At 47.4% G+C, this 256,732-nt stretch overlaps 2 protein-coding genes and 1 non-coding gene across 15 annotated transcripts in view; 1 reads left to right on the top strand and 2 right to left on the bottom strand.

The window, feature by feature from the left end:
* Window positions 1-20,330: 20,330 nt before the first annotated feature.
* Window positions 20,331-229,192, bottom strand: TACC2 (transforming acidic coiled-coil containing protein 2). Of its 12 annotated transcripts, none has more exons than XM_063103235.1 (24): window positions 229,106-229,192; window positions 204,012-204,090; window positions 186,841-186,953; window positions 162,392-167,749; window positions 161,429-161,539; window positions 127,061-127,186; window positions 117,292-117,426; window positions 69,063-69,199; window positions 57,089-58,373; window positions 55,416-55,451; window positions 53,394-53,454; window positions 51,990-52,284; window positions 45,705-45,766; window positions 43,844-43,959; window positions 42,472-42,643; window positions 40,953-41,093; window positions 40,035-40,124; window positions 33,588-33,731; window positions 33,121-33,197; window positions 30,290-30,333; window positions 24,231-24,391; window positions 23,845-23,951; window positions 23,350-23,470; window positions 20,331-20,877 (listed from the first exon to the last, which is right to left on the bottom strand). In XM_063103235.1, the coding sequence occupies exons 2-24, from the start codon at window positions 204,042-204,044 to the stop codon at window positions 20,812-20,814; spliced, it is 8,991 nt and encodes a 2,996-aa protein (XP_062959305.1). In that variant the 5' UTR covers window positions 204,045-204,090; window positions 229,106-229,192; the 3' UTR covers window positions 20,331-20,811. The 12 variants fall into 12 exon arrangements, with proteins under 12 accessions (XP_062959305.1, XP_062959315.1, XP_062959306.1 ...); XM_063103245.1 differs by having other exon boundaries at window positions 52,083-52,284; XM_063103236.1 differs by lacking the exon at window positions 229,106-229,192 and adding an exon at window positions 205,836-205,898.
* On the bottom strand, window positions 162,172-162,278 carry LOC134382909 (U6 spliceosomal RNA). Its single transcript, XR_010024152.1, has one exon. It is a non-coding gene; the product is annotated as a U6 spliceosomal RNA (small nuclear RNA).
* Window positions 229,193-246,359: 17,167 nt separating the features above from the next.
* NSMCE4A (NSE4 homolog A, SMC5-SMC6 complex component) overlaps window positions 246,360-256,732 on the top strand; it is a 13,849-nt gene continuing 3,476 nt past the window's right edge. The window contains exons 1-7 of one of the 2 annotated variants that reach the window (XM_063102654.1): window positions 246,360-246,917; window positions 247,678-247,755; window positions 250,436-250,566; window positions 252,737-252,888; window positions 254,761-254,860; window positions 255,545-255,635; window positions 256,712-256,732. The exon at window positions 256,712-256,732 is cut by the window's right edge and continues 14 nt beyond it. In XM_063102654.1, coding sequence (XP_062958724.1) covers window positions 246,617-246,917; window positions 247,678-247,755; window positions 250,436-250,566; window positions 252,737-252,888; window positions 254,761-254,860; window positions 255,545-255,635; window positions 256,712-256,732 — 874 coding nt within the window. In that variant the 5' untranslated portion in view covers window positions 246,360-246,616. Of the gene's footprint in view, window positions 246,918-247,677; window positions 247,756-250,435; window positions 250,567-252,736; window positions 252,889-254,760; window positions 254,861-255,544; window positions 255,636-256,651 lie in introns of both variants that reach the window. The other variant, XM_063102652.1, reaches the window with a different exon arrangement.

Below are 256,732 nucleotides of genomic sequence, written 5' to 3'. Positions count from 1 at the left end.
TCACCCTTTGCTAAGATGATAAAAATCAAAAGATGACTATAAATAGACTGATCCTGTATCATTCAGACCAGGAGACTGGACAACAGGTGTAGACCAGGGCTTTCCTAGATCCCAGTGGAGCTATGGTCACCTTAGCTTAGAGGGCCACGAACGAAGATGAGCAGAAGGATTTTTCAGCTGTCTCTGAATGTTATTAGGGCAGTGTGGTTGCAAGCAACAGAAACCAATCTGATTAATGGTATGCCAAAAAATATTATGGGTGTGGGGGGAGGTTGGGATTGGTTGGAAGGATGATGGGGGGAGGAGGGTGCTCACAGAAGACTGAAGCGGTCCCTCTGGGGAGGAACAGGAAGCAGCTGCAGGGATCTGGGTGACAAGCAACAGTGGTTATCTTTGTCAGACGCTGCCTCTGGGATGAACTAGCTCCCCCACATTCAGGCTTTGTGTGGTTCTGCTCACTCCAAATTCTCAGCAAGAGGGCCCGACTGGCCAGGCATAGGTGAGGGACCCACCCTCTGCCCTCAGGAGGGCAAGCACCTTGATTAACTCTCCCAACAAGACTGTGTGCAATGGGGTGGGTGGCTGCCCAGAGCAACCTCGGGGAGGAAAAAGGGAGGCGGGCGAGCAGGTGAAGCCAGGAGACCTCCACGGCATGTGTTGACCAAGAACCTCAGCCATCTCTGTGCTTTCCCCAGATAGCACTTCACCGGCGTGATAGCCCTGGTGGTGGGAAGTGGTTCATTCATTCATTCTTATTTTCAACAAGTATTTTCTGTGCAGCTGCCTTATGCAAAAGTGTTAGTTGTTCTAGGATGCTGCAGTGAGCAAAACAGACATGATCCCTGCCTACAGTGTTTCCATTCTTCCTGGGCAGACAGGCTTCTCTTTTCCTTTTAATTACCTTAGATTTTTTTACGTTGCCAATGTAATATATGCTCATTGTAACAAGTGAACCAATACAAAGACAGGTTTAAAAAATTAACAATAAAAAATTAAAACCTTTATTTAAAAAATCACAATAGCTACATAATATTTCATCCTGTGGCTCCATCGTTATTTATTAGAATATTCCCCTCTTTCTATCATTCAGGATGCTTCCTGAGTTTTACTCCCACAAACAATGAGAGCAATAAACACGCAGACACACACACACATTTTCAGGGCAGTTTGTATGGACGTATGTGTATATATCTATTCATGTTACCAATACCTGTATCTAAATGTGTATATATATCTTTGTGCTTTACAGCTTTTATTTCTACAGAATAGATTTTTCAGAGTGGGATTGTGATGTCAGAGATATGTCTCTAAGTGAAATAGAAATGCTAGCTCACTTGTCCCAGAGTTGCAGCGTGTGCTTTCCCAGCACCAATTTATGAGTGATTTTCCCCACACCATCTCCTGTACTAGGATTATCACTATGTTTATTTTTGTCAATCTGGTGAATGACAGAGGGTTTCAGATTATTATTTTAATTTGAACTTCCCTGGCCACCAGTAAGGTGAAGTGTTCTTTTACATATTTATTGGCCTTTAAATGTTCCTTTTCTGCAAATTACCTAATCATAGGCTTTCATTTTTCCCCTGGGCTGCCGTAGCTTCCTTCGCATTTCCTAGGAGCTCTCTATGTACAAGGGACACCAGCTTTTTGTCTGCCATCCGTGCGGCACAAGTTTTCCCCAGAGTGTCATTTGTCTTTTGACCTTGTTTAGATTATAAAAATTGTTTAATTAGGTGTAGCAAATATGTCAAATGTGTGTGTGTGTGTGTGTTTGTTTAACTTGTACTAGGGTATTTCAAATAGTTCATGGAAAGATAAGATTAAAAGATAATACGAATCTTTCCATAAATCTGTTGAAGCACCCTCATATACCAACTCAATCTTCCTTAATGGCTGCACAAGGAGGTGCCCCTACCCCCAGGTAACACACACATGCTTCTCTGATCCCTTTTCCACACAAGAATCAGAACGACCAACTCCCGCACTTAAAACCCTCCACCAGCTCCCCACTGTCCTTGATATAAACCCTGGAGTCCCCAAACGTGACCTAGAGGAATCTGAGAAGAGAGAAGGGTGTTGGGTTTAGAACAGGCTTGGTCAGCACAGAAGAAACCACACCCGGGCAGGACTCGCTCCATGCCCACTGGGGCACCTCGGCGGTCTGGAGATGGATTTGTTCTGTTTTCATCCCGCCAGGCAGCATAGCCCTGAGTGGGCACTGAGAGTCAGTCCCTAAGTCCCTCTGCATGGGCAGGAGCTGCCTGTGATGGTCTCCTGGCTCCCAGACCCCTGCTGCTTCCCAGCCAGGAAGCCCCTTCCTGCCAAGTTGACCAGATGGAGCCACATCCGACAGCACCTGTCACTGGGACACCTTCTCTTATCGCTAAAGTGGATGGACAGTACCAGCCCTACTTACACTTTTGAAGCCCTTCCGCCACCCCGGCTGTTACAAGAGCAGCTTGTCCCGAGGAGGAGCTCGCAGCACCCCCGTCTCTGAACTGCGGGAGATCTGGGGGCCAGTCACCTGTGGAGCCCGAGTCCTGGAAGCTCTCATGACACCTGGGGCTCACCCATCTCTTCTCATGCGCCAAGGTGCTTCAGCGGGGGGGGCGGGGGGGGGGGGCTTGCCTTTGGTCTCCTTGGGCCCTGGTGGCCTCCATGGCAACGGCAGGTTCCGAGCACTTTCTGCTCCAGGGCTGGTGACAGCACAGGCTGGGGTGGCATCCCAGCTCTCGCCAGAGCACGTGGCGCCTCAGAGACCACCGGGAGTGACGCAGTGCCCCCAGCCTTCCCGCTTCCCCATAGTACCATGTCCCCTTGCAGCCCCTGGGTGGCCCTGAGGCGTCTCTAAAAGGGCCTGGGTGAGAATCAACCCCACGGCCTCAGGCCTCATCTGTAACATGAGATGAGACTGGAAGGTTCTCAGACCCCTCCCCACTCTGGCATTCTGGGGTGCTCTATTTCTAGCTTTTTATATGCAGAAACATCCAGACAAAAATGTTCAATAAAAATAAAGTGTTTCACATTATGAAAAGCTATGCCTAATGAGTTAGTTTGTTGATAGATGATTTTCATCTGCTCTCTGGGAACTAGGAACTGCCTAAAAGTCAAGGACAAGACCAAGAGCCCTCCTGCCTGGGGCCAGAGTCGGACCTTGCAGCGTCCTCAGCACAGGGGTCTGCAAAACCCACGCCCCGCGCTAGGGGGTGGGGAGGTGGGGGCCGCACCACTCGCACCTACTGGAAACCTCAGTTTATTGAAAGCCTAGACCACCACTCCAAGGCTCAAAGAAATCTCGTATTTCAGTAACAGCAACCTGAAGTCAGTGCAGCTGTGAGGCCTGGGGGAGGTACCCTCGGGGATCTTCACCTGCAGCCTCTCCTGAGTTAGTAAATTACAAAGTAAAACCAGAAAGGAGCTGCTCCGCCCACCTGCAACTGTGTTCTAGAAACTATGAAATGTTCTGTAAATGAGGGGCACCTCTGAATTCACCTCCTTCCTCAGCTCTCAAATCCTGTGATTCTATCCCTCCTGACACCCGTATTCTGCTTTGCAGAGTAGCTGGTCACTGTGGAGTGTTTCATGAGTGGCTTACCCATCTCTGCATCCCCAGAGCCCAACCTTTAGAATGTGCTCCACAAACCTTTTTAGAATTGGGTAATGGGATGAACCGGTCCATAACCACCACTGCGCCTTTGCACATGGATGGGCACTGCATGTGTGTGTGTGTACATGTGTCTGGTTCTGTGTGGGTCATGGTCTGATGTTTGTACCCAGCTGCCTGTGTCCCCATCTGCGAGTTCATCCATGCATGTGTGCGTGTTAGGAGTAGCAGGGCTGTTTAAGTAGCCTCCGGGGTGCACGTCAGTTCAGAGCAATGTTTCTGGGTTGTACATTGGATTTGCGGCTTGGTAGTGAAGTGGGAGGGGGTTTCATGGTAGCTCACAACTGACACTGGCAGCTGCCACCTGGCTGGAGAAGTAACTGATGCTCAGGGTTTTGGTACTTAGTGGAAGCAGCAGCAGCCAATGCCGCAGTCAGGATTTGAGTTGGGGGCCCAGTGGGCTCCACGGTGGCTCACCTCTCAGCCTAGCTTCTCTGAAGAGGTCAGGAGAGGTCAGGTGCATAATGAGACAAGCTGGTGGGAGAATATGGGTGGCAATGGGCTGGAGACACTGCCTTTGTCTTATAGAAGGGGTACTAGGAGCCCTAATTCAGGGCCTGTCCACCCTCCCCAGACACTTAGGGGCAGCAGGAGGCAGGAGTGGGCCTCCAGCAGCTGCCACAGTCTCTCATGCTTGAAAAACAAAGTTTTTGTTGTTGAATTTTTTTTTCTTTTACAAATGCAACACATGTATAGACACAAATTCAGAGGCGAAAAAAATTTTGATAATAAAAATAACTTGAATTCCACAACCAAAGTTAACTATCATTAATAGTACCTCAATATTTTGTATATGTATTTCTTGATTCAGTCCTACTCTTCATACTTTTTTAACCCGAGCTGTTCGCTTAATATGTCATAGATGTTTCCTCCACATTCTCGAGCATGGTTGTTCATGGTGACACAGTTTCTCTTGGGGCAGAGGCAGGTTGTGCGTAGTGTAACCAGCCATCTGGGCAGGCCCATGGGGCAGGCTGCTCTCCTGTCTAGGGGAACAGCAGAGGGCTCACGTGGACACCCATACCCAGTGCACACACGCTCCCCTTGTGCCTTTGCTCATCCCTGACCATCATGTCGCTCTTCACTCCCCCTTGAGCCTGGTCCCCTGAGTCCCTCCTAGCCCAGTGCCAAGCACATGTTGTGGGGTGGGGTGGGGGTGGGGTGTTCAGCAGAAGTTTGTGCAAATGGAGAGATTTGCTCTCTCAATACTGCTCCTTCCCCTCCACCCCAAACGTTTCCCAGCTAACCGTTCTTGGAACGTAGGGCCTCATGTAAGATCTCAATGCAAACGTTTGAAATACATTACCCTGGACCATCTGGACAGCACTGCTGCTCCATTATGGGCCAACCCAGGGATGCCCTCCTGGTACCACTGGTGGGTCACAGCAGAGAGCCAGCCTGTGGGCTCCCTCTAGTGGCAACACTGGGAAATGTCCCAGTGTGCCACTAGGCAAAACCACTGGCCTTGGCTGGGCCCCTCACCTTCTGCAGGCTTCAAGCTCACGCATCCAGGGCCTTCAGACCACTCCCAGCACATACTACTTACCCACACATACATACCATACATACCCACAGAGTTCTTGGGAGCTGAGCTATTAGCCAAAATCAAAGGCAGCAAATACAAATGAATGGAAATAAACCCTAGCATCTTTCCCTGAAAGCTCTCTCCTGGTAGTGCCCAGTGTGCTGGGGATGTGCAGTAACCCAGCTGCCGGGGCCCAGCACGTGCAGCAGCCCAACAAGCCAGAAAACCCAAGTGCAAAGGCTTTCAGTGACCAAGACGCCAATCTTCATTAAGCACTTCTCGCAGCTAGAACCACCTTGTACCAAAACCTCCTGTGTCACAGTTATAGAGGGATTACAGTGGGATGTCCACCCTCTTCTTGAACACTCTGGGGTCGGGGGAGCTCACTACCTTCCCAGAGAGCCCATTTCAGCCCACTCCATCCAGTCACCCATGTGGAGAGGGGGTGGGGTACACTGGAAACTGGAAAGAACACCCAACTCTGACCCTCATTCTGGACTGACTAGCTATGTGACCTTGGACACGTCCTTGATCTTCCTTGGTGGATAGAGTAGACCCAGAGCCCCAGGAGCCTGGCAGTCTGGAGAGCCTGTTCCTCAGAGCCTAGGTGCTGGCACTAAGAACCCTGACCTAAAGAATCAGAAACCAAGACACTGCTCAGTGGGAGGCCCAGAGTGGTTCCAAATCAGGATCACCTGGCTCCCAGTGTGTGCGGGGCTGCTCTCTGTGCACCGAGGGTCCAGGCTGCTGCTGGGGGTGCGGCCCCCACAAGCCAGAAGACAGGCAGGAGCTTCCATAAAGGGCAAGCAAAAGTTGGTCCCACCCTTGAATTGAGTCCCACGTGGCAAGGGGGTCATCTCAGAGACAAAAAAGAACTAGATTGGGTCAGGCATGAGCTTGCTGTGTAACCTCAGGGAAGTCATTGGCTCTGTTTCAATGTTCTCATTTGCAAAATGAAGTTTGGAGAAAACGACCCCTTAGCTCCATCCATGTTTGATCCTCTCATTCCAAGATGCCCAGGAGGGTGGCGATGTCCACGGTGCAAGCCCAGAGCTTGCTTCATTCACTCATTTAAACAATGTTTGAGTGTCAAGGCTGTGTGAGGTGTTGGGGGTCAAATGGGAGCAAGATGAAGGCTGAGCACCACCTGTAATGTTATCAACTTAAAAATATTTTTTAAGAATAAGATTCCATTTTGACATACAATTTTTTGTTATAATGTTTTTAAAGTCAATTAATTCTATCAATGAAAAAACATATTTGGTATGCTGGCTTATTTCTAATATATATTAAAATAACTACATAACTATTTTTTTTAAGTTACTTGTGAGCTGCCCTTAAAAATCACCTTTTGTGCCCAGGCTCCTCACTTCTGGTTTCCCCTCTGCCCTGCGAGGCTCACAGTGTGCACGTGACGGACAAGTCAACAGTCAAACATAGAGAGCTGCAGGGACCCATAGCAGTGGCAGCTGACTGTATTAAAGTGTCTTTTTATTCTGACGCTTTGACATTTTAAGGCCCTGCTGACTCTGGAGGGACTGTGGCTCCCAGGGCTGGCCAATTCTTCAATGGTGAAAGACTTACCTAAAAGCGAGCCTTTCATATGCAAACCAATTAATCCAGAGACCGTACCCCAACTACCTCCCTTATGGGCTCTCACACTGAGGGCCACCACCCACCTGCCCTAATCACCCCCGTACCAGGTACTACTAGACGACAAGACAGAACCTATGCCCGCAGAGCCCAGTGCAATCACTCAAGCCAGCCAGTCCTAAGCCTGCTTACCTGCCTCACCCGTACCTTCCCATGCAATGCACGATAGACTTTCCTTCTCCACGTTTCCCCCGACTTCCTCTGCCTTCTGACTGACGCTAGTGCTTCCCGTGTGCCCCACCTTCCCCGTGTTGTGCCCCCTCCTCCTGGGAACTGTAACAAATTATCTTTTCAATGACAATCACCTCCTTATCTGTTGGCATCACGATACCTGAATAATAATAAAACCTACATTTTAAAATACTGACCCAGGCTCAAGGGTTCAAGGAGGGCTCCCTGGAGGAAGTGACATCGAGGATGAGCCCCGAGGGAGTAGGAGTGAGATGAGAGAGAAGATGACAGGGGCAGTGGTGAGTGTCCCAGGCAGAGAGGACAGCATGTGCCAGGCTAGACTGCAGAAGTCAGTGTGGAGGTTCCTCAAAAAATCAAAAATCGAACTACCACGTGATCCAACAATCCCACTCCTGGGTATATATCAAAAAGAATTGAAAACGATCTTGAAGAGATATTTCCACTCCCAGGTTTATTTTAGCATTCTTCGCAGTAGCCAAGAGGTAGAAGCAACCTAAATGTCCACTGATGAATGAATGGATCAAGAAAATACGTTATATAAATACAACGGAATACTATTCAGCTTTAAAAAGCACATCCTCACACGCAACAACACAGATAAACCAAGTTCATTCTGTGAAGCAAAATAAATCTAGCCACAAAAAGACAATGCATGATTCCACTTACATGAGGATCTGAGGTAGTCACTCTCAGACACAGGGACATGGTGGCTGCCAGGGGCCCGGGGAAGTGGACAAGGGGCATAGTTGTTTAATGGACACAGAGTTTCAGTTTTGCGAGATATAGAAGTTCTAGAGATCCGCTACACAACAATGTGCACATAGATAATTCCGTACTGTGCACTTAAAAATAGTTAAGATGGTAAATTTTGTTGGTTTTTTTTTTACTGTAATAATAAGAGTACGACAATGTTAAAAGAAACATATTGTTAAATAAATGTTGGATTCACACTTCAAAAGAGAAAAAGAAAAAGAAATGAAAGAAAAGAAACAGAGAAGGAAGGAAAGAAAAAAAAGAGGAAGAAAGGAGAAAGAAGGAAAGAAAGACAGACAGGCAGACAGACAAGAAAGAAAGACAAGACAAGAAAGAAAGAAACCAGCCCTAGCATCCTACCAGGGCCAAGGATTAAGTGAAAGGAGCAATTCCCGGTGACCCCGGCAGTTCTCACCACCCCTGCCACCTCCGTGGCCTGTCCCATGCAGGGCACCGATGGCTTCTCTCTCCCAGAGTCAGCAGCCTGGGATGGGAGAGGTCCACAGGGTGCTCCCTGGCATGGTCTTGGGCCCCTCAGATCTCACACCCAAGGGGCTGAGCCCCAAACTTGAACAGAAAATAAAATCCTCCAGGAGCCCCAGCTCAGCAGTCACCAGTGACCACCCCCACCCTGTCCATGTCCCTCCCCCGTCCCCACTCTCTGTCCTCACAAGGTAAAGCCACCTTTAACTTGAGAGCCTCGAGGAAATGCCGAGCTGGAAAAAAAAGTTAGAAGCTCAAGATTTCAACCTCATCAAACTGAAGTTCCTAAGGACGCTGAGAATGCAAAGCCGCCAGGAGAGCTATGGACGGGCCAGGTGCCGCTTCTCGTGCTCCACTCACACAGCAAAGCAATCGATGTAGGTGCTCCTCAGCAGCCACCCATGGGTGACAATGTGAGAGCATGTGTGGCACGAAGTAAAATAAGTGTAGGAGAAAAAGCGGCTGATCTCAAGCCATATGGACTTGAGATCACAACAGCACATGGGTAAGTAGAGACCCACAACCTTGGCCCCAGAGAGGGTAAGTGACCTGCCGCGATCAAGCAGCTGGGAGGTGGCAGAGCTGAGATCCTACAGTCTGACTCTTCACTGGTGCTGCCTCTAGGCACTGGGGGTGAGCTTTCCTCTCCACCCCCTGCAGAATCGCCCACGGGGGCATGAAGGAGGAAGAGGACCCCAGTCACCTGGGGCCCGACACTCTTTTGTGGGGTCTTCCCCAGTCTCATATCCCTGTCTCGCCTTGACACAGACCTTAATGGTTTCATGGGAGAAGCTGGGGGAACGGAAACACACACACCACTCAGTACCCACCGTGAACCACTCCGTATTCCGGAGCATCCCAGGGACAGAGTCAGCAGCCTGGGATGGGAGGGGTCTGCAGGGACAGAGCCACAACCTGGGCAGTGCCGGGCAGTGAGGGGGCCAAGCACGGAGGCGGCCTGTGGCCAAGCCTGGGGCTAGCACTCCCACCGAGGCTGGGCTGACAGCACGCCCAGGGGCCAGAGGGAAGGGTACAGACCACTGAGGGTGGACGGCTTATATGTTAGTACAACCTTAGTGGAAGGCTATTTGGCAATGGGCTTCCCAAACTTTAAAAATGTGCACACCCTTTGAGAAAGAAAAAAAGCAGCCCTGACGTCTGGAGCTGGCCTGGCACTTGCAGCTGGGCCTTGACCATAAACAATTTCACAGAACATAGTATCAGGTAGGCCACTCGGACTAAGGTGGATCAAGAAAAAAACAAGACCACTCCATAATCATGTCTAAACATAGAACATGAACATCATCCGAACCACAAAAAGGACTGTAGTGGATTGAATTATGTCCCCCCAAAACCCCCAGTAGCTTGAATTGTGTTCTGCAAGTTTTATGTATTAGAAACTTAGCCCCCACTGCAATTTATGTTAAGAGGGTGGGAAATCCTATTATGGTAATTGAAAGGTACAGCCTTGAAGAGGTGATTGGATAGTAGGACCATACAGTAGTGAATGGATTAAAAATGATGGTCAGGGGCGTGGTTCTGAGGGCTTTAAAAGAAGAGGAGAGTCTGTCTCTTGCTCTCTCTGCTTCCACCATCTTGCAATGTGAGACCCTTGGATCACTGTTGCCACCACCAGAGGGACTTGGGATTTCCCAGCCTCAGAAACTGTAAGCAATAAATTTCATTTTCTTTATACATCACCCAGTTCCGTGTATTCTTTTATAAGCAACACAAACGGACTAATACAGGGTCCAAATCTCCCTCGATCCTAATACAAATGAGCAGCTGTTGCTGCTTTACACCTGCAGCTTTACCTTGCTCTAGCCTTCTCTCCTAGATAAGAGTCATTGAGGCACCTGTATTAGTCCATTTCTTTTGCTTCTAATGAAATACCCGGAACTGGGTAATTTATAAAAAAAAAAAAAAAAATTATTGCTTACAGTTTCAGAGTCTGGGAAGTCCAAAGTCCAGGGAACAAACCTGGTGAGGGTCTTCTTTGGTGGTGGCTTTACAGCAACGCAGGGGTCTCACATGGCAGAAAATGGCAGAGCAGAGAGAGAGAGACTCTCACGTGCTGTCTCCTTTTAAAGCCCTCAGCACCACACCCATGACCACTATTATTTTTTTTAATTTTATTTTGTCGATATACATTGTTGTTGATTATTGTTCCCCATCACCAAAACCTCCCTCCCTCCTCCCTCCCCTCCCTCCCCCACAACAATGTCCTTTCTGTTTGCTTGTTGTACCAACTTCAAGTAATTGTGGTTGTTATATCTTCTTCCCCCCCTCCCCCGGTTTTCTTTGTGTGTGTGTGTGTGTGTGTGTGTGTGTGTGTGTGTGTGTGAATTTATATATTAATTTTTAGCTCCCACCAATAAGTGAGAACATGTGGTATTTCTCTTTCTGTGCCTGACTTGTTTCACTTAATATAATTCTCTCAAGGTCCATCCATGTTGTTGCAAATGGCAGTATTTCATTCGTTTTTATAGCTGAGTAGTATTCCATTGTGTAGATGTACCACATTTTCCGTATCCACTCATCCGATAATGGACATTTGGGCTGGTTCCAACTCTTGGCTATTGTAAAGAGTGCTGCGATGAACATTGGGGAACAGGTATACCTTCGACTTGATGATTTCCATTCCTCTGGGTATATTCCCAGCAGTGGGATAGCTGCCATGACCACTATTATTAATCCATTCATTAGGGCATGGTCCTCAGAATCTAATCATTTCTTCAAGGCCCCACCTTTCAATTACCATAATAGGATTTCCCACCCTCTTAACAGTCACAGTGGAGGTCAAGCTTCTAATACATAAAACTTTGGGGACACAATTCAATCCATATCAATACCCAGTCTTAGAATTGCTGCCACATCCTGACAGTACCCAAAATGGAGCAAAGCCCTGCTTCCAGAAACCTTTCCCAGGATCACCTAACCCAAATCCAGATCCTATACAGCACTGCAGCCTTCCCAGGACCCTGTCACGGAGATACCTCACGGCTCCCCCTGGCATGTCCTTCCTCACCACAATGAGCGACAAACCCAACTTGCTCAAACACAGGTATGTTCCGGTGGTCTTTGAATGCAGTGACACTTTAACCCTGGTGACCCATTCTTAAGAATTTAGACTAAAGAAATATGGTCGTAATATGGAATGTGATGCAGTCATTCAAAATGATGACAAAGAGCTGGATTTATTGATATAAAAGTTTACCATAACATGATTATTAGAGTATTGGGTGAAAAAACGGGTATTAGAGTATTAGGTGAAAAGAAGTATATAAAACCACAGGCAGGACCCCTGCAGATGGCTGCACAGGTGTAGTACCACCTAACTCCAAATAATCCCACTTTTATAAACAAGTAAATAATAGATATTTCATATGCTGAAAAAAAAGGTATGAAAATATACATACAAACATTAACAGTGCCTTGATTGGGGGATTATGGGCGTTATTTTTTTCTTACCTGCTTTTCTAATTTTTTAGTGATAGAAATGTTTTACTTGAATAGTAAGAAAAATAAAAGCTTCTGAGAGCTAGCAGTGGGGCTGTTCTGAGATTGTAGCCAAGGCCCGAATCTGGGGTGAGGGCAGAGGAGGGGGTTTGGCCTGGACGAGTGAGCACCTGAGTAGGGAAGGCTGGGCCTGGAAGAGAAGTGTGACGGGGGATCAGACCAGGCAGAGGCTGCTGGCAGTGGGAGGGGGTCAATCCCCTGCCCTGGCTGAGGGTGCCTGTCAGGGGAGAGTGACGGTGGGACCAGAGGCAGGTTCTGGCAGATGGAGCCCAAGAGTGCAGCAGAAATGAAACAATGTCCTCAGCATCCCCTGGAGCAGGCTGCCAGGTAGGCGGCATGTCTGCGTCCCTCTCTCCTTGGTGCTGCCTGGCACTGCGGAGCTTCATCCAGCTGGGAAGTCACAGAGAAGACCTCCCACCCCACCCATCCTCTTCAGCGGAGGCTGCCTAGGGCCTGCCTTGTTAGGGGTGGGGGTGGCCCTACTATGAGAAGAGCAGCCCCTGGCCACTGCACCTGGGGCAGGAGGAGGGACAGCCCAGCTGAGGGTCATCAGGGTGGCTTGAGGCTGTTTTCCAAGCTTATACCCCACACCAGACATCCCACAGACACATAAAAAGATAGGCCCACATCTTAATCCCCACTACCTGTGCATGTGACCTCATTTGGAAATAGGGTCTTTGCAGATGTAATTGAGGATCTTGAGATGAGATCATCGTGGATTGGGGATAGGCTCTGAATCCAGTGACTGGCATTCTTATAAGAAAGAAAAGATTTGAGACAGACACAGAAAAGAGAAGGCCATGTGGAGAAAGAGGCAGAGAGTGGAGCATCACAGCTACAAGCCAAGGAACACCAAGGATTGCCAGTGACCATCAGAAGCTGGGAGAGAGAGATCCTAAGATGGCGGTGGCTGCGGCGGTTGGCGCGGAGTAGCTGAGGTGGAAAAGGCGGCCACTGGGCCTTAGGCAGCCGGGAAACTTGTGGACCTTCCTCTTGCCGTCTCTCAAGGGAGGACCGCTGTTGGTGGCCGGTCATGGGGGCTGACCGCCACTTTGCCCTTGGCAGGAGAGGCTGCCTCGTTTACAGGCAACAGCTTTGAACTGTGGAGCAGGAAAAGAACTATTTCTTAGCTGCAGCGGCCGGCTGCCCTATTCAGGATTCGAGGTTTCAGGCCGGCATAAAAGAAGATTCCTGGGAGCGCCCGAGCCACGCCGCAGGACCGAGTGAGCAGCCCGAGGTGACAGCGGCTGAGGACTGGGACGGCGACGACGCCGAGGCAGGGAGGGAGCCGCCCGGCCCGACCCAGCCCCGTGAGTGACCCCTGGCCCAGCCCTGCTCGCAGGGCAGACGCCCGCCCGGCTTCCGCCTGCCCCACCGGGCCACTCACCGGCCCCGGGGCTGCCTCCATTTTCTCAGGTGGTGGCGGCTCCGGCCCAGCTCGGCCAAGCCTGTCCTCCTCGCCCGGCTTGGCTTCTCACTGAGCCTTCCCACTTGCTTGCCCCGGCGTGGGGCTTCCCGGGGCCTGCGGGCCGGCCTCCCCTCCCACTCCCTCCGCGGTTCTCTGGCAGGGCTGGTGGCGTGGGGCGCCCCCAGCCAGCATCAGGAGGGCAAGGAAGTACAGGCTGGGCCAACTGTCACTCCACCACACCCTGGGCTCCGGCCCCCGGTAAACTTCCTGTTACCAGGAGGCAGATACCATCTCTGCGGCCACCAGTTCGGAAAAATGCCTAACCAATTTCTGCTTAGGAATACTGTGGTCGGAGCGTTCCCGAGTTTGCTTGAACCTGCCGGAGAGCTGACTGTGGACGGGCACCAGAGTCGGTCAGCACCGGGGGGATTTAAAGGTGAACCGTGTGCTGCAGGCTCCTACCCTGAGGAGCTCACGCTCTGGTGTGGGAGACAAGACAAGTACACAAATAACCGCGATACCAGGAGGAAGGTGATAAGTCCCAAGAAAGATCAACACAGTGCTACAAAGGCACCCAGAGTGACCGGTTGTCTGCACCTAGCAGAAACCTGGTAGACTTCCTGGGCGAGGCAGTGCCGAGCAGGGTATTGAAGGCCTGGCTGATAGACGAGGGTTGCAGAAGACACGTCCCAGCCCAGTGTGCACAGAGCGGGGAGATGTCCGGCTAGGGAGGCAGAGACTTGGCAGAAAACAAACACCCTGCGGGGTCGCCACTGAGAGATCCAGCACCCCAGCCTAGTGCGCACACAGTAGAGAGACATCGGGCTAGGGAGGCAGAGACTCGACAGAAACCACACACCCTGTGGGGCCACCACTGCGTGATCCAGCAGCCCGGGCCACAGCACATGGAACAGGGAGAAGTCCTGCACGGGAAGTGGAAGCTCAGCAGAGACCACACACCCTGCGGTACTGCTCCATGATCCAGTAGCCCAGCAGAGTCCAAGCTGACCAGAGAGGTGGCTCCCCGGAGAGGCCCAAGACCCGAGGCAACCACACACACAAGGCACTAGAGGCCAACTGAGCAGTCACAGAGGTAGCCATACCAAATTGGCAACCATAGCAACATCTTAGTTAGTCAATAGTCTCAAACTGGTGGACTGTGAAACCCCCTGCCACAATGAATAAACATAAAAAAAAAAGATATCAGAAATACAAACAATCAAGAAAGTACACCACCAAAAGTTAATAAATCTCAAACTCTAGATCCTATAGAACAAGAAGCCCTTGAAATGACTGACAAGGAATTTTGAGTGATAATTCTAAGGAAACTGAATGAGATACAAGAAAACTCAGCTAGACATCATGATAAAACGAGGAAAAGTATACAGGACCTGAAAGAGGAAATGTACAAGGAAATCAATGTCCTGAAAAAAAATTTAGCAGAACTTGCCGAACTGAAGAAGGTATTCAGCAAAATAAAAAACACAATGGAGAGTTTAACCAGCAGGCTTGTCGAGTTGAAGAGAGAACCTCTGAACTTGAAGATGGGCTGTTTGAAATAACACAAGCAGACAAAAAGAAAGAAAAAAGAATCAAAGACATTGAAGAAAATCTGAGAGAGATATCAGACAACCTTAAGCGCTCAAATATCCGAGTCATGGGTATTCCAGAAGGGGAGGAAAATGGAGATTGCATTGAAAACATATTCAACAAAATAGTGGCAGAAAACTTCCCAGGTATAGGAAAAATCACAGATCTTCAGATCCAGGAAGCTCAACGATCTCCAAACGTATTCAACCCAAAAAGGCCTTCTCCAAGACACGTTATAGTCAAATTGGCAAAACTCAGAGACAAAGAGAGAATCTTAAAAGCTGCAAGAGAGAAGCGTCAAATCACCTATAAGGGAGCCCCAATAAGGCTAACATCAGACTTTTCATCACAAACCCTAAAAGCTAGAAAGGAATGGGATGATATTTTCAAAATACTAAAAGACAAAGATTGCCAGCCAAGAATACGCTACCCTGCAAGGCTATCCTTCCGAAATGAAGGGCAAATAGTATATTTCTCAGACAAACAAAAACTGCGGGAGTTCACTACCACACGACCACCCTTACAAGAAATCCTCAAGGGAGTACTGGGTTTGGTTCCTGAAAAATAACTACCACTGCCATAAAAACCCAAGAAAAATCAAAACCCACTAGTATAATAAAAATGGCATTAATGAAGAGGAAACAAACAAAAACGCTATCTACAACCTAAGGAACCAACAAACACAGAAACCAAATAGTAAATCAGAAAGCAAGGAACAAAAGACACCTAAGACAACCAAACAACCAATAAAATGCTAGGAATAAATCAACACCTTTCAATAACAACTCTTTAATGTAAAAGGCTAAATTCCCCAATCAAAAGACACAGACTGGCTGACTGGATTAAAAAGGAGGACCCAACTATATGCTGCCTACAAGAGACCCACCTCACCCATAAAGATTCACACAGACTAAGAGTGAAAGGATGGAAAAAGATTTACCATGCAAACAGAAAAGAAAAACGAGCTGGAGTAGCTATTCTTATATCTGACAAAATAGACTTTAAACTAAAAACCATAAAAAGAGACAATGAGGGACACTACTTAATGATAAAAGGACTGATGCATCAAGAAGACATAACAATCATAAATATGTATGCACCCAATGTTGGAGCAGCCGGATTTATAAAACAAACTCTATTAGACCTAAAGAAGGAAATAGACACTAATACCATAATAGCAGGGGACCTGAACACCCCATTGTCAATATTAGACAGATCATCTAGGCAAAGAATCAGTAGAGAAACACAAGATCTAAACAATACTCTAGACCAATTGGACTTGGCAGATATCTACAGAACATTCCATCAAACAACCTCAGAATATTCATTCTTCTCATCAGCACATGGATCATTCTCCAGGATAGATCACATATTAGGTCACAAATCAAGTCTCAATAAATTCAACAAAATTGGAATTATCCCATGTATTTTCTCAGACCACAATGGATTAAAACTAGAAATTAATAACAAATGAAACTCTGGAAACTATACAAACACATGGAAATTAAACAGCATTCTACTTAATGACATATGGGTCCAAGAAGAAATCAAGCAGGAAATCAAAAAATTTATTGAAACTAATGAAAATAATGATACATCATACCAAAACCTGTGGGATACTGCAAAAGCAGTACTAAGGGGGAAATTTATCGCATTAAATGCTCACCTCATAAGAATGGAAAGATGGCAAGTGAACCACCTAACACTTCACCTTAAAGAACTAGAAAAACAAGAACAATCCAAACCTAAATTTAGCAGACGGAAAGAAATCATTAAGATCAGAGCAAAACTGAATGAAACTGAAACCCAAAAAACAATACAAAAGATCAATGAATCAAAAAGTTGGTTTTTTGAAAAGATAAATAAAATTGACAAACCATTAGCATGGCTAACAAAAAAAAGAAGAGAGAAGACTCAAATAACAAAAATTAGAAATGAAAAAGGTGATATTACAACTGATTCATCTGAAACACAAGGAATCATTCGAGACTACTATAAACAACTATATGCCAACAAATTTGAAAATCTGGAGGAAATAGATAAACTTCTGGACACACACAAGCTCCCAAAACTGAACCATGAAGACGTAGAAAATTTGAACAGACCAATAACAATAAAGGAGATTGAAGCTGTTATCAGAAGGCTCCCAACAAAGAAAAGCCCAGGACCAGATGGATTCACAGCAGAATTTTACCAAACATTCAAAGAGGAATTGACACCGATTCTTTACAAACTATTCCAAAAGATTGAAACAGACGCAAATCTCCCAGACTCATTTTATGAAGCAAACATCATCCTGATACCAAAACCAGGTAAAGATATAACCAAAAAAGAAAACAACAGGCAGATATCCTTGATGAATATAGATGCAAAAATCCTCAATAAAATACTAGCAAACAGAATACAGCAACACATACGTAAAATTATTCATCACGATCAAGTGGGATTCATCCCAGGGATGCAAGGTTGGTTCAACATACGCAAATCAATAAATGTGATACACCATATTAATAAAGTCAAACACAAGGACCATATGATCATCTCTATAGATGCTGAAAAAGCATTTGATAAAATTCAGCACTCTTTCATGACAAAGACCCTCTATAAGTTAGGTATAGAGGGAAAGTATCTCAACATAATTAAAGCCATATATGACAAACCCACTGCCAATATCATCCTGAATGGGGAAAAGCTGAAAGCTTTTCCTTTAAGAACAGGAACTAGACAAGGATGCCCACTCTCACCACTCCTATTCAACATAGTGTTGGAAGTACTAACCAGAGCAATCAGAGAAGAGAAGGAAATAAAGGGCATCCAGATTGGAAAAGATGAAGTCAAACTGTCCCTGTTTGCAGATGACATGATCCTATATATCGAACAGCCTAAAACCTCTACAAAAAAACTCTTGGAATTGATAAATGATTTCAGTACAGTAGCAGGATACAAAATCAACACACAAAAATCAGTAGCATTTCTTTTCTCCAATAGTGAGCATGCAGAACAAGAAATCAAGAAAGCCTGCCTATTTACAATAGCCACCAAAAAAATAAAATACTTAGGAATTGAGTTAACCAAGGAGGTGAAAAATCTCTATAATGAGAACTACAAACCACTGCTGAGAGAAATTAGAGAGGATACAAGAAGATGGAAAGATATCCCATGCTCTTGGATTGGAAGAATCAACATAGTGAAAATGTCCATACTACCCAAAGTGATATACAAATTCAATGCAATCCCCATCAAAATTCCAAAAACATTTTTCTCAGAAATGGAAAGAACTATCCAGACATTTATATGGAATAATAAAAGAACACACGTAGCCAAAGCAATGCTGAGCAAAAAAAATTAAGCTGGAGGCATAACACTACCTGACTTTAAGCTATACTACAAAGCTATAATAACCAAAACAGTATGGTACTGGCATAAAAAGACACACTGATCAATGGAATAGAATAGAGAATCCAGAAATCAACCCACACACTTACTGCCATCTGATCTTTGACAAAGGCACCAAGCCTATTCACTGGGGAAGGGACTGCCTCTTCAGCAAATGGTGCTGGGATAACTGGATATCCATATGCAGGAGAATGAAACTAGATCCATACCTCTCACCATATACTAAAATCAACTCAAAATGGATTAAGGATTTAAATATACACCCTGAAACAATAAAATTTCTTAAAGAAAACATAGGAGAAACACTTCAGGAAATAGGACTGGACACAGACTTCATGAATATGACCCCAAAAGCACAGGCAACCAAAGGAAAAATAAACAAATGGGATTATATCAAACTAAAAATCTTCTGCACAGCAAAATAAACAATTAACAGAGTTAAAAGACAACCAACAGAGTGGGAGAAAATATTTGCAAAATATACATCTGACAAAGGATTAATATCCAGAATATATAAGGAACTCAAACAACTTTACAAGAAAAAACAAGCAACCCAATTAAAAAATGGGCAAAAGAGCTAAGTAGGCATTTCTATAAGGAAGATATACAAATGGCCAACAGACATATGAAAAAATGCTCAACATCACTCAGCTTCCGGGAAATGCAAGTCAAAACCACACTGAGATACTATCTAACCCCAGTTAGGATGGCTAAAATCCAAAAGACTCTGAACGATAAATGCTGGTGAGGTTGCAGAGAAAAAGGAACTCTCATACATTGTTGGTAGGACTGCAAAATGGTGCAGCCTCTATGGAAAATGGTATGGAGGTTCCTCAAACAATTGCAGATAGATCTACCATATGACCCAGCTATCCCACTGCTGGGAATATACCCAGAGGAATGGAAATCATCAAGTCGAAGGTATACCTGTTCCCCAATGTTCATCGCAGCACTCTTTACAATAGCCAAGAGTTGGAACCAGCCCAAATGTCCATCATCGGATGAGTGGATACGGAAAATGTGGTACATCTACACAATGGAATACTACTCAGCTATAAAAACGAATGAAATACTGCCATTCGCAACAACATGGATGGACCTTGAGAGAATTATATTAAGTGAAACGAGTCAGGCACAGAAAGAGAAATACCACATGTTCTCACTTATTGGTGGGAGCTAAAAATTAATATATAAATTCACACACACACACACACACACACACACACACAAAACGGGGGGGGAGAAGATAAAACAACTACAATTACTTGAAGTTGATAGAACAAGCAAACAGAAAGGACATTGTTGCGGGGGAGGGAGGAGAGGGAGGAGGGAGGGAGGTTTTGGTAAGGGGCAACAATAATCAACCACAATGTATATCGACAAAATAAAATTAAAAATAAATAAATAAATAAAATAAATTCAAAGTTTTAACAAAAAAAAAAAAAAAAAGTTGGGAGAGAGGCATGGCACAGATTCTCCCTCAGAGACTCCAGAGGCACCGACCCCACAGACACTTTGATTCTGGACTTACGGATTCCAGAACTGTGAGAATAAACGTCTGCTGTTTGAAGCTGCCAAATTTGTAGTGATTTGTTATGGCAGCCCTAAAAAACATCTTCCCACCTCCTCACTAGCCTCATCAGCCTGCCCTTCACTCTGGGGTTCCTGAGCAAGTCAGAAGCAATGAAGGAATCTAATGACAGCCACAGACCCATTGCTAGTTTCACCTCCAAAGTGGCTTAATTACCTGCCTCCCATCTGCTAATTGCTGGTTCTTTCCTAATCCTTTAGAAGGAAATGGACCTTTCAGGGTTGATCTTCACATACTAAGGGATTAGACGAGATGAGTGACAGCCTGCTACTTCCTTGACCCAATAAAAGGAAATAGATTTTACTCCCTAAAGTCAAAGAGGCTTTGTAAAAACCAACTCTAAGCTAATCTAATGCATTCACTTAATTATTTAAGCAGCAAGTCAATATTTCTCATTAGCTTCATCTTACAAATCCAGCCACCATAACAAAAGAAATGTTATCTAAATCCATGGACAAAGAAATGATCCCAGACCGAAGAGCGAAAGGCCAAATCTGATATTTAACAAAGGCGAGAAAAGACCCAACCCTTCCCAGAAAATAAATCATAGCCACACTTATTGCCAAGATCCAAAGAAAAAAATTTATTTACAATAGAGAATCTTATTTGAAACATGCATTTTTTTTTTAACAAATCAGCAAATGCAGATCAAGTTTACACTCCTTAAGGCAAGAGTCCCTATGCACGCTGTACATGTTCATATGAAGTCGAAAAGCTGCTCACCCTGGGAACTCGTGTACAAAGGGCAAGGCCAAGGTCAGCAATTTGTCTTTTATTAGAGGATCAGACAATCTCCCTGATACAGGAACTCTGAGGTCAACTTGCTATGAATTATACTAGGAAAATGCAAACCAATAGCAAGAATTTCTGATAGTCTCCTCAGTACTGCATACAATCAAATCAATCTTATTTAGAAAGGAAATACAGTAGTGCATACGAAAAAGTGAAAACAGAACCTGCCCGTGAAACTGGAAGGACAGCAGTGTGCCGACGGTCATATTGCACGCAACGGTCAAGTCCAAACATTTGGTTCCAAGTTAGCTTTTCCCCATTTTGGCAATCAGTTCATCACAAATCTTGGTGAGTTCTTCTATCTCTTTATTCTGAAAGTGAAAACAAGAAAGAAGTTGCTGATGTTTGACATGAAGACAATCAGAATGGTCATTGGGCTTTTTGGGGGGATGGGGCCCACCAGGCTTCTTGGTCCCCCTGAAGTTATCTAAAGCAGTGAGAGAAATGACTTGGAGCCAAACAACCTGAGTATACACCCCAGCTCTAGCTGCGTGACCTTGGGCAAGTTACATAACCTCTCTGAGCCTTAGTTTTTTAATGTCTAAAATGTTGGTAATTAACACCTGTCTGAGAATTAAATGAGGTAAGAAATGTAAAGTCCCCTGGCACAGTAACCAGCGCACGGCAGAGGATTAGCTAGTGGTTCCCTTCCCTTTATTTGAAACTGAAGGATGTGGGATGTGGGATGTGGCATGAGGATGGTCTGAGGTGTGCTCTTTGGTGGCTTTTTGGAGAAATGGCACATGGAGGGTTACACAATTCTCCTTGGAGGGGGATCACTCGCATTATACAGAGGATGCCAAAGAAACAGTGCTGTGGATACGGGGGTAGCGAGAGAGAGGTGGAGGCGAGGTGGCTTCGAGGTGTTCCTCATATCACCCTTTGCCCGTCCTCTGAAGCCCCATCAAGGGGAGCTGACCACACACTTGTCTAGCACCCATGACCCTACACAAGGCTTTCCATCCTCTAAGAGAAGGGATCCAACAGGATGACTTCCCGCCACACCCACATGAGCATCAGGGCTCACATCTAACCCCTCCAAGAGCCTCTTGGCACATCGGCCCTCCCCAAGGGGGCTGGATCTTGCCTGCACCCAGGTACATTTTGCAGCCAGCTTTCCCTTGAGGTCTCCACGGAAGGTGAGTTCTCACCAAAAGTCTGTCCCTGAGGCTCACTGAGGCCTTTCCCTGGAAACCTTAGAACCTCCCGAGACTTGTTCAGCCCAGAGCCATGTGCTCTGTTTCTGGTTCAGGCTGCTAATGCTGATTTTTTTTTTTTTTTTTCGTCATCCTGGAGTGCTTACCATGTGCTGGTCACCATGCTAAAGACATCCCAGGCACTGTGGCCCCACTCAGTCTTCATGATGGCCCTTTAAAGGAGCCATTATTATCCCCATTTTTCAGTAAGAAAATTGAGGTTCAGAGAAGTTAACTGTTGTGCTTAAAGTCACATAGCCAGTCAGATGCAGTAAGCCTGGAACAAATTCTAGTTGACCTGGCTCCTATACAGCTTTGCTATTACTTGTTAAACATACTGTCCAGCGACCAGAGGCTGAGAGGCATTAGCAGACCCATTAGATATTGATTCCTGGAGGTTCTATAAGCTCCACACTGGCACCACCAGCCATTGCCAAACAAACTGCCCCATCACAGGGCTCAGTTCAGTGGGCAAAAGCCTTCACAAAGCCTGACCAGGTGAAATGCTCAATGCCTTCACCCAAGAACTGCCCAGGTGAATCAAGTTTCTGAATCTCTGTAAGGCTAACAGAGCCACATAACTTTCAGGGCTGGAGGGAACCTAGAGGCTTAGGCGAAGGCTGAGCCTTGCCCAGGGCCATAATGACTACTTCCCTGACAGCATTTGGGTGAGTTAGCACCTGCCCAGGGCAGAGATGACTACTGCTTGGCCCAAATGCCCCTCTGGACCACAGGTGACCACAGCCAGCCATTGGGAACCTGGCAGGGTACAGGCACAGGAGGAGGGCCAGTCTCCTGAGGCCAGCTGGGTGTGAGTGGGGCAGCAGAGGCCACTGGGGAGACACACTGGACTCTTGACGCTCACCTGCCTACAAAGGACCCCCCACAACTGCCTTCAAGGCCTCAAATGCACGAATAGTGCTGCTACCCCAGGCCACTGCGCCCTCTGATGACCATCCAGTGAAATCCTGAGGCTCAGTAAATTGACTGGAATGGGGACTCCTGGGCTGAAGGGGCTTCTCACTGGGACACCCAGGAAAACAGTGAGCACAGGGCACCAGACTGAAAATCAGGAAACCTGGGACAAGCTGAGTGACCTCAGGAAGACCCACCTCTCTGTCCATGGAACTAGAGGACACTGGGAGGCCCTTTCGGCCCTGACACTGCCCATTCTCTGCATCAGCCTCTGTCAGGGGCCTGGTGGGTGTCCTGCCACTCACCAGTAAGCACACTGCACGTAGGGGTTCAAGTACTATGCCTGGCACATTGTAGGAGCTTAATAAGTATTTTACAAATGAATGTTGAAAAGAAATGAAAAATGGCAATCAACACCCACGCAGACTGCAATTCCAGAAAGGCAGAGAGGAAGCCAGTCTCAGGGCCAGCATTCATCTGAGCCTTCCGGCGGGGGACAAGCATAGTCCTGCAAAGCAGGAGCTCGTCTTGGGCATGCCGCTGTCGTGCTGGCTCGGCCTGGGAGCAGCAGCAGGCCGGGGCAGCCCAGCCTCTGTTTATCTCACAGACTGGCCCATTGCTGCAGGGGACAGCAGCCCCACCGCCTGGAAGCCACTGCCCTCGTCCTGTTACCTTCTGCTCCAGCGTTCTTTCCAGAGCGTCCACTCGCAGCTGCTCCTTCCGCAAGCTGGCCTGGTAGGCGGCTTGCTCCTGCTGGGCCTTGCCTCGAACCTGGGCAATCTCAGCGTTGGCCCTGCAGGAACATGGGGCTCAGAAACCATCATCCTTTGCTCGAGATCCCCGTAGACGCCTACCGCCTCCCTCCTCCCAGCTCTGAGCAGGGGGAATGGTCTGGCTTCAGCTGCCACCAACTGGAGCCCAAGCATAGAAGCACATGGAGACCCCATGCCCGACTCCCATTCCCACAATCCCAGGTGCTTTGCATACTCTGGACATTATGGAACATGCCCTTCACTTATCAAAATGATGCTAACTGAAAGTGTGCCATTATCTCAAGTCATACTGCAAAATGCCCATGGATTATCCGCCCTTTCCAAGCCAATGCCGGGTGCCTGCCCTGGCAGGGGCTCCTGAAGGGCCCTTGGCAGCACCCCAAGGCTACATTACCTGTCCAGTTTCTCCTCTGCGTGCACCTTCAGAGCCTGGTACCTCTGCTCCTCCTTCTTCACTCGGGACAGGTACTCCTGTGCACACTTCTTCAACACCTCTTCATTCTGATGTGACAGAGGACAGGGGTGAAACCCGTAAGAAGCAATGAGAAACTCCTTTTCCCAGAAAGGAGTGCTGGGAAACCCAAGAACTCGCTGACGCAGGTATAACCCCAGACAGCCAAGTCTGACTCTCCAGCCTTCAAGGACCCACTCCTTGGTGGTTCAAGACAGACTTGCAGAACGCCAACCCCCACCCAGGCTCTCCACATCCCTCCCGACCTGTGCCCACTTCTGAACCTGGCCTGGCCAGCCTCCTGCTCCACCCCCCAAATGCAGACCCACCTTGCGGAAGCCTTCCAGAACCTCCTTCATCTTCTCATATCTCCTGAAAAGGTCAGCCAGAGACTTCTCCACAGAGTTCAGGTCAGCCAGGGCTTGCTCCTTCTCCAGGACCAGCTGCTGGACTGTTTGGTGGGAGACCGACTTCTCTCTCTGTTCATCCTCTGGCAGGAGAGACAAGGCGCCAAACGATGCAGCCCATGAAATCTGAACCAGGTCTCGGGGCCAGCCAAGGCCGCAGTGTGACTCAGCCTAACCAGGGGGTGCATCTCAAACTCCAGCTTTTCCTTGGGACAGATCCACTCCCCAGAGCCTTCCCATGACTGGCATCCCAGACCTGGGCCTGTGCACTATCACGGGGGGTGGAAACTGGGTATTCTTTAACCTGATCAAAGCAGCCACTTAGAAATCTATATAGGAGACCCCAGTGATTCTATTTGATTGTTAGCTCCACAGGGAAGATAGATCCCTAAGGGGAAAAAAGATGACGTTGTTGCTGTGTAAAGGGTGCTGTGGCCTGGGCTGTGAGGAGTGGAACTTCCTAAGTGTTATCGAGACAGATGATCACTGGAAGAGAAAAAGGTTATTTTCTCCTTAAAACATCCCAGAAACTCAAAGCCCACAAAACTGCTTCCATGAAATTCCATTTCACACAGAAACTGACAGTTTCTTTGATACAGCAAGTGTCTTAACGCCAAGAAAAACGGAGCTATCTCTGTCAAAGTGAGTTTCTCAGTGACATACAAAAGAACTCAATTCTGGCTCAGGTGGCTGGTCCTGGTGAGAGGAACAGCCGTTTCCCCCACGCCCCCTCCCCTGCCTGTGGCCTACTCCACCCCGCTTAAAAGCCCTTTTTGCACTGACGGGAAGCCATCCTCTGAGCGCCCTACACAAAACAGCACCTGCACCTGCACCTGCACAGCGCGGGCCCAGGGCACGGGCAGCATTTGCTTCCCTGCTGGCAGCAGACTGAGAAGGGGAGACGGAAGCACCCCAGCAGCGCTGCCTTTCGGTCAGCCCAGGTCACCTGGGCAGGGGCTGGCTGCCACACGGTGGGTCACATTTGGAAGTGATAACGGCCACAAGAACATCATCAGCCGCCAGAGCCCATGGGGCTCCCCCCCAGGGCAGGAGCCGTGCTGACTGCTCCTTTCCCTGAGAACCCCTCAGCCAGCACCCGCCACACTCCACTGCCTGAAGCGCAAAGTGGCCACCTCGCTCCTGCTCAGAGCCCCCAGCGGCACCCCCTACGCTGGAAATAAATCCAAACTCCTCCACAATGCTCTGTCCTCTCCCCTCCCTGGCTTCTCTGCTCCAGCCAGGAAGGCCACTAACACCCCGGGGGGGGTCCTGTCCCAGGGCTCCCCATGGCTCCCCCGACTCCCTCAGGTCTCTGTTCCATGTCACTTGCTCAGGGGTGTGGAAAACACCTCCTCTCCACTTTCTAGCCCTGTATTCTCCTCTTCCCAGCAGTTGCCACTCCGTATCCTTATCAGACATGTGTATGCACGTGTTTGTGCATGTGCGCATGTACCTGTGCAAGGGTGCGCATTGCCTGCTCATCTCCTTGCTGCATGCAACCCGTGAGCATGCCATGAGCAGCCAACGCACACCCCTGCACATAAATGTGCACACACACTCACATGCATACACCCATCCGATATAATGATACATACTGGCTTCTGCTGGGAAGAGGAGAATACAGGGCTAGAGAAGAGAGGAGGCATTTTCCACATCTCTGGGCAGGTGGCATGGATCAGAGACCTGAGCAAATAAATGGAGAGAGCCATGCAGAGCTGCAGGGGCAGGTACCAGAGTTTGTTTTTCACTGCTCTGCCCCAGGGCCTAGGACCATGCTTGGCACGCGGGAGAGGCCATGTACTGAATAAACAGGTCCAGCCTCACAACAACCCGGGGTAGGTTTCCTTACTCCCATTTGACAGATGGTGAAACGGAGGATTTGAGAAGCTAAGTCACTTGTTCGCTCAGGAAGAAGCAGAGCTCTAACCCCAACCCCAAGCCTCAATCACAGCCATGCCTCTACATGGGGCCTCTTACAATGACAGACCTGGAAGGACACAGCTCCCTTAGCAGCAGGGAGATTTTGTTCTGGCTTCTTTTCCTTTAGGTTCCTGATGGACTGGCATCTTGCCGTACCCTAGAGTCAGGCATATTCTTGCCATGTGGTATGGCAGGGGCCACAGCCTGGGTTTTAGCTCCAGCCCTGACATAAACTTGCTCAAAAGTCCTGACCTCTCGGGGTCCCAGGGCCTCACTTCCCAAATGAGCAGGTTCTCACATATGCATCTGAGTCAGCTGGAGGGGTTGGTCACAAACTGCTGCACCCACCCCACAGTTTCTGATTCCGGAGGTCTATGTGGGTGGAGCTGAGACCCTGCATCCATAACAAGTTTCCCAGTGATACAGACACTCCTGGTCCAGGGGCCCCGCCTAGAGAAACACTGGCCTAGAAGATGCCCAATGTCTTCCAACCCTGCCTCTGTGATCACAGGACTCAGAGTGCCCACCACCAGAGGCCTGCACAGGGCCATGGCTGAGAGGCTCCAGAGTCTGCCTGCCCGGGTTCGAATATCGGCTCAACACTTCCCAGCTGTGTGACCTTGGAGCAGGCTTTCTAGACTCTGTCTCTGCCTCCTCATCTGAAATAAGGATCACAGTATTTTTATTTTATGTCATTTGGGGGGAAGATGAAACGAGAGACTACATAGAGCCCTCAACACCTAGGAAGAGTCTGGTGCCAGTTGCCCATTATCAAGAGCATCACTGTCCACAATGAATCCTATAACAGCTGCCCCTGAATCGGTGTGACAGTGTATCACTGCGACCCATGAAAGGGAAACTTTTAAACATACAGTGACAGCAGTACAATCACAGCTATCTGCTTGCTACATCTAGGCTCCTAAGAGAAAGGGCATTTCAGAGTTTCACTGGTAACCAAATACCTGTTTATTCTTTGACTTTTAGCTGCTTACTTAATTCCCATTGTGTTGTGCAAGATACATCTGGGCTGCTGTGGGGCCGTGTATACATTTCACTGGGCTTGGTAAAGGAGCCATTTATCAAACCGAGTCCATCTGATTTCCTGGAGCCAAAATTTTGCCTGCCTCAGGTTTCCTCTCCTCCCAGCCTAACCCCTTTAAAAACAGAATTGCCCATTTCCCAGGAGACTGAGGAGGCAAGAAAGCTTCACAAATCTCTTTGTAAATGACAAATGCAGTTAGGTTCTTCCAATCAGGAAATCAGCCTGGACAACAAAATAATGCCCCTGGAGATCTCCCTGGCTTTTTCAGGAAAAAAAATTTTAAATCATGTGGGCAATGCGGCAAATACACAAAAGCAAAAATAACAAAATTAGGAAACAAACAAACAAACAAGGATTGCGTGGGGCAGGTGTCAAATTAGGGGAAAAGCGTTTACTTACCGGGCTTGCCTGTTTGTTTTGCAAGCAAAGGGCAAGAAGCAACAGAAAATGGAAGCAAAACAGATAATCAGGGCACTTGTTAGGAAAGCAGAAAAAAATCAATTGCAACAACCTGGAATGCAGAAAGCACAGAAGTCTCTTTTTGTTCTCAATTCTAAATAGTCAATATTTGAGCTTAATAAAACATACTCTCCTTAGTAACATTTGATTAGAAGCGACAACAATGGGAGGACCGATGTCACACTGGTGTGGAAGCCACACAGCCAGGAAGAGCTAGTGCAGGTGTCTTTCACTTCAAAATGCTATTACGTTCACTCTGGTCCCAAACTGCCCAACTCTCTGGGCGTGAGTTTCCCTTCCACGAGGGATGCGGGAGATGATGGGAAGAGAAACATGGAGTCAAGATGAGACTCACGGGCGTGTTTCCATGTATGGAGAGACTCACACCTGCCCAGGAGGACTCACACCCTCCCCAAAGCTATAGAGAGTCCCAGCCATGCCTCAGCCCCTGCTGTCCTCTACAAAGACACACGGACCACAAAACCTAAGGTGGCCTTATCAATGATCTGCAAAGTGACTAAAGGATGACAGCCACAGACATTCCTCCTTTCTGATGAGAAAAGCTCGGGAAAAGTGGATGACAAAGAGGACAGTGACCGGGTGAATGAGAATGGGGAACGGACACACGGTGAGATACCAGCCTGAGTGACAATGCTGCTCCCAGCTAGGGATGCCAGAGGGTCTCCCAGAGCCACCCGGAGAGCACTCCAAGAACAGGGAAATGCTCAAAAGGGTTGAGTGTACGGTCCCCGAAGAGAGGGACACTCGGCCAAATCCAGCAGGTCTCCTTGGGTGGGGAGAGCACATGTGGCCATAATCTCCAGGGTCTGGGTGGCAGGAAGGCAGAGGGCGTTCTCGAGAGGGCTTACTGGGACTCACACTGCACACCTCTGCAGACCGTCCAGGCTGGCAGTGTCCTAACCGTTCCCACCTGCAACTACTCTGCCAGAAAAGCATCGGAGTCCAGTAACCTTTCTGTCATCATGAGGACAGGCCACTTATGCTGACTGGAGAGGTCCTCACACTTTTAGTTTTCAAGAGGGAATTCTGATTATATTGAATTGCCAGCTGAACCATGAAAGACAGCTTTGGGCAGCCCTGTCTCAGGAGCAAAAGTGCGTGCCCTTTCACCCTGTTTCAACATCTGCCGAAACGGCATCACCAAGGGCAGAAATAAAAATGGATGAGTCTGAGATGTAGCAGGGTGTTTCCAGATGAGCCGTCGTAGGTGTAAGTGATGTTCTCACATCCCGAAACTCCACGAGGCCAAAAGTTTGTGCTCAACTTGCCAAACCTTGCATATTGGAACACATAAATCCTTCATCCTGACCATTTTTACCAGTATTTTCAATTCCAAGAATTTTTATATGTTTTATCTAATCCACATGTGTTCGTAAATTCTAATACCAATTTAATAAAGAAATTTCATTTTGATTGAAAGCATGTGCCAGAAGGCTGAACTTCAGAAACACCCAAATGAGCTTCTCCCAGAATTCTGGGTGAAATGGCCTTTACTATAATAAATCAAAATTAAAGTTCTTTGAATGGAAAGCACTCAATTGCTGGCCTCTTCTCTATCTCTGAGGCTACTGTTATATTTATCTTGGGACAAGCTAGAGGTGTGACGTGACTCACAGATGTAAACATTTGCAAGAGAGAGGGGTCATTTGCTAGCACAATGTCAAGCTTAGACACATAAACTGTGGTTTGTAGGGTCCTGGAGATTTTACTCCATATGTCTTTAGGAGTGAAAGATTATTTGAAAACTGATTATTACGAACCTAAGCAAATAAATACGTAGATAGCTAGGAAAACAAACAATACCCCCCTCCCCAAATGTCATTTCTGAGAGCTGATCATTAGTGTAAAAACCTGGGCCCAGATCTTCTGCAAGATCTTTTCTCATTATTAAAAGGGGGAAAAAAAGGCTTAGATGTGTGTAACTTGTAACTTGAGGCCTTTCGTTGTGGACCAAAGTCATCTGTCAGTACTGGCTGTCAGGGACGCTGTGTTAAGATGGACTCTGAGGCAGTGTCCAATCTCAGTGAGAAACAGTGCTGGGATTAAGTAGCAAGGTCTGCATGGTCACAGGAGGAGGGGTGGGCAATCACCCCACATTTTATCATCCTTGCCCTCGACTCTATAAGAAGGTTGTGTTGGGTATTTTGTCACTTGAGTCTAAACTAAATTATGGTTTAGGGATTTGATTCCTATTCTCTCACATGAGAAAAAAAAAAAAGCCCCCAAACATCCCAGGAACCAACCCAAATCTCTTCCCCATGAGGTGGACATCCCTTGGCTGGTCAAATGGTGGCTCTCGAGGTGGCTGCCACAGCTTCCCAGGGGCAAGCCTAATGCTAATGCACATTCTAGCAGGTGTTTCAAGGAGGTCCCCAGGCTCTTTGCCCTGGGGCAAAGCCACATTCTGAGATGCTCTGGACCCTCCCTGAAGGACTTCATGTTCTAAGAGGAACCCTCCCTGAGGCTCCTATCTTCAAGGTGTCCCCATGATCTAGAAACCTCGGAGCAGGCCTGAGCCCCAGCAAGTCAGGACACCCACCTATCATCTGAGCGATGGTCTTCTCATACTCGGCCACTATTTTCCTGTAAGAGAAGTAAAAACATGTTGAAGCCATGACAACAGATCAGTTTTTAATCTCACACAGGGGCCCATGTGCTGGACATCAACAGCCTGACCAATGTACAATGGGACAAGTCTTATTTGTCAAGGTTAGGCTCACATTTCCAGGGTCACCTCCAACCTCAGCCCTCTCCCTGTACAAATACTTCATTTAGAGTTGTGCATGACTCTACACACACCACTCCCCATTACTAAGAAAAAAAAATATGACGAAATCTTCAGCCTGAGAATTGAAGCTTCCCGCAACCTGGGCCCAATCTTGCCCGCCCCTCTTACCTCCTTCCACACCATCTCATGAACACAGTAACTCAATGAGAACAAATGAGTTCTTGTTTGCTCTGGGCTTCCTCACCCCCACCTTGCTCACTTCCCCTCGCTATTTCCACTTCTCAGTCTGCTTCTCAAGGTCTAATTCAAATGCCTTCTCCTCCAGGAAGCCTTCCCTGATTTGTCCTTAGAACTCCTTAACATTTTACCTGCACCTTCTTCCAAAGCATCTCCTACATCAGGCATCACAGAAAAGTAAAGGAGTTTTATCTCCTCTACTGAAACAGAAGCTCCGTGGCCCAGAGGCCACTTCTTACTTGTGTTTATGGGACAGGAGACAAGCCTGGAGTCACATTTCTTTGGTAGCCTCAAAAAACAATATCGGTACAAAAGCACTAAGACCCCCTGCTTATAAGACCGCCTCACAGCTGCCCCCAAGTGAAAGGACTGAGGTGTGAAGAAGCTCTCCCTCCAAAGTAAGTCTTCTGGAAGAAACCTCTCAACGAGACTCAGGGCTTCACCTATGCTATCCAATAATTATTCCCCACAAGAGAACCACGAGCTGCTAAGTGCCAAAGATCCAGAACCCTGATGACAGAAGACCACAAAGACCCCAGCGTCAGGAGGTCCGGGCTCCAGCCGACCCTCCCCTCCTAGCTGTGTGACTCTGAACAAGTGGTTCACAGAAGCTGGGGGGCTCTGCTTTTCCTTGGCACAGTGAGGATTACCCTAGACCATGACTTTCAGAGCTATGGGAGAATTCAATGAGGTTAAAAGGGGTAATGAAGGCAGAATGCATTCTGCAAAGTCAAGAGCTGCTGGGGGTCTGTCCCTGGCTTCTTGACCTTGGACCCAAGGTCAGTGCCCCGCCCAGGACAGACCCACAAAGAAGCCCTTCTGTGTTTTCTGTGATTAAACAACACCCCTTGCATCCCAGAATCGCAAAACTGTGACGGATCTTTGAGGCTGCCCTGTCTAAACCCATCACTGCTGAGGACAGAGAGGAGGTCCAGGTGTGCTCTTTCAGAAGTTTGGCGAGACCAGGGACCTACAAAGGCTTTAGCTGTGTGTGTTTTCACTTTATCCTCACATGACCCTAAGGGGCAGTGCTCTCACTGTCTCGAGCATTGCTGATGGGGACATTGGGGCACAGGATGATTTAAAAACTGTTCTGGGATCCCAGGGCTAACAAAGTGGCAGAGCTGGGATGGGAACCCAGGCATCAGACTCTGGAGCCTTTGTCCATAACCCTTACGCTCTACTGCCCGAGACACTGTTATCTACCCCCGTTTTACAGCTGAGGAAAGTGAGGCACTGAATTAAGTAACACACCCAGAAGCAGCTGGGAAGCGGAGTCTGATTTTCACCTGATGTGGCCCTAGAGGCTGACAGGACTGACGTTCAGACGATTAAGAGCCAGTGCAGCCGCACCAGCTGCCGACCCCTTGAATCTGACCGTATCAGCTAGTACACAGCACCTCCTGGGCCCCATGGCTACAACTTCTTCCCGGGAGGCAAAGGGATCAGAGACAGACCTCCAGCCTTCCCAGTACACCCTGCTTCATGTTCAGTGTGGGTAAAAAACTAGAGCCACCCATCCCCCACAAAGAGAGAGAAAAGAGGTTTAAAAATAACGCAACTGCTGGGCTTTAGTTAGAATGTGAAATAGCGCACTGAGATTAACCTCCAGAAGTGGTCACAGGAAACCATCAGGAGAAAGAAGGAACTAACAGGAGAATTTTCAGGAAGATACGACTGTGACCTAGAAAACAGGGGATATGATCACCTAGTTTGCTGGCTACTTAAAATGGTAGCCAGGAACACAATTGATTTAGAAAATAAACTAGCACTGACTGTTGTAATTAAGTGAACTATACATGGTGGCTATCGTATTTCTATTACAATATCTAACAAATAAAAATAAATCATTCAAGCAATAGGCAGGAAAAATCCTAAATGTTTATCCACCGAGACTGGTTAAGTTAATTACGTTATCTCCCTCCAATGGACCAATAACCACCTGTTAAACAGAATGAAGTAGAGATGTATAAAAATATGTTCAAGATATGCTATTACAAAAGAGTAGAGAATAATTTATATTGCACTCTCTCATTTGTTTTGGAGAAAAAAGGAGGCTGTATAGATACATTCACACATTTGTGATCAGAAATAGAAAATTCTTGGAAGGATACACCAGAGACAGCAGATAGCAGTTACCTGTGGGTTCTGGAACTGGAGGCTCAGTGGAAAGATTTGCTTTTCATTGTACATATATTTATTTGATTGCATTCTTTAACTCATGTCCATGCTATTTTAATAATAGTAATATACTAAAAATACTTTTGAAAAACATGAACCTTGCATAATAAAGACAAGAGAACTTCTTTAGAAGACACCACTCATGGGCCACACCAGCTCTAGCCGCTATCACACCGCAGGCAAGCATGCCCCAGGCACCAGGAAGGCCGAGCTCCACCACTGACCTCATTTCCATCACTTCCCGCCTGCTTTCTTCATATTTATCCTTCCATTCCGAGACCTCCCTCTCCTTGGTTATGATCTAGTGTCAGGGAGAAGACAAAGGTTAGCCTCAAATGAGTGAATTCGCACGTGACCAATTCACACACCAGAACAAGGAGACACTGAATAAATGTAGAATTAGAACTTCCTACACCAAACCATCATGACATTCAGAAAACTTCCCCGCACATGAGCCACCTATCACACTTCCACGATGCCCACTGGGGGACAATTGAAAGGAGTGTGCCTTTGGTTATAAATCCAAATACGGCCACACATCTCTGGCTGCAGTATTCAGAGGAGGAAGTCTTTCTCTAAAGACCCTGGCTTTGGGGGCTGTGGGTATAGATATTTATTTACAAGAGACAGGAACCGGCTCCTTTCTGAGAGTCCCCAGAGCAGGCTTTCTCCAAGGCACACGACACAGTACCTCTGCTCTAGCGATCTGGAGTGCAGAGTCCAAGTCAGGCTGCTGGAACAGAAGGCCCGCAGACTTCTCCAACTCAGAGGTCCCGATGCGGGAGTACAAGGCTGTTTTGGAGATGGAGACATCTGTTGGGTGAGCAGCCTCTCTCTGTAAAATGGTTTTTAGTTATAGAAAAAAAAAAAAAAAGGTTAAACAATCACATGATGAAGAGGACTGGATTCAATCTCTCATGCTTGGGTCAGGTGTATGATTTGGAAACAAAGAACATCCCAAGTATGAGAAAGTGTGAAGACTAATGAACAGGGAAATGCTGGTTACATCTCTGGAAGTCTATCCCCTTGCACCTGTGTAGGCAGACAAAGGGGCTACTGGAGGGGGCCTCGGCACCTCCGAGCCCCTGGAGTCAAGTGTGTCTGTTGTCTGCTTATCACCGCCTTTTATCAGACTCCAAGCCACTTAGGCACAGCACATGGGAACCAAGATCATTATCCAGCAGGCTCCCCTACCAAAGGGAAATCCTGATGGCGAACGATGCTGAATTCTAGTCTATGTTTGCCTAGTTTCGAATAACAGTATTTTGATCATTTTGGTAAGACGGTCCACATTTCAATTTTGGAAGCATTTGAAAGGATGTGATTCACACAAAGCTTAAGGCTTATCATAGTTGTCAACCACGTCCCTTTCAACAAGCTAGAGTTTTTGGATGTAAGAATCATATTGGAGTTATGTTGCCATTAAGTCTGTTATGTCAATGGGAAATTTGAAAACCGGACCTAGGCCAATATCCACATTTGCTGATCAGACTCTCAGTAAGAGGTAGGATCCCCCAGACGTTGCCTGGGGCTTTATAGCCTTCTGTAGAGGACAGACACTAGCCTCCTAGAGGTGAGAAGTGGTCTATGGTTATTATTCCCTCGGCACAAAATCCTCAGCAATTAGCAACACAGTTGAAATGCAGTGTTAGGAGCATTATCAACCAGCACGGCTGGGCTTGTCAGTCTACTTCTACTGCAAAAGAAACACCAAAGCAACCACACTCGCAGTCCTATTCATTAACCTCTTGGTGCTGGCATGGCTGCCGAGGTGAACTCCACCCTATTTACTACAGTCCAATTCAATGTAAGGAAAGGTGGTCTAACAGGCAGAGGCAAACTATGAGAATAAATTAATTGAGCAGTGAACAGACAAGATGAAAGAGCCCACAGCAACTGGGAAGGGGGTGGACCTGAAGGTGCTCGAGCAGACTCTCTCTTCAATCACCAGAACAGGCACGCTGACCCTACTCCAGCATCCAGCAAAATGAACTCAGGAGGGGAGACAGCTCAGGAAACTCAGAAGTTTAATGGATAGGACTGGAGATTACTAAGTTAGGACCAGTTAGTTGTACACATGCAAGGTGAACTAGATGGTTTAGCTTGTCCTGGGAGAGAACGTCTGTTGCTTGGATTTCACTGCCCCTGCCTGGCCTTAAGAACTTGGGCTAACCCCGAGGTGGGACCTGAATAATCCCTTGTTCACAGCCAGAATGCACAGCCCCTTCAACCCAGAGACCAGACACACGCTCACGTGAGAATGGAACAGACCCCCAGAGTGTGGGGTGCCACGATCTTCTCAGCCTCAGGTCCTCAAGGAGCCTCTGTTTATAGAATGCTTGACCAGTGCACAAGTTAGCAGCCCCCAGCAGCAGGCAGGCTGCCCTCTCCGGAGAGAGAGCGCCAGGGACCGCAGGCGCAGAGCCTCGTGCCCGTACGGGCTCCACGCTGCTGTATGAAAACAGTTTTCACAGTTCTACTTGTCACAGGGGAAACGTCTCAGGAAGTAACTGGAAAATCATACCCGGAGGTCAAGGCTCAGGGCTGGCTGTTTGGCTCAGCTGGTAAGAGCCCAGTGTTGTGACACCAACATCAAGTTCAGGCCCCTCAATGTTTGTCCTTATGGACACAGTTCATAAACACAAAGATCTGAAGAGCCTTTAAAAAGAAAAAACAACTGTTCCTATCACTTTTAAAATAATGTGTTCTTTAAAAAAAAATTAGAACAATAAAATTTCAAGGTGAAAAGAACATCAGACACCATCAAACTCATTCTGGTCCTTCTGAAGATGAGACTATTGAGGATCTGAGAGATTTCGCCAAAAGTTTTCCCAGAATGAGATTCAATTCTGACCCCAAACAAACCGGTTCCCTGAAGTGCAAGAGAAAATGAATTTAATTAAAACTAAATTTATCATACTGGGCAGAAACTAAATATGACCGATGAAGGAACTAATGATCTATCAGCTGCCTAAAGTCCTTTGTAAAACAAGAAAGGGAATGAAAAAAGAAAATAATGAGCTTTCTGAATAAATGAAAATGGATACCTGGACGTAGAGTGATTCCCTGTCACCTGCCACCTGGTGTTTTCAATAAAGGAACAGACAACTTCAGAACCCATGTGAATTCATGACTGAGTATCCTCACGTTAATGACATTCATTGTACACACCCTGGTTTGGCCTTACAACCAAGGATTGTTTTCCACTGAAATTAATAGGTTTGTCTCTCACTGATACTTTAACATCAGATATTATTAGATTAAGCTTGTTTCTTTCACATAATCCCCCACTTGCTACTTTAGAGGGACAAAAAAGCCACTGGACTCACAAATCAAAAGGTGACATAGCCACAAATGGAAGGCACGGGCTTGCAACCCACCTGCAAGCCTCACTCCACTCCTTAAGTCCCGGGTCCACTGAGAAACCCTGGGCCACGGTCACCCTCCTCAGACCTGCAGCCTGGGCATGGGGTCCTGTCACACACCCCGCTCACAGTCCTCCTTATGGCCAGTTCCCTGGTGCCAGGCCTGGGGGCTGGACCATAGCAGGATCCCTGTCCCCAGGAGCTGTCGGAGGCAGTCTCTGGGGGGAGTAAGTACAGATCTGAGGCTGGGAGAGGCCTCGCAGCGGTGAGAAGCAGGAATCAAGATTAACGAGGGAGATGGTGGCCAACTGGGCTAAGGCCATGGAGTATGGGCGCAGGCCAGGTGCTTGGGTTGTCTGGGTCTCATGGTGTCACCTGGGCAGGACAGCAGCCTCAACTGGGTGATGCCTCATCCAAATTTGACAAAAGGGGGTTCCCAAGCTCAACGGTGGTGAACCCGAGGAAGGCACTCAGCACCACGCCCTTATTCCACTCCCACAGAAGGCACCGCCATGCACCGAGCGGCCACGCCATCCCACTGGGTCAAGACACGGCTCACGATTCTCCAGGCAATGGCTAAAACTCTCAACACCAGCAAATGAGCGGGAGCCCATGAGCTAGTCCTTGGTCGCTCCTCTTCAGACTGTTCTTGTGGCATTTGGGCATCTCGGCGCCCTTCTTTGAAACCACTGTTAAAGGTGGGGTGGGGGGTCGTTTGTGGACACAGCATGAGCGCAGGAAACACAGAACGTGGCACCGGCTGCTCGCCCACAACACAGGTTGCCCCACACCTAACTCCTCCTCCTGCTCCTGTAAAATCCAGGCCTCGGCCTCCCGTAAGCCGGGCCTCTGGGAGGAATCAGAGGGCCGAGGACTCCCACTTTCCCACCCCACAAGCTGCCATTTCTAGGACCTTGTTCCTCAGTGACCCAGACACCTCCTTCAGCCTCCACACTGGGTCCCCCTAATCCAGGAAGGCCTACTGCTTCAGGGTTACAACCAGTTACACACACAGATTAATCCAGTCACCCTCGTGCCTTGCGCCCCTTGGAAAGCACACAGACAGGACACTGGTCGGTTCCACCTGCCCGGGTTTGGTGTGGAGTTCAGGGCTGCCGTGCTGCACAGCTGGTGGCCCTGGGAGAGACACCCCCAGGAGGACACAAGCAAATTCAGTTCAGCCAGAAGCACGTGGGAGGGAAGTCACAACGGGGCTGTGGCCCCCCAGCCCCACGGACTTTTCCTCATTTCTAACGTTTTCTAACTAAGGAGACAGAGAAATGTAAGTTGAAGCTGATCTGAGAAACAACCCGAAAATCACCCTGTCCTGCTTCATGTTGGTTTCCAACCCCTCAATACGACATTTTTTATTCCAAGTGATTTCATTTTTGTGTTTGCAACAGCTTAAGACCATGCTGCCAAAACGACTATGTCACCTGCAGCTGAAATATACGGGCAGAAAAAAGAGCAAATTGGATCCACAGCTGCTGTTTCTTCTTTCTATAGATCAGCAGCTTCCAGTGCAGTGAAGGGCAGTCAAGCATCCATACGACAAAGACACCCACAGGACCCTAATTGGCTTATGGCCACTGGCTAGCCCTGGCACTGGCTAGCTACACGAAAGAGCATCTATTCCCCGTGGGCCAAAGTCATCGGATAATAATACTTTTTACAAAAGCAATAAAAGTTACTATGGTAGAGAAAAATGTTCCTTACCCTGCAAGATAGTTCTGTCCCAAATGAACGTTTCTTTCAGCACGCACTTCTGAAACACATAAGGAGGTAGCTTGGGCTGCCTCTCTGACCCACACTCAGTGGATCCATGTGAAATTTTTTTTCTAAATCAAAATCAGGACACATGGCCTGAGAACAGACTGTAACCGACAGGAAGTCAAGTCCTGGCCGGTATTTGCAGACAGACATCTCTGGCAGGCTCTCGGGGAAGGAGGCAGGGGTGCCCCAGCACTCAGAAGGCCTGCACCCAATCTGAACCACTCGTCAGAACGTGCTCAATTCTGCCTCTAACTCCTCCTGGACAGGAGTACACCGTATTCATAGTGGCCAAACTGCAGGTAATTCATTCTGTCCTTAAGCCACTCCCCAAAGATACCAAGAAATCAATCTGCGGGGGGGTGTAAAAACTCACTGCTTAATGCTTTCTAAATATCTTGCTTTCGTGGAAATTCAACTCAAGTTTATAGTTTGGCAACATCAACAAGGACATTACCGATCTATATTTACATGTTTGTCCCTGCCCTGGGTCCCCTTGTGTCCAGTATGGACCACCTCTGTCTCTAGGACGGGTCTCTCCTTTGCTGTGACCAGGGAGACCACCCGTAGTGGGCCCCAGGGCAGGAGCAGCTGGAACTCCTGCTCCTGCACCAAGGACAGAGACGAAGAGTGCACTGCTCCCTCTGCAAATGAGCTGCTCCTCAACACAGACAGGCCGGGGGCTCCCATGTACTAGTCCCCACCAGGCTGGTGAACCAGTCAGGTGGCTCCGTTTCCCCATCTGTAAAACGGGACCTGGATCTGCCTCCTGAGGTAATGGAAGCAGCAGGGAGGTGCTGGCTGACAGCAGCAGCTTTCCTTCATTGCACACGTGTGCCAGGCACCGTGCTGCTCCCCACAGGCCATCTGCAGTCTTCACAGCAACCTGCAAACTCACTGTTATTAGCCTCATCTCACAGACTGGTAAACCGAGGCTCAGGGAGGTTCACTAGCAAGGCCACAGAGCATGAGTGGGGTCCAGCCATGCTGACATACCAGGTTCACAGGGCTGTCCAACCCGGGGTGGGGCAAGGCGGGGGGAAGGAGGCCACTCCCCAGGGACCAGGGCTCATCCAGCAGTCCTGAGGGCCACACCGTTCTACACGTCACCATCAGCAACTCATTCAAATTGTTAAGAAAAACTATACCAAACATGGAAGCCAGGCAACACGACTTCAGCATACCCCGTCAATGTCACACTCTACTCTAAAAGCAGGGGTGGGCAAACTATGGTCCACGGCCAAATGGCCTGGTGCTGTTGTTAAAAAAAACAAACACACACAAAACCAGTTTTACCGGCTCAGTTACACCATTTATCTGCACACTGTCTGAGGCTGCTTTCACCCTACAGTGGTGGAGTTGAAGTAGCTGTGACAAAGACGGTATGGCCTGCAGATGCCAACATATTTAATATCTACCCTTTACAGAACAGAGTGCTAATCCCCAGTCTACAGCATCATCTAATGACTCAGGGAAGGTCTTCGTTTCACTTACTATTTACTATTAATTAGGGCCTGGTCTCAGTAAAGTTAGATGTTAACGTATAGAAAATAAAACAGCTGCAAATTATTTTTGTTCAGTAGAGATGGAAATGATATCTGTAGGGGAAAAAAAAAATAACCTCAACGATGATAATTTTCTTTGCCCAGTTGAACCAATATTAGCCAGTTTTATATCTAACTTTGCAATCTGGTTCTAGTCTTAACTTTGCAATCTGGTTCTAGTCTTCTTTACCCCCTGGCTCTGTCCACCGGTTCTCATATCCTCTGCCACTCAACCAGCATTATCATCCTGCGGGTTCCCCCATTACTGAGTTAAAATGATCTTAGACATGTGTTCAGTGTGTTTATACAGGAGTCACGCTTTCTGCTTTTTGGAAGTAACACTGTCACACACCGACAGTGCCTGCCTGACCAATGGTTAGCAAAGCAGCGTTTGGACCACGGTGGCACACACATTCCCAGAAGGCAGGCGGGGCACTGCAGCAGCAAACCGGTAGGTACCTTGGTGTCTTGGCGGCTGCGCGAAGCCAGGGCAATCTGCCTGGCCAGCTTCAGAGCTTCTATCCGCATGATGGCAAACTCTAACTCCTCCTGCCCAGGGGGTAAGGGGCACGGGAGCAAACCACAGGGAAAGTGTAACGACACAGACAAAGTCAGTGTCTCCCACACCCAAGAAACAAATGTGCCACGGACATGTGTCACAACAGGTACTCAGGAAAAACACACGCTCCAGCTTTCTTTCACAATTAGCACCTCAGCAGATCATGAAGTAAGTGTTTAATTTCCCTTTTTTTAAATCACCCTTTCGGATGTCTGTCAGGAAGTATTATACTGTCATACAGGAAATGATTTTCAAAATGGGGTCAACATTTTTACTGTTCTCTTTCATTTCTTTCCTTTTGTTTTTTAACATAAAGCTGGTCAACAATGTCCATGAACGGATCGCATCTCTCAAATGACTGTTAATCTCTCTAGGTTTGCTCTGAACGTCCTTGTCACAGAGAAGATAATTGCTTTGGTTCCCGATGCAAGACCGAGCCCAGATGTTATCTCAATGGGAGTCTGAGATAGCCCCGCATCTATGACAGCTTGGCTCAACGGTGATCTGATACCCCTGGTTCTGTGAATAAATCACAGAAACTGCATTTGGGGCTATCGATACTTCTGACAAATGACCATGTGGGCCGGTTTCCAAACTGAAATAGAAATGGTTTGTTCAATCTGTAATGACAATTTACATAATTTCGGCATCTTGGATAAAGAACACCATATCTATCAGTCTTTGAGGGCAAGATATTTTATTTGAAGCATCCTCTGCAGTTCCTCATTAAGTCCTGCCTCATTGCCTTTGGGGCTTGGGGGTTCATTTTCTACTGAGGTTTTGACAAACTCCCAAAAGGTCACAGATGGGCTACAAACCTGAAGTTTCTGAGCAAATACTGGGGGGTTCTTTTCTGCTAAGTCGGGCTCCAGATAGTCAAGCGCGCCACAGAGAGAGGCAGGGTGGGCTAGCCTGCTGAGCAGGGCATCGGCAGAGGCCAGGGAGCCCTCGGGAGCTGTCTGGACGCCGGCAGGGAGGAGGACACAGAGAGAAAGAGAGGAGAGCACAGTGACACTGATGCCAAGTGAGGACCACGCATCCACTTGCTGGTCATTTCCTCCTTAAGGCTAAAGAGCGTATCAATCAATTCGCCGCCAATACTTGCGTTTCCATCTGGACTTATTCCCACATGCAGACAATGAACATCTTGTGAGTGGCTGGCCCAACCTCTCCCCAAAAGCACAGCCTTAGACGCCCTCCCCGCCCCCACACCACACCCACTCCCTAGCCAAGGGTGGGAGCTCAGTTACCACTTGCTTATTTATTTGAAAATCTCAGTGGGTGGGAGGCAAGCTAGTTGATAGGTTTTCCAAACACAACATAACTCATCAAGAAAATATCTCAGAGAATAAATATCAAAGGAAGTAAGGTTTTGAGAAAGGTCATCTTCTAAATAATAGAAAGATGATTTCAAACGAAAAAGTGTCTCCTTGGTAGATCAGAAAGACTTCACAAGTAGAAGCCAGTTCTGTAGAAAGTGAACCATGTGTAAGTCTTTGGCAGTATCTGAGAGACTGATTCATATCTAGATCCTCTTTTTGTTCACTATTTTTCCAGTATCCAGCACGTATCCAACTGCCAGACACACAGTAGGTGCTCAGTAACTCTCTGATGCATGAGATAAATGAATGGTCTACCAATCCAGAACAACAAAATTAACTCACTAAATCAATAGCTTCAGACTGCTTGGGGATTGCTGAGGGAGGTGAGGGAAGTAAAAATAAAATTCACCTAGAAGGATGGTTCATTTCAGATGTGAGGAAGACCCTGCATGGGCATCACATACTCAAGGGGGACCCTAGGCCCACAGATGGACACACGTAACACACGGGGGGACGGGTAAGGAGGCTTCGGCTCAGGTCTGTCTGCTCTGCAAGGCCCCAGTGGGGGCTGGGAGGGGAGAGGGAAAAGTCCTGGTCTATAAACGGGAGAAACTTCCCATCACTAAGACCAAATGGAGATCTGAAAGGAGGTGTCCCCTGCTCCGTCATTCTCTGCCCTCTGCCCTGGAGCATGGAGAGGCAGAGTGCTGACTGGGGACTGCTCCAAAGCAACAGTTCAGTCCTAAGGACTAAAAATGTTAAAATAAATACCCCTGAAGGCAAATAAAGTACTTAGGTGAGAACTGCAAAGCCACATTGATAAGAACGGAGAGCCCTTCCCTCATTGTTACGTGTGGGGTCTCCTGGGATGGCTTCTGTCCTCCCGGAACCAGGGTGGAGCCCTATAGCAAGTGCCAGGTGAGTGTTGCTCTGAAGACCTGGCCCCTTTGGTAACAGTACCCAGCTGGCCTGGGCCTTATCCCCAGTGACCTTGGGCCCCTCTAATACCACTTACGATTTCGATCGCCTCTGAAGGACTGCCCAAGGCCATGGCCTCCAGCTCTTTCTGGGAGGAATTCTCTGGCACCTGCAAGTGTGGCTCTTGGTTGGAGGTCAGCCCTCGCACGACAGGATGCTGGATTTTGGCTGTGGCATTCACCAGGGCTTCGGTCTCCTCAAAACTTGACCTGAGGAAGCGAAGGGCATCTTTAGAGTCCTCTCTTCGGAAATCCTGCTGAAATCAACCAGGATGTGCCAACCAAGTCAATACCCCCAGGGATCCTGGACTTCCAGCCTACATTCTCAGAGGGATATGGGCCAGGGCTTCAGTGGCCACGCAGCCCCTAGGCTGGGCAGCCAGAGGGAAGGGATGGTCCAGCCCCACCCCATGGCCCAGTGACAAGGGAGGGGCAAAAGCCCAGATGCCACTGGCTGAGGGGCACGCACTCTGGAGTGAGAAAAGTCAGGGGCCTGGCTGTGTACTCTGGGGAAGTAACTGGCTACCGTGCCTCAGTTTCCTTTTCTGTAAGACGAAGACAACATACCTCTGTGTGAAGATTAAATGAGATGCAGCCCACAGGTAAAGCACTGAACATGGTGGGCTCTGTCATACAGGGCCACCACCGTTGTAGTAACATCACCATCACCCTGGGCAGATTCTGGCCTGCAGGGTCCCCAGTAAGTCTGAGGAATCAAAGCAAGTGCCTCACCGTTGCTCAGCAAAAGAGGCAGGTAGACACAGACGGGAAGGTCCAAATCTTAGATCAATGCTCCTCGCTTACGAATCAAACATCACACAGCTCAGAACATCGACCCTGATGAATCCAAATATTAACACCCACATTAATAATATATGTTTATTGGACACTTTACATGCTTTCCATACAGCATGTCTCCGGAAGACAGGCATGCTGTCCCCATCGCACAGTTGGGGGATGCTCTGGAAGACAGATCGCCTCCTTTCATGTTCATAAAGTCCCTATGAGGCCAGTTTTATTATTACTCTCACTTCTCACTCAAGGAAACTGAGGCACAGGAGGGTCAAGTAACTCACATTAGGCCACACAACCCGAAAGGGGTGGGAGATTCAGGCTCTGAATGCTGTGCCACACTCTCCCCACCAGATAAATGATGGAATAAAGTTTTGTGATGAGGGTGTGATGAGATGACTTTAACACAGCCAGCTGTTAAAGCCTTTGCCTTAGTCCAAGGGGGCCCTCAGTAACAAAACCGCGGCATCTGTGTCTGTGTGGACAGTCAGAGAGACTGAGACGTGGGCTGCCCAAACACATGCAAACGAAACGAAGTCGGGATAACAGTGTGAAGGTGCTCAGAGGCTTTGGGATCCTCTGGCCTGATCCAGGACACTCTCATCATGTATGTCATACCCTGAACCTGGCGTCGGGGAGTCCGACATCCGGACAGGAGGAGACTTGATGGGGCTCTCCTGAGAAGTGTCGAACATAAGGTACAAGGCCTGCTTCTTCGGGGCGTCATCGTCCTGCTGCAGGGATCAAGGTCACATGTCAGCTTGGACAGCTGGCCTGAACATGCCACTGAGCTAAAAACCAGAACGTTCTTCAACAGGGAACAAATAAACTCATCAGGGAAAAGCTTTTGTCTTCTGGAGCCTCCAGGAAGAGAGGAGAAAGAGGGGGCTGGCTGGAGAGGGGGGGCCAGGAGGGAAGGAGACAGAGGAGAGGACACAACTGGGTGCAGGTGGGAACACGCGCCAGGGAGGTGGCATGCTGGACGATCCACCCACAGTACACCGGCCACTGAGCATAATGAGAGGCCAAGGCAAGATCTGGTCTATGGTAGCCTGTGGTTGAACAGGGGAGACCAGCATGATGACCCATAGTGACAAGCACTGCCATCGAGGCATGGAGAAGAGAGACAGAGCAACAGGCTCGCCCTGAGAGGACAAGAACTTCTCCCAGTGGACACAGCAGAAAGGCACGGACAGAGGGTGTGGCACGGGCAGAGGCTCAGAACCATGAGCCCAGCCCAGGTCCAGGGAATAGCTCAGCTGGCCAAGTACACAGGAGGGCGACGTGCAGCTGAGGTGAGGAGGCAAGTGGCCAAGCCCAGGAAATGGAGACTGGCATCTGTTACACATGGGAAGACCTTGAACGACTCCTACACATACCCTGTCGGGGTCCCCAAAGAAGCCCCTGCCACGGCCAGCAGGCTCGCTGCTCTGCACCGCCATGAAATCTCTGGGAGGTTCTGCGACACCTGGGCCGGGCACACACTTCACAAAACGTATCCACGAGGCCTGCCAATGCGCCAGTCAGTGGACAGTAAACAAGAGGAAGGGGCCCCTGAGGTTTCAGTCCATTTAAATCCACGCTATTAAGACACATGAGTGCTCCACTTCAGTGGTAAAATGTCTCACACTCAGTATCACATATGTGGCCTCAGCTATTGGGGACAGAGCTGTGACCCAGCGGTAAGCAAACACTCTGAGCAATGTGCCAAGAGGTGACGACAGAGCCCGTGCACTTTACTCAGGGAGCTGTGACTTTACTGACTTGGGACTTGAGTTAAGTCTGCCTAGGGGTACATGCTCCTGCCCAGCCTTCAGGTCTAACTTACAGCAAACTGGTTGAGAAGCAGCAACCCCAGCATCTACAAACCATGCCAAAAAAGACAGAGAGGAGCAACACTTTCGGGGCCACTGACTGTCGCAAGCAAGCCCTCCTGTGCACCCCCATATCTCTGAGAGCTTCGCTGGACAACATTTCAGCAAGGGGTTCTGCTCAGAACAAAATGCCCCAGGACAGCAGACACATTAAGCTGGGGAAGACAGCTGCCCCCCATGCCACTCAAGCGAAAAGGGAGGGAAATGCCTACTGCCTGGAGAGACGATATGCACTTACTTACAACAATTAATCTGTAGAAAACAGCAAATAGTACACCGTCAAAACAACAAAGCCCTCACCTCCTTATTTTAAAGAAATCGCTGACTAGCTCTTTCTCAGTTCAGGGAAATAATTCTGCAGGAAGCCTAACTGCATTTGGTTATTTTCTCCCTGAAAATGAAGTGGACTGAGTACACACCCCAAACCCCTCAGCCCATTCCATCATCATGATGCCCCCAGGATGCTGTGTGCAGAAGAAGCTCCATTTGGGGTCTGAGCTCCCAGAGGTGCTCTGCACAGGGGAGGAGGCCCCTGCCTGCATTTTTGCGACAGAGGACAGGGCAGGAAAGGAGTCCCCTAACTGGCCCAACACAGAAGAACTTACAGGTAAGGAGGAGCCAATTTTTTCCATGTATTCGATTTCATAGGAGTTTCTGTAATCCAGCTCTGCAAAAGACACAAAAAGTGAGGTTAGTGCCAGAGAGGAAAAAATGAAACGATTTGGGCTGGGCAGGGTAAGGCCTAGAACAGAGCTCTGAGCTTTCTGAGAACGCCCACCGACTAGAGACTTCTGGCAGCAAAAACGGGAGGCTCAGCTCAACTATTTTCAGGCAAAGGGTCAACTTCTCAATGCACAGGGGCTCCCACCATTAGGGAGTCTGAGAGAGTCTCAAGGAAATTCAGCATCATGACCAAGCACAGGTTTGACTGTCGGCAGATCTGAGCACTCAAGCTTTCAGATTAGAGTATGTACATTTTAGTGTTGGTTTTGTAATTCTCACGTGTCACATGTGCGGTGACATATCCTGATGACATTTTGGAAAGGACCCATGCTTGTCTCACTCTGAGAATCCCACCCCAGTCACATTGAAGCAGAGGAAGAGACGTTGTTCCTTTAGTGCTGCTCATAAGAGAAGCTCCACGAGTCACCTGGAGTATTTCCCAAAATTTGACCAGTGCCCACAGGGCCAGTCCAAATCAAATTTTCAAATGCAAAGACGAATAAAAAATAAAGTCCAAGTAGGTGGAGAAATGACCTATTATTTCAAACTGGTGACTTTAGGCTGCAAAGAAAATTCCAGACACTCACCAGAGACTAGACCTGCTCAGAAATCAGTAGCAATCCATAAAGCTCAATGCTGCAATTTTTTTAGACTGAAATAAATAAAAATAGCAGTGCCAGTTTAAAACCCTTTTATTTCTGCATATTGTTGAAAGCATCACTGAAAAACGATTCTTTAATATGAGCTTTAAAATGAGAGATTTTCTGAAAGATTTTCTTAAAACCTGCAAGCATGGATGGTTATGGCTGAACAGACTCAAGCACTGCAACACGTGGACTACTTTTTAGGGATGTCTGAGTCTCCCTGGTGAAGCAAACACATCCTTCTAGTAGGCAAAGCCTCCTCACGGGCTTGATGTGTGGATTTCTGACTCCTCACATCCTGAATGTCCACACTGTGAGTGGTGCATCACCCAGAAAGCAAAGACTAGAGCACAAAACACACGCTGCTGGGCTGCAGTTCAGAAAATGCAGCTCCACCTGTCCCGTGAGCCTGTACCCTGGGGTCTGCCCCAACTTAAGACACAGAAGCATTAATTTATAAAGACTAAATATCCTCATCTTAATTGAGAAATAAGCAGGGGACAGTGATAGGAAAGGTGACTTCTAGTGCCTCTTCCGGATCTATCACTTTTTAGGTGTAGGGCCCCAGAACTATCATTTTATTTCTCTATTATAGACTATTTAAGTTCAGAAGACAATAGTAAATCAGCTGCTTCTTCCAAGGCATCACTATGATTGCCAAGGCATTATACAACCCTAAACTATTTAGCAGAAATCTCCCAGTACACCCCAAAACACCAAAGAGCACCTAGGATGCCCCAAACAAGCAAGGCGCCACCAGGTGAGTACCCAGCTCTGGCTACCAGCTCCCCTCAATAGCGCACCCCACCTGGAACCTCATCTCGCTTCCTGGCAGCTGAACCTGGGTGAGTTCCAGGCCACTGAACTCACTTATCTGCCTTTCCTCCTACCTGCCAAGAAGGTGTCCCTTCCCACTGCTCCGGATCCCGTGTTCCTCCCTTCAGAAGCAGCAAACGTGTCACCGAGCCTGTGGGTGCTTTACTATGGTTTCCTACAGAATTTGTAGTATAATGAATAGGTGTTCAAATAGTCATCGCTGCTTCTAACCCGACATTTCATTTTCCTGTCGTTGGTGCCTTCAGTGTAAGAAAGTCCCGGTACAAAAGTGGAGCTCTCTGACCCCCAGTGCAATCTCTGCATCTGTAACATGCCCGGCTCCGGGAGGCCAACGCTCTACACGGGAACTTCAATCTCAGGTGAGTGACACACCTGGAAGTGCTCCTTCAGAATGCACCCTGCCACTTCCAGTCACAGCCATGTGGGGTCCTCAGTTATAATTTACACAACAGCCGCGACAGGATGTAAGAAAATAAGTGCTGCTTCCTGTCATCTTGGGTGGTCTCCAATACGTCGAGGTGTTTGAAATCTCATTCACCTGCTTTAAAATCCAAGCCTCAAAGGGTAGGTGTGGGGGTGAAGACACGTCCAATTTTACCCCCATTTTCATAACATGCCACACGCAGCCGGCAGGCCGGGAAGGGTAACGGCAGTCGTACCAAGTCGCACACCTTCAAAATTGAAGGCCACTTGCTAAAAGCACGTGCCTGCTTCAAGCTGAAGAGGCCCAAAGGTATTCGTGGGTCCTGGCATATCTGAGGACAGCTTGAGGTAATTATTTCATATTGGGGCATTGCACAGAAAGAGGGCTTGACTGTTGGTTTCATCTGACTCTAACTGCTACAGCTTTGCTGGAGGACTAGAAAGAGCTCCATGCAGAAGCCAGAAGAATGCAGCTGCATCCAGGCCTTCCTTCCCAGCATCAGGAGAGCCAACTCACCTGGATTCTCCATGCCTATTGACTCATCTATAAAAGGGAGCTCAAAGTGGCCACATTTTGCAGAATACAATGGAAGACTGTAAGACAAAGGCCCTACAATGGGTTATACAAATATAAGGGATTGTGATCAGACACATTATTACTCATTGCTAGTATTTCTAGAACTTTTAACAAAAGGGATGTGATGTTAAGAGGAAGAAAAGAACCCTGTGGAAAGGGACAAGGAGGCTGCTCCTAGTCTTTACTGTCTCCCTTCTAAATGTCTGCAGTGTGACAGTGATGGTGCCCATCATTAAAGAATGGATTGGGCTCCTGCGAAGGCCCCTCCCCTTTGCTGGATATAGGAAGGAGAGGTGAATGTAGCTATGTTAAGGGAGACAGGAGAACTGGGTGAGCACCAAGGAGCCACCCAGACTAGCGAATTTAAAGAACTGCTCTCTCGGGGTCTCCTGGACCAGAGGCAAGAGGATCTCAGAGGCTGTGTAGCCCAGTGGTTTCTAACATTTCCATCCCTAGGGACCACAAGGATTAGGTTTTCTCTCACAGCACCATGTTTTAAAAGATCACACCAGAAAAGCACATTTAGTAAGCAAGTATGCAAAGAAAACAGTTCATAATTGTCAACCTGAGTTTTTAATCTGTGGGAGATTATCCATGCCACCATGGTGAGTTAATGTCATTACAGCCCAAACGTGGCATTTTAATCACCTGCACTTCTTTCTAAACTAGTTCCACTCAGTTTTTTTGAAATATTAGTGGTAACTTGAAGCTCTTCAACACTGCTCTTGGGGACCCAGGTAGAAAAGTGTTGCTGGTTCAACACCTTCATTCTATAGATGAGGGCAGGAATCCTGTTCCACGCACACATCAGCAGCACAGCAGGAAAGAGCACAGCTGTTAAATCAGGCAAACCTGGTTCTCTGTGAATTAGCCCTGCAACACAGGGCAAGTCACTTAACAGTTCCCAGCCTGTTTCCTTGTTCTTAAAATGGGAAATTGAAGAAATCCATTATGCAGAGCTGGGAGGATGAAATGAAATCATGTATGTAAAAGACTCAGCACAGCTCAAAGTGCTCAACCAATGACAGTTTCTGCTTTATTATTACCTATAGAATTCATAATACAGTGAACAGGTGTTCAAACAGTCATTACTGTTTCTAAAACAACACTTCATTTCCCTGTGGTTGGTGACTGCAGTCCAAGAAAGTCTGAGCTCACAGCTGCAGCCATGCACAGACTCATTCTAATGATCACATCAGCACCCCGGGGTGCATGTCTGGTGTTGCTGGACTTGACCTCATTCAATTAACAGGAAGGGCGATTGGATAAGAGGGCTCTGCATCCAGTTTCTACAAATCCAAATGCTAGAGGGAGACAGGGTACCTCAGAGAGGTGGCTACAGCAGGCTCCGCACCTCCTGGAACTGCAACCGCATCTCTTCACATTGATGACAGATTTGCAGCTAAAATTATAGTCGTGACTTCCCAAACCTTCACAATCATTTTCTGAGGGAGGTTTAACAGAGTTTTGTTCCAATCTTACATATTTACCTATTTGCTGAATTTTTGCAGCAACAATTGTCAAATGTGTTACTGAGCTAGTGAGTCGTCTGTTTTCATACAATGTTAAAGACAAACAGATATTACCATTACCATTGAATGAGGCACCTATTAGCTTAAAAAGTACTATTGGGATTTTTAGATTTTTCTAAGAAGAAAATGCATGTATTGATTTCTGATGATAACATCAAACACACACACACCCCAAAGTCATATACCTTTTGATTTTTATCTACAATGCCAAGCCCAGGCTGGTTTCTAAATGTTTTTCTCTGATTTAGAATCAAGCTCAAGAGATATGAAACAGCAGAAATCCATGGGTTATCAGAATGGCCAATCCGATGCTAGTGCTCAAGTGTCCCTTGCTGCTCCTGGCATGTACCCCCTGCGACCCCCCTCATGCAAGTGATGCCTGTTGCAAAGATCAAATTGACTGAGTTGACACTAAGCTGGTTACCAGCCTGACCTTGTACTTCCTTATCTCACAAACCTGTCTTTAGCCCCTCTATGTTCTGGGGGCTGTGGGGGACACAAAGATGAACCAGTCTCGCCTCCAGGAAACACACCATCTCATGGAGAAGCAGGAAGTGCGCATATATCATCATCAAGGTGCTCAGTGCCTCCAGCTCAGCCCAGACCAAGCACTAAGGTAAGCAGCGTGGGGAGGGAAGTCCAGGGAAAGACTGGGCCAGGCAGGACAGGACAGGCAAGGCTGGGAAACAAGGAGTGGGGTGGGGACAGCAGCAGCCCCTGCAGAGGCAGCTGAGTGAGGGGCGTCCCAGGGGACAGTGATTCCAGCCAGGTGAGGCTCGTGGCTCAGGAGTGGACGCAGATGAAAATGAGGATTGGAGGGAGGTCCAGGCCAGGTCTGGGGGCCTCTGGCATCAGGTTAGAGGGAGATGGTCACTTTTAAGCCACCCAAACCCCATGGCCAACATGACAGTCAACCAAAAGTTTCTATTTTTAAAAAAATAAAATAAAATGCCAAAAATTTGAAGTATATATCATTTGGATTTTTTCATTGTCAAACTTAGAAAGGCAGCTTTGTGTAGTAAAAAGATGAGCATCCAAAATTCTGAAGAACATGAAACAGATCTCACCATAACTCAGTACTGGTACCATTCTGAGATCTCACGGGCATAAAGCAAACCACCGAGAGAGGCCTGACTAGGGCGCAGCCTCCAGAGGAAGTGTCTGAGTTTGATTTACAATTGAAAACTACCCATAACCCCGTTACAACACCACCCCTAGCCCAGCCCAGGCAGGGAGTTCATCTAATGGAGGTCTTGGTTTCTCGTTAGCAGCAAAGCAAAGACAAGGCTTTTGAGTAACCTTCCTCATAGTGATTTCTACTTAGTTTAAAAAACTGTTAGAAATCAAGATCTTGGAAAGGGAAACTCAAAACCATCATAAAAGCCAGAGTGTTGAAATGCTGGTCCAATACTAGAGTCAGCAGCCTCACAGAGGGGGTCAGGTGGAGGACCGTGAACGTGGCACCATCAGGTCAGGGAAAATGGATTAATCCCTCCTCGGCAAGGCTCTAGTGTCTCCCCTATCAGCTCTACTAACAAGAAAGGAAGTATGGAAGCCAACGTGCAGATGCAGAAAAAACAACCATGGTGGAGTAATTTATTTAAAAGTCTTGATTCACACAGTCATGCTAAGCTGACAAGATGTGTGAATTCTTCCAGCCAAAGAATCACACAGAAAGCTGAAACTGAATGCACACAGGAGGAAGGAAGATATTGACGAAGTAAACAAAGTGCCCAGGCCCACTCCCAGGGAAGGAGTCAGGTCTTGTCAGCAAGCCTGGGGTGAACCTCTGGTTTGGGGCTTGATTAGCAGATATGGCCACATTGTCTGGACATCCTGTAGGGCCTAGGAACAATGGTGGCACGAAGAGACTCCCAGGTAGGTATCCATACCCTGAAACTTTGACCTGAATGACACTTCTGTGGTGTGTTTTTCAAAGTCACAGAAGGGACATAAGCTATACAGCCAAGAATGAGCCAAGCCAGAGCGAGTGCTCAGGATCTAGAACTAAAGGGCACTGCGCTGGCTCGTAGCAGGCATCTCGGGGTTAAGGGACAGCTGGCTTCAAGTCTCAGGCTGTCTTAAAACGCAGCTGTAGCTTCGCGTGCAGCGGGAGTCGTGCAGACGGTCGCACAGTAATGATAACGTGGTTACCTGGCTCAGAAGTTTCTCTCCTGGCCTTTCGCTCCCTAGGGGCAGTGTTCTCCAAGGCAGGGTGGGGGTCTGGCTGGCCACCGAGCTGCTTACCCTCTGTGGGTGAATTGAATTTGGTCTCATTTACGAAGGTGGACAGGTCTGAGGGCTGCGGGTAGTCCTGTTTGTCAGCCTCCAGATCCACTGTCATGCACGTCCACTTCTGATTGGTGACCGCCAGCTTTTCCTCATCTGTCGCATGGACCACCGCGGAGATCACCGGTGGTGTTTCTGGCGTACCAGCTGGAGTGGGATCCTGCAAGGAAAAGTGAAGCAGTCTCTTGTCTCATTCAGTCTCCCGCTCAGAAACCATGCCCACCCGTGAGTCTGGGGCCCTATTAACCAGGAGAGGTCCCTACCCAAATCCTCCACATGTTCTTGCCAGACTCTGCTTCAAATGGTCCCTCAAAGAAACATTCTTTCCTCTATGAATCTCCTATTATGATGGTTTGTTTCAGGGAGTGATGATGGGTTTAAAAAAAAAAAAAAAAAACCAAGATTTTGTGTCTTGTTTACTGCGAGTTTTTTACTACAACTGTGTTATGCTCATACATTGCTTTAGGCTCGCATGTCAATATCACCTGATGAACCTCATGCCAGTCCCTGGAAGGAGAGAAAGGGGGTGTTATCTCTATGTCCATAGGGGAGTGCAGAGCTGAGCAGATCAGGCTGGGAACCCAGAAATGTGAGGGCAGGGCTGCAGCTGGGACCTAAGCCTGCTCCTGGGGCTGGGTGCCTCCCTCCACAGCCCCCACCCTGCCAGGGTGTGCTGGCTGGTTCTTCACTAGCTCAGATATGGAGGGGTGGACGGTTTGCTTGTTTTATGACCCAGAAACAGCCCTGACTAGTATGGCACACATGCTTGAGGAGAACCATCCTTGGTCTATAAACAGGGTAGAAGAAATGGCATATATTTGGTAGAGGCACTCGTAAGAAGGAAACAGGAACTTATATAAAGAGCCCAAGCCCCCACTTTCCTAGAGGACAGGGTTCCTTTATCTTCCGATTCTCATTTTGGTTGCATAATTCAAAAACACGTTCAGTTTTTTCATCTTCTCACTATGGGTTCACTTAATCTCAAAAGACCCTCCCAACTTTACAGTCATATGAGTTCTCAGCAGATTAACTGGCTAGCATGGACAGGAACAGTTCCTACAAAATCCAATAACATTTTTCCTGACCTTCCCCCTACTCTCAGGACACACTCTGATCTTCCCCAAAGTGAAAGGATCAAAACAATGCCTTGCAAATGAGGAAGGACCTTCTATGTAGGAGGCAAAAAGAAAGTTCCTGATAAGCAAGTAGGAAAGCTCTGCCAACTCCTGGGTGAGTAACAAAATCATAAAGATCAAAGGAACATTGTACCTGAGAAGGTGGATCAGAGAGAGGAGACCGTTTTGGCGACTTTTTCACCCTAAATGTGTCACTGGAAACAAAATGGAAAATGTGAACACAACAAACAGAGGTTCAGAACACTCCAGAGCAACACAGAGCAGAGTGCAGCCACCACCCCTGCTCAGCTCTCTGGCCCCGACCCCTCCTGTCTACACCCTCCAACACCAGCACAGCGATGTGCATGCTGACCATCCATTGTGACTTTTTAACAGATATTATTTTTGCCCCTAAGGGAAAGATCCATCAAGCTGGAGATCTTTAAAGAGATGCCATTTTGGAGAGCTGACCCAGAAAACAAAGCTAAGGTGAACTACATGTTCTTATTTTATAAAGCAAATTTTTGATGAGATTAACTTATCTGGATTCTTCCAGGAATGTCTGAGCCAACTAAGGCTGGGAGAGGGGCTCAAGGCTCATGACACCAATGAACAGGATCCGATTTACAGAGGGGCAAGGTGACACGCACTTAAATGTACAACTGAGGGCCCCCCCCACCCGTGCAGAAACAGGAAGTTCTGGGTCCTCAGGGAAAATGTGCAGAATCCTTCCTGCTCACGGGAACTTCGAGACTACAGGCAGGACCAGTGAGTGAAGAGGTGATTTTTTTTTCTTTTTCTAACCACAGTAAACAGACCAGATTCACAACTGTTTCTCTCTTCTTTCTGCTTCATATAAATAATGGGTGAGGGGGCAAAGGAAACATCAGATCAGACCCCTGAAGGGCCAAGGATGCAGATCTCAGAAGAAAGGGATGACTTTTAGCATAAATGGTTCCGTTAAGTCCACTGGGTGGTCAGGGGTTCACTTCTGTGGTCAGAATGGTCTCCATGCTACAGACTGGCCCCTGCCCCATGGTCTCTAGCTCTTCCATGGTAGGTCCCACCCCTAGCAAAGCAAGGGCTTTGGGGGGAGGGGAGTTGGTCCCTAACGTTAGACCCCACCACCCTCTCCTGCTTTACACATTAACTGGATGGACACAGCGCAATTTGGAGCTCAAGTTCTCTCCTTGTGTTCTCTCAAAAGGCTCCAACAATGGTATTTAATCATGACAAAAGTACTATAAATACAGCATTTATGGTATTTGCCACAAAAACAGTGCAATCACAGCTTAAAGCATATATTTATTCATGCATATAAATATATAACCATATGTTTTATAGTTGCTAAATGGCTTGAAAATACTAAAGAAATCCCTAGGGCAGAAGGGAGCCTGAGACTCCACCCTACCCCGGGGCTGTCGGATGCCTGGAACCAGGTCAGCTTCCCTTGTGAGCACAGGGAGAAGGTGCATGTCTCTGGACCCCTGAGAGCTGCCCACAAGATCCCTCCTGGCCAGGAGGCCAGCAGCAGAGGCACCAGGGTGGTCAACTCTGTTTTCACGGACGTCCACAGGGTGACCCATAGATGAGGCATGTCCTGGGTAATCAAGAACACGGGCCCTGGGCAGCCTGGCAATGGCTCTCAGAGCCGTGTGCTCCACTGAGAGCTGACCCTGCATTTCAGGGCACTCCCTCAGGCCTCAATTTGGAACGGCCCAAACATTTCCACCTTACACATCAGCAAGAACAAGCCACACAGCTGCTGCCGGTGGTTAGACTGGATGGTTATTTTCATGTGAAGCCACGGTACTGTTGAAAGCAATCACCCGCTAGCCCAATTTAAAATGAAAAAATGGAATGAGGAGTGAAAGAAATAAAAGTATGGTTTTCAGATGAAGACATCCAATATGCAAGAAGGAAAAAGGTTCCATTCCCATCAAGCAGGCAGATGATCACATTGTCACAGCCAAGCAGTCTCACTTATGCTAATCACCGTGAAACAGAAAAATAATCTCTGCTACTGGGGAGCCCCATGCCCCATCACTCCCAGGCCCGCCACAGAAACATGTCAGCAGCAGCCACGGAGAGCAAATAAAAAGCGCTGGAACGCAGAAACAAAAGGCAAAAAAAAGCACATTTGGCATAAGAGGCAGATTCCATTAAATTTACTTACAACAGAGAACATACAGACATCACATCTTCAACCATCCTAAGACAGGAAGACAAAGAAAAAGAGAGACAGACAGAAGGAACTGACAAAAAAGATAAATCTGCAGACAACTGGTTATTAGCAGGTTAGGATATGGCAGCCGTCTACAGTGGTCTGCTTGGGAGTGCAGGCAACACCCCAGCTTTTTAAAAGGGGGCTGTTGGGGACATTTCCTCTCTTGGTTCTAATTATCCCACAGAGCATAAGGCGCCAAAGAGTTTTGTCAACCCACTGTAGGATCTCCCAAGCCAACAGCCCCATCTGCAGCAGAGGTGAGACACGGGATGGGTTAGCTTCCCCGACCTTAGCTTTGCTCTGCTGATCAAATGAGAAAGTGGCTGTGGACAGAACACACCAGGCCATCTCAGGGAGGCAGGAAGCGGCCACAAGCTGACACTCATTCCAAAGACAAGAGAACATGGCTTTGCTATCTAGACATTTCAGACTTCTATTCCAGGCTTCAAGTTTCCAAACAGAGTCCATGGAGCCACCATAGGAAGGGCCTATTCAGATAAATGATCTAAAAGTCCACATTTCTGGCCAGGATGGTCTCCCTGCCACCATCAGATGGTGGCAGGAGGATCCAAGGACAAAGCCTGCTATAGGGAACCTCTTCTCAGGAAGCCCCAGGTCCTACTCAGATGTTCAATGCTTGGGGAGCCCAGAATGGGAGCTAAACAGATCACCCTGTCTCATTCCCGCCAGGCAGACCCAGAGGGGCCAGCACTGCGGCCTGTTCTGTGTTGCCCACGGGAGACTGGTCTCCTGAGCCTTGTTAAATCATGGACGACACTTCCCAGAGAGCAACAAAATCTCCAAGCAGTGAACCACACTATGCTTGGTTCAGACTCCTAAGAATGGACCTGCAGACACCTGAGTTAGAGCCAGTCTTGGAACAAACTCCAAAGCATGGACACACAGTATTTAAGGACAATGTACCGGGTATGTGTTTGTGGACAATAGACCCAATTACTACTGGCTTCCTGGGGACTGGAGGGATGGCTTCCCCCTTTCAGGTTCCACTCACTCTTCTGGACTTACAGGGTTTGGGGAATCTCGTCTATGAAAGATGACTAGAGGGAGGGAAGGAGGCAAAGAGGGGTGTGTCTTACAGGCTGGTTGGGGTACAGGGAGGGTCTCAGGCTACACCCCTCATTCATGGGCCTCCTGGAGCCTCCTACTGGGTGCGCTAATGTCTTATTAATGGGCAGAAACAAATACTGTAAGTTTTAACAATATTTTGAAGGGCCTATCTCCTGGCTTCTCCAAAGAGCAACGCACTTAAAAAGCAATTCATATGCTAAGCAGGAAGAAGGGAGAGTCAGCAACAGGGAGGTGGACCGGGCCTCTAGTGGACTGTTCCCTTCCTCTGGGCTCTCCCAGACTACCTGGAGTTGAACATCAGGTCTTTGGCTAGTCTTATTAAGGCAAATAATCAAGAACTCTTGACCCCACAGGGGAATGTGGATGGGAAAATGCCACCACTGTGGCCACAGAGAGGAAGGAAAACACATGTCCTGCCTGCCTTGCAAACATGGCATCATCACAGCAATGGGGGTGAGATTAGGGCAGCTGAAGGTTCTCCCCGCACGTGACTAAGGGCCACCGCCCACGCGCACCCCCACCCCTGGACTTACGTCTTTAGGGGCGTCTTCTTCTTCTTGGCAGGCTTGTTTAGCCCGTCCCCGTCCACTCCATTGGCTTCAGTGGTGCTGGCTGGGATCTCAAAGGAGGCTGGGGATTTAGAAGGTGAGCTGGGGGTCTTAGAGGAAGTCTTAAAGGGGTCAATGGACTCATCACAAGCGTCTGGGTCAAAGCTGTACGACTGTTGGGGCAGTTTGGGAGACTCCTGCATTTTTGAGGTGGAAGAAAAAGGGTTAAAATTGGGGTCATCCCACTTGTCAATATCAAAGGTGTAGGTACCTTTAGCAATAGGGATGTCATTGGGTTCAGCGGGGGATCTGGTGGGTGAGGCAGGGGTGTGGTCAAGCTTCTCTGGTGTCTTTTTCATCTTCGGCCTCCGCAGGGGCATTTTGGCAGCCGGCTTTTTGCCCGTCTTTTTGGTAGGAGGGGGGTTCTCTTGCTGGTTGTCCCAACTACCCTTGTCCTCAGAATAGTCAAACTCCAGCCTCACTGAGAGCCCTTTGGCTGGGGAGTCCTCCTGTCCCCCACTGTCTGATGGGGTCACCTCCACCGCCTCCAGGGCCGTGGTAAGAGGCTGCGTTTTCCTCCCAATGGGGGGCGAGTTCTGCACCCTGCCCCCTCCAGATGCTGGGGGGATGGCCCCTTCTGCACTCTCCGGGTCAGGAAGGCAGGCAGTTTCTACAGGCGTCTCCTCCAGGGAGGCTGGTCCAGAATCTTGTGTCTTGGCCAATTCCGTTTTTGCTGGATTCTCCTCACCGAGGACGGGACTCTCTTCAGCTGGCTCCTGCTCTGTCTCTTTCACCGGGGGGGCTTCTATGGGTTTCTTAGTGGTCTGTTTCTTTTTTAAGGAAGGTGGCCTTGGTTTTTTAGTTCGCTTGAGGGTGCTGGAAGCACTGCTGGAGCCCGTGCTACAGGTGTCTGGGGCAAGGGCCACAGCCTCGGGACTGCCGGAGCAAGAAGCACCATCAAAGTCACCGGCTTGCAGGCTGAGAGACCGGGACAGCGCCGACCTGGAGATGGGCAGGGAATCCGTGGACTTCCTCCGTGAGCTCGCTTTGCACTCCTGCGTCTTAGAGTCTGCAGCACGAGGCTCCAAGGCCTGAAGACTGTCTACCAGCTCGATGCTGTCAAAGTCCAAGTTGTAAGTCCCGCTGCTGGCTATCGGCTTGTCTTCATCGAAGACGGCAGAGAAGGAGTGTGATGGAGGACGGAAAGGACTTCCTTCCACTGAGTCACTATGTGGGCCATCGGGGACGGGGACTGTCTCAGAACCACATCCTGAGGAAATGGAGACAAAGCTGTCACTGAAGGACACTGACACTTTGGAGCATTTCTCTCCAACTCATTGTCTAGAACAGCGGCTGACCATCTGCGGCCCCCAGGCCACCCTGGCCACCCGCTGCTTGGGTACAGATCCTGGTCTTACCCATTCTTAGCTCCAGACCCCAGACAGGTTTACTCCCAGTTCCCTCATCTGTTAAACATGAGTGATAAAGGCTGATTAAGGAAGAGCTCAGCTCATTCATTCAAAACACATGCACCAAATGCCTAATTGGGACCTGGAGCTATTCTAGGTGCCGGGGATTCAACAATGTAAAATGAACAGACTGTCAGATGGTGACACGTGCTGAGGAGAAAAATAAAGCCAGGACAGGAGAGCTGCAATTTTAAAGTAAGGTAGTCAGGCAAGGTCCTCTAAGAAGACATTTGAGCGAAGACTGGAAACCAGGTAAAGGCACGAAGTAGGAGGATTTCTGGGGAGGAAGCGTCCATGGCAGAAGAAATGACAGTGCAAAGGCCCTGGGGCAGGAGCACCCCAGGTTGTTACAGAAACAGCAAAGAGGCCAGTATAGCTAGAACAAGGGAAAGGAGAACAGGAAGACAGAAATAATGCAAGCAAAGCCTTCAGTAAACAGTAGCTACCATCATCAGGGAGGAACAGTGGGGGGACCCCAGGTACCTGTGGCTGGTGAGCTTGCCTGTTCCCACAGCAACCTCTCTTCCAGTCCTGCCTGGCTGTCCTTGGCCTGGCTTCCTGTCTATTCTCCTCTCTTGGCTGCTTTCTCCCAACTTTTCTACCTCATCAGCCACTGGTGGCCAAGGAGGCTGCTTCTTATTTTGCAATGTGTTGCGGATGCTTCAAATGCTCTCACAACCCCACTGCTCCATGGGGATCTGGCCAGCCTTGGCCTTGGCTTGGCCACTCTGGGCTCTGCTTGCAACAGGTGGCACCTTTCATGCATTTGTGGGTTCACAGTTGTTCCAGGTGGTCAAGCATGCCAGAAAGTGATCTGCCAGAAAGCTAAGTGTCACTGGACAAAGGTGGGCAAATGTAGTAAGTGGTCTACAGGCCTAAGTACTGGGAGGATGCAGAGCAAGGAATAAAAGAAGCTGGCACAACTATGACGTGGGACGGTGTTCCCAAAGTGTGCTTCACTGCTGGGTATTATGTGCCCTCCAAACCCCTTCTCTACAGGAACAGCTGTCAGATAAAGTACTGGATGCTCAGTTAAATTTGAATTTCAGGGAAATGAATGTTTTTTTGTATAAGTATGTCCCAAGTCTCAATTATTCATTGTTTGTCTTATTCAAATTCAACTGGGTACCCTGTGTTTTCACTTGGTAAATCTGGCAGCCCTAGCCCTCACCCCAACTAATAAGCAAGGTTTGGGAAATGGTCGATTAAACCCACACTGGTCTCCTGTAGATTTCCTCAGAGCGATTCACGCTCACAATTGCAACCCTCCAGGTGGCGAGTATGTTGCATGGTGCTTACCAAACTTTGCTCTCAAGCAAACCTTTCTCTTGGAGCACTGGGCAGAGAACGCCAGCTGAAGTGGGAGATCATGACACGAGGAAACTTCGACTTTGAGCTCAGGAACTGGTCTTATTTATCTCTGTTTCCTCCTTGACTGGTCCCACTTTCTCTTGCAGGTTCAATAAACACCTCTTAAATTGACAGCACCTTCCAGAAGCAGATCTATGAGCCAGTCCTGGTTTCAAACCTTCCCTCTCTCCACCCAGCACCACCCCAGCCCTGCCAGGAGATGTCCTAAGTACAGAGCTCCTGACAAGCCTCCTGGCTCTGCTGTTTCCACTGATTTCTTCATCATCTCCCAAACACTCCCCACTTCATCTCAAAAGAAGAGGTATCCCCTCCCTCCCTCTTTCTAAACTCAACTCCCACTCCCGTACTGGCTAGCTGCCAAAGAAATTTTTAAAAAGAAATAAAGTCAACTCCCTCCCTCTTTCCTCCAGGACCAAGAACCCTCAAGTGCCCATCCTCCCACCAGCTGTGACCTCGTTTTCCTGCCCTGTAACTGCCCGAGGGCACAGAGGACCACGGGATGCTGAAGAGAACCAGGTACTTCCAAATGGAGCCTTGGCAGGAGGGTGTTGGAAAAATAAAGGAAAATGGTCATAGCCCCTCAGATGTTCGGAGTCTTGCCAAGCATTTGCTGTAAATATCCTCAGGTGTTCCTTGTGACTAAAAGTAATTGCATATGGGCACCCAGGTGTCCTGGGTTATGACTTGAGTATAAAGGACTAACAGCTCTGATCCGCAGTCCTTCTCAGAACTCTCAGAGAAGCCCCTAGGACGGCTGCTCCTAGCCCTGAATAAAGCCTGTTAATTGTTTACCCATGGCTCCCAGGACCTTTTTCTATTACCTAGCTTGTAGACCTGTGTGTGGAGGGTTTGTGACCCCATCTGTGCAACAGACTCGAGGGGTCTGTGAGCCCGAGCCCTAGCTCTACAGGGGGGAAAGAGCCTCACTCCACTCCAACGTTTCCAAGGCAAGGCCCACAGGTGCCAGCCTTCTCTCTCAGGCTGCTACCTGGGGCCTCAGCAGCCTCTGGAAGAGAGCTTTTGGAGCCTTTCAAATGTCAGTAGTTCTCCCCAAATCAGCAGATATACAGCTTAACCATCTGCTCACTCTTTCCCCCAGAAGAAAGAGCTCTCTGCCTGCTTAACATGGCTTCCCCATTGAGAACTGACATTCCCTAATTAAATCATCATGGACCAGGAAACCCAACCTTGCTGCACTATGGACATTTTGGAACAATTAGTTCTTTGTCATGGAGGGCTCTCCTGTTCATTGTAGGACACTTAGCAGGATACTTAGCCTCTACCCACTAGATGCCAGTAGCACCCCCACCCACCCCAGTTGACAACCAAAAATATCTCCAGATATTGTCACGTCCCCTTGGGGGGCAAAATCGCCCCCAGTTGAGAAACACTGTCTTACTGTATGCTTACCACAGCAGGATGCTCCATGGGGCCCATCATATGGCTGGCGGTGGGGGTGCCTTTCAATGGGAAAGGTCACCGCCACATGCAGGCCCTGGTTTTCCAAAGCAAGTGTAGTCCAATTGGGTTCCCAGTCCCCCACCCAGCTGGATTTCTAAATGTCCATACTACATCATATTTGCATGAAGACCATTCATTCATTCTACAACTAGTCTGGGTGCCTTCTCTATGTCAGCCACTGTGGGGTATGCCATGGACACAGAGGTTGAGGAAGGACAGACCCCAGACCAACTGTCCGTTCAACATGTCCTCCACCTGAGGCATGCCATCAGTGCTGACTGGACAGTGCCCTCCTGGAGAACAACACCCTACACCCTGGCTCAGTCTCAACAAAAGCAGCGTCCAAGGTTCATCAAATGACAAGGTTCACCAGGGGTCTCCCAGCTGCATTAGTCAGCTCGGGATGCCTTAGCCGAGTGCCACGTATTGAGTGGCTTAAACGACAGAAATTCATTGCTCACAGTTCTGGGGACTGGAGGCCCAAGATCAAGGTGTCAGCAGGTTTGGTCTTCTCTGACACTGCTCTCTCCCTGGCTTGCAGAGGGCCACCTTTTCACAGTGTCCTCACATGGCCTCTCCTCTGTGTGCCTACTCTGTGCATCTCTGTGTAGGGACCCACCTGTATGTCCTCATTTAACCTTCGTCACCTCCTTACAGGCCCTATCCACAAATACAGTTGCATTGGGAGTGAGGGCTTCAACATACAGCTTTTGGGGGACATAAGTCAGTCCATAACCTTCATGCTGGGCAGTAAAATTGCCAAGTTAGGGAAAGAGCAAATGTGTTGGAAATAAGAGGGAATCCTGAGGAAAGAGAAAAAGCTAATAATGGGCTACCAATGTCACCCAACGTCACCCTACCTTCTCCAAAGCCACCTTTCCTGGCCTTGCTGGGCTGTTTCTCACGGGCACTCAGTGCCGGCCACACTGACATTTCCCTCCCTCAATGAGTGCACTCTGGGCAGGGGTCCTTTGGGCCCAGAGGACCAACAGTGTCAAGATATGGGCACCCTGGCACTCACAGACTCTTAACCCAACAAATCAAGGGTAAATGGCCTTACACACAGGGAGCACAGCCTCACGTCTTCTGAGTGCAGGATAACAACCCACTGCAACTGGTGTTTACTCTGGGGAAAGGTCTCCATTTTAAGTAGGCTAACGAGATATAAATAGAGTGGGCAACTCAGAGCAAGTCCACGATGAATTCAACATTTCCCAAACTTGTCCAGCTTAAGACACGCCTGAGATGCGCACTAAAACCCGACTCCCCACGTGTCCCTCGCTCCCTCCGGGGAAAAGCAGTTCAGCAAGGCTGGGGAAGGGCCACGGGGGAGCCTCCTGGTCAGTGCATCTGGGACCGGGCTGGCTCACCTCACCTGCTTTCTATCTGGGGCTATCCTCGTTCTCAGAACCAACGTTTTAGCACCTGGCTGCAGGAGTGAGTGGACTTTGAGGAGGAGCTTGAATAGGCTTGGATTGGTCTTTGAGGGTGAGCTCTGACTCCCTGTGGGGACCTTGCTTCACAGGCATGAGGTGTCAGGGCTGCAGAAGAGACAGGCAGATGCAGGCCCCCAGTGCCCACCCTCCTCGGATGTCCACAACTCAGAGCAAAAAGGCTCAAGAAACTAAACCCCAGACTGAGCAGCGAGAGGGGCAGGAGGCCCGAGCCACAACCGCCACCTCTCCCAGACCGAGCCTGGCGTCTGGGCTCCGAAGCTTCCCGGACTTCTGTCCTGTGCCTGCTCGGCTGTGCTCCAGCCTCCGTGCAGCTCCCAGAGGCTGAGGAGGGAACAGTGCCCATCGAGGCACTGCAGGCAATGACAACTACTGACCATGTCCACTCACTTAGTGACGTGGAAACTCTCTTCATGAAAACCAGATTGTGTCCACCAGAGTCCACCTTGTGAGCAGCTGGGTGGCAGTGCCCTAGTTGGAGTGGGGAGAGTCTTAGAGGGGGTCTGCTGGATGGAGTAAGAAGTGACGTTACCCCACGGGCACCCAAAAGCACCGCTGGGGTGACAGTGCCACAGCCGGGTGGAGCACAGAGCTGGAACTCGTGCAGCCCCGGCTGGGTCCTGGCTCTGCCTCAGCAAACCAAATGTCACTTCTCTGTCCTGCTTTGCTGACCGTTGCTTCTCTCCTGCATCAGCCAGAGAGAAGTGTCTTTCCTTGTGGGGTCCCCACTTGCTGTCCTGCTGCCAGGAGGGCCACAGCCCGCCCCTGCCAGGCCCCTACATAAGCTCAAAGGCTCTGTCCGGTTTACAGACCTCACTGCTCCTCCTCTGGAGGCAGAGGGAAGAGGGATGAGCATCCTTTTTGACCTCGGTGTTTCCATCTGGAAAATGGTGAAAACTCCTGCCATCGTCCTTCAAGCGTTACCATGAGCGAGAAGTAAGATGCTTTGGAAAAGCACTTTTTATATGCTGAAGACAGCATAAAGATGGACAACTAGAATAATGTCCTGATTTGACAGAAGACAGTGCAAAGAGTTAAGAGCCAGATAAACAGCAGCTGAAACCTTGGCTTTGCCACTTACCAGTTTGGTGACCTTGGCCAAAATTCCTTAACCTTGACATGACTCATTATCACTGTCCCCAGTACCACCTCCCAAAATGTTACCATTTTTCTATTATTATTATTATTATCAAAAGTCTTCTGTAACAGGACAACACCTATGGGGCCTGGTTACTCCCCTGTCCTCCGGGAAAACAAAGGGCTGAGCCACCTGCCTGGGATCTGTGGGGGGCCCCCAAGCCTCGTGGGGTACACTCATGGTCACTGTGCTGGTGTGGACATGGAACTCAAGTCAAGACCCTCCAGCGAGGTCATTACGAGAAGTAAATGTGCATCCAGAGGGTCACAGAGTTGCCGTTTTCTTGGGGTTCCCACCCAAAGTGTCCAGGACAGTGTGAATGCAGCCATTGTAAGCAGGGGAGGTCACTGTTCTCTCTTATCTATATAGCCCCTAAATTCCATGTCATCCCTCTAGCCTGGAAGGAAGGGGCTTTGAATCTAGCAGACATGGGCCCTATATCCTGCTGGCTCGACGGCCAGGGGCCCCAGGTGCAGGGCCAGCCTCTGCCTGGGCAACGTCAGCCGCCCACCAGATGACACTAATGTGCCCTGCCTGAGTGTTCCTCCTAACACAGAGGGCTGTCACGCTTGGCTGCATGCCAGAGTCCCCAGCTGCCTCACCTGTATCCTACACCTGGGCACATGCAACAGTTACGTGGTGAAGAAGGGAGCGGCCCAGCCAAGGGGGGCCAGAGTGCTGGTGGCAGCCAGACCTGAGTCTAAAAGCTTTGGTCCTCCAGTCACTGTGTGTGTTGTCTGAATATCTGCACCACCACCCCCAAAATCCTGTGTTCAAACCTCACTCCCAAAGTGATGGTACTGGGAGATGGGGCCTTTAGAAAGTGACCAGGTCATGGGGGTAGAGCCCTTATAAATGGGATTCGTGCCCTTATTAAAAGAGGCCCCAGCAAACTTGTCTGTCCCTTCCACTATGTGGGCAACAGTGACAAGGTGCTGTCTGTGAAAGCATGCCCTCCCCAGACACTGAATCTGCTGGTGTCTTGACCTTGGACTTCCAGCCTCCAGAACTGAGAGCAATACATGTCTGTTGTTTCCAAGCCACCCAGTCTATGGTATTTGATTATAGCACCGCGAACAGATTGTCACTGTGCAACCCCGGGCAGGCTGTTCGACTCCTTTGAGCCTCAGCTGTAAATGGGGCATTCTGTGAGGACGACACAGGAGAGCCATGTAAGCACTTAGCCCAGGGCACAGTAGGTGCCAGGAAGTGGCAGCCATGGTCTCCCAGCTCTGCACATGCCACAGTGACACCCGCTCCCTGTACCCATGCCCCAGGCTGGGCAAGCACCTCAGCTCATGGGGCCCTGGGATGCCCTGCCCAACACCGGGAGGCTCCCGTCTCCACAGTGAGCACCACGTGTGGCTTCCCCAGAGGACTGTGACAAGTGACAGTGTGTATGGAAACAGGGTCCTAGGGAAACTGGAAGCCACAGGGTCTCCGTGGCCAGGCTGGGCACTGAGCTCCCTTCCGAGTCAACTTGAGGACAGTGGTCCACAAACAGCCATTTGGACCACAACTGGTGCCTGGCAAGGGCCACTGCTTCCCAGGGGAAGAGGTGAAGGTGTAGGCAAGAGGGGCACAGTGGCTCCAGTCACCTCCAAAGCCCCAATGTGGCCCTTTCCCCAGGCTTGGCAGTCTAGGCTTCATCCCCACCGGAGAATGACGTCCTGGAGAGAGGGTGGTCAACTGCTGGAATGAGCCCACCTCAGTTCCCCCTGCCATGCCCACCCTGTGGCCACCTGCATGCCGTTGCCAGACAACCCTCACCCCCTCTCTCTGCCTCAGGTGTGGCTCAGGCTGCAGCTCTCAGGATGGGCTGGCACATGTCTGGGCACCACCAAGCACAGTGACACCGACTAAGTGCCAGCACCAGGCTAGGAGCTCCAACACACCAGCTCACATCACCTGCACGGACTGCAGCCCCGTCTCCAAAAGGAAGGAAGCCAGGCCTAGAGCCCAGAGGCCTGGGTCTGATCCCACAGCCCCCGTCTGCTGCGAGGCTGCGGCAAGGGCTGGCACCTCCACGTCTCACTGTGGAAGCAGGTGATGACACCCACCCACAGGATGCTGTGAGCATGAGCCATAATCCTCTCTCCTCTGAGTGGGAGAGAGCACGTGAAGACCTAGCACAGGCCTGACACAGGGCAGATGCTTACATAGGAGCTGTTATTTAATTATGTGACATTTGATTATGTCCCTTGGTGGCCGGTTTCGAGTTCTAATAACATGTTCAGTATAAGACAGCCAAGCATTCTGTTCCCAAGACCACAGAAGGTCAGAGCAGGAAGCATCTCAGAAGACTCACGTGTCACCCTCTTCATTTTACAGATAAGAAAACTGGGCTCAGAAGAGCTGAGTCCCAGCCCATCCCCGACAGGGGCAGACACAAGGTGAGCGCCCAGCGCCTCCTGCCATCTTCTGTCCTGTGGAGCACAAAAACCCTGAACCTAATGTAAGGGGAGTGAGCGACTTTTTTGTAACACGTAGGTTTCCAGGAGGAAAAAGCATGTCTTTATTCACAGCCGAAGGTCTTGTTTATTATTTCACACGGCTCTTTCGGCACCTTTAGTTAGCAACATCCCAGGCACTTTGCAGAGAAACAGTGAACAAAAGATTTCCCGCTCTTGCACTGTCTTTCCCGTGGTTCTCAGCACAAAGCTTTCTTCCCCGGGGCCACCTACACAAGCAGGCACAGCTGCCTTCCCTTGCCTTTGAGCTGCCTCACGCTGGTCTGCAGAATGCACGAGAGGACACTGCTTCTGGGGGGCGTTTTTCTAACAAGGGCAGCAGATCAAATGGATCTTTGTACAACCCAAGCCAGGGTGGCTTTCAGCAGACACAGTTCCAACCTGCGTGTCCCTGTTGCAAATCCTCACACAGTGACCGTAGCTTTCAAAGGAGGACAAGCGTGAAGTCCCTGTTCAAAGACTCTGACAGGTGCAATTAAAGGTTCTGAGGGGCTGTGACTCAGTGGCAATCAATGTCTGGAACCCCCCTTCCCTGGTGGGGTTTATTTCTTAATCCTCTATAATGCTCATTCCTTTAGAAAATGCCACCTAAGAAAGAGGTGGGTGCTGTGTGTGTTTGTTAAGAATGGAGATTGTTCTTTGCTTCATTGAAAAGGAAGTCAAGCAGAAGGAAGGACAGGACCAGAGAGAACAGATGCGGCAAACCATTCCTCAGGAGCGGTCAGGATATGTGACTGGGAATCCTGGAAGATGCACCTAGGGTCACACAAACAGCCGTCCTCTGCACGCTCTCTGGTGTTTGGGGATAGAATCTACAGTGTAATACACCATCATTTTCTTCCGAATTATTTTCTAAAGCATTCCACACATTTTTAGGCACGAAGTCACTATACTCACAAAAAAACAATAGTTTATTCTTAATCCTATGTTGGACCTAGGGACCACAATGTGTTTGTCATTTCAGCCACTTTCCATTAAAAACTCTGGGTGAATTTTTAAGATTATGGGAAATATATTTTTCTAGACTTTCTTATATGTAATAAGGGAGAGGATGTGAATGATCTCTAAAAACTGTAAGCAATGCTTCCAGCTCTTCCCTATCTTAAAATCAAATAAATACCAATCATTGTCCTCTCGGCCCAGCACCTACACTAACTCGGCAAAATCCAGAATCCACCGCCGGCTGATGAGCTGTCAAAGGTGGGAGAATATGAAAACTGCATTTGTCAGACACCAGCAAAGGCATCTGTTCTCATAAAACCTGTCCGACCTCTCATCCCCACCATGAGCATATTTGTTGAGGAACAAAGCCACAGAGTGTAGGTCCTTCCTAAAACAATGGCCTGCTTGAACCCAGTGCAGGTAAAAAGAATTCCACCCATTCTTTCTAAAATCAACATCAAGGCCAAAATGTTATTTCATTTTACAGTTCCTCTGGCTCCTGGCCAGGGCAAGAGGACAGATGGAGACCCAGCCTTCAGCCCACCCCCCTGTCCTCCCACCTCCAGCTCCAGCCCTCACCTGGGCACAGGCGTGTGGACACCCCAGCCTGCAGGGCAGCCCCAGCCTCGGCTCCCCCTCAGGCACAGTCTGCTCCCAGGAAGATGGGCTGGGAGATGAAGATGCCGTGGACCCTGAAAGGGGCTGCTCGCAGGTGTCCAGCAGTGGTCTAGAAGGGAGCTGGCCCTGCAGACTCCTCATCACATGGGGAGGGCTGTGGCCCGAGGCAGGTCACAGCAGGGTCCTCTAAGGTGTGGGGCCCAGAGCCACCCAGGTGTAAGGATGTACCACCTGGCCCCTGACCAGCCTGGGGGGCCACATCTCTTCCAGGCCTCATATTTAACTTCCATGCTAGAGGTGGTCTCATCCCCTGGTGCTGGTGTACCTGGGGGCTGTACACGGAGAACACTAGCCACGTGGGCAGGGCAGGCGGGGAGGAGACCTGCCCCACCCCTGACAGTAATCACCAGGTCTAAAGGGTACACGAAGGTTTTCAGCACACTAGGGGAGAACCGATGTCAGGAAGTGATAAGAAATCAGGTAACACGAGGCTGCTGAGGAACAAAAGCCACCGTGGACTGACTGGGCATCTACTTCTCTTTCCACCCACTTCTGATTATCTTCAATCCTCAAGCTTATGGGGCTATGTTCCTGAACACACATGTAGATTCACAAGGACTGTCCAGGACCAATGTTTTATAAGAGCCAGAAGCCAAGACCATGCTGGAAACTTCTGAGACCCACTTGTTCCCCCCAGCCCCACCCCAATCCTTCAAGTGAAAGGTGCCCAGAGCTAAATGGGCAGTTTCATCAGAGCCTCCCCTAAAATCTGCAAAGCAAACAGAATAATCCATTCTTTCTGCTCACCCTTAGTTTTCACGGAAACCTGCAGAACACATAAAACACACACAGCCCAGAGCCCAGAGGCCCAGGGGCTGCAGGCTGTGGATTGTCTAAGGAGCCCACTGTCCCTCGGCCTGCTTTGGGTGGTGTCCCCCTCTAGCCCTGCCCCAGGGGGAGTCACTGCAAGCCTTGCTCGGGACTTGGCCACTGGGCTGCTCAGGAACTCCCCAGGAAGCTCCTGGTCTTGGTTACCTGGTTCTTCCGGGGGTGGTGGTGTGCTGACCTCAGGTTCTGGGATGACTTCAGGGGGTGGTGGGGGTGGGGCTGGTGGAGCTTTGACAGGGGTCGTTGATTCCGGGGTCTCAAATGCTTCTTCAGAGTCAGAACTCCTGAAAGAGAAAGAGGGAGAGAAAGTCAAGTTTAGACAGGGGCCAAGGGCTAATTCTGCTGTGCACTGTGTTGACTTTTGGCCCTGGAACAAGTAGATTTGGGCTCACTGCTCAATTAAACTGTTGGAGGACTGACGTGAGGAAGGTCGTTTTGTAGCATGATCTCCAAGGGTGAATCTTACCACCAGCTTTGGCTGTGCCCAGATGATGTATTCTTTGAACTCAACTTTACTTAAAAAACGTATTTCTTGCCTTAGTGCAAACACACATACTGTGAAGTCTACTGATGAACTGGCACTTGTTATTTGGCACTGACATTCTGCAGGATCGATGCCATGGTTCCAACCCACCCAAAGGATCCCGACCCGTGAAAGTAAGTCCCATTCCCACCCCACCTGTCACTCTCCCCACTGCCCTGCCTTCTCAGCACTGCTCATAACTTGCTGGTATAGGTTGTCCACCTTAGCACTTCTCATGACTTGTTAGTAGAGATTTATTCGCTTTCTAATCGTGTTCACTATCTTTCTTCTCTGCTGAGCTGACAAAGCCGTGAGGGCAGCTGGCCTGGTGGATCACAGCCCCACAGTCCACACACAGAGGCAGAGAGTGAACAGCTGCTGACTGAATGAGCGGAATGAATGAACGAAAGCCCGCCAGCCAGCCAGCCAGCCAGACGGGGTGCCAGCCCAGCCACAAAGCACAGCCCACCGAGCCCGACAGTGTGAAAACGGCCCTCACTCATCTGTAGGAGGAAGGCTGCTTTCAAGGGAGATTCCTCGCCCAGAGGGCTGGACCAAAAAAAATCCACCCAGAGAAGCTCCACCCAGTGATGAGGGAAAGCCACTCACCAAACTGAAGTCTTTCCCTGGGCTAAAGAAAACCCAAGCAGACAGCCCTCCTGTGTCACCTGCTGCCACTGCTGCTCAGTCTTAGCCAGGAAGAGCGAGGCTCCCCCAGCGCCCAGCCAGCTGTGCGTCCTGCAGGCTGGGAGGTGGCTCCTCGCCTGCTCCAGACACCCAGTGGCCCACGGTCCTGGGTCCAGCCTCGCCTCTGAGAGGGCCAGCGTGGCGGCAGCAGCAGCCGCTGGGCTGATTCCCATCTCAGAGTCGTTGAAGTCAACCAAAATACCAATTTATCCATCTGCAACAAGCTAGTTAATTATCAAGAGGCCGAACACTTAGGATTACTGATTGGCACAAACGATCCCAGAAGGCGAATCTGGTGAAAATGTAATCTCAGGGCAGGAGAGTATGGAACATGACAGGGTGTGCCAGGCCACACTGGTGTCGCTGAGCCTTGCAGCCCAATACTGAGACATTCACGCTGCTGAGCTCCCACAGGGTCAAAGGACCAGTGACCTCAGTACAGGTCACCATCTTCTGAAGACCATCAGCCAGAGAGCCGCAGGAACCACACTAATCCCTGCACGATCCGCTGGGACTGCAAAAAGGGGCTGCTTGGTGAGTTCCCTTCAGAAAATCCCCATCGATAGTGCTCTGACAACTTGGTTGTCAGTGACTCACTTCACCTGTGTCAAAGATTCCCCCTACCCCACTCCCCACCCCGAGAACCTCGGCTCCTCCAACCAGCCACAAAGCCCTCTGGGACCCAAAGAGATGAATAGAAACATCAGAGCTGCTTTTGATGCGATCCAATGAACCAAAGCCTGCATATTATATTTCATGAGTAAATACTTAATTCACAAAAACATAACAGGGGAGACATTGACTTTTTACAAATGCACATTAATATTAAAGGGTACAGCTTTTGTCCATGGGGAGAACTTAAGATCCACACTTGGACAACAGATCTAGGTGTCTGAAGTTTTGCAGAGTCTATTTATCAGTAAGAAAAATACAAGGGGGGAGCTAAGCTGAGCAGCAAAGAACAATGACGTTTGGATCAGCCTGTGGGCCCTGGGGCTAGTCCTGGGGATCCAGCTTCCTCACCCCCCCAACCGCAGCACCACATGCTCAGGGGGCTACGTTGTCAAGATGCACGGAGCCAACTTGCCTCTGTCCAGAGCTTCCTTGAAGGACAAGTAGACTAGAGTCTCCACTGCTGGTCACTGCTGTCCACATCCACCGGGCCCATTCCACTGGGGACCATATTGGCCAGGAAGCAAAAGCCATCTCTGCTAAAGAACAGCCTCTGTCCGCCAAATCCCCAACCCTTACTTCCTTGCTGGTACCTCTGGAATCTAAATCTCTTTAGATGTCACCAAAAAAGTGAGCTGCACCACCAGCCACAGACACTGTGAGCTTCTCCAGTGTGCGGAGGCCCCAAGATGCAGAGGAGGAGACTGAGTGCTGGTCCCCAGGCTTCTGCGTCCCCCGCACTGGCAATACACAGCTTTGGAGCACAAAGGGCCCTGCTCTTTCTCAGCAGCACAAGCAAGCAACAGGGAGGGCCAGATGCTCTTGGCTCCTAGCTGCTGAATTCCAATGAGGTCCCTGAGGCTGCAGCTGCCCAGCCCGCACACCTGCTCAAAGGGACCCCCATTTCCCACCACCGCTGTCGGGAGTGCAGCATGTGGGGAGGGCCAGGGCACACCAAGCCCCTTTGTGGTCCCTTGACTGTTTACTATGAGCTATTTCTGAGTCAAAACACCAGGGACCACCATAGAACACAAGCATGGCATTCACTTCCGGTGCTGCCTGCCTGTTTTTGTATTTCTGTACCTTCTCCCAGGGGCAGAGGGCAAGTTAATTAGAGGAGGCGGATGGCAGCTTTTTTAAGTAGCTCTTTTTATCCCTATTCAGTTTCCCAGGGAATCAAATATGTTTCCAAGAGCAAGGATTTCTGCAGTCCACCCACAAAGAGTTTGTACATAAAAATAAAGCAGCATTGTGGAGTCCCAACGCATAAAAGCATTTCCTATGGGAGTTTGATTTTTTTTTTTCCTACTAGAGGAAACTACAAGAAAGTACAAGATAAAATTCTGTTAAGGGTCCACACACTTTAAAAATGAAAAAAAGGAAATTAACTTAATTTGCCACGAATGTGTATCAGAAAGAGAAACGTCACTATAATCTGTGAAAATATCTTTAAATTATAGGAAAATACATTTATCAGGGTATGCATCTGCTGTGTTCACCGCATAAGTAAATATGCAAATACAATAAAATATATATATTTCTATAGTGTAAGCAGATAGTTCTTAATGGCCAGACATGAAATACGATGATTTTTAATTCTCAGCATGAAAAGAATGATCATAGCTACCATTTGTTAAACATTTTTTAACATATTGGGTACTGGACTTGGCCCATTTGTACGCTTATCTGTAATCTTCAAAAATGTCCTGCCTTCTGCAGAGCAGGACCATTTTACAAAGGAGACAACTGTGGCTTAGAGGAGCAAATTACTTTGCCCAAGGCCATCTACTTAGTAAATGATGGAAGCCAGGACGCAAATCCAGAACTGTCTGCCTTAGCTCAGTTGGTTAGAACATGGTGCTGATAACACCAAGGTCCAGGGTTCGATCTCTGTACAGGCCAGCTGCCAGGAAAAAAAAAAAAAAAAAAAAACAGAACTGTCTGCCTCTAAAATCTGAGCCCTTTTCACTACATCGGCACCCTTCAAATGTTTGTAGCAAGCTTAATTTATAACATGTCCTTATTATAAAGTCTATCATGGAGAGAAATTAAACTGGATGAACTTGAAATGTGACGCAGGGGCTTGGAGATGTCAACTGCAGCATTACACCTGTTGATTTCTCTCCTGTTTACACATTACTAGGAAAAGCCTTGGTACATATCAATGAGTAATTACAAACAGCCCCTGTATTTTAATAGCTTGTCCTGAGATCATGGGATATTCTTTAATAAGGGAGATGGGTTAGGACAAACCAGATTAACAGCACAAACCAGATTAACCTATCAGCACAAGGCAATAACTGGTGATATCCAATACCACATGGTGAGGTGTACACAGACAAGAAGGGACGACAGAAACGTGCAACCCAAGTGTGGACAGATGGTGCTAGCCAATGAAACCCAAACCTGCCGAGCTCCCCGACTGTGTGTTAGGACAGTTTAAGAATATTTTTTCAAGTATTTTCTTGGATTTTGGAGAATCTCCATAGAGCTCTACAATCCCACAGAGCACAGTCTGAAAACCTCTGCTACAATAATTCTGAGTTCAGCCCCTCCAAAGATGACACCCTGTGTCAGAACAGAGTATGGAAACTGTCCCCAGAACAAGAGTCTGGTAGCTAGAAAATGTAGCTCCTAAGGGTCTGTTTCCCTATATTTGTGATTTGGTTTTGTAGGGGAATGAAAAATGGCTCCCCTCCACCCTTCTAGATTCTCTGGCTGTGCTATGAATTAAATTGACAGATTAGTAGGAGAAAAACCTTATTTAATTATGTATGTACACACGGGAGTCCCACAAAACATGAGACTGGAATAAGGGTCAGATGATTGAAACTTATAGCATCCCCAGCTGCAGAAAGAAAGAGGGTCTTAGGGTTTCTGGGGGTGGGGGTGACACAAAGCATGGGAGGGTGAGGGGAGAAACTGCAAGGTGAATAAAGGTGGTCTTGTTGTGCAGGTAAAAAGCCTCTCAGGTAATAAGTGTCCTCTCAGGAGCAGCCCTTTTCCTGCTAAAACTGCACACACTTTTACTAATGTAGCAAAAGTTTTATAGATGCAAATTATTTTTACAAAAGGACACCTTTTCAGAGCTACTTCTGTGTCTGTAGTTTCTCAGAATAAAAGCTCGAAATATGCCAAAGTAGTATATTTTGGGGTGTCACATTCTGGTCTCCTACAGTTATAGTTTGGAGTAGTTGGGTCCTGAGCCCCAACAGATGAAATACTTTCATGTTTTTACTTCTGTAAGCAACAAAAAGACAGTATAAGATCAGCACACACACACACACACGACATCATAATACACACACATACGCATGAATGTACGTGTGGATGCATAAGCCTGTGTATATACAACTAAAACATGGGCACATTTTAATAAAGAGCTGCTATAGGTGTAGTTTTCCGATATATCATTAAATGGTTACATTTGCTCAAGTTTTATTGGAGATAATTCAAGGACTCAGGATAATAAATTACAGAGACCACAGAATCTTCCAACTTTGAGGCTGGAAGAAAATTTAGAGATCATATTCTATTCCAACACACACTTATCCCATCTTTTCAATCAGGTGAAGAAACTGAGGCCCAGAGAGCTGAAGTGACTTGCCCAAGGTCCCAGCCTATCTGCAGCAGCCCTACCTAGAAATTCCATAGAACTGGGCCTGCTCTCATTACGTACCGACTCCTGACAGAGATTCCCCTGCTTGGCCAAACTTTAGTCAGGCTTCTGAACCCTCTCCAAGGCCTGTCTGCACACTTCCTAGTAAAACTCAGTTTCAGCAAAAGAACCCACTAAGTCAGTTTAATAAGAACCACCCACCTCTCAATATCTGATCATCCTCCACCACCCTGCAGGTGACAGGTGACTCTGATCACCCTAGCCTGCCTCTAGCAAGAATCCTGTTAGGTAGGCTTAGCCAGAATCCCCCTCTGTCCCTGATGTTTCTTCTTGGAAATTTTCCATCCGCCATCCCCACCCTGCTCTTTGGCTACAAATCCCCACTTGCCCATGCCGTATTCAGAGCTGAACTCAATCTTTCTCCCCCACTGCAAGAAGACCCTATACCTGCGGTGGTCCCTATACCTACCACGATGGTCCTGAATAAAGTCTTCCGTACCGTGCTTTAACAAGTAGCACTGAATAATTGTTTTCTTTACCACTCCAAATAAGAGCCTTTATTCTAAATCTAATAACCACCCTGGAAATCTAAAGTTAACTATACTTGAATGTTACCTGATTATCAAGCAATAGTTCATTCTCAAGCGTTGCTAAAGGGAAAGGGGATACTTGCACATGCGGATCTATTTCTAGATCAATTCCTCAGAATTCCAATTTGCAGATCCCAACATGAAAGTGATCCAGGGACTGGACGGAGGTTCTTGAGGCCACGCACCCAGAGTGAATGAACAGAGTGCAGCCTCCCTAGAGCTCAGCCACCCTCTGAGCTCCCTGCAGAGGGGACCACCTGAGCGAGTAGTGCATGAGCTGCCTGGGGTCAGAATGGGGCTGCCCTCCTCCCTCCTCCCTTCCCCTTGAAGACAAAACCCAGGTAAAGGCGACAGCTCTGACAAAAGGCCTGCATCAGGGAAGATCAGCCAACATCGTCCAGGCCAAATGACCATCTGCCGTCCCTGAAGAGAGAGACCTTCCAGAAATAAAACTGAGCTCTCAGCAATCAGACTGCCTCATTCATCTCTGCATCTCACGTGAGCAAGAGTTTAATGAATTTGTGAGTGAATGGATATTTCTGAAATTGCTACATACCAGACTCTATTCATCACAATATTCCACTGAATGACAACTTTAGACAGTCTTGTCAATAAAAATGCTCCCTGCTCCAACACATGCGCGTGCATGCACGCACGCACACACACAGACTTCCTGCCTAAAACAACTTGACCAGACTGGAAATTTTCTAGGGGCTGATTGAAAAGGCTTTTTCACTTAAATGTGCCCATTCTTGACGTAGAAAAGGAATTTGCTCTTCTTTTCTCCTTATGTAGAAAAGGAATTATCACTCCTCAATATTTAGGTAAAGGGAGGCCACGATTTCAACACAACCAAATGCTGAGACCCATTCTGCACTGTCAGGTGATTGAGCAGTGGATGGGCAGGTGCTGTCTTCTGGGAACACAAAGCTAACTCTGGCAAGCCAGGCTTCTAGAATGTTCCAGGCTGCCACCTATGGTCACCTAGTGAAAACAGAAGCACATGACAGCACATTTATCCTGAGACTCCCAGAACCTAGAGTTTGTCAGGTTCATGATGCAAGTCCTCTTTTCAGATTCAAGTTGCTATCTCTTGGTGGCCACACTGATAGCAGTGTTCAAAGGGGCACTGGCCATCATCATACTGTCCGCCTCCAGAGGAGAGAAGTGGCACAGCAAAAGGGAGAGAGCACACACGGGTTGAGAAGACCCGGTCACAGCCAGTCATCAACTGAATATAGTTGCAAGAAACAGGAACTGACCCTTGATAACTACAGCAAGAATGGCATTTACTGAAAGGCTACTCAAGGTTTGAAGAGATAGGAATGTGGGCATTTCAGTCCTCCAACCATATTGGATCTGCCAGCACTCAGCTCAGGGTTTAAACTCCAAAGAGGGAGCATCTATTTGGGCCATCTTGGGTCAGATGCCTATTTAGCTAGAAGAGGATAAGGAACCTTAATAAATTAGCAACTCATCCAGAACCAATAGAATGTGGAGATAAGACTTCCCCAAAAGGCAACCAGAAGGTAGAATAGATGGCAAGTAGCCCACAAACAAACAATGTCCACTGAAGAATTCCTGACCTTAGGCAAGTCACGTGACCTCCTGGGCCTCTGACTGTCTGTCTGACAGATGGGGATAATAATCCCTGTAAGGATAATGCCTCTCCATTAGTACTAAATATCCGATTCTGCCCTTAGCCTCCAAGCATTGGACATTTTGAGAAATGTGTTTTGCTAGCTAGCTGACCAAGTCTTCTATCTTATTTGGTCAAAGCTACAGAGTTGGGCATAAAAGACAATCTGAAGGCTACACAGTGAGTGCAGTTGCTGCCTTGACAACACATCTGTGGACGGAGCGTGTCCTGGAGAACCAAGGTCCTCTGGGTTGTACTGAGCTCAGCTTCATCTCTCCCAAAAGCTGCACACAACCCACAACCCCCAGGCATAGGAGAGTGTTTCCAGAATGAAAGAGGCTTAGTGTGGTACCGTGCACGTGTGGTGTGCACAACACTTCACCGTAGGAACGGCAGAATGATGCGGAGCTGGCTCCCCTGGCTCCCGATTCCACCAATTTGTAACTGGATCCTGGTGTGCCTCCTGGAGACAGACAGGAGTGTGAATCACCCTTCAAGGGAAATATAGAAAGAAACTCGGACTGCCTTTTATTTGCTTGCCATAACACACTGACATCACTGAAATCTCTTTTTGGTAGCTGAACTTCTTTGCTTGAATTACTTAAATCGAAACTTTAAAGTCAGATTCTCAAGAAATATAACTGGAAATAAGATATTTATGGATACCAGCAAGAAAAGAATATAGCACACTGAACTCAGGAAGACCCAGGAGGAGCTTCCGACAGGCTGTCCTTAAAAGTCCTGTTTTCTCCAGAGAGAACTATAGTAACACCCTACCTAGTCAGAAGCCACTTCCCAAGCAAACAGGTGTCCTCGCCCAGCTGAGACACAACCAGGACCCCAGGAAACACCAACATTTCTCTGTTCAGCCAAGTCATATGACACAGTGCCTGCACTAAAGCCCCTCGCTCAATGAAAAGCTCTTCTGGTCTTCTCTGGAAACATATTTAGTCTTCTTTTATACACTAATCCAACAAACTTAGTATCTGGTTTCTGGACCCAAATCAAAGGAGAGGGGGCAGGGGTTTGTTGGAGATGGGCACATAGGTAGCATCTGTAAAGAGTTAGTGACGGATGAGACAGAAAAGCCATAAAAGAGAACATAAGAACTCAAGGAGCAGTAAGGTTTGGCCAACTGCCAAGGCCTCCCCAAGCACCTGGCAAGTGACAGACCCTCCTTCAGTACCACCTGCTATTAATGTGGTGGGTAGGTTTACATACACAGTCAGGTGAGCTACAAGTTCAGTGATAAGTAGAAAGAAAGCAAATTAAGGAACGTGTGTATACAGCATAAGCTTATTTCAGATAAAATAATTATATATAAACATAAACAAATACACATAAATACATATGTACATTTATATAGACATATGCCTAGGTACAGACACAAATATACACATATATAGGCATGATATATGTGTTGTTTTTGTAATTCAGAAAAAGATGTGTAAACATGGGTACCAGAAGCAACAATGTTGCCTGGTACAGGGATGTCTGCAGACCCCAGCAGGCAGAGCCCAGCCACACTGTTGGGGACTGCAGGGGCCTTCCCAGATGTGCAGCAAGTTCCTCCAAATCTCACCCAGGTCCTGGACACCACGAACAGAACCCAGCTGGATCTGATCCAGGGCAACACAGATTAAAGGAAGGAGACAACAAGGAGTCTAGAAGAAGCAGAGGGTGGCAAGAATGTCGCTTTCCCCTCTGCACAGTCCGGGAAGACACACCCACCCTCCGCGCCCCACTGTCAGACGTGCAGCAGGGTCTCCTTCAGGTGCCTCCCCAGCCAGCAAGAAGCATCCGTCCCGCCTCTGCAGCTCATGTTTCACTCACTGAGTGTCCTGACTTCAGGGTGGTTTTCCAGGCAGGTACTGAAGTCCCAGGATAGGGGTGCCCGAGCCAGGGGCTGCAAACATGTCACGAATGGGAACATGTCAAGAATAAACCCATAGCCGCTCACCTCAGGTGACACTTTACAGTTCTTCAGAGTGTCTCACAACTGGTGAGGCAGGTGTATAAGATTGCATGACTTGCAGCAGGATCTGGTTATCACCCAGCACATGTAGACACCTGGGCAGGTGAGCCAGTGAGGGCAGCTCCCACTCTCAACAAGCTGGAGTCCTCCTGGGTTCTGAGGATGAGAACCTGGAGCCAAGCGGGTCAGCACCTTGCCCAAGGGCTCAGAACCACGTAGCAGCAGAGCCGGGACACGAGCATGTGTCTCATCCTAACCCAAGTGCCCTCCCCAGCATCACGGAGGCTCCTGTAAGTGGACAAATTGAGTCTTCATTTGCAAATTGTCTCTAACTAGTTTGGATACCCTCAGTCTCCCGGAGCATCCTCAGCTCCAGGCAAACAGATAACATCGAGTTTCTGCATCTGCATCTGTGACCACCCCGTGGGGGGCAGCCAGCCAGGCCAGCCGGGGTCTCCTGCCACTCTGCCTTCCTCATTCCCTCACCCCTCTCTCATGGCCCATTCCCTCATTCACACAAGAGTGGGTGTCCCACAGGCCCACGCCATGCCATCCTGACTGCAATGGCTGGGGGGTCTTGGGACCTACAGGGAGTGATGTGGGGAGGTGTGGGCCACCCAGACCTCTGGGTTTGGCTGGGTGACCTCTGCAGGGGAGTTGGGTCAGCTGCAATTTCTGCTCCTCATTGTTTCACATCCTGGGTAAAGGGCAATGCCATCACAAGGTCAAGGGGAGACGGTGGGGATGAGCATACTCAGAGCAGCCTCTTCCAAAGAGAAGCCATGCGGTCTCTGCTCTGCAGACAGCAGGAGTGGCTCCAGCCTCAGAATCCCACCTCTCAAGCTCTTTATGTCTAATGTGTCCTCGCCTATGTCTTTGTCTCTGTGTGTCCATCTCTGTAGGTCTCTGAATCTGTCTCTGCCTCTACCTGTCCCCGACTCTGTCTCAAATATTGGCCTCCCTCTCTCCCACCCCTCTCCGTGCACTTCCCCCCACCTCTGGTTTCTCCAGGTCTCTCTCTCCCTCTTCCTTTCCCCCCTCTAGTCAAAAGGAGGAAAGGCACATTTGGAGGCTGCCCTGCAAATGCAAATCCTGCACTTCCCATCAATAATTAAAGCTCATGTGTTCTGACTTTATAATTCATCATTTATAATTTTGCCTTTAAAGTTGTACTTCAAAGCCTTGCAAATTATTATTAATAATAGCAATGGGGAAAGGATTTGAGGGTTCTTTCTACACCGGAAAATTACATCCCTATACTTATTGTAATGTCTCACTCGGTGTAAACACCTTCCTGAGTCATGCTGAGAAGTCATTGTTTTTAACAAACATATATACACCTTCCACGTAGACTTCAACCAGCTCACTAAATCCCAAGCACCCAGAAAGCACTATGAGCTCCTTGTGAGATCCAAGCAGCTGGGATTTCAATCACGCATCACACCTTCCCTGCTGAGAACAACGCCGACCTGAATGACGCCTTCAGGGGAAGCTTTGGACTTGGAGAGAACCATGCTTCCAGGGTAGGTTTAGTTTTTGTTATACTTCATTTATCTGAAAATGGGAAATTCTCAGGGCCCTGCCCAGAGTACATGCTCAACAAATACCTCCCACAGCCGCTGTTCCCTCGTCAGAAAGAAAACTGCTCCGGAACGCCTTTCTCGGCTCTGCTAAATAAATGGCAGCCTGTGGTCTACTGTGTATCTCGAGGCGTCTCAGTCGTGATTCTGGACATAGAAATAAAATGCACAAACCTGGATTTGGGATAGAGTGGCTGGTACACCTTAGTAAAAAGAATGAAATTTAGAAAGCTTTAAAAGCTTATTTTCAACTAGTCTGCAAACAATACTTTTGTACAATAAGAAGGAGGATTTAAATCTTCTGTCCCTTTCCTTCTGATCTCTTCACATGATAAAAAGGAAAAGAATGGCCTGGAAACAGCACCCGAATTGCAGGCAAGAGTACTGCTCACTGCCTTGAAAATCTGCTTTTCTCCGAGGCGTCACCTGCTTCAGCCTAGTGTCACTCATGCATAATGCAGCGCCGCCAGCTCAGCCTTTGTCCCACTTATTAAAAATTCTGAACAGTTAAAGACTAAATTAAAGCCCTTTCTTCAGGTACAACATATGAATTATAAGATTCTGACATCTTGTAGGAGAAAACGGCACAACATCCATTGAACATAAAAAAAACTGAGTATCAACAGATGTGGTTCCAAATTCATGCTCTGCCACTTGTGAGGTGAGCAACTTCGGACAGGTTCGTCGACACTGCTGGGCCTCGGTTTCCTTGTCCGTGCAGTAGGCAGCAGTCAGGAGTAGACAGTAGTCCACCTGCCACGTGGGGCTGCTCTGAGAGCTGCGTTTGTAGCCGTGAAGCACTTCACATGATGCCAGGCACTGAAAAGGTATTTATTTACTCTCTCCGGTCTTTAAAGTGTTAAAATTCTACAACCCAACTTACTGTAAACTTCACATATCAGAGAAAAATAAAGCACAGTCATGCTCCTAGTTTCTTGAAAGCCCCTATAGTTGGGGGACAGCTGTGCCAGTGATTCATGAGTTTACGGGGAGATGTGAAAAGAATGTGATTTTCTTGCTCTTCCTACACATCCAACACCCCCCCACACACACACGTGCACACACATGCTTGCTCACACACACACACGCATGCGCACACACATGCACACACACACACACAGACACACACTGCTAAAATGGCTGTGGGCGAGGAATCGTAAAATTAAGCAATAAGTTCCAGTGGAATATTTACTGAATTAATTTGCAGCCACTCAGAAACCGTAAGCAGCCAGACAGGAGGTGAGCCGGCGCGGTCTGCTGCAGGCCTGGGACGCACTTGGGCTGCTCCCTCTTGCTCCCTGGAAGGGGAGGTTCCTCATAGCCCTGACACGAAGCACGAAGAAGGAGCCAGTCATTACAAGCCTGGGGAAGGAGGTTCCGGGCAGAAGAACCACAACACGAAGAGCCCTGCGGTGCAAAGGGGGTTGGCAAGAGCAAGGAGTGGGTTTTGGGCCACTTGGGAGAGCAAAGTGGCCAGGAGAAAGGCTGCTAGGAGCCCAGAGACGAGGGCAGTGATGATGATGACCTGCGCCTGGTGGGGACACATGAGCAGTCTGAAAGCCATTGAGGTTCCACATGGGGCAGTGCAGTATTTGTAGCTCATTGTATACACTGAGCTATATTTGTAGAAGGTCCTTCTGACTTCTCGAACTACAGCAGAGGAAGCTACTTTCAGTCCAGAGGCAAGAGGATGGGGCTTCGCACTGGAGCAGGAGCCACTGAGCAGGTGACACATGGGGGAGGTTAAGGTGACAAGTGTCAGGAGAAAGCAGAGATCCCTGATTGTATTTTTGACAAGTTTTGGCTAAAATAAGCATTTATTTTTACTTGCACTATAATTGGTACAAAGAAGAAAACAGTTTTTCTTAACTCCAAGAGACTGTGTCATCTTTTATACCAGTGGATTTAATAACAAAAATATCAGAGCCATAATTAGTGGTTTAAAAATGACAAGGCTGATTAAGTAACCTCAGATTTCAATGACACAGAACAAAAGCTCAATGAACAGATACGGTTTCCCACACCGAGCAAGCATCCCTTGTCTCAAAGTTAGGGGTTTTGTGACAGCAATAACACAACTGAGTGGAACTAGACTCCCAGAGCTAACCTTCTTGCCAACAAACTACTCAATTTTATGATAAAAGAAACAGAGTAAGGCACAAATCTGACAGCATCAGCTGACTAACTCTATTCATCATGCTCTTCAGCCCTAATTTATAAACATGCTCCAGACTTCTCTCTTCTTTTTACGACAAGATGTTAAAGATCAGCTCTGTCTTTGTTTTCTCAAATCTCTTGCATCAAAGGCTCAAAGTTTTCTATTATCTCAACATAAAGTCGAGCTTCTGGTTTCAGCTGGAATTTTAATGCAAGTTGAGTTAAATAATTAGGGGCTTATCTTTTTTTCTTAACTCTTTCACACAATGTGTTGATCGATCAAGCATGAGAAATAAGAAAAGGAAAGAATCAAAGATTTTGCCTAAGTTTTGGCTTAGCCAGTGGGGTGATGGGTGCACGTGCTCTAGCATAAATGGAGAATCCAACAGATTTTGTCCAAAATTCAGATGGAAAAGCTCTGACTATTGACATCTCCACATTACATTCCCTTCAAAAGCCAGCACCAGGGGTGGGTGTCATCTGCTCGGCTCAGGTGATAAAGATCAACAAAACCACTGAGCAAACTGGCCAACTCCAGATCAGAGTCCTTAATGATAATTCCACCAAATCACCACTCCACAGCCTCAAAATTTAACAGAAATTTTATAATAAAGACATCAGTGATGGGGGGAGGAGGGAGCATTTCTGCCAAAGAATGAAAAAATATACAGATGTAGAAAAATAATCAAAAACTTCTTAAGTACCATTTCCAGACTGATGCCCCACAAACCCTCCATTTCCTCTTTAGACACCTTTTTCACTCCAGGACTTGAAGCAATGCCTCAGGATGAGAGGGGAGGAAAGAGAAGAGAGAAGGGCTTGTGTCACTCTGAGGGGACACACGCTTGACTCTTAGCTGTTAATGAACGCTTGTCTGAGGGACATTGCCATGGTCTGAATGTCTGCGTCCTTCTCCCCTCCCCCAAATTTATGTAGAAATCCTAACCTCCAAGGTAAAGGTATTAGGAGGTAAAGCCCTTGGGAGGTGATTAGGTCATGAGGGACTCCTGCCCTTTTAAAAGAGGCTCCAGAGAGACCTCCCATTCCTGCTGCCATGTGAGGAGGACATGGCAAGAAGGCACCATCTCTAAGCCCCAAAGCTGGCCTTTACCTAAGACCTCTCAGTCTCCGGAACTGTAAGAAATAAATTTCTGTTGTTTATAAGCTACCCAGTTTATGGGGTTTTGTTATAGCAGCCCAAACATAGATGTCCAGAAGTGAGCTCATCCATCCTATCATGGTGTGTCAAATGCTGTCCACCTCAGATTTTTGCAGACTTGCTTCCTGACACCTGGATCCTGGAAGCCTCTCAAAGACATGAAATGCTGCTCCTTCACTTCCTCGGGGAATTCAGGGTACCCTTATTGTCCCCAGGGTCTAGAACTTTCAGCAGGGACCACAGTGGCTCTGGAAGGGCCATGCCCAAGTCTGGCCCCCAAACATCCCTCAACTCTACTCTGTCCCAATTCTTTCTGCAACAGAATAACACAGTTTGCATGCGATCACAGATCCCAGCCCCACAGGCCTGGGTCTCACCTCCTCCCCACCTGCACTCTCCCACCGCCGAGCCACCCACTCCCTGGGCCATCATTATCACTTGGAAAAGGGCCTGTGCACAACTACCCCGTTGTTCCTCAAACTGCATCTCTCAAACGCAGTCGCCTTTCTCTGTTTCAGCCTCCCTCCGCTTCTAAAACAAGAATGCCTTATCTGAAATTCTGAAATTCTTACTGCCTCCTTGTTTGCTAACTTGCTGTAACTAAACTCATACAAATTCTGGCTTTCTAGGGTCACACCAGCCTTTCAGCAGTTCTAATCTGCATGGCTATCTACAAGGCCACACATTCTTCTGAGGGAAAGAAATCTCTCTTGGTCTACATATACAATGGGATATTAAGGAAAACGCCCATTACATTTCATTCTTAGCGAGGATGTGCTGTGAGTACTGGTCTAAGGCCCCTAGTTCCCTGTGGAAGGACAGCCCAGCCTGCACCAAACAACTCCGCAGGTGGGCAGCCTCTTATGCACAAAACCATGATCCACGTGGGGGTGGAAGAGTTGAGGTGGGGAGGACCTCCAGGGAGAATTTCAGGAATGCCAATTTCCAAACTATCAAAAGACAAAGGCAGGCTCTTCAGTCTAAGAATAAGGATCCATATATTAAAAGAGCCAGGCTGCCCAATCTCTTAGGTTACAAATGTGGAAACTCAGAATGAAAGAAAGTCAACTTGTGTGACCCGCAGCAAGATAAAGAAACAAAGATGGGCTATTTTCTCCCTTTTTTCCCTGGAACACAAACCCATATCTGCTCTTGTGACTCACTCTCTCCCCTCTCAAATCTACAGTTGTCCAAACTCCTCAGCATGACTGGTAAGGCCTTCCAGGATCTGGCCCCTGTAGTTCTCTCTGGTTCCACCTCTCACTTCCACATCCTGTGTGCCCAGTGCTCAAGCCAAACCCAAACCCTGCCCTCCACCAGCCCCCAGGGCCCCTTGAAGACCCTCTGTCCTAGCCCTTGCTGCTCCCTCTGCCTGGCGTGCCCTTCCTGTCCAGCAGAGACCTGCTCATCTTTCTAGGCTTGGCAGAAATGTCACTTCCTCCATGCAGCCCTCCTGTCCTGCCCTCTCCATTGCTTGGACCTCCACTGAACGCTGAAGCCCCCCACATAAACACACACTAGTGCCTACAACCCATGGGAATGGTCTGGGTGTACGGCATCGGCCTCCCCCAGCAGACCATGAGCTCCCTGCACGTGGGGGCTATGCCTGTGCATGAGCTCACGCCCCTTCCCCTGCCCCCCACAAGGTGCACAAGGCCGGGCTCCCATTCTTCGTCTGCAGCCATCACTCTGCCACTTTGGCCTTTTCTATCTCACAACTTGACTGCTCCAATTTCATCTTCTAATAATATTTTTGGCTAATAAAATGTTACATCTGGGTAGAGAGATTTCCTAGTGCCTCTGAGATGTGGGAGATTCAAACCATCTCCAGGAACAGTGGTACTGAGGTTGACTTTTACCTACCATGTCAGGGATTTAAGCCCTGAATTTTAGAAGGAGTGGTCACATTTGGACAGGTGGGAGAAAAATGCTACCCAGGAAATTACAAATGCATAGTATTTTGAACCTAGATTGGGAAACATACTATGTAAACCCAGGAGGTAAGCACAAAGGACAGAAACTGCATTCTGGAAGGAAGCCCATGGGAGCAAGCTGTTTTCTGAAGTTTAGAACCTTCTTTCCATTTCACAGGCACAAAGCGGTTTCTTTGTTGTTATAAACAGTCCAGAGGTGTGATACTAATGTATCCTTTCATGCAATGTATCAGTCTTTCACTGTTTTTCTTCACCAGGAATTATATTAAAAAGAAACAACATTATGATCCCACTTATATGTGGATTCTAAAAAAGTCAAACTCAGAAGCAAAGGGTACAGTGGTGGTTACCAGGGGCAGTGGGTGGCAGGATTGGGGAGATTTTGGTCAAAGGATACAAAATTTCAGTTAGGAGGAATAAGTTCAAGGGATCTATTGTACAACTTGGTGACTATCATTAATAACAATGTGTTATATACTTCAAAATTGTTAACAGTAGATTTTAAGTGTCCTCTACACACACAAAAAAGTATGTGAGGCAATGCATATGATAACTGACTTGATTTAGCCACTCCACAATGTATGCATGTTCAAACAGCATGTTGTACATCCTAGATACATACAATGTTTACCCATCAGTTTAAAAAACCCAGAAGCGTGGTATTCCACAAACACTGTAGACAGCATTTCTTCTCCAGGGTCCCCAAACACAAGCACGCGTGCTCTGCACTGTCTCTAACTGCAGAATTCTTGGGCAACAGAGTGGAGGACGAGGCTCTGAAAGCTGATAGTCCTGAGTCCACAGTGAGCGGGCAATGCCCTGTGCCCAGGAACCTAGGACCGGTCTACGCTGAGCCAGTGCCATTGTCCACGAGCTGTTTTCTAAGGAGGAATTTGTCTACGCTTTGCCATGTTCTTCGCAGGGGACATGGGCTGGTTAGGGCTGACCTGGGCACATCTCCCCTCTGTATGTGGGGAGCGGCTGGGTCAGTGAGTCAGGCACATGCTCAGCTTCCGTGCTTCCTGCCCTTCTGGTTTGGATAAAATATGCAAGTCACAGATCTGGACTGACAGTTGCACCTGCTGGAAAGGCAAAGAGGAAATGGGGAAGCTCCAGTCAGGAGAAAGAACACTGGAACAGTCCACTAGGCCACGAGCATAACTGTGCAATGGGGACCATCCCACACAGGGGGGCAGGCATGAGGCAGAGAGAAGCAGAAGGGAGCAGAGCTGTGCCAGCCTCCACTCACCCCGGCCCACTGTCCTGCCTGTGGGGGCAGGTGGCTGGTGGTCCCAGGGCCTGAGTCTAGGGGCAGCCCCAAGACTGGGTAGTCAGGCCAGAAGGTAAGATCCACCCCAAGAGAGGGGGTCAGCGTTTATGGCATGTGGTCCATAGAGCAGGCCCAAACACGTTCTTCCCTCACTCGTGACCAGAACAGCCGGAAGGGACAGATGTCGAGAAGGAACAGCTCTGGCTTCTGAAGTCCTGCTTTCCTGCATCTCACGGACAGCGTGCTGAGGCCCCACCTTTCACGGAGCACCCCTCCCTTCTCACCGGGTGCTCTTTGCCACTGATTCCAGAACCATCAGCAGCAGGGCTCCCAAGAAAACAGTGCCGGGAGCTTCCAGACACGCATGACCACACACCTCCTGCCCCCCGGGTCATTTCTCTCGAGCTTTGCTCTGGCACCTGATGTTGCCCACTCCAAGCTGCTCAACCCAGGATTTGTGCCAGGAGCACATTGCCTCCCATGGCTCCCCAGTTAGAGCAGGAGACACAGGCTGAGCTGTGGAAGGGCTTTTGTGAGCCAAGCCAAGGACCAGGGCCCAGAGCCCAGCTCTCATCTCAGTCCCCTCACCTCCCCAGCCTGGCTTGGAGTCCCTGCAGACAGCACCAAGGCTGAGGCACCAAACTCCCCCAGCAGCTGGTCACCTGTGAGAGGGGTCAGGAGGTTACAGAGAGGTAAGTCAGCCCCAGGAAGCCTCAGGAGCAAGTTAGCTCTTGTAGATCAAAGAAGGCAATTCTAAAAGCCACAAACTTCTATGCTTTAGGTTTTTCAGAGCTTTTTAATTGTGGGGTCTGGGGGTGTCCATTTTTCTAAAGCCATCCTGGCAATTAATCATGTAGGAATTGCACCTGTCAGTCACAGGAGACATTCCCTCTTTTAAGTCACTTTAAACTGTTGTTTTTTTCCTACTTGCAACCAAACATGCCCAGCTAAGGCCATGGGCAAAGCCCATCTGAGGAAGAGACATTCCGGGTGCAGCTGTGCCCAGGTACACTTCTTTAGACCCTGGGCTCCTGGTCACAAGACTTTCCTGCTTATTAGCACGCACAAACTCTGCCAGTCATTGGTCCAGGAGTCAAAACTCAGTGCTCCCCACGCACAGTCCGGACCCTCGCGGTGCCCCTCCCCAGCTCACCCTCTGTGCACTCCCGCCTTCACCTGCTCTCCCAAGAGCGGTTCCATGGCACTGATGCTGGGAGTGATGACCCACACTCCCTCAGCAGCCCTGCATCCCAGGAAAGTGTCTCAGGGCCATTCATGAAAGGAAATGCACAGTCACAGGAGGCGGGAAATCCCATGCATGACCTACATGTGTGCAGATGTTTTCCCTAAAGTAAAGCCATCCTCTCCCACCCCCTTCCTGGAGGGAAAATACTTCCAGAACCACTCTAGGTGCCTTCCTTTAATGCAGAACAATGAACAATTAGCAACTTCCATCAGGGCCCTGGTGAATGGCAAAGAGGAGAAACTCTCACAGGCTGGAGCCCCTTTGATCCCGATTGCTTCTGAAGTTCCACGGAGACCCAGGGCTGACCCACATTAAAGGAGGAGCTCCCACGGCCTGCTGCAGAAAACACAGCTGGCGGGGGGGGGGGGGCACAAACAGGGTTGGCACCTCTCCCAGCGATATTCTCCCCCCAGACGAAGAGCAGCCCGGGTGTTCTCTAAATGTCGAGCTTCCACCTAGACAAATAGCCTTTTGTAACCATGGAGCCAGAATGCAAATTTAAGACTAGGGGGCCTCTGGTCCCTCCCTGTGGCCTTGAGTGCATTCCATTCATCTCTGAGCCTCTATCTTTTGGTTTTAACTCAGGTGAATCTCAGCAGGTGCAGGGTCTCCAAAGGCCATGAGTTTGTCCAACTACCTCTGGGCTTGCTAGACCTCAGGAAAGGTCAACTTCCTCTTGAGATGTCTACAGCCCTTTTCCACTTGGGATGAACACAGTAAACACCCACCTCCCTTAGAACTGACCTCTAGAACATCCCTGAGGAGATGGAAGGAGTCAGAAAAGAAGAAGATACTTCAGAGCAAAGACACAAACTAAGACTCAAAGAGGGCCTGACCCAAGGGCCCATTGTCGGTCATTTTTATCCACAAATAAACCATCCACTAAATTTCCTCATGGGAGAAAGAATTTGCAGTCTAAGCTGTTTCAGGCCCTGGGAGGATGTCTCTGATTTAGGCTCACCAAATAATACAGTCCATCTAAAAATTTTTTAGCAAATTGGAAGTTAAAGGGAAAAGATTTTAAATGACTACCTCTAAATAAAGACTAGCAGGAAAGGCCTAAGTGATATTTCACAAATGATGTGCATGTAGGATTTAAAGCAAACTTCTGTTATGAAAAAGCCTTCCGTGATTTGCAAGATCCTCATGTTTTCAATTCTAAAATCTTCAGACTCTGGAATTCCACAACACCTTGCACTACATGCAGTTGGGATGTTGATGGCAAACTGGACCCGCAGTTGGTCTGGGTTCTCAACCCCATAAGGACAGAGAGCTACTGCGACCTGCCTGTCAGCAGGACTCGAGCCAACCCTGGGCAGAGGGGCTGCCCCTACCCCTGCGCCTCCATCCCCTTGTCCCCAGCCCCCACTGCTCTGCCAAGAGCCAGAGGCTGCTGCTTCTTAAGGCAAGAGCTGTATCCACTTCCATTTAAGGAGAAAGCAGGAGAAACAGTGAAAGCAGCAAACACAGAAGAAACAAGGCCTTCTAAATAAGGAGAGCTGGCAGGTACAAACCTGCGGGATGCCCACCCTGCAACAGGGGATTTACTGTGCAGCCATGCGGTGCATTGTGCAGAGGACCTCCTCCAGCCAAGGAGCTGCTTTCTCTAGCAAGGGCTAAGGATGCAGGAACAAAAGTAATTCATGCTCAGAGTCCCACACCAGATCCCTTGCAAGCCCTGTAGCGCTTGCACAGATGCCTCGTCTACCCAGAGGGCAGCTTCCTTGGGTGCAAGGAGATTAAGGCGGGGATGGGACAGAAGACACCTACAGAAGGGAGTGGAGGGGAGCTGGGCACCGGGTGCAGGAGAAAGCGGACATCTAAAAGAGCCAAATATCAAGGAGGGAAGAGACAAGAGAGGGAAGAAGGGGAGAGAGCAGGGCTGTGGTGTGTGAGAAGGGGAGAGGCTCTACTGTCACCTGAGTGACCTACTAATCAGCTGTAACCTGTGCTGCACTCTTTCTTGGGATGCTCAGTGCCACAGCATTAAGGCAGGGACCTGTTTCTTCTAAACAGTGACACCAGCAGGATCCTATAATGCCACACTATAGTGCCAGGCAGGCAGAGTGTTGAACTCACTGTCTTTGGTTGGGGCAACAGGTCAGGTCCATAGAACTCTTAACATGCGAGGCACCCAGCCAAGCCCAGCACCAACCTCTGAGAGCCCCTCCGCTGCCCAGCCAGGTCCAGCCCTGCCCTCCAAGTGCCCCTGCGCTGCCCCAATGCAGGGGTCTCTTACCGTGGCTCAGTGTAGAGCAGATGCGGTTCTGATTCTTTTTGCTAGGACGCTTATTCATTTGTTCATGCAATCACTCATTCAAGAAATATTTACTGAGCACCAACTATATGTCAGGCACCATGCTAGGTGCGGGGGATACAAGTATGAACAAGTAAAATGCTCTCTTGCTGCTTATATTTTGGTGAGAACATTTACATAAATCAAATAATCACAAACTGTGCTGAGTATGATGAACCCAAACCAAAGAGTGGTACAGAGCTGTGACGGCCAGTACGACAGCCACTCGCCACATGTGGCTATATAAATTAACTGAGTCAAAATTAAAGAAATTAAAAATTCAGTTTCTTGGTTGCTTTAGCCACATTTCAAGGGCTCAAAAGCCACATATGGATAATGGCTACTGCATCAGACAGTGAAGATTATAGTGCCTTTCCATCACTGCCAAAAGTTCTATTGAACAGCATTTGAGAGCAGCAGCAGGAAAACCTTTCAAGAATCGAAGCTGAAGAAGTAGCCGGCCATGCCCGTGCAGGGCAGGTGGCTTTCTGGACAGCCCTATGGCACGTGCAAAGGCTCTGAGGCAGGAGAGTGTTGCATGTTCAAAGAACTGAGAGATGACCGGTGTCATCGGAGAACATCAGGCAAGGGGAGGAGAGGGGGCAGCAGACTGGCAGAGCTGACAGGCGAGGGGGTTGGATTTAAGACTAACAGCAATGGGAAGCAGACGCAGGGTTTTAACCAGGGAAGGCCCATGACCTGGACTGTTCTACGAAGAAGGGAGTTGAGGGAAAAAGAGAGGACACGACGTGACCAGCAGGTTTCTGGGTTGAGCAGCTGGGTGGACGAGGGACCATGTGCTGAGATGGGAAAGATGGATGGCGGCGGGGTTAGTTTGAATGCACAGTTTTTTGTTTTTGTTTTTGTTTTTGTTTTTGAGAGGTCATCAGAGTTCTACCTTGGAGACGTGATGCCTGAGCTATCCATGAGGATATGAAGTAAACAGTTGGATAAGTACAGTGCTCAGATGACAGGGAAGGATATAAGTTGGGCCATTATCAGCAGATAATACTATTTAAATCCATAAGACATCTTAGAGAGAACAGAGAAGCAAAGGAGGATGCCCAGGCCAAAGGCTCAAGGATGCCTGTGTTGACAGAGGGACATCAGGTCGTGAGGGCAGGAGACACAGGTCTAAGCCCTGCACCAACCATCTGCGAGGCCAGGGGTCAGCAAACTATCACCCGCCTCCTCTTTGTGCAAATAAAGTTTTATTGGAACATTATTTACACATTGTCCATGGCTGCTTTTGCCCTATAACAGCAAAGCAGAGTTGTGACAAAGACCACATGGCCCTCAGAGCCTAAAATATTTACTATCTGACCCTTTACAAAAAGAGTTTGCACATTCCTTGCTTTAAGTCACCCAAAGGACTCAGTTTCCTTATCTAGAAAATTTGCCTGCCTCTCAAGGTTAATGGATAGAGTATTTCTATAATGAAAAAAACCTGGCCCATAGAGATGGTGCACAAAAGTTTCTGCTGAATCTGAGTCTACTCGCAAGGCTAAGTGGAGGGCTTTTCACTCCTGGCTTTGACACCGCAGCAGCCCAGTGCTGTTTTCACTGCTGTGTGTCAAACGTGTCCCCCAAAAGTTCATATATTGGAAACTAGATCCCCATTGCAACAGTGTTAAGAAGGTCGGAAATCCGATTATGGTATTTGAAAAGGTGGGCCTTTGAGAGCTGACTGGATCGTGAGGACTGTGCCCTCCTGAATGGATTGATCCATTCATGAAGTCATGAGTTATCATGGGCATGGGTCTGATGGCTTTGTAAGGACAGCGAGTGAGCAGGTCAGCTCCCTTGCTCAGCCCTCTTGCTCAGCCCATTCTTGCCATGTGATACCCTGAATTGCTGTGGAGAGTCACCACTCAGAAAAAGGCCCTCACCAGATGTGTTCCTTGGACTTTGGACTTCCCAGCCTTTGAAATGGTAAGAAACAAACTTCATTTCTTTATAAATTACCCAGTTTTAGGTATTCTATTACAAGCAACAGAAACAGACTAATACAGTTGGCAATGGCAAAGAGCACACACCTGCTCTCCAGAAACAACTGCTAAAGCGAATTTGTGAATATCAATGGAACCAATGTCACCCGAGCTGCTGCGTCCAGGGCAGGATGGACATGTGTAAGCAGTTCTGACTCGGTCTGTTCTTTGGTCCAACCAGAAACAAAAGCATGAGTTGGTGAACAATTGATTTTCACGGAACAACTATTTACAATGCCTAGGTCCTCATCATTAATCTTAGGCGAGAGGATGGAATTGTTCAACGTCCTTTGCTCACCCCAGATCGCTGTGCTACCCTAGCTCAGGTAATCCATCTGGCGAGAATAGCCAATCATGTTTCAGGCTAAAGTGGTTTCCCAGGCAACCAAAAATATAGCCACAGAAACAGGCTATAGACAGTGGAAAGAAACACAGGGACGGGGACAGGAGGGTCAACAGGGAAGAGTGACCCACAATCTGCTGACCTTGATGTAATGCTCACCTAAGAGTCACATTCGATCAATATCCCAGTCCTAGCTGTTCATCCTACCATCCACGGGGCACTCCATCCCAGGGCACAGCAGAGGTGGCATGGCCCCTTGGATAACTGTTAGCTACCTGGAGGGCCTTGGAATGGACTTGTTTTCAGCCCACCTTAAACAAAGACTGCAGGTAAGTCTCACAGAGAAAGTAGAGAAGGGCCAGAATCCTTGCAGACAAGAGCACTGGGCCCCGGGGCCATGCTAGAGAAACAGAAAAATGACAGCAGAGGAAAATGCACCCACCAGCTTCCTTTGGGACTCAAGCAACTCCCATTCTACAGATAACTTTGCAGCTTATTCAGTATTTTGCGAGGGGGGGGGGACTCTAATTTTGTCCAACAATAATATTTAAAGTAAAATCTGCCTCCAGGAACTAGGAAACTGGCTGTAGCCCACATTAGAAACACTGTCATTTGAGCTAAATGACTTAGCCAAGGGTCACCTCAAAAAACAAGGCTTGGAAAAAGATCCAGTGAAGATTAAAGAAAGATTTTTGCTAGGAGCTCCAGCAGCCCTTCTGGCCTCTGCGCAACTGCGATGTTTATACACAGTGTCCCTGCTTTTGCAGTTGTCTGGTGCTTTTATCTTCTCAGACTCTCACCTCTGAGACACCTGCGAGGCAGGTGGGGCAAGATCAGAGTCATCAGACCATCTCAATAGCTCCTAAACAGGGAGTCAGGAACCACACAAGCCATGGCAGGGACCAGATCCCCACTTCCTATTCCGTGACCACAGAAGCAGGGAGAGCTCCAAGCCACTCCACACGGGGAGGGGGTGCCCAGGATCTCTCTTACCCTGGCTACTCTCCCAGCTATATCTGATCCCACCTGCTCCCCAAATCCCACCCCCAACACATCAATTTTCCCCCAATCTAGCTCCCAATCAGTTTTCTTGTCTCGGCTAATGCCTCTTCATTCTGAGTCACCAGAACATAACCCCCCTTATTTGCCACTTTTTACCCTTCCCTCTCCCACCTCAGCAATGCTGGGTCTGTCACTTCATCCTTCATCACTTCTCTCCCACCCATCCCAACCCCTGCACTTTGATCCTCACAGGTCTACAGAGGTATGGGGTTCCACACTTGTAGTCTGTTCTTTAGAGCAAGGCATGTGTGCACTTGGAGGGGTGCGGCAGTCCAGGCGGGCTGAACCTGCCAACAGAACCGCCTCTTTCGCTCTTGGGTGATAACAGCCCCGGGCAGCTGTCAGTGGTGAGGGTTTGGGGATGTGGAGGAATCTGAGGGAGTCCTGAAACAGGGTCTCCAACTATACACAAGGACAAGGTACTTAACGCTGCTTTACTTAGCAGAAGCTGAGCCATGGGGGCTCCTGCGGAAGGCCGGCGTGAGCAGCAGGTCTAATCAATGAATGCAGACCACATCCACGCCAGCACTCCAGAACCCGCCCCGCCCCCCATGTGTTTCCCACCTGTCTCTGCTGATAAGTGTTTTCTGAGACAGAATTCGCCCCCTCCCTGCTACCCTGTTTATTTGGAAACAATGGCTACTGTTGCTATCAGAACTTCTTTCCCAGGCAGGAAAGGAGCCGCCAGAGAAGCGGTCAGCTCTTTATCACACACTGGGATGGAGAGGGGACAACTAGTTCAGGGTTTCTCAACCCTTGACCCTACAGATCACCTGGGCATCCTTCCAAATCTTGGGTTCAAATGGAGATTCTGATTTAGCTGGTCTGGGGTGGGGCCTGAGATTCTGCATTTCCAACAAGCTCCTAGGGGAAGCTGATGTGACAGTTTAGGGACCACCCTGGAAGTAGCAAGGGAATGGTCACATCTAGAGCCCTCACCCCCTACCCCAACCCCAATCCTATATGCCTCCCTGCTCCTCAGACTCCCCAAAGAGGAGGTACAGAACTACAGATCTTCCTCCCTCCCCACCCCACTGCACTCCTGGACAGAACAAAGCTGTCAGCTGTGGCTACAAAAGCTGTCCAAAGACACCCCAAACCTGAAATTTGAAGAAATTCTAAAACTAAAAAACTAACTAACTAAGTAAATCTTTCAGTCGCTTCCAAATCCTGTCTTTTGGTTTCACTCTTATCATGAGCCCTTCCTTAAGCTGCTCTTTCACAGGAAACCACAGAGAAAAAGAGAAACGTTCACACTAGATTCCAGTTGTCATGGGCTGTCACTCGCGGCAGGTGAGCACCCCGTGTTGCCTCCATCCCTGCAGCGCCAACAGCATCATCTTACAACGGAAGCTCTTTCCGGCATGGGCCCCGCTGGGCTGTCTCATGTATTATTCATGTGCATGCATTTTTAGGTGCACGGAAATAAATACAATCATGAAAGACTTGTGCCTGTGCAGGAGATGCTCTCAATACATTTTTAAAAACCTCTAGACACATCTGTAGTAGAAGACAAGCCCCAGTTATTCAGAGAGCAGAGTTGGATTTTGAAGGATACTTGGTAGGAACAGTAACGGCCCCAAACATTTCCTCTCTCTCCATTGTTTTTAGAACAAAAATGGTAGGGGATGGAGGGTGGGATTTTGTGAATGAGTAAATATACCATCTTAGAGATCTATATTTAGAGACATTTCAGAAGTAGCAGTTCTAGGGAGAGAAGCCTTAGGCAGGTGCATATGGACAAACTCAACCATGAAAATATTTGATAAGCAGCTCCATCACAACCTGGCCATTCAGCCTGAAGTTTTATTGAAACACCACTATCCCCACAGGGCAGAACCATAAGGGACTTTACCCAAAATGGCAACATCTACCTAACCGAATCTCTCCAAACTCAGCTCAGTCGACAGAATAGTGGTCATTTAACTCAACTGGGAAAGAGGGCGGGGATGTTGGGAACTGGCCATCAGAATTCACAGTGCTAAGGAGCACACTTTCCCAAACATACAGTCACATTCTCCTTTCCCAGTCCCTTAAGCTCTTCGGTAGGTCTGAGCTGTGACAGCTAGCTGTCCGGTGCCTGTCACTGATTAACTGATTTCCAAGTTAGAGACTTTTAAAAAATGGGCTGAATTGTTCCTTTCTGCTGAGGCTCAAGTCCTGCATGGTCGTTTGGATGTCCATGCACCTAACAATACCACACATGAGTGACAGCCAGGGCACGCAGAGTGCAAGGTTCGTGACACTAAACCAACCTTCAGACATGATGGGCCTCCATTGTAAGATGATGTTTTCTCGAGCAGCAGGCATGAAGACAAATGATGGGCACACACCTGCTCCTAAGAAAGATTCATTGCTAAGGAGCCAGAACCTGGGAAACCATGAGGCTCAGCCTAGCATTACATCACCGCATGGAGCCAGCGCCTCACTGAAGCCCCCCTCGTGGTCCCCATGCCTACTACTACACACAGACCAATCCCTACTATCTTTTAATCTACACATCGATGACTCTTAAGAACCAAATCCCCAGAGAATACTCTTCTCTGAGACACACTCTTCTCTGCAAAAGGAGAGCAGGTAAGGCTGGGACTCCCACTCTGGATACAAGCCTGACTTGCTGAAATATGACCCGGCAGGCAGACCTATTCAATAAGCCCGATCTTCCACACATGCCTGGGTAGGTAATGGAGACGACCATAACAGAAATGGCAATTCTAATAAACACTCATCCAGGATAAAGGCCACTTCCGAGCACATTAGCTCTGTGGTTGAGAGAAAAGATCGGGTTCCTGGATCGATGCACAGTCAAGTAGTGCCTCAACCAATGACAAGACTGTTCCGCTGTCTTTACTAATAATAGCCAGCGGCCTTGTCCTCCAGTGTCCACCGGAGTGAATATGCGGAAGATGTTTAGGCTAACTGGACTGAACGTCCACCACTGAGCTCCGCACCACCTGCCCAGCCACAGGAGTGGCTGCCTGTAAACTCGTCTGTCTCCATGGGCATCGAGCTGCCAACACTCAAGGGTTTTTGGTAGGAGGAGGCTGTCGTTGATGCCCGGCTGTTCCCTTGCAGGAAATACCACTGTGCCGGGGGTGCAGAAGAAAGATGCTGACGGCAGGAGAAGCCCCAGCCGTGCACCCTGCTGCTGACCAACCAAAGCCAAATTCCAGGGGGTCATTTCTGCCCCAGCAGTATCCTGGGACTGCCAGATACTCATTCCAGAGGGACACGAAATGCTAGAAGGAGCAGCCACCAGGTAAAGCCTTGCAAAGCTGCGGAGAACCCCAGGCCAGCCAAGACTCGGGGCTGCACAGGCATCAAGACAGAGGACACTAACAAAGCCCGGGCAGCCTCTCCTCCTCCCGGGGGTTCCGGGCGGCCCAGGCGCAGCACTTACATTGCCTCGGAAGCCTCCAGGTTCACGTCGCTGGCTGGGACTGGCTGCAGGGACTGCGACCCTCCCATCCTCGCTGCGCCCGGGCGTGCAGGCTAGCCGCGAGCAGGGCCAGCGTCCTGGCGCGGTTCCTCCAGCCGGGAGCCCGGGGCGGGCCAGCCGGCGGCCGGGGCTGCTGCACTGCGGCTGGGAGCAGCTGCTGGCATCCGTGGCGGCGGCGGCGGGGAGCTGCGGCTGGCGGCCCGAGCCCGGGCCCGGGGGGCGAGCGCCGCGGAAGGGTGCGCGCGAGTGTGGCCGGCGCGCGCCTAAGAGTGCGCGCGAGTGTGGCCGGCGCGCGCGGCTCTGCCCGGGGCGCGCGGGTGTGAGCGTGAGCGCCGGTGCGGTCCGAATGGATCTTCTCCCCTTAAACCCCCCGGCAGCCCGGCTCCTGTGTGTGACACGATGATGTCATCATCCCCGAGCAGCCCCGACGCCTGCATGTTCACAAAGCTCCATCGCTGACTCCGGAAACTGGGCCGGGAAGGGAGGGCGAAGACCCTCCCTCTGCACGCACGTCAAGCCCCAGCCTCCTCCGGCCTCGCCGGGACCGCCCGCATTGTGTGGCTTTGAAATGCAAATGCACTGCGGACTGGGGACCGGGGCCCCAGGAGGGAGGGGCATGGTGGTTAGGGGGCGGGGGAGGCTGACCACCGAGAGACTGGGGGGGTCTCATGGCCCCGGGTTCATCCCTCCAGGATTAAGGAAACGTTCTCTCCCGCCCCAGGGCCAGGGGATGTCTGGAGAAGCAGGTGGGCTGGCAGCAATGGGAACGCAGGAGCCAAGATGTGAGAGGTGTGACCCTTTTCTGCTGCCCACTTCTGCCGTCTTCAGGCCAGCCGGGCTCTGCAGGTGGCCGAGGCCTGTACCATGCAGAGCCGCCCAGCCTGGCTGCCCCTCACAGCCAGCGCAGCCGCCCTCCGAGGATCCCACTTTTGCTCCGCGGTCTGCACGGTTGGGGCTGGCTGGGGAGAAAGAGGCCCCGGCCCACTGCAGGGTCTGGGATCTGCAACACCACCTTTGGCCACCAGATGAGTTCCCCATAAGGAGAAGCCCTGTGCAAGGACTCACCCTAAACAGCTGAGTGAGCCCAAACCAGGCCCCTAATGCAGCAACAAGAGTGTACGGGGGGAAGGCAGCTTTCTGTGACATGCAACGGCTCATCTCTGTGATTCTAAACCCAGGCTGCACCTGAGGGGTTGTCCAACACACCCCATCACAGTGTCCCCAGTGCCCATCCCCATTCCCCTGCTGGGCAGCCTTGCCCAGCTCTCAGCAGCCGGGTCCCCACTATGGCTGGCTTAGAAACCCTTAAGGGTTGAGCCCATGGGCCTTCTCGTCAAAAGCTACTAGAGATGGACTTCATCTCCTTATAGGTACAGGAGGTTTGGGGCTCACTAGGGAACCTGACCAGCCCCCTCCTGCTCTACATTCAATGCAACTGCATTCTGAGCTCCAAACGCAAGCTCCCAACTGAATTTAAATGGACCTCTAGTGGGTAAGTTGAAGACTCTTCCACATTTTCCCAGGAGTCTTCATCCATAGGGCACTAAGCCTAAGAAGTATCTAAATTGTGGCCAAAAGAAAAAAATAAAACTGCTCAAATCATTTTAAAATTTCCTCCAATACACTGTTTTCTAAAAATGTGGCCAAGGATGTTTGGATGGGCACTTTGGGGATTGCCACTCACAGTCAGGATGGTTCTAGTGCTTCATGGTGGGCTGACGTTCCTCTGCTCATATTTAATATCAATGTCAAACAAAACATCAGACAATCAAATTGTTTCCCGGGATGCAACAACATGAAATTTCCAGGAAACAGTGAGAAGGTTTACTTCTGCATTTATATGAGAATAGCTAATGATTATGTCAATCTCCCAGGGAAGGTAACTGTCAGGGGATGGCATGATGAGGGCTGCTCTGGAAAGCACCTCCCAGGGAAGCCGTCACTCACTGTCAGCACTGGGTGTCATTTGGTGGCAAGGATCCTGCAACCTTTTCATCCTATCTCATTCTCAGCACTCTGGGGGTAGGTGTATCTTCAAGAAAACAGACCTCTTGGGCTCCATATATAGTTGGGAGTCCAAAGAACCCTACACATGAAAAATTCCTAAGCACTAACGGTTAATATTTTGAGGACAGCAACCCTTACCCTGGGGAGTAGGGAATGGCCTTCAGCCAAACTTGGCACTAGGAAAATACATGGGGGAAAAATGAGGAAGCACATTTAGAATGCATCTGCAAACTTTTTTGTTTGCTAATGTTTGGGCTCAGAAAGCAACACCCCAAAGCAAAGGCTTGAGAAGCAGCCTCAAAAGCAAAGGTTTCCTCTGACCTCCTGTCTCTCAGCCTCCTTCGCCACTGAGGCAAGCCATAGAAACTAGAATCCCTCTTCCCCAGGGCGGGTCATAGATGGACTCTAATTCTCCCCTCTGCTTTTCCATCTTGAAGCTGGCCATAAAGAAATTCTCCGACCTACCTTGTCTGATTGTAGGTCAGAAGACCCCATTCCAGAAAGGGTCCTGCCCCATACCCTAGAGGAAGGAATGCTACACAGAGAGGCCAAGAAGAATCTGGACAGGCCTTACTGGCTTTCCCCACTCAGTCTGTGAGTGTCAGTCCAGTCTCTTGTCCAGTCGCATTTCCACATGGTTGTGCCTGCCTCATAGAACCGAAGCATAAAAATGGACTGTTTTCCCTATATCTTTGGGTTTTCACTCTGAAGCCTCCTGTGTCATGTAAAACTATGAATAATTAAATGTGTTACACCTTTTCTTCATATTAATCTGTTTATCAGGTGATTTTTCAGAGACTGTTCTGGGGGTTGAGGGGATGTCATGCATCTGCTTCCTGCATCATGCACTAAAGCACACAACCATCCGTGTTCTTTTCCTTAGCAGGCAGGGGTCCTGCTGCAGTGCCAAGAGAGGGCTTTGAAACAAGACCAGAGTTCAAATCCTGACTTCTCTGTCTTTAGGTGTATGGCCTTGGGCCAACCACTTAGCCAAATTGAGCCTCCATTTCCTCAGCTGGCAAGAGAGAAAAAGCATCTACTTTGTAGGAATATTGGGAAAATTAAATTAAATGCCATCTATGAAAGCCCAGAACCAGGACCTTTACTTATGAGAAACTTTTTTTCCTAAATATAGGACCATAAAGGAAATAAGGGGGAGTCAAAGTGAAGTACTTTTACTTAGAATCCATCCCAACGACCAAACGTGTGTCAACATAGTGACACATGAGTTAGTAGAAAGACACCATCTCACTGATGTCAAAAACACAGCCAAGGGCTGGCCGGTCAGCTCACTTAGGAGAGTGTAGTGCTGATAACACCGACATCAAGGGTTCGGATCCCCGTACCAGTCTTCCCACCCAAAAAAAAAACCCAAAAAAACACTGCCAAGCACCAGGGGGGAAACAAATAGAATATGGCCACCAACGAAGTCGGTGTACCTAAAACCCACGTGCTATTACTCTGTGTAATTTACTTATGGAAGAGCCTCTCAGACACTCATTGGAGACCTTTTGATGCTTACTTTACACATAATTTAAAACGAACAGTTATCAGCCTACAAGAAAATTAAAGCTGAAAAAAATAGGAGGAGGGAGAATGATTAGAGAGGAAAAGAGCTGCATTATGGGCTGAATGTGTCCCTCCAAAATTCGTCTGTTGAATCCCTAATCCCCAGTGGGATGGTGTTTGGAGGGGGGCCTCTGGGAGGTAATTAGGGTTAGATTAGGTCATGAGGGTCCCCTCATGGTGGGATTAAGCCCTTATAAAAAGAGAAAGAAACATGAGATCTCTCTCTCTCTGCCATGTGAGGACACAGCAAGAAGGTGGCCATCTGCAAATCAGGAAGAGGGTCCTTACGGGGAACGCAAACATGCTGGCACCCTGATCTCAGACTTCTAGCCTCCAAAACTGTGAGAAAAAATGTTTTCTGTTTAAGCCACCCAGGCTATGGTATTTTTGTTATAGCAGCCCAAACTGACCAAGACAGGCTGCTTACAATATACGGGTAGTTCGCAGAAGAACAGGTAATAAAAAGGGAAAAAAACAGAAAAACGATTAAAGTCAGACCAAGGACACCCAAAATGATAGCAGTCCAGGGCCATGAGCACAGCGTAAACATTCCATAGACCCAGAATACGCAAAGACTCTCCCCCGACCCCTGACCCTCTGCCCATTATCGTTATCCACAATGACTGCTGTTAACACAGATACCACCCCCCACCCCCACACCTGCCTGTTTTACTTACCACCTCCCCTTCCTCCTCCCTTACCTCACCCCAAAGCATGACGCAAAGGTTAAATCATGGATGTGTTCAATAGGAAAGCACAAATTCCATCTAAAAGTATTAAAATGCAAGCAGTTAGCATTCCAATCACTCTTCCCCTCATTTATCTAAACATGCACTGAGCACCCACATGGGCCAGGCCCCGCACCAGAGCTGAGGCTATAGGCATAGTCCTGGCCTGCAAGGAGCCCAGCAACACTGTCTTAGTCAATTTTGCTTGTAACAAAATATCTGAAAATAGGTAATTTATAAAGAAAGAAAATGTATTTCTTATAGTTCTGGAGGCTGGGAAGTCCAAGGTTGAGGAAACACATCCGGTGAGGGCCTTCTTGCTGGTGGGACTCTCTATAGAATCTCAAGGTGGCACAGGGTATCACATGGCAAGGGGCTGAATGTGCTCTCTCAGGTTTCTCTTCCTCTTATAAAGCCACCGGACCCACTCCCATGATAAACCATTAATTCATTAACCCATTAATCCGTGAGTGGATTAATCCATTCATAGAGAAGAGCTCTCATGACCCAATCACCTCTTAAAGGCCCCACCTCTCAATACTGCAACACTGGGAATTGTTTCAACATGAACATTGGAGGGGATAACATTCAAACCACAGCCACTTTGCCTTCTGTTTACCACTGGCCTTCCAGAAGGAGTTGCCTTCACATGCCCAGTGGCTCCTCCCTTCCTTACTACCTACCAGCCCACTCTGTGAGTGACAGAAGCTAATACAGCAGGGCATGTCCTCTCTGGATCAAACCAGTGGTGCCAGCCACTACTAAGCATGGCCCTAATGGGACTCTGAACTCAAACATCCCTCCACCTCCCCCCAGGGCTTTTGGACCACCATACACATATTCTAAGGCCCTGAAGGTAGGCTAAGCCCAACTAGATGGGCTCTGCTGCAAACTGGCCTACTGATGTACTCAAGACACCCTAGAACCTTGGATAAATAAAGGAATGCATCCATCATTTCTAAAACAATTAGCAATTTAACATATATTAATGCACCTACTAAGTGCCTGGCCTACAAATGGAGAGTAAGATGATGTTACTTCCTGACACATACCAGAAGGATCAGCAAACCTGACAAATCCCTATAACAAAAAGATAAACTTTGTGGTACAGGCTCTTAAATCCCACAAAGGCTCAAGAGACTGAGCCACAGTTAAGGATACAAGTAGTTCGAAGCACCTCTGAATCCCCAAAAAACCAAACTTGAGCAGCTCCACCTTTGCCTGAGCTTCAGGAAAGTCTCCAGTTGCCATAGCAGCGAGACTCTCCAGACACAACCAAGGACCCCTGAGCTGCTAATTAGCCCATGCATACAGCTAAAGGAAAGTAGGTCAGATCACAGAAAACCTCATAAGCTAAGAATGTAAATACTGATGGAGACCAGGACTGGGGCATAGCCCTGTCCTTTCAAGCTCATGGTCTTCACCACCACCAAATACACCATGGCGGGGAGTGTGGGGAGGCTGGACAAGCCCCACGGCTTGTCTGCAAGCAACCTTTAGACAGGCTGCGGGCTCTGACAGCGTTACTACTGCCCATTGCAACTTGTTCCTCTACCTGAAACCCTGCAAATCCAGCCCAATGTCATGCCACTCTGTGCCCAGCACTTTCTGAATACCCAAGCACTGTGCTGGGCACACCCACTGCCTTGCAAAAAATTCTGAGAGCTGGGAAGCTGTGTGGCCCGAGCACTGCAACCACATACACACATGACATGAGACCAGCACGCAGACCAGAGGGCAGGGGAGCACCAGGGATGGCCCATTGTGGGACTCTCTCTGTCCAGGTTTTATAGACCTGGGATCCTCTTTCCTGGGCTTTTGGAGACGTGCTTTCATGTCACTCGGTCTGGCTTCAAAGGCTCCAAAAGTCCACTGCCTCAGGAAAATGTCCCAATTCTACATCCCGGCTTTGATCCTGTTACTTGCCCCATTCTGCACTTGAGCAGGGCCAGGGTCCTCACTGCGACCTCACTACCAAGGAAGCACCCCCTCCCCAACTTCTCATCTCTCTCAACTCCTCCCAAGGATCGAGTCCCAGCTGCTGGGATGGTCTGCTCCATACCCAGGCCACAGACGTCTTTCTTCCCATTCTCTCAGCTGCCAGCGTATTTACACTCTGGCACTTTCTTGCCTTTTTAGGGTCTCGGGTTACCCGTATGTCTGTGTCTGGTGTCTCTGCTCTCCACCCACTCCGTGTGTCCCCTGCACAGCCAGAGCCCCATAAACATAATGCATGAAACCTCAGAGGACATGGGGAAAGGTCCTGGCGAAAGTCCTCAATCTTAGGATGAACAGAGACTTGAAGATCAGTGAGTTCCTTTATTTCCAGGGCCACCAGTATTCCATTTATCTCTTGCGAGCCAGCATTAAATCTCACGTGCTCACCCTTGGGAGTCTGAGTGGTTTTCTTGGGCTGAGCACAGGTTCAGATGGAATCCGATCTTTTCCCGAAGGTTCTCTTGTTCTCTCCTTGAAAAGGGCTAATCTGTTAAACACCTTCCTTACCACCTTCTCCATATTTACCCATGAGACCTTTCAAAGTTCCCTTCAAGCAAGGACAGCTCCAGAGGCTACCGTTCAAGGGAAAAAAGCCCTTTCAATTAAGTTATGATAGACGCTGAGGGTTAGGATTTTACTATTAGACCCAGGGAGGTAACCCAAAATGTGCTAGCAAAGAAGTCAGTAAAGACAGATGAGACTCATTTTTATTTTACTATTAAGAATTCAGGATACATTTTTAATCTTTGATTCCTAGAAGGAAAGAAGGCCAGCCCTGAAAATCCCAGGGCTATGCAAAAGTTAAGTTAGTACTGAGAAGTCTCACCATACATGAAAAAGAAATCAGTATCACAAATACCACATCCAAGAAGAGTAAATAAGATCCTCACAATCCTTTTTTTAATCAAATTAATTCAGCTCTTTTAAGATGGAAATGGTAGGAGACACTCTGGGGATAACTTTTTAGAAAATATACCCTACCTAATGTCAAAAAGGGCTTAAGCTTGCAATTCAAGAGAGCAAAAGGAAATTCAGGTAGAAAAGGTGGATGAAAGCCAGATGGGGTGAGGTTAAGCCCCGAAGTACCAGCCTGAGCCCCTGTTAGATCAGGCTGCAAGTCTGGCTCTTTGTTTCCCAACAGCCAAAGCAAAAAGTGCAACAACCATGATCAGTTATGTGATTCATGAAATCCAGCAGGTGAGCAGCTTTCTTGTAACTGACTTTCCATGCTCTCTCCTACAGGTCCTCCCCCAGGTGACTGTCTGTACACGGTGGATGATGGTTTCTTTAAGGTCCTTACACCAATACTATATTCAATTTCATATGGCTACTCCATCAGTGTATCAGGAGCTGCTCAGCTCCCCCAGCAAGCAACAAAATCAGAAAACTACAAGGTTCCTAGGACGATGTTTCCAGTAGCTCCATCCTGAATCGAGGGTCCCAACCACCCATGTTTACACAGTAACAAGGTTACACAAGAGGAAGCAAGGGGGAGCGGTAGGACCCCTTCATCTCATGCTCATCTTCAACAAAGTAACCACTTACAGACTTGGGCCTCCTCAAATACTCCTCCCGGCCTCATGAGTCTCTGCCAGTCAGTCTCCTGCTGAACGAAGGGCTAAATATACAATGCCACCGACCACAAAGCAAACCTGAACCCCGGCAGCAGATGCAGGATGTCATGGAGTCAATGGAAGTGATCCCGGCAAAGTGTTCAAAACCCACCTGAAACCACTGAGAAATGCAGAGTCAGACCTGTGAACAAGCGAAGAGGAGAAACCTGGCCAGGATCAGGACAGAAAGTGGCTTCGAAGAGAGGACATGACGAGAGAAGAGCCGAGAGAAGCCCTTCAGAACTGCTCATGGAAAAGCGACTCTGCCTGAGCTGCACGAGCACAACGTGAAGAACACACAAGCCTGGAAATTCAGCAGCAAATATGGCCAAACTCCTCGTTCATTCTAAGCAGCAGCGAATGGTTATCGTTAAAGTCTATATTTTGTTATACATAAAATAAAATCATTTTCATAATTTTTCATTTCTTTTCAAGGTAAAAGTCCCAGACATTTCTCCCACTATTAACCATAAAATTTTGATTTATTAAGTGGGTTCAGTGGCCTTTCTCTGGAAACAATTTTCTTCGGATCATCCAAACACCCTTCCTTAGCCATCTTTATAGACCAGGTTTAAGATAAGAGGTAAAAACAAACAGGTTGGCCCAAGGCAGACCCCAACCTCCAACATTCAGGCTCCTACTTAGAAATAGAGTCAAGTTTCATTCTAAACCTGGGAAGAAAGAACCGATGGACTCACCTGGGCCAGGTAATTGCTTCTGTCTAGGATCAAAAGCATAACCAGTACTATGCATCTTTCTTCTCAGCGAACTATTACCAGGAAGAACAGAACATTCTATAAGCACTATAAAAATGTTTTGTTTCTTGTTAAAAAGAGCTTTAATATTGTGTTTAGCTTGAATGTCGATGTGTTAATACACTGAGTTATTCTCGAGCTTAAATTTACTGGTTTTAGAGGCTACTTTGTACTAGGACTAAAAGGCCTTTTAAGGAAAACATTCTGTTGTAAACAGAGATGGGACCTCCCATTGCCAAAACCGACAGCGAAGCTGGTTTCTGAAGCCCGACTGGAGAAACAGGTTGAGGATGTAGTGGGAGGGGTTCTCTTCCACAGCCTGGTGAAACCATTCGGGATGGAAATGCTTCCAAGATGAAAATGCCAAAAAGCAAATTCAGAAGCTCCAAACCTCTTAGTTCTCATTTTAAGCAGAGAGAGTGGGTACCAGTGATTGCCCCTGTTCAGTCAGGCAGGCCCCTGTTGGTGGCTCTGGGGTGAATTTCTTTCCATGGTTGACAAGTTTCGACACAGATCCTGGCATGGGCCCGCACTACTCGCAAGCAGGACAGTGAACATCAGGCACCGAAGCCTAGAACTGCTGACTCAAGGCTCTGGGAAGGAACAGAAATCCAGAACACTGGGCCAGAAATAGCATCCCTGAGCACCGCTGGACAGACAGCATAACGCCTGCAGGCAGAGTGAGTGAATGAGTGTGTCAGCACACGTGCGTGCACGTGTGTGCGCTTGTGCATGTGTGTGTGCGCTTGTGCATGTGTGTGTGCTTGTGCATGTGTGCAACCAAGCCCTAAAAATATCTCCTCTTTCCATAACCATCCCAGAGGCTCCGTCAGTGTAATTCCCTCTACACCCTGCCTAACCGCGGCTGGCTGCAATTAGCTTGTAACTGTGTCTGAGGATAAGGGATTATTTTTTCTAAACACTCAGCGCTTTAGGAATTGATTTGTACATGTGAAGACCATTTTTCCGGGATAACAGACTGACCCAATTCCTGCCTCCTCCTGCTGACCTTAAGGAAATGTTGCCAGAGACAGGTGGACACAGACGTGACCAGGTTTCCTGACAGCTTGCAGAGGCTGGCTACTAGTAAAACAATGGTACAAAATAAATGTGTGGTATATTTATATATTTTTATATCTCTTTAAGCTATTAATCTAGAAAAACATGAAGGGCTCACCCTTTACATGAGCATTTCCACTGTGCAGTGATTGCCTTGCCTGGCCATGCCCCAGCAAGGTCAGCTCCATGAGGGAACCTGGCCCAGCATCAGGCACGTGGGAGGCCCTCAGTATCTATGCGAATATATGGATGGAGAGAGACGTGTGGACAGACCTGTACTTACAGACGCAGAGGAGGGAGGAGGAAACCAAGACTGATTCCAACCATGGCAGAGCTTAAGGAACCTCAACGAAGTCACCAGTAGGAGGGGCCTAGCTCCCGCTTCCAGAGCTGTCAGGAGCCCCCAGGCATCACAGGAAGCCCAGAGCCACGTTCTCCAGCCTCCCCGACCTCAACACTCTCCCTCGTGGCAGGTCTTGGCTTTGTTTTTGTGATTTGGGGGAGAGAAAGGCAGCTTGGGTGCTTGACAGCAAGTTTGAATTAAACTCTGTTCTTCAGACACCTAAGTCAAAAAGATTAATGGGTAACAGGAAAACTCTTTCACTCACCTGAATCCCTAAACTGACCCTGAGAAATTACTTAGCCCTTCTGTGCCCCGGTTTTCTCATCTGTGCAAAGGAAATAATAAATAATACCTCCTCTACAACATGGAGGTTGCAAGGTTTAAATGAGATAACATAAGAAAAGCCCCCGGCATGGTAGGGCCAGGCATACAGCAAGTGCTCAATACACGTTAGCTGCTGCCATGGCTGTTTTATGAAAAAGCAGGAAATCACTTTGGCCTGGGGAGGACCTGGTGTCCCTGCTTCACTGCCTCTCACAGCATCTCTGCGATGCCAAGCCCAGAGCTCCCCAACTAGGCAGAGGAGTTGGTGGGTGGCGGGCTTCCTGGAGGAGGCCACAGGGGACGACCCAATCCAAACTGCCCCCACCACAGCTCTGCCCTCGGAGCTTGTGACCTCAGCCAAGGTCCTAACCTTACTGAGCCTCAGTTTTCCCACCTATAAAATGGGAATAGGAAAAATATCTGCCGGACAGGGATGTTGTGGACATTATAAGAGACGAAGTATATGTCTAAAGCATTTCTCTAAGTGCCTGGCACATAGACAGTACTCGATAACTGTAAGCTGTCACCCTGATTATGAAGTAAGAAAGCTACAGTCACTTTGCTATTCTCCAGGGTGAACTTGAAACCCAATCCTAGCCAGAGCCTATAAGGTTGTTGCCTCTCCTTTTCTCCAGCAGGGTCCCAGGTCCCTCCCTGAGTCCTGCCAATGGCATCGCAACAGTCAGTGTTCTGATTACAGAGGAGGACGGAAGATGGTGCAGCCACACACCAAACTATGTCCTTTTGGACAGTCTCAGCCTCTGCTGGCAGAGGCCCACAGTACCACGTGCCGACCTAGGGAAGAGCCTCCTCCTCTTGGAAATGAAGCAGGCACAGTGCATGAGGGAATCACGGCATCGATGCAGAGGGTGCCAATCAATATTTTTTTAAGAATAGAATAGAATGGGATATTCATGCATCCCACCTGGTAAGTAAGGGAGTTTCTGTGCCAGTCACGTGTGTCCGCACGCGTGTACTGGCCATGACGTAAAACATCTCCCTGTAGTTCGGGCAAAGATACTCTGAGCGGGCTGTGGGTCTTCCAACCTGGAAGACTTCCCCCTTTTGTTTTTGTTTTGTTTATGTTTCTTTGTTCTTTGTGTGTTTGCTTATTTTAACATCTCAAGGTAAAGGCTGGGATCTTCCATCCCTCTTTCAGAAATCATTCTGCTTTCTGTTCACTGGCTTTCGGCCCTATGACCTAAACCTAAGGAAGGCAGGCAGGACCCTGTGCTTCTGCAAAGTCCCCGGTGAGATGGGTATTTGGACAAAGAACAGGGAGTGGGGGCACCAAGATGAGGCATGAGGTGGGTGAGGTATCCCCAAAGAGCCAGCCATCCTTTGCCTCTTAGCCCAGGAGAATATACCAGGCTGTCCATGCTGGTGGGACCACGTGGAGAATCACAGCCCTCTGGCCCTGATCCCCAGCCTAGGGCAGCAAGGGAAGGAAATGCTGGTGCCCGGCCTGACGCCCTGGCGACTTGCACCAGTGGGCGAGCCCCTGCCCCGAATCACAACCCACCCCAGGAGCAGTTGTCCCTGCAGAGTCACGCTTAGAAAGAGTGTGGCCCATTATCTGCAGGGTTGCCTCTGTATCCCCAGCACTTGGCTTCAGGCCTGCACAAAGACAGAGTCAGATCCCCTCCATCCCACAGCCACTGTCGCCTCCCACCTAGACCATGGTCACAACCTCCACATGGTCCTCTGACCTCCACCCTTCCTCTCCATCCACCATCCTCCTCGCCAGCAGAGATGTGCCCTAAACTCAACTCCATCCCGACTCTCCCCTGCCTGAAAAGGGGAGACAAGTTTCCTTCCACTTCCTGGGTCCTAGCAAACGCCCAGTCTGGCTGCAGCCCCTCCATGTCTGGCGACCACCTGCCACTCTGGCTGCTGGCCCTGCTGCCTGAATCTGCTGGGCCTCTCCACACCCCCAAGCCTGGGCGTATTCAGCCCCCCTCCTGGAAGCACCTTAGCCCTTCTTCGCCCTCAGCAAACACCTGCTCCTGCTGCAAAACCCAATGTGGACGCCCCCACCCCTGGGAAGCTTCCCAAATTCTCCAGGCAGGGATGGGTGCTCTCCTCTCTTGGGTCTTTTGTTCTCAACTCTACTGGAGAGTTTATCATGTTGAATTATGCTGTGTCGTTTACACAACAGCTGTGTCTGTCCTTTCCCCCAGCACCCCCAGCACCGTCGGGAGTTAGGGGAAGCCAACATTGATTAAATGCGTCCTACTAGCCAAGCACTGAGCCACAGTCTCCATATACATTTACTGCTCACAGTTGCCCCCAGGAGGTGGGTACTACTAGCCTCATTTTAAAGATGGGTAAATCAAGGCTCAGAGTGTTCAAGTAACTTGTCCAATGTCACACAGCTCATAAATGAGACAAGGGGCAGGTCTCTCCAGCCTTATGCTCCTTCCCCCACAGCATCGTGCCTATTCTGTGGCACAGAATCCATCCGGGATGTATCTGCTGAGTGGGTGGGTGGATGGATGGATGGATGGACCAAAAAATGCAAACAGACAGAAGAGAACACCAGAGTGACGACATGATTCCACCTAGATTCAAGTACTCACCGCTTCCTGATCCTGACAGCAGCAGGCCTGTGGCTCTGCCTCATGAGTCAAAGTACTATAGAAACTGACTGGCTTACAACAGGCAGAGCACTCAGGCGGGCAGGGGTACTGAGCTGGGCATGTCTGGAGAGAATACCCTGTCCCACCCTATTCTCTGGGACCCTGCCTCTGCCCCAGCTCCTCCCTTGGTTTGGGGGTCTATTTCTCTAGCTCCTTTGGGGCAGTCTGTGACCAGGCCTGCTCCTGGAAACCCCCTTTTCTCCATCTCCAGCTGGGTCTGGGGTCTCAAGAGCATGTACTTGGCTTGGAGGACAAGTGGCCTCCCAAAGTGCAGAAACCTAAAATTATAAAGTGGCTGCTGACGTAACATGGGGCCAAGGGCCATCACTGCGTAGCCATGCTGCAGGTGAAGGATGGGCTCCTGGCCTCAGCTGACCCCATTCAAGACAAGAAGGGGCCCCACACCGCCCTGGAACCTTCCACCTAGCTGATGCTGTGCTGGGCCTTTCAGCCACACCCTCGCTGACCCCTCAAGCCCCACTGCACATCTGCTTCTCACTGAGCCCACTTCCCTTCCAGGCTGCTCTCGGGACCCTGGGACTCCAGCCCTGGAGGAGATCCCAAAGCTGCAGCTCTGCGCTTCCCCCAGCTGTGTGCTGCTGGACTGCAGCTCTTTCTCATCCCCGCCCAGAAGAGGGAAAAGAACTACAGGGCTGGGACCACGAGAGAGATCGAGGAAGCTGCCTTCTCTCTGAGCCCTGGATAGTGAGGCCATGCCCTCCCTCTGCCTGTGCTCCACGCCAAAGTCAACATGACATGGCCAGCTCCAAACACAGCCTCTCAGCAGCCACCCCAGCACTGTCCACACTCATGGAACCGGGCAAGCGCCAGCAGAGCCTGGTCAGGTTGCCTCCGCTGGTGTGGCTAGGGAGGTGCTACTGGGGAGCATGTGCATGCCCAGTCTGCCCTGGAACAAGTGGGTCTCGAGGCAGGACAATGACTGAAAACCAGCTTACCTAATCAAGGAGTGACGCTGGATGAGACCCCAGGATGGTCAGTGCAGAATTTAGTCCCCAGACATCCTCAGCCCAGAGGACCCAACACCTTTCCCTGGTAAGACAGAGAGGGTCGCCCTGACACCACTTGCGAAATGAACCGCTAGGCTGGGGAGCGGGCAAAGGAACTGGCCCAGAGTGTGGGGAAGTGCCGGATTTTTCAGAGAGTTCACTCCTGTAACCTGGGGGGCGGGGGTGGGGACAGGGAGTAGGTCTCTACCCTTCCTCTCCTGCTCAAGTCTTGCAGAAGTGTTGATAGGGAGATGGCAGCAATTGGGGCAGGCTGCCCAAGGCTGGGCAGAGTGGGGAGCAGAGAGGGGACAGGAAGTGTGGCGGCCCAGGCCATGCTGCACCTGACAGGCTGCAGTTCAGGGCAGCGTTTCTCAAGGGGTGCTGCATTGTCACCAGGAGCCGGCCTCCTCTTTGCCAGACACTCAGCTGCTTCTCCCAACTCATTTCTTACCACCTATCCAGGTAGCCCTTGGGCAGGTTTCCAAGTTACCAATTTCTAAAGGGCAGCTGTCCCCAGCAGGGAAGGTGGGAGGTGGCCAGCGCTGAACAGGGACGATGTTTGTGAGGGTTCACACCCCACTGGTCCCAGGTGTCAGCATGCCAGGCTCTGTGCCACCAGCCCCCGGGGTCAGTTGTGGCTGGTGTGGGCAAGGGCTTTCGAGTTGCATTCCTGGACATTCTTACTATCAGTTTAGGCCTCCTACAGCTCTGCAAAACCGGGGCGATCTGCTGACCGTGCGAGGCTGCAGGACAGCCAGCTGGAGGAGAGGGGAAGGCCTCCTTCTCTCCCAGGACAAGCTCTTCGCTTCCGGCAGGGCTGGGAAGCAGAGGCAGAGGCTTTCCCTCCTCCTCACCGCCTCCCTTTCCTCCCTCTCAAAGTCACATCTGTTCTCCCCAAGGCTTGTGGTCTAATGATCACCAATGGGCATGGGGGAAGGGAGTGTGAAAACTCCTGGAGAAGAGCCATTTTGCGGTGCGAATGGGAAGCCCCAAGAGGAGAGGCAGGAGGAGGCAGCAGGAGCCACCCAGCCTGTCCACAAGGACAGAGCGTCTGTCGACTGGCAGTAAGATGTGCTGGAGCTCTCTCTGCCGAGACACCAGGTCTCGCAGCCCCGCTGCTCTCCTCCAAGCCCAAAGAGGGAAGACACAGTCACAGATGTGGGGGCACCACAGCTGCCTGTGCGCAGCTCCTGCAAGAGAGGCTGGCTGGGAGTGGGGACCGAGGGAAGACGCACTCCAAATCATGACACCAGCGAGGACCTCAGACTCTGGCGCAGGCTGGATGAATAATGACTTCCATTTCAGTGAAACAAAAAGTTCTGTCTATCTATCTATCTATTTATTTTTGCAGCTGGCCAGTACAGGGACGGAACCCTGGACCTTGGTGTTATCAGCACCACGCTGTAACCAACTGAGCTAACCCTCCAGCCCTGTGCATCCTCTCTGCATTTGTTAAACTTGCTTTGAAAACCTCCAGGGACTCAGCAGAGGGGAAAAGACATGATTTACCTGGATCCGGATCCAGGCCACAGCCCCATGGCTAAAAACAACCACAGAGAGAGTGGAGTTGGAAGGTGTACTTAAGGCAATGGAACCACAGGTGTCCCTTATCCTGTCCAACCAGGCCAGGGCACAGAGCCTCAGGGCATGGGGGCCTGGTCAGTCCTGAAATCTCTCCAGCCCTGCCCAGCAACTAGCCAGATCCTTTAAAAATGCAAATGTCTTGATATCACTGTCCCGCCTCGGGGTGTTGGACACTCTTAAAAGAAAGCCCAGGGAGCCAATGGCCAAAGCTGCAACAATCTGAGCAACAAAATTAAATAGTATTGGATTATATCCCAAGGTATAAAATAAATAACCATGAGTCCATACTGACGTAAATAAGTGATTGAATAAATTAATAAATGGGGGAGAAGAGACAAATCTCCTGTGCAGAAGGATTTTAAATAATTTAAGTAAATGCTCCGCCCTAAAAGAGGCAGAGGCTCACTCTCCATCCCTTCAGTGCAGCTGCATGTAGTGACCCTTCCAAAGAGTACAGTATGGAAAAGGGGAAAAGAGTAACTTCACAGGGAGAAACCCCAAAAACATGATGTCAGCCAAGCAGTCAAGGTCAACATCAACCATGATAAGCCATGTTGATGATACATACCCCTGACATGATGCCATGAAAGTGACAGCCCAAAAAGCCATAATCTGAGTCTAATCAGGAGAAGAACATCAGACAAATCCCAGCAGAGGGGCACCCTACAAAATACCTAACCAGTGCTCCTCCAGACTGTCCAGGGCATCAGAAACAAGGAACGTCTGAGAAACTCTTACAAGCAAGAGAAGACTAAACGCAACGTGGCGTCCTGGATGGGATCCTGGACCAGAAAATAGGACATAAGAGAAAAACTAAAGAAATCTGAATAAGCAATGGACTTTAGTTAATAATAATGTATCAATTTGGTTCATTAATTCTACCAAATTACTGTGGGAGTGAGCAGGACTGAAGCCATGCTGGGACTTAAAACCACATGGGCTCTAAAAGATTTTTAAAGGGACAGTTTTTTTTCTTGGCATGTATCTCTTTGAGTTCCATTTTTTCCCATGGTTATTTCATATTTTGAACCTTACTTATGGGGCAAGATGACATTACTTGCATGAATGTAAAGTTTTCCAATCAGTCTGAAGCTGCAGACTTGCAACGAGGCACATGCTATCCAGCAGGACTACTAGACAATACCAAGGATGCGAGCAGAAACTGGACGGAGTCTTGAGAGACCTTGCACCTGAGACCTTGCATGAAGCCCTCACAGCTCATGTCCCCTTCCTTCCTGTTGTTCATTTCCCACATTCCATTCCCTTGGCTCTGTCTTTAAAAACCCCTCAGTAAATCTGAGTCTTGGAGATGGCTTTAGTCTGGCCATTTCCTTCAGGTTTACTGGAGAGATGGGTTAGCCTAACCTCTCTGCTCAAGTCATCTCCTGAATAAAAGCTAACTTCCATTTTCACCAACATTTGACTTTGGGGTGGTTTGTTTTTAAAAGGGGGTGGGCAGCTGGACCTGTGTGCCTGGTAACAAATTTTAGCAAACCCAGCCACAAGCTGAGTGGCCCCAGTAACACTGCCATACTGTTGTTAAGATCTTAACAGAGAAAACAATGTACTTGGATAAATGAGAACTTTCTATGCGATCTTCTCGATTTTTCTGTAAATATAAATTGTTCTTTAAAAAAAAAAATCTATAAAAATATTCTACCAAAGGAAGCAAAAGCTCAAGCCCCAATCCTCTCCATGGCCCACCGTGGGCCAACAGCCTGGCCCTACCTGCTGTCCACTCCCGCTTCTCCGCAGGCTCCAGGCACAGTGGGGCGTCTTTCAGGTTGGCTGTCCTGCCATGACCTCTCTTTCCTCAGGGTCCTCGCACATGCTGTCCCCTGCCCCAGCAATCTCTCTTCTCCCCCGGTGAACTCTGCTCAGCACCAGCCAAGCCCACTTGCAGTTCAACCCACTCGGCCTTCAGCTCGCAGTCGTTTCCCCCGGGAAGCTGTGCCCAGGCACCCAAAGTAGGTTGCAGGTTGCATCCACCCAGGGCACTGCCCTTCTTCTCCATCCCACTTGTCTGTGCCTGTCTTCTCCAGCAGGCTGGAGGCTCCACGAGGGCAGGGTGGTACCTGTCTTCTGGACCTCCATGTCCTGCCCCTAGCACAGTGCCTGGCCCAGAGTGGCCCTAAGTTCATGCTGCTGAATGCTCAGACACGTAAATGAGTGAAATTCAGAAGCAACCCACACACAGTGGGCCCCACGGGACAAACACCCGAGAGAGATCACCCAGTGTACCCTGTATGAGAGGTTGAGAGGATGGAGCCCTGGCGACCCTAAGAGAGAAGGGCCCGGAGCAAACGGCTTCCACTCATATCTACCAGTCCCAGGAGGCACCAGGGATGATCTCTGACCCCAGACTGCATCAGGGAAGGGTCTGGAGGGTGGAATTTTTCTTTCACATTTCATTGAAAATCTATTCTAGCCCTTGGATAAGCTTGGTTTTTGTGTTTGTTTTTTTTTTTAATTGGGGTGTAACTTATACCTTAAAATAGTAAAATTCACTCTTTTTAGGTATATAGTTACACAAATTTTGGCAAATACACGTAGTCATGTAAACACCACCATAACTAAGACAGAACATTTCCATCACCCCAAAGATGTCCCTCATGCCTATGTGTAGTCAATACCCCTGGCAACCACTGAGATGTCTTCCATTCTTTATAGTCCTGCCTCTTCCAGAATATCGTATGAATGGGATCATACAGCCTTTGGAGTCTGGCCTTTTTCTAAGCCTACTGCATTTGAGTATCCCTTATCTAAAATGCTTGGGATCAGAAGTGTTTCAGATTTTGGAATATTTGCATTATGCCCCAGTGAGCATTTCCTTTTAGCATCATGTTGACATTCAAAAAGCTTAGCATTTTGGAGCATTTCAGATTTCAAATTTTCAGATTTGGGATGCTCAACCTGTATTTTGTTGCATGAATCAGTAGTTTGCTCCTTTTTATTGATGAGTAGTATTCCACAGGGTACGTATACCACAATCTGTTGATACTTTCACAAGTGGACGGACATTTGGGTCGTTTCAATTTTGGGGCTATTATGAGTGAAGTTGCTAAAAGCATACAGGTTTTTAGGTGGACATATGTTTTCATTTTTCATGGGTAAATATCTAGAAGTTGGATTGCTCGGTCACATGGTAGGTTTGTGTTTAACCTTTTAAGAAGCCAAAGGGCAGAATACATAAGAAGAGTTATTTTCTTTCCTCTTCCAACATATCCGATCTAGCACCTACTATGCCCAAGACAAACCAAGGGTATCTCCCCAACACCTGTGAATATTTCTGCTCCTCACCTCTGCTCATGCTATCTCACCACCGCAAAAGCAACCTCCCACACATTCCCACTCTCAGCCCATGGCCATGGGAGACAAAGCACTGCAGTGGAACCAAGCAGGGGGTGTTGAAAGTTCCTGTTCTGCCAGGGATGAGCTGAGGGATCACAGATAAATTCTTCACCCTGGGACTCAGGACCAATGGAGCTGCAGGTAGATCCCAGGAGATAATGGACAGGAAAGCGCTTAATGCTCCAGGAGCGCCATCCAGATAAGAGAGATGCTGGTCCAGCTCCATGCCCACTTCCTCATTCCTGAGTGTTCTAGTACCACATCTGTGTGTGGTGAGGTTCCCTTCCCCTGATCCCCCTATTACTTCTGCACACTCTGGTCTGGCAGGTGGTCACCTAGCACTTTAGGCATCATTATATTCTCACCCCCTACTGCAGCTTAGCTCTCCAGCGTGTGCCTCCCCAGCCAGCAGGAACTCCCCTGCGGCACAGACCTGCACCTCTCAGCACACCCAGGCCTATTTGGCTCTCCACAAAAAACTGTCTAAGAATGCTCTTTAGGGGGCTTTCACGTCTCAGCAGAATGGCTGATAATCAGAACCAACTGCTTGGCTGCTTGCACAGAAACAGGAGTTCCAAATACTTGCTGTAAAGGTTAAAGTGTCAACTTGACTGAGCCATCAAACCCAGATATTTGGTCAAACACCAGTCTCCAAGTTGCTGTGAAGGTATTTTTAAGATAAGATTAACATTTAAATTGGTAGACTTTGAGAAAAACAGATTACCCTCCATAATGAGGGTGGGCCTCATCCAATCAGACAAAGGCCTTAAGAACAGGATATTCTACCCCCAAAGAACAGGACATTCTGCCAGCAGATGGCCTTTGGACTCTGCAACATCAACTCTTCCCTAGGTCTCCAGCCCACCAGCCTGCCCTGCAGATTTCAGACTTGCCAGTGCCACCATCACATGAGCCAATCCCTCAAAATAAATCTCTCTCTCTGTCTTCCTCTGTATATACATAAACACATCCTCTTGATTCTGTTTCTCTGGAGAACCCTGACTAATACTCTTGCTCACACAGAGCACCCCATGTTCACATGAAGAGCTACCTGGCAAAGGCAAACTTCAGATCAGCCATAGCCCAAATGATCAGAGACATAGTATCACAGGACCAAAGTGTCAACACCTAAACGCAGCTTGTCCCACAACCCAGGGAAGAGACCACCGGGCTCCTGCTCTCTGGGAACAGCTGTTGCGGAGGGGGAGCTCACACAATACCTGCTTAGGTCCTTGGCCAGATCCTGGCAGGAGGGAGTGGAAGCTTCTACTGCATCACCAGCTGGGACAGAAGGAGAGGCCGCGTGTTCTGAGGCCGGGGGAGCGGGATCCGCACAGACAGCAGCTGGGGAGGCGCTGGGGACACAATGGGAGAATTATTCCAAATGGAACTCAGCTCATTAATGGCACATTCATCAGGCCCCACTCACCCCCCACCCTCGTGCACAGACTGGACTATTTAGAGGCCCAGCACACTGCTCCCCAGGACTCCTCACCCGGCCTCCACTCATGCACGGTGGAGGCGGTGGCTTCAAGTCAGGCCCTGAAGTTCCTCCCTTGTTAGGTTCCAGCATATGTGGGGCGGCTTTAACGGAGGCAGCTCAGGTGTTCAGACACTTTGTGAATTCTCGTTTGATTTTTGTTGGAGAAGTTTTTTATATGATGATTTCTAATAATTTTTTATAGACAATGAAACTGTGAATTAAGAAAACACAACTTGGCCACCTCCCCAGGATTTTGCCCCAAAAATCTGAGGCTGAGAAAAGTCCAGGCAAAAAAGGCTGATGAGAAATCAAGGAACCTGCACGGGGACCTGTTGACACAGCTTTTCCCTGTGACCTCGGGGGAGGATTTCCAAAGCAGAGTGATGCGCTCGTGTAATGGGTGAGTGCCCCCTACTGGACATCCAGGGAACCACTCGGAGTGCAGGGGCCTCCTGGGGCAGCACTTGGAACACACATGAAAAAGCCAAAGACAGGCTTGGAGCTCGAAAGAGCTTCTGATCTTCCCAGTTGGCAAAAATCGAGACTAGCAATAACGTCTGCAGACTAAAGCCTGGGGACAGTTTCCAGCGCAGTGGCCCTCCCAGCCTCTTCAGCCATCCACAGTGCTGCCCACAGGGGAGATGGCAGGGTGGTGGGGCTGGAATCACATGACTCAGCACCAAGGGTCTGAAACCCAAGACCGGCCTGAGGTGGCGGCAGGGGTTGGAGGTTTCACAGCCCTTGAAGTAGAGGATCATTTTTTCCCTCTGGGGCTAAACACCTGCAGGAAGCTGCCAGGCTGCAGAAGTCGGGCACACGTGGGTTTCTGTGTCTCTGGGTTCTGTTCACTTCCATCTTCTCAACCCCTGCCCACAAGGCTGGCATCCTGGCCTGGAGGGCAGCTGCTACCTGCACCCACCCCACACACTGGGAGGAAAGAGGACTCCCAGTCTTGCCCACAAGCTCTGTCACAGCTTAGTGGGTTCCAAAGGATCCGGCCCCTGCCTTGCTCCTTGCCAGCCTCCCCCCAGAATAGCAGCCCCCTCCCCTCACCAGGCCAGCAATTCCTCACCTTTCAGGTGTGCCCGGGGCTGTGTGCCCGGCCTCATCATGACCAGCATGTCCACTTTCTAACAGACCTCTAAGCCGCTATGCCCCTCCTCGGTGACACATATCAGATGTTAAGATGTTTATCTAATGTCTGTCTTATCCCCAGAGAGACCACCCCATAAGCTCCCTGAGTACAGGGGCTGCATCTGTCCCATGCACCCCATGATCCCACCGTCCACCAGGCTGCCCACAAGTGCTCCAACCGGCTGTGAGAGGGACAGCCCACAAGTGCTCCAACTGGCTGTGACCCAGTGTCGGGAGCGGAGCCAGGGCTGGAACCCACGTTGTCTGCTCCCCCTGGGCCCCACAGAAACGAGGAGAAAAACAGAGCAGAAAGCAATGACCCTGGTGAGCCCAGAACAGGTCAATCCACAAGTGCTTAGTTGTCAAACTGTGATTTGTAACATCTTGAATAGTGGCTGAAATAATTTATGTTGCAAAAGAGTGGCTCAAATTGAATATTGCATACTACTGGGGGGCTGTTTAAGCTCCTTAAAAGAGCCATTTTTGCACTTTGGAAGCCTACACTTAGGCATAATCAGCAAACAGAGCACTTACAAATGCAAACTTTTAGCATTTAGCTTACTCAAGAAATTACACTGGCAGAGCCCCTTCCTCCACTCACACACAACCCACTAAAATTTTATTTAATTTCATGTAAGTTGAGGAAAGGTGATATTGTTTGTGGTTCTGTTACTTTAAACTTGCAGTTATCAAACTGCAAGGACAGGTTTTCATCTAAAAACACTGGCGGGGGGGGGGGGGGGGGGGGGGAGGTGGGGGGGGGAGCCGCTACCATAGATCTGTGGCCCCAAGCTAATCAGAACAATGCAAACTCCAGGGGGTGAGGCACGGTGACAAAGACAACCCCTGAGATCTGATGAGGATGGCCCGAAGGCTACAAACCCATTTGCTGCCCCACCCTGCAAAGGCACTGGGCAACACAATTAAGGCTCACCCACCAGCTCGACCTCAGCTCTGTGGCTTGGTGATCCTAGCTGTCCTTAAACCCACTCCAGTTCCTGAAAGGCCACCTCACTTCTCCCTCCTCCCTTCCTTCTGCTGGCCCAGGACCACCACGTCACACCCTTCCTGCCCTGGCCTGGTCTCACTAGCGAAAGGCACCAAACAAATGACTCAACAGCTCATTTAAGGACTGCGTCTCCCCTCCCTCCACTGCCTGCTGTTGGCCCGTCCCCAGTGGCCAAGGAGGTCAGGCCCCAACAGGGAACCGCTCAGTGACTCACCACCCAAACACTAACACATGGGCATCGGCAGATGGCCCCTGGTCGCAACAGAACTCCTGCTCTTCTCTCCTGACTCTCCTCCTCCCCAAATTCCCCAGCTCAGTAGTGGCTGGCACCACCAGCCGGCCAGGCCCTGGCACTAGAATTCAGAACTGTCCTGACTTTCGGTTCTCACACCCCGATGCCACCCTCAAGAACCCTTCCAGCCAAGTCACCTTCTCCTTCTGGAACCCATCCTCTCTGTTCGGCCACCTCTGCTGCTCCAGGCCTTCCACCTCTCCGAACAGGACTCCTGGGACATCCTGCTGTGCCTGCCTCCTGATTTGTCCCCTCACATCCATGCCTCCACAGCCACCATAATGACCAGCGTTGACTTAATTTAAACCTGTTATTTTTTTAGGACAGGGTTGTCAACAAATAGAGAGCACATACTTTCAGCAGACAGACACGACTTACTGATCAAGGCTTTTTTCCCACAAAGCCCAGTTGGACAAGACCTCAGAATCCTTCTTAACACAGATCCCTAGGGAACCCCTGCCAGTGGATCAGAGATTGACATCCCTGCTTTAGTTCCTTACCAAGGTCCTCACAAACAACAACTGGCCTCACTAACTATTTGGCTACAGTCTCCAGCCATACACAACAGAGAATATCCCTCCAGGGCCTGCATTCAGCTGACAGCCCTGCAAGTCCATCAGGCCACAGTGAGACGCTGTCAGCAACTGTTGTCCTTTGATTCCCTCTTCAGGGCTTTTGAGTCCTTCTTGGCAGATTTCTCACTGAACTGATAGCAAATTTCATTTCAGAGATCCACTGGAGTTGCCAAATTAAGTCCTGTCAAAGGACAAACACCAGAGTGGCCCAGGCTGTCATGGGAGGGTGGTAACGGCCCCCGAGGTGCAAGTTGAACATATCACGTCCTGTCAGGCCAGATGGGCGACAGCATCTTATCTCCCACTTCACATCACCATCTGGAAGGCATTTAGCTCAACAGCCCTTCCTCACAGGCCTCTTGATTTTTTTTCTTCTTGAATCCCCAAGTGTACACGATCACGTAATAGGGCAAGCGTTAAGGCCAAACACTGGGCTCAGATCGAAAGTGAGATGCAAGCCCCAGAAAGAAAAGTGCTTTGAAGATGTTAGTCTGGAGAGCTAGGCTTGGTCGACAGGCACACTGGACACTCAGTCTGACGGAGGCCCTGGATTCGATAGAGTCTCAGAAATGGTAGATACAGCATGCACCTCGGAACGGGGCCACTGAAAAGCTAGCTCCAGGGTCAAAACCAGAAGGTGCTGAGAGATGCTTGTAAATTGGCTGGAAACTCCGAGGCAGGCACATCTAGACATTTCTAGTCACTACTGAATCCACCGGCATGTGAACACCGGCCATGCCATGTGAGGATGTGAACAGCCCCCAAACACGCTGATCTGCAGATTTCCAGCGGGGCGCTGGCTCCCGCACCATTAACCCTGAACTGGCTGGTCAATTCTTTCTCAGCACATGCTGATCCTCTTTCCCTTCACAGAGTGAGTCTGTGCTCAGAAGAGAGAAATTACTTTTAAGCTTGGCCCAAGCAAAACTTAAGCAGGAAAGAAAAGATTAACTAGAGAAAAAGTCATAAACACTATCCCCAAACTATAGGAGAGGCTTTGATCTGGGCTGGATCATTCAGGTTTTGAATTCCCACCATCATCACCAGCAGTCCATGGGCCCTCTGCCCAGGTGCAAGATTTCCTAAGGCCAACAGCATCTTACCTCCCATTTCATATCACCATCTGGAAGGCATTTAGCACAACAGACCTTCCTCAGAGGCCTCCTGAATTTTTTCTGGCTGAGCACCCCAGGAAGGTCCCTGTTACAGAGGATACAGGGGTGGGGATCCAGAGGACAAAAGAAGACATCTCAGATAGCCAAGATTTAACCTTTTATTCAGAAAGTCAAAATCTAACTACATCGATAAAGCAACTCAAGAACCATGAAAAATCAAAACAAAAACAGAATCATGTGTTAGTTTAAACCACATGAAATTGTTAATATTTGGCAATGGCCAGAGTGGCAATTTATGTGGTTTAACCTCATAATAGCTGGCTGGACACTAAAACCTCAAAGGTTCTGTACAAATACATAAGTGCACCCCAATTTACTCAGTACACAGGGTACTGGTCTCATAAATATGATTCATGAACATCAATGCACCTTTTACATAGTACAAAGGAATTCTGCTACTCAGAGAAGGCTCGGGTGATCCCTTTTCTAAATTAAAAAATAGTAATTCCGGGCCGAGCCCATGGCGCACTCGGGAGAGTGCAGCGTTCAGAGCGCAGCGACGCTCCCTGCCGCAGGTTCGGATCCTATATAGGAATGGCCGGTGCACTCACTGGCTGAGTGCCGGTCACGAAAAAGACAAAAAAAAAAAAAAGTAATTCCTCCACTTTATCGCTCAGTTTTTAATAAGGTGCTTGCTTAAATAAAAGTTCAACTAGGCTGTGTGAGGTAGTTGAACCACTTAGGCATACCCATGGTTGGAAGATAAAAAAAAGTTTTATTGTGCAAACAGAAAAAGCCAAAATAAACCACTCGCTCTGGGAGCAAAAGGAAAAACAAGCTGTAAGTCAACATGAATTCCCTGTGCTTTCAAGTCCTGAAAATTTTAAACTGTGCTTCTGAATTTGGAAACTCTCTAGTGAGGCTGGGATGCTGAGCGGGCCCTCCCTGCACCCCTGGCTCTTTTGTCAGAAATCAGAGGTCAGACACTTCAGCTACGAGCTGCTGGGTCAGGCGTCTCCAATCCTGAGGAGCTGTGACTAGCCATTAATAACTGTTAAAAGTGAGGAGAAAAGCATTTGGGCAAGAACGCCTGCACCCAGCGCCCTTCCAAGTGTGGACCCAGACCAGTAGCACCCAGGAACTCGTTAGAAATGCAGTCTTGGGGCTGAGCCCGTGGCGCACTCGGTAGCGTGCTGCGCTAGCAGCGCGGCGACGCTCCCGCCGCCGCGGGTTCAGATCCTATATAAGGATGATCGGTGCACTCCCTGGCTGAGCGCCGGTCACCGGGGAAAAAAAAAAAAGAAATGCAGTCTTGGCTGCTCCCAGACCTCCTGATCAGATTCTGGGGGCGGCGGCCATCTGGGTTGTCTGTCACCAGGTTATTTTCATGCACACTACAGTTTAACATGAGTCAGGTGAGTAGTTTTCCATCTGGGTCAACGGGCATCCTCAAGGACTAAGGAGACGCCTCTGCTTGGATTCCCGACTGTGGGAAAAGAACAGGAGGTTCCTGGATGTAACCAGAGTGCCACATTTCACTGTTTAATACATGGTGGTACTGCCAGAAGGTTTCATTTGAAAAACCATTCTGCTTTTTTAAAAAAATGAAAATACTGAACAGATGAGAGTACAAGTGGCCACGGGAAATCCAGTCATTTGTAGAATGTTCTAGAAGATCTGGGTCTAGCTTTTTGTGCCATCCCGGCATGCCAAAAGCAAAACAGAAGCTCAACCACCCCAAGCAGCTTCACGGGCTCCTCCCTGAGGAGGGAACAAGTTTCAATGTCCTCAGTGGTTTTAATCATAGAGAAGGGGTGCATCAAAAACCCATTCACTTTGTTTGAGAAACAACTCAGATATTTTTGTTCTTCCTTTTTTGTTATCCAGGAAGAAGAGCTCTTGAAATTTAAGAATGAGGCACCAAAGAATTAGCAGGCACTGGAGAAGAAAGGAGAGAGGCCTGTTCTGTTCTTGTTTTTCTTTTCTCAGTAATTTTTTTTTTTTTTTTTTTTTTTTGAGGCTGGGGTGTACAGGGATCTGAACCCTTGACTTTGGTGTTATAACACCACGCTTTAACCAACTGAGTTAACTGGCCAGCCTAAAACACATTTTTGAAATTTTAATGAATTAAATTTTTAAATTTAAATCACCAACCCCGCTTCTGCAAAGAGGCCAACTTCTCACAAGGACTGTGATTGCCTTCCCTGTGCCCAGTGTTATTCCCCCACCCTGGCCATCCCCCCTCTGCTTTTGTCCTTACACAAAGCAGGAAGTAAAGAGGGATCCCTCGGTGGGGTGGGGAGGCAGGGCCACTCCTGAGGTTAAAAAAATCACCTCTGCACACCCAGAATGCCCTTCTTAGTGATGCCAGCAGATGGGCAAGGTCAGGTACAGCTGATTCTGGCTATTCACAGTAATGTTCTATAAAGTCACTATGAACAATGAATTAGCAAATACAGAACCACTGCTCCTAGAGGAAAGACAGGGTCAGGTTCCTACAAGCCTCTGGGCACATTTTCACCAGCCAATCCATCCTAACATAACTTTGCTTCATGTGTGTTTCTGCGTAAAGACGTCTTCTTTAACATATAACGCTGACTCACGAACCCTGGACACACAGCATTCAGCACCGCAGCTCAGGCCAGAGGAAGCTCCCCTAACACGGATTTTCTCCGTGAAGCAGTTGCAGCCTCGTGCACTTAGGGACACCAGACAGCACTTCAGCGTTGTGCTTGGGGGCTGTTTTAAACAGCAAAATCATAACGAAAAGCACAAAAGTACAAAAGACACGGCACTCCATATACAGTGAACAGGACCCCGGATGACAGAGTGGGAGGCTGAACGCTGCCTCGTGCGACCTCAGCCAAGAAGGGGCCAGCACGTGACTCAGGTTCCACCGCTCTGCACATGTCCACAAACGACAGAAAGAGCCACAAGTATTGATCCTGGGGTGATAAATAAACTATAGTGCATAGGCAAGTTCTCAAACAGAATCTGAGAGTAATATGGCTTGGCTGTATTTGCACACGCATTTGGTAACCAAAGTCAGACCAATCTCTGCTGCTATCAGCACTGTGTCTTTTCTACCAATCTCCAGTAAAAATGAGACAATAATCCTCCAGGTAAATGTTCAATAACACTGGCAAGGCACCAGAATCACCCCTTCCTCAGTCAAACACTCTCCCAGATTTCTGGGTTTGAATCAGGCCTTCACTCTGTCCGGACATCTGCCTGTATCTTTCCACGGGGAGATAAAGCCAAAAGGGTGGCCGAGTCCTCAGCACAGATACTATCCATGCCCGTGCTCAGCCCCGGGTCCTTCCTGCACTCTGTGGTCACACCTGGTCAGGGTCGTAGGTGACACAACTTCACCACTTTAGTAGTGTTGCCTCCCTTGGACTTGGGAGAGGCCAGGGATGGAGACAGGACCCCAGGGCATGGTGTGACAAGGAAGCCTGGCTCTCCCCACAGCTCTGCCAGCGGGGGGTTCAGGACCTGCTTCAGTCCCAGCTCTGCCACTTACTGGCCATGTGCTCACTGTAAAACAGCATTTTCATTCATGACAGTACCTCCCACTTCTACGGTTGTCGCAAGGATTTACCGAGACACTTGGTGTAACTCTCTCAGCAAGGCGCTTGGAGCACAGGAAGTGTCCAGGCAAAAGGAGCTTTAAGAGTAGGCATCAAAAAAAAAAAAAAGAGCAGGCATCCCTCACCTACGGGGGGCTTGGGACAAGTCATTTTAAATGCAGTCTCGAGGCAGGGAGGGGACTTCAGAAGCACCTATCACACCCCCAACTGGACTGCAGCTCTCCTGAGAGCCCCCAACCAAGCCCCCCTTCATCCTTATCCTCCCAAGTCCCTCTGTGTCTCTGACTGTAAATGGCAGCATCGGATAATCTCAGCTCCCTTCCGGCTTCACTAAGGGAGAGCGGACCCCACTGGCTTCAGCCAGAGGTCCCCGGCCTGTCTGACACGTGGGGTCAGGGAGTCAAACGGGAGCAGCATGGGGGGTGGGGTGGAGGAGAGGTAGGAAGGGAGGGTGCCTGACTTCTTACTGGAACCTTCCATATACTCTCTGAGTGCTGGGGGCCTCAGTCCCTAGCTAGGGCCTCTCCTTTGAAAAGCTAAACTCACATAAATAAAAACTATGGCTGGCTCCACCTGTGAAAGGAACATTCCGAGTCCCACGCCAGGTGTAGCTGCCTTAGAACATCTGCTTGTGGCCTGCGGCTTCCTGCACGTCCACCCCCCACTCTTCTTCCTCTTCCACCAGGCAGACCTCCCCCCAGCTTAGGAGGCGGCCTGCCTGGAACCCACTGTCTGCTCCCCGAGGGGTGGCCCTCCCCGTGCTCCCCTCTAGTCCAGTTTGTCACCAACATTCCCCCAGGGCCCGCCTGTGCCAGGCTGGGTGCTGAGGTTCCCGAGGTGACAGGTGACCAGTTCCTCCCCTCAAGGAGCTCACAGTCTAGCAGAGGAGACAGAGTTAGACACATGCAGTTTACAGCTATCTGTGAGGGGCAGCGACACGAGGGGTGGGGACTCGGGCGACTTGGGGAGTTCAGAGGGAGGCTCCTCTCAGCTGGGAGAGAAGGGAACGCCAGGCTGTGAGCTCTAGGAGGGAAGGGACCATTTCTGTCCTATGCACCATGGTTTCCCCAGTGCCGTGCAATATTTGGCAAAAAGCAGCTGTTGTACTGATATAAATATAAATGAAAATGTGTGTATCTGTGTGTAGGTATAGAGGGACACACGTAGATGTGTGTGTGTGCAGAGAGACACATGCAGACGTACATGTCTGCACATGTGACTATACAGACACATTTGACATCTGAGCTGAGTCCTGAGGCTGATTCTGAGCAAGCCTAGTTTAAACGCAAAGTCCACAGGCAGAGGGAGAGCGAAGCCCGAACCTGGCCAGGCACAGTGTAGACAGAGAACTGTGAGCAGTGTGGGCTCGCCGGGGCGTGAAGGCCCAGGAGAAGGAAGACAGGCGGGGGTGACGCAGCCAGGACTCCAGGCCCTGGTGCTGAGCAAAGCCCCAGGTCCGGGTTCCAGACCTGGCTCCTCTCCCAGTGTGCCACCGACTCCTATTTTCTCTGACTGCCACCAAAAGATTACAAAAGTAATTTCTATTTTAAATAGAAGGCCTGAAAGCCACAAGGAAAAAAATCTCTAAAATGGCCCTTGTGTGTGGGGTGGAGCGTCTCCTTAGTGTCCCCTCAGGTCATTCCTAAGGCCAGCCCTGGCACACACCTGTTCGGGATAGGTGTGTAGACCCCGTGGGGGGGGGAGGACTGCTGGTGAGAAGAGGGAGGGATGGAGTGGGGAGGGATTAGCCCTGAGGTCCCACTACCAGCCCCCGCCCCAGCCCCCACATACCTCTGGGCTGTCAGATTCGTAGAGACCTGGCCAATGACATCACCATGGTGGGAAGAGGCAGCTAAGGGTGGGTTTTCCTGGTCTGTGGGGGCAGCAGGCTGGATGACATCATCTGCTGCAGGTGAGCTGGGGAGAGGAGAGGAAAAGCCAATGCTCAGACATGTTCCTTAAAGTTTTAAATGTGTTTTAACGGCACATTTTATCTGGACCCTGATCGGGGCCTCAGTTTTCCTTTCTGTGAAGGAAGGGACTGAATAGTGCTGCTCCAGGAGGCGTCTGTCACCCATCCCTCATAAGTACAGAAATGTGGAGTTTTCAGAAACTTTTACAGCAATTTGATAGAGTACTTTTACGTCTGTTGAATCTAATAATGAAAAGTCAGGGCTTGTGTTTTGTAGGTCTTGAACAATGGTCCTCAACCAAAGGTGACTTTTGCTCCCCAGGGTACACTGGCAATGTCTGGAGACATTTTTGGTTGTCACAGCTGGGGTTGGGAGGTGCTACTGGCATCTAGCGGGTAGAGGCCAAAGATTCTGCTAAACATCCTACAGTGTGCAGGCAGCCCGCCAGCAAAGGACTATCTGATCCCAAACATCAGTAGTGCCCAGGTTGAGAAACCCTGGCCTTGAGTTTGTTTCATTTTTCTAGCAATTCATTTCTTTGTATTTTTAAAAGTTTTGAATGAGTTATAATTTTAAAAACAGCCTGAAAGCTGGGAGAGATGCTGTCCTCAGACACCCATCACACGGCTCTCACAGGAAGCCCTCTCTTAATCAGCTACGTTGTATTATTTCTTCGGGGACGGCAGGGAGTGACTTTCTTTCTGATGAACTCCACCCTGTAGCCATAAGTAATGGGACCATTATTTTCATTCCTCGAGCAGATATTGAGTGAACATCAGCCCTAGGCTGTGAACAAGAGAGAGGTGTCCCTGAGGCTGACATTTTTTAAATGCTTTTTGTTTTTACTTAGTAGCAATTGTAATATCTGCTAAAAAGGAAAGGTACAGATGGCTATGAGAGCATAAACTCAGAGTTCCTGGCCCAGAGTGGGGGTCAGGGAAAACTTCCTGGTGGAGTAGTGAGTCAGCCAAAGCCAGCTGGCCAGCTCAGTGACAGCAAATGTTTACTGCTGCTTAGTCCATGCCAGGAACTGTTCTGAGTGCTTATAGGTATCACTGATTTGATCCACATAACAGCCTTGTGAGGTGAGTGCTACTATTACCACTGTTTTACAGATGTGAAAACTAAGGTACAGAGAGGCTGAGTAACTTGTCCAAGGTTGCACAGCTGGTATGCAGCTGAACCAGGACACAAACCCAAGCCTGTCCCTGGGAACCGTGCCCTTAATCACTACATTTGGCTGTGTCTCAAAGGAGGGGAGAGGTGGACAGGAGCCAGATCACGAGGCCCGGTTGGAGAGTTAGATTTGATCCTAAGCCGAAGGGTCAGCCCAAGGCGTCTATTGAATATTCAGCCACAAAGTGCTGCCCTTGGAAAGTGCCGCCCTTGGCTTTAAGAAAAATGACAGAGGGAGGCTTCGTGAATTTTCCAAAACTATACTGTAAATGTGATTGGCCTAGCACATGCATACGCTTTATACTTATCCTCATAGATCTTCTGATGTTTCCTCTTCCTCCAAGGTTCCCACCCACCTTTCTAGTTCTTTGAGAACAAGACCGTGGGGCCCTATGACCACGCCCAAGGAGTCAGTCACAATTTGAAGAATCCTAAACCACAGGCAAAATCGACTTTCCAAAGTCATAAAACCTGAGTGGAAAAACAGCCCAGGAGTTCTGGTAACACCCATTGAAAGCCATAAAATACCTTTGTTCCCTTTGACACAGCCATGATACTTCCAAGAACTTATTTTAAGGAGATGATTAAGGGTGTGGACAAAGATGCTGATCATAGCTGTGATCACAATAGCAAAAAATCTGGAAACAACTAAAATGTCCAATAGTAGGGGGCAGTTAATCAAATTAAGGCACAGCTATAGAACAAAGTCATTTGCAGCTGTTTTAAAAATAAGGTAGACCTTCACGTATCTAGATGTAAACATATCCATTATTAACTGATAATAGAGAGTACTGGCAGCATGACCCAGATTTTATATATCTGTATATTTAAATGCATACACACACACACACACACACACACACACACACAGAGAGAAAGCAAGCAAGGGAGTGAACGGACCCACAGGCAATGTGGAAGGACACGTGATGTGCCAAGGTCTTCATGGTAATTCCCTTTCACTAGTAAAATTATAAGTGTTTTTCCTATTGGAAATTTGTGGAATTTATCTCTATTTTCTAGTTCTATGGTGAACACATACTGCTTTCATAAGTGAAGTAAATAAGAAAACATATTTAAGAAAAATTTTAAGTGCCAGGAAACAACTTCACGACTCAGTGAAAGTTTTATGAGATGGGGACAATCAGAATCGCGCTGTCCTTCCCCCACTTCTGTAGTCACATTTTCCACCGTGAGGATCTAGACTTGTCAGCCTCCTCCCAAGGCAGAAACACAGCCACGCCTCATTCATTAGGCACCACTGGGGAAAACAAAGGTCAAAATGGAGAATTCTTTGGATAACAGATATCTGCCTACATATTCTACGTGACGGCATCTATATCCTAACTCTGGGATATAATTACTTTCTGAAGCACAAACACTTCCTTGGTTTTTTTGAAAAGAGGATCTTGAACATAACTAAACACTTTCTCAAGGACATTCAATCATTCTAAGTAACTATGGTGTAAAAGACAAAGCGTGCTGTGGCAAAAAACAAACAAACAAAAGGTGTATAGAAAGTCAAGAGGCAGGGTTTCAGGCCAGCCCCCCTTGCAGTCTCCGCCGGGGACTTCTGAGCTGTAGCTTTTCCAGCTGGAAATGTGAAGGCTCCAGACTACATGATCACTGACGACTCTGACTCAGTCCTGTCCCTCACTCTCAGGCTGTCAGCTGTCACCTCTCCTTACTAACTCACCGGTCTCTTCCTGCTATCTTAGGCCTTCCAGTTCTCTGCTTTTAGTATGCCATAGACTAAGAACGTGGCTGAGGTGTTAGAATAGTGTGTAGATCATAGTCTCTCATTCCAAATAATTATAATAATTTTATAACGTACATGCATGTGTGCATGGGTATAAACATATCCATTAGGTTGGACCACATGAAATTGCTAAGCAAAAAAAAAGAAATTGTCAAATCCACATGGTACCATCAGCTCCAGAGCCTTTCTGTCCACTTCCTAGCGATCTGGTTGTTTTCCACATGGCTAAACAAGAGGCAGAGCTGACCTCTGGGGAAATGGAGGGATTTTTATAAAAAGCTCTTCTCAGACCAACTAACTGTAAGAGGCTATGAAAGGCTTCTAGATCCTACTAGTGGTGCTGCTGGGACCAGAGCGGCTGAAATACTTTTCAGAGAAAAAAAAAAAACCCGTCAGAGATTTTCATCACCAGCTGTGCCACCAGCTGCTGGGCCACCGGCTGTAGATCTCGCCAGGCCAGCAAAGGGTGGCTCTGCCGCTGGAATGTCAGGAAGGGAGGCTGTGTCCACAAGTGCCACTCCACAAGGCCATGAGTCACCCTTCAGAGACAGAGGAGGACAGGGCTCTGCCTCATAAGGGAGACGTTCACATTCCAGGCTCAAAAGCCAACACCTCAAAAGCTAACACAGGAGAGCCCGTGGCAGGCACAGGACGAACTCCACGACATCGCATATGCCATGGCTGACAGGCTAAGAAGCAAGAGTGAGACAAGTCCAAAGTCTAAAGCAGGTCTGAGAAGAGTGTCCTGTAGTGCAGCAGCCACAAAGAATTCCCAGAGACCTGGTAGCTCATAAAAAATGGAAATGTATTTCTCACAGTGCTGGAGGCTGGGAAGTCCAAGATTAAGGTGCCAGAAGATGCAGGGGGTGGTGACAGCCCACTTCCTGTCACAGATGGCACCTTCTTGCTGTGTCTTCAACACGGCAGAAGAGGCAAGACAGCTCTCTGAGGCTCTCTTATAAGGGCACGAATCCCATTCATGAGGGCTCCACCCTCATGTCCTAATCACCTCCCAAAGGCCCCACCTCCTAACACTGTCACCATGGGGGTGAGGATTTCAACATGTGAATCTGGAGGGACACAAACATTCAGACCACAGCAGGTGACAACAGAGCAAACTGCCTTAGAAACACAGGACTCTTTCAGGCCAGGGAAATCTGGGTAACCCCATGAGGGGAAAATCTGAAGTGAGCAAAGTGCTTCAATAAGCCCACGTGTGCAAAGGGCTTTCTGGGTTTTAAAAAAAAGCTTTTTCCTCCCTCTCTCTCTGATGAATCGATTGGAAAGCCACTGGGCTTCCCCTTCCCTCCCTTGGAAGAGGCAGGTGGGGTGACAGTAGGAGGCGCAGGAGCAGCAGTGGCATGCAGGAGGAGACCAAGGTCCTAAGGACATCTCTACCTACAGGGAGATTAGCAGAAATAATAACAACATGTCAGCAGTGATGGCAGCCAGGTTCCCACCATCAAGAGAGGGATCTGCACATACGAAAGATGGTTAGGCTCCCAGCAGCCCTAGGGCTGGGCTGCAATCAGAGGTATCAGATACACACAGAACTAGATGCAGAGGGGGGTGTGGACACACGTGTGCATGGGAGAGGTGTGCACATGCATGCACATACACGTATATACACATCTATTCCCCAGCTCTGTTTCCAGAGAGGGGTCATGTCAAAAGGTCATGAGAACCACCTCAAAGGGGCTGCCTCTGGCCAAATCTGGGACTATTTGGGCATCAAAAAAAAAAAAAAAAAAAAGATATAGGTAGTAATGAATTATAACCCATTGAAAAAAGTAATAATCCATGATTCCATTTAGTCATAATTTTTTTTTTAAAAGATGGTTATAAAGACATGAACAAATGAATACATGGGAAAGAAGAGAAACTCCTCTTTGACTGTAACTGTAGGAGGAATAATGAAACTGAACATCACCATTTGGGAACCATCACGGTGGTGGTGAATTCAGGCAGCAGCCGTCAGAGGATGCTAATAAGGCAGGTGGTGGGGGTGTAAAGAAGGAAAGGATACTGGTGAGGTCTTGGAGTCGCCACCCACCAAATGCTGATTGATTTCAGAGGGGAAAATGACTTACTGGTGGAGAAACCTGGCAGGCACCGACTGGCCAGGTGTTGACCAGGACTACCAACCCAGTGGTAGACAGTCCGCACCCTGTGCCCTGGGGTGGCACAGCGTCACCTTGGGGGATCCTTGCCCCAAACAGATGATCAGAGTCTGGTTATGAGGAAACTGGATGGACACAGATGGAGGGACTTCATCCAGAATGAAAGATCTGTACCTTTAAAGGTCATGAAAGACAGGAGAGAGAGACTTATTCCAGATGGAAGGAGAATCTGTAGGCACCACAGAAAGCACAAGCTTTTAGAGTGGATTCTGGATCAGATGAGAAAAGGGACAGTGCTGGTGAATTTGAACAGGTTCTAAGGACTGGGTGGTGATTTCCCAATTGGATGGGTGGACTAGCATTGTGCTGGAGAGTGTCCTTGTTGGGGGAAGTTCTCTCTCTCTCTCTCTCTCTATATATATATATACACATAGAGAGAGAGAGAGAGAGAGAGAGAGAGAGAGAGACACACACACACACACACATATGAATGATAGAGCACACGTGATAAAATGTCAACAATTAAAGAATGTGGATGAAGGAAATGTGGGAGTTCTTTGTACTATTCTTGCACCTATTCTGTAAGTTGGAAATTGTATTCAGCAACAAACGAACAAAAACTTCTTGAGCAAAGGCATGCAGGCACAGAGCCCCTCCCCAGCACCATGGAGCTCAGTTTGGGTCTGGAGGACAGAATGTAACATGTGACTGGAGCAGCATCGGGGGCAGCTGCAAGACATGCATGTGGACAGCTGGGGCTTGGACCAGCTTGGAGAGGGCCTGGGGGCCTCAGGTCACGCCACAAGCCTGTTGTCCTGGGGGCCATGGAGAACGTCAGAGATCTATGAGCAGGTGAGCAGCAGAATATTTGGAATATAGCGCTGTGCTGCAGTTTATAATAATTGGTGGGGGGAGAAAATGCAGGTGAGGGAACCAAAGAAAGAGCTTTGGAGCAGTTCAGGTGCCAGGTGACACTGGACACAACACAGGCCGTTGCAGAGGAAGTGTCGTTAGTTGTTCAAGAGGCTTATGTTGTCCAACCAATGTCAGGGGTGGAGGGAAGGGATGTCGGAGCGATCAAAGATGATCTGGGTCCTGAACACTAACTGGCTGGAAAGCCACGTCAGTGACTGCATTCCTCACACATAAAACCTTAACCTCCTGCACTGCTATTTACTTATCTTTAATGAAGATTAAAGATTATTTACCTATCTTTAAATGAAGTCAGTTGTTCGCTTTAAATAAACTTACATCATTGTAAGTAATAACATCTATGAGTCCGTGCTTTTGATGTGCTACTTCTACTTTTTCCTAATACAAATTGAGGAATATTTAACTCTTAAAATGACCATGCAGTGACCAAGCTCAGGGCCAGGCTCCCTGGAAACTGCATAGCACACTTTGAAGAACACAAGCGTGGTTCTCACCAGCTCAACTGAAACAGCCCCTGTTGCTTATATCTGTTGGCTCTTTTTCTGGAAAGAGAAGCAAACCCAAGCTCAGGGCCATAAACTGGCAAAACGGAACCTTCTGAAATGTGCATCTTTGTGAGCTGTCAGCCTGTTCTGAGCTGGGCATGACCCAGCTGGCAAAGGCTGGTAGCCACAGACATATGCAGCACACACACATATCCTTCCCAGAGCTTTCCTTGTCCTCTGGGGTGAGGCAGACAGACCCCAGCTCTGCTTTTGCTTCGGAAGGTGGATTCACCAGGCATGCAGCTCTGGGGCCCCTGTCCCTCCTCAGGGCAAGCAAGGCTGGGCTCTTTTATCTCAATGGAGAACTACTTGTCTTTTCTGGATGTGGCAAAATGACGAGGTGGGACGAGTGTGGCCTGGCATCCCCACAGGTCTGATACAGAGGTGGGGGCGGGGGGATAATAAGATTCCTAAGTTCGAAGAGGTCACCCTTTCTCAGGAGCAGACCTTGAAATGCACTGAGGGGCTTAAGCATGGTCTTGAGCATGCTGGTTTTATTGTTGATGAGACTATTTCAATATTTATGAAATGCTATAACAAATTTTAAGTAATGACAATAGAATTATTCATAATTACAATAACTCTAAGAGCACTAGCATTGTTGAGTGCTTATACTGGCTAGGCATGATGCAAACAGCTCTGCACACACACCCTTGCTCGAGAGGGTGCAGAACAGGGTCAGGGTGTGGACTCAGGTCCAAGAGCACAGACTCCAGGAAACCCCAGGGCATGCTGTGGGCCTGGCTGGAGCTAACAGCAGGAAGACATCGCCCACGGGACGCTGGGGAAGCAGCTTGGCGAAGCGATCTTGCAGCCCATGTGAGGAGAACAGAGAGACATTTCCCACTCCCAGATAAGAAAGTCCAGCAATTTAAAGATTTAGCCTTCAGTTAAAAAGCAAAGGGAGTGGGTGGAATTCTTGTTTTAAAATACTTAGCTACTTATATTTGCACAGTACCTTTTTTTTTTTTTTGGCAGCTGGCCGGTATGGGGAATCTAACCCTTGACCTTGGTGTTAAACACTGCACTCTAACCCACCGAGCTAGCCCTCTTACAGAACCTTAGAGCTGCCAGGAGCCACCTTTTACGGTTCCCTGTCACCCCTATGAAGAAGGCAGAAAAGTTATTCTACAGAACGGGAGATTAAGACTCCAAGAATTAAGTGACTTGGCAAAGAAAGCACCCTGTCCAGAGTTCAGGCAGTGGTGGAGGCCTGAGGGGAGGAGGGAAAGGGCCAGAGGGGAATCGTGACCTCTGGCCACAGGGAAGGACTCTCTTCCTTCCCTGCTGAATTCTCAGCCCAGGGTCAGCAATGCAAACCTGTACTGGGATGAATGAATGAACCAAGAGGCAGAGTCACAGGGAGCAAGGGAGGCTGATGTACTGTGATATTCTGTAACCACTTGAAATTGAGCACTGGCCTATTTCGCTTATGAGCTGTGCTTGTCATACTTTGAAGCCAAATTTTTTAAGGGCTCACACATTTTTTCCGTACACTCCTGAGAAGCCCTGGAACCTTTGCAGATGAAGAAATAAAATGCCACCCCTACGCCCCACGGAGAGGTAGGATAGGGCAGGTGAGAGGAGGCCAGAGTCTGGGGCCAGACTGCCCAAGCCTGAACCCCACTCCAGCAATAAAGAGCTGTGTGACCTTAGGGAAGGTGCTCTCAGAGCCTCAGTTTTCCCATCTGTCAAAGAGGGCAACGGCAGTCCCTGCCTAGAAAGGGGGTGGAGAGGATTCATTGAGACCAGTCATGTAAAAGTTTCTATAGCAAGGTGCCTGGTATACAGGAAGTGCACCACGGAGGACGGCATTATTCATACAAACACAACAGTGCGTGCTGTTTTCCAAACATTAAACACTGCATGTGCTTTTTCAAAGTCCACATGCCCCTCCCTCTTGCCTCCCTGGCCAGGAGTGCAAGCTGCTCCTTCGGTCGTCCCAGGCTCTGTGTAAACATTGGCTGGGGCGTGGATGCAGAATGAATACAGGTGGCAACAAGAGAAGGAAACCAATGTTTTTAAGCACCGAGTATGTGCCAGGCGCCGTGCAGGCCCTTTGTCACTGAGCAATGCGACAGCACTTCACAAAGAGCAATGCAACTTCCAGGTGGGAAGCCCCACTACCCAAGGCCAACTGGGCCGAGCTCCATGCTAGCTGCCCTGACTCCAGATTTCATGTCGACTCCAGGACCCTCCAGTGGAATGCAATGAAAAGAGAGTGACATGCAGAGAAGCCAAGTGGGGTCTGCCTCCACAAGGAAAGGGTATGAGCAGCCACCAGGGCCCTGGAGTGGCTCTAACCATTCGGCGTGGGAGGACCAAAACACTTCCCCTCCCAGGGCTGTAGGAGCCTCCTCCCCAAAATGAGGGTTTGGACCATTCAGTCTCTAGGGTCCCATCCAGCCCAATGATTTTCTGATCTGAAACACCCCTGAGGCTCCAGAGGTGAAGCCTCTTGACCTGGCTGGAAAAGGACAGCTTGGAGGAGGCCATGGGCAGTGCCCCTGGCCCAACACCTTGCCCAGGGGCCAGCCTCCTGGTTAGGACTTAAGCATGGGAGGCAGGGGGGTGACCTGCTGACTCACAGCTCCAGCTCCCCAGCAGAACTCACAGGGTGGCAGGGGGGAGGAGGGGAGCAGGGCAGAGGTAGAACCTGCTTGTATACATCTTAATCAGCACTTGAAATTGGGCTACTGTTGTTCCCACACCCATCTGGGTTAATGAGCCCAAGGACTGGGTTTTATGACAAGCTCAAAGGAAATGAAGTTATTCCAGAAGCACAAGGTCACTGTTCTCAAAAGACGAAGAAATAAACCCAACCAGGTGCTGGGGGAAGCCACACGGTCAGGTGAGTCACAATGTAGTTATCCCCTAATCAAAGCAACACAAAGCCAAGGAGCATTGCCTGCTGAATGGGCCAGCACTTCCGGGGTCACCATCCCAGCTAAGGGTGCCTACTTCTCCCTAAATCCAGTACATCAAATCCACAGGTGCACGGACTCCACCAGAACACTGGGCACTAAAACTAAACTGAGGAGTCCATGAGGGTAGGGGGCAAGGGCAACAAGTATAGTACAAAGAGTACAGGCTCTGGACACAGATCTGAGCCTGAGTCCAGCTCTGACGTTTACTAGCCATTAATAGCCCTAGGGAGGTTCATTAAACTTTTGGAGCCTCAGTTTCTAAACCTGTAAAGTGGAAATAAAATGAAAAATTGTTAAAAGAAATGAGCAAAAAACACGTGTAAAATTCATAGAAACAGAAAGTAGAATACAATGGTGGTTACCAGGGGCTAGGAGGAGGGGGAAAGGGGGAATTACTGTTTAATGGGTACAGAATTTCAGATCTGCAAGATGAAAAGGTTCTGCAGATCTGTTTTACAATGTGAATACACTTAACACTACCAAACTGTCCACTTAAAAATGGTTAGGATGATAAACTTTATGGTATGTGATTTGTTTAATCCCAATTTTAAAAAAAATATATGTAAAGCACAGTATCCATTACAGGGCTTCAATAAACAGTAGATGTTCAATAAATATTTGTTGAATGTACAGATACATACATAGACAGTAGCATTAATAGAATGGTATTAGTAGCTCCTGCCACCAGATCTATCTAGATGACACTGAATTCAGGCCAGAACCAGCTTCCCCTCTAACTTTTTCAAGCTGGGAACAGGCAGCTCAGCTCACAAGCAAGCTGAAGCCTCAGCAAATGCCTCCAATGTTTTTACATAGACAAGGCAAAATTTTAGTTGGCTTTTATTTTTAAGCCTCATTGAGTTCTCAGTATCTTATGAAAGTCACAGATTTTTTCCCTGACTCCTAAACCACACGAGCAGCAAAATTACTCCCATAGGCTCTCCCTATAATGCAATGAGGTCTAGACCTTGAGCAAGGGACGAAGCCTCATATCCTGCAGTTCACGAGAGGAGACAACATTCCCTGATCCTATAAGGAACTGCTGAAAATTTGTCCTGCCAAGCACAGCACTAGGCACAGGGGACGCAGAGAGAAATGAGGCAGGGTCTTGCCAGCCCTAGAAGAGACAGACCCTGGCACATGGGTGACCACAAGACAACCTGGGAGCTGTGAGCAGGGAACAAGCTTCAGTCAAGGCATGAAAGGTAACATCTGACCTTTTCCTGTTCTGTGTGAAGTGGGGAGCTAGAAGCAGGAAGCCCAGGAAGGCCCAGGGTTGGAGGGAGGGGTGTCCTGGCACTAAAAGGAGGCAGGGAAAGAATGCTACTGATGCTGGTGTGACCTCTCGTCTACCGCCTCTTCTCAATTGGGAATGTGCCCTCACAGGTGGAACAGTCACGACGTGAAACCAACCCCCACACCCTCGAGGGGCTCAAACATGTGAATGCCGCCCAGGAGCCCTATGTTCTAAGTGACACAGACACTGGGATAGCTCCTGGACCTCCGAGGATCAAGGGCAGACACAAACACAAAGTGAGGGGACTGGAGGGCCTGTAAATAGCCGCAGAGAGGAGCCCGGCAGCACGTGCTTTCTCTCTCCATTTATTTCTCCCCAGTGCTGCTCTCTGTGAGCAAAACTGATGTGAGTCCCATACGCTTCTGCTTTTACTTGTTTTCTAGGGAAAGCATAAATGAACAATTAAAAGGGAGGTTGAACAAAAAGGGAGCCCAGATGACCAGCTCCTGGAGAGCAGAGTCCATAAGCAGCTTCTAACCTAAGAGAACTCTACGTGTCCTCATTTACATTTAAATTAATACTACTACTACAAATAAGCTATAGGAGGTGTTAGGAAATCTAGCTTCCCTAAACAAATCCTTTCAATGATAGTGAGGTGAAAAATAGTAACTGACTGACTTTCCATGTGCACAGCACTTCACAGTTTACCAAGTTATTTTCATGCACATGGTTTCACTGGCCTCCACAGCTTTGTGAGCCAGGTAGGAAGGAATAACTACCCCCACGGTGAAAGAGCAGGAAAGTGACTCAGAGAGGGTTCAGGACTTGCTCAAGGTCATGCAGCTGGTAAGGGGTGGGGGCAGGGACTCTGATACAGGATCTCTGTCTCTAAATTCGGAGCTTTCTCTGTACTGCCCCTCCCCACCCCAGGGAAAATAAGTGTTGGGAACTTTGCTTTTTCTTAATTTGCAGCCCTGAATACATGTGCTGAAGGAAGGCTGAAACCCTATAACACAGAGGACAGGGGAGGGGGCGAGGGGGATGGAGCTGGTACTCAACATGCCTGACACGGAACCTCCATCACAGAGAGCGCTCTGGGCTCCCCGGAGAATTGCCCCCTGCCCCTCTGCTCTATTTTCAGATGCACTGCCCTGCAAGCCTCTGTTTCCCCAGGACTTCATTTTTGTGCCTCTCGTTTCTCCCAAATGATTTCATAATCCTTGGGATGTTTTGTCATCACAGTGAGTTGCTGTGGAAATGATTATTGAGGTTATAAACCAGGGACTATGACCTCAATAGGGGAGAGGCAGAAAAGACCCAGCCACCAAAATGGATTTCACAGACCTTGGTCACAGTGGGAAAAATAAGGGGACCCAGCCCTTCGGCCTCTCCCTCTTAGATTTGCTCCTCTCACCAGCATGAGTCACCGACTTTATCTCCAACTTCCTAAACCTTCTGATTATCTGTGCAAAAGGGGTAAGGGCCTGCTAAGCCCAAAGCACAGTGAATCCAAGAACCATTTGCTTTTGGTCGTGCAAGAACCAAGTCCTAGGAAAACACATGTACACACACATGCACACACACATGCTCACACAGGTGCTCTCCAGCAAGCTCTCATGCCCTCCTAGCCCCACCTACACCTGCGGCCTGGACTCTGGCAAGCCCAAAGACCTTTTTTTCTCATTCTCCTTCCCAGTTAGAACCATCTCTCCCAATTCCTCAAACCCTTGCAGTGCCCTCTACACAGGATGCTATTGGCATTTTGGGCGAGGTGATTCTTGGTTGTGCAGGACTGTCCCACACATACCATCCCTGGCCCTGACCCACTAGATACCAGGAGTGCCCTCCCCAGTCCCTGGCACAATCAAAAATATCCTCGCACTGGGCCGAGCCCGTGGCGCACTCGGGAGAGTGCGGCGCTGGGGCGCTGGGAGCGCGGCGACCCTCCCGACTCGGCGACCCTCCCGCCTCGGCGACCCTCCCGCCGCGGGTTTGGATCCTATATAGGACTGGCCGGTGCACTCACTGGCTGAGCGCCGGTCACGAAAAAGACAAAAATAAATAAATAAATATCCTCGCACATTTCTAGAAAACCTCTCTTGGGGTGTTATCTCCCACTGTAAAGCCTGCCCAATAGGTACAGACAGAGTCAGTCTCTCTCTTTCTGTCTCTCTGTCTCTCTCTCACACACACACATACACAAACACACAAACACACATCCCTCCTTGAAGGCAGGATTTGTGTCTTATTCAATTTAACCACCTTCTTCCCCACAGGCCTCATGTCACTCTTGTGAAGTGACACTGAGAACCAGACAGGTCCTCCCTCAAGCAATGTCTGTCTCCATGGCAGCGACAAACATAAATAACCACAAATAACCAAGATACAAAGCCAAATATAACCAAAGATGCCCCAGAATGTGACACAAAGAACACCAGGCCAAGTGTCCAGGGTCCTGGTTTGGAGTCTCACCTTGATGTGTGTCCCTGGCCAAGACCCCAGACTTCTTTTAGTCTCCATTTTCATATCTATAAAATGAAACTTTGATCTTTAAGTTTCCTTCCAGCTAAAATATTTTAAATGTTCAAGCAACAGAGAAGCAGAGGGATGGGGGCAAACAGAGAGACAAGGAACTGATCCTATTTAGGTTTCACAGAGGAAGCAGCATTTGATGTGCAGATTTCCATAAGCAGTGCTGTCTGTACATGAATAACTACAATATGAAGCAGGTCATATCCTTGAGGTTCAGGACATAACTTTTGATGAGGGACTAGAGCCAAGGCAGAGAGGCTCTGGGTCGCTCACGTGGCCGTGGTGTCTGCACAAGGGCAGCAGCTGTGGCCTATTTGCTGCTCTAGCTCCCGCCAGAGAATACCCAAGCCCTGGGCAGAGCCTGTGAGAAGCAGCCCCGTGGGAATCGAATCTACTCCCTTCCCACCCGCCCGGCCCCACTGGCCCCATTCTCAGGAGGCCCGGCCTCAGAACAGAAAGCCAGATGCTCCGGGAGGTAACCCACTGTGCCCTGCCCAGCAAAGCCCTCCTCCGCGTTCCCTCAGCTGTCGCAGAGGCCCCTAAAAGCACAGGTGAAGACTCCGCTTTGAAATCTACACGTGGATCTGAAGGGATGAAAACCTCAGATGAGACACGGCCTCAGGCGTCGCCCCAGAAAGTCATCTCCAAATACAAAGGGAAAGGGCTTTTGAAGTGTGGTCTCAATAGAGGACCAGAGAGACAAGAACGGGGAGAGTCTTCCGCCTGGTACCGGAGCTGCCCTTCCCCGGGCGCAAAGCGCCCAGGAGCTGCCCTGGGACCCCTGACTGCCCACGTGCAGCGACGGGAGCGCGCCCCTCGGGTCCCCTCCGGAGGCTCGGCTTCTGTTTGTGCCCCACAACGTCTACTTCAGTCGTGCTTCAACCCGCTACCACGTTTTACTGTCCTGGCACTTGACGGAGCCGGAAGATGACACCGACAATGACGAAGAGGAGGATGAAGCCATTTTGGGGAAGGACGAGCCCCGAGGAGCACGACCCGCGTTGCACGGGGGCGCCCCGAGCCTGGGCCGCGCTTCCAGAACGCCCGGAGCCGAGGCCGCCGGGGACGCTCGGGCGGGTCACGTGGGGCGCCGGAGCCCCGAAGTGCGCTCGGCCCCGCTGACGTAACTACTGGAGAATTTAAAAGTCCCCAACTCGGAGGAAATCCAGTGCAGGGCTTTACGGCTGATCCACGCGCCGCTGCGACCCGGCGGGGGTGTCCCCGCGCGACCCGGTGGGACCTCCCGGAGGCCGACCAGGGGCGGGACCCCAACCGCGGGTGCTGTCCCCGCGCGGTCCCCTCTCGGGCAGACGCTCCGAGCCCCGCCGGTTCCTCGGCAGACACACTGCTCTGCCACCAAGGTACACAAATGTGTCTTCGGCCACTTTTCCACCCTTCACCCGTCCCTACTGGGGAAGGCTGCAGTGAGCTTCTGGCCACCACCTCTAGCGAGCCTTTGTCTGCCAGCCAAGATCCCGGGGACGCCTGTCCCCTCCCTGACCCCGGCCGCCCGCCAGTCCGCCCGTGGCCGCGCGCACTTACCGGCCCGGGGCGATCGGGGATGGCCCGCCCAGAGCCGCCTCCCTTCGGGGACGCGACTGCCAAAGAGTCCCGGGGCGGCTGAGTTTTCCGAGCCTGGCGGCGGCGGCGCAGCACACGGACCTCCACGGCCCGGCCCAGCTCGGGGACGCAAACTTTCCCGGGGCAACGACTCGGGGCGGGCGCGGGGCCGGCGCGGCTCCCCGGAGGGCTCGGGGAAAGTTGCAGCACAAAAGGCCAATGACTGGGAGAGCCGAGCGCGGCGGCCGGGCCAGGCTCCTCCCCCAGCCCTGGGCGCTCCGGGCCGGGCCAGCGCGCAGCCAGCTGCTCGCGCGGGGCGCCCGCCGCGCTCGGCTCCCCGGCCTGGAATGCGCGCCCAGACCCGCCGAGGGCCCTCGCCGAAGCGCACCAGCTCGTCCGCGGCCGCGCAGCTGGAGGTGCGAGACGGACGCACGGACGGACCGACAGACGCGCGGCACGGCGTCTGCTCCCGACGTCTTCCAGGAGTCTTTGAGTCACGACACCTTGTTGCTGTTCTTAGTTTTTCCAGGGCGCTTTCCCCTACCCGTGGCAACGCGGGGAAGTCATGGGCGTGTGAAAGAAGATGGGGGTGAAACGGCGCTTCGCTTGTTCCTGGAGCCAAAGTCTGGCCCTTGTTTCTTCACCTGCGTGTTCTTGATGGTCCTTAACCGCGGGTACAGGGCAGACTGTGCCCTACAGGGTGCAAAACTTGTTCATGGGCATTCTCTTTGGCTTTTGCACCCTCTGAAGTAGGCAGAGGCTAAATCCAAACCACTTCCCGCTACCTTATTTCCAGGGAGCGTGTATATTTCTATCGGTTTGTCAATGGGTTTTTTTTTTTTTTAATAGGGCCCAAAATTAACTCCTTCACTAATACCGACTTCACACCCAGAAGTGGTGCTTACCTGCCCACACCATTGCATATCACCTTTTCTCCGGAAATTTCTACAGCTAGGCCCCAATTAAGAAGAGCCTGTGATTATATGTGGTTACCAGGCTTCCTATTTTAAGTTTGGTGTCAAAGAAAGCATTGCTGTATTTTATATACTCAGGAACCAAAGGGCAAGAGACTCACAAATGACTCAACACTTCCTTTCCCTCCTTTTAAAGAAAAAGATGCCCAAGGCTTTCAGGGTCCTAAGTGAGGATTCTCTGTAGAATAAATAGACTTTTATTGCCTTCCATGAAAATGTTTTCTAAAAACGCTAGGCTTCTGAGTCACATTTCTGATAGAAATTTAAATAGATTCCTTGTTCGCTGGCTTATCGTGGGCTTACTGGTGCAGTATTAGTGTGACCATTTCACCAATGGGATAACTGAGACCCAAGTAGGCTAATTTCTTTAAATGTATACCATCAGCTATTGGTGAAGTGAGAACTGGATTGCCCAGTCTTCAGTGGAGGTTCATAATCCCAGATTGTACCATTTATGGTAAAAAAACATATCCCACACACCGCCTTGTCAATTCAAGCACATCAACTGGGCAGAGCAAAGGTGAATTTGAGGTGCCATCCCCTTCACGTGACACAGCCCTCCCCAGTAGACGGATGCACATCCTTCATGACACACCACTATGCCTTGAAACTTAACTGGTAGGTCAGTGTGATCGGAAGAATGAAGGCCCCCAAGGATGTCCACATCTTAATTCCGGGAGTCGTGAATATGTTAAGTGACATGGCAAAGGGAATTAAGGTTGTAGATAGAACGAAAGTTGCTAATCATCTGCCCTTAAAATACAGAGATTATCCTGGATTATTCAAATGGGCCTAGTATAATCACAAAGGTCCTTCAAAGTGGACGAGAGAGGAAGAACACGAGAAAGAGGTGTTATGGTAGAAGCAGAGTCAGACAGCGACTCGAAGATGCAGTGGTGCTGGCTTTGAAGGTGAAGAGACATGAGCCAAGGAACGTGGGCAGACCCCAGAAGCTGAAAAAGCGAGGAAATGGGTTTTTCCCGAGGGCTTCCAGAGAGGAGCACAGCCTTGCTGAAGCCTTGATTTTAGCCTAGTGAGACCCATGTTAGACGTTTCACCTACAGAACCATACGAAAATAGACGTGTTGTCTTAAGCCTCTCATTTTTATGGCAATTTATTACAGCAGCAATAGGAAACGAATACAGTTGGAATCTGGTAATTACTGTGATTCAATCTCCTTTTTAAAGGATATTTTTAAAGTATCTTGGATCCCATGAATGTCTCTAGAATCTAAGACCATCCATTACAGGGAAATGCTCTGGCTTAGGAAGACCAGCCTCTGTATGTTCCTGAGGTGTCCCCAAGCTCAGGCAGTGCAGTCAATGGTCTTGGGCAGCTGCATACAGAGCTATGGCTCCATGTAGGACATACTTATTAGAAGATGAATTCAAATAAAACAAAGACAAATAAAAACTAAAAAGATGAATTCAAGGGCTCCCAACATCACAAAGGATTGAGATTCAAATTCTGCCATATGATCGAGATACATCCACACCAGAAACTCTCTGCCACCCCGCACAGCCCTGGTCCTAGCCACAGCCAGAGATGTTGGCTGGAGGGTGAGCCTGAAGCTATAGTAAATGTTCACTGCCATCCCCTCTGCTCCAGGCCAGAGTACCAACACAATACTGGTACGCAGGAGGACAGATGCATGCCACTGCCCTCTGTCCTGGGATACCTGGAATCTACAGAAGATTGAATTTCAGGTAGCAAGGATGTGCTTAGAAATTGCATCCTTGGCTGAATCTTTACTGTCCTAAGGATCCCTTGGGTCTGAGTACCAAGCTATGGCCTCTGCGGCAGTGTGGTTGGTCCATGTGAGCGTTTCTGGCAATGCCCTAGTGCAGTAGTTGTTAAACTAACTTCCCCAAAGTCCTAGGGTTTCTGGAGTTATCTTAAAGGCTACCTGGGAGGTACCCACAGCACCTGCAACCAGAGCTGTTCCACTTTTATCTGGCATATCTTCGGATTCCACATAAGATTTCGTTTGGAAAAAATGTTTATTAGGAGGGAAGGGGGAAAAAAAGAAAATGTGAAAACACTATTTCATACAGAATTTCTGCTGTTGAAATCCTAGAACCTAACCTGAAATCCAAAGAAGGAGAGTGACTTACCCCAAGTCAAAGGCAGCATAGTGACAGAGCAGACCTCTGGAATGCAGACTTTAAAAAACTGAAGTAGAGAGAACAGTGTGATGAACCCTATGTATATTACCAGCCCCAACATTATCAAATCACCAGCCCCAACATTATCAAATCATGGCCAATTCTGTTTTATCCACAAACCCCCTGCTCCCCGCTACTCAGATGATGCTGAAGCAAATTCCAGATAACATCACTGCATCAGTTAATATTTCTGTTTGAATCTCTAAAAAGCAAGGACTGGGAAGGGAATTTTTTAAGCCTAAATCTTTATTCTCCCCTAACCTCCCCTCCAAAGGCCCAGCACTGCTGGAGGGGTGTCTACTACCTGAACAAAAAGCAGGTCCATGGAACTGAAACTTGGTGCAGACAAAACTCACTGGGTTGTTGTTAGAATGCAGATTCCTGGGCCCAGCTCCGAGGCATTCTGGCTCAGGAGGGAAGGGCTCAAGAGGGAGCATTTTAGCAAGTGTGTCCTCGATGATTGTGTCAGAGATGCTTTTCAAGCCACACTTGGATAAACTCTGAATCTGAACTTTTGTGGAAGGTGTCATTATTCCCAAAACTGCTGTTCCCCCTTTTATTTACTTGCTTACTTTTGTTCAAATAATTGGTTTAGGCATGGTCCTGTGACACACCCTTGGCCAGTGAAACAGAAGGGAAGTCAACATTTTCCTCGCTTGGTAGAGGAGACACAGACAGCATTGCCTCTGTCCTTCAGATGTCCTCCTGCCTCTGGACACTGTCACGTGAGGGTGCAGTGCCTGGAGCTGCTGCAGCCAGTTTGACACAATAAAGGGGGATGTCAACCCATGGCAAGAAAGGTGGGTGAGGGGAAAATGAGAAAGGCCTGGGTCCTCAATGACATCAGGGAGCTATCCTGCCTCTGACCTCCTGCTGTGTGAGATGATAAACTCATGAGTGTTGGAAGTTTTCTTGAACTGGATTATCTGTTAATTGCTGCCAAAAAACATCTTCAAAGGACTATCAACTATGATGTTGAGAAACGCTCATCTGGTGGATACCAGACCTAAGGCTACAGAAAGGAATGGAAAAGGATAAAGGAAATGATTATTTGCTAAGGGAGTCTTCCAGAATACAAAAGGCAAATGGGTAACTAGGAAATACCCCTGGCTTTGTCCCCCAAGCAATGCTCTGCTTTGTTTTTGCAGCTTCCTTTAATACTCTGTTGTGGCAACAATATTTTGCTTTGGCTGAGAAGTAACAAGCCACATGAGCATGAGAAGCCAAGCTAGAAACCTGTGCCCAAATTTGCCCGACACAGAAATAACCATTAACTAATCAAATATTTACTGAGAGCCCATGCAAGCATAAAAATGTTTAAGACAGGACCCTGCCTGAAGAGACAGGCTCATGCTAGAGAGGCAAGAAGCAGGTGCCGTTGGAGTTCAGAGCAAGGAGAAGGAAGAACCAGAGGCTATGGCATGTGCATTAGGAGAAGTTATTTCAGGAGACTGAAGGGAACCTCCATTCTATCCAACGACTCGCTTCTGCCCCACTGGACTGAGGGCCCCTCCCCAGTCGCTTCCCAGCCTCCAACGAACTGCCAGTGCCACAGTTGCACACATGAAGACATCCTGGAAAATGAGGCCAGAGACTGGAAATGTGCAAGGCTGGCTGGCTGACAGGGAATCTGTGATGCTGAAGGACAGAGGCCAACCCTCTCTAGATAAGGAACACACTAGCTCTTTGCTGGGGGCTGTGCATCTAAATCAAAGTTCATAGATCCCATTTACTGCTGGGCACCCAAATGGAAGCTTTGGAATGTTGGGGCCCTGAATTATAGCACATTGTCCTCAGAAAATCACAGGGCATCCGGTTAGGGAACCCACACATGCCAGACAGCATCAACTCCCCAGACTAAAGGGGTTTCACTCAGTTATTCAAAATCACTTATTGAGTACTACTGTGTTTCCGGCCCTGTGCAAAGCAGTCAGGTTAAAAAGTCAGATGTAATGTGGTTCCTGTGCTCACTCCTACCTTCAGATAAGGGAATGGACACACACAACAAAGACAGAAAAAGAATATTTAAATCAACCTTGGAAGAGGTATGTGGAGATTTTCTACAACAGGGAATACTTAGGCTGAGTTTTAGAGGATAGGTTGGTGTTACCACATTAGGACTTCTCCCATTAGAATATTTTAATAGTTATGCATTTAAAGCATATTAGGGAAAAATATGTAATTAGCACACAAATTCTATAACTTCACAAACATTGCCAAGGACAAAGCTAAAGTAATACATTGAAATAAAAATCAAGCTATTTAAAGAAAGACAGTAAGTAGATAATAATGCCAGTAGTACACAGACACGTAAACCTCATAAAGGTGGTGTGGGAGTGACTGACACTGGTGAGACACTGAGTAAAAGGAGGGAATGTGGACCAGGAAAATAGACACAGAATATTCTAGGCAGTGGGAATTAAATCTCTTCTTGAATATACCCAGTAACCTGTGATAAGGAAGTATATGATTACATCATTCAACAAATATTTCTTAGCACCTACAATTTGTTAGATGCTTCTAGATGTCAGAGAGACAGCAGTGAAGAGGAGAGGCACTTGAAATCCTGCCCACAGGCAGAATACCTTCTAGCTACTTCTAGCTAAGCACAAAAAGCTGTTTCTAGCTTAGCACTACATTAAGTGCTAAGAGAGAGGCAAAGCCAATTAGGGCCAGGAGTTGCTTTAATCGTCGAATGCCTGGGTGCTGTCTCTAACCAGAGCATGTTCTCCTCGAGGGCAGGAAGCCAAGCCTCCCCGCAGCCTGCCTGCCAGGCAGTGTGGGCACTGGGCCTCAGTGTGGACTCCCAGTCCAGTGCTCCATCCTTTGGCCTCCATCCTTCCTCCCTCCCCTGGGGCCAGCCTCCCCCAGCCCTACCACCCAGGACCTCCCTGCGCCTTGAGGTCCTTCTTGTCTAGCAGCACAGCATCTGGGGACTTCTCCCAACAACCAGAAACTCAAACCAAAAGGGTTTTGCATGTAGAAGATTATCCCATCATCTGCCAGCTTTGAAAAGTGGCAAAATACCATCCAAATGACAGCCTGCCCTGGGCCTTCCCCACTTAATAACTGGATAAAGAAAACCAAAAAGGATGTTGGACATGTTTTAAGAAATAACCACTCTAATATTAGGGAACATTCGGGAGCGTTGACTATGTGGCTGGCACTCTGCCAGGTGGCTTCCATCTCTTCTTTCTTTAATTCTCATAATGAGCCCATGTGGCGGGTGCTGCCATCATCCTTAGTTGACAATGGAGGAGACAGGCTTAGAGCAGTGAAGTCACTTACCCGAAGGCCACATGGAGCAGGGTCAGGGTTCACACGCAGGCTGTGGGTCTACAGAATCCAAACTCCTAACCAGCCCACAGTGACGAAGGGCTAAACTTGCTTATTTCTACACGGTCTGCACGGGTCAGAAGAGGAGTACAAGTAGGCCACGAGGAGCCCAGGACCAGTGCCTGGCTCTGTCGTGCCAGTATCACAGGAGCTCAACCCTCACACTAATATAAGATCCATGTAACTATGAACTCTGAGGAACTTTCTTTTTTTTTTTTTTTTTCCTAGATGGAATCACTGCTTTGGGCTTCTGAGCTAAGTCCTCACATTCCATGAAGGGCTATCCAAGCAGCAAGCTGCATTCCTGCACTGCAACCCAGCAAAACTTGGTTGTAGGGCAGAGAGAAATATTTGTAGGCGGGATTCAGGCCTTCTAAAAATTCAGCCATTACCTCCACCCATGCTAAGATGAAATGTCAGCCTAACCCAAAATACACACAATGAAATGTGTGGGAGCAGCGTTCCATGCGGCTTCTCAGCCTCATCCAAAACTTCTCGAGGCAGCCTTAGGATTTTCCTGGAGTGCACACAGAGCCCATTTCACACACGGCAGGCCTGCATCTCTTGGGCGTGTGTTCAGTAAGCTGAGGGGCTAGACCACGGGTCTCATAGGCCAAGTGCACCTGGCCCAGCTCCTCCTGGGACCAATGTGCTCCTGCACTTGAACTCGGCCTCATTCTAATTTTAAATAAGTCTTTATTAAATAGGAAGCAAAGCTCTGCCTGCTCTTTCCTTGGCAGAAAAATAACCTTCTCCAGGAGACATAATCAGATGTCTGTGTGACATCAGGCAGGGCAAAGGCAAAAAGTAAAACATTTGATAGAACATCTGCAGCAGTGAGAGGGTCTGGTGGGGCCCGGGGTGAGGGGTGGTTACAGGGTTCAGTTCAGTCTACAGAATGGTAATGATTATGTAGATGTCTCTTCTCCCACCAGACAAATAAGTATCTAAAGGCTGAATCTTGGTTTGATTTTCTTCTGCATTCTCTCCTGTGCAGAAGCACCTGGGCAAATTTGCTACATCCAGGCCATACCCATGTCAATTAAATGAGAAACTCTGGAGGTGGCACCCAGGCGTCCACACTTTTTGAAGCTCCCTGGGAGGTATCAGTGTGCAGCCAAGGTTGAGAACAGCCCTTAGGTCTTTGCTATTCAAGGGGTGGTCCATGAACCTAGCAGCACTGCCCTAAATCTAATGGGTGAAGAGTCACTGAGTACCTTGTTAAAATACAGATTCTGACTCAGCAGGTCTGGGGTAGCACCTGAGATTCTGAATTTCTAACAAGCTCCCAGGTGATGCCCGTGCAGCTGGTATAGGGAGCCACATCTTGAACAGCAAAGCCCTGGAGCTGCAGATCTCCAGGGGGCAGTTTTGCCCTTCAGAGGACATTTGACAGTATCTGGAGATATTTTTTATTGTCATGACTCAGGGGGTGTTACTGACATCTAATGTTGTTGAACATCCTATTGTGCACAGGACAGCCTCCCACAACAATTATCCAGCCTGAAACGTCAGTAGTGCGAGGATGAGAAACCCTGTCTAGAGCACCCCACCCAGCATAGCACCTCTGTGTAGAAGGCCCTCAGTATCAGTGAATGAATGAATGAATGAATGATTTATAACCACACCGATTTTGTTGTTGTGTTGTTGAAGTAGCCTGGCCAACAGATTTTTATTTCTCTTTTGAAGGAAGTACATAGACATAATCTCTACCTGCTGGATAATATACAGTCATCCTGCAAACATTTGTTGAGGGCTGACTATGTGCAGCCCATTGTGCTAAGGACTAGAAAACCGGGCACCGTCCCTGCCCTCCGAGGGCTCACTCTCCAGCAGTGACATGTTCACTGAGCATTTGCCCATGCCGGCCCTGGTCAAGCACTTCCTCCACACCTCACAAGGTAGGTACTAATTTTTTACCCATTTTTCAGATGAGGAAACTGAGATCTCAAGAGACTACGTAACACGACCACAGTCCTACAGTGAATAAGTGACAGATTTGAATCCAGATCTGTTCAGGTCAAAGTACCCAAGCTCTTCTGCAAAGGATGAAATCCCATTCAACAAACTAATACGTTTGCACCTGTCTTAAAATTGTGGTCAGCTATAGGAAGGGCTCTTGCTACTTGGGCAGGGGGGTTGGAGGGCTTCTGAGGAGTCAGGGGGTTGGGAAGCCTTCACAGGCACTACAGTTGTCTAAGCCTCTACTGTCTCTTGAACCAGAATGTGGTCCCCTCCTGACCACAGTAGGGGGAGGAGCAAGGCAGGCAGAAGGGTCACCCAGAGTCAAGGGCACATGGGTCTGGCCAGCACCACAGCCATGCTGGACTTCTGCCTCTAATGCCTTTAAAGTCTGGCCTGCCTCTGCATTTACACTTTTCTCCACATTTTTATACCAAAGGCAAAGAGATTTAGAAGAGAAGACATAAATGGACTTTGTTAGACTTTAGAGCCAATGGCTTTTCAGGAGTGTCAGAAAGAACCAGGAAAAAGCAGCAACTTTCCTGTTTGTGTCAGTAACGGTTCCCAAATGCAAAATGCAAGGGGAGCTTCTGACAAATATTCCCTTCCACCCACCCCCACCATTGGGGGCCATTTCTACAGTCCATTTTTACAGAATTCTCTCCATCAAATTCTCTCCACCGAAGATAAGATATGAACCAAATAAGAGGTATAAACATCTATTCAACAGTGAGCCTGGTGCTTTCTAACAGATAAGCATCCCCTGTCCGTGCAATAACAAAACCAAACCCTGCAAGGACCACTGGGTGTTTCATCTCCCAAGGATTCATGGCCCAACTGTTTGTAAAGAAACTTAAAACAAATTGCTGTATCCTCTGAAGGTTTTCTCAATAAATTGCTCGCAGACACAGTTAGAAGGAAAAGAAACTCAGCTTTTGGCAGAACTTTCACCTGTTCAACCTTCATTCGAGACCGTCCTCCCATCAGCATCCACACACTCCCCAAATCCTGAGGAATTGGAGAATCTGCAAGCGTTTGCCCAACTAGCTTTGCAAAATGGGTTTCCTGCAATCCTCCTGCAAGTGCTGTCAGCCACAAGTGAAGGCCAAGGCCACACAGCACAGACGCTGCAGCTTAACTCATTTTGCAAATAAGCTGGGGCAAGCCCGCATTTGTGGCTTTCTCAAGCACAACCCAAGGACAAGATTACTTTAAACCACCACCACCTCCAGAAACCAATCCAGAGCATCAGTTCCTACCAGGCTCACCCTGGGAGTGTTCCCTGGGAATGGCAAAGGTGTTGCTTGCTCATTAGAATACCAGTGCGGTTGTAGAAAAGAACACTGGTCTTGAGGCCAGAGAACTTCGTTCAGCATGAATCAGACCAGTGGCCCCCTAACAGGCTGTGTGGCCTTGAGGAAGCCACACACACTCTCTGGGTCTCAGTTCTCTCATTTGCAAAATGAGGAGGTTGAAGGTCCTGAAGGTCCTGAAGTTCCTTCTGGTTTTGGCACGTTGTGACTGTGAATGTCTGAGCCAGGCATGAGGTGACACCTGTCTCAAAGGCAAGCATCCCTGCTACCTGGCCTCAGGAGCTGGAGGAGCATCTGCCCAGACATCCTTCACAGGTGGCCCAGAAAGGCAGTCTGGCCTAAGGCCAAGACCTCTAGCCCAGGCTTGGCAATCCCACCCCTCCTCAAAATGCTCACTGTCTGCCAACTCTGGCCATGCATGTTTAAATACCAGCTGCTTGTTCACTTGCCAGGAACGGTCTCCTCCTCCAGCTATCCTGCTATGGTGTCCAGCAGGCAGGCAGGGCCAGACGACTTTCCACCCTGTCCCTTCCTCAAGGAGGTTTAGGATCAGCCAGCAGCTCAAAATGTTGTGCCAGGATAGTTTGTCCTATAAGATGCGCCCAGCACTTGCTTCCCGCTGGCGCGGCCGCGGCGGTGCTCACCCACACAGGCACGCTCCCTCCCACTAATGTTAGCTCTCAGCCTCTTAGCAGCCGCTCTTGGCAAGAGGTTAACCCCAAACCTCTAGTTTCCACAAGGAAGAGAATGCATTCCCCAAGGGTGCCAGATGGTTTGACCTTGCATCCAATACAATATTGCAACACTGAGGGCCACCCCCCCAGGGAGGCTGGGGCTACAGGATGGGAGGGAGCATTAGAGGGTAGTGGTGCATTCCAAAGAATCCAGGGCAGATGTACATGAACTTCAGCAAGTTTCAATTAGCCCATGTGTAGAAACACAAGCATTTACCACCAACCTATCTTAATAATATTATCACTATCCAAGTGACAATAGTAAAGATAATATTGTAGTAATAATAATAAAAAGCCCTGATATTTAAGTGCTCACTGCATGCCAGGCAGGCACTCTGCTAAGCTGTGTACACAGATCGCTTTTATATAATCTCCATAGTTACTCTATGTGGTGGTCCCTAGCGTTATACACATTTTTCAGGTAAGGAAACTGAGGCTGAGAGCAGCTAAGGAACTTGCTCGAGGCTGAAGAGTCTAATAGCAGAAACACAAATTAGACCTAGCCATCTGCTTCCAAAGTCTGGCCTGACCTCATTTCCTAAGGCAGGAACCTTCAAACCTACCTGATAGCTAGTTGTGCTTAATTATTCAGCAAACACTTACGGAGTGCCTACTGTGCATCCCACAGAGTATCAGGTGCTGGGTAACCAAGCTCCGTGCCCTGCAAGTCTAACGCTTTCAAAGAAACAATATCGTAGCTTATTCTCTTGGCCAGAGCCGAGACCCCCTCTGTATCGAAGTGATCACGAACACGCATCCATGCCAACATCTGCAGATGGAGAACTTAGGATCATGATGTCCAACTTCCCGACCCTGCGTCAGAGGACACTAAGGCCCAGGGAGGTGAAATGCATGTGGCCCCTTGCAGAGGTCACATAATGAGCAGCAGGAGCCCATGAACAACCTGACCCCTCAGGAGCATGCTGAGCCCGGGGCCAGGAGTCTACAAACCGCATGGGTCACTCACCTGCAGCATGTCAACCTACCCACACAACCAGCCTGTGCCCACCGTGTCCTGTATGCCCACCTCAGCTCTTCCCCGATGGGAGAGACCTTGGTTTCCCCTTCTGCGCACCAGCCTGGGTGCACATTTGCTGGGTAAGTGCAGGGTTGGCTGCAGGGTTGGAGCTCAGGGATCCTGTCTGTGGAGCCTTCTGGGAGCTGACGGCTCCTACTCTTTAATATCACAGTCACCATGTATTGTAGACTGTTGTGTGTCTTCCCTCATCTACAGCCCAATAAAACCCCTGTTACCACCAGGAGACTTCATCAGCCTCATTTACCTGCAAAGAAGCCAAGGCTTTTGGTGCAGTCCTCTCAACCACCCAACATTAGCCCGGGAGTGAGAGCTGGGATTTGAACTCTTCTGTCTAACACTCCCCCTACCTGCAGCCTGATTTCATCCTCAGCCTCAGTCCCTCCTCCTCCACACCTCCCCTGGGGCAGCCTCAGGGCCCTGCTCACCTTCCTCCAAGGGGACTCCAGGCCTGAGAACTCAGAGCTGACGTAAGTCCACTGGGCACTGAGGTCCTCTCTCGGTGCCCCCTGCCCTGTCCCAGGGCACAGATGCACCCCTCCCCTGAGATTTTATTCCCAAACACGTTCTATGGTCTTGCAAAAGGAAAAGGCATTAACAGTGTCAGTAATCAGACCTGTGCCTTCCCTGGAAAAAGACAAACACCTTCACAGTCTACATCTGAACAAGCAGGCTGCTAAAATATTTAACACTGGACAACTTGACAGCCATTGATAAAGAAGAGAAGAAAGAGGAGGCTGAGGTGCCTCGAGCTAGAGCCTGTTGTTACTGCATGAGGCAAGTTAAGCCTCTTTCTCACTTGGCCACTTTCTCAGGACAAGGACGGTGCAAAAATGTCAATTAAAAAAACCGCTCTCTGCTCATTTGGGCTCCTTCCCGGGCTGGTGAGGGGCACTCTCGGAGGTGTGGCCACTGGGAGACCTGTGGGCAGGAGGGTTCCTCATCAGTGCTGCTATGTGGGGCCAGTTGGCTGGATTACCCCAGGCTCAGGGAGGCGTTGCACACAGGGAGGCGTTGAGAGGTCACAGCAGGCTGAGCCAAGGCCACTGGCTGGCCCAGTGGTAAACCTCTTGCCAAGTGCGGGAGGTAAACCTCCTGCCAAGTGCAGGAGAGACACCTCTTGCTGATCTGGGTTACTGTCCTTGCCAAGTACAGGACAGATACCTCCTGGTGATCTGGGTTACTAGGCAGTTGCACCATGAATACACCTCAGTCTGCACCCTAGAGATACAACCACCTGATTATCCCACTTGCAGAGCCAGGCAGCTGCGGGGAGGGGGCAGCAGGAGGAATCTCTGGCTCACCAAGCACCACTAAGTGCCTGAGAAACTTCCCGGGATCCACTCTGGCTCTGATGGTGAAGATGATTCTCTTGCGTGTATGTGAAGAAACTATGGCTTTCAATCGGGCTGTTCCATACGGAAGCACTAGCCCCATATGGCTATTTCAATTTAAATTAAAATTACTTGAAATTAAAACAAAATTGACAATTCAGTTCCTCAGTGGTACTAGCCTCATTTCACGTGCCCAATAGGCACCTGGGGCAAGTGGTTACTGTATTATATAGTGGAAATATAGAACATTTCCATCATTGTAGAAAGTTTTAGTGGCAGCATTGTTTTGGAGAATAATCTTCCCAAGACTCCATCTGGCTTAGTAAGTTAATGATCAGGGTTCTAAACATGGGTTTAATGTCTGAAAAATTTTCAAGAAGAGAAGTTCTAGTCCTAGCTCTAATTCTTATTAGTTCTCTGACCTTCAGCAACCACATCACCTGTTGAAGCCTCCATTTCCTCATCTGCAAAATGGGTACGCAAACATTACCTACCTAAGGGTTGAGGTGAGAATGAAATACGATGCTGGATAGGAAAGTACTTTGACCCAGAGGCAGGAATAGTGAAAGGGAACTTACACTGAGTGCTTGTGTCAGTGGTCTCATAGAGTGGCTCATTTAATCCTAATGATGTTGTAAGTAGGCACTGTGTACCCCATTTTACAGGTGAGTAAATGGGTGCAGAGAGGTGATGCCCCCAAGGTCACAGAGCTAGAACTCAAGCTGGAACTTGAGTTCTGTCAACTTCAAGGCTTGTGCTCGTTCCACTCTAGACCTCAGAATTATATGGTCATCTGTCGAAAGCGCTAGAAGCGGAGTTGGGGTGGTGACATTGCTGGGAGGAATAGCCTCCTTGCCAGCAGGAGGGCCCATGGTTTGGCACAGGCATCCGGGGGAAACATGACATCAGGGACCATCAGGGGCCAGAATCCAAGTCTAGCTCTGCAGCTTGCTGGCTCCTTAGTCCCCTCCCCATTTCGAGCCTCAGTTTCCTCCTCTATAAAATGGGGGCTCAACAAGAATGCCCCCAAGTTTCCTTCTAGCTTTAACCAGCTGGACTGTAAAATATCCATTTCTCACACATTGTTGCTGAAGCAAACCTGAGTACGGTCTAATGCAGTTGCTTCTCCCAGTGACAGTAATGGGAGGCTCCAGGAAGAGAAACTGGGTCAGTTTGGACACATTCGGAAAATCACCACCTTGCCCTGTGACTGCCCCTGGGTTTTCAAGTGGCAGCAAGTGGGTCCAGGTGTGGCACGAACAGAGACCACAGGGCCGGGGGGCTTGCAAACCCAGGAGAGCTGGAAGCCAGGGAGGTGGCGTTCCTCTCCCAGCCCCTGCCTCAGGGGAGGCTGCCACCCTCTGTACAGGTGCCTCATAAACCAGCTTTCTAAAGAGACTTGGCAGTTTTCCAGGTGACAGATTCACCTCTCAGGAAATTTGTCTTAATTATGAAACATAAAAGCTTCAGGACATAAAGGCTACATTTTAAAAGGCCCTTTGACTTTTAAATAAGATGGTTCACAATGATTAAAGTTATTGCTAATAACACAAATCCACATCATTTGTAGAGTCTTTAGTTTCCTAAGTACGTTTATATCTGTGATCACGTTGCATGTAATGAGCTCCTTGTGGGCCCAGCAGGGTTAGTGGAACCCTCATTGGACAGACAGAAACCAAGGCAGAACAGCTGGAGACAGACTTTTATCCAGTTCCCGTGTCTCCCTATTCCTATAGGGTCTGTTACCATTTCATTTGGGAATCTTGCATACTGCCTCCTTTTGCTTAATTCCTAGGATGCTTTTGAAGAAATATGCTCCAAATTATAACAGTAGTTATCATTTTTATCATACATTTACCATATACCAGGCACCATCCTAGAAGCTTTGGAAACATTTTAATTTTATCCTAATCCTAACTGTTACAGGGAACTGTTATTTTCCCATTTTATAGATGTGGAAACAGGATCGAAAGCTTAAGCAGCTTAACCGAGGTAGCACATGCAGTAAGAGGCCGAGGGGATGTGAACGGGTCCGTCTTACTCAGCTGCCTCCCATTTTGGAAGAAAATTGCTGTAAGTGAAAGGAGCATCTGTGACCGATGTCATATAGAATCAAATCCAGAAGAATCTTGGGGGTGAGATCTGTTGTCCTGATTTTATCTGCTAAGAGAGCTATGCTTGAATGCCTTTTTTCTTTTCCTTGATTTATACGTGTGTAGGCATCCTCAGAAACTTTATTCTTAAACTTGCAAACATGGCATCACAGCTGGTAATTTTAGAAGAGGGTGGAGAGAGAAGGAAGACACAGAGACCGAGCAGGACGAAGGCGTGGAGGAAGCGGGGGAAGCAGCTCCGTGTGGCCTCCAGCTCCAGCCGGGGCTTCCTGGGAAAGAGGCCAGCACCCTCTCTGCTCCCCTTGCCTCAATTTTCCAGCCCAATTGTCCTTCATGGTTTAGCCTAGGTCTACACAGAGACCCTAAGCATCTGGGAACAATTTAATTTTCTGAAAATGCACTAATAATTAAAAATGATATCTTTCCAACCATTTCCCGAAATGGAAAAAAAATAAAAATAAAAAAGACAGAGACACCCTCTTTAAACAAATATTTAGCAAAAACAAGCTTGGTGATGTCCAAGATCAATCCAGAACTACATGTCTGAACATTAGTGGTATGTAATTGAACTGTCAAATTCTAGACTTTTTGCTAACATGGAAGACAGTCGTGTGAGTACAAAGGTGAAATCAATTCAGGAACCTACTGTAGAACAACCTAAAAATAAGTGAGGCTGTCTCTGGGTCCCAGACTCTGCCACGGGGAGGACCACACAATGTATAGAGATGCACAGCGGGCCATCTGTCAGGACCTACGTCTCAGAGTTGGGTGCGCAGCGGCCCCCACAGTGTCAGGTGGTGGCCAGAGGGAAGCAAAGCCACAGGACACCGTGGCATACCCATCGGCAGTGCCGATTTGACCTCATAAGTTGGGAAATCAAAGCAGTAAACATATTTATGCCACCGATATCTGCACATGTATGAGACTGGGTTATCAAACTATCCTGTCACCGAGATAGAAAAATACATTTCTTAGATATTGAATCTGATATGTGATATCAGCTCTATTCAAGTCAACAGAGTCTTCAAAACACAATAGATTCCATAGAAGCATGTCACCTGATTACCAATAAGAGAGAAGAAAATGTGGCTTTAATTTGCTTTGCTCTTCTCTTGGCAACTTAAAACGTAATTTTGATGGTGAAATACAACACAATATGGTACCCAAAGAGAGATACATGTGCAGCTTTACAATAAAACACAATCTCAAAAAATTTTAGCTTGCAGCAGAGCACTGTGGGCTACATGGTAGGGGACAGGAAAGAATTCACTCTCCTCAGCCTTTAACATATTTTAGCAGACCAAGAAGTCAACGCTGGAAGAGAAAGCTGTCCAGGATGAAACTTCAACCTCAGGAGAACAGACTGAGATCCCCCAAACAGTCTCCACACCAAAGAGAGATATGGTCACTCAGCTCACTGCACTAGAAAAGTCCATCCCAAGACAACAACAGGGAACCTAACACCCGCTGAGCTCCAGAACCGGCAGGTGTGGCACTTGAATCAATGACCTCACTTAACCCTCACGGCAGTTCGATGAAGCAGATCCCAATGTTGTCATCCCCATTCTACAGATGAGCAAACTGAGGTTATGTGTGGAACCGGTAAGGAGCAGAGCTGGGGTGTGAATTCAGGGCTCTGGCCCTGAACTTCACTACCACCCCGGCTCCTGCAGCATCCACTGAAGTCTGGCCACCCAGCTCTCCCAGAAGGCTGCTGAATTTCAGCTTCACCTGCAACACCTACTGCTCCCAGGACGTGCACCCCTGGCCTTGGCAGGACTTTCTTTGAGACCTGCCCAGGTCCACGTGCACGGCTCCCTTGGGTTCACCAGAAAGAAGTACTCCTTCTCCTCAAGGAAAAGAAGCAGTCCCAACATTTGTGTTAAACTGGTAGGAATGAGCTTGCTGGGCAGAGAGACATAGGCTTGGTCTTCTGGACCAATTGTCATAGCTGTTAGATCCCCTGAGTATCTGGAGTGTCCTGTACTGCAGCCACTTGCCACATTTGGCTGTTGAGCACTTGGAATGTGGCTGGTCCAAACTGAGATGTACTGTGAGTATAAAATACACACCGGATTTTGAAGACAGTATGAAAACAAGGATGGAGAATAGAGACTTAATAATGTTTATATTGATTACATGTTGAAATGGTAATATTTTTGACACACTGGGTTCAATAAAATACTTCGGTAAAGTGAATTTTACTTGTTTCTATTTAGTTTGAATGTGGCTATTAGAAAATTTAAGATCACACCTGTGGCTCGTCTTACATTCCTATTGGACAGAGCTGGTCTGTACCCTTCTGGAGACCTTTGTCTCCTAAGCATAAGACGGAATCGGTTGTGGCCCTATTCTCTCGGGTATTGCCACTCCACTGCCCCAGAATTCTCCCCAAGGGATGGGAGACAAAATCACCCCACCTGTCAGGCTGGAGAGAAGAGTCAAGCAGAATTCTTTCTGAAAAGCCTCAACCAATGGGGGGTGGCTGGGAGGCCTTTTCCCCAGGACCCCAAAGCACGGGAGGCTAACCCTCCACCAACCCCATTTCCAAGGACCAAGGAAAGGCAGGTTCTGGATCCAAAGGATCTACACAGAACACGAGTCATGTATGCAAAAGCCACATACTATGTAATTTTTAAAATTTGGGGAGCCACATTAAAAACAGGAGCAAGACATAAGTGGAATTAATTTTGATAATAATACTAACTCAATATACCCAAAATATTATCATTTCACATATAATCAGTATTAAAATGATTAATTATGTGTTATATTGTTTTATTCACACTACACCTTCAACGTTTGGTGTGTATTTTACACTGACAGCACATCTCTGTTCAAACAGGGCCAGTGGCTGCCGTTTTAGACCCTGCAGCTCCAGAGAGTGTAAAAGTGTCAAAAGGAGCAAAGTGACCAGAAACATGATCAGAACCTAAATGTCCACTGTTAGGGAAACTGTGATCAGTCATATACCTTCAGCCTTTAAAAGACTTATGTTTGTAAAGAGTCAGGAGATGGCAGAAGAAAAAAATACTCTAAATATTTAAACTAAAAATAGTGGGCTAAAATACACTAAAATACTAACAATAGTCATTAGGTGATGTGATTGTGGATTTTTTCTTTTTTAAAAAATACTGTTCTATATTTTGTAAATGTTCTAGAAAAATTATGATTTCTCATACTAATTTAGAAATTATAATTTTAAAATTTCAAGTGATTAAAACAATGATCCATGAAATATTTATTGGAATACTATATGTCTGGCCCTGAGTTTTCCAAGAAGATGATAAAATGTCTGGGGACCTTGAAAAAGAGGGAGCTAATGTAGTCATTTGTGGGGTGGGGGAGGTTTTCCCTAGCTAGACAGATATTTTTCCAACGCCTTAACTGGGAATGTGAAAAATACATACCAGCAAGGGCTGAGGGAAATTGTATGCTAAGTCAGTAGCAGGAATGGGTATCAAATGCAGATTAAAAGTACATCTGTTTCAGCAGCACATGCCTGCATCCGCGCTGTCCCAGAGTTGTGAGAGTCGCTATTGTTGGGTACAAAGGCAGCTGGGTGTCAAGTGGGAGTGCTCAGACTCGAAAAACAGGTGATCATGCATTCTTTCCGCATGTGCAACGTGTGAATCAAATCATTTATGAAATGTCTGCAGCTGTTTGGTAGGATACACAGGTACTAATTTAAAGTGTGACTCTGCCTCACTCCTACACCAAGTGTATCTCACACACACACACACACACACACACACACACACACACACACACAGCTCCCAAACAGCCACAGGCCCAGGGATGCTGCAGAGCTTTTTCACACCGTGTCTATATATGTCCACAATGTCTGCATTTCCCCAACAGCATGAAACCTGGAGCAGCAGCTTCTGCACAAGCACAGGCAGCATCTCACTTAGGAAAGGATAGGCAGGTGTGCTGCAAGTGGGAAGGTCTGGGTGTCACAGTCACATTTGTCATTTGCCCTCCTCTAATCTTGAGATCTCTGTGGAGTGTGGTTGCTGCTGGTGACAAGCCATTCCTGCTTCAGAGATTAAATCAATTGAACCCATTTGCCTCAAAAGGTAATAAACTAGATTCGTGGTTGCCCAGGGCTGAGGGGGGTTGAGATAGGGTGTCTAAGGGCTGCAGGGTTTCTTTTGTGGGGAGATGAAAATATTCTGAAATTGATTGTAGCCATGGCTGCACTACTCTGGACATACTAAAAGCCATTGAATAGTACACTTTAAATGAGTGAATTATATGATATCTGCATTATATAACAATAAAGACGGGTTGTTTTTTTTTTAAAGGTCGTAAGCTCAGATATGAAAGCAACTCACTTCATCCCTTCTACAACAATGGAGCTTTCAGTCATCTCAGGTACAACTTCACCTGTACAGAGAACGGGAATGGCTATTCACTTCTTGCAAAACACCCAGTTGTCTGTCTGAGGAAGGCACCGTGGTCTTCCAAAGACTGATAAATTTCACTGACCTTTCTGTTCCTCCTGCACCTCTGGCCTCATCTGAAGTGATCTCGCCTGTAACTCTTGTAGCATCCTCAGGAACAGAAGGTAAGTTGGATGGGCCAAGCCCAGGGCTCTCTCTGGTATAATAAAAGAAAGCAATTGATAGGATAATGTAGATGGGAAGAGGGACATTTCTCTCCATGTCCTATCGAAAAAGCACATTTCCCACTTAGAGCTTTGAGTGACTACTACATCAAAATCCCTAGAAAAAATGAGCTTCAGGCAATCAATGGCTTTGAGATGCTTTTGAATCATTTTGGCCTTCTCTGCCTGAATAAAGTCAAATTCAAAAAGAGATCTGGACTCCAGAAAAACATGTGACTGACCTATCACCCAATAGTGAGCTGCTGGCCAGTACACATGTCACGCTTTCCCAACAGGGTGAATTAGATGAATGAAAGAACACAAGAAAAAGGATAAGACACATTGCAAAACAGCTCGCATGGTGCCTCCAATCATTTCTCTCCCACTTTTCAGAATCTCAGCACATCCAGAGAGGGCACATTTAAGCAATTAGATATGGGAAATTTAGCTTTTTGTTTTTTTTTTTTTTTTTTTTTTTTTTTTAATTTTATTTTGTCGATATACATTGTAGCTGATTAATGCTCCCCATCACCAAAACCTCCCTCCCTTCTCCCTCCCCCCATCCCCCCCAACCATGTCCTTTCTGTTTGTTTGTTGTATCAACTTCAAATAATTGTGGTTGTTAAAAAATATGGAACGCTTCACGAATTTGCGTGTCATCCTTGCGCAGGGGCCATGCTAATCTTCTCTGTATCGTTCCAATTTTAGTATATGTGCTGCCGAAGCGAGCACAAATTTAGCTTTTTGAAAACCACCTATCTATTTGATTGACTTTTAAAAATTAGCCTGGGAATCACCTTGAAACTGACCCCTTAATAAATTAAGGAATTTATTCTTTTAAGTACCTGTCAGCCTGGATCTCTTCTGGAGCCAAGCGTTGCAGCTTTAAGTCCCGAGTTTCATCAGGTTCTGGAGGTGAGGAGACATCCACCTTCCCATCCCCAGCAGAAGTGGGGTACTCTGGCCCTGGATGCTCCTCAGCCTGCTGGTGCACATTCGGGCTGTCCCCATGCAGGGTGGCTGCATCCTCCATCACCCAAGTCCTGTCAGAGCAGCCTGGGTCCTGGCAGCTTCCTGGCAGCACCAAGTCCTGAGCCTTGCTGGAGAACACTCTTGTAGTACCTACTTCAGGCAGGTCACCTGATGCACGTGCCTGTGTCTCAGCTGTGCTCAGCATGACGTCACCCTTTGCTCCTCCAGCAGCTCCTGGCACCTTGCCGGGCTCCAGGGGAGTGTCCAACACTTCTCCAGTTGATGGTTTAACGGTGCTCTGGTTGTGCAGAGCATTGTGCATTTCCAAGATGCTGGTGGCACCTCCAGGCCTCCTGTCATCCTCAAGTGAATCAGGGGTCCAGGGCTCATTGTTGGCCTCAGGCACAATCAAAACATTCCCATGAGGAGAAGAGGCTTCCAGGGCACAGGTGGATCCTGGCACGTCACCTTGTTCCCCTGTGTGAGCCACATCCCAAGTACTGTCTTCTCTGTTTTGACTATTGCAGGCAGATGCTTCCTGGTGCTGTTTTCCAGAAGGAATTCCATCAACTCGAGCGCCGGCCCCTACTCTGGGGCTCTGGGGAGCCACCTGAAAGTCAGAGGTTTTCTCTACAGGTATACCCTGAGTAGCTGCCTTTGAGGAAAGACCTGAAGCTGATTCCTGCCCATCCCTCCTCTGCTGTGAGTGAGCCTGGCCTTCCAGGTATAGCCAGCCTTCTCCAGTGCCATCTGGCCTCTTGTTGCTCCTCACTATTGGTGGCACATCTGTCATCTCACTCCCCACACTGGCACCTGGCAAGATCTTCTCCAAGGCTAGCCCTGCCAGAGCTGGCAGCTTGTCTGGAGCTGGATTCTGGGAATCCAGTTGTGAAACAGCCTCTACAGCCAACCCTTGTTTCTTCTTCACCCAGAGCCCAGCAGGAGGTGCAGGGAGAGGGATGACAGCCACTCCTTGAGTCTCATCTAGAAGCTTCTCTGGACTAAGCAGCATTGGGAGTTCCTTGCTTGCCACACTCCTCCCAGCTCCTGCCTTTTCTCCAGGAGTGCTTTGGGGCTGATTGGTGGTCAGGGCTCCGAGCACAGGCGTCTCAAAGATCTTGGTGAGGTGCTGCCTGAAGTCAGGGAGCCCAGTGATCCCTCCGATCTGCTTGGAGCTTGTGTCCACACCACCTGCTGCGCCCCTCCTCGGATCCTGGGAAGTTTCTACCATCCTCTCCCCACTGCCTTCTGTCTCTGTTGCTGTGCCACCTGCCATGCCCTCCTCAGTGGCCCGGCTTGCTGGAATCTCACTGGGTTTGGCACCTGTACCCAGAGCCATTGCTGTTTTCTCCTCCCCTGTCATCTGCTTACCCTTGGCCAGACACGGCATCCTGTCCAGGTAGGGCACGGAGTCCACAGGTCTCTCCACGGTTCCAGCTTCGGGCTTTCCGCTGCTGGCTTGCACTGCAGAGATCTCCCCGCCGGCAGCACCCGGTTGCAAGAGGGAGGCAAGGGAGCCAGCAGACAGCTTCATGGGGCCAGCATTTTCCAAGGCAAGCAGGGGCTCCTCTATGGGACAGGGGCTTTCACCGGGAGCTCTCGGGCTCTCAGAGGAACCAGTCTTTACTCCACTGTCTTCTGCTCCTTTCCTGGCAGCACCATCAATATGCAGGTAAAGAGTGTGAGGAACAGCCTCTTCAGGTGGCCCCGACAGCAGGAGCCTCTTGGGGTCTGGGACAGCCTGGTGTGCAGAAATATCCACGGTGCTCCTGGGAATCCCACCCAGCTCTCCGGCTGGCAGCAAGGCCTCCTGGCAGCTGGGCGCGGGCTGCTCAGCTTGGCAGGGCTCTCCTAGGGCAGAGGTGGAGGCGTCCTCCCCAGGCATGAGGCAGGGCTCAGGCTGAAAGAAGCCACCATTCCGAGCAGCTTCCTCTGGTTCCTCTGGACCCTGCTGCATCCTTGGGAGCCCTTCATCAGCATTCCCTCCAGTCTCAGCAGTCCCACCTTCACCGCCTTGCTCCCCAGCTGATGGGAGACTCCCAAGAAACTTGGGAGCCTCTGCGTCCGAGGTGGCAGGGCACTCCATCTCCTGCTGCGGGGCCAGCGCCAGTTGCAGCCTGCCTGCCTGGGTTTCATCACATGCCTGTCTCTCCGGGGCATCCTGGGTGGGTGTAACCCTGGGGCTGGCAGGCTCTGGGGCTGGCAGGCAGCGAGCTGCATGCAGGAGAGCTGGCGAGTCAGGCGGACAAGGCGGGGTGCCCGCTGTGTTTCTACTTGCCGTCTCTGTCTTCCCCAAGCCCTGGAGCGGGGGCCAAGCGTCAGCAGCGTCAGAAACTCCTGCCTCCCTTCGACGTGCTTCTTCATGCAGGCTGCCGGCTTCCAAAGCACCAGCCAGCTCCTGCTGGGACTTGTTTGGTCCCTGCCCAGCACAACAACTTTTCTTTCTGCTCAAGTTACCTGCGAGAGAAGAGTCTTTTAAGGTGTCTGCAGCAGGAGGAGAGACCCTTGAGGGCTGACCACCACTGCCTGCTCCCTCTTGCCCGTTCTCCGCTGGTGCTGGCAACTTCTGTCTTACTGGTGCTGACAGTTCAGACTCCTCTGTCAGAGAACTCACCAGAGCCAGCTCCCTGGGGGATGAACTTGGAGCCTCAAACAGACATCCTTTGGGGAGCTCACTTTGAAGTTCTGTTCCTGAAGCACACTCCTGTCCCCCACAAGTGGGCAAGTTCACATCCTCCCAAGGTTTCAAAGGCATGTGGATTTGAGAAGAATCTGTGCCCTTGTTTTTAAAACCTGAATCCCTTGGATAAGTCTCTTTCCCTTTTTCAGGTGGTTGGACCTTCTCCCTGAGCACATCAAAGACAGATGCTTCTGGGTCTAATTGGGATGGCTGGAGACAGGGCTCAGAGGACAGTGGGGGCCTCTCAGATGCCGCTTCTGTTATCTGGCTGTCCCCTGGGCAAGACGGGTTTCCCTGCCGATCTTGCTCCAGGCTGAGTGTGGTGAGCCCACTGTCCACTGCCAAGATCTCCCCCACGGGGGTACATGGCACGTCAGCACGAACCTCCTGTCCAGATGTGTCATGCCCTGGCTCATGGGGTTGGCCTGGGAGTGTGAGCAAGCCATTCCCATCACAGCTGCAGGGACTCTGCGGGGATGACAATGGGTGACCTGTTGTCTTTATCTCCAATGTGCTGTCTACCTCCTGGGCTTTGGGTAACACCTCTGCTGCAAGAGACGACAGGAAATCTGATTTCTCAGATTCTAAAGCAGGAAGAGACTCCGTTCTTCCCAATCCTCCCCTTCCCTGAGGGATGGCAGGACATTTGGTTTGCAACCCCAGCCCCTCCCCAATGGCTCCTTCGGGAACAGCGTGTTCACCAGTTCCATCCGGTGCAGGGGGCAGGACCAGGTCCTCCTCACCGAGCTCCTGCAGTGAGGCAGATGCATCAGCCACACGGGGTTCTGCCATCACCCACCTCGCTGCCTCTGCTGACTGACAGTCCGGCCCATCCGTGTGCCCAGCACCTTCTTTTCGGGGTGGCTGTGCTGAGTCTGAGCTGGGAAGGACTCTGGTCTCTGCATCGCTGCTTAGCTTTGAAATCGCATCTCTTTCCACCTCTGGATCAGGCTTGCAGCTGAGGGCCTGAGATTCCTCTGCCCCCAGGTTGCCAGGATCTGCACTGTCAGATGGCTCTGGGGCCTCTTCCTGTCCTCTAAGGTTGTCCCCAGGTGATCTGCTTTCCTCTTTAGCCACAGCTGGGCTTTCCGTGTCTTCAGAGACTTCATCCTCTGGCTCCAGTGACCTCCTGGCACTGTCACTTGATGCACTGGGAGCAGGAGGGGGCAGCACCCCTTGTTGGACTGCAGGGCTTTGCTCCCTGCTCAAGTGCTCTCCCCCGTCCTGGGGTGAAGGCACAGGAACCTCTCCCAGGCTCCCTTCTGGATGTTCTCGCTCGCTTCTGAGATCTGACACATGCTTCTCCAGTCCTGCCATCCTTGCGTCCACCAGCTCTTGAGCTGGATCTGCAGGAACTGGCACCTCTTCCCCAGAAACCGTCTCCCTGGCCAACCAGCTGGGTCCTTCTGTAGCAACCAAAATTGGAGCAGCTAGATGTGAAGTGAGGTTTGAAGCCGGACACATTTCCTCAGTTGGGGTGAGCGAGGAGGACTCAGAGCTCACAAGCAAACTTTCTTCGAGCTGGCCACCTGCTGCCACACAGACAGCTTCACGGGGCTCGGTTCCTTGTGTTCCTGTCTGCAAGTGACCCTGAGCATCACTGGCATCCAGAGTCTCCTTCCAGGAGCTCCTGACCCCTGCTGCCAGGGCGGGACCCAGCGCATCCCGGAGCAGGTCTGCATGCAGCTGATGTGCTCCCGTCTGCTGCTCGCAGCTTTCCTGGGAAGCAGCATTCGCTTCAGCTTCTTGGGCAGCCCCTGAATTGCTCCCAGTGGGACGGCAGGCCTTGAGGAATGTCAAGTCTCCGGTTAAATCCTGAGGCAGCACCTCCACTGGGCATTTTTCTCTTTCTGAGGTTCTTGGGGCTGGATCTTGTAGGATCAGGGTCTTGGGTTTTGGGGGGGACTCTTCCAGACCGGCTGAGCTCTCCATGCCCGGCTGGGCTTCAGCAGGGGCTTTGGGGGACACTTGTACAGAAGCCACTTCCTGCCTGGACTCTGGGAGAGAAAAGCCACCTGCATCCTCTTTTCCTTGGGATGCTAAACCACCAGGCTCGTCATGCTCTGCATGTAGCTGTCCCTTCACCAGCTCTCTGGGAGGTGCTGGTGAGATTCCTGGCCCCTGGTCAATGCAGCTGGAGGAAGAGGAGGATTTCTGTTCCTCTTCTTTCAGCTCTTTCTCTCTCCTTGCACTGGGGTTGATGGCAACCACACTGTGCTGAGTAGGGCTGCCCCCCTTGGGAGCACATGCTGCCACAGCATCCCCTGGGGCATTTGGGGAAGGTTCCCTCCTAGGGCGTTGAGTAAAGGGACCATCTTCAGGTGCCGCTGCTGGGCTTGCCAAGCAGCCTTCCGGTGAGCACTTGGCAAAGGGCATGGAGGCCGAGGGGCACTCCTGCTCCCAGGGTGGATGTGGGCCAGGCAGCGGAGAACCTTCTGGCCCCCTGGCTTCCTCTGGGCACTTCCTTGGCTCAGTCACCTCTGGGGATTCGATGCACAAATCCAGACTGGCAGAACTCTCAGGAGCAGAGCAGGAGCCTCCGAGCCCAATGCTGCCAACAATGAAAATATTTAATGTTTCACTGGTTCTCATGGATGCCAAGGACAGACCCACCCCACAGGCAGAATCACCCCCAACCCTCCCCCATGAAAGGCCACCAGGTGCCCCCACCACAAACACATCATCCCCAGGTAGCTCAGTCCTCTCCAGGAAGAGGAGCCCAACCCCTATCCCTCCCATAACCATCACACATGCCCTCACTTTCTCCAGACATCAGTGCAGGAGATCTCGAACATTCTGTTTGGGGCTTTCCATGCTGGTCAGTAGCAGATAGGGAAATATGGAAACTCATTCATAATAGTCTAAAATGTGGGAAATCCCAAAAGTTTTTAATAAGAGTAAACTATATGAAGGGGGTTGAACCAGTTCTACAAGGAGGTCCTGAGCACTCCTGGGTATCCTGAGATGTTTAGGGAAAAGGCACACCTTGGCAAAGTGAAATACAGAGCTGTTCTCAGTGACAGTTTAACTTGAGTCTCCATATTTAGCAGGTGGCACAGTGAGAGGCACAATCCTAAAGTCACTTCTATCGCACTGAGGAATTTCTGCATGTGAGCTATATACAACGCTTGGGAGCTGAATTACCTTCATATCCATATTTGCCTTCACTTGAACACACTTAGCTGGGCAATGGGTGAGAAAAAACTAAGAAACATGCAGGAAACTTGGAGGAACTTGGCTCAGAATTGTGGACTTGCTATAGATGACCAAATATTTAGGTGCTGTTAAGATAGCTTATCATGTGCTATATTTGGACTCGTGTTGCTCAATTCTATATAGTTTTAATTTAATACACTTCTTACTTTAAAAATGATATATAGCCATTAGAAAATATGGTAAATGTAGAAAAACACATAAGAAAAAATATCCCCTACATCTTGCCACTTTTAGTGTTCTAGTGATTTTTTTTTTTCTATATAGTTTTGCAGGAGGTCATTTTTATTTTTACATAGCTGTGATTTTATATATTTGTTATGATCACATATTTTCTAGTATCAAGAGAAATTGCTCTGGGCAAAGTTAACAGAAGTATGTTTTTGCTAAGGCTTTTACCATTTTCTCTAAAGTTATTATAGAGAAGAAAACAGCAAAGGAACATTTATGGAAGCTTTTTGTTACATGCACATATTCACACACACACAGACCCACATGCTCTGGAGGTGGCCAGAGGGGAGATTCCACTCTCCATGTCCCCCGCCCGCATTCCAGCTTTCATGCAAGGCCGTGCACAAGTACTCATTTATGAGGGATGCAGAGCGGGAAGGCGAAGTACATTCCTGTTAAATTTAAAAATATGCTCCATGGACTGCATTCTGTCCCCCCCAAATCCATATGTTGAAGCCCTCATCCCTAATGTGATTATAATTTAAAGATGGGGCCTTTAAGGGGGTAATTATGGTTGCATGAGGTCATGGGGTGGGGCCATGATCCCATGGGACTGATGTCCCTATAAGAAGACGAAGGGGTCACAGTCTGAGGGGAAGGTGCAATCTAAGAGCCCAAACCTGGGCAGCCCCACATCTGCTCCACTTCTTTTCACCGAGGTTTTGAGGCAATGTTTTATTCCCCTCTGTCCCCACCCCACTAGGGGAAGTCACAGGAGCTTTCATTAAAATTTTATTGGAACAAAACCTCCAGAGGTTCTTTTTAAACACATCTTCCTAGAAGCAAAGGGCGATGGGTGCCTCCAGCCTCTCTAGGTGGAGTCCAAGACAAATCCTTCTCGCTCAGCCTTCCTCCCTTGAAGGTTAAGTTCTCTTACTTATTAATGCATTCAGTAACTATTTACTGAAGCCTGCTCTGGGCCAGGCACTGGAGGAGGCCCTGAGATACAACAGAGAACGAGACACACAAGTTTCCTGCCTTAATGGAGTTTATTAGTCCAATGGGGAAGATAGAACACACAAAGTATCTGCAGATGGCGAATGCAGGCTTAGAGAGGAAATAAGGCAACGCAGAATAACAGGGTATGGGGGAGGGCTAGTTTAGATGGACTGACGGTCCCTTTGGGGAGGTGACATTTAATTTGAGAAGGGATTGAGGAGAAGGAGCCAGTCAGGAGAAGGGCTGGGAGGACAGGGAACAGCGGGAAAGATTCTCTTACTTTGGGGGACCAATTCCACGTTATATCCAACAAATTAAAGTAAAAAATACAAAAACAAAAAGAAGAGAAAGGGACACCAGGAATGTGCACGCACTGAAGAAAGGCCATGTGAGGACACAGTGAAAAGGTGCCTTCTGCTAGCCGGGAGGCAAGGCCTCAGCAGACGCCAACCTGCTGGCAGCCTCACCTGACCTCCAGCCTCCATAACTGTGAAAGAATGGATTTGTGCTGTTTAAGCCCCAGGCTGTGGTATGCTGTTAGGACGTACCTAATAAAATAAGCATATGCGTATCTATTGTCTTATCCTTTCAACAGCGTGAGGTTTCAGATGTTCCAAAATAAGGAGTTGGGACAATGATCATGGGTGGAACTCTTGGGACATCCGTGCTTTGCATGAATTCTCTGTTAGCCCTGGTGACAGCTGCACGGGCTGGGTACCGCTGCTGCCATCTGTGGCGAACACTGGAGAACAGAGGCTGAGCTTGGGTCTCAACTTGGCACCTGACTCCATGGGCTGTGATCTTCTGATTCACTCTGCTAAGCTGTCTGCAAGAACACAACTTCCAAGGAGGGCAAGAGGCTCTTTAGCCAGCCCCATTCCAGCCCCTGCCAAGCCCCCCACTCTGAAATGCATGTGACATCACGTGACACCTTTGGAGGCGAGGTGCACACACATCATCACCAAGGCAGTCATCCTTATCTGATGGCTTTTCCTACACATCTGACCTTGGAATGGGGCTGAGGACCTGAGAGAGAGAGCTGTCTACTGACTCAACCAGATTAGCACTTTCTGTCCCAAACACACAGCTGACAAGGGCAAAGGAGAAAACTCAGAGGGTAAGTTAGACAAACTCCTCCAATCCACAAATGGTCACCAAGGACAGTCGGGCCCATGGAGAGCTCTGGTCCAGCACTGGCTGACGCTGTGAAACTACTTGGGGTTCGGTTAAAGTGCCTTGACCTGACCTTCTGGAAAGCACCAGGCCCAGGAGGGAACCTGAATAGCAAGGCTGTTGGCTCAATAGACAGTTCCCGAACGCACAACTCTGCACCTGGTGATTTTCCTCTAAAAAGCACTTCACATTTCTTTATGTCTCATCCATTAACTGGGGCTTAATTGCTAGTAGGTAAAAAGATTGATAGTGTGTAATTGAAATGCAGCGTTCCCATTTATGTCATCTTGCTCCAGGAGCCCAGAACACAGCCCCCTCCAGCCCCCTTTATCACGCTGGAAATAAAACAAATGAAGTCGCTTCCTTCTCCACACCTATGACAGGAAGTGTCAACTTAGGGAGAGTATGTGGCTTCCCTTCAGGCTGACTGAAGTTATTCTCATCTGGGACAAGATGATAAACTCACTCTATTTGGGCACCTTGCAAACACGTGTGGTCTTATCAGAGAGCACCAGGAGCAAATTTTCCACTGAGTGTGGGACACACAATAACTTTGTCTAATAATAACCCAAGCACTGCCTCATTTAGCATAAACTGAGCACCAGAGATCTCTTTGATTGCCCATCAGAAGTAATTTTTAAAGCCAGATTAAAGTCACTCACCAGGAGCAAATTTGCCGAAGGGCAGGAAAAATTCTAAGAACTGATCTGTTGAGGGCTCTGCATTAATTGAAGCTTACATAATATCCTTTTATGCTTCAAGATTGAGTTGCAATGTGTGGGCTAGAGGCTCTGCTGAGAAGCCACGGGCCAGCTCTCTCGTGGGCTGGCCGCTCAGTGCCCTCAGTGGAAACCTTTCAACCCTAAGGGGCACTGCCTTGTGTCGAGGTGAGGGAGGGCACCAGCACTGTAGCCTGCTGGTGCAGACCAGATGCCCACAGCACAGCAAAGGGAGAAGCATGGGCTGCAGGGGCCAGGGAGGAGGGAGATCTGCTGCAGCAGAGGTCTGAGCAGACGATGGGGATGCAGAAGAGGCCCTCCCCACAGCCCTCGCTAGAGACAACCACATCCAGATGGGTTCCTGAATGCACAGTTCTGAAAACACATACGTGGGCCAACTAGCAGTGCTCCAAGGCAGGGAGGAGGCCGGCTGCAGGAAACACAAACACAGCCCCTGCACTACTAGGCTTTAAGGAAACCAGCAAAGCCGGAAAGCAAAATTGTGAAGATGGAGAGTTGCCATGTACTGAGCGTTTACTAAGGCCAGGCCCATGCTAAGCACTTTTTAGTCATGATCGCATTTAACCTGCACAACATCCTGGCAGGGGAGATGTCCCCCCACCTTGCACATGTGAAGAAATATTCCCAGAGAGGTTCAAGACCGGACTGAGGTCCAGAGCTGCTGAGGCAAAGCAAGATCAAGTGCTGCAGTGCTGCCTGGCTCCAGAGCCTGCGCTGCCTCCTTCTGCCCTACAGGGCTGCTTGCACCAGGCTCTCACCTGGACAGGTGCAGCAGCCACCTTCTCACATCCACTCGGGCCCCCTTCATCCTGTTCTCCAGCTGCAGCCAGAGCAATGGCTTACAAATGAAAGTTGCCCCGTGGGAAAACTCTCTGGTGGCCTCTTTGCCATCAGCTGTGGCCCCAAACCACCTTCCCTGCCTCGTCCCCTACAGAGCTCCCAGCCTGCATCTGCCTGGAGCAGAAAGCCCTCCTGCTCCTCCTGGAAGGCCTCAGAATCAAATTTCCTTTCACAGGCCTACCTAGTGCTAGTCACAGCTGCCATCAACATGCATGATGGCCATTTCCCCCACTGGAGTATAATGGAGGCTGGGTCCTTGTCTCTTGTCAATATTGTATTCACAGTGCCTAGCATATAACAAGTGCTCAATAAATGTTGAATATATGAATGTATGAGTGAATGAAAGGACGGACGGATAGATGGATGGATGGACGGACACAGACAGACAGATGATACAACTGAACCCAAATCAAGAATACTAAAGATGCAGAAATGCTCCCAAATCATGGTTGTTTCACTTGAAGACTGGGAAAGTTCTTTTCTTCCATACAATCATAGAATTCCAGTCATTTATTTAGTCCAAACCTCTCATTTCAGAGATGACAAAACTGAGGCCCAGAAAAGGCAAAGTACTGTTTAAAAAATGCTTCTGTGAAACAAATGAGGTTAAGGCAGCACTTCTCAGCCCCAGGTCCCCATGCGCACGGGTAGGTCTCATGAGCCAGGGGGTGCGTTGCAAGTAATTCGTTATTCATTATAAAGTACAGAAGTCTGGGAGTGATTTGTGATTTTCATAAATTACTCTAATTCAAAAGGTTAGAAGATTCCCCCACATAACATCATCCCTGTTACTCGCTGCATTCCAATGCACTTTCTGGAGAAGGAGAGCAGGGTAGATGAAAGCCAGTGGGTTGGACTGCAGACCCCGAGAGCCACCCGTCCTCACGCGCATTAACCATCGTGGCAGCTGCAGTGGGAATGAGGGGTATCGGGCTGGCGGTGTCCCCAGCTCCTGCATTCCTGCCTTGGCCCTCAAATTAGGGACTTTCCCAACACTTCTGAGCGCTCAGCCAAATGTGATGCCTCTGCCATATTCTCTGCCCCCTTATGTCATCCCCCAGGAGGAGGTGAGACTTCTCTGATTCTGAGATGGGGAGAGCCAGCCCCCATGGGTCCAGTTTCTGCACGAGTGGGGTTCAGGTGTTCAGGGTCGCTGAGGTGAGCCTACCCACAGTGCAGCTGTCCGCCCTGCGACAAGGTCATTGAGGCCGCCCTCCCTGCCCTGGCACTGGGTGGGGCAGGTTAGTTCAGGGGCAGTTTGAGGAGTCCAATTTTGACATGTCCTCCAGGCCAACCTCGCCATTGGTAATGCTGACTTTCTTACCTCTGTCTGACTCCAGAGTCTATTTCACAACTGATTCAGAATCTGGTGGGGAGGGATGTGATTAATTAGTTCCCCAGACCCCAGCAGCAGTTTGGGATTAGCGAAGGGTTTTCTCTCCCCTCACATTCTGGGGGGCCGCTTTGTGCATATGACCTTTGTTCAGGAGAAGTAGGGCTGAGACCCTGTCCAGGGAAAGTAAACTCCAGAATGTTTTCAGTCCTTCCCAACATGAGATCAGAATAAAGCCGGTTAATTTGGGGACCATGTAGATCTTCACAATGTCACAGCTGGAATTCTACTAACCACCCAATCAACTGACCGTCTTTAGTCCCGCCCTTTGCTTTGTGTATTTTTCTCTCTATCAGTCCTAAGCCTGGTAGCCAAGGTGCCACAAGGTTGTGAGTAATCATGATTCTCTGAGGTATTCTCAGTCTATTCCCTTAATATGCCCACCCCTGGTTTTTCTTTTTTCCCTTTTCCATCCCAAACCAAGAAGATTGCCTAAGATGACATTCTCCCCAGGAACTTGATAAGTGATTGGGTCAACTATAATAGATCATTTTGGATCAATTATTAATGACTAACAAGCATTGCATAGGACACACCCTCCATTTTTACTGCTCTGTCAGGGGCTTTTAAAAACCAAATGCAACGCTTCTCATAGTATGATTGCTGGGTGTGCAAGGAAGAAGCTTCCCTGGTCTTTAGAAAACGTGGGAAGCACTGGGTGAAGCGCAGTTAAACAAGCGTCTCTACCACAGCACGTGTCAGGGCCTTTGAGATGCCACTGTGCATTGTGAGTCAACAGAAGATTGTATACACAGTGTCTCCCCAACCTATTGTTCCTCAGAAGCCTTCCTCTGTCCCTTTCTTGGTAAAGCATTTAGTGGGACTGCTGTGTCGCAGAACATGCTGTGGGAAGCAAAGCCTCAAATCAAAATGAGAATCGATAAGGACATTCCAGATGCCCCTGGGAACTAGAAGGACAGTCCTCCAAACACAGCATGAAGGCAGCCTCTGCGCCCCTCTCACATTCTATCCTCTGCTGCATAGAATCTGCTTGGAATCCAGGAACACACGAACTGCTCTTTTGAGACTCAGAGCAAGGCCAGTTCAGGCCTCTGCACACAGGGAGTTCTCAAACCTCCCCTCTGCAGTGGGGTCTCCTCTGATGGCCCTCTGTGGTGGGACCCCCTTCTCCGCTCTCAGGGCTGCATGATGCTTTGTACAGGCTCTGTGAGCACCCCTTGGGTGTGACCTCCCAGAGCTTAGAGGGAGCTCATCTCCTTAATCTTTATATCTCAGTCCAGCATAGACATGTTCTCTGTTGAATGACTGGCTGATGGGTGGAATGGATAAACAAATGAAGGAATACATTTGTGTAAGCGGATGGTTGTATAGGCACCGTAACAGCTCACTGAGCTTGACACCTGCACTGTGGGATGTATCACCTATTCCAGATACTTTGGAAAGGAATTTACATTCCAAGTGAACCAGGCCAAGGAAAGAATTCTCGCATTAACAGGAGAGGAAAACTGCCATGCCTTAACAACTAGAACACGATATTTCATGGAAAAAGGCACATCCTCGGAAACTTCTTTGCAATCCTAGCAGGTGAGGTCCAATCCACACGCAGGGTCCTAACTCATCCAAACAACCCTGCCTGTGCAGATGCCTGGGAGCCCACTGACCTTGGCAGCACAGCCAGACCCAGATTTGTATTTTTCTGTTTTGTTAAATACATTTTTTATTTCTGGTGGCTGGCCGGTAAGGGGATCCGAACCCTTGGACCTTGGTGTTATCAGCACCATGCTCTCCCAAGTGAGCTAACTGGCCAGCCCCCGGCTTTGCATTTGTAATCCAGTTTTATCTCACCTGTGCTCATTATTCTGTGATGGAAACAAAGTACGGAAAGCTTGAGCAACCCAGGCTATAGATGAAAAGAAAATATTTGTAGGTTCTAAAGAGTTATTGGGGAAACCAATAACTAATATTGCAGATTAAACCCAGAAGTATCCTTACTATGCAGCCTCCACTTTGCCACATGAACTTTTATACGACTTCATGGTCAAGGTGTCATTCTGCTCCTGAGAATCCATTATCCAGCTTAGGGCGGGGGATGGGGACAGGCAACTGAACTGAAAGAAAATTCAAAACCTGTCTTTTAACCGATTTTTGCCAGCAACTCTCTCCTAGGTCCTAAATGGCAGCAGAATGACCCAATTTTGTGATTCCCAGGCTGATTTCTGGAAGGGGCTGCAGGATTGCCTCACATAAGTTCTCCCCAGAGCCAGAATGAACTCAGCATCTGTCACATCTGTCTTTCTGCTGTCCTTCAAATGTATCTAGATACTGTCGTGAGAAAACACCAATTTATTCAAATACATTTCTAGTATAATAATTACTTTTTATTGCTCAGACTTTTCTTAATGATCAAATAACAAAAATAAAACTACTATCCCATTAGAGAAGGTACCTATTTTTTCACAGTAAAGAAAGATCTTTAAAACTTTACCAACCCCAAATCAAGAAATTTGGTTGAATGTTTACCTGAATATGAATATTTCCTTAATTTTAAGTTAATCCCCCACTAATCGTTTATGGAAAAATGCAAATGACAGTTTTGCTTGTATAGTTGGATTCTTGTGGTTTTTTTATTTAATTTTGACACCAGAAGGGTATTTTGAACAAGAGATAGTGGTAACATGTTTTTGTTATATCCTTTCTTGGTAAGACTTTAACATGTATTAAAATCATTTTCCTGTCATAGTAAACACAGCACAAAACAGAGAACATAGTGGAATTGTCCCTTGATGACTGAAAATCTCTCAGAGAGTTTGGGGCATCCTCCAAACCATAAGATGTCACCAGTGTCACCTAACTGAGACTGTACTCATGTATACTGAGCTCAAGATGTAATTAGGGGTTTCTTTTTAGAATAAATCCCAGTCACCAGCCTGTTTTGTTGAGATTTGTCTCTCTGTAATCCCACTGACCTAAATGGGGGGAAAAAAATCAATGAGTCAATATTACTGGCAGGCAAGCTGGTTCAATGTCAAAGACATAAAGACCATCCAGGCGCCTTCTCAGCACTAACACAGCTGCAGTGACAAGTTTGGGAAGGTTAACTGCTGTCAAAGTTAGCATTTGAGGCCATAAAAAGACACAGGAGACCACAAGTGTCTGTGATACGAGGAGCCCTTGAGAAGAAAAGAGAAATAACTTTTGCCCATGGCATCCTCTCTCTTATTCTTTTTTTCTAGAAGCGTCTCCCCACCTCTCCCAAAATAAATGCCAGGTGTTTTGCTGCATTTCTATTTAAAACCAAAGAAAGAAACTTGATATAGTGGCCTTTCAATGTTTTCAGAGAGCCTGGGTTGGAAAATGCCACATACAGAATTATTAACTACAAGGCAGTTGGAATAAAGGGGTGTTGGCTACTAAAAGAAACATAGGAAAGGATGGACAGGGATCCCTGGGGGAGGAAAACAAGGCAAACCCTGCTGCTGCCCCAGCTGAAGGCAGAAAGTGACACAGGGAGGGGCACCCGGGTGAAGCCAGACAGTCTTCCTGACTTGTGCAGACGGAGCCGGGCATCTGGGGAGACCAAGGCAGCTGCAGTTCCCAGGGTGGAGTACCCGAGAGGAGAGAGTTGAACAGAGAAGGAACTTTGGAAGATGGGCAAAGTGACGACAAGCGTGTGCATGTACAGACACCACCTGAGACTAGGTACAGACCATCTGACAGGTTCAGAGGGAACAACCCTCGAAACTCACACAGAGCTGGGAATAGCTCCTGTTCCCACCAGCCAGAGCAGAAACCTCATATTTCATGGGGCATCTGTTAGAGGACTAAGAAGGGTCTTGCCTCCGTAGTAGGGAAAAATAACCCTCACCTAAACACTGCTCTGGTCCCACCTAACAAAGCAAGGCCCAAAAGGATTCAGCTGTTCCAAATCCCAGAGCAAAGTTCAAGAATATTTATAGGAATACAAAAATATCCAGAACCAAAAGCTTGAAGTCCGCAGAGTCTAGCATGCAAAGGAGCAGGAAAATGTGATCCACAATGAAAACAAAAATCAAGTAATCAAAACCAATGCAAAAATTACACAAATGATAGAGTCAGTACACGAGGACATTTTTTAAAGTATTATAACTGTATTCCGTGTGTCCAGGAGGCTAGAGGAAAGACTAAGCATGTTAAACACAGAAAATATAAAAGAGACCCAAACCGAACTTCTAAGATGAAAACTACAATGTCCAAAGTGAAAGATGCACTGGGTGGGATTAATAACAGATTATCCAAGGGCCTGTCCGTGGCTCACTCGGGAGAGTGCGGTGCCGATAACACCAAGGCCACAGGTTCAGATCCTATGTAGGGATGGCCGGTTCGCTCACTGGCTGAGCGTGGTGCTGACAACACCAAGTCAAGGGTTAAGATCCCCTTATGGGTCATCTTTAAAAAAAACAATAGTAATAATAATAGATTATCCATTGCAGAAAAAAAGATTAGTGAACTTGAAAACACAGCAAAAGAAATGCTCTAAAACGAAACACAAAATAAAGACTGAAAAAAAACGCACAGAGCATCAGTGACGTGACATGTTTAATTGGAGTCCCAAATGGACTGGGGGGTGGGGAAAGGGCGAAAATTACTCGAAGAAATAATGGATGAAAGATGTTCAAATATGATATAAACTATAAACCCACACATCCAAGAATCTCACTAACTCCAAGCACAAGAAACAGGGAGAAATGACACCAAAGCACATTGTAACCAAACTGCTTAAAACCAGCGAAAGAGTTAAAAATATTAAAAGCAGCCACAGGAAAAAAAGAAAAAAGGTAAGAATGAGTTTGAATATTTCTGTTGGAAACAATGCAAAAGCCAGAATACACTGGGGGGGGGGGTGCGGGCAATAGCTTTAAAGTATTGAAAACAAACAAACAAACCAAAAAACTATCTACTTAGAACTCTTTTTGCCCAGAGAAAATATCTTTCTAAAACACTTGTATTTTCAAAAGGTTTCAAATGAATGACTTCAGCTTCCACTTCAAGAAACTATAGACACTGCTTGCACACAATGTGAAAATACTCAACACAACAGAACCGTAGACTCAGAAATAGTTAAGAGGATAAATTTTATGTTCTGCATTTTTACCACAATAAAAAATAATTTAAAAAATCAACAGATAGCACTGTATAAAAGTAACCAGATACCAAAACACACACAGTGTTTAATCTCATTTATGTGAAGTCCAAGAATGAGCAAAACTAACCAATAGTGATAAAGGCCAGAACAGTGGTTCCTCTTGCGCAGGGATATTGACTGGGAAGGAACATGAGAGAACATTCTGGCGTGACGGAAATGACCGAGATCTAAATCAGGGTATAATTCACACAGGTGATAGGAGTGTAAACACTCATCAAGCTTGCACATTTAGACATCTCAAGTATGTATTTTATATCAATAAAAAAAAGTAATAGAAAAAAAAGACACTAAAGAGACAGCAGAAGAGGATCCCTGATTGCCAGAGACTCATGGCGGGGGGGATGAGGGATGAATGAGTTGAGCACCTGGAATTTTTAAGGCAGTGAAACTATTCTGGTTAACACTGTAATGGTGGATACACAACATTATGCATTTGTCAACCCCCTACAACAGGAACAGTGAACCGTAATGTAAACGATAGACTTGAGTTAATAACGATGTATTAATATTGGCTCATTAATTGTAACAAATGATAGGGCTGGCTGGTTTGCTCAGTTGGATAGAGAGTGGTGTTGACAACACCAAGGTCAAGGGTTCAGATCCACGTACAGAACAGCTGCTAAAAAAAAGAATATTGCAACAAATGTACCACACGAATGCAAGACTAGAATAATAGGATAAACTACTTATCCGGGAGGGAGAGACATACGGGAACCCTTCTACCATCTGCTCAATTTTTCTGTAAACCTAAGACACACAGCGAGTCAGAGGCAGGACGTGCCAGGGGCAGGAGCTGGAGCAGGGCCCGAGTCACCCGCGTGCTGGGACCACAGGCTCTGCCGCTTGCTTGCTCTGTCCCTAGCGGCTGCTGCAGCCGCTGCTCACAACACAAATCAGATCTTCCCCAGTTTTCTTTCTTGTGTTTCTAAGAATTGACCCTGTTTACAGGGAAATTAAATTTTAAGGATAGACTGAGGTTTACTTTCTAATTATGGAGTCCACAGACAAATACTTGCAGAGCCCCGTGAGAGTTAGCCTGTGGCTGGGTCTGGATTTTCGGTGGCATCCGACCAAGCTGAATTCCAGTCTCCACCACGCATGCCACATTCTGTCGGTGTGACCTGGGGCAGGTTCCTGGACCTCTCTGCATCTCTGCTTCCTCATATGGCCCCCTCAGGTCACCCACAGTCATGCACGTGGAGCTGCTGGGTGAGGTGACATGTTTGTGCCAGCTTACATAGATGTAGTCCACAGACGACAGTGGGGGGTGAGGAGTGAGAAACATCTTTGCCTTTCATCTGAAGCCCGTTTATTTCACTTTTTTGAACCACGTTTCTACACTTCTGTGAAGCTGCTGCTACCCAAACGCCAGGGGTTCTTTTGTTCTAAGTAGGAGTTTGTCTTCTGAAAAAGCCAAGAAGTTGAGCTTAATGATTGTGCTACTTCTATTTCCCAGATCGGAAGAAGCTCTGAAATGTCCTATTGAAAAGGCAGGTGAGTCTGTGCTTCCTGAACCTGCTTCCCGTAGACCTGCAGTAACTGCAGCCGCTCCCCCAAGCCCTACCTCTGCTCGCTTTTGAAGACCCGGTCCCAAGGCCCCTCCCCTGGGGAACTCTCCTGGTTCCCCCAGCAGAGCCAGCCCCTCTCTCCTGCCCCTGTGCTCCAGAGACCCCCACCTAGAGCATTTAGCTTTTCGAGAAGTATTCATTTCCCTGCCTTTCTCTACCACTGGACCACCACATTTTTTTCATCTTTGTACTTCTGGCCCCAGCCCAGAGCTTGGTCTGTGGTGGACAGTGGGCACATGTTTATCAAATGGACTAAGAAACCTGCCCCCAGGAAAGGATGAGGTGCTTAAGGTGTTGGACATATGGCAGACAATGAGCTGTCCCAGGAGCAGAAAGAGAACCCTGCTTTTCCCTCAAAGCTGGTGGCCTGCTGGGATCCCCCCCTGGAGGCTTGGTTTGTAGCAGTCAGAACACTGTCTTTCCAGGCTCACCTGGTACCAATAGGATGTCCTCCTGGACATGGAGTCTTTGACCACGGAACCGAGCAAACATGCCTGACCCTAATGTTTCTCACAAACCAGCACAGGGTTTCATCTGCCCGGCAGCTCACGCCAAAGTGTCAGGAATCTTCCTTGATTCTTCTCTCCCTCCTAAAGCCAGTCCATCAGCAAGTCCTGGCATCTCTAGCTCCAAAATATGCAAAATATTCAGCGTTGCACACATTTTTTCCATCCTCGCTGGTGTCACCTTAGTCCCTGCATTCGCGATGGGCCAATATCAAGGGGGGAAGGTGAAAATTGGTTCTTGGGAGGAGAAAAAAAATCTTAGCTTTTACAATGGTTCGTGGCCTCAAAGGTCATAGTGCACGCACACACATACGATATATATATAGTTTTGAGATTTCTTAGGAGGGGAGGGCAACTGGGGATAAAAATGTCTCTCAGGGTTCCCTGTGGAGGGCGAGGAGTGAGTGATCCTGAAAGGAAGGTTGGGAATCCTGCCCTGCCTCCAGGCACCGCCACATCTGGCCGGGGGCTGCACCGGCCCTTCTGCCACCCCCTGCTCCAGTCTCGCCCCCTGCATTCTCCACAGAGCAGCCGGAGGGAAATCCACATTTCTTCCCACGCCTCCAAGGCCCCAGCCTGGCTGATCTGGCCCCGGCCCACCTCTTCCCCTGTCACTACCTCCTGGTCTCCTGTCTCTAACACACCAAATTCATTCCCTCTGCCCGCTACATCTTCCCATGCCTGCCTCCATCTGCCATTCCAGACTCCTTCCTTGACCGTCTAATCCAGAGCTTCTCAAACTTTGGGGACGCCAGAACCCCCTGGAGGGCTTGATAAAATGCACATTGCTGGGGCCCACCCCCAGAGTTTCTGACTCAGTGAGTCAGGGGTGGAGCCCAAGAATTTGCATTTCTGACAAGTCCCCAGCTGGTGCTGAGGCTGCTGGGCCAGGAGCCTCACGTTGAGAACCATGGATCTAATCTAAAGCAGCCACCCCCGTCCCTGTTACTGTCCACCACAACCCTGAAGAGTCCTCTCTTTTATTTGCTTTCTCCCTCGGTGTCTGACTCCCTGACTGCAACGAACTTACTTACCCAGTGCAGCAGAGACCCCATGGTTCAGGTTGCGTCCCCAGTGCCCAGCCCAGCATCAGGCCCAGAAAGAATGTCCAGTAAATATTTATTGGGAGAAAAAAATAGAGAGGAGAAAGGAGGGGGGACATGGGTCTATATGCTACTTATTCCCAAACTCTGAGCCTTAATTTTAGAGTTCATGGAGGAGCAAACAGAAGTTTGGCTATCGTTATTGAGATATGACCTGAGAGTGACCCCTAGTCAGTGTTTCCCAAACTTGCTTCATCGTAAGAATCACATGGGATTCTTATTAAAAACACAGATTTTGGGGTCTCACCCCAAATCTATTGGCTCAGGCTCTTCAAGAGAGGGTCGGGAAATGAGTATTTTAATTGGTGCCCCAGGTGATTCTGGTAAGGTGGGCCTGGAAATAAATATCTCACTAGTTCACAATTTTCCCTGGTCATAAGAATCACCTGGGCTGCTTATTAAAAATACAGATTACTCATCACAAGCGATTCTGATTCAGGACTGGGATGGGGCCTAGGAATTTACATATCTACTGAACACCCAGGTAAACTTTAAGGTCAGGGAGACTGGTAAACCACTGCCCCATCTGATTTCATGTACTATCAAGCACCCCAACCTGATCTGTTCCTATGCTCTTTAATATAGTGCTAAAGGTGCAAGAATGTTAGAGCACTGGAATGAGCCAACCTCTCTGAATATAACCTGCATAAATCATTGGACCCACCTGAGTCTATCATAGGACTTGGGGCCATAACCCACCATAATTACCCCATTACTGTCGCTCCTCCCTATTGTCAGAAGTCTCCTGATATAAAGGCCAGACCAGCAGGATTCCCAGTGGGAGAGTGTGGTCTTTCCTTCAACACCTCTAAAAGTGGTCACAGTTTCGCAGCAGAAGCTGTCAATTTGGATGTCTCAGTGGGATCTTTCTCTTGGGTTCTTGGTTCAGAACCTTAACATGTTCTTTGACTCCACCTTTTCTGCCCACAGCCAGGCAGTCACCAGGTTCTGTGGGTTCTACCTTGGGATTGTTTCCCAGCCACCATCCCTCTATGACAAGGCCGTCCCTTACTGCCCTTCCTGCTCCACCCTCCACCCCCCCTCCAGTGCAGCAATGGAACGCCCCTAACGTCATCTTCTGAACTCATTTCTGGCATGCATAAGCCCTTGTTTAAAAACCATCCAACAACCAACCAGCCACAAAGCACTTCCCTGGTTACCTGTTACCCACAGGATAAAATCTCAACCCCTCACCTGACCTACAAGTTCTCCGTGGTCTGGGCCCACTCCTGCAGCCTTGTTTTTAGTGAATACTTGCTTCCTGCTCAGGCCTGGACAGGTGGATTCAAGAATTCTCCCCTGCCTGGAATGGCCTCCCTAGCCTGGCTCCTTAGCTCCAGTCACTACCCGCCCCTTCCTGGCCAGGACACTCTCCTTGTCTGATCCAGCCCGGGGAGAAGGCCTCCTCTTCAGAGCCCGCAGCACGCACGTACACAAAGCTGCACCACGTAAGGCACAGTTCTCAGAGTGTGCTCCCTGCACCTGCAGATCAGCGTCACCTGGGGATCTGGTAGAAATGCTCACTCCCAGGCCTCTCCCCAGACCTACGGAATCAGACGCTCTGGAGGAGAGGCCCAGCAATCTGTGTTCTAACCAGCCTTGCAGGATCCTGATGCCCGCTCAAGTTCAAGAACCCCTGGATAAGAGTCTAGGCTGTGGAGCATCCGTTTCCTCTTCTTAGTGACAAAAGTGCCAGAAATTCATTTGGAAATCACTTAGGGTCACTCCCTGAGAAAAGTCAATCATCTCTGAAGGACTGCTGGTGGCCTTCCTTGGAAGACTACACAAGTATGATGGCGAAGCACAGGAAATGGTCCATATCCAACAATTTTTGACCTACAAAACCGTAATTTCCTCTAGTGCAGTGTAACAGCTGGGAAAAGGTTGTATGGTAAGACTGGCTGTGTTTTGAGGGTTTACAAGGAAAAGGCTGCCCAATCCCTGATTGGTGACATCCAAGGAGGGAGGGCTCCGTGGGCAGGTGGCCTGGAAGCAGACCAGATGCAGGCCTCAGGGCAGCATAGAAAGTGGGGTCAAGCTTCATCCAAGGAGGCTAGATCCTCCTCCATCAAGAACCTGGGGCCTGCACAGGGACGGGCTTCAGGGAGGTGCCTCCCAGCATCTGCAGGGTTTGGGCCACGCTGGGCTAAGTCACAACAGCGACACCATGTGGCAACTGGAAAGCAAGGCAGTCGAACTGATGGGACCCCGCACTCTCCCTATCTGGGTGAGGAACTTACCCCCTTTGGGGATATGTAAGACTCCTGCTCTAATTCAGAGGAAGGGAAGAGCCTTGAGGGGAAACAATGGGCTTTCTACCGCTAAGGCAGACTATGTAATGCTCCAAGCCTCAGTTTCCCTACCTGTAGAGTGGAGATACCACCTGGGTAGAAGGACAATATTTATGAATGGTGGCTGGCTGGTACAGGGATCCCAGCCCTTGACCTTGGATGAAATCTGTCTTTCTCCCTATATGCTCCCCTTGCCTCCATGTCCAGCAGGCAGCCACTGCTGGCCCTTTTTGTTTTCCATCTCTGGAGTTTTTACAAATAGAAAACAAACAGTTTGAGCTCAATGGCTCTTTCCACCATTTGTAAAGACTGTATCCTTTGAAGAGAAAATGCTGGTTGTCTGATGATGCCAAGAGAGAAGGCAAATGCATCTGAGGACAAGAAAGAGCCCTAGACATTGGGGAATGTCTGAGAGTCCCTCTGTGCTTCCTGACAGTGTCCCCAGGCTCAGAGGGGACGAGCAGGGAGGGGGCAGGCCAAAGGAGATGGCCATGGGACTCCTGGTCTCCCCCAAAATTTCCACTTGCCAAGTGTGCAGGAAAGCAGCGAGGTCATAGGGGCTGATGGACAGCATGGCCTTGGCCAGTGCACATCTCAATGGCGGTGGAGGGGAGGGGACAGAGGACAGCCTCAATACACCAAGCTTCAGGAGAGTGGGCACTCCCACCAGCCCAGCAGAGTTAGGACTCAGAATGGGAATTAAGTTGATTTAAAGGAAATAAAATTTTGCATACATAGAGCATTTGGAATAGTGACTGGCACCCATATGAGAAATGAACGTTCGACGCTATTGCTATCCTTCTTGCAGGTGCCAAGCATGGTGAGTCCTGCAAAGCCCCAGAGAGAAGGGAGGCTGCGCACCGCCCGATAGTTTCTGAGTTAGCACAGGGCCCTGCACTATTGACACGCACACATTCATTGAGGAGGTTCACGATTTTAATTATGAACTGGGAGGTGCTTCTTTGGGCTTGCTCTTGGAAGGCACCTCTTTTATACTCATTTGCATGCCAATGAGAGCAATTCTTCTCCAAAGGAAAAACGATAATTGGCTAAAGTTGAGGAACAAGCAACAGGAGACCTCTGAGCTGCTGTTGTTTTTCAGTCCAGCTGTGACACAGGCCCTAAGCAATTCCCAAGCCTCTTAACAGATCCCAGGACCTCACAAAGACAGGGAGGGAAGACTTGGGTCCCAGCCAGCAGTGGCTTCCCTTGTGTGGGATTCCAGAAAAGATGAATCCACCCATTAGTTTCATGGTCATCTGGAGCCAATTTAGGTCTAGTTAGAACCAAACTTTAAAACTTTTATCCTGTTGCTCTGTTAAAAAGTTTGTGAAAGTGGAATAGCCATGGGGTCTGGGGAAGCAAAGACGGAAGCACCTTTAGCAGAGAACAGGGTCAAAAGTGCCATCATTCTGTGATCCCCTCAGCAAAAAAAGAACACTCTGCCCCATCTGCCAAGAAGTTCAAGTACTTCCTCTGGAAGCCACATAGTCTGAGCCCCATGGAAAAGAATGGTCCCCAGGCTTGAAAATTGCTGCCACCAGCGTTGTTCTTACCCCCCACCAAATGTCACTTTGAGTCTTCAAGTTTTGCAAATATACTAGGAAGCACATTGTGACCAAAGTTTCACGTCTGCAATGGGGACCTACTGTTCAGTTTTGCACTTTTGTTCCATGGAGTTCCTGTTCATTTTTTCTCTAATGCCTTTGATTATAGACTCCCAGAAGCTGGGCTTCAACTGTTCAAGAGGGTTTCTCTAACCAGATCCAAGCCTGTTTGTGAGTTGAACCCACAAGCAGTTATTAACTATCTCCAATGTGCCTGGCTTGTGCCCATGCTGGCCAAGCCTGCTGGCCCCTCTACTGTGAATGCCTGAAACTATGGGTGTAGAGCAACATATGGGGAGAGGCCTGATAGAGAGGAACGGCAGGGAGACCACAGCCTGGCTGTGGGTCATAATGAGGAGCCACTGACCGATGGGCCACACCCACACTGGCCACGTTCCCCCGCCACAGTTGGCCTTGCTGATTTCTGGAATTCATCCATCAGCTGTCCTGGGACCAGGCTTGGGTGGCTTTAGTAACTGTTCTCTGAATCCTCTGAGTCATGGTCCACTGCTTACAATGGCTCCCACACTGGGGTGCAGAGCTCACTTAGCCGCAGCTTAGACTCTCTGGTGAGTGCTTGAAAGCCCTGCTCTTTTCTATTTTTCCATTCTGAGTTCTGACAATGAAGAAAAACAACCCAGAGTGTTGCTGGAGTGGACATCTACAATTACTAATTTCATGTTTGGGCAGAAAAGCAGTATTACTTTTCCAATCACGTGGGCCTAGCCAGTCTCAAAGTGGTCTATGGACCACTGTTCTGGACATCTCACCACTGAGGAGGATGTCATGTGCTTAGGGTACATGTTTCAAAGCAAATGAGCAAAGCAAAGGCTGGAGCAGGCGGTGAGCTGGCCATGCCCTGGGCTGTGTCCGTCCTCCAGAGCCGGCGCCCTACCTGGACGAGTCTCCACCGTCAGGGCTTCCGGGCTTGTCCCGCTGCTCCTCTTTTACAGTCTGACCGTTCCCAGGTGGTTGCATGGATCTTGGACTCTGAGCTGATGAAGTTTTCTGAGCCAGAAGGAAGAGAAATTAGAGAGGAAATCAGATAGGAGTCGCTGGAAACACAAAACCATGTATCTAGAGGCCACTGACCACAACGTTCAAGGGTAAGTTTGCTCATTTGCTTCACCATCCAATGAAGCACCTACTGTGTGCCAGACGCTGAGCTAGGCATTGAGGACATACAGTGAGCAAAGCAAACGCGGCCCCTGCTCTCGTCCGATGGAGAAGCAGCACACATGAGCAGGCAGGTCCAGCTGGGTGGGAAGGCTGCTGCGGCAAGAAACCAGCACTGGCGACACCTTCCATACTCTGGGAGTCATCTGCTCCCCAGAGAAAGTGGAGATGTTTCATCTAAGACCTGGAAGGGTCCAATTTGTTTATGGCACCATCTAGATGAAAATACATTTTCCTTTCCCCACCCTAGATGGCTTCACATACCCGAATTTGGCTTGGAGACCTGAAAGAAAACCAAGTGAAGGAAGAAAACGCTAAGCCTTGGAAACCTGGGCCCACCCATGGGTGCCAATCACTCTGAGAGTTGGTGCCCTTTTCTTTCACTCCCACAATAAGCTTATCCACTGTCCAGTTGATTTGTAAACCCAAGATGAAAACTTATAAGGCTCAGTCAAAACTGCAAACCACAGAACAGAAAGAGATGAGATTTTTTCAAAATTTAATTTAAATGATGCTTATTTAAGTATAACATAAAAATCAGAAGACGGACAAGGGCTTTCGTGAGCCCTAAGCTGTATTCCTCAGAGCAGTGCTTGTCTTTTATCTTGTCTTCCCAGCAGTGTCCTAGACCCCTCTCCCAAACAACACACACGCCTTCCTTTGGGACCAGGTCTGCCTTCTTTTAAAGAACTGTTCCATCCCACCCACTATCCCTGAAGTTCTCATGGAAAATGGCAATCGTAGTGCCCCACGCCCTTGCCTACAGGAGTAGCCACAAGACTCAGGTCAAAGCCAGGTCCTTTCCCTTGACCTGAAGAACCAGACAGGTGAATCTGGTGACAGGTTCTGTAGAATGTGAATGCTGGAATTACTGGCAGCCTTGTTTCTACCCGTCGTGCAAGAAGCAGCCTGCAGCAAGAGAGGGCAGAGCCAGCAGGTGGAGACCAGCGGAGAGGGAGAGGGTCCCGGTGGTGTCAAGGCCGCAGTCCAGGTTTCCCTGGGGTCCAGCCTCATTCTGCCCTGTCTGTCCAGAAGTTGTAAGCGTATCATGAGGCCTTGAATTTCCCTTTCTGCTTTAGCTGGTACAAGTTGGATATCTGTCACTTGCAACCAAGCATGCGTTCCATAGACCATTAAAGTGTCCTATGGTCAAATAAGCTTGAAAAGTACTACATTATATAGCCCTCTTTTAGAAATTCACAATGCACATCACAATATTAAAGGTTCTGAGAAGTCCTACAGTAAAATAACTTCCTGAATTTTAACTCAGTTTCCCAAATTTTTTTGACCACAGGACCCTTTGTTTATGTAACATCTCATAGAACTAGTGTTGCATTAAACACATTTCTGAAGACAGCACAAGACTTCATTTCTTTCTACTGTGCTTAAATCTAGCAGATGATCCAAATCCATAGAACAGGACATTCCTGAGCCTGTGGGGTGCCTTTGTGAAAACTGGAAGGGGGACACCTCTGGGCTAAGTGCGTGGTTTGTGAGCAGACGAGGCCTTTGTGTGAGTTAGAAACAGCTTCCTTTCCTCCAAGGGAGGCAGCTCAGACCTAGGCACGTGTCTTGTTGAGTTCTTGGGAGAGACTGAGATCTATGAGTCTCTGTCCTCGAGGAGCTCTCGGCCTTATGAGAGAATGTGGTAGGGGTGGGCACAGTAGCCAGCAAGAGAAGCTCCTCCAGGCTTTATGGGGCTCCCTTTGGCTTCCTGCTCCTTACTGGTGGAAATCTCCTCTTTCCCCTCAGGGGGCGCTGTTCCCCCACGTTGTCCCAGAGAGACTCCAGCCCTGCCCAGCTCTGGGGCAACTAGAGACACAAAAGTCCTCTCCCCAAACCAACCACTTCGCCAATTGTAACCACGGACCCTGATGCAGCCAGATTATTTGATAAATATCTCATTTCACCCAGACCCTCCAAAATATTCTTTATTTGTTGATTTATCAATTCATTCCATTATCCAAGAAACATTCATCTAAAGGCTACCATGTGCCAGAAACCAGTGCGAGAAGTTTAAGCTAGAGCCTAAAGAAATGAATAAGGTTCCATCCCTGCCCTTGAGGTGCTCACAGTCAGAGAGACAGACCCCTCTACCATGACTGCAGGGTGTGAACACACAGGGCATCCACCCAAGGAGGACCCTAGGTATGGCTCCTGCCTAGGGAAGTAGCAGACAGCCCCCCAGACCCCCCAGGAGGGGAGGGTCCCCAAGCACCATCCTCTATCAACCTCTAGGCTGGGGATTCTGTAGATTAATTTCAGAGTTTCCATCTGAACATCTGAGTGCAAATCATCTGCCCATTTTGTACCTGGGGGTCTTCTTGAGACCTTGAATCTTCAGCTGGATGGGCTGTAGTCCTTGACTTTCAGATGCCCGCCTGAAGAGCAAGCTAGCTTTGCTCTATGTGACCCACCTGGTGCATTTCTCTGAGTAGCTGGCTATCCGTGTTCATCCAATTGGGTCCAAAGGTAAAATATAAAAGATGCCTCAACTCCCAGGGGCCCTTGCATTCTAGTGCTAACACGAACGCTACAGTTAGAAAAATCTGCCTTCGCTTTAGCTGAAAGACAGAATGTGGGGAAAATAACAACAGTAATAATAGCTTCTGTTTATTGAGCACTACGACATGCCAGGCATTAGGTCAATGTCTTTCCATAAAATGTCTGCTTTGATCTTCATAACGCTTCATGAGGAAGAGGCCGTTTGTGTTCCCGTTTTAGAGCTGAGGTTTTGAGAGGTTACGTAACTTGGCCAAGATCACACAGCAGTGGAGTCTGAATGAACCCAATTCTCTCTGATCCCAGAGCCAGAACGAGGCATCTCTGTTCAATCCCTTCAACAGGGAAGTGTTGAAGGAGGCAGAGAGAGCTGGGGCTGATTCCCCACCTAGGAGGGGGCTACTGACCCCGGGCTGGCTTGACTGAACCATGCCTTAATGAGAGTCCCATGCCCTGCCCTGCCCTGCCCTGTGGGGCCTCAGCCTCCTGCTCTGTGCATCCAGAAAGACAATCATCTCTACAGGACGGTATCAAGACAGTGCAAACTTTAAATCATCTTAAACTCAAACTCTGTAAAGTGTCCTTGACTCTTCAGAGGGAGGTTCTTTATCTGTATAGTATTACTACCTTTGGATACATGATTTTCATATTTTACTGTGATAACTTAAGAATCACAGTACAGAGGGAGTGGCATTTTTATAAGAATCCTGAATTTTAAAAATCATAACCCAATGCCTGCTGTCTGACTGTCATGCAAACCTCGGCTCCAAACACCTGAGGCCAGGACTGCCTTTCACGCTCCACATTATCTGCAGTAAAATACTCTGCAAATAATTGAACAGATAAATCTCCTGGCCTGTATTCCATGATCAAGTTTTCTTTAAAGTAATTCTGGAAAGACATTGACATATCTAACAGCCTAGACAGACGCAAACAACAGATGGAATAAGGAGACAGATTTTTGCTCTAAGTAAAAGGGAAAATGGGATCACAATTGCGCGTTACATTTCTTCAGGCAAAGGACACGAGTATGACAAGGGCTCAGATTTCCTTTCTGAAAAAGAATAACGGGCAGGTCTGTCTCCCTTCTCAGCCCCACCCCTCCTCCTGATAGAGAACTAACCTGCAAGAACAGTACCCGTTCTCTCCAACAGAAGCATATCTGGACGGAGTTAAAATAAAAGCAACAGAACTATCCCCACGAGTGGCACATAGCACTTTTCAAAGTGCTTTGACGTCTGTCAGATTCTTACAAAATCCCTGGGAGCTAAACAGGCAGGTAAAATAATGTTCCCCTTTTTCCAGATGCAAAACACAGAGCTGTGTGGCTTACCCAGGACTTCTACCTTGAAGTCCAACGCTCCTCCACGGTAATAACAGCCAACACTGACATAGCACTCTTCCTGCTGTAACAATAATGGCAGACTGATTACTATAAACACCTTCTATGTGCCAAGTACTGTGCTTTTAAGTGCATTACTTATTTAAACTCGTTCAATTCTTACAACCCTATTTTACAGATAAGAACACTGAGCACAGAGAGATTAAGCCACTTGCCCAAGGTCACACAGCTTGGAAGTGGTGGAACCAGGATTTGAATCCAGATGGTTTGGCTCCAGAGTCTGTGCTTTTGGGCCCCACCTCATGCTGCTTCACCATGCAGAGGAACCAGTCCCCTATGGTCTCTGCCATCTTGCTGCTATGCTCCAATAACTGAACACTTGGACATTTACAAATAATGTGGTAAAGAAGCCTAGATCTGATGCCCAGAATAGCACCTGGCACAGAAGAGGCAGTCCATAAATATTTGTGGAATGTATGAAAAACAGATTATTCCCATTTAGTCTGGTAGCCACCTCTGCAAACTGAGGGAAGCATGCTCACTCTTGGAGCTCTCACATGTGCCACATTTGCTACAGTGTCTTTAAATCCCCCCTTCCATTTCCCCATCCTAGCAACAGGATAAGCCCTGTTGCTTACTAGATTCCAAGGGACCTGTTGTGTCAACAGGCGTCACTGAAAAACAGCACGCATTTCTAAAGTTACCCTGTACAATTCCAAATAGCAGCCTGGAAAAACAGTCTGTCCTCATGTGACAGACTGACTTGTCCAGTTGCTTCTCCAAATCTTTCCTCTGCTGCTATTGCTTGAGTAAACAAACAGCCTGTCTTTGGTTCTGGAATACTCGGAGCCCTGGGTACATTTTAAAGCAATCTTTAAACAGTTACAGTAATTTTCCAGTCCTGAAAAATCCACTTTATAAAGAGCTAAAGCATTTCCCCATTAAAAAAATAAATTCTCCTGACCTTACCTCTTAATTGTGCTCCACCTCTCTAGACCACTGCCTAGTGGTCATGCCAAAAAAGTTAATTAAGCCATGCTTAATTAACATGATTAGTCATGATCAGAGTATCAGCCCAAGGCTCCCACTCTTTGAACAAACTTCTTGGGAGTGGCGGGACCGCAGGTGAATGCTGGGAAGTAGACCAAAGGTCATCCCCATGGCATTAGGGATCGGGTTTCAGAAACTACTGCCGGGCTGGCCAAATATGGAGGATGAACACATGTCCTGTGCTGGAGACGCAGGCAGCTCATCTTCCCCATCAAGGGAGAGCAAATGCGCACACCCGTTCTGCTAGGTCACCCTGCGGTTTTCTTGTCTCCAAGGTGAGCGCCAAAGGTTGAAGAGGCTCCCTAAGGCCATCCGCAGAGAAGGCCCAGCTCCACCTTGCAGGCCCAGCCCCACCTTGCAGGCACTTTGTCAGGCCAACAGGGAAAGGCTGACAGGTGGGAGTTTCAGCCTCCCCCCCAGCCGAATGGTTTCTGATGTGACACAGCATGATATAGAAGAAGAAATGAACAAGATATGGAGTCAGAGTTGGGCTTGAGTCCTCAGCCGTCCCTGAAAAGATGGAGAAAATAACAGAATCGAATAGGCGGTGTGATTTTGATGATTACTGTATGCCTCACGTAGAGTAAGGGCTGCATCTAGGTTCTGGGTAGGACACTGATGAATAAAAAGGACATGGTGTAAAATGTTAACTTTAGAGAAGCTGGAAGAAGCTTCTATATGGGAACTCTCTGTACTATCTTTGCAACTTTTCTGTAAATCTGAAAATATTCTAAAATAAAAAGTTTTATTAAAAAAAACAAAAGACATAATTCCTACCCTCATGGAACTTGGAGTTTAGTGAAGGAATGAATGATACACACTCAACAAACAAAATCCACCTTCCCTTCCTTAAAAGCATTTGGGTCACAAGTGGTGGGCATTATCCTCAAAGGACCCAGGAACCTCAAAGATGCAAGAGGGCTATGTTCTGACGTCTTTAGTCTACGGGGAAAGGGAAACCTTTGAGACTTCAAAAATATGCCCAATTTTAACATCCTGTATGTATTTAATACTTCAGAAGTAATGTGGCTTAAGGAGGGCAGGACAAGTTCAGGAAACCCAAATCCACTTGCCCTCTGTCAGATCGGTGAACCTCTTTGAGCCTGTTTCTCCTTCTGTAAAATGTGCACCACAATTCCTGCCCTTCCCTGCTTCAGTGGGTGACAGGAGCACCTTGTACATATGGCCAAGAACTGTACAAATGCAAGAGCTGTGTTTGTCAAGATGGCATGTAATGTGCTGTGATGTTTACTTGATTGTATTTGAAATGCAGACATAAGCCTTATTTTTTTGCCCCTCTAGAACTCCTACATCCACTCATTTTCAGGCTAGAGCAGTGGGAGGCTTGACTCAAGAATGAGGGGCAAGAAGCCACATGCAGTGCTCATAAACCCAAGCTTTACGGCTTATTTAGCTGTAAGCCTTTGGGCTCCACTCCTCCAGTACCACATCTGTAAAATGGGATCATAATTACAGGGTTGTTTTGAAGGTTAAATAAAATAATACTTGTGCAACACTTAGCACAAGGCTAGACCATAGTAGACGTCATATCTGCTTGTTCTTATTATAAAGAAGAAACAGATAAAAAACTCATAACAAAGAGCTAAAGCAATTCGTCAGATCCTTCAGAAGATGCATCTGGCCAAAACCCAGAGCCACGCTGCTCACACACATCAGTAATTCTGCAGTGAAAATCACGCTGCTGCTCTGGGCTAGGTGATCCTTACAACAGAGGCTGTGAGAGCAGACGGGTCACAAGAAAGAAGCTCTCCACTGTTATGACCACTGAAGTCATGCTGTTGAATTGTCTCTTGCTCAATTTCTTTCCCATTACATACATTTAAATCATCCCAGACACCCACCTACCTACCACCAGTAGAATATTAGAAAACGCTGCTTATTTCAGTGTTAGGCATTTAATGCTGTCATAATGCTGAGTTCCTTGGGTTCCTCGGGAATGAAAGAAGGTACCTTCAAGTTAAACTTAGAGCATGAGCACTTGTAGCTTTAAACAATGCTTATACACACTTAAGGGCCTTTTATCCATCTAGCAAAATAACAATAACACTGTGCCTGAGCAACACCCGAGCTCGGCCTGCAGAAGTGTACTCCATCACCTTTTTCGATGACCAGACCCTAGGGATGGCTCCTGTAGCACAGATTCTCCTGTCCTCCTGGACCTCTGTTCCTTGGATGTCAGAGAAATCATGCCTGAGCCCACAGTGCTGAGGTCTCCTTCAGGAGTGAGGCTCAGGCCCGGGCTGCATCTTGTACAGTGAGCGGGGACCCAGGGAGACCCACTCGGGTGAGGGCTGGGCTGGGGGAGGCGTGCACGCGGAGCTTGCTCCAGATCCTTCTGATCTAGCTTACTCCCTGCTCATCCTCAGCTCCCCGGGAGAGCCTTCCCTGACACCCAGGCCAGGTCAGGGCTCTTTGCACCTGTCTTCTTGCCTCATAATATTGATCACTGTTTCTATAGTTGAAAATCATGTTTTCCGGGACTTGACCTACAGAAACACCCAGACAGTGGAATTGCTTGAAAGGAGTTGTTTAATGATCATGTATTTTTAAGTCAAGCCATAATGATAATAGGATCGACTGTCTTATTCTCCCTCCCCACACCGTCAGAGCCACAGTGAGGGATTATGACAGCCCTGTGGCCAATGGGAAGTGCAGAAGTTGGCAACATGGTGGGTTTGAATGTAGCCCTTCCCTTCTGGAATCCTCATGCTTAGAGCTCAGGTGTCCTCTGTAAGGCTCCCCAGAACTGAACAACTGTTATGCCCACTTTGGTGACTTGGGGCTATGGGCTGGCATGGCCCTTATTTCACTGTAGATCCTGCCATGCAAGAAATGATGCATGACACGCCAGGAGGGGCTGTTAGGTGTGGCTACTCTCATCACAGCTCCACCAACACCTCTGTCCCAAAGAGGGACACACACCAACCAGGACCCTGACACTCCTGGGACAGCTAAGGCTCACTTTGGCTCAGTGTTAGACATTCTGCTGACCTCCCACCCCCAGACAAGTTCTCCTCCACAGCCTGGGTTACATTCATGGCTTTCTCTTCATTTCCAGCCAACACGCATGCAGGAAGGGGTGACCCTGGAAGGAAAGACCTGGCACCCGGTATGAGTCGCAGCTGGGCACTTTAGGAACTGAGGTTGCTCTCGGGGAGCCAGGAGGCCTCAGTGAGCCGGTCGCTGGGGGAAGGAGTGGGAGTAACAATAGGACCCGGCATGCAGCAGTCCCCAGAGGGGGCACATCCGAGGCTCAGAGGCCTCAGCTCATGACGAGGAACCTTCCCCAAACAGAGCAGGGTTCAGTCCGAGTGTGGGAATTTTCCTCTGTCAATGGCTTTTCCTCCCTGGGGAACATGGAACAGAGACCAAGGCCATCCCACTGAAGTTCTGAGTTTTAATAGCGTTTGTGCTGCTGAAATGAGAAACAGCTGGGACTGGCCAGCGGGCTCCCAAAGCAGGACTTCTGTGATGTTATTAAACTTGACTCCTTGAGTAAGACAAATTGGTCAGTAATTAATTGAACAAAGTAGTTCTTGCCAAAGCGAAAATCATTAAAATAATTGGCCGGCCACTGCCAAGAGGCTCTGGGAAGAGGTGCCACTGTGTCCCCGTCGTGCCTCCCTTGGTGACTGCATGGTGGTCCACTTCCCCCTGCCACCCAGCTTCAGTGAGGAAGACCCAGAACTGAAGGTCACAACCAAGATGACAAAGCTCAGTGGTGCACTAGGGACCATCCTGCCCTTTCCCTGGTGAACTCACGATCTCTGTCCCCAAGGTCCCTGTCTCAGGCCCTCCCTCTCTCCTCAGGCTTCCCACAGCCCCCTGTGCCCTCCCTGTCAGCCCGTAAGGAAACAAGCATCAGGAGAGCCTCATCCCCCCAGCACGCCCATGGTGCCCGGGCACACCTGCTGCTGTCAGTTCTCTCTGCCGACCCACCATGGCCAGGGTGTCCTCGAAGCACACTTCTGCTGTGACCCCGTTCCCTCTCAGCCATTCCAGTCAGCCTTCCATCAGGTGCCCCTTCTGTCACCCCGTGGGTCTCTCCTCTCCCATCAGTGTGGGCACCTAGTACCTGGAATCTTCAACCAAACCTTGCGTGAGGCTGTCTCCTCTCTCACCATCCCAGGGTTCTGCCCTCTTTCCTGGAAGAACTGCTCGCATCGTCTCCATGCTCTCCTTCCTTAACTCCAATGCCCTCCTCAGCGCTCTCGCACCCAACCTGCGTCCCCATCACCCTTGGAAACTGTGCTTGTCGAGGGCTTGCCAGACAGTAGGAGGGTGTCCTCATTACCAGTGGCTTCCATATTGCCAGATCGATGGACGTATAAGGCAAGCTTCGTGGGTGGATGGTGCGAGGGGTGGCGATCTGGATTCTCCCCTCTCAACGTCCCCCTTGTCTCTGAGCCAGTCCTGGAAGCGCTGCTGCTGGCTCCAGGGTTCCCCAGTATGAAAACCGCTGGCCATTCTGGTGACCCTCTGGAGACCAGGCTCGAGTTCTTACTCCCCCACTCACCCAGGTGGCCTGAGATGATCAACCCTCCGAGCCTCTTTGTCTATAAAACAAGAGTGATCAGCCTGTGCCTGCGCACCGACGGGATTGGGAGGAGAACCAGAGGAAATCACACATGTGAAAAGGCTTCACAATGTGCTACACAAATGGCTATTCATTTCACATCCTCAAACCTTTCTCCTTGCTGGGATGTGCAGAGAAACAAATGCCTCCAGCACGCCTACCTGGCAGCCACCCTCGGGGTGAAGCGCTCCTTTCTTCAAGCAAAGAACATGCACCTGCATGACTAACACACCTGGCCAGGTGTGACGGGGATTTCAGAGCTGGCCCGTGAGGACTTGGGCGTTTTATTGCCTCATCCCGACCACACCCATAAGCACACATTAACGTCAGCATCCTCTGCAGGAAGAAAAGCTTCGTACCTGCCCCCTTCCCCAGTCGATGGCCAACACTCTGGGCAGAGGTAAAAGTACAGCACCCTGCTGGCTACACTATTGCATGAAGACACTGACAGCTGATTCAGAATTTAATCATTTTACGACAAATCAGTCGTACCCACTGGCTGTGCTGGGGGGCCCACCCCATTCCCAGCCTCACTCCAGGATATAGGAAATCAAAGTAGAAGAGTCTGGAAGGGTTAGGATTGGCTCCCAGCGTCTGCGTTCCGTGCCATTGACCACACAAGCCTTACTCAGCATCTCACAGCATACCGGCCGAGCCACTTCTCCAACAGGCACACCAAAATGTTGTTTTCAAAAATCTAAACATGTATTGCTGATTTCTCCCGTGTTTTACCCTTATTGGGGGTGAATGGGAGGAGGCAATGGGAGAGAGGGGAAGAGAAGCCTAAATATGCAAATGCACATGCCACGCCACATGTGTGACCGTCTAGAAGTTAGGCAGGAGCTGAATGGCAAACCATGCAGAGCGCCCCGTTCCCCGGTACCTGCGGAGGGTCAGGGTTGGAGGCCACAGGACGACGTTATGCCAGCCGGCATCCTCCTGCTGAAAGGAAAGGGGGTCTCACCATTAGGACGGGCCACAGAGAACAGGATCTTCTGCAGGACCAGAGGGAGTTTTGGCTGGTTTCTATTCCCAGGTCAAACCTACTCAGTGTGCTCCCACCCTGCCTGCGGCTCCCCAGGTGAAATGAGACAACAGAGAGAGAGGAAACTGCAGCCTGCGGGTGTACAAAGAACACAAGGTCCAGGACTGGGCAGGTCCCTCATCTTTTGCTCCAGTGACATGGCTGTCCCCCAGAGCCTGGTCCTTAATCTGTGAATGGAGATTCCTTCAGATTCCTACCTTTCCTTCCAAGAGTTCTCTTGCAAGTGGATGCAGAGACCTTCAAGTGCATCCTTACAGATGAAGAGCCTCCTGAGAGGCCTGGGAGCCTGGGTGGGATAGGGAAGTGAGCACAGGCAGAGAAACCTGTTGGGAGGTGTTTACAATGAACCAGGCATGAGATGGTAGGGTTGGACAGAAGAGAGGGAGAGGACAAAAACTGTTGGAATAGGTAATGTAATGGATATGTACTACCTTTTGCTTTTTGTCCTTTGTGAAACTACTCCAAGTGATATTGATGGGGCTGTCACCGAGCTGGGCTCACCTCTGCCCTACAGGGGCAGGTGCATGACTCAGGCCAGCTATCAGAATGTCCCATATTCTGGGCACAGTGGTTAATCCCAGAGAGGATACATGACATAATCAGGGCCAGTCAGATTCCTTACAGGGGGCCATCAGAGGCTGGACCATTGGCTGGAAAAAGCACAGAAGCCTAGAGCTGCCAGGAGCATCTTTTCTTTTCTTCCAGACTAGGGGCACCTCCCTGAACACTAAGGAATTACAGAGGAAAGTAGAAAGAGATCTGGAGAGGAGAGACCTCCGGAGTCATCTTACAAATCTCCGGACTCAGCCATTATTGCAGCTATACCCTTTCAGTGGGCTTCTCAGTTAAGCCGACGATCCCCTTCTCTGCTTATCGTCACTGGAGATGGGCTTCTGTCTCTTGCAATCCAAAAAGTCCTAATTAAACAGAAATGCTGATGGCTAAATGGCCAAGCCATTCATTCATTAATTAATCACAGGTACTAGATGTGGGAAGTAGGAGTGGATAGACTTAGGAGTGACCCCAGATTTTGATCTTGGATGGCAGGATAGATCATGGTACTCAGGACGGAGACTGCAGGAGGAGCAGCTGGATGGAAGAGGGAAGCTGAGTTCAGTTTTGAGGAACTCGGGGTGGCTGTGAGTCATCCAGGTAGAAAGACGGGTGTGGAGCCCCTGCCCCCGGGAAGAGGATAGCCCTGAGTCTGCAGCCAAATGTGCTTGACCTTCATTCCCACTTGTTTCTCTATGAAGGCAAACCTCATTTGGGTCCTGGCATCCTAAAGGCAATCCCATAATGTCCCCCTAGGTCATGTCTGGCTGAGGTTGGAGCTGTGATAATGTGCAGAGCCAGGAAAACATTTGCTTGCTCCAGGAGGGCAGAGACCAAGGAGGGAAGATGGGGCTGGGGGCTGGGAGCCAGTAGGGGTGAGAAGCCAGGGGACAGGCAGAGTGTGGTGAGGATATTTAACCCCCCAAACATTTTAATCTTTCTAATCAGTAAAGATCTGAAACATTAAAATAATCATTCTTTGCAAAGGTCCAGTGAGATGGGCTCTCATACTCTGACAAGAGGAGTGTAAACTGGCATCCCTTTCTGAAAAGCATTTTGGCAATGTATGAGGAAACTTCAAAAAGTTCATGAAAAGATTTGTATTACCTTTTAGTTCTATTTTTCCACAAATTTTTTCATTACCATCATGCACGTAGCAAGAGTATTTGGAAGGCACTTACCCTTTGTCACAGCTAATCCATTTCTATGAGTCTATCCTAAGTAATCAATAAGCATCCAGCTCTGGACAGCATGGTTTAGAAAAGGTGATGGGGAGAAAATGTGAGCTGTTTGAAACTTTGTCTGTATTCAGGGAGAAATTCATCTCTGGTAAAGAAGTTCACCCGCTGACCCTAGGAGTTCTGTTAAAGCAGTTAAGGCAAATGTTCCTCTGTTCTAATGTTTTTCAGCCTTGGCACAGTTGACACATTGGGCTGGATAACTCTGGGTTGTGGGGGACTCTCCTGTGGCATTGTAGAATATTTTGTAACATCCCTGACCTCTACCTAGTAGATGCCAGTAGCTCCCCCACCTCGAGTTGTGACCACCAAAAATGTCTCCAGACATTGCCAAATGTTCCCTGGAGGACAAAATCACCCACAGTTAGAACCATGGCTCTGTCCTGTTTGTAGCTGGCAGGGGGGCTGGCAGAAAGGTTGGCGTCCAAACAGTTCCGTAAGACCTCAGGGAAAGGGCTGAGCCTGAGCTGCCTGGTTTGTTAACAAACAGGACTAAAGGGCAAAATACGTCTAGTGCCCTGTATTGTGTCTGCACATGGAGGGCACCCAACCAGTGGCTGTGCCTGCCACCACTCTAACCACAAGATGGAACATTCCCTCACGTGGAGATTGCAAGGAGGCACACCCCGAGCCAACCCCAACCAGCAGGTGCATCTGTTTGACCCATAGAGTGTTTAAAAATCATTGAAATTAGTTGCCAATAATTTTTAAATGTAAGTTTTTTTACACAATCTCTTCTAGAAAATAGAACATGAGCAAGCACTTCCCAATTCATTCTGTGAGGCTAGTATTACCTTGATTCCAAAATTGGACCACAAAGAAAACTACAGAACAGTATTTCTTATGAGTTCAGACACAAAAGCCATCAACAAAATATTAGCAAATCGAATCTAACACTGTGTGAAAATAATTATATGCCGAAGCAGTTCAATGGAGAAAATATAGTCTTTTCAACAAATGGTGCTGGAGAGATGAACATTCATAGGCAAAACAACAACAAAACCCCAAAAAACCTCAAAACAAAACAAAACAAGACAAAAATCCCACAAAAAATAAACCTTAACCTGAAGAAAAGCAGAAGACAAGCCACAGACTGGGAGAATATACTTGCAAAATACACATCTAATAAAGGACTGTTTTCCAAAATACACAAAAACCCTTTAAAACTCAACAATAAGAAAGCAATCTGATTTAAAGATGGGCCAAAGACCTTCATGGACACCTCACCAAAGAAGACATATAGAGGGCAATGAGGTATATGAAAAGATGCTTCACATCCTATGGCATCAAGGAAATGCAAATTAAAACAGCAAAGAGATACCCCTACACACCTATCAGAGTGGCCAAAATCCAGAATACTGACAATAGCAAATGCTGACGAGGACGTGGAGCAACAGGAACGCTCATTCATTGTTGGTGGGAATGCAGAATGGTACAAAACTAAACATACTCTTACCATATGATCCAGCAATCGTGCTCCTTGGTATCTACCTAAAGGAGACGAAAACCTATGTCCACACAAAAGCCTGCACACAAATGTTTATAGTAGCTTTATTCACAGTTCCCCAAACTTGGAAGTAACCAAGGTGTCCTTCAGTAGGTGGACAAATAAATCTGGTACGTCCAGACCATAAAATATTATTCAGTGACAAAAAGAAATGAACTATCAAGCCATGAAAAGACATGGAGAAACCTTAAATGCATATTAATAAGTGAAAGAAGCCTATGTGAAAAGCTACATACTATGTGATTCCAACTATATGACATTCTGGAAAAGGCAAAGCTATGGGGACAGTAAGAAGATCAGTAGTTGCCAGAGAAAGGGGGTGAGGCAGGAAAGAATAGGCAGAGCACAGAGGATTTTTAGGGCAGTGGAACTATTTTGTGTGATACTGTACAGGTGGATACATGTCTTCATACATTTTTCCAAACCCATAGAATGTACACCAAGAGGGCACTGTCAGGTAAACTAGGGACCTTGGGTGATAAGATGTGCCAATGTAGGTTAATCAACTGTAACAAATGTACCGCTCTGGTGGGGATGTTGATAATGGGGGAGGCTGTGCTGGTGTGGGGGCAGGAGGAACTGGGAAATCTCTGTACCTTCCTCTCGATTTGGCTATGAACCTAAAACCATTCTAAAAAAGAATAAGGTCTTCAAAGCAGGAAAGAAAGGAAAAAATTTAAAAAAAAAAAAAAAAACCCTCACCCTAAATCTTGTTAACGCAAAATGAATCATGGACTTAAATATAAAATGTAAAACTTTAAAATTTTTAGAAAAAAAAATAGGGCGAACTATTCAGGGTTTAGGGCTTAGGCAAAGAGATCTTAGACTTGATACTGAAAATATTGTCCACAAAAGAAAAAACTGATAAATTGTACCTCATCAAAATTAAAAACTTTTGCTCTGTAGAAGACCCTGTAAGAGAATGAAAAGACACGTTACAGAATGGGAGAAAATATTTGCAAACCATAATCTGATGAAGGATTAGTATCTAGACTATATAAAGAACTCTCAAAACTCAACAGTAAAATCATCATCATCATCATCCAATTGGAAAATGGGCAAAAGACATGAACAGATATTTTACCAAAGAAAATATACAGATGGCAAATAAGCACATGAAAATAGTTCAACATTATTATTCGTCAGAGAAATGCAAATTAAAACCACAATGAGATTTCACAACACACCTATCAGAATGGCAACACCAAACAGTGACCACCCTAAATGTTGGCCAGCGTGCAGAGAAACCGGAAACCACACAATGCTGGTGGGAATGTGAAATGGTATAGCGACTCTGGAAAACAATTTGGCAGCTCCATATACAACTAAACATGCAACTGTCATACAACCAGCAATTATTCTCTTGGGCATTTTGTCTCAGAGAAATGAAAACGTGTGCTCACACACACAAAAAACCTGTACACAAATGCTCACGGCAGCTTTATTTGTAGTAGCCCCGAACTGGAAACAAACCAGATGTCATTCAGTGGGTGGAAGGTTCAACGAACTGTGTAATACGCCCATACCACGGAATACTCTTTAGCAGAGAGAAGGCATGAACTACTGATACACTCAAACTCGGGTGCATCTCAAGAGAATTATGCTGAGTGAAAAACGCCAGTCTAAAAGGCCACCTACTATACGATTCCATTTATATAACATTCTTGAAATGACAAAATTATAGAAATAGAGAACAGATTAGTGGTTGCCAGGGGTTAGGAATGAAGCAAGAGGCAGGTGAGTGTGGCTGTAAAAGGAATCCTTCTGGTGATGGAAACGTTCTGCCATCTCAACGGGGTCAACGTCAGTATCCAGGATGTGATATTGTGCCATAGTTTTGCAAGATGTTACTCTTGAGGGAAACTAGGTAAAGGATATGTGGGATCTCTATATTAGTTCTTAAAACTACATGTGAATTTGCCATATCTCAAAATAAAAAGTTGAATTTTAAAAAAATTAAGATTTTATGGAAAAATGTGAGTTTCTGACTTGTTTTCTTGAAGAAATGAGAAAATCCTGTGACACTGGGCCCACATTCCCACATGGCAACCAGCAGCTGGAGTCAGTTGACAGTGGCCGCCTGCTTTAGATGGCAGAACCAGAACCCTCCTGTTGCCACAGTTCCCACCTCTCCCTATTGTCTCACAACCAGTCATTTAACACAGTTACTGTTTCTTGCCTACCCCTAGAAGCCCTGGAGTTTGCCACCTTTTCTTTTGACCACTTCTGTTTTCTTGCCTAAGACAAGAAGATTGCAGGGAAGAAAAAGGCAGACGGAAAACAGCATTATGCTGGCTTTTAGGTCCCATTTTCTCATTCAAAGAGCTCAACACCATTAAACCAAAATTTCCACTTTCTGTGAGATAAATGGGAAAGTGTCTCCCTGATTTTGTTCACCAGGGCATTAAGTTAAAACTCCTGAACTTAAAATAGATAATGACAAAATTTGAGTATATTTTAATATCCAGCCTCATGCGCAATTAAGCAGTTGAAGTCCATTCCTCAATTGTGAAAGCTTTGCCTAGCATGAGAATGACCGTTCACATTTAATTAGCTCAACATTGGTAGATTTATTTTTTTTATTTTAATTTATCAATATACAATGTAGTTGACTTTCATGTCCCTTTACCAATTCCTCTCCCCCCCCATCAACAACATTGATAGATTTAAAACCATTATTTAATGGCCATAGCTTTATCTGGAGGAGTGTGAAAAACGTTTTATTTTAACCTTCTCTGCTAAATCCATGTGAGTTGACGGGTGGGCACAAGCCAGGAAAAATGTGCCAGACTCTCATTATATCAACTTTAAAAGCACAGAGTAAAAAAACTAATGTTTGTGGTTTCTAAAACTAGGGCTGGCCTTAACCATAAGAGAATTCTGAAAATGAATGAAAAATGCCCACGTGGATATATACATGCCCCATGTGTCTCGGCATAAGCTGTGTCTAAGCTTGCTCCTTCCTGGGCAGAGATAAAATGCTGGGGGAAAAAAGAGGTCCCAGCAAGGTCAGGAAGGGAGCCCTGTCATTCGAAGGCGAAGGCTCCTCGCACCCACCTGGTTGTCCGCGGTGCTGTGCTCGTTGCCCATGGTGATCAGGGCTGCTCAGGGTCCCTCAGAATTTTGTCAGAGGCGACTGGAAGAAACAGAAAGGGATACACATCTGTAAAGTGAAGAAGATCAGAGCCTTCTTCTGTCTGCTCATCTCCCCAGACTCAAAAGCCAGATGATGGGAAATGTTTATCTCTGCAGTCACATCATGGAAAATTACTTTTGAAGGGTTTTCTTTTGCGATATGCCACCCAGACTTCTTTCCCGGCACGGGCTGATGTTTTTCATTCCCCGCCCTGGGGTTGGCAGACACTTCTGAAAAACGAGTTTGTTATGGAGTCTGAGTGAACGCCAGGGTACACATATATGCATACAGACAAACGGAGTGACAAAAGGGGCCCATTTGCCAAAGAGCTCGAGGACTGCTGCTTGTCAGGGTGTTTTCTGTTTCCACTTGTGTTCAGTCTGGAAATTCAGAGTGTGGTGGCTGCCCACTGTTGGTGACAATAGAGCTCGGTGTCAAACATGAGGAGGCATGAAATCCACTTCTCTTCAACAACATATAGCTTTTATATTTTTTACTCTAAACACTTGTTGCATCAAATCAGCTTCACTCTTGCACATATTTTTATGAAGGCGGAATGGTATTCTTGCTGAGGAAAACGGGTAGTTGGGGCCAGACAGAATAAATAATCGGTAAAGCAGCATGCCGCTCAGACAACTGGAGTCGTTTCATGGGGCTCACTCAGTGGCATTGCTCATTAGTGACATCATGATTGAGATGCGTCCCACACAGTTCACAGAGAAGCCCAGCATGTTTACTGACATCACCCAGTGAGTTCCATGAGACTGTAACACAAGCGGGGCTGGAGCTATCACCCTCACTTTTTCTAGGTGGAGAAACTAAAACACAGGAAATTTTAAAAATCATAGACTTTCAGTGCTGGAGCCTCCAAGATTACCAGTCTAATCCAGTAGGGAAACAGGCTGGAGAAGGTAAGGAGCTTGCCAAAGACCCAGTTTAGGGAGGCCAAAAGCTGGAAATAGAACCCAGCCTCCTGCCTTCTAATTCAGGATTTCTTCCATGGAAATATGGCTTTTATCACAGCATTTCCTCAGAAAGCCTAAAATTCACCCACTGATTTTCTTATTCATTCAATCAACACTGATTGAGTAGCCATTATGTTCTATCTGTACTGAACAAGCACTGGGAAATAAAATGTAAGTATTTTGTTCAGGCCCAATTAAAATGCCTGCAAACTGAGAAAATTGTGAGGGACGTCACCCCTGTGCTCAATTCTCTCACATCTAGCCCTTCAGTCAAAAGGATACCATTCCTCAGTCCTTTCCTGCCATTTGCTATGCACACAGACAAAATCACATGTTCATTTACAGGATGTAAAAATCTTCATTTATTTAAAATGGATCACTTCAGTTTACTTTTTATGCTCATTTGAAGATGATTCCTCATTAGGAAATAATGTTGAGTGTTACAATCATTATTTCCTTATCAATTATTAACTTCCTTGTATGTACCAGGTTGAACCATAGGAAATTGGGATTTCCTATGGTTCAATGTAATATGAATTTTTGACACTCATTCACCAAATTAAATTAAATAATTTTACTAAAAATCAGGGCATCTGAACCAGCTTTTTAAAGAGACAGACTAAAGAGAACGGGAAAACTCCTGGTGAAGTGTGAATTTCAAAACCGCAGAGGGAAGGCCTGGCTGCATCTGGAAGGTTCTCCTGGAACTCGGCAGCTACCGCCCTCTCAGCTTCCCTGAGACCTGAAAGGAAGGCACCTACGACTTTGCCTTCTACTTACGTTTGAGGATGGTCTGGACGTGGAGGCTGCGGGCCCACGGAAAATCTGGTTCTCAGCAGTTGGACTTTCTCCTCTTCCATTCAGAAGCATGTGAGGCCGAAGCCGAGGCCCTGACCCACCTCAACCAGCCGGGCAAACAGCCCATCTCCACCCTCGAGCTGGCACAAACCAGCTGCACTTCATACCTGGGCAGTGGCTGTGCAGAGCCGCTGCAATTATGCAAGCTTTCCTGCCCACGTGGAATCAGCATTTCCCAGCCCATTACTTCCAGGGCCTTTCACACAGAGGATTTTCCCCGTTATTACATCAGCAGGGCTCCTTTCAGAAAAGGCTTATCCAAACTAAAACAGCCCCTGCGATCTGATTGGACTGTCTTGCACCAAGAGCACCACAAACTCCTTGAGGACAAACCTGTCTTTCTAGAAAGGAGTCAAAGGCTCACAGGGGTTCCTGTTTGCACCTGAGAAAATTCATCCGTGAATAATGTGGAAAGAAAACTCGTGGAAATACGCTGACGTGGCAGGCTGGCACCTGTTTATGGTGTGTGCAGAATGTACCTACCCAGGCATGGCCTGAGTTTCTACAAGTGAAGTAGTAAAAAGCAGCAGGATTGCTGGATTGCTGGTGGGCAGGTCTGCCTGCACCATCCCTCGCCCAGGGTGGACAAGGCCCTGCAGGCCAGACCCAAAGACCCTGCTGCCCAGCAGCTTACCACCTCCCAGGATTCTCCAACTATTACCAGTCAACCATCCTTTTCACGGGCATAGCCAATTTCCTTTCTTTTTTTCTTTTTTTTCATGGCAGAATCTTTCATTTAAATGGAAACTTCTGCAGAAGCTCTTTACCCCTGCCACCAAGTAAGACCACTCCAGGGAAACAAATTAGCATTTTGTCAAAGGCTTCCTGGAGACCTGGTATCTGACCTAGATCACAGGAAGTTGGGAGCTCCTTGGAGGTGTCTGAGACTCCTCCAGATGGATGAGGAGGGGGAGCTCAGTATCCCAGTTTTGGCTCAAACAGAGTAGAAGTGTGTGTGTTTCAACAGGTGAATGGATAAACAAAATGTGGTCTGTCTATAAAATGGAATATTATTCAGACATAAAAAGGATGAAGTTCTGACACATGCTATGACTCAGATGAACCTCAAAAACATTATGCTAAGTGAAAGAAGCCAGACACAAAAGGGCATGTATTGTGTGATTCCATTTGTATGAAATATCCAGAATAGGCAAATGCATAGAGACAGAACCACACTGGTGATGGCCAGGGGCTGGGGGAAGAGGAAGCAGTAGTTAATGGGTACAGGGTTTTATTTTGGGGGTGTTGAAAATGTTTTGGAACTAGATAGAGGTGGTGGATGCATAATTGTGAAGGTACTAAATGCGACTGAATTGTTCACTTTAAAACGGTTACTTTTATGTTTTGTGAATTTCGCCTCAGTGTTTTAAAGTGTGTGTGTTTCACAACTTGGGGTTCTGCATAAGATATTGTTTGGAAAAAGATATCCACCACTGGGGGGAAAAGTTTGAAAACCATCTCTTGCATTTATTAACACCAGGTTTCTGTATAGTTAAGGTCTGGGGAGATTAGAAACAAGAATGCTTGCTTCCTCTGCCTTCCCTCTAAAATCACAGGAGAATTTTTCTAGGGAAGAGAATCATAGCAAGCAAAACATCCAGAACGAGCCAGTTGGGAATGTGGAGGCGGGTCTGCAACAGGCGTGCAAAACAGAGTGAAAGCCCGCACAGAGAGAAGAGCTGGGCGCTTGCTCCTGGAGAGAGGAGGGACGGAGCCCAGACAACCAGAATGGCTCAGGCACAAAAGGACTTTGGAGGTGGAAGATGTACAATATTTAATGTTCAGCTGTGTACATTTCTGTGCTGTGAATTTCCTCCATACCCACCCCCACCCCCAGCTGGCTCTGCAGCCTCGAGTGACCGGGTGTAGGGGCCAAGTTCCACATCCATATCAGCCCTATGGATTCAACTCAATCCAGAGACTGACTATCTTCAAAACCTAATTTGTTGACATGCTGAGAGAATATCTGTCCCTCAGGGGAAGACTCACATTAACCAAACTCATAGGATGTCACACACGCAAGGCTGTTTGTATAAAGCCAGGATGCCAGTTTATTGGCATGGAGCAAGAAACCTGGCTGCAAGCAGACCAGGACACTAGAGTTGGCCAGAGCGGCAGTTTGTCCCCTAAAACATAATACACAGTAACTCACAGGATCAGAAGGAGGCTTGGTGAGTGGGGAGTCAGAGATGGGGCGTCAGCTGATCGTGTGAATGGGCTCTCAGCTAAGGTGCCTGTGGTCACTGTCCCACCAACTCATCGTGGCTCCTCAGTGTAGACAACTGAAAAGACTCTGGCTAACTAAAACGGAAAAGGAATTTATGGGGAGGAAATTGAGTAGCTCAAACTGCTGCGAGAAGTCTGGAGAACTAGGCCCAGATTAAGCTGACATTGAGGGCGGTCAGGCAGCTAGAACCACTGCCAAGGTCATGCCAAGGATGGGCCTGATTGGGTTGCCACCACTGCTGCCTCAACAGTGGGTGCTGGCATCACTGTGCTGCACCACTGGCCCTTGGATGCAGCCACTAGTTCCACCACTACCATGGCTGTTGGTCATGGGGCATTGCCTCTGACATCTGTCCCACCACTGCTGGCCTGGCCACCATCGGGCATCAGAGGCCACCACTGCCAATGGGGAAGAGAGCAAATGAACACAGGGACCTGTCAGCTCCCATCCCAGGAGCTGAGGCTCTGTCTCTTATGATGACAAATTGACCAGGCACAGAGACAGTATAAACACCAGCTCCACCACTCACTTGCTGTATAAACTGACAGATTATTTACCTTCTCCGTGCTCAGTTTTGTCATCTCCAAAATAGGGATCATAATAGTACCTAACCTCACATGGTTATGGTGAGTTAATTTTTATAAACCTCTTGGAATGGATTAAGCACTAGATAAACTGCTGACTATTCTATTATTATGGAGCCTCCAATAGGCAAATCCTTCAGTAGAACAAAGCTTACATTGCCTTCTCTTTAGATGCTACTGATTAGAACTATGTTGCATCTGCACTGAAGCACAGCCAACTGGCTGGTGCACTAGAAGAAACAAATGTTTAAGAAAAGTTATAACATAGTCCCAAACAGAAGAAAATAAATGGTTTCAGGAACTTTCAACCAACCCATTTACGGTGAAATATTTGCTGGGCTAATGACGGATTATTCCAGTCCAGTCCCTCCAGGTAGCTAATGCTGGGTTTTAGGTGTTAACTTATCTAGAATTACTCCAAGTCCTTGGGGGAATGAGACTACACTTGAAAAATGAACCATGATTTAGGCTTTTAATTAATTCAAAGTTGTTTGACACTAATAAGGCTGAATTCACAAGGATTTCTTCTACCCTTTTGTTCTATGGACAGTTTCTAAAGAGTCAGCTAAAATAGAACTCTTCCCTCAAATTAATCTTAATTTTAAGATTAAAATATTAAATTCATATATTTCTTGTTTTAAAATACAGTTGTCTGAGAGAAATTTTATTTTTCAACTGCTGTATTGGTGTCACATCATAAAAGCCACAAATGACCCTGCATATAAACTAGGACAGTCTTTAACTCCTTAACTCACTTTTTTGTGTGTGTGTGTGTGACCGGTAAGGGGATCGGAACCCTTGCTTGGTGTAGTCCACACCACGCTCAGCCAGTGAGCGCACTGGCCATCCCTATACAGGATCTGAACCCGCAGCCTCGGTGCTACCAGTGCCACACTCTCCCGAGTGAGCCATGCGGCCGGCCCTTTAACTCACTTTTTAACGCATTCCACAAGTATTGAGCTCTTTTTACATGCCAAGCATTCATGTTTTCTTTAATACTTACAGCAGAGCTATGGGGTAGGTTTTTGTTTGCGTTTTTGTTTTTTTATGGGTGAACAGCCAAAGCCCATAAGTGCACATAAGTGTCCTGGCCAAAGTGCAGCTGAGAGCAAGAGGCAGGACGGAACCCTGCATTCCATGACCAATGCGAAGCTGCCGCCTAGAGAAGATTGTTGTAAAGAGTTCAGTGATACCTTCCTGTCTTTATCTCTTGTTCATTTAGTTCTATAATAGAGCATGGGTTTTCTAGTTGGCAACTAAAGCTGGTTGGGAAGGTCCCCACTTAGGATATCCCTCTCCTTGCTCAGAGGAGAGGGTGGGGGGGGGGGTCAAAGTCTGGGTGGGGTGACAAAGCATCACGGCTGAGGCAGCCTAGCAGGCTGGTGAGCCAGAGCCATGAGGCCTAGGGGCGAGCCTGGAAGAAGAGGGGGGACTGAAACATGAGAACCAACACAGCAGCAAGGCTGGGCTGATCGGGTGGAGGGCACTGCTCAGAACCCAGATTGCGATGTCTAGGCTGGGCTGATGCCCCATTTTACCCACTCTGTGGGGAGTGGGGGGTTCAGGGAGCTGAGGAATCAGAGACAAGGTCATGCGGGTCCTATTTCATTGATGATAAAACAGAGGCTCAGAGAAGTTTTGCAACTTGCCCAATGTCTTTACTCCACACTGTCCTTTGAGAACAGCCTAGTGATGATCTAATGGGATTTGTTGAGACATTAGACAATCACATCAAGTTTTCTATTAGAGTTTTTATTCTCTATTGAAAAAAAAAATTTTGTATGTGATAGAAATGTACCTGTTTTAAAGGTTTAATGAATTCTGATTTTCCACCTGCATAGAATCATTTAGACTGCTAGTGCTGGAAGAAACCAGAAGATCATCTTCTCCAAACCCACTTTTTACAGATGAGATCTAGAGGGTAGAAATGACTTACCCAATGTCTCACAGCAAGAAAGGGCTGACCCCAGAACTAGCCACATCAGTCTTGCTTCCCACAGGCAGCCTCATCCCAACCAGACCAGACAGGCAAGATCAGATTGATCTGCAGCTCATTCCATGGTACTGCCCTCCAGCCACAGAGGCCAGCAGCAGTCAGGTCCCACATCAGAGGGAACGTGGGCAGCACCGACCGAGGATGAGCTCAGGGTCACCTGACCTCGCAGCTCCTCTGGCTGCTTGATAAACCCAGCACCCTAAGCCAATTGCTGTTCCGGGAGATGGCCCAGACCTCACCCCAGACTGACAGGAGACCTCTGCTTCTGTCTCCAGTGACTCAATTTAGTTGCTCCAACTCCCCACCTTGCCCAGCTGAGCACAGAGCTACTTATAGCTCTGTAATCATGTTCCTGTTTTAATACAAACAAACAGCCGTAGCCCTGGAAAGAGAGTTATCGGGTCGTTGCTTGCTTTCTGCTCTGGCAAGGGACCTGCATAAGCACCAGGGACCTGGCTGCTCTGTGGGATATGAGTGAAATGACAACTCTTCCTCATTTACCAAACCCTCCCAGCCTCTTGTTCTTTCCTTTCCTCCGTCTATGAGGCCACACAGACATTTTGATGTGAAAAGCCCAAACTTGTAAAACATCAGGGCCGGAAGGGACTTAGAGGGGCCCTGTTCTCATGACCCAGTGATCAGAGGCGAGGCTGACATATCCATCCATGGTGGGAGGCTGGGCCAGTCGCTAAGTTATAGTTTCTCAGCTCCAACCCCCCTACCTTCAGATGCTGGGGGACTCTGCAAACCCCATTTCTGCTTTGCTAACTTCCACGAGGGGTCAGAGGCCAGAGGAGGAAGAGGAAGGAGAACACACTCTTCCTGTCTGTGTCCTGTTTCTGTGAGCAGCACCCCAGCCTCGCGGCTGCACCCCCAGCAGCAGTGGAAGCCAGTGTGCAGTCTTCCCGGCTCTTCAGAGAAACCGGCCCCAGCCGGCCGGAGCCCTCCACAGAGCCCCAGGGCTCCCTCCTGGGGGGGTCCTCCTCCAAGCTTCTAAATTTTAATAATTCCAACTTCTTGCTGCTCCCCCAGGTGTAAGGGGGATAGCTGCTTCCTGCAATTGCTACCATCCTGGTACCTTAGCATTTGCTTTCTGCTTTGGCACCTACCTAGATAATTCTTTATATCGAATTCTCTCTGGGGGGTTTCTGTCTCCCAACTCAGCCCTGACTGATAGATACTCTGGCAGAGCTGGGATCCCAACCCAGGTTTTCTTTCTCCCTGTTCAGGACTCTGCATTGGGGCAAATAAATGTTTGTTCAGCTAAAGGAATTAGAAAAGTTCACTTCATTCATTAGTTCTAACTTTAATAAGATGTTGTTAGGATTCCTCACCACCACCACCAAATTACCACCTAATTGCAACCTAGACCTCCTGTGTCATCCAAGTGTCAATCTCTAGCATGGGCTACTAGAATCAGGAGAACTATAACTCCAGCCCTAATGTAGGGCTTCCCAACCTTTTAACATCTTGGCACACATAATATGATCACATTTATATAGCCATTGACTTGGGGAAATGGACAAAGCTGCTCGAGGTCTCATCTATTGTCCAGGCCCCACCGGGCCACATCGAGGGATGAGAGGACCGAAATTTTGGCACAACTATAATCTGTCTGCACACCAGTGATCCACAGGCATACTGTGGAGAAGAGGTGACCTAATCAAATGCCCTCATTTTACAGATGATGAACCTAAGAAGCAGAGAGTTTGGGTAACTTGCCACAGGCTAAAGAGCTCCAGCTGCCAGCTAGGGCATCTCAGTTCTCCTCCGTCCTTCAGCAGCCTAGCCTGGGCTTATTCACGACACTAGCACCAGAATTCCTCTTGGGAAAGAGCAGTTTTCATTTGGGAAAGAACTTGATATAATCTGTGAAGGTGTCAAGTCTCGGTTTGAGCTAAAGCTCCATAATATGAGATGGTTTCATTGCTCCCTACGTGAAAATGAGACCACAGTTGTCACTCCGCATCCACGGATTCAACCAACAGAGGATCAAAAGTATTCAGGGAAAAAACCAGTAAAAATAATACAAACTTTAAAAAAAATACAGTATAACAACTACTTGTATAGCATTTACATTGCATTGGGTATTATAAGTGAACTGGAGATGATTTAAAGTATACAGGAGGATGTGCACGGTTTATATGCAAATACTACATCATTTTGTATCAGGGACCTGAGCATCCGTGCATTTTGGTATCCACGGGGAGTTGGTTCCAGGATCTCGTGGACACTGAGACGTGAATGTAATTGAGTTTTTCTTCCTGAGGTGGAAGGTCAGAGAAGAGGACAGAGGTCAGAGAAGAGGACAGAGGGCAGAGGAAGAAATGGGGGAAGATGAACCTGGGATTTGGTGTGAGACAGAGAACGGCAGGGGTGAAGGGCCACTGGAACTGCCTCTAAAACAGGCGACTGAGGACTCTGGAATAACGGGAATGCCTACTGTCATTCTGAAGTTGTTTTCTTTGCTGTAGTGCAAGCCCTTCTCTTGCTCTCCACCCCAAATCTTTGGTAAAATGTACTACATTCATGAATGCTTTGTGAGCACTTTGTTTTGCTTTGTTTTGTTTTTGGCAAGGGCTGGGGGGGGGGCTCGGAACTTGAGGAAGGGGCTGAGCTTTATTTGTATCTGGGTCAACACAGTACAGAACTGTGACTGCATAAAGTAGGAGCCTGAAGGCAGAGGCCGGAGAGCATAAGCCCTTGAGAATTCTCAAAAATCTTGGGGTTGACTCTAGAGATCTACTAGACATGAACTTGAGCTTGAGTGCAAAGGGGCAGAGAGACCCCAGCTGACACCTGGGTGAACATGTATTTATAAACTTAAATAAAACCCACAAAAACAAAATTGGGATCATATATACTGTAGTACTCTTTATGAAACTTGATTTTTTTTTTTTTTCATTTAACAGAAACATGTCAAGAACATTCCCCCATGCCTACAACATCATATTTAATAGCTGCTGTGGACACTAAGTTGTTTCCAAGTTTTAGCTGATTAAAAACACCTACCTTATTTGTTACAGTTTGTTTTGGTCTAGGATTGTTGAGGAAGTTGCAGAGAGAAGTGGGCAGAGGTCGGCCCAGACCTGCCCTTGGTTAGATCAAGCAGGAAGGTTATCAAGACCAGAGAGTTGTGAATAAGGGATGGACTTAAGGGCGAGCTCAGGTTGGCAGGATCAGAAGTGGATCAGGGACTGAGGCAGCACAAGCAGCTGGGGTGGAGAGCAGGCAGAGGGCAGGTGAGCTGGGACCCAGCGTGGCTGGGGGAGCTGGTAGGGGCTGTAACCAAACTGGGGCTGGAGGACGACTCCAGAGGCATAGAGGCTTCTGATGTCAGAAGAGCTCCCCAGCTTGCACTGCCTTTTAGTGGGGAAACTTGGGGAAACCATGTTCTAGGATGTCTGAGACAGGTCTTAAAGGGTCTAGCTCATTATCTGGAATCTGGTTCTTTGGGGACAGAGGCCAGGTTCCTTTCGCCATGTTGTTTTCCAAGCTGTGGACCTCTAAACCAGTACCTAGGATAACCAAGGACTCTCTGGGTCTGCCTGAATACTTTTAGTGATGGGAAACTGACTGCTTCCTGAGGCATCCCATCTGGATAGGGTTATACTAGATCACTGGAAAGTTACTTCTATTGCTCCACAATCTAGATCCCACCCCTGATTCTCCAAGGGCTCTGAACAAGGCATGGCTAGGTAACAGTCGGTGGTGAGGCCTGAGGACCAACAGGGGACAATCTAGTTTACTTTATGTATCATCATCTTAGTTTGGGCCACAGACCTTTGCTCAAAGGCCAACCTAAATTGCTTTGTTCTAGGACTACACAGAATCAGCATGCTTCCCATCTTCATGGCTGATGAGTGGTAGCTGACAGCTAGCCAACCCACAGATGACCACAGACACATGGGGGATCCTAGCTGAGACCAAGAGGGCCACCCAGAGGAGCAGCTAAGCCCAGCCCAAATTGTCAACCCACAGAATCAAACGCTAAAGAAATGGTCCAACAAGAACCATTAAAACAACTAAAGCACCAAGTTTGGGGTGGTTTGTTACAAGTGAAAGCTCATCGATAAGATTTCCCCAGAGGGTCCATTCAAACTTTCTTCACACCAGCGTGCAACCAACTCTGGCTGGCCATTATGGACATCTGTGCCTTGGATCACAAAGGATGTCACAGGAGGGAGAACTGAGGGATGATCAAATAGAAATGCCATTTCTATGGTTGAAATGACAATTTACAAGCATGGTCCCTCACCTGGTGGCCACAAGTGTCATTTTGGTCTATGCCAGACTTGGCCTATGCCAGAGTGTCATTGGTTCTCAGAGGATGTCATCCTCTCTAAAGATGAGTCCCTGAGGGTCCCATTCTGGAGCAGCAAAATGGAAACATGAAACTGCATATTGATTTTCAGTAAAGGATCTCTTTTCTTTCCTGCTAAGATAGACTTGATGACACATTCACATATAAGGTTCCCCTTACTCACAATTTCCATGCCATCCCTCCTGGCAGATGAGATTAGCAAAAACCATATTTCTCATGAAAACAAGCTGTTGTAACCCACAAAAATTCAGACATCAGTTTGAATCCCAAAGCTAAACTGTGCTGTCATTTTTGGAAATTAAATACAGTATCAAGATAATTGGGAGCTGTGGCCTTAGCGGGGGGTGGAGTGAGGATGGAATGACGGTAGGAAGGCTGTTTCAATGCAAACAACACGACCAGAGATCCTGAGTGCAGAAAGGATGATATCAGTGCCAATTACATCAGAGCCAAGATATTCCCACAGATGAGACATATGTTAGAGCTGAGCTAAGAAACTGAAGATATTTGCCTTCTATATGACATTGCAGGACTTGGCAAATGCCATCATTAGACCTTACAGAAAGTTTTAGCTAACATCAGGCAATTTTATTATTTAAACAGAAAATAGCTTTTTTAAACCTCTGCTCCCCAGACAAGCTTGTTGTAAATTTATCCTTTAAAAGTTAAGGGTAATAATTATTATTATATAATTTAACCATCCTTAGTAAACAGGAGAGTGTGAAGTCTGATTTGAGCAGTCTATACTTCCCAGAAAGAGCAAGATCATATTTGCTGCTTTTAAATTAGCTTTTGGGGTAGCTGAAAATAAGAGGCATCTGGCTACCTGCCTCCCAGTGGTTCCTCCTACAGTGATGTAAACAATTAGAAGGGGCAAGTAAACGGACACAAAAAGCAGGCCTTCTATAACTTGAAGACAGGGAATAAAAACAGAGAAGTTTAAGCCCTCTTCGTAACAACTGTGCATAAAAAGAGAAAAGTCAGAAAATCCCAGAACACAATTTCTCAGGCTCCTGCCCTTGCCTTACCATAAACGTTTCTAGAGAATAAAGGCAGACCTCATTCCTTAGGAAAACTGCAGGGAAGACAGAAGGGAGCTAATAAGTGGAGCCCGAGTTGAGTTAGCATTATTGTCAGGATAATTAAGTCCATCCTAAGTCAGAAAATCCTTAAAAAGTTGTCTGAGCACGTCAGAGCTGGGATGGCACGGAAGAGATTTCAAAGCATGGGGGAATTTAAAGGGACAGGCACAATTGAAAGTGGCAGACTTCAGTATACGTGGCTTCTGGGGAGAAAAAAAGGCAAGAAAAGATGGGAGAAGCGCCCTATGGCAACCGGGGGTTGAATTTGGAAAAGGAGGAGGAAGGGTACTTCAAGAAAAAAGAATCACAAAATCAGAGGACGCAGAAGCCCTCCACACAACAAATGTGGCTTCTGCTGTACAGACAGAACCCAATGCTGTAAAAACGGACAGCAGGAGGATCAATAAATCCATACAGAGCTATTGCAAAACAGAATCAGGAGATGATATTTCACACACATACCCAAGGAAAATATTCCTCCCGCACTAAAACCAGTTAAGAAGCAGAACAAAGTTATAAGTGAGCACTCCAAACAGACTTAAATATTCTCAAAGAAGCATGTGAGCATATGTAAAATATCTGGGATCAGAAATTCAAAAATGCAAATAGAAATCGGCAAAAATCGGGAGGAATAAAAAGAGTGTCAACTGAACTCAGGAAAGGAACAAAAGAAAGAGACAAAATCATCTCAGAAATAAATAAATCACAAGGCACCCCAGGGAGAATAGATTGGAATAAAAATGTATTAAAGGGCCTTAAAGAAAATCAAGAAAAGAAGGAAAAGAATGAGAAATGACATAGAGAAATAAAGAAGGAGTAATATTCCTATTATTGGCATGCCTGAAATAAAAAACAAAACAATGAAACGGAGCTAACACTTAAAACTTAGATCCAAGAAAACTTTCCAGAAATAGAAAAATACCTGAGTCTACATATTGAAAGGACTCACTGGCTACCTGGGAAAATTAACCCAGAACAATCAATTCCAAGACATACCCTAGCAAAACTATTAGATTTCAAAGATGAAAGATAAAAGACCTCCAGACAAGAAGATCAAATAATTCACAAAGCCAAAAAAATATGACTCTCATTATGTTTTTTTTAAAAACCAATACATAAAGCAAGATAACAATGGAATCGTTTTTTTAAAAAAACTCAATGAACTGGACTGGCCAATTAGCTCAGTTGGTCAGAGCGTGGTGTTATAGCACCAAAGCAAGGGGTTCGGATCCCCTTACCAGCCAGACCTGCACCCTCCCCCAAAAAGCCTCAATAAACTAAAGTGTGAACCAAGAATTTTATATCCAGCCAAGCTGTTCTCATGCATCGAGGAATTTTCAAATACAGTAACTTACTGAATTCTGCACCTATCAGATTCCATCTTGAGGAATCTACTAGATGATATATTTCATTCAACAAAGTGATGACTGGGAAAACTTTAGCAAAAGGACCGATGATGAGGATTTTAAAATATGTAAATGTACATCTAAGACTAAAATAAAGGTGGGGTGGGGGGCAAAGATGGAAAGCCAATATACAAAGTTTATTTTGTTTAATAAAGTAGAAATAATGCATCTAAAAAAATTGGGAGGAGAAGACAGAGAAAGAGGAAACTAAAACAAGCTCATTGCTGTATAGGCAATAGGTGGGTGTTAAAGGATACTGGGAAGAAAAACATCTTGATAAACCAGATAATAAAAGATTAAATAAGAAAACGAGGGGCTAAACACATTTTAAAAAGTTATGAAAACAAAGCTGCTAGAACAAAAATACAAACCTTACTAAAAGAGAAAGAAGCATAGCAAATATAACAGAACACATAATTATAAAATGTCGTGACAGAGTTAAGACTGACCATATCAGTCACATCAATAAATGTGAATGGGCCTACTTCACCTAGTAAAAGGAAAAATTTTCAGTTTGGCTCACAAAACAAGACCCAAGTATATGCTGTATACAAGAGATGCATCTAAAACAAACAGATTCAGAAAGGCTAAAAATAAAGAGATGTAAAATTCGAGTCCAAAAACATTACACATGACAAAGAAGGAAAACTTTTTTATGCTAAAGGCCAAAGTTCACAGTGAACATATGGCACTTAGAAATATACATCTACTAATACAACAACCATCTTTATGAAGCAAAAACTGAAGAAAATGCAAGGAGAAATAGAGACACCCTAATAACAGGAATCTTGACTTGTACAGCATACGTTAAGTGGATGAAAACTAAAGAAGGAGATAGAAGATATGACAACATAATCAAAAAGGTACATCTTATGAATATTTATCAAACTCTACACCCTGATAATAAACAATACATCTTCCTCCCAAATATCTACGGGACAATTGCAAAAATTGATCATATATCAGGTCATAGAGAAAACATCAGTAATTTCCATAAGGTAAAAGTACTACAAACAACATTCTCTGATCACAATGTGATAAAATTACTGACAAAAACAAAAAACAGAACAGCCCCTTCCACCTGGAAATTTAAAAACTTTCTATAGGGCAGGCCCCGTGGCTCACTCGGGAGAGTGCGGCGCTGGGAGCGCAGCAGCGCTCCGGCCGCGGGTTCGGATCCTATATAGTGATGGCCGGTGCGCTCACTGGCTGAGCACGGTGCGGGCGACGCCCAAGCCAAGGGTTGCGGTCCCCTTACCGGTCACAAAAAAAGGACAAAAAATAAAAAAATAAAAACTTTCTATAAATGACTCTTGGGTAATGGGAAATACAAATTGAAATTACAGAAGTTAAAATATAATAATGACAATGAAAATACTACATATCAGTCAACGAGATGTATTTAAAGCACTGATAAAGGAAAAATTCATTGCACTAAACATATTTATCAGTGAAAATAAAAGAAAGAAAATAATGAATTAAATTACCAACTCAAAAAACTGGAAAGGAAAAATAAACTAAAAAGCACAAAGATGAAAATAATAAAGTTAGAAGCAGAAGTTAATGAAGTCAAGAATAGAAAAAGGAGCAATCTAATGAACAAATCAAAATCCTAATTCTTAAAAAATTAATAAACTAGACAAATCAACAGCTAAATTGATCAAGAAGAAAAAGGGAGAACATACGGATATTCAAATAACGAGAGGGAAATAACCACTGTAACAGAAGAAATTTTAAAAATTATAAGAGACTGTTTTGCAGACTTCTACGCAAATCAGAAATGCATGAAATGGATCATTTCCTAAAGAAATTCAGATCACCCAAATTGATCCCATTAGTTACAAAGCGTAAACATACCAATTTCCATAGGAAAATTTATTAGGGAAATATAACATGAAAAAGTACAAGGCCCAGATGATTGTATCGGGAAAATTCTACCACACCTTCAATGATTAGATAGTCTCAGTGCTCTACAAATTATTACAGAACATTGTAAAGGCAGAAAAACTTAATTTCTTTTATGAAGAATAGCACTACTTCCTAAATCTGATAAAGACGGCACAAAAACAAACAAAAAAACCCCCCAAAAAACTACAGACCAATTACATTCATGATTATTGATGCAAAGATATGAAAAAAATGCTAGCAGATTTCAACACTGCACTCAGAAAATAATACACCATAGTGCTACAGCATTTGTGTCTCCCTTCTCTTCCCAATTCATATGTTAAAACCGAATCCCCAATGTGAGAGTATTTAGAGGTGGGACCTTTGAAAGGCTCTACCCTCACGAATTGGATTAGTGCCTTTATGAGAGAGGCCCCAGAGAGACCCCTTGCCCCTTCAGCCACATGAGGACACAGTGAGAAGATGGCCATCCAGCTATGAAACAGAAAACGGTCCCTCACCAGACACTGAAACTGCCAACAACTTGATCTTGGACTTCCCACCGTCAGAACTATGAAAAGTAAATTTCTGTTGTTTATAAGCCACCCAGTCTATGCTACTTTGTTATAGCAACTAAGAACCGTAGACAAGTGGCTTTACTCCAGGATCAAAAAGAATAATAACTGTGATGGACTGAAACACATCAGATATGTTAATATCCACAAATTCATAATGATATTTTTTTCTCTCCCGGTAAACTTCATTGGTCACCTTTTGAGAATGCTTGGTAAGCAAGAAATATAAATAATCAAGCATAGAACCTGACTTTCCAGACACACTGTATTTCAGAATACCCTAAGAGTTGACAATAGAAAATTCCTCTTTATAGAAATATCACAGATAGTAAATGAAGAAGGTAAATAGAATTACACCATTCTGCAAACTTTAATGAAATAATAGATCTAGGCAATGCTCTTTGATGTTACACAGCATTATGTGAAAAGCTGATGGGGAACTTTATAAAGGATGACAATATTTAAACTCATTGATTAAACGTAAATAACAAAAAAAAAGAAAAGAAAAGAAAAGAGACAACTAGACATTCAGTGTCAGCTCGTGTGATGTAATAGGATTTGTACAGCATCATCCCTGAAGAATCCTCACCGAAATAAAAAACATCTGGCAAACCTCTGTGTCCAAGGATCTAACTACCACTTTACAGCAAACATAGGGAATGGAGAAGTGTCAGCAAGGGAGGCAATCAGCCAAACCCAAAGAGTGGCGAATTCTACAGAAAAATGACCCAGTTTCCTCAGGAAATAATTACAAGAGAAAAAGAAACAGAAGGAAAACTTAGAGATTAAAAAAGTACTTAAGAGCCCATATCACGGCTTTTTCCCAGTGGGCACTTCCCAATCCACTCAGTAAATGGGGGTCAAAACTCCAGCAGAAGGTTGCACTGTTGCTAAGGTGAACAGGGTTCAAGGCTGCCGGAGAAGCTGGAATTGAGGGTGGGGGTCAGGGGGAGAATTGTCATAAAGGAACGAGCCACAGGGGGAGAGCCCTGAAATCTGCATACCGATTTCCCTCAAATCCTTGGCTGTTTCCTAAAATGCGCATAGGAGGAGACTCTAGGGAGCCCAGCAAAACGCCATCAGCTAAAGCTGAAAGATCTGAGCAGTGTGGCTCCTGCGGGGAAGGCAGTTTGGAGTTCAAATCCTACCAAGTGTGAGGGGCTTGGCAAATAGTCCAGGCTTCTCATGGAAACCCCCAAAGAACCTTATTTAAGAATGAGGACTATAACCCAAGACTAAAGATTATGCACTAGAAATAAGGACTAAATCAAAATAGACCTTCCCTGACAAGGTCTAAAACTAAGCCTCCGCAGGATCAAGGCAATCTTCCAGTCATTTAACTGCCTGATAGGAGAAGATATGATACTATTTGGAGAAAGAGAATAAAACCCAGTGTCTACACCATGTCACTCTAGCATCCAGTCTACAGTAACAAATTACTAGATTGGTGAAGAAGTAGGAAAATATGAGCATATTTCAAAAAGTTCGTGGAAAGATTCGTATTTTCTTTTCATTCTATTTTTCCATGGACTTTTTGAAGTACCCTCATAGGACCGCTATGTTTGTGTCCCATGTACATTCTTACGCTGAAGCCCTAATCCCCACTGTGATGGTATTTGGCAGTGGGGTCTTTGGGAAGTAAATAGGTCATGAGGGCTCCATCCTCATGAATGGGATTGGATTCCTTATAAGAAGAGACACAAGAGAGAGAGTCTTTTTCTCTGCTTTGTGAAGATACAGCAAGAAGGCGGTCATCTGCAAACCAGAAGTTTCTCGCTAGGAAGGGAAACAGCCAGCAGTTTGATATTGGATTTCTTAGCCTCCAGAACTGTGAGAAATAAATTTCTGTTGTTTAAGCCGCCCAGTCTGTAGTATTCTATTCTAACAGCTCAAGCTGACTAAGACAACGACCTATAACCAGGAGGGAAAGATGCACAGATGACCCACAGGTTGGAATTAGCAGACAAGGACTTAAAAAACTCTTATAACCATGACGAAAAGAATTTACAGGAAATGATAGATATAGGAAATTTCTGGAGGATATATGTATACATGATGGAGGATATAGGAAGATATGGAAACTAAAGGTGAAAAAATAGAAAAGTGACCTAAGAGACATCAACCAAAAGCAACTTGTGGATCTTTTTTGGATCTGATTTAAATAAATCAACTGTTAAAAAAAAAAATGAAGTAGACAAATGGACTACATCACACTAAAAAGCTTCTGCACAGCAAAGGAAATAATAACAGAGGGAAGAGGCAATCTGCACAATGGGAGAAAACATTTGCAAACTATTCATCTGACAAGGGATTAATATCCAGAATATACAAGGAACTCAAAGAACTCAATAGCAAAAAACAAATAATCTGATTAAAAAATGGGCAAATGAGCTGATAAGACGTTTCTCAAAAGAAGACACAACAAGTGGCCAGCAAGTATATGAAAAAATGCTCAACATCACTAGTTATTGGGGAAATACAAATTGAAACCACAATAAGATATCATCTCACTCCAGTTAGACTGGCTATTATCAAAAATATTTTAAAAAATAACAAATGCTGGCATGGATGTGGAGAAAGAGGAACTCTCCTACACTGTTGGTGGGAATGTAAATTAGTATAACCATTTTGGAAAAAGAGTATGGAGCTTCCTCAAAAAACTAAAATTGAACTACCATGCGATCCAGCAATCTCACTAGTGAATATATATCCAAAAGAAATGAAATCAGTACACCAAAGAGATATCTGCACCCCCATGTTATTTGTGCACTATTTTCAATAGCCAAGGTATAGAGTCTTCTGAAGTGTCCACCAACAGACGAATGGATAAAGAAAATGTGGTATGAAACACAATGCAATACTACTCAGACATAAAAAAGAATGAAATCCTGTCCTTCGTGGCAACATGGTTGAGCCTGGAAGGCATTATGTTCAGTGAGATAAGTCAGGCACGAGAAGACAAAGACTGCATGTTCTCACTCACATGTGGGAGCTCATGGACCTGCAGAGTAGAGTTGTGGTTGCTGGAGGCTGGGAAGGGGGGTGCTCGGGAGGGGAGAGGTTGCTTAACGAATAAAGAATTACATCTAGATAGGAAGAAAAAAATTCTAGTATTCAATAGTAGTGTTAGGTATCTATAACTAACAATCATTGATTGTATATTTTCAAATAACTAGAACAGAGGAGTTCCAATGTTCTCAACACAAAGAATTGATAAATGTTTTCGGTGATAGATAAGCTAACCACCCTGATTTGATCATCACACAGTGTGTACATGTATTGAAATATTGCTCCATACCCCATAAATATGTATAATCATTACCTGTCGATTAAAAAATAAAATTAAAAACCGGATAAGGAAAATGTAGTATGTATACACAATGGAATATTATTCTGCCATAAAAAAGGATGAAATTCTGCCATTCACAGGAACATGGATGAATTTAGAGAAAATTATGTTAAGTGAAATAAGCCAGGGAAAGAGAGAGAGAGAAAAGAAAGAAAGAAAGAAAGAAAGAAAGAAAGAAAGAAAGAAAGAAAGAAAGAAAGAAAGAAAGAAAGAAAGAAAGAAAGAAAGAAAGAAAGAAAGAAAGAAAGAAAGAAAGAAAGAAAGAAAGAAAGATCACAATAATATATTGAACTTGCAAAAGAAGAGAACAGAACTGAGGTCACCAGCAGTGGGGAGAGGGGAGGAAAAGGAGGGTTAGTGAGAAATTGGTAAAGGGCCACAAGAAATGATTTCATTGTATAATAATAAATATACTAATTATCCTGATTTGAGCATCACATATTGCACACAGGTATTGATATTCAATGCTATACCCCACAGATTGTACAATCAATTGTGTTTCGATTTTAAGAAATAACAATAAAATAAAATAAAATAAATGAGACAGGGATATTTGAACACTCACAGGATTTTTAATATTAAGGTATTATTATTTATTTTTCTTCGTATGATAATGATACTGTAATTATAAACACACACACAGAGCCCCCATCTCTTAGAGACATGCTTCCTGCCTCATTTGTGCCCAGGGCTCAGCACAGTTCCTAAGTCAATCCTGACTGAGCCAATCTCTGGCCTATCAATGGTGGGCTTTGGAATCAGGTCATACCTTCCTAAGCAGGCATCATCGAGCAATCTGCCAGTAATTCTGGCTACTAAAGTAAGCTAGTTTTGATTTACATCTTCCAAACTGAATGTCCCTGCTGTACTTCAGACATGGGACCCAGTGACTCCAACAGACCCTTTAAGTCCAAGTGCTTCTTCCCAAGTCCTAGCTCAGTCCTTCTCTCCCATCCATGCTGGTATGGTCCCTAGTAGCACACGTCTGAACACTACTCCTGGTTCCTAGAACTTGGGCCTGACGGCTGATCTTGCCACATATGAACAGATCTTCTAAAGGATAACTTCTTGAATTCCCCACTACTGGGGTCTGCCCATCTGACAGAAGCTCTGGTACTGACAACTGCTTGCCCATAGACATTGTTTCTTCCCTATCTAGCTGCTTCTCTGAGGTTGGCCTCTGTAGATGGGTCATTCCCCCACACACCTCTTGACCAAGATATGTCAACCTGAATATCCTTGTTTATGCCACACAAGGAGGAGGTGTTTGCACAAGTGTCGGCAGTCCTGGGGCAGTAAGCAGCCTGGTTTTGGGGAAGGGAAGGCACACCCGACAAATGCCAGATAGTGAACCTGCCACCAGGCAATGCGAACAGTAATAGCACCAAATCCTCTGCAAAGAACTGGAACATGAGATGCTGATCTTGTGACTGATGGAATCCGGGGGTGATTGTCTCATCTGTTTGCTATGAAATACAAGACACAAAATCACTTTGTCAGATCCTAACTTGAATCTCATTATCAGTTTCAGCAGAAGCATATTTATAGGAGTGATTTTCTGAATGATCAAAAGTGAATACAGAGCCACGTTTTTTAAGCTCAGGGAGTCATCTGCAAAATTGTCCCCTCAAAATGAAAATCTTGGCCCTACTTAGAAATGACCACTCCGGCTTTCCAACCTTCAATGTCCTTCCACATGCAAACGAGCACAACCAGAAAGAAATAAATCTTTCGTGACCCGTGTCTTGCAACTCAGGATTTAATAAGTAGTAAAGGCAGCTGAGACGCAACGAGTTTTAGTCATTCCTGAACTTTATACAGATGTTTAGTGGCTTGACTACATAAAATGAGCTCTCTTTGCTTGAACAACATTAGCCAGTGTTGCTGGGTTTAATCTCTTTATAATTCTTTGGCACCAGTCCTGGCACGGAGCTCTGCCAAGGCTGTTTCCTGAGCTGAGTGTGGAGCAGATTTCCCCTTTTTAGGTCACAAGCTTGGAGCATTCGCTCATCACAGCGACTCTCTCCACTTGTCAATTTTAAACACCCTTATTAATAACATTTATGAAACGTTGGCAAGGTGGCAACTATCCTGAGTTGCTTGTGCTGTACCCGGACGTTTCACAAGACTGAAACACAGGAACGAACTTGTCTCTGTAGGCTAGGACCCTAAAAACACGATGAAACCCACCTCTCCTCAACACAACTGAATGAAGGACCCCAGGACGAGGGTCATAGTGGATTGTCTGGTGGCTCACAGAGGATGCAAACAAGCCCACAAAGTATGGCCTTCCTGTGTTGGTTTCTTGGGTTGCGTCTGGCTGCTCTCTTGCTGGCTCACCACCTGAAGCCTTGGTCCCCAGGCCCTGCCTTTGGCAGTGGGATGGGACCTCCTGTGCTGAGGTGGTCAAATCCACCTGGGTTTCTGGCCTCCTTGGGAATCAGAGTGTTGGATCAGGGTCAGCATGAAAGTGAGTTTGGTTTCCTAGTGGCCAGTACTCCACAGTCTAGGTGATCCTATTTTGTCTCCCTTCCATGTTAGCCACCCAGTTCTGTCCCTGCCCCCAGCACGCATACCCTCGCAGAGTTAGGAGTTCTGTCACTGCAACCCAGCTTTTGCTTCCCTGCTCCCACGAAACCACACCTGAGCAGCAACTTTTGAAAGTCTGCTTTTGCTCTTTACTCTGAAACTACTCATCCTCCGCCCCTCTCACCTCCCTACGCCACTTGCTGTGTGGTCTCGGCCCACCACTCAAACCCACCTCCTAGGCACTGTTAATTGGACTATAGGTAGATTCTGGCTTAAACTAGAACAATCAGATTTTTCTGTCTTGATATTTGACAGGGGCCCTGAAGTCAATCAAGAGAGGCCACTAGTCATAAGGCAATGAAGAACGAGGTCAGGATCAGCAGCAAAAATCCGCAGTGTCCAGAGCCTGTGCATACTGAACTCCGGGAGGGGAAGGATGTGGAGCCCAGCAGAGGAGACCAGAACAAAGCCAGCAGTTGCTGAGAAGCAGGGTGACAAGAGCAGTGACAGCCCAGAGCTATGTCTGCTCAACAAATGCCCCTCCTTTTTAAAAATTGACACATAATAATCATACATATTTATGGAGTACAGAGCGATATTTCCGTACAGGTGCACTATGTCTGGTGAAGAATAGGGTGATTAGCACATCCATCAGCACAGACATTTATCATTTCTTTGCATTGAGAACATTTGAATTCATCTCTTCTAGCCATTTGAAAGTATACAATAAATTATTCTTAGTTATAGACACTTAGCACTACTATAAACACTAGAACTTATTTCTCCAATCTAGCTGTAATTCTGTGCCCATTAACCAACCTCTTCACATCCCCCTTGCCCTCCCCTTCCCAGCCTCTAGTGACCATGACTCTACTTTCTACATCGATGAGCTCCCCTAGGAGTGAGCACATGTGGTATTTATCTTTCTGTGTCTGACTTATTTCACTTAACATAACGTCTTCCAGGCTCATCAGTGTTGCTGTGAATGACAGGATTTCATTCTTTTTTTTATGGCTGAGTAGTATTCCATTGTGTATATATACCACATTTTCTTTATCCAGTCGTCTGCTGATGGACCCTTAGGTTGATTCCATATCTTGGCTATTGTAAATAATGCTGCAATGAACATGGGGGTGCAGATATGTCTTTGGTATACTGATTTCCTTTCTTTGGATAAATACACAGTAGTGGATTGCCAGATCGTATGAAAGTTCTGTTTTTAGTTTTTGAGGAACCTCCCTCCTGTTTTCCATCATGGCTGTTAATTGACATTCCCACCAACAGTCATCTCACCCCAATTAAAATGCTCCCCCCCTGCTCCTGCTTTTTGAGCAGGTTTGTTTTTTGTTTCTTGCAAGCAAATGTTCCCTGATTGAAACTACACTCATAAGCTGCCCATGGCCGTGAGACTCTGGTTTGTCTCAGTCTGCGTCCTTTTGCAGAATGTCTGCAGCATCTGACACTGTCATTCCCACTTTCCTCCTCACACTTATTTCTACTTATGACTTTCCTAACACGGTGCTAAGAAATCCCGCTTTTCTCCTCCAGCTGCTCCTCCCACCCTCTCAGGAAAGCCATTTCATGAGACTCAGGATTTCGTCTTCTAGCCTGGTCTTCTCCTTGGAGAGTCCATTGGTTCCCATAACCACAGCTGACTCATCTTCTTGAAATGCAAATTCACTATCTTTCCCTCTCAAGCCAACCCCTTTCTTGATTTTCCCATTTCGTTCTTTCAGTCATACAACTTAGGGCTGTCACTGTGATTCTGCACCTATCAGTGATTGCCTGCTTAGTATCTGCCTCCCACTAGACCAGGAGCTCCATGAGAGCAGGGATTATGTCAGCATGGTGCACACCTCTACCCTCAGTCCCACGGTCTGGTACATTAAGAACATGAAGTCACTTAATACATGTTTGCAGGATGAAATGAAGGAATGAATGGTTATCTTGTATTTTTCCCTTTGCTTCACACCTCTTGTCTCTCCGTGTATAATCACTCTGGATTCCTCTTTCCAAATGTCGTTTGAATTGTCCCCTTCCTTGCCATTCCTTTTGCTTCCAGGTCAGACCCTTATCTGTCCATCAGAGCTACTGCAGAAGCAAGCTGGTCTCCCTGCTTGCAATTTAAAATCTGACAAATGGAATTCTGGGGAAATCACAGCAGTTGAGTTTTCAGATCTTCCCAAGCCCCCTTGGATAGAAAGAACAACTAGATAAAAAACCCAAAAACCTATGGACAACCTTTACAATGCAACTAGATAATGAAGTGTCCCCTGAACCTGCCTAGCATTGGCATCGTGCAAGAGAAAGCAGAGGGAAGTAGCAGGGCAATGTCAGGTGGACGTGAGAGCAGGAAAACCCACAAATAGACACAGGTATTCACTGGAAAGAACAGTGGACCTACTTGGAAGCAGCAGCTAAAGCGGGAGGAGTTTTGCCCCGTATGTACACACATATGCAGGTATTACACGATAGATTATAAGTGGTGTAAGGGGGATAAAGAATTTCACTCTGTGCATTTCTGTTTTGTGGAACATGGTATAAAACAGTGTATACACATGCACACACTCTACTGTGTTTAACTGAACTGTAGGATTTTCTCACGAGGCTTAGAATTCTGTCTAACTTCAGCCTTGACCTGATCACTCAGTTATGACTGACACAAAGTCAAACACAGAAACACAGCTTTTGTCGAGATCACAGATCACATGGCAGCTCGAGTTGGCAGCCACAACGTCAGAAACAGGTCTGAGAAGGTACTTGTGAGCGGCTAGAGAAATACAGCATGTGCGAACATGTCAAGGTCAACACAGTTATGGGTTTTAAAATAACTCTTCCCACAGTCTTGGCATACTAGGGCCTTAGGGGCTCTCTTAAATCATTATTCTGCTGAATCACAAACACTGGAAAATACAATTTGTGATGGGCAGAATCGTAATTGAGGCCAGAAGAGATTTCAGTAGTCATCTAGTCCAATCCCTCATCTTACAAATGAAGAGACTAAGGTCTAGATTATATTCTATTAAAAATCACCAGTAATGCATTAGAAAAAGTACAGTTCATGGCTTGGGAGACAATTGGGGACAGGAGGGGAGGCACAGATGTGCCTTTAATTTCACTTTATAAGGAAATAAAGAAAGAAATGCATTCATCCCTCCAATCTCAGCAGCCAAACCAGCTTAAAGCCACATGTTGCTCAAAGGGATAAAGCCTTCAATCTGAGACTTACTTACCCAGTATCCTCTTAGCATGGAGAGCAGAAAGAGGTGGGAAAGGCCCTCTCTTCCTGAGGTTACAACCTTTCAGCACTGCCCTCTGCTCGCAGTCTGTCTTCCCCAGGATCACATGGAATTGTTCTATAAATGTGCATTGGCTTAAGGTTGGGAACGCTGGCCTGCAAGGCAGCGTCATGTAAGCAATCTGACCCAGGCCAGGCGGCAGCTTTCCAGAAGGCTCTGCAGCCCAGGGGGAGGATAATAGGGAGCGGGGAGCTTGCAGGTACCGCTGGCCAACGCTCTCTGTTTTTCTCACTCTAAGATTATTTGGGATCTGAAGCCAGTGTCAGCTACCTTGAGCTGCAATTTATTTGGAGCAATTCTGTATTTTGGCTGAGACTAGCCACTTTTTGAAACAAAGCAACCTTAAAAAAAAAAGAAAGCAATAAAATTTGAAGTGCTTTTGACAAATGGGGACAGGTCACTGTCAGTTTCAACTGACCTAATAATATTAAGTTGTCCTTTTTGAAAATGTCAATAAGCTCCATTGACAAAGGTACTGTTAGACCAATTCTAAATAGAAAGCTACCTAAAATTCCATTAGCATTTAGTGAATTAAGAGTGCAACCATACAATGGAAAACTAAGCAACTGTTGGAAGGAGTATGGAGCTCTTTATGCACCAGCAATGACAACTCTCCAAGATACATCATTAAGTGGAAAAAATTAGGGACAGAAGAGTGTGTATAATATGCTATCATTTGTGTAAAAAAAAAAAAGAGGAAGGTATAAATTTATGTGCCTATGTATATAATATATAATATATAACTGCATTATATATGATACATAAAGTCTATGATCTAAACATAACCATATTATAGACTATAATATATAAATGACCTTTTCTGGAAATTCACATGAGAAACTAGTGACAATGGCTAGACTGGGGACCAGGGAAAGAGGAATATTGTCTCAATTCATATTTCCTTTTCTAGTCTAGGAATTTTATCTCGTGAATATAGTAATTTTTCAAAGAAAAGCAGAAAGATAATCTAATTTTCATTAGATTTAATTTTCAAAATTATTCTACTATTCAGAGTACTGAATTCAATTGACCATAACTCATTTTTTTTTTACATATTTAAAAGTTATGATTGAGTTGTCTTCCTTAAGATGACAAAGTTTTGTAATAACTAAAATCTTATGATACCAAAGGACCTATCAGAGAGTGTTGAATGAGTAGTCTGAAGGTTGGATTTTCAGTCCTGACTCATCTGCTTTCTAGCAGTGACTGGGATCCGTTTCCCAAATGCTAAGCACCTGCATTTCATCAGGTGTGACACAGGGACGATTCCACACCCCACATTCTTCACAGGCCCAGCATGACCGAAGCAAGATGATATAAGTAAAAACCCCCTAAAAACAGAAAACCCCTATTCAAGAATGGAGTTTTTCAGAGCAATCACATTCAATAATGTTTTTCTGAAGTTCTTCTGTCATTCAACCCTCAAATAATTTAAGTCAAGTTTTCCTTTAGGAACAAGCATAAAAGGGAAAGGAATACCTTCGAAAGACCCATATCTATTACCATTGTCACCTTAGTGCAGTTTCTTATTTTTTCAGCATCACTTGTCATATTGTACAGAATGCTTTCTTCCAGACTTCCGTGCATTTTGTCAGATGAACAGCCTGGTGTATCATGGGGCGCTTTTGGGGCCTCCTTCATGGATTTCTACCACACCTAACTTCTGTTCCCAGTTGATTAATTTGGGACATTTTTTAGTTCTCCCACTAGTACCAATGCATAATACTTGAGTAAAATCACTTTGAGATATAAAAGAGTTTTTTCAGTTGCAGTAAAATCACCAGCCCAGAGTTCCAATGCCTGATGGACACAATCCTGATGAGAACCCGCAGACATCTGTGTACCAGCTGCAGTGGCGCCCCACGAGGCCATACAGTAAGTGCTGTTTGTACCCATCATTTCACCTGTCAGCTTTGAAACAATTCTGGACCAAAATATCGATTAATTAACAAAACCAAAAATAAAAAAATTTAATTTGGGGAGAGTTGAAATATTTTAAAATTTGCTCATAAGGTAAAATTGTATTACTTTCTAAATTTCATATTACCTTATATTTGCCCAATTCAAATTCACATAAACACATCCCTGCTGAACATTATTAACATATGTCAGAGAATGCAAAGAAAACAAAACATTTTCCACGCAGTGCTTAGAAATGCTGATTACTTAAAAGTTCTGAGAGGAAAATGAATTCAAAGTGATGTTTCGTATGACAGTAAACAGGTGGATTTATAACAATAAAAAGATAATATTTAAGGTTCATAATCTTCAAACATGGTGAAAAAGAAACTCCCATTACTGAAGCAAGCAGAACACACAAATTTAATTCCTTTCATTCGAGAGACTTCATTACAGTGATAGCAAAGGATATATATATTATATATATAAATATATATGTGTATATATATATATATATAAATATATATGTGTGTGTGTATGTACATATGTTTTAAGTTTGTTGATACAATATTGTAGCAAACTGGAGAGGACACAGACTGAGATGAGATTTCTCCATGTTTGTGGATAATGAAAGCAGATGGAGTTCTGGTTATTGGGGAATCAGGGCAGAGAAGGTTCAGCCTAGAATTGGTGAGAGGGGAGTGTTAGCGGACCCAGCCAAAACAAGACCTAGACTGCCCTACAGACCAGCAGAGGTTTGGAAATATCAGGAACAATGGAGGAAGCAGAATTTGGGGCTGAAAATTAAAAATAGGTGTAAGCAGGGCCTACTCTTTTGCCCTGCCCCATCCCTTCTCCAACACCTACAAACCAGACAAAAGCAAAAACAAGAACAAAAGCTTTTCTATATTCTGAAATGAAATATGCAATAGATTGTTGAAAGTAAACAATAAAATATCTCAAAAAATAAATTTAAAGAAAGATTTAAAATACGAAAAAATATTACAGGCTTAGAGAATCAATCCATGAAGTCCCCCATCTGATTAACAGGAGATGCAGACATGAAACAGAAAAGTAGAAGAAAGAAAGTATCAAAGAAGTAATATATTACCCTGCTGAATCTAAGGGACACCAGAAAAAAAAAAAAAAGAATATTCTGCAAAGTTGAAAGAGGTAAACTTCCAGATTGACAGGTCCACTAGGTGCCCAGCACAGTAAATAAAAGATATCCCTCATAGTCTCGGTTGGCTGGGCTCAGCTGGGTGGTTTTCACTTAGGGGGAGTGTTCTTCCATGCAGCAGTCAGACAACAGCCAGAACTGGAGTCATCTAAAGGCTCATTGGGCTAAACTTCCAAAGTGGCTTGCTCACATGACTGACAGGTGACACAGGCTTTGGCTGGTAGCTCATCTGTGGCCTACACGTGGCATCTCCATGTGTCTTGAGCTTCTCATGGCATGGTGGATGGGTTCCAAGAGTAAGTGTTCCAACAAACAGAAAGTAGAAGCTGCCAATCTCTTATGGTCTGGATCCAGAAACTGGCACAGTTTCACTTCTGTTGTATTTTATTAGCCAGAGAGTCACAGAGCCCAGATTAAAGTGAAAAGACACAGACTCCAGATCTTGATGGGAAGACAGTCAAAAAATTCACAGCCATCTTTAATCTACCACTTCTCCTAAATGTTTTCAGAAAACAAAATAAATCAAAACAGGTCACTTATGAAAGGGTCCAGAATGTGCCATAGTGGCATAAGGATTATTCTGAGCTGAAGACATTTCAGAATTAACAAATGCAGGAAAAGGCCTTCTCTGTGCTCCTCTTATCTGCCTAAAAGCAGATCCTGTCCCCTTCTTTCCCCAAAAAACTCAACTGTCACAAATCCCTGGGACTTTCATCATCAAGGGAAGGTGGACTCATCACAGGAGAGGAGATCAGAAGTCAGCACCACACCCAGACAGACATCACCACAAACTCTTATCTCCCATGGGTTCTCCTAAGGACTCAGTTATCTTTCTTAAAACTCTTCCCACAAGTGGCCTTTCTCCCCTTCCCTGTCCCCTATTAAGATGGTATATAAGCTCTCACATTTCACCGATCCTTTGGGTATTCATTTCTTTCTATGATGCCCCTGTGCATGTAAAATGTAAAATTAATACATTTTGTATGTCTTTTCTCCTGTTAATGTGTCTGTTATTGGTTTAATTAACAGGCCCCCCAGCCTGAACCTAAAAAGATGGTTTCTCCTCCTCTATGCTAACAAAGTAATGAGAATCAAACCAAATTCATTTCCCAGACCTCTCCCTCTTATGTACCACACTCCAGCCACATGTGCCTTGCTGAAGTTTCTTGAATGTGCCAGACTCATTTTAACCTCAGGATTTTTCTTTGCTGTTGCCTTTGTCTAGAATATGATCTCCCTGTATCTTTGCATGACTGATTACTTCTCATGACTCAAATTTCATCTCAAATGTCACCTCCTCAGAAAAAGTATTGCAGCCCATCATATCTAAAATAGCAACTTCCAGTCAGCATCTGTACCCCTAGCCTTATTTATTTCTTTTTAATTTTTTTTTTTTTAGTACTAGGCTTTATTTTTATGGAAGTTTTTTGTTTTACAAAAAAATTGAGCAGAAAGTACAGTTCACATACCCCCACCAACAGTTTCTCTTATTATTAACATCTTACATTACATTGTATCTGTTACAATTATGAATCATTATTGATACATTGTTATTAACTAAATTTTACATTAGGGGTCCCTCTTTATGTTGTACAGTTCTATGTGATTTGCCAAATCCTTAGCCTTATTTAAATTCTTCCTAGCACTTATCATTACCAAATCTTATTTCCTTTTTCCTTTTGTTTATCATCTGTCTCCTCCATGAGAGTCAGGACTTTGTCTTACTCACCATTGCATCTCCAGTGCCTGGAGCACACCTGGAATGCTTGCTGGGTGAAACGTTGAATCAGAGTCCATTTCAAGCAGACAACAGAATGATGCCTTTAAATACCTGACGGAAAATTATTTTCAACTCGAAATTCTTAAATTTTTAAAAAAATTATTAATTTATTATTATTATTTTACATTCAAAGATGTTGCGGAGCAGTTGAAGGGAAGGGAGAGAGAAGACAGGGGAGGGGGATAAGAAAGAAGGGGGGTGTGGTCGAGGCCCGTGGCACCCCCCTCATTCCAGCAGGGGAGCCCGGGAAGTTTCCAGTTCTTTTAGGTTTTATAGGTGTTCTTTGGCTGTGTTAGACCTTTAATGGTTAATATCAGAACATTGATGTGTGGGGTTTTTGTTTTTTCTTTCAGTTCTATATTGGATTATTTGTTATTCCCACCACTTAAACTGCACTGGAACTAATTTGTTGTCCTTTGGTTACCTCTAAAATGGTGGAACTTCCTGTGGAAACCAGCTCTTGAGCCCTGTGGTTGAGCTAAGTTGCTGCTTTGCTGCTGATTCTCTGAGGAAGCCTTTTTGCGCAGCTCAGGTTTTAATTGTAGACCTTGTAAGCACTTCCAGGTCTCGTGAAGTCACAAACCTAAGTTGTGTGGGAACTCTGGTCTGGGCCTGAGTCTTTTCAGCAAACTGCACCCCCTGCCGTTCTATATTCCTGACCAGTCTCCACTGAGTGGGCCTGTGCTGATTGGGGGCAGATCAGTTGTCCTTGCTGTGCCCCAGTGTTCCCCCAGTGGGCCCATCTCCCCAATCCCCGACACTCCAAACACTTCCCATGGGACAGGCCGTGCTCTGGTCCCTTGCAATGACTCACCAGCTTCCGAGTGGCTTGTTTTTTCAGTTGTCTGTGGCCCCTCGCTCCTATATGGGGTCCACAGGAACCCTGTTAGTGGTCTTTGGTCTTGCTGGCCTGGGGCCACCAAGGCCCTCTTCTCCCCCGCCACCTCCAAGCACCGTCATCCGAAGGGCACAGCTGCAGCTTTTGCTGGCTCCTGCTCCTGCTCCATGTGCTCATCAGTTCAAGCCTTGAAGCAGCTGGGGCTTGAAATGGTCATAGCGGTTTTTTCTCTCTCTCATTGTAGCTTCTCCCGCCTTCATGCACTCCGTAGGTCTCTCCTCTTCCCCTGAGCTCTGGAGGCCCCAGCTTGGCTGTTGTTGCTTTTTAATAGTTGTAAACTGGTTGATTGTGGGAGAGGGTGACACTGGGGACCATCTATCCCACCATCTTGATCAGAAGTCCTCAACTCAAAATTCTGTATACAGCTAAATCATTAACCAAATGGTAGGGTAGAATAAATACATTTTTCAGACTCACAAAACTTGCCTCCTTTACAGCTCTTCTAAGAAAGAGCATCAGCAAAGCCAAGGCATAAACTAAGAAAGGTTTTGAACATGGAATCCAGAAAACGATGAATTTAACTGAGGAAGGCAGTAAAGGGAAGCCCCATAGTGACCACCGTGCGGCCAGACTGAAATGGCAGCTCACCCAGACTGAAGTGGGCAGGCAGGGCCCTGGGACGAAGATCAAAAAGGTGGATGTCGGTAGAGTAGTGGATTGGATGAAAAGGTTGGAGAAAGTGGACTATACATCTTCAAACATTACGAAACAAGCAATCCAAAACTGTAAAGGAAAGCAAAAGTGAAAGAAAGAAAACATAATTAGTAATCACATTAATCACTAGTTCTGCATTAAACAATATTCCCAGAGCCTGATAAGAAACACATTTCTTGTTGATTTTCAAATATGAGAATCAACCCATAGAAGCAGCACAGATGAGTCACTCGTTACAGAACAGCCTTGACAATGTCATGGTGGAGCCTGGGATTTTCAGGGAAAAAAGAACTTATTCCCCCAGCTGCTGAAAGTGCTGCCAGCAAACAACCCTCAGCTGCCTGCAGAGCTGCCTCAGCGGAAAAGAGATGCTTATTGTGTAACTCAACTGCTCCCTCTGCCCAATCCTGCTTCCTTCCCTTCTGAAATAGCACCCCCTAACATGCCAATGTGTTTTATTGTCTGCTTCTTGGAAAATCCAGCCTGTGATGGTTGGTACTGGAGGTGAAGTAGTCCAAAAACCCAGATGATAGAATGGATTTGGGGGCTCAATCAGCTGCCACCTGGTTGGCAATGAGGGCACCATCACTGGTGGCAGGTGGCACACAGACACACAGATTGCCCATGGTACAAGGTGACAGTGCAATTGTTAAAACTTTTGCTGGTGGTGAGCTTAGATGGTATTGCAATGAAAGAAATGTCTTAGCTGTGCTGCATCAGGTGTTAGATACATGAAAGAAATAGTAGTTATAAGGCTATTGCCGAGCTTGATGAACACTCTGAGAAATGATAAGTAGCCAAGAGTGAGCCACTGGCAATCCCAGCTGAGAGTGAAAGCCAGAGTGCCAGGAATGGAGCCAGCACGGCCAGACTGGTGACGTGCAGGAGGATCAGGCAAATAAGAAATATATCGATGATAATGGGAACTAGGTTTCCCACTGTTAAGAAAGTATTTATACATATGGAAAGAGGATGTATTAGTCAGGGTTTTCTGGAGAAGCAGAACCAACAAGATATATAGAGATACATACGAAGAGATTTATTATGGGCCTCGGCTCACACAGTGGTAGAAGCTGAGAAGTCCCATGATCTGCCATCTGCAAGCTGGAAAACCAGGAAAGCTGGCGGTATAATTCAGTCTGAGTCCGAAGGCCTCTGACCCAGGAGAGCTGACTGTGTACCTACCTGTTCAAGGCCAAAGGCCTGAGAACCAGGGCATGGTGGGGAGCGGGGTGTGGGGTGTGGGGGCTGCCAGTTAAGTCCTGGAATCTGAAGTCCTGAGAACCAGGAGCTCCAGCGTCCAAAGGCAGAAGATGGATGTCCCAGGAAAGGAGAGAAAATTCTCCTTTCGTCTGCCTTTTTATTTTATTCAGGTGGGTCCTCAATGGACTGGCCGATGCCCACATGTATTGGTGAGGGTGATGTCTTCATTCAGCCCACTAATTCAAATGCTAATCTCTTCTGGAAACATCCCCCCAGATACACTCAGAAAAGAATGTTTTTGCACCTTTCTGAGTATCCATTAACCCAGTCAATTCAACACAAATAAAATTAACCATCAATAAATTTATTGAATATAAAATTAACCTTAACGGAGGGGGAAAAAAAACCAAAAAAAAAACCCAGAGGTACTGAATTGGAATTAGAGGTATTGGTGTGAACTTGTGTTTTAAATCTATTTATCTATCTATAGATATAAAATAATCGTATGTGTGCGTGTGTGTGTGTGAATACATGTATTAGTATGTATATGCACAATTTCCTAGCTCTATTTCCTGAGAGGGTCTAGAAGAAATGATATCCCAGCAGCAATGAGCACACTGGTTTCAAAATACCACTCTCCCCTAAAAGAAACAAGCGCTCCTTTGAGAAATGACTAATTCCAGGGCTTAGGCAAGGAAAGGACGAGCCTGTACATATTGTTGCACTAGAAAAGTAAGGAACTGCTCAAAGATTGAAAGGTACATGTTAAAAGGACAGAATAGACACTTGGAAGGGACTCTCAGTGGCCAAATTTGGGACAAATTAAGCATCAAAGTAATTAATGATAGTAACAAATTACAATCTAGTCCATACTTACGTGAATGAATAAACAAACAGATGAATTGAGTGAATAGAGAAAGCTCTTCCTTGCAGTACAGTGTCAATTTAATAAATGTATAGAGAATGCTGGGCATAGAAAAACACCATTTGGCAGTCCTCATAGTGGTGGGTAATTCATGTGGGAAACATTAATGGATGCTAAGGCAGGTAGGTGAAGATTTTAAAAAGTAGAAGATATGGGCATAGTCGTAGTGTATCTCCCTGCAAGATACTTAACAATTACAAAGGGAAATGGCTACTTCATGGTGAAGAAACCTGGCAGACACCAGCCTGACCATGTGAACAAGACTCAGATCACCAGTGGTGGGGCAGGTAGACGTCGTGTGCCCCTTGCTGTGAAGCACTGAGAAGAATGTCACATCTTTTCCGTGGTATTCCCACCAAGAATGTATGGCCTAAGTCTGGACGTGATGAAACACGAGACCCACCCAGGTTGAGGAAGAACCTACAGCATGTATTCTTTCCTGTTCTCGTTAATATCTTCAAGGTCATGAAAAACAATGAAAGCCTGAGGATCTACTCCAGGCTGGAGGAGACAAAAGAGGAAGACAACCATAGGCAACCTGTGATCCCAGAGAGGATCTTGCACCAGAAAGTTAGGACATTTTTGGGACAGATGACCACATTTGAATGGGGTCTGAGGACTGACGATAGTGATTTCCTGATGGGATGGCTGTATTGTGGTCATGTAGAAAGGAGCCCTCGAAAGGGAGAACACAATGAGCTTAGGTGGCATCACGTGGACCACTTGATCCCAAACACAGAACAGTGGCAGTGGGTATCTACAGTGAGAGGAGGAGGCGGGCACAAAGGAAACATTAACACCTGGGCATGTGGAATTTCTACCTATTCTTCTTGCAACTCTGTAAGTTTGAAACTATTTCATCAGACAGAAAAAAAAATTTTAATGGCAACACTGGTGCATTCAGACCACCTGACCAAATTGTATTAAAACGAAACGTGTCAAGGAATCAGCAATCAGGATTGTCCAAGAACATGTACCTCTCAAGGCTGACGGCTTCACTGGGGCAGATGCAGCCGTTTCTCACCACCGTTCTCTTCCCAGTACCAGCTTGGGCTGGCGTCTGTCCCCAGCAGCTGGGGGGTGAGCAACATTACACATTAGGTAGTGGTGACTCCTCTTGGATGTGCAAGTGATTGTCACATGAGGATAGGGCCCCTGTGCGCTCTTGAAAAATGCCAAGGTATTAATCATAATAGCAAAATAGTGGAAATAACCCAAAATGTTCATTAACTGATGAATTTGGATAAACAAAGCACGGTATATCCATATGGCATCTTTTTTGGCTAGAAAAAGGAATGAAGTACTGCTATAAAATGTATAAATCTTGAGAACATTGTGCTAAATGAAGGAGGCCAGACACAAAAGACAACTTACTGTATGATTTCATTTATATGAAATGCTCAGAATAGGCAAATCTATAGAAACAGAAAATAGGTTAGTGGTTGCCAGGAGTGGGGAGCAGGGTTGGGGGGGATGCAGAATGACTGTTGGTAGGTATGGTTTTTTTTCTGTTGTGATAAAAATGTTCTAAAATTGATAGTGGTGTTGATTGCCCAGCTGTGAATATAATAAAAAACGTCAAATCATATACTTTAAAAGTATGAGTTTTATGGTATGTGAATTATATCTCAATAATAGTAATAAAAAAAGATCTCACTCTGACCTTCAGGGTTGAGGAAACATTTAAATTGCTGTCTCCTAAGTCTTACAGTTCAATGTGTGGTCCGTGACCAGCCTCATTGGTATCACCTGGGAGCTTGTTAGAAACGTACAATTAGAAGCCCCTGAATCCGGATCTGTATTTTTAACCAAATCCCCAGGTGATGTGAACGCACATTAAAGTCTGAGAGGCCCAGTACTATGGCATTACTGGGGCAATGTAGTCTAATGATGGGGTCACAAATACTCAGCAGATGTGCTCTTAATTGACATACCCTGTCGACATGAGAGAGACTAGAAAAACATGTTTTTTAAACTCTAGTGGCTCTTTTTATTTATTTACAAATTCACTTTAATGTTAAAAAATGAAAGGAAAGCAAATGCGAGAAAAGGATTGGATGATGTTGTGAAGCTCAGGGCTGAAGCATGCTACAAAATGTCCCCTGGCTAATATCTGTCCCCTCCCCTCTTTTTTTTTTTTTTTTTTTGACAGTTGTTAATCACTTCAGGTGACCTGCCAAGATGGGAAGGAGGATGGGATGGGAGCCAGGGAAGGGCAAATGTGGGAAGGAAAGCGGCAGAGCAGGCTGCTGGGGCACCAGAGCCCCAAGCACCATGCTCCACGCTTGGCAACTGCTTAATTCAAAGGTGAAAAATACTCACAAGGTGTCTGAGTAGATATCCTGAGGAACCTCCTGATACAAAACAGCCAGATCCTGCATCTGATATAAGATGGTGTAATTAACATGGCCCTGGTGGACTTACAGAACATGAGGCAATTTCTGCAGGAACGCACAGGCCCACTGGCCAGCTGCTGTTTGTGTTACAAGTGCTGTTTACTCACATGGCTGTCAGTTCTTTTCCATAAAAATAGGGACGGTGCCTGTGAGATGGGGAGGTTAACAATATTCGTTAGACCCTTAAACTCTTACTTTTTGATTAATAATTTGTGTGACGGTGCCTGTGAGATGGGGAGGTTAACAATATTCGTTAGACCCTTAAACTCTTACTTTTTGATTAATAATTTGTACTTATCATTTGACAGTGCAGATTAAAAATTAACACATTTTAGAATTAAATTTCTCTTCCAAAATGACAAAATTAACACAGCACCCAAACAGTGCAGATTTAATAATCTCCTGCCTCCCCTTCCCATCCACACCACAGGTTGGCAACATTAACAGTGCACACTCCTTTCTCTGGGCTCCTGTCGCATGTCTGAATAGAAACGGCCCCTCTGCTCTCTGGCCAAACCGTGTCAAAGCAGGTGCCCAGGAGGGATAAGCTGAACAACTGTCCACGTCCTTCCCTCTAGCTTTGTCCTACGCCTTGGGCACCCTGACCCAGAGGTCTTGACATTAAAGGCCGGTATGTCCCAGTCCTGGACTCAGCTTTCTCTCAAAAGCTGTTGGATCAGTGTCCAGGCTTGGGGCTGAGGTTTCTAGATATGGAAAGTTCTACCCGCCTAGAACTTTGCATGGCTGGCTCCTTCTCATTACTCAGTTCTTAACTGAAATGCCACCTTTTCAGAGAAGCCTTTCCTGACCACCCCAGCTAAAGTAACCCCCCAAACTGCCCATGCCTGGTATCCTTACAGCAGTTTGCTCTTTTTAATTTCATCATGGTCACCAACATCTGAAATTATTTTTTTGTTCCTTATTTATTGTCTCTTTCCCTGGTAAGACTGCCAGCTCGTGTTGGCCCCATGACAGCAGGGATCTTGTCTGTCTTGCTCTGTCTGCAGTGCCTGGCATCTGATGGGCACACGTTGCCTCCAGGCTGAAGTCTGTGGAGAAGACGCTGCTGATGCCGGCCTCTCCCCCTCCGCCATCTCTGAGCTCACCTGCGGCAGGTGGAGTGCAGTTTTCCACATGCCAACAGCTCGCCACCTTGAGTTGCTGGCCCTTTTCACAGTTTTAGCTCCCTTTTTACGCTCCTGTAGAAACGTCCCTTACGTTCTATGAGTCCAGCAAGGTTATATAAATTACATCATATGCAGAATCTAGCTGTGTAGTAGCAGGTTCCTCAGGATATCTAGTCTGACACCTTGTATTTTTCACCTTTGAATTAAGCAGCTGCCAAATGTGGAGCTGCCAAATGTGGTTGGGGCTCTGGTGCCCCAGCAGCCTGCTCTGCTGCTCTCCTTCCTGCCTTCACCCTATCCCACCTCCCATCCTATCCTCCTTGCCAACTTGGCTTCATGGCCTCGACTCTGCCATCTGGGTCTACATTCTTGCCTAGTATCTCCTTTCCTTCCCAGCACTTAACACAGCAGGAATTAGGTATCTGTCCTTGTTTCCATTTGTTGAATTTGATTCCCTCCCAAAACTGTAAGCTCCATGAGCGCAGAGTCCTTGTCTGTTGTTTTTAATACTGTATCTCCAGCAGCTAGCATGTTGCATAGCACATAGCAGGCACTCAATAAACATTAATAATCAAGGACCCAGAAAGGGGGCAGACTGTCATCCCAATTCATATAATCACTAGCCCAGAAACAAAGTTTTTAATAATTTCTAACTTTTCCTGGAAGCCTCACAGATTGAGAGCTCTGAGGTCCCCCTGAGATACACATTGAATATTGAATTATACCAAGAGACATGTGGACGTCACTTGCCACAACAAACGCACTGTTGATTCTCCAACTCAGCCCCGGCTGCACCATACAGGGCTACCAAGTCCAGAATCCCAGCATAAAATCAGACCTGACCTGAAACCCCTAGTTTGCTGTCTTCCCCAGAGCTGATGTTGCTACAACTATTACAACTTTGTTTCCACCTGGGGATTTATAGGTTTTCCCATCTGATTTGCCAGAGAGCTGGTAATAGCTACAGCCTGGCAGGGACTTCGTGACAACAGGGGACTCATGCCCTTCTACTCTACCTAATCTCTAACTCTTCTACTGCATCTCTCCTCTCAGCCTGGCTTTTACGAGGGTACTTCAGAAAGTTCATGGAAAGATTGGTATTGTCTTTCAATTCTATTTTTCCACAAACTTTTGAGGTACCCTCATATTAAGGTTACCAGATATCCTTCACATTTCATCATTGTCATATTGATGTGCTGGGTAGGGTCTGGGAAGGCCTAATAGTCAGCCTCAACCCACCTAGTCCTCTTACCCGGTTCTTGACTCTGCCACGGGAAAGAATTCAAGGGCAGAGTCACGGCAGAAAGTGAGAACAAGTTAAATATAACAGATAAAAAATACAGGTTCCACAGAGAGAGTGCAGCATAGCTGCAGAGACTGAGCAGGGCCCACACCAAGTCTAACTCAAAAGTAAGTTCAGTACAGACATCGAGTCTAACACAAAGGCAAGAAAAACATAATTAAAGCTCAGTACAAAGCACAAGCTGGCTTGAGAGTGAGCAGCCACTTGCTGAAAGTAAGTTTGATACAAAGTAAAGTACACACACCTCAGCCAGCAAAGTGCAGGCTGCCCCCAGGAAAGGGAGCAGCAACCCTGCCTTCAGCTAGGATTGGGCTTTTATAGTTGCTCTATCTAATGAATCTTCAATCAAGGGGGTGGCTCCCAGTTATATGCACCAGACTGTTCTGTGCTCTCTAGTGGCATGCCCAGCCACTAGATTGCATAAACCAGCCCCCTGTAGTCTCATTTTCCTCCACGTTGGTGCTAAAAATAGATCTAATTGGCAACAGTAACTTTCCTCCAGGGGAGAGCTCAGAGGAGGGTCCTGAGACCTCAGGGAGTGGCTGGACACCCAGAGGCATGTCCTGAAACCCCAGCCTAGGGAAACTGAGCACATCCTGTATCAATATCATTTTTTTTTTATGTTTTGGTGGCTGACTGGTATGGGGAACTGACCCCTTTACCTTGACATTACAAGGTCAGCTCCTGCCATATCCTTTTAACAAGGAGGATTCTGTAGAGGCTTCATCTCCCAGGAAGAGGGGATGGAGTTTACTCAAAGAGCATGTTCCCTATTTTGGATACAGTTTCTATTTTCTAGAACCATCAGGTTGCACGTTAGAATTCTTTATTTTTTAGTACTAGAAAATCTAAAGCAAATTGGCTTAAGTAGGAAAGAAACGCATCATTTGGGTGGTTTTGTCTACAAATAACAGAACACTGATGAAAAGTGGTTTAAACAACACCCATAGCAGAATGTCCAAAGGTTCAGCAGCTTGGTTATGTCATCAAGGACTTGGGCTCTTGCTGCTTTGCAATGTTGTTAATTTGTCCTTTCGTGGTCACAAGATGACTGCCACATTTTGAGCAACACGTGGATATGACGATATTTGGCTAATGAGAAGCATTTTCTCTTGGTGAGCAATTTAAAATTTTTTTTTAAATTTATTATTATTATTATTATTATTTTGTGGCTGGCTGGTACAGGAATTGAACCCTAAATCTTGCTGTTATCACCATTACACTAACTAACTGAGCTAACTGGCCAGCCCTTTCATTGTCTATTTTTATTGTGGAGAAAGACATTTCTGAGAAGAACTTCAACAGACTTCTCCTTAGTCTCATTTGTCAAGACTGAGCCACATTCCATGCCACAGGTACAAGGGAAGCTGGGCAGAGAGGTATCGGGCATTTTGGAGGGCGTCTGTAGTGAAAAGTGGGCTCCACCAGTAAAGAAGAAGAGACAGGGAAACAGAAAGAGAGAATGTTTCCCAGCTTCCCTTGCAGTTAGACTGGGGCTATGCAACTGGATCCGGCTAATTGACTGTGAGCTAATCGACGTGTGACACTTCTGAGTCGAGCCACTAAGCCAATGCACCAATCCTGAACTGCCTACTTCTAGACTTCTAGTTTCATGAGAAAAATTGTTAACTATTTTGGCTAATGCACTCTAGTAGGATTTCTATTATACCTAGCTAAATAGACCCTGATATATCCTTTACCCACCATACCAGTTATTCTCCATTTGTCCCCACCCTAACCTCAAATTCATCTCCACCTTTCTTGGCCCTGCTCTGCCCAGGCACTGACCTATGGACTGCATCACACAAGTTCTCTTGCCCTCTGGCTTCCTGTCGGCTACAGCCTATTAGAGGTAAAAGCAGGGGTGGAGAGGTCATGGAATGAGATCAGGGTATTTCTGCCCCTCTCCCTCTTTGCTTAGTGCTGTGGTCCTGGCATGGCTGCATCCCTCTAGAACCACAGCTCTTGTCTGGTGGCCCCTACTGCATGGCTTCAACCCTCATGTGGCTCTGCTGACACTACTTCTTCTCTCTGACACTTCAAGCCTAGGAATGGTAATGTCTTCCCATTCGTCCTGGGCACCTGGATTAGTTTCCAGTAGCTGCTGTAACAAATTATCACAAACTTCGGCCCAAATTCATCTAGTTTTTCTTTAGTGGCCTGTGCTTTTGGTGTCATATCTAAGAAACCATCACCTAATCCATCACAAAGATTTATACCTATGTTTTTTCTAAGAGTTTTACAGTATTAGCTCTCACATTTAGGTAAAATGCATTTTGAGTTAATTTCTGTATATAGTGTGAGAGAGAAGTCCAACTTCATTCTTTTGCATGTGGATAGCCAATTGTCCCACTAATTTATCGAAAAGACTATTCTTTCCCTATTCAATTGTCTTGGCACCTTTGTCAAAAATCTATTGACCACAGATGAAGAGGTTTATTTCTGGACTTTCAATTCTATTCCATTGATCTATATTATCTATCCTTATGCTAGTACCACATAGTCTTGATTATTACAGCATTGCAGTAAGTTTTGAAATGGAGAAGCAATTCCTACCAACATTGTCCTTTTCAAAATTGTTTTGGCTATTCTGTGTCCTGTGCCTTTCCACATGAATTTTAAGATCAGTTTCATATTTATCTCCTAGAAGGCAAAGGCAAATATCTGAGCCATCTTTGTGACCTGCTGTGCTTTGTAGGGTGTCTGTCCCATAAGCCTACATCAAAAGCTTGTTGAATTGAATGAAATGCTGCAGGCATTTTTGTCTGGAGCTTGGAATGAATCTCTAGAAGAATGCTAAATATTTGTTTCAGTTACAGTGCATTGAGCTGCAAATAACAAGTACAAAACAACAGTGGCTTAAACCACACGATATTTGTGGCTGACTTAACAAGGAGTCTGGAGGTAGGCAGTTCAGTCATCTGCATCCCTCCTGTCCCCTGTCTCCAGCATTCCGGTCTTTCCTCGTGCTCGTCACCTCATGAGTAGTTGATTACTGCCAATACACAGGCACCATGTACTCCTGCCAGCATCTCAAAGAAACTGAGGCTTCCAGATGGGAAGCTCCCTCACATCTCACTGGCCAGAACCAGACCACATGCCTATCCCTAGATTAGTCGCTGGGGAAGAGAAATGAGATGACTTTGACCGTTCAGAGCAATCATGTACCTGTCCTGAAATCGAGATAAGCAGGCTGGGGTGAGGTATCAGCTGCTAGGCAGCAACGAATGAGTACTGCCTACCTCAAGTTTAGTATACATGATGCACAAAATGGCATTTTTGTAGGCTTATATAGTGACCCAACTTACAATATTGCTCCTTTGAGAAAATGTGTTTTTAGCACCAAAGAGAACTTCTGGGAAACGACATTTGCAATACAATCCAAAATACATGGAATGAAACGCATACTTTTATCTTTGAAACTACACTGAATATAATTTCATCTTCCTTGAATCCATTAGGAGGTATTTTAAGCATCTTTTAGTTTCAGACTAAACTGTGAACAGAAACTGTCACGTTGCAGATATTTAGAAGGATGCTTAACAGAGAGTTTACCATGAAAAAGTCAAGGAATGCTGTTAATTTTTTTTTGGTTTGTTTTTTGGTTTGTTCTTCTGTCCTCACAATGAATGGTCTTGCCAGCTGCACATAAACCCCCTTTGGTCCCCTCCCTCCCCCGATGGGTCTGGGAAAGAGGTCACAGATGGTGAGTGGCAGGCCACGTATCGGGTCCCCACGTCCCGCGCCCTTCCTCCTCCGCTGCAGGAGCTTCGCTCAACAAAACATGCCCCGCACGCCTGTGCTGTTGCCAGGCCACGGCCGTGTCCTGCGGAGCCAGGGACTCCCGGGGACAATGCAGGCCCGGTCCAGTGAGGTGGGCCTGGGGGACAGAAAACCGAGATTCTAAGGAGCTAACGGCAGGGAGTAAGTTGGCTTTCGTTAAACCAAGGTCAAAGGAACTAACGGCCCTCCGCCCGGCCCCGTCGCCGGCCTCCCGCCACAGGCGTCGCTGTGCGCTCGCGCCGAGCAGGGCTTTCAGTTTCTGGCGCGAACTTCCGCCGTCCCGAAGTTGCAGGGCGAATGGGCACGATGTCCGGGGACAGCAGCGGCAGCCGGGGCGAGGGCCGGGGACGGGGCCGCGACCCGCACCGGGATCGCCCCCGCTCCCGCTCCCGCTCGCGATCCCCTCTGTCGCCCGCGTCCCGCCGCGGCGCCGCACCCGAGCGCAGGGAGGCCCCGGAGCACCCGAGCTTGGAGGACGCAGAGCCGTCGGATTCCGGGGACGAGATGATGGACCCGGCCAGCCTCGAGGCGGAGACCGACCACGGCCTGTGCCGCCAGATCCGCCACCAGTACCGGGCGCTTATCAACTCCGTCCGACGTAAGGCGGCGCGGTCCCCGGCTGCTTTCGGCGGGTGGGGAGGTGGCCGGGAGGCAGGTGGCGGCGCGCGGGCCCCGGCGGCGCAGGCTCGGGAGGGCGCGCAGGGTGACAGCCCCTCGCGGCGGGCCGCGCCTCAACGTGTTGACAAAGTGCTCCCACATCCGTTTTGTCGCCGGGGCCGCACGACCTTGGCGGGGGCGCGCAGGTCCTCGACGGGCAGGCTGGGACAGCTGGAGGCCAGACCCGTCCCGGTGACTCGCCTGGTCTCAGCCAGCCAGCAGGGGAGAGGCGGGACACGGGCACCAGCTGCTTTTATTGCAGTCAGCGGCTCTCAACATGGGTTCGCCAGCCCCGCAGCGTCAGCGTCGCCCGAGAACTGTCACAAATGCATTCTCGGACCCCACCCGGACCTAGCGAATCTGAGACTCCGGGTGGGGCCCCCCGCCTATCTGTCGCTTGGCCTTGCAGTGATTGTGTTGCTTGCAAAGTTTGAGACCCTCTCTGTTGTGGAGCATTCCTCAGAGGCTGCAGCAAGAGTCGAGCCCTTTGGGTTAAGGTTGGAGGGAGCCAGGGTTTCCTCTGAAAGTTCAGATTAAGAGTAGAGTCGCCTTTCTCTTTCCGTGCCATTTTGGTTTAAAAGATAAGGACGTTTGAAATAATTACCCGGGGAGCGGGGAGCGAGGCATGGCTTTACTACTTTGTCCACTACTCGTTAGTGAATGATGAGCAAATTTCCCAAAGTCTGCATTTTTTTAAACAGAAAACCGGGAGGACATACTGAATGCCAGCGACAAACTAACAGAGGTCCTTGAAGAAGCCAACACTCTGTTTAATGGAGGTAATTCCTTATTTTATGTTATCATACGTTTATGATAGTTTTAATTAGTTTTATGTAAGAGCCAAATTATTGACATCTCACACAGTTCCCATCTTTATAGTAGTGCTTTACCAGTTTGGGGACCTTTTTAATGTTAGCAATAATACTACTTGTATTGTGCACTTAACCATTTGCTAAGCATAAGCTAGGGATCTGCATGAAATTCTGGGGGTGGGTTCCATGATCAGTTTTAACAAGCCCTCCAGGTGATTCTGTTGCCTGTTCAAGTTTGAGGACTTTACATGTACTATCTTTTCTCTTCCTCCCGTATTTACTGCTGTATCCCCGGGAAACATTTGTTGAATGGATGATTAAAGAAGAAGTGAGCTAGCCTCTGACATCCTGTTTCTTTTCCTGTCCCCCCTCCCGGTCTCCCCTTCCGCAGCTCCTTGCTGTTGGTCCATCTATAACCCAGTGGAGGTGGCCATGTCTACAAGTGGCCGTGGTCTCCAATCAGGGGTGTGTGTGTATGAGACAAAGAGAGAGAGGGAGAGAGAAATCTCAGAGCACTGACCTCTACACCATGGGAGCTTTAAAAAATAATCTTAGGTTGAATTAAAAACAGCAGCAGTGGTAGTGGTAGTCCCTGATGTAGGCACTGGGTCACAGAAGACTAGGACAACTACCCACACCCCTGTTCCCTCCAGGCCCCTCTCTAGCAGTTCTGTAGGAGTAGAAAGGGACAATGCAAACAAATACCGGGGGGTAAAAGAGTCAGAAGAATTGGCAGTGCCCTGACATAACTCCTCATATTCTTGGGGAACCAGAACATTTATTTCTTGTCGTTTCCATAGCATGCTAGAGGTTTACATGTTGTCTCCTTGAACACTTTTCTGCCTCTGTGCTCTCCAATTTGTGTCTTCCTTGCTGTGACCACGACTTTTTACTGTTCCCCGTCTTGGCCTACCACATTTGCTGAATCTCATCAAAACCTTCAGGAACCAAATCTTTCTCTTTCACCTGGTTACATCCCCCCCTCCACCTTCTTTAGCTTTTTCCTGCTTCCCCAGCCTGGACCCCCAACTGGTCTCCTCACTTACTCTGAGCTCATTTACTCCCTTGATATTTACTGTGCATCTTAGTAGCTCTTTATCCACACCTCGTTTCCCCCCGCAGCTGTTCCCAGTGTTTAAATCAAAATTTTAAGGCAGAATTGTTCACTCAGCTGGACCCAAGGAGTTGCTCTGCAAACAGAATCTAGATGCTTGGCATTTAAGGATTCGACACAGTGGTCTCAGTTTTGACTCTTTAGAGACCTTAAAGTCATCCACGAGGAGACCTTTGCACTTTTCCTGCAGCAAGTGCCCAGAGGCTGCCAGGCAAGGGAGATGAGAGCAGAGCCCAGGACAAGTCTGCCCAGGAACCCGCGTCATCTGGTTCTCTTACCACTGACTTTCACAGCGACTCTCCCAAAATGATCACTTTTCCTTTGAGAACGCAGAGGATGGATAAGAACAAAAACTGTAGTAAACAAGTTTTCCAGCCAAGCCTTTGCTGTTTTTGTGAGGATTGTACAGGAAATCAGTGAGTCAAACAAAATGGCCTTGAGGAGCAAGCCAGGCACAGGCATTTCTGTATGAACTTTGCCCTGTTCATCTCTTCTTGGTTTCCTTTAGAATTCTCCTCTGCAGGTGTTCCCAAACTCCTTTTTTACACTCCCTGTTACCTGCAGGGTCTGATTAAGCCAGCCCCTTCAGCCCTGCTGTTTTTTTTCCAGCCGACCCTTCTTCATCTCTCCAAACTTTATACCACCGCCCCATGGGCATCCTGTGTTTGCCTGCCCCATTCCCTTCTTTTAAGTCTTTTTTTCCCCTTCCATAGCATACCTTAAATTCTATGTCTCCTGTCAAACCTTTTCTGAACATCCATTCTCAGGAGTCACTACCCTGCTGCCTATGGACGGTTCATTTGGGGTTGCTTGTGCTGTCTCAGCTGTTTTACCATGCCCAGGCCAGAGCCACCTGGTGCCTGCCCAGGACATAACCGTTATCTCAGTCCAGGCTCCTTGACAACTCAGCTACTGCTGTTCACAAACCAGCATGCCAAGCACAGTGCCTTTCAAGTAGTGGCCATTCAATTGGACTTATATTGGCACAGATGATAATACTGATTAGAATGGGTTATTGGGGGGCCGACCCTGCGGCTCACTCGGGAGAGTGCGGCGCTGGGAGCGCCGCACTCTCCCGAGTGAGCCGCAGGTTCGGATCCTATATAGGGATGGCCCGTATGCTCACTGGCTGAGCGCGGTGCGGGCGACACCAAGCCAAGGATTGCGATCCCCTTACCGGTCACAAAAAAAAAAAAAAAAAAGATTGGGTTATTGGAGTGAAAGGGAAGAGTGAGTGTTGGAGATGACAGAGGTTTTGTTAGACTGGTGTTATTAAGAGATTGTGGTTCAGTTAATAAGAGTAAGAAAACTAGAGAGAGCTGGCTTCTAGGAAGATGGTCAGCTTTGATTTGAGATTTTGGTGAGTTGGGCAGGGGAGCCAGTTTTAGAAGGAGAGGGGTCCGTTTTCAGCATATTGAGGTTTTTTTGCCCAGTGGGAAATCCTAGCAAAGCAAATAGTTGGAAATTTAGGGAAAATATTTGTGGATAATGTGTATTTTGTAACGTGTTTATCTTTCTTCTTCTTTCGAATAGTGTCCCGAGCGAGAGAAGCAGTCCTAGATGCCCACTTTCTTGTTTTGGCTTCAGATTTGGGCAAAGAGAAAGCAAAGCAGCTACGCTCTGATATGAACTCATTTGATATGTTAAGATATGTGGAAACTCTAGTAAGTTCAAAGCTACAGAATTTTAATAATAAATGTTTTCTCTGTTATATATTGTATAATTATCTAATTTGCTCATATCCATATGCAGCTGGTTTTCACTTCATTTTTCCTTTTTTCTTTTGGTCTCAGATTTCTCCAAAGAGATCTTACCAAGTTAAGCAGATGAAAGTAGAGATATATGGTGAAATTTAGGGTGGGAGCTTGGAGCGGTTTGAAAATCTCTTTTAATGTTCTGTTTAAGACTCTGGGTGCTGTGGTTACTTACAAATGGCCATTTTTCCTCAGCCAGTTCATAAGTGCTCTAGATCATTCTCAGTGACTTGGAACCTTTGTCCTGGGCTGGGTAAAAGCCCACACTGAAGGTGACAGAGCTGGAGATGAGTTAGGCCTGAGGAGGGGACATGTTTTGGTCTGTCTTTGAGAATATTTTAGAACCATATGAATATGATTGGGGTTTTGCTTTTCTTGGTTTTATTTTGTTTTAGTCCCTTTCCTTTGCCTTTTAACAAGTTGGAATAGTTGTTACCTGAAATTTTAAAACTTTTCTTTGATGGATTTACCAAAAAAAGAACACTGTGCTTGCCCTTATATCTTACTCTTTTTTTTTCTTTATTCCACTCTGAGCCAACCTCTGTCCTAGCACAGATAGATGCATCTTGCTATGAACATAGTTTCTGATTGGATGTTTATGTTAAAGGGTTATTAAAATGATTTAGTGCCATGAGATCTGACCAGATAAAGAATTATTTTGTAAAGCCATGAGGCAGATGATTAATTCCAATTTGTTTTTAAAATGTAAAACTTTTCTTTTTATTTTACTTTTTTTTTTATTGTGAAGTAAAATGCATTTAGGAAAATGCACACTAATGTACAATTCAATAAAGTGACCCTACATTGGGTATCTTTTTAAAAATTACTTTTATTTATCAGATTAAGCTCTGTGTCTTAACACATCATAAGAAATTCCAGAAGGTTTACAGCATTAAATATAAAATCTTAAGAGTTGTCTTGTCTCTGGGTGGGGAATACCTTCCCAAGTATAACATCACGTCGAATAGAGACACTCTAGGAAAAAGATTGGTAGATTTGACCTGACAAATGCAGAAAAACTGCAACTTTCTCCCGCAAGGCTACGATGGTAGGACTAGGCAGCAAGAGAACTGAGGAGGACGGGCAATATTGCTCTGACCAGGCTCTTGGAGCTTTTCTTTTGCTCAAAGTTTGGTTGCCTCAGGGTTAAGCTCTCTGAGGGCTTTGTGATTGTTGTTTATATATGATATCATTTTAACTTGATAACTTCTAGGCATTTTATAGCATAATGTAATAAAAGTGTGCTTTCATAAAAGTAAATTCAGTATAATACATTTTCCCTAAGATAGTTTGAGATAAGAGTATTGTTTGACTTCCTTCAGCGCTTTCCAGGAAAGCAATTTTAAGATGAGCGATTCTCTCATGATGCTGGGCCACTGCTCTCTGAATATATTGAGATATAGCCGACTAGACATCTCTAGGAGGTTGGCTAAAAACTAAAATCTGAAAGCCAGCCAGACTTCCCTGTTCTGTCTTAGAGCTTCTGATTTGGGATGTGATTTTATGTTTTTATGCTAGTGTAGCTTTTCTAATAAATGAACTGCTTGTGAACACAAAATTCCCGTGGGCCTAGTTCTGTGGCATACCTACACCCCTCAGCCCGCCAATGGGCTAGAGCAGGGTTCTCGGCCTCGCCACTACTGACATTTTGGTCTGGGTAAGTCTTTGTCTTGGAGGCCTATACTGTGCATTATAAGCTGAGCAGCCTCCCTGGACTCTACCCAGTAGATGTCAGTAGCACATCAGTGTGACAACCAAAAATGTCTTCAGGTATTGCCAAAACACCACTGAGGGCAAAATCACCCCTGATTGAGAACCACTGGTTCAAATGATCTTATTTACTCACCCAAAGGTTCTAAGTACATCGAGGAATATTTTCTGGCAAAAAGAAGGTACCTTTGAAAATAGGAATTTATATATAAAATTATCTTTACAATAAAAAATTAAGCCAACATGTTAAGACAGTGAAAACCAGCTTTTCCCCTGGCCTTTTAAAGGTTTAGTGATACAGATTATTTGGATGTAGTGAATGATTGCTTGTGGCTTAACTGGGGTTTTTTGTTTTCCTTCATTTTTGTAGCTGACACACATGGGTGTAAATCCGCTAGAAGCTGAAGAACTCATCCGTGATGAAGATAGTTCTGATTTTGAATTCATAGTCTATGACTCCTGGAAAATATCAGGCAAAACAGCAGAAAACACCTTTAATAAAACCCATACATTCCACTTTCTGTAAGATTATTTTAAAAGTCCAATGGACCAGCCATTTGTAAACCTTACATTGTTTTTTATTTTAGGGACAAAGATTGGTTGATGTTGTAGAGGTGATGATTGTGATGACATTGTTTAGAGACTTTCTATACAATTTATAAGTTCATAAACTCTTGATGTGGGTGGAACCTTAAAGGATCTCTCATCCTGTTTAGCAGGAACAGCCAAAGACTAGAACCTCCTTACTGATGCTGTCTCCTGGCTTGTTTGCTTTCTAGCTGGTGGGACTTTGGGTCTGTAGCATATGTCTGGTTTTGCTTTATCATCTTTTGAGATTCTTATATAGGAGGATCATATCTCCTACCAATATATGTCAAGTGCCATTTATTATAATATCCTGTTGGATGATCACTGACCTATATTTGAAGACTACTTGAGTCATTGTCACATAAACTGCCCAGTTCATATTTTGGATACAACTCCAATTTTAAGAAAAGTTTTTCTTTATATACAAAAGAAATTGGCTTCTGTCTTAACTTCCTACTCTTTCCTTGGAAAAACCAAGAAAAGCTCTTACGGGTATTTTGTAAGATAGCCTTCAAGTACATTGGTTAGGTTCCTGGTAGATACTTTCTTTAGGACGACCATCCCAGTTGTTTCAGTCTTTTTTTCCTTAATTGGTATAGCTCCTGGGCATTTGTCTTTTCTAATTCACCTTTTTAAACCTCCTGAGATTGGTAGTGTCTCATATAAAAGGGCTTGGAGGTGCGAATGTGATAGGTCTGTGATGTGGGATTAGGCATCTGTTTTTAACACGGCTTCAGGTAACTCAGGTACCCAGAACAGCAAAAAACAAAGATTTGGATATTATGGGATAAAGTCCAAATCTTTGTTTTTTGCTGTTGAGTGCTAAGCTCTGTCATAAATCCTAGGATCTAGACACAAAGCCTTAAACTTTATGTCATCATTGGGCCCAACTTCCAGCCACAGTGAGTACTTATAACTCTGTATCCATGTACTTGCTGTTCTCTCAGCCTCCAATATCCTTTCCCCCATCTTTTTCATATGGTGAGATTTATGTATCCCACAGGCCTCAACTTGGAAGAATTCTAGTAACTTCTCCAGAAGGTATTATTGGTATAGGATCCGATTTCCCAACCAGATCACTCCCATATCTGGGTAAATCTTTCTGTCTAAATGCTCTCACAGCATTTGAGTAATGCTCTATTATAGCACTGTAGGATCTACCATATTATGTTGAAATGGATCTGTGTAAATATATATCTGTCCATCTATTCCATATACTTTCATCTCAAGTGTAGGGACCACATGGGTTTATATTCTTAGAGTCTTAATCACTGCATGATACATCTATTACTGTAGCCTAAGTCTACATTGGGATTTTTTTGAAGGATGGAGAGAGTTCAAAAGGAAAAGGAATCCCATGACCTTTGTTTGACCTATTATCCTAAGACAAGTGCTATGAACCTCTGCCCTGGCACCCCTAGGTCAAAGCTTTTGACCCTACTGGAGCTGTTCCGTTCCCCATCTGTACATGTTCATCCTTCCCCTGATCTCAGAAACTGGCTTTGCAAAATAGACAATAGGCTGTCTGGGAAAACTTCACAGGTATATTCACTGGGTTACTGTACAGAGCAATATGGGGGTGTTTGAGGAGGTGTCCATAGTTGAGTAAGGCTCCTGGGAGCTCTTTTGGAAATACAAAGGAAGCAGAAAGGGTGTCACAAACCTTACTGAGAGTCTTGGTCTGATGACAGCTTATATATCACCGATGCCCGGTTTGACTATACCATGCAAACTGCTTTTAGTCAGTGAAATTAGTTTGCTTAAAAAAACAAATAAAAAAAGACATGAAAACGTATTTTTCATTAGGTTGGGTTCAATACAAGGAGAGTTCCCTGTGCCAAAGCCACGAGTTGATCGTCCAAAAAAAGTTCGTATGATAGAAGAGCAGAAGGCAATGCCTGACCAGGTTTGTTTTTTTAAATGTTGCTTTTAAAAATATCTAAAGTTAAAAGAGCCATTAATATAATAATGTACGTGCAATTTGGCCTTCTTAGGGTCTTGAGTCAGGTTCTATCACTTGAATAATCATTTCATTTAAGCCTTTAAACATTTTAATGGATTGGCCACTTATCTTTGTTTTAACTCATTTCTGTAGTTTTGATCAGTTCTCCTGAACTAGAATTTCTCAACCTCAGCACTGTCAACATTTAGGGCTGGATACTTCTTTATTGTGGGAACTGTCTTGTGCACTGTAAGATGTTTAGCAGCATTCCTGGCCTCTATGTACTAGGTGCCAGTAGCACCCCCTCTCCGGTTGTGACAAAAAATATCTCCAGATATTGGTAAATGTCCTCTGGGGGGCAGAATCACTCCCAGTTGAGACCCACTTTCTAAACTGCCCTTTTTGTATTTTGCTATTTGAAAATGATTGACTTGTTAATGTTACTCTTCTATTAAGAAATTAATATAAAAATGTTACTGAAAATAGAAAGTCTTTTTTTTTTAACTGTAAATTTTAAGACGGGGATAAAAACTGATAGCAATCCCCCAAAAAAGACATTTAGAGGAGTTTGGGTATGCAAGAGAGAAGAAAAAGGTTAACAGGTAAGCGAATAGGTCAGTCAGCTTGATAATGACTTTATTTTTTCAGTTAGAAAAAATGGAAGAATCTCATCAAGAAGCAACAGAAAAAGAGGTAGAAAGAATCTTGGGATTGTTGCAAACATATTTTCGAGATGATCGTAAGTATGACACCAAATTCAAAATGGGGGAATTTGTATTTATCAGGTAGACATGTCAATTTCAATGAGGTTATTTTTATTTAAAAGGCATTTTCAGTTGTGTAAAACATTTGAATCATTTCGATTCTTTCTTAGCATGTATACAAAGGTACTTTAGAAAGTTTGTGGAAAAATAGAATTAAAAGATAAAACAAATCTTTCCATGAACTTTTTAAAGTACCCTCATTTAATGAGGCTTATTCCCTTTAGAAATCAAATCCCATGTGAGAATGTTAGTGAAGTAACTTTACATTTTTATCTTTAAAAGATGGGGTATTTTTTCTGCTACAAAATAAAAGGTGCCATAAAAGTGAGAAAAGAAAAAAAGTACCTGTTCCATCTCTCACTTCTCTAGGTAGCCACGTGTTAAACATGATGTGTAAAAACAAGCACATAAACAGTTGGGGTTTTTTTGTCTTTTTCAAAGGTAATTATACTATACATTCTTTTGCAATGCGACATTTCCATGTGGTCATTCTTCCACAACAATACATATAGATCTCCCTTAGTCTTTTCAATGATTCCTACTGTGTGGCTGCATCATAAGTATATTTAACAGATCCTCTATTAATGGATGAGTTAAGTTCTTTGTTTTGTTTTTATATATATATTTTTAAAAATTTATTATCATATTCTTACAAATCGTGATATTTCTTTATGCCTTTTAATGAGTTAAGTTCTTTATAGCATTTTATTCTTATAGAAACTAATTAAGTGAAAAATCTCATGTAACTGTGAACTTGTGCTAATATTTCTGTAGGGCAGCTTTTTAGAGGAGGTTGTCAGATCAGTGGGATACATACTTCAGAGATATACCACGTTGACCTCCAGAAGCGATGTAGTTATTTGTACTCCCACAACAGAATAAGTGCTCATTCCTTTCTCTGTCTCTGGCTAATGCAAGAGAGTACTGGTCTCATTGATAAGCAATAGTCATTTTTCCTGTTTTGAAGAATTGTTTTCTGTTTTGTCTATAGCTGATACTCCAATGTCCTTCTTTGACTTTGTGATTGATCCAAATTCCTTCCCCCGTACAGTGGAAAACATCTTTCATGTTT

Source organism: Cynocephalus volans, chromosome 7, assembly GCF_027409185.1.
Source record: "Cynocephalus volans isolate mCynVol1 chromosome 7, mCynVol1.pri, whole genome shotgun sequence".
NCBI lineage: Eukaryota > Metazoa > Chordata > Mammalia > Dermoptera > Cynocephalidae > Cynocephalus > Cynocephalus volans.
This window is presented reverse-complemented; position numbering and strand designations above follow the sequence as displayed.

Bases quoted from the DNA above. Each gene is read 5' to 3' on its own strand.
- TACC2 (XM_063103235.1), bottom strand. From the start codon at position 204,044: ATGGGCAACGAGCACAGCACCGCGGACAACCAG. The intron at 55,452-57,088 runs GTAAGTCCAGGG...TTCCTGTCTTAG, and splicing joins AAGAAGACGCCCCTAAAGAC to GATGGTTGAAGATGTGATGT. The intron at 23,952-24,230 runs GTGGGTCTGCAT...CTGTCACATCAG, and splicing joins TTCTGGAAGGCTTCCGCAAG to AATGAAGAGGTGTTGAAGAA.